Raw genomic sequence first — 288,358 nt, 5'->3', positions numbered from 1 at the left:
CTTCTAGTTTTTATGGGTGTCTCGGGTCACCAAACCCTCCAGCTTAGAACCCGGGGAAAATGTAGAAATAAACGATCATCATGATCATCACTTCTTGACGGAGAGGCAGGTTTCCAAGACCGCGACGGAGAGATTCTGTCTCCCTTCTTCAACGCGGCGAACCCGGCGACTCCTCATTAGCCAATCAGATCACGTCTTCGGCGACTTAACGACGACGATCACGACGATTCTTCTTGGGCACCTTTCCAATTCCAGAAGCCTGGGCTTTTCTCTTCCTCTTTCTCTCACGTTTCGGATCGATCACCGATCTTCCTCCGCGGGTCGTCCCACCTCCCTTCTCCGGAGGAGGAGGAGAAAGAGCGGTCTGATGTGGCCATTGACATTATTATTTGGATAGTGGTCGTTAAGGGGGAGATTGAGGGGGGATCCGTGGCGTAGTGAACATTTCCGGTACGGCTTTATGAATCGAACGGGGCTTTGGTTTTGATGTCAACTCCAACTCAATGTTGAAGGAGCAAGTTCTCCGGAGATGGTTGAAGACGATGCGGGATCGATGACTTTTCGGGGGGAGGAAGTTCCGGACGAAAGTTGCATGACAATTCGGAGTTTTTGAGGTTAGGTGGACCATAATGAGCAATAAGGAAATCGTAACCCGTTAAATTTTGTTTTGAACGAATCGCGGATACACAAATCGCCAACTGTCAAAATCGGCTTACCTTCATCATTCAAAACCTTGAGCTAAACTGACGTTTAGAAATGACTCAATTTAGGGTACTCTTTATCCCACCAAACACACTTCAAGTGAGGGAGAGATGCCCAATTCCAGAAGCCCCACGTACGCGTGGACGTGATCCCGATAGTGATCGGCATTAATTCTAAACTCGTAGATTGCGCATCTCCGACGGACCTTCATCTCCACCTAGACGTTTTAGAGAGACCACTAACTGTACCATTGTGGTCCGTCACCCTGATGCCGGTCAACTTCAAACACCGGCGGTTTGGAGTCTCGTAAAAAGACATCAACTGCAATTGTATTTCGTTTTGTTTTTATTTCAGCCGTTGATCGTTTCTTGGAGTTGTTCTCCAAAAGACTCCGAAAATGGTGATTTCGGCGATCACCCCGGTGAGATATGCTTCACTGGACGAGGTTAGGGTGGCTCTGCCCAGATTGACAAAATTGAAAAAATTGTCAAAATTGGTCAAAATTGTCAAAAATGTCAAAACTTCACAAAAATGTCAAAATTTACAAAATTGTTAAAGTTGACAAAATTGACAAAATTGACAAAATTGACAAAATTAACAAAATTGACAAAATTGACAAAATTGACAAAATTGACGAAATTGACGAAATTGACAAAATTGACAAAATTGACAAAATTGACAAAATTGACAAAATTGACAAAATTGACAAAATTGACAAAATTGACAAAATTGACAAAATTGACAAAGTTGACAAAATTGACAAAATTGACAAAATTGACAAAATCGACAAAATTGACAAAATTGACAAAATTGACAAAATTGACAAAATTGACAAAATTGACAAAATTGACAAAATTGACAAAATTGACAAAATTGACAAAATTGACAAAATTGACAAAATTGACAAAATTGACAAAATTGACAAAATTGACAAAATTGACAAAATTGACAAAATTGACAAAATTGACAAAATTGACAAAATTGTCAAAATTGACAAAATTGACAAAATTGACAAAATTGGCAAAATTGGCAAAATTGGCAAAATTGACAAAACTGACAAAATTGACAAAATTGACAAAATTGACAAAATTGACAAAATTGACAAAATTGACAAAATTGACAAAATTGACAAAATTGACAAAATTGACAAAATTGACAAAATTGACAAAATTGACAAAATTGACAAAATTGACAAAATTGACAAAATTGACAAAATTGACAAAATTGACAAAATTGACAAAATTGACAAAATTGACAAAATTGACAAAATTGACAAAATTGACAAAATTGACAAAATTGACAAAATTGACAAAATTGACAAAATTGACAAAATTGACAAAACTGACAAAATTGACAAAATTGACAAAATTGACAAAATTGACAAAATTGACAAAATTGACAAAATTGACAAAATTGACAAAATTGACAAAATTGACAAAATTGACAAAATTGACAAAATTTACAAAATTTACAAAATTGACAAAATTTACAAAATTTACAAAATTTACAAAATTTACAAAATTTACAAAATTTACAAAATTTACAAAATTTACAAAATTTACAAAATTTACAAAATTGACAAAATTTACAAAATTTACAAAATTGACAAAATTGACAAAATTGACAAAATTGACAAAATTGACAAAATTGACAAAATTGACAAAATTGACAAAATTGACAAAATTGACAAAATTGATAAAATTGACAAAATTGACAAAATTGACAAAATTGACAAAATTGACAAAATTGACAAAATTGACAAAATTGAAAAAATTGACAAAATTGAAAAAATTCAAAAAAATGACAAAATTGACAAAATTGACAAAATTGACAAAATTGACAAAATTGACAAAATTGACAGAATTGACAAAATTGACAAAATTGACAAAATTGACAAAATTGACAAAATTGACAAAATTGACAAAATTGACAAAATTGACAAAATTGACAAAATTGACAAAATTGACAAAATTGACAAAATTGACAAAATTGACAAAATTGACAAAATTATCAAAATTGACAAAATTGACAAAATTGACAAAATTGCCAAAATTGACAAAATTGACAAAATTGACAAATTGACAAAATTGACAAAATTGACCAAATTGACCAAATTGACAAAATTGACAAAATTGACAAAATTGACAAAATTGACAAAATTGACAAAATTGACAAAATTGACAAAATTGACAAAATTGACAGAATTGACAAAATTGACAAAATTGACAAAATTGTCCAAATTGTCAAAATTGTCAAAATTGTCGCCATCACCCTGCCGGTCAACTTCAAACACCGGCGGTTCGGAGGTACGTAAAAAGAACGTCAAAATTGTCAAAATTGTCAAAATTGTCAAAATTGTCAAAATTGTCAAAATTTTCAAAATTTTCAAAATTGTCAAAATTGTCAAAATTTCATCAAAACAGTTTGATCATTTTGATCATTTTGATCATTTTGATCATTTTGATCATTTTGATCATTTTGATCATTTTGATCATTTTGATCATTTTGATCTTTTTGATCTCTTTGATTGTTTTGAATATTTTGACTATATAGATTGCTCTGATTTCTTTGATTTTTTCAGTATTTTATTACTTTTTTTATTTTGAATATTTTGATTATTTTGATGGTGATTTTGATTTTTTTGAATCCTTTGATTTTTTTTTAAATTTTTTTGATTATTTTGATTATTTTGATTATTTTGATTATTTTGATTATTTTGATTATTTTGATTATTTTGATTATTTTGATTATTTTGATTATTTTGATTATTTTGATTATTTTGATTATTTTGATTATTTTGATTATTTTGATTATTTTGATTATTTTGATTATTTTGATTATTTTGATTATTTTGATTATTTTGATTATTTTGATTATTTTGATTATTTTGATATTTTTTTTTGTTTTGATCATTTTGATTATTCTGATCAAATATTGATTATTTTGGCTATTTTGAATATTTTGATAATTTTTTTTATTTGATTATTTTGATATTTTTTTTGTTTTGATTATTTTGATCAAGGTTTGACTATTTTGGTAATTTTGTCCTGTTTCTCAATTAAAATTTAAATTGAAAATCGATTGCTCGCCATCACACAAAGCCCAAATTTAGAGAAATTAAACATTTGGAATTTTCAGTAAAAAAAATAAATTTCAAGTTGTTCGCTCATCACAAGCTAGAGCACAAATTCAAAGAAGTTAAAAAAGCGTCAATTTAGGTAAAAATCAAAGTATATTTTAAAATCCATGTCGATTGCTCATATCCTGTCAGAGCACAAATTCATAGAGGTTGAGAATCTGCGATTTTTTTTCAAAGTCAAGGTATATTTTTAATTCTAAGTCTATTTCTCATCATCAGCCAGAACACAAATTCATAGAAGTTGTAAAATCACATATTCATAGAAGTAAGTCAAAATCAAGTCGTTTTTTTTTAAATTTTCAAGTCGATAGCACATCACAAGCCAGAGCACAAATTCTTAGAAGTTGAAAAATCGATAATTTAGGTCAAAATCAAGATGTTTTTTTAATTCCATGTCAATTTTTCATCCTCAGCAAAAGCACATATTCAGAGAAGTTGAAAAATCATCACTTCAGGCACAAATTGAAATATGTGTTTAATGTAGATTGCCCATAACCAGCCAAGGCACAAATTCATAAAAGTCTTGACAATGTTGATAAATTTCTTATCATAGAATTGCCAATTTAAGTCGATTTTTCATGATTAGCACTAAGTAGACATTTTTTAAAAACTAAATCTAGTCAGGTCCAGTTCAAACAAAATTAAAATTGTTTTTCACGTACGTTCCACATTTTGACAGCTGTCAAAGTGACAGTTGCCCAAATCTGGCAGTATTGTCTATTTCTATTTCAGGATCTTTTCGTCACCCTAACCTCCCTATGCTTCGCATCTCAATCGCAGCAATCATGATCCAGCAGGTACCTTCCCCCTCCCTCCTTAAGCTTTCTCCCAGATCCCGGTGTGGTGACCCGCGGGACCTGTTCAATTGTCTTTGGCTTCAATTTTTTCTTGAGTTTTAAATCGAGGAAACGCCAGAGAGGAGAACCAATTCGAATTAATTAACGATTCCGCTCAGGGCCGAAAAATCCAAACGCTGAGCTGTGATGTTTTCTCACAGATCTTCTCCCCGACGACGACGACGGACCCATCCGTCCAAGGAGGCTTTGACTGGTCGTAACGGATCGCGCGAGCGGTCTTCTTCATTCAAAGCCTACTGCTGCTGCTGTGGTCACCGAATAGTCGCGTCTTGTCTTGTGCGATTTATGTTCAACTGACAGCAGAAGAAGAGAGAGAAATGTCATCGAACGTGAAGACGAGCCATGCATAATTCTGCGGGCGCTCGGCCATCATGGCCGCCGCGGCGAGATGATCGCTCATCCGTGGAGCCCTCTTGGGCGCGCTCCGTCCGTGGGAGATTCGATCGAGCGAGAAGCGCTCGGGCGATATTGGAAATCGCTGGCCACGAAACACCGTTTTATTGGCGAGATTTATGGCTTTTGAATAATTTGTCATAAAAATGACAGTTAAAAAATCATCTGCTTCGCCTTAACGTCGTGCTTTACCTTAACGTGCACTGAAAAAAGTGTCCGCTTCAATTCCACGAAGCGTCAACCCCCCCACTACAAGTCAAGAATTGCAATTGATAAGGCAATCAAAGGGGGGTGGCAATTAAAACTGCATTGAGGTTATGTTGAAAAGCTCGGCCCGAAACCAGTTCAACCTGAATCAATCACCGGTTTACCGGCTTTGCTGATAGCGCGTAATATGTGTCACGCCGCGTTCCGCGTCGCACCCTGGAGTGGCTGAGCTGTCAGGGGTCGTAGTAAGCCGGGGGAAGGAAGCTCTGTTCGTTCTACGCGCCTGCTGCGCGACGACTTTCAGAACGATCTAGGTCGACTTATCAACAAATTCGCGAAAAAAAAAACAAATGTTACGAAAACATCGCACGCCTACTTTGTGCGGAGAGTGGTTCGTGGACGCACTTTTTAAGGGTTCTCTTTGAGTTGAGTGGTTTAAGTCAGAAAGCAAATAAACCTTAATTTGAGCAGAATGTTGTGACGCGTCAAAACACGTTTTTAATTACCGACAATGACGAGTTCGTTCTTTCCAGGGAAGCGGAGTCGGGTAGCTTTTGAAACGACTCCGACTCCGATTCCAGCTCTCCACAAAGTCCCGACTCAAAGACTACACAATTGTTGAAAGTTTGCTGACTCCGACTCTGGTTTCTGAAGAATTAGTGACTCCGACTCCGGGTTCTAAGAATTGGCCAACTCCTAAAAAAGACCCGACCCCACCTACCTCAGCTTCGACTCCGACAGTATCTCCACTGCCCTGATTTACACTGGGAATGATAGAGCTGCGGAGTCGATTATGTGTATTTATACTCAACTTTTCAAGATTTGTCGACCTCAACTCCTACATCAGCACTCCAAGAAGACTTGACTTTACCAACTCTGACACATTTTAGTCCCAAAAAGCTGCTTTACCAACCTTAACTCAACCAATAATTCCAGCTCCGACTGAAGCTTTTTCAAGAAATTGTTTCAGATTTTGACTTCAAAACTCCAACTCTGATTCAGATTTCGGCTTCTTTAGATTTGTTAATCTTCGACTAATGTTCTTCAAAAATATTCGACTCAATCGACTCTGACATCGATTTCGGCGCAAACATCAAGTTTTTCTACTTCAATGTTAGCGCTCCAAAAAAAACTGACAAAAATCAATTGTCATAGTTTTTGAGTCTTGTTTCTGACTTCGACTCCTAAAAAACAACTTTACTGGTACTGGACTCAGACGCTGTCCAAACAAACATGACTGAATAATAGTCAAAATTTCTGATTCTGACTTAACCCTTTCGAGCCTGAATTTTCAAAAAAATGTTTTTTAATCTAATGATTGGAAAATGATTCTTAAGACCATACGAAAATTATAGGCTAGTTTTGAAAATTTTCATTTTTGGGTCATATATGACCCATCAGGCTTGAAAGGGTTAAACCACAAACCGATTCCAGCTTCTCAAGATTTGCCGACTTTACAACTGTACCTTTGACAGTTCTTGAAAAATATTCGACTTCATCGACTCTGACTTTGATTCCTTTGGTTCGACTCGGACATCAACAAATAATCTTAGAATATGGATTTTTAAGATTTGTCATGTTGAACTCCGACAACAACAGCATTTGTTTGTTTCAACTTCACGGACTCAGGTTCCGACTCTAATCATAAGGGTGATCAGACTCCGACGCAGTTTTCCAGAAAGAATTGATTTTCGTCTCAAAATCCAACTTTTTAGGATTTTTTGATTTCAACTTCTATTCCAACCCCAGCCCTCCAAAAAAGATTTGACTGTTTTTGACTTCTACAATAACTTTGGCACAGACTAAAGCTTTGCAAATTTTGTCGACTTCGACCTGAATTTCAGTTTTCGAAAAAGCTCAGCTGCAACAATAAATTCGACATGGACTCCAAAATCGCAAAAGAAGCCTTGTCTTCGACTCTAACTCCAGCTGTTCAAAATGTTTCGATTCCACTCCGACTTCAGCTTTCAAAGAACGCTCAACTTTACCGACTCTGACTCTGACCCAGCTCTCTAAAAGACCTTGACTTCTCTTACTCCTACCAAAACTCTGACTCAACAAAGCTGACTTCAATTATAACTCTGACTCAGATTCTGTCTTCCTGTATTTTGTCGACTTCAGCTTCTACACAGCTTTATATACTCCAACAGTAACTCCAATATCTAAAAAATGTATCGACTTCTACTCCGATTTCAACGTTCCAACAGGACTTAATTTCACTGACTTCAGCTCTCTAATAGACCTTTACTCAACCGAGTCAAGCTTTTCAAAATTTGTCGACTTCGACTCCACTTGAGCTTTCTAAAAATACTCATTTCTACCTAGTTCAACTCCGACTCAATACTGAATCATCAAACTTTGCTGACTTTAGCTTCCCAAAAAGACTTAACTCTACAGAATCCGACAACGACTCCAACAATAGCTTCTCAAGATTTGTCGACTTAGATTCCGACTACAATTTTAAAAAGTCTTGAATTCAACAAAAACTCCGAGTTGGACCTCACCTTTTCATGAGATGTCGACTTGATTTCCAGCTTCGGTTTCTACTCCGACTTCAGCTTTCAACATTGACTCAACTATACGGAATCCAGCTTCAACAATGCGTCCGAATCAGACTTTAAGCTCCACCAAATTTAACGACTTCGACTTCAGCTTGTAGAAAAAACTCAAATCTACTCCAATCGGCTCCAATAATAACTCCGACACTCAGCTTTCATAATAGACTCAAACTTAGCCTTCTCAAGTTTCGTCGACTTAAACTTTACCTCCAACATGGAAGATGAGTGGGTGCTATCTTTCCTCGCTTCGCAACTTCTCAAAGGCCCCTATCATGCTGATCAATACCGGCGCCGGCCACGACCAGTGGTAGGGTCACGGGGAAGTGGATGGGAATGTTAGTCCGATACTTGAGTGATAGAGACCGCCCAATCGACTGCATCTCCGACAAAGTATCACATAAGTTTTGAGGGGGTTAGTAGATGGGTATGAGATCAGGATTCACGAGTGGCAGTGATGTGACCATGAGCATTTTGTTTATCGGTTGAAAATTTTAAATCTTAGGCAGCCGGCTGCGGAAAGATAGATAGTTGATTATTTAAAAAGTTTTTTTTAACGAACGCGTGCCAACCGAGCAGTAGTGCTATGAGCTGGACTTATCAGTATATTTGTACTATTTTCGCAATTTATATAACGCGAGCAAATTTCAAAAATAGTAAATGAATGACACTTTACTCTTCATAAAATCGATAGTTTGAATTTTTACGATCATTTACGACGAAAATTATCGCGAAAAAACAGGATTGCGCGTTCCCAGAAGCACTGCACTTATGAAGCATTATTCAATTATTATGACCAATCACTCCATGCACACAAACAGCAACACAAAAGAGAAGAAAATTATTGAGAAAAACAGGACTGCGCGTCCCCAGAAGCACTGCACTTATAAAATTGTTGAAATTGTTGAAATTGTTGAAATTCTTGAAATTCTTGAAAGTCTTGAAATACTTGAAATTCTTGAAATTCTTGAAATACTTGAAATTCTTAAAATTCTTGAAATTCTTGAAATTTTTGAAATTCTTGAAATTCTTGAAATTCTTGAAATTCTTGAAATTCTTGAAATTTTTGAAATTCTTGAGATTCTTGAAATTCTTGAAGTACTTAAAATTCTTGAAATTCTTAAAATTCTTGAAATTCTTGAAATTCTTGAAATTCTTGAAATTCTTGAAATTCTTGAAATTCTTTAAATTCTCGAAATTCTTGAATTTCTTGAATTTCTTGAAATTCTTCAAATTCTTCAAATTCTTCAAATTCTTCAAATTCTTCAAATTCTTCAAATTCTTCAAATTCTTGAAATTCTTGAAATTCTTGAAATTCTTCAAATTCTTGAAATTCTTGAAATTCTTGAAATTCTTGGAATTCTTGAAATTCTTGAAATTCTTAAAATTCTTGAAATTCTTGAAATTCTTGAAGTACTTAAAATTCTTGAATTTCTTGAAATTCTTGAAATTCTTGAAATTCTTGAAATTCTTGAAATTCTCGAAATTCTTGAAATTCTTGAAATTCTTGAAATTCTTGAAATTCTTGAAATTCTTGAAATTTTTGAAAGTCTTGAAATTCTTGAAATTCTTGAAATTCTTGAAATTCTTGAAATTCTTAAAATTCTTGAATTTCTTGAATTTCTTAAAATTCTTGAATTTCTTGAATTTCTTGAATTTCTTGAAATTCTTGAAATTCTTGAAATTCTTGAAATTCTTGAAATTCTTGAAATTCTAGATATTCTCGAAATTCTTGAAGTACTTAAAATTCTTAAAATTCTTGAAATTCTTGAAATTCTTAAAATTCTTGAAATTCTTGAAATTCTTGAAATTCTTGAAATTCTTGAAATTCTTGAAATTCTTGAAATTCTTAAAAATCTTGAAATTCTTAAAATTCTTAAAATTCTTGAAATTCTTGAAATTCTTCAAATTCTTGAAATTCTTAAAATTCTTGAAATTCTTAAAATTCTTGAAATTCTTGAAATTCTTGAAATTCTTGAAATTTTTGAGATTCTCGAAATTCTTGAAATACTTAAAATTCTTGACATTCTTGAAATTCTTGAAATACTTAAAATTCTTGAAATACTTAAAATTCTTGAAATTCTTGAAATTCTTGAAATTCTTGAAATTCAAAGGGTCACGAATCAGCTTTAACACCTAAACTCCCAAGCTCGAGAAAAAGGGGGAATTTCCATACAAATTTCTCCTTTTTCTCGAGCTTGGGAGTTCAGGTGTTAAGAACAGCAAAATAAAGGAACCCTCTCTGGCTTGCTTTCGCTGCCGCTGCTGCCCATTTGACATTTTTCTTGACCGGTTCCTTCCGAAGTGCGTATACCGCTTATCACTCCAACTCCGGCTCCTGGACAATGTCTTTTGCAAGCAGTAACATAACCAAACTTTTCGGCACCATCAGCAAACGTAAAATCAGTACAAATTGCTGCCAGATCTTTTCCGGGAGAGATCCGGCAGCAATTTTGTGCGGTTTGACGTTTGCTGACGAGGGTGCCGAAAAAAGGTAAACAAATCACTTCGTGCATCAGCCAATCGACTTCGTCGATTCCGGGGGGATGGCAACCCTATTCCGACCAAAGCAAACTGACAACAGTCGACATTAGCACGGTTGTCAAATGAGAGCCCACAACAAAAGCACTAGCTGTCAAATGGTAGCGCATAACAAACCATTGTTTGGGTTTTTGATTTTCAATTTTCCCGCAATTCAAACGATAAATACCTGAAAAAACACGTGAATTGTGTTGCTGATGGCAAATTCTATCATATCCTTTGAGATTCCATCCCAATATTGGCTGAAAATTCATATCGAAAAAAGTGATTTTTCTGTTTACCTTTTTTTTGCTTTTTTTCTTTTGGTCGATCAAACAGTGCGCCCGTACACTGTGAATCGGCATTACACATTTTTCAGTTTGGTTTTACACATTTGCATGGGACTTTTGAGTTTAACCAGGATAACACACTTCGTGTTACCAAAATAATATGAATAATACTGATTCTGAGTGTTTGTTTTCTGAACTTCCAAGATGGCGGCTTCTTCGCTATCCCTGGTCGATTCTGACTCTAAAACCCTGACAAGATTGGAGTCATAGCGGTTTCAGGAGTCGGAACTCCGCCTCAAACTCCTTGAGCAGGTGAAGTCTTAGTTGGAGTCTATTGTTGATGTTGATAAACTTGAGTCATTTTTGAAGAGGGAAATCGGAGAAGGACTTCGTGTAAACCTCAACACAAGCAGAGATTCGGAGTCAGAGTCGATGAAGTCGACACATACGACTCCATTGACTTGATTAAACTTTTGAAGTGGAGTCTGAGTCGGGATGATAGTTGGAGTTGAGTTTTTGTTTTTGTTTGGAAAGCTGTGTCGGAGTAGGAGTGGGTAGAGTCGACAAATCTTGAGCAGACGGATTCTGACTCTAGGTTATTGCTGGAGTCAGAATCGGATTCTGTACAGTTTAGTCTATTTTGGGAACAAAGTCACAGTCAAATTCGGAAGACAAAATTGTATCTCTGCTCCCTGACAGCTTCAGCTACGGCAGATGATGTTGATGGATTATGTAGTCAAAACTCCTCCTAGCTTATTCGCTTTGTCAGAAATGTGTTGTGGCCAATCCCTGTCAGTCAGTCAGAAACGCATGCGAAGATGCATAACCGAGCGAACATTACCATCCGCGAAGCCATCAGCCACATAAATCAGACCGAAAAGAGAAAGAGAAAGTGATTTCTGCTTCTGCCCCTTCTGATGCAAGTACTGCCGCTGCCAATTCGATTTCAGCCCTCGAAACCATTCCGCGCGATGGCTGATTCGCATTTATATTGCATGCTTGGTGGCCACCGCCTACTATGAAGAGCGCACTTACAACATAAGCCAACGGTAGTGCATGTGGTACCTACTGTTGTGCACTATGGATGCAGTTTTGCAGAAAACATCAAAACATAACTCTCCCTTTCAGCCTCAGTTGGCCGAGAGGAGACGCTAATTGCTAGGCCACCCCTCGCCAGACGGACGGGGGGTGGGCGACTAAGTGAGCGGGCATTGAACTAGCTTGGAAATAGCTACCCTACACCACCCTACCTCTTCATGAAAATTGTTGGAGGTTTTTTGTGGAGGTGCCTAATTAACCCTTAGTTGTTTGTAGTTTCTTGATGTTTAATTTTTATTTAAAAAGGATTTTTCTGATTTTTCGATCTTTGTTTTTTTTTTGTTTAGAGGAAGAGTAATGTGGTGCCCCACAACTGTCATATTTTTTTGTTAGGAAACGGCTTCCAATTAAATGTAGCATCCAAGGGTTAAAGGAAGGCACGCGCCAATACTTTTTTCCAACCTAAACTACTTAAGAGCTGCATGATGGGCTTTGAAAACACGCGTACTAATCGCCTCAAACAAGTTGCAATGTATGCAAAAAAACGCAACCAAAGTCTGCAAAGTGCGTTCAATTTTATCACACACGAAACAACGCAGAGCAGAAAAAACACGCAAATCAATAGTATTTCGAGTAAATAACACCCTTGCTAGGCTCGAGTACATCCACTACGAGGAAGTGATAGTAAGGCAAGTTTTTGTTTTGCTCTGCACCTGTATGAGGAAGTCAATTAGATGGAAAAAAGTTTGCTCATAAAGTATAAACATCTGATTTGAGGCAAGAAATGCGTAATATAATGGTTGGGTCAATGCCCTTTTACTGTTTCGTAAAGCTTTAGTACATTTCAGCAAAATAACGTCACCTAGTAAAGCTTGAATCCTATAGAAATTTCTCATTGTTAAGCTGACATAAATCGAAAATTTGCACGATGTCGAGCAAACTGACAGCTAAATTAAAAAAAATTACTTGATGTCGAGCAAACAATTGTAATCTTTTACAGTAAAACTAGTATACTTTTTCAAATTTGTCACAACATTCCAAGAATCAACCAATCAAACTCCAATCCGGATCACCGACCCGCCCCCTCCAACTAGGTTAATTAGTCCCCGCGATAACAGATGTCGCGCCACGCAGTCTGCCCTGTCACTGCTGTTTGACTCCGGATTTGGTTTCCACACTTTTCATTAGGGGTTCTGTGACAACTTTCCCAATGTTTGCCCTCAGTCGACTCATTTTATTAGACCTCTGTTGTTACACTTTATATATTTTATCAGTCAACACAGACAACTTTTTATTCCGCACACAAAAGAAGACATGTCACTGCTATCACCTCAAGAACCGAGCCGAACTCGTTCTCCGAGGGCTGGAACGGGGCTAATTAAGTCATAAGTCACCTTTTTTCGTGTCTTCTCCTGCCCCACAGCAGGAGAGGTGCAATAAAAACCCGCTAGAGTCGCTTATCGCTGGGAGGCGGAGCTCCCCCTCTTCTGACAGGAGTTTGACACTAGCAGTGACAGCTCCAGCGTGGGATTCCAGCGCTCCCAAGATGGGAGCAAACGGGCGGAGAGGAATTGCCTCCCAGTTTGATGGCCTCCATTTTCGATTCAAGCAAAAACAATTTAAAATAGTTGTTTACAAACATTGTTTTACTTGACGTTCTGAGAAAGATTTTTAGTATTACAAATTGAAAGAATTTAAGTCCTATTATAATTCATCAACATACGCCCTTTTGAAAACCTCGTCCAGAATTGATATTTCTGGGTGAGGTGACGCTCTTTTTTTCTTTCTTTCTAAAAGGAAACACGGATGGATCATTACCGGTGACGTTTGGAAGACGTTGTATGTATCTTGTCACACCATTGTAAATAAAACAGACTGCAACAGTCTGGCAGAAGTTTCCCGTGAGAAAATTAGTGATAACAGCGCAGCACTTGGTGATAAGGGAAATGAAGACACAGGTGGGAGCTTGGAACAATGAATCATCCCTAATTAAATAACAGTTGGAACAAATTTAATACTATTATGCATATCACAGTATTTTTTTTCAAAAATAAAGGTAAATAAAGCCTTCAACAAGATTTTTTTTAAAAGTCGTCTTAGCTTTTATTCTTAATTTGAAAATTTCTCGTAATACTCAAATCATAAACAAATTAGTTATTTCCAAAAATATAATAATTTTTAATGCAAATAATATTGCTTATCATCAGCACGCAGCATGCGTGGCCGTTGAGTCATGGCGGTGGTTGAACTCGCAGTCCAAAGGTCGTCAGTTCGAATCCTGGAATAGACGGTTCCTTGCAGTAGTATCATATTTTTTCCTACAGCATTGATTTACTGTCTCATAACAAAAAGCTTTCACTCTTGATTTATCACACAAATTTTTGTGAATTTCTGATTTCATAAAAATTTTCACGAAATTTTACTATTCTGCCTCCACACGGATAGAAATTGTCAAATTAATAAATATTGAAACGGTTCCAAAATCGCCAAAAAATTATTCCATTGCAAATGTTTCCAAAATCGACAACAAACATTGATCAGATTTGACAAATTGTGCGTGTATTTTTTTTTTTGGAAAATAGGGATCATCCATAAACAACGTGGACACTTTTTTGAAAATCTCAGATCTCCCTGCCTCTTGTGGACAATTGGGTACTAAAGTCTTATGTCAATTTTTATTACAACGGTGAAAAACACGATTAAAAACCATTTCTGATCACTTTTTTTCATTTTAATGCAAAAAAATATTGACAAGACAACATTTTTTCGATGGATAAACTATGGTCCCCTTTTGGAACTAGCTGTCAAGTAGGAACTTTTCTGTCAAGAAGGACCGCGAGGTTAATTTTTCCAAATTGATTTAAAAATCCATTTTAAACTCTTTGTGGTTGTACTCAGAAAAATAAGCTTTATCGTTGTAAACAATAATATCATCTAAGCTTCATTTTAGGACCCAATTGTCCATACAAAAAACGCTTTTGTATGGAGCGTGGACAATCGTTATCAAAATTATGATGAAATTAATAGCTTGGTAGGCCCAAACCTTAAAAAAAATGAAAAATACTAATTTTTTGAGCAACATCACACATTTTGCAAGCTGGAAGTATTTTGCAAATAAGTTACTATTAGACAAAACTGCATCGTTAAATTGGCTGGGAAGGTTAGCTGTTGATTTACACTTGGATTTTGGTGAAATGTTTATCTAAAGCCAAGAAAATGTCAAAATAGTACCAGCTGTCAAAATGCTCAACCAACCTTGCGTTGGTATTAATCGAGTTCAAATTTTCTGATAAAATTCCTTGCCGTGTAAACCACAGACAACAGACGTAGCGGCTAGAACAAAATAATTTGAAAATCGTGTGTAAAAACATGGCAGCCGCATCCAGCTTATCTACTAGCGCCATCTGTTAGCCTATTGCCACTCTCTAAAGCAGCCATGATGGTTTTCTGAGAAGGTGTGTTTGAAAATGCATCACCTAGAAATATTTTAAAAATATATTATTTCAATTTTTCGAAAAAAAATGTAAACAGGTAAAGATTATGTTTTCATGCTATAGTAAATCTACTTTAATTGTTAATTAACACGATTTACGAGCACATAGATGTTTTTTTTCATGTAATTATCGATATTAAAAAAATAGTCTAGTTTGATGCTTTTATAAACACAGCAACCAAGGCCGCGCTTGAGGCTGTCAAATTCTTGCTGGTTGTGTTTATAAACAAAACCAACAGAGGAGAGCGAAAAGGAGGAGGAGACCCGGTGAAAATCGGGAGGATGGGCAAGCGTTTCTTGGACAATCCGGAACTGGTTCCGATAAAGTCTGGAAGCCATCGGCGCCGTCAGCAAGAGCTATTATCACGGCCAACCCCGTAAACGTTTTGACCCAAACGACCGCATTCCGAAGATTATCTCCGGAACCGACAAACCAACTACCACGATCACTTCAACCCTCACCTCCAAGACACCAACCTCTTCAACGCCCTCAAAACCCACCCCACCTTCAAGTGCCGCCACTTCCGGCGAACCCTGATCGCCGTACCAAAGGCCTAAATCTTGAATGTTTTCTCCAGCGCGTCAGTTTCCCCCATCGGATTTCCAGTGCAAGCGATCCTCAAACACCCCCACACCTTCCCCTTCCCGTCCTCTTCCATGAGTGGCACCAGGTTCAAGAAGCGTAGTCCCGTCATAGAGGTCATTTTGTGAATCATGCTGACAAGGAACACAAATAACGACGCCGTACTCCAATCGGCAATCCGTCGGGGCTAAAATCGGTTCAGGAACCAAGTTTTGGCCACTTTGGTTGCCTCACATTTGTCAAGCAGCTGCAAGCGCGAGAGATTTTGTTGAAATCGGCCGAAATCAACTTTTCATCCAGAACAAACGATTACAAACGTTGAAAACAAACAAAATGGAAAATGACAGTTGGCGGAAAGCGATATTTTGACAGCGGGCAATGTGTCAGGACAAAGCGACTGCAGCGCCACAAATGGATTGCCACAACAAAAAAACTGTAGCAATGATTTACACAAGGCAAGAATCGAGCCCAAACGTCTGTTGTCTGTGTGTAAACGCTTGCCACGATCTGACAAAGCAGGCGTTGCTTTTGACCAGGGCCTCGCCTCGAAACGTCATACAGGAACAAAAGCTGCGTACCGAAGAATGGCGGCGGACGCGTTGACATTTTGGAATTTCGACAGTCTGGAACGGATGAATTGCCCTAATATCGCACATCATAAATACTGTTTCGGGGTAATTTCTTAATTTGTTAACTTGTGCCTTTTTATAGAAATTACTTTTAAAAAGTGTTTCTTCCTGTTTCTTCCGAATTTAACATTATAATAAATTATTGTTATAGTTTGGTAGCGTTATACCAGTATAAATTCAATAATTGAATTTTGTTTTGTCTGAATTTGGGAGACATTCAACACTTCATACACTTTGTGGAAGACTTATTTTGTATTTTATTGCCTAATTTTATTTTATTTATTGAATTATATATCAGTGCTAAGGAGTCGGAACCGGTGGAGTCGGGTCTTTTTGGTGCGTTGGAGTTGGAATCGACAAATCTGAGAAGCTGGAGTCAAAATCGCTAAATTATCTGCAGTCGGAGCCATAGTAGGCTTACTTTTTGTCAATTTTGTATAGGCGCTGTTGTTGGAGTCAGAGTAGGTTTCCAAGTCGGATCTTTTTGGAGTGCTGGAGTCGAAAATCTCCAGAAGCGGGAGTTGTAGTTGGATTCACTTCAAAACTATGTAGCTTTGAAATGATTTCTTGTTGTCCGAAAAACGTATATTCGGAGCGAATGTTTGGAAAAAAAACGTAGACAAACTATTATCTTTTACAGTTTTATTGGTTGGAATCCTAAATTTCCTTGAAATAGGTACATTCTTGTGTTGCAACTTATCCAACTTCCGCAATGGAACATTCCCGGAACTTGATTCAACTCTTTCAGCGGAACGTTGCCTCGTTCGGAGGGCGCAGCTCTGTGCAAGGGCGTTCTTGTCACATTCTCCTGCTCTTCAAGCAGAACGTTGCCCCGGCCGTTGGAAGCAGTACTGAACAGGTTCGCTGTTTGTCACATTCTCCAGCTTCCGCAGCGGCAACATGCCCGGAAAGTGCTCCAACTCCTCCAGTGAAACCATTCCTTGTCCGGTGGACGCAGCACTGCACAGGCTCGTTCGCTTTTGGGAACATTCTCCAGCTCCCGCATCTGAGATCTGTCACATCCAGCAGTTTGCTGCAAACCAGCGCTACGAAGATATATTTTCAATATACTCATAATATACTCAAAATCAACCAAAAGAACATACCTGGTAGTAGAAGACTTGCCATCCCCGTAGCCGACATAACCCGCTGCTGCGGTCGCAATCACCTGCAGTATCTTATGATTCTGCGAAGTATCCACATAAATACAACGCATTTTACATTTAGCAGCAGTAACTAAAACTCTTATTACTTTTGAATCAAGAAAAAATCGTGTTTACACTTCGCAATGTTTATAAACAAACGCCGCCATATTGCCAATGTTGTTCGGTAGCTTTTTTCAGGCCATCGCCGGGGCCCTGCTTTTGACAGAACGCTTTTACAGCGCCACGACAGAACAGCAAACTGTCAAATTGACATTGCCGCCACTCAATGAAAGTGTCAAGCTCAAGTTCACAGCAACAATCAGCGTTCCCGTTAAACGGATTCCACCCCGTTCTGCCAAACTTTTCACACCTCTAATAAAACGTTTCAATTAATTAATTAGTCAATTCAGACTAAACGAGAAGCGGCACCACGATGACGGGCCCGCGCGCAAAACCACAACAACAACAATGCCAACAACTACCAGAAGAAGCAGAAGAAACTGCAACAACGAAAAAAAAGTGAAAACAATTAAAAAGCAGTGCACTTTTCGCTCCACGTGTTCCACGTGCCTTTCCTAAGCGCACAAGCCTACTTCGCCGATTTGCTTTAACGATGGCATGCAACAACACGTCAAAATTCAAAACAAAACAGTGCGCTCGCAAATGCACACTAGATTCAAACAAAGCTTCCCCGCTTTTCGGGGAGGCACCCTCCACCTTTCATAATTTTATTAACACTTTTCATTTCGTCGCCGGCGGCTCGGAAAATTTACTCGCCCCTTCGCGCCTCCTAGTTGCCATTTTTTATTCTACTGTTTTGACAGAAGAGGCGACACTGTGAAAAAAAATTATGGCAATTTTACATGTTGAAAGATTTTGTTTCAGAAAAAAATCAACAAAACCAATGTAAACAATCAGAGTATTCTGAAATGATAATATTACCACTCAAAACGTGTTAATTTACATACTTGACATAAATATTCCACATAAATTGAAGAGAAATTACATCGAAAAATAGGAAATATTCAACCAACAACTTTTTCAACCTGTCAAAATTCAGCTTTTTTCAACAGTGTATGGCGGAGAAGGGGAGAGGGGTGGTCGTACACAAAACGCCAGAAACAATCGTTTTGCCCCCCTTTCTAGGCGAGGAGGGGAAGGTGGATGTTAAACTGCAGTTATGTCGGCTTTTTGTCGAGCTTTTGCAGGGTCTCTTCCGCCTATTCTTCGGATGGAGCTAAGCCTAAGTCAGTGCGACTTGGGGAGGGTGTAATCTTTGCGGTTTGATTAAGCATGGCATGCAGCTAATCAAAGCAAGCGTTTAGTCGAGATTAGCTGATGATTAGTTAGTTCTGAAGAAATTGTTTTGACAGGAATTCAGTTTGTGACCGAATTGCATTTTTGATGTTTAGAAAATTGCTGAAAATTTGATAGCTTTGATTTCTTAGGATTTGACTCCGGGTTGCAAAAAAGTTCCGACTCCACCGACTTCAACTCCGCATAAATTACGGCAACTCAATTACCAATCTACGCCCATCGCTGTACCTGTTTTTGCACCAATCAAGCCCCGATCAGGCTTCTTGTGTTGAGTCAAACCCGCTGAGCTGTTCTCTAGTCCGGTGTTTGTTTGTTTTGTTGCTGGTATGTACCTCGTACTCATCAGCTTTTCCGTCTTCAATAATTGCTTTATGTGGCCATACCTGTCCGGCACCGGTCCCGCGCGCACCCCCTCCTTCTCCCCACGATCCGATCTTTTAGTATGCTCTAAGCAGAAATATTGCCACATTCGCACCAAATCGAAGCAAGCGCGGCGGTGCTCGAGTTTCGCCGCCTGCCCCGTCGCACCGGTGATTTGTATCTAGAGCGCAGATTTATTTCGTAACCGCGCGAATGGCCGCGGTCAGCCATCATTGAGCTTTCCGCGAGTAGTCGAGCGCGCCTCGCTTGATTGACTTTTGAATCTTCATCGCTGCGCGACTCTCGATCGCGATCTCTGCTCACTCGCACGCGATCCTTCGCGCAGCGAGTGAGCGGATTGTTCTGATTTCGATTTCGCGACTTGAAGGATTGCGACCTTGGTTTTTGAAAGTTGCGGCTACTTGGATCGCGTTCTAGAGAACTAGGTTGCATCCGCGGTGATTTTTGCCCCCTCCCTCTATCGGTCGATGAGCCCAATATCGCGCACAAGACTGACATTCCACACCTTTTTTCCGGACTCGGTTGCACGGAGAGTCTGCGTTGCGAACGGCGTTGCCCTGGATAGAGAGGGAAGGTTCCGTTTTTGTTTGCTCAATGATTATTTCGGTTCTGTTTGAATTGGCACTTTTTTGTTGTCCTCTTCTGCGGGGTTGAGGTTCTTTACTCTTTGGAGTTGATGAAAAATACTAAACTCCACGCAAAAGTGGCATTTTGGGGCAATTTTAAGTTTTTTTAGAGTAGAAGTTGGATACACTTCTAAGTGAATTAATCCTTGGATATTTGGACTGGTCCAGTCCGTCGTCGTCGCGCCGGGGATCATCTTTCGCCGCGTGTCCCCGTCGTTAAGAGCGACAAAATATATCGACGCTGATGATGTTTGTTTACAAACAGAACGTCGTCCGACCAACTGATATCAGGGAGACAGTCCGGGACCAAGATGACGCGCTAGAGCGACCAAGGTTGCGCTTGTGTTTACCTTTGTGGGATCGTAAAATAATAAAAAAAAGTGGTCGTAAAAATGATACCCAGCTAAACTACTCTCCGGAATTCTTTGAAAACTGCGTTGAGGAAGGAAGTTTTCGCGTGGAGATTCCCTTAAACGTCAAAATGAAGTTTGGCTACCGAGATAGCAACCACTTTTTGAACTCAGCAGGCTGAGACGCTCTCGAGGCCTGCTTCGCAGGCGCGAAGTCTGCGGTAAGGTCCAGCATCTGTTTATACCCTCCACAAGCTAATGTTTACCCTCATCTAGCAATCCAACGGTGTCTTGGGACGCGATGAGGGCACTTCTACTCTTCTGGGACGGCGTCGTAAAGTGTGTGTTGAATAAGAGGGCACTCTACCTGCATCTAGATCTAGGGATAGTTGACGGTGCGGAATTATGCAAATCCACAGGCGCATATTTTAATACTCGGGAGGTGCTCCGGGAAGACCAGCTGCCAGCTGGTCATCTCTTATTCCGTCAAAGTGCAACGAAATAATAAAAAACGCTCTTTTCTAGGTTAGGTTAGCCCCGAAGTCATTGGCATGCGCCATCAAAGTTGGCCGCTGAGAGAAACTCTTCCCTGGAACGCGCGTCAACGCCGAGATACCGTCAACCAACGCCAACTACGATGATCGAATCGTCGTCGCCCCCTTCCCAAATCGCGCGTTTATTGATTTGTTGTCTCTAGCCGGCTATAGCAGGCCGCGCCAATGGTCATCATGCTTGGAGGTGGCCTACTATGTGATGGAATTCAAAATTACACGTTTTCTTCGCTTCCTGCTCCGCGCCTACTCCACGACCTGCCGTGTTTTTACAGTTGAATTCCTCCGCCTCCACCTCCAACGCCGTGGACATCAATCATAAGCGCAGAAAAAAGACGGTTGGCCATGATGACATAGACGGAGGGGGAGACCGACCGACCGCCAGATTGATCAGCTACTCATCTATCGATTCGTTATGGCGCGGGTATTGTGGTGGCGTGGCCAGCGCCTACTTTGCTTGGCTTTCTCGCGTACCATTTCTGGTGAATTCATTCAAAGAAAGAGTCGACTCTTCTTCCCCGTTGATTAATGGATCTTTTTGCTCTACTTCCAGGTTCAGGATCTCCCGCCGCACATGTCCTTTTTCGAGCTCGCGCCAAAAGTGATAAAAAGTCGTTACTTCTTCGCGGAGCGAGGAAAACAAAAACAAAAAACTGTCTTCACGGCCCGCTGCGCGCACTCCTTCTGTTGTCCTTAAGGACCGAACATATGCTCCCGAATCTTGCGGGGCACGTGCTCGCCTTCTTCCCGTTGCGTGTGTCCTGCGCCCGAAAGCGGAATTAAAAAACCAACGTTTTTTAAATGTTCCACATTTCTCTCGAAAGGAAATTGACGCCATATGAGACTCTCCAGAAATTTCTTCGAGTGTCCCGGGTTTTCCCGCCGTTTTCCACCTCAAACAAGCTCGCAACGGTCAGTTTGCTCCAATTTATTACACATTCAAAGTGGCCACAAAAAAATATATACGGAATATTTTCTGATCTTAATTAGATCACGGAACCCCTCTGGTAATTTATGCACGCAGAGCTGACAGTTCCTTTCCACCTCTAGCGCTTAATCCTATTCATGTATGTCAAAGGATACTGACAGCGGAACTGACCATTGGTCAAGCGAGAGCACGGACCCCTTGGCTCGGGGAAGATGTTGTTTTGCAGGACGGGATTGGTTGTCAGTTTTTCGATTCTTCAAAAAGGGAAAGCTTCTTATGTAAAAAAAAAACTGGAATCTTACCGCTCCAGTTTCTTTGAGTGCAATACATAGGCGGGCATGGCCTGCTGTTCCTTGCGTAACCTTTCGCAGATTACTAGATTGACCAGTTCAAAGGGTTTAACGACTGTTTCGATCTAGAACGCATCATTTTGGAGCAGGGCTGGGGAGCTCGAAGTCGATGGTGTCCGGTTTCGGGAACCTGGAGTTGGAGTCGGAAAAAATATTTATTTTTAAGAAGCGTGCATTTTTTGACAGCTGGACAGACAACAAACAACACAGTTCTAGTCGATTTAAAAACAAATAGTTCATTCCACTGTTTTCGGTGGTCCTTTTACAAAGTGTTGCTACAGTTCTTTGCTAGAACTAAAGACGAACGACTACATTTCTGGAGCAACATTTGAAAGGGGCGGTACGACATTGCTCTTACGGCCTTTCATTACACGCGTTTAAATGGGACGAAAGGCCGTAAGAGCAATGTCGTACCGCCCCTTTCAAATGTTGCTCCTGATTTATTCACGGACAATATACCAATCACCAAATAACATCATGAAATCATCCAGTGACAGCAATGCGTGAACTGCATTGCCTGATGCACGAAGTGATTTGTTTTCATTTTTTCGACTCTTATCGCAAACGTCAAATCATGCAATATTGCTTGCGTAAATTGCAGCAATTTGGATTGATTTGACATATGTTGAAGGTGACGAAAAGTTTGGTTTTGTTACTGTTTGCAAAAAACAAAAACAATACTTTTATCAAATGAAATATGTAAACAAAGCCGTTTTTCGATCGGTTCTCGATCAATTGACGAACTATCGAGTTCAAAAATGCTTTAAATTGTCCATCTACACGTAATTTAACCCTTACAGTCCGAACGTCTGATGCGAGATACCGAAAAAACCTTAAAAATGCTGTATCTTTGGCCTCTTTTGACCAAATAAGTTCGTTCACCCCTCAAAAGAACCGGACAAATCTCTATTTTCAGAATCTACAAAGAAATCCGGAATCGGTCACTTGACCACGGAGATATTCCGGAACCTAGTGGGGTAGGTTTTTGTCCGGGTATGCAACCCAATCTACAAATCATGATTATTATCATAAATTCTTCAAAAAAACCATCCCAATTTGCTCCAAGACCTGTTCTGGACATATAAGGCATATTCCTTTGATCCCGGACCATCGGATATGAATTGGCCACCTTTCCGGAACCGACTACACAGGAACGGATGTCGAATTCTACATCAAGTCTAATATGGCTTCCGACATGTCAAACGGCACTAAATTTGGCTCAGGAAATCAAATTTGACATCCTCAGTACGTTGTGGTGCCATTTGGCCACCCTGCCACCAACCCGGAATATCCGTAACATGGTTCCGGTGGACCAATTTCGGTAATTTCACAAGTACACTTTCCGACATGTCAAACAACACTGATTTTTGCTCAGGAACTCAAATTTGACATACTCATGACGATTTGGTGCCATTTGGCCACTCTGCGACCAAACCGGAATATCCGTAACATGGTTCCGGTGGACCAATTTCGGTAATTTTACGAGCATACTTTCCGACATGTCAAACAACACTGATTTTTGCTCAGGAACTCAAATTTGACATCCTCATTACGATCTGGTGCCATTTGGCCACCCTGCCACCAACCCGGAATATCCGTAACATGATTCCGGTGGACCAATTTCGGTAATTTCACGAGCACACTTTCCGACATGTCAAACAACACTGATTTTTGCTCAGGAACTCAAATTTGACATCCTCATTACGATCTGGTGCCATTTGGCCACCCTGCCACCAACCCGGAATATCCGTAACATGGTTCCGATGGACCATTTGCGGTAATTTCACAAGTGTACCTTCCGATATGTCAAACAACACTGATTTTTGCCCAGAAACTCAAATTTAACATCCTCAGTACGTTCTGATGCCATTAGGCCACCCTGCCATCAACCCGGAATATCCGTAACATGGTTCCGATGGACCAATTTCGGTAATTTTACAAGTACACTTTCCGACATGTCAAACAACACTGATATTTGCTCAGGAACTCAAATTTGACATCCTCATTACGATCTGGTGCCATTTGGCCACCCTGCCACCAACCCGGAATATCCGTAACATGGTTCCGGTGGACCAATTTCGGTAATTTCACGAGCACACTTTCCGACATGTCAAACAACACTGAATTTGGCTCAGGAACTCAAATTTGACATCCTCAGTACGTTCTGGTGCCATTTGGCCACCCTGCCACCAACCCGGATTGTCCGTAACAAGGTTCTAATGGACCAATTTACGGATACTTTCCGATTTGTCAATTACCGAAATTGGTCCACCGGAACCATTTTTTCCGGATATTCCGGGTTGATGGCAGGGTGGCCAAATGGCACCAGATCGTAATGTGGATGTCAAATTTGAGTTCCTGAGCAAAAAACAGTGTTGTTTGACATATCGGAAAGTACCCTTGTGAAATTACCGAAATTGGTCCATCGGAACCATGTTACGGATATTCCGGGTTGGTGGCAGGGTGGCCAAATGGCACCAGATCGTAATGAGGATGTCAAATTTGAGTTCCTGAGCAAAAATCAGTGTTGTTTGACATGTCGGAAAGTGTGCTCGTGAAATTACCGAAATTGGTCCACCGGAATCATGTTACGGATATTCCGGGTTGGTGGCAGGGTGGCCAAATGGCACCAGATCGTAATGAGGATGTCAAATTCGAGTTCCTGAGCAAAAATCAGTGTTGTTTGACATGTCGGAAAGTGTGCTCGTGAAATTACCGAAATTGGTCCACCGGAACCATGTTACGGATATTCCGGTTTGGTGGCAGAGTGGCCAAATGGCACTAAATCGTAATGAGGATGTCAAATTAGAGTTTCTGAGCAAAAATCAGTGTTGTTTGGCATGTCGGAAAGTGTACTTGTGAAATTACCGAAATTGGTCCACCGGAACCATGTTACGGATATTCCGGGTTGATGGCAGGGTGGCCAAATGGCACCAGATCGTAATGAGGATGTCAAATTTGAGTTCTTGAGCAAAAATCAGTGCCGTTTGACAAGTCGGAAAGTGTGCTCGTGAAATTACCGAAATTGGTCCATCAGAACCATGTTACGGATATTCCGGGTTGGTGGCAGGGTGGCCAAATGGCACCAGATCGTAATGAGGATGTCAAATTTGAGTTCCTGAGCCAAAATCAGTGTTGTTTGACATGTCGGAAAGTGTGCTCGTGAAATTACCGAAATTGGTCCACCGGAATCATGTTACGGATATTCCGGGTTGGTGGCAGGGTGGCCAAATGGCACCAGATCGTAATGAGGATGTCAAATTTGAGTTCTTGAGCAAAAATCAGTGCCGTTTGACAAGTCGGAAAGTGTGCTCGTGAAATTACCGAAATTGGTCCACCGGAACCATGTTACGGATATTCCGGGTTGATGGCAGGGTGGCCAAATGGCACCAGATCGTAATGAGGATGTCAAATTTGAGTTCTTGAGCAAAAATCAGTGCCGTTTGACAAGTCGGAAAGTGTGCTCGTGAAATTACCGAAATTGGTCCATCAGAACCATGTTACGGATATTCCGGGTTGGTGGCAGGGTGGCCAAATGGCACCAGATCGTAATGAGGATGTCAAATTTGAGTTCCTGAGCCAAAATCAGTGTTGTTTGACATGTCGGAAAGTGTGCTCGTGAAATTACCGAAATTGGTCCACCGGAATCATGTTACGGATATTCCGGGTTGGTGGCAGGGTGGCCAAATGGCACCAGATCGTAATGAGGATGTCAAATTTGAGTTCTTGAGCAAAAATCAGTGCCGTTTGACAAGTCGGAAAGTGTGCTCGTGAAATTACCGAAATTGGTCCACCGGAACCATGTTACGGATATTCCGGGTTGGTGGCAGGGTGGCCAAATGGCACCAGATCGTAATGAGGATGTCAAATTCGAGTTCCTGAGCAAAAATCAGTGTTGTTTGACATGTCGGAAAGTGTGCTCGTGAAATTACCGAAATTGGTCCACCGGAACCATGTTACGGATATTCCGGTTTGGTGGCAGAGTGGCCAAATGGCACCAAATCGTCATGAGGATGTCAAATTTGAGTTCCTGAGCAAAAATCAGTGTTGTTTGACATGTCGGAAAGTGTACTTGTGAAATTACCGAAATTGGTCCACCGGAACCATGTTACGGATATTCCGGGTTGATGGCAGGCTGGCCAAATGGCACCAGATCGTAATGAGGATGTCAAATTTGAGTTCCTGAGCAAAATTCAGTGTTGTTTGACATGTCGGAAAGTGTGCTCGTGAAATTACCGAAATTGGTCCATCGGAACCATGTTACGGATATTCCGGGTTGGTGGAAGGGTAGCCAAATGGCACCAGAACGTACTGAGGATGTCAAATTTGATTTCCTGAGCCAAATTTAGTGCCGTTTGACATGTCGGAAGCCATATTAGACTTGATGTAGAATTCGACATCCGTTCCTGTGTAGTCGGTTCCGGAAGGGTGGCCAATTCATATCCGATGGTCCGGGATCAAAGTAATATGCCTTATATGTCCAGAACAGGTCTTGGAGCAAATTGGGATGGTTTTTTTGAAGAATTTATGATAATAATCATGATTTGTAGATTGGGTTGCATACCCGGACAAAAACCTACCCCACTAGGTTCCGGAATATCTCCGTGGCCAAGTGACCGATTCCGGATTTCTTTGTAGATTCTGAAAATAGAGATTTGTCCGGTTCTTTTGAGGGGTGAACGAACTTATTTGGTCAAAAGAGGCCAAAGATACAGCATTTTTAATGTTTTTTCGGTATCTCGCATCAGACGTTCGGACTGTAAGGGTTAAATGCACTTTACTAAAAAACATTGAAAATTTCGTATTGCAAACTAACCAGAGAAATGTCAAATAATTTACGCCTGTCTGTCTGTGGAAAAATACCAACCAAAAATCCCCCATTTACTTCAACTAGATCACCACACAGCCAATCACGTGGCGTTGTTTATCCCCTCCAAACCACTCTGCGAGTTCAACCCCGAGGTTCAAACCTCGGGAGTGTCTGAACTCGATTTGAATAAAGTCGCTACAGTCCGGCAGCTCGCGATAATATACGCCTTTTATGCAGATAAGTCTGGCTACGATCGCCAGCTCGATCGATCGAGCTCAGCGAGCTCTTCTTGGCCGTCGTCCGATCATCACCTTCGTCGCTTGTGCCGCGGAGTCTTTGAATATGTATTAAGGATGTTGCCCGAGTTGCAAATGGCCGCGCGATCGACATTTGACACCCGCTTCTCGACGCCAAGGGCGTCGACTCGATCGGCGAAACTGAAATCAACAAGGAAGGAAGTTCCAGAGCAAAGATCGTGCAAGTCATTCGGAAAAAAACATAAACTGTCCAAATTAACGTCCGAGGTCAATGATCATTGTAGCACTGTGCTGCTGTCATCAAAGAAGTGGAGATCTTTTCAGGTGTGCCCCTGGAACCGCCGAACCGTGACCAGAACTGTACCAGAACAGGCCGGCCGGAGGTCGGTCGGTCGCTCTCTCGACCCGCACACGATCTTCGTCTTGCTCAACGGAAGAACGCATCCAACCACATCTCGGCCCCATCTGGCAGCAGAGAGGGACCAGGGAGATAAAGAGACCATCCCGGAACGGACCGGACGCACTCATCCGGGGAGAGAAGACCATCATCGGGGAGTCGTCGTCGTCTTCGTGAGGGCACTTAATTTGCAGATGACTGGATGAAGAAGAAGAAGAAAGGAAGAAGAAGCTTCCACACCTGGAAGATCTCGACTCGGAAAGCGTCTTTTTGGAGGGAAGGCGCGCGCGCTCGCTCGATACGGTTGAGGGAGCATCTCCCCATACGGGAATGACCCGGGAGAAGACAGCAGCTTGAGCTTGGACGTTTGAAATGGTTGGGCAAGAAGTTGGATGAAAGGTGTGATTAGGGGTGAGGTTTACGATCAGTTTTAAATTTCTATTAACTCTCCTATGAACTCGGCAGAAAATTTATTCAATATTTAGATGTAGGGCTGATCTTAACCAAAAATGGTTCGATGTTGGACAAACAGGGAGGGGGTAATTGCAAGTGACAGTTGTTTGTTTACCTTACGAAATAATGCACGTTGGCGGCATGGAAAGACTCAAGGGCTTTTGTTAATTTGATTTGGTTAACCGCGGTGGATTTTCTTGAAATAATTCGAACTGTCAAAAATCCACCAAAGTATCTACCACATTGATCGCACAAAAATCTGTAGAAAAGTATCCACCGGTAGATGCTTTGGTGGATTTTTGACAGTTCGAATTATTTCAAGAAAATACACCGCGGTTAACCAAATCAAATTAACAAAAGCCCTTCAGTTAAAGTTGACAAGAAGCACAAATAACATCTTAATTTGGATAACCCTGCCAAAAAAAAGCTACGAAAGATGATATTTTCGTCCACAACCATAACGCGTACACTTTTGAATGAAAACATTTGCGCTAATCACATTCATAAAACGCGCAGACGTGATTCTCATTTCGGTAGCAACGACGTCGTCGGCCCCATTGTCCGGGTCGCCAGCAATTTCTCTCCGCGCAGACGCGTGATCATTTCAACGGTAGCGACCATAACAATTTCCCAAGAAAATCTATCTCTTCTCCGAAGTTTTGTCTCCAGCGCAGAACAACACACATCACGCAGGCCATGATCGCCGCCGCGCGGCGCAGATAATGTCAAAGATGTGGTGCACATTGCGCAATAACTGTCAAAATATAGCACTTGCGGCCTTCAACCGCAAGTGAGAGCGAAATTGCACTCTCGGTACTCTCGCGCAAGTTGGCCGTAACGGGGCCCGACCGATTTGCACGACTCGGCGAGTCGACTTTTGACGTAAGTTCGCGGCGGCGCAAACGCCAAACGCATGCTAATCAGCTGTCATCGGAGGTAGAGAGGTTATGTTGCAACGCTCTCGCGCCGGCTACGCCGCCGGTCCAAGTAGGCAGATTGATGCTATGATGCAATCCATCGGCTGGCAGTGGTCGCAGGCAAAATCGATCGCGGCATCGACGATCTTCACGGGGCTTGACAGTTCGTCGCGTCAAAGTAGGCTTGTTGGTCGGCCCGCGGGAAGAAGACGCGACGCCGGAGGATGCTACCCGATATGCTCGACGCGGTGTCGAGCTTGGATGCTTTAAATCGACAAGTCGTGCCAGGAATCGCTAATCAAGTTGGCCATGCAAATTGTGACCAGGTTGTCAGTTGATGAGTAAATCTTGTGCGTCTGCGCAGCAGCAGCGGATTTTGATGAAATAATCTGATTTGGAAACACAACGGTTTAACCAATATGGCGGTCAAATGGAGAGCACGTTGAGTTGGTCGTAATTTGGTGAGTCGTTTTACATAATTTGAGCAGTAGTTAAGAGCGGCCAGATTTGCGAATTTACGATCTTGGGCCAGTTTGACGGACGCGTGTTGAACGGCGGTGTGGCATGTTCTGAGTCATTTGACATAATGTGATTCAACCGTTTTGTGTACCAGATTGAGGAGCTTGCTATGCTATGCTATGCTAAACAAAACAATTGTTTACGTCTGTTTCCTGTGGTTTTGTTATGTTCTGTCAAAAATTACAAAAACTATTCGGCGCATTGCAATACTCTTCAGCAATCTCACGATCATCGATCGAAATAATGGTTCACGCAAACTTTCATCCTTCCAGAGTAGGGTGGCCCATCGCGTCAATGAAACCACAGACACACGTAATTCCAACTTTGGTCCTCTCGCCAAATCCGTCCCTTGGCAGAATATCAATTGACCAACCCATCAATTCATTGATCTTGTCCTGATGAATGATGCGCACCAACCAACCAACCAACGCCAAAAAGGGTGGTACAAAAAGTGCATCGCTCGCGCGAGTTCAATTAGGAAGTGAATGCAAATTTCTCCCCATTCTTCGAAGTTGGCCATCGCGTGATCGCGATTAACGCACCTGGCCACTGTCTTCGTGTCGTCACTTGGCATGAATGGCAGCAAAAGGGTTAACCACATTAGTCATTCGCCGTTGTTCAGCAGAGATTCAACGCCGCAGATATCACAAATCTCGACTTTCTCACGCATCCTTCCTTGGGACGAAACGTGACCTTCGGAGTGTCCCTTCCGGGCAGCTGTCCCCTCGGCTTGCAGAAGAAAGGTCCATTTGCGTAATCGACCTTCCGAGAGATAATAGCCCTCTGTAAGAAGACACCTCATCTCCTGCTACACTCTGTCCAGGACGGATTTGGGACCCCTGAAATTGAAGAGCATCAACCCCGTTAAAGGGACAGCATCCCGGCCCGCGGCACCCCTTTACTGGTATTTTTGGCCATTAGGCGTTATTTTTTGTACGCGTGGTCTTGCAGGTAACAACCTAAACAAACGCATAAACAGAAGATTTATGAGTCGCGTTTTTGGTTAGGGGTTCATGGTTTGTCAGCGAAACCGTCCCGGACGGGACGACGGCGATCCGGAGACTGTTTGGCCACACCTGGACGGGAGCTCTCGGTGTTGAAGGAAGCATCGTCAATGGGAAAACATTTTAGAAATTATGCTTATTGTATTTATTTTCATTAAAGTATTCAAATATAGTCCATAGATTTGAATTTGATTGTTTCTTTGAATATAACACAATTCAAATTGTGCAGGGTTATTTTCAAATCTGATGTTTATTTTCAGTAAGAAAATAATCACTTTTATTACTGAAAAAGTATTTGGTTTCTTTGAAAATCGCCAGTTTTGATTTTTTTTATGAATTTCCGATAAATTTTGTGAGGCCTTCTATTAATTTAGTTTAAATTAGGTAAATTTTCTTTAAATTTTTTTTCTCAATCCCATAAAAACATCAGATCAGATCAGATTTTTTTTCAAACATTTGATGTCTTTTGCCAATTCATAATATGCTACTCCTGCTTGTCCAGGCTAAACCTAAAAAATCGTCATTGAGTTTCAAAGAGCATTGTATAGAATGGCTATTTAGCTTGTTTTTTTGTGGCTTTGACATTGTTTTGAAAAGAGAAGATTTGTTTTGGCCCATTGTGGTGGCGTTTAGGCTAAATATCCTTTTTACTATGAGCCCAAATAGCGTGTTGTTTTTTTTTTTTTTTGATTAAAGCAAAAGTTTGAAAATCTCGTTAAAAAGTGTAATTCGTGTTTTAAAAAATCTGAAGTATTTTTTTTTGCAATTCCGTCCTAAAATTAGTTATTTTTTCTGACATTTTTGAACGACGAAAAGGCCTACTTGTCTCTATTTAAAATAACAAAATCGAAAATTAATCTATTTCGATCCAAGGGCTGAAAAGTTCTAAAATATTTTTCTGTGAATTATAGCAAAAATATGTCTACATTTTTTCGCAAAAGTTCTTTGAAATTTTCAATTAAATTTTACATCCAAAACAGATTTTTGGATTTTTTTGGGGGAATTTTCGATACATAATTCGCAATTTTTTTTCCGCAATTTCTTTTTTTTGAGAAATCTGACTTTTAATGCTAAAAATTGAAACTTTTTCTAATCAATTCATTAAAAATATTTCAAAATGGTTATAAATAGGTCTGAACTATGAAATCAGGAAAATTATCTATTATTTAAAAATTTTATATTTTTGAAGAGATCAGAAAATTTCACAAAGGTTTAACTTTTAACATTGAAAATCGGATTAATAATTTCCGAGATATCGATTACAGACTAATTAGGTACAAAACACTAAGAAAAACCCATTTTCATCGATTCGAATTCTTTGTGAGGCTGTAGCTCAGAAACTAATCGATTTTTAAAACTGTAGCTTTTTAAACATATTTTTTCAGAGGTGCTTTTCTTTCTAGATTTTTTTTAATGTAGTGAAAGCAATCGAATTTTTTTTATTATAAGCAGCTTTAAGTTGAAAACGGTACATTTTATAAAAAACATGTTTTTTTTTGCCTCAAAAAATATTTTTAATAATTTTTGTCCAGGTTTTTTCGAATTTTTCCAAAAAATCATATCTCCTAAACAACCATCAAGCATGACAGTCCAGACTCGATAATCCGAAACCTCGATTATCCAAAGTTTCGATTATCCGAAGGTTTGTATGGGACTTGGGTTAATCGAATCACAAACACAATTTTTTTTCGTTTTTTTTCTTTTTCTTTTTTTAAACATCAAATTCGAGTTCTGCGGCCCCATTTTAGTCAAATTTGAATAGTTTATTGCTTATTAAATAATAAAATGCATTTTTTCAATATTTCGTCACCGCCATATTGGCCGCCATCTTGGATTGAAAAAATGAAAATCACTTTAGCGTAGTTTAGGGGCCATACTTAAGCTCGACAATCAAAATAAGACAGCGAAAAAAAAAAATTATCCGTTGTTTTGATTATCCGAAGTCAAATTTTTCCGAGGCCTTCGGATAATCGAGTCTGGACTGTATAGCTCAGAAGATCTCTTTTTAGTCCCCTAAAACACATCAAAAAAATTAAAAAACATCAAACACGTATTTTAGGAATTTAATTTGTATTTATAAAAAGTTAAATACAGTCCAGACTCGATTATCCGAAGCCTCGATTATACAAAGTTTCGATTATCCGAAGGTTTGTATGGTACTTTGGATATTTTTTTTACTTTAAACATCAAATTCGAGTAAAAATGCATTTTTTCTATTTTTCATCGTCGCCATTTTGGCCGCCATCTTAGATTTAAAAATTCTAAATCACCTTAGAGTTGTTTGAGGGTCATACTAAAGCTCAACAATCAAAAATAGGAAAATGAAATTTTTGTTTTCGTGTTTTGATTAGGGAGCGTTCTTTTATCACGTAACGCAAAAAATTTTTACCCCCCCCCCCTACCCCCCTCCTTTCGTAAAAAAATCGTTACAGATGAGTGATAACCACTACCCCCGGTAACGCGTAACACAAGGTCTTTTAGTTTTTTTTTATGAGTACTTATATGAAAATTTTGCGTTACGTAAATTAATTTTTCAACACACCCTTCCTCCCCCAATTTTCGTAACATTTCGTAACAAACGCCAACACCCCCTGCTCCCCTCCCCCTAACTGCGTTACCTAATAAAAGAACGCTCCCTTATCCGAATGTTTTTCGTGTACCTATTTTTTCCGAAAAGTCGTAATCAAATCTACAACTTTTCTGAAGACACCAAATCGATCAGAAAATCCCTTCTCAATATACATAATTTCACACATTTACATACCCATTCTGTATGACCAGCCCCCAAAATTGTATGGAGACTTGTAAGGAAAAACTAATGATGCAAAATTGCTTCTTTTGACATAGGGAATACGTAGACAAAGTTTCATCTAAATCAAGAAATACAATGAAAAGTCGTTTTGCGAAATCGTAGAGAACCGCCCTACTTGGTTGGTTGGAGCTTGGTTATAAACAAATCGTCCGTGATACCCTATTGTTCAAAAGTTGTCACTTTTTGTGCACTAAAACATATAAAAAATGAAAAAAAATCAATTGAGGTGAAGTTGTATAAATCGAATTTTGGTAATAAAACGTTTATTGAAAATAGTTTTTTTAACCTATTTTTCCCGAATAGTCCTAACTATAACCTACAAGTTTGTCCAAGACACAAAATCGATCGATTTGGTACAAATAAAGTTTTTATCTTTCGGCTTTTGTCGAAATTCAGGGAAGAAGGATATAAAAATCAAATTTAAGCAAATTTTGAAACAAAAAATATTATCTTTACAGTTAAGCTACAATCAAAAATGTGCAAAATATAGAGCGAGTTGTGGCGCTATAACCACGGCAAATAGAGTCCAGGGCATTCGTGGAAATACAATGTCCCATCCCAGAGGGTCTCGGAGTACCAAACCTTCTTAGCATGGTGCTCCCAACGAATACAACCAAATCTCGGAGCGTATGGTGGTGTGTCCCCACGCTTCTTCCTCCCCTGTCGATTCAAAAAATTGTGTTGTTGTTCGAACACTCTGTGCTCAAACTCAACCCAATTACGAGTCATCTCTGCGATACGGCTTTAAGCAGTGGGCCTGGCCGCTTTAACGCTTGTGATGTTCCAATGCATTCCAATGCAATGGCGCACTACAAATGTTAATAAATGACAAGAAGAGTGCTAGGCGTCATCTAACCTAAGGCACTCTCCAGGATCCCTTCGAAAGATTGGCTGCGCTAGGGTCTGATTAGATTAGATTAGATTAGAATCAAAAATGTGCAAAAAATCAAAGAATTGAAAAAAAAGTTTTCCTTGACGTTTTATACCGATCTGTGGTCCAAAATTCAAAATTAGTTATTTCTACATTCTCTTAATTAAAATACAGAAATAAACGTTTAAAATGTATTCTAAATTATTAGAAATAGATTTTACAATTTTTTCAATGGAAATGTTTTGTATACCCTCTCATTTTAGTGGGGAAATTTTGAAGAGGGGAAAGGGGGAACCTGGAACTAAATAAGCTATTGTTTAATTTTTATTTTTTTATTATAATTGTTTTTATTCTGAAAATTCAAAATAGATTTCAGCGCCTCTTTTTAGTTGTGTTAAGTATAAAAGAAAATATCTGGAGTTTTTTTTGAAAAGGTCCAATAAACCAAATTTCCAGTTTTTGCTTTTTGGGTGTTTTTGAAACCGCCTTGAGTCAGGGGTATTAAAAAACACCCAAAAAGCAAAAACTGAAAATTTGGTTTATTGGACCTTTTCAAAAAAAAAACTCCAGGTATATAAAAATCAAAAAAACTGAGTACAGTTTATTTAATTTGAAAAAATAATTAGCATTTAGCTTGAAAAAATAATCTTTATTTAAAATAATTATCTTCGAATTACTTTAACTCAATTCGCTTTTAAATATGGACCTTTACTCTAAGGACACTAAAAGAAAGCCTGGTAGTCAATTCGTCATCTGACGCTTCCTCTAGACTCGTTCATATCTCCTAACCCTGCAGGAGCCAAGCGAAAAAAAAACAACAACATTAAAAGGCATCAGCCGTTTATCTCCCAAAGTCGATCGTGTCTGTAGACATTAATTAACGAGCGAGTCGTCCTCGCGATGATGATGATGCACTCCCTTAATTTTTTTTCTCCTTCAGGTCGCTTTCAAGGAGTAAAACAGTTAAAGACGGCTTCGTCTCTGCACGGATCGTTGAATTGGGCGCGAAGAGTAGGGCTCTTGAAGGTTCGTTTGAAAGACCTTCTTCAAAGGAGATTGGGGGGAAATGTGTGAAAACAGCTGGTCCATCTTCGGAAAGGTTAAGGGGACGTGTGCCCACACAAACAACGCAGTTGGTTGGCGGTTTTTGAGGGGAAGATCGAATCTTGAATGGGGGTGAGAGAACTTCAAGAAATGAGATAGACTAAATGGGAAATAATTTTAGGAAGACCTGCATTCAAATTGAGGTAATTTTAAATTTTTGTTTAAAGTTTATATTCTTCTTTTTGGATCTGATCGAAGCAAGCTACCAAAATTCAGTTGAAAGAAAAAAAAGCAACTCGCGACAAAATGTTGAGGCATTTTGTGAGTGACTTTAACATTTTGGCCTGGTTTGACAGCTACATTGTCCCCAGTTTTCTGTGGGAGAGAAAAGGAGGCGAATACTTTATGAAATTCATACCTGTCAAAATTCCTAGCCTCAAAATTTTGTCGCGAGTTGCTTTTCTCCTCTATTGGTTATTTGCCTGTGAATAGAGGGTGACGAGCGGGAATTCCCGGGAAAAATTTCCCGGGAAATCGACTATTTTTGGCCCTCTCGATTCCCGGGAAATTCGGTCGAGACTCCCGGGAAATTTTTAACTTAGAAATATCGAACCAAAATTATATAAACTAAACAGAAAAAAAACATTTGAACAATTCAAAATTGTTTTGAACATTGAATGCTCAATGTTCGATGTTCAAGTTCGAATAAAACAATGCTTCTCTAATCTTATTATTCAGAAAGTGTAAATTTTAACATGCCAAAAATTCCAAAAACTATAATTTAGAGAAGCAAAAAAATAAATTTGGACCCCAAAATTTACCTTTCAAATATTTAACAGTTACATCCCAGAAATGAAACCAAACGTTTTATTTTCAAATATTTTTTGTATTTTTTTTTTTCTAAGAGGGAAAAGATTTTTCAAGTTGAGTTCAATTCCCATGTCTTCTCTTGAGCATAGCAATCCTCATAATCTAGTTTTTTTAAGAACGTATGGATTTTCTTGATAACTGTAAAGATTTCTTCAATGAATAAAAACAGTTGACCTTAAAAATAACAAAAAAAAAGGGTTTAATTTGTTGTTTTGAGTCGTTGTTTATATCATATTGCAAAATTCCCCATACTGGGAAATTATATATTAGCTGTATTAGTTATTTTTTTACAAAAATCTAATAACCAGTTAATTAAGATTCGTAAATATTTTAAACTACAATTTTGAGTTTTAAAAAACTTAAAATCGGTTTTTTATTTGCAGATTCAGAATAAAATCAAATGGTTTTCTATAGAACCTCCAAATAATGAGGCTACTTAAATTAACGTTTCATAAAATTAGTATGAATTAATAGTAACTAAATTTATTAAAAAGAAACAAATTTAATACTTTTCATTTTAAATTTTGGCACTATTGGCATAGTCAAAAAAAAACTCCCGGGTCCCGGGAATTCCCGGGAAATGGCCAAATTCAACTCTCGATTCCCGGGAAATTGGAAATCTCGAGAATCGTCACCCTCTACCTGTGAATCTAAATTTAATCATGGCGTACTTGAATTTCGGCTACTGAAAATATGTCTTTGAACTATATTCTTCCAACATAGCTCCATCCAAACTGCAAACCAAACTCAGCAGTTGCAATCTTTTTATATCAGTCTAAAACACGAAAAACAAAATATTCCTCTCCCCATATATCACACATACCAACGCCATATGCTAATCAAAAAGGACCTAATTTAAATTACACTTACCCCTCAAAGAAGCCCCGAAGGAAAGGGGTCGCACAGGTACAAACGAGGGTCCTTCCGGCGACGCGCCCCTCCCTACTTCCAACTGTCCAGCAATCAACAATTACTTTGTTATGTACCAAACACCCTGATCCGAAGAAAAAATCCGCGTCCATAAATAATTCCATCAAAGAGGGATAAACTGACCCCTGTCCAGTGTCTCCTCCTCGGCAAGTTGACCAAACGGGTAGGTAATAAATGTAGCAGGGTCCCGCCGTCCCGGGGTCATCGCCGGAGGTCACAACGGTAAAGATCCCTGGCCGGACAACTCTCGCGGAGGAATTAGGGCAGAAAAGCAAGAGATCTTCAAGGGAAAGGTTCAAGGGGTGTCGTTTCACGCTTGCGACATGGAACCTAAGAAAGGGAAGTAGTTTCGTTTCGGCTGGTCGTGGCGGTCAGTTCGAGGAGGGGTGACCGGAGGGGTTGATGGTCAGTGTGTGTACCAATTAATTTGAATTTTGATTGAATGATGTGTTAGGCCAGGAGTTGCTGGGAATGAAGCAGTACAGGGTGACTCGGGGGTCAGTGTTTGAAGTTTTGGATAAATCTAAGAAATAGCAAAATAGGCTGGTTTTGTTCTTCAAAATCATTTAAAGATTAAATTATTTATCAATTTTCAGTGAATTTAGCGATTCATTTCAAATGAATTGCAATTTTTAGATAAATAGTCGTATGTCTTTCGGTTATGTCTCTAAAATCTTAAATTTTTGAAATCATGTCTATCTTTTCAAACTAACTTGGCTCTCTTGAAAAATTATACATGAATTCAAAAAAAGTATCCTTATAGAAAAGATCTAAAAATTTCAAGCATTTTTTTATTTTCACATGGTATGTCACACTTGAATATTGGACGCTTTTGTGTTGACTCTATAAAATTCTATTTTTTCTATTTTTTTCTTTAATAGGCTATTTCTTAGCAACCATTGATCCAATCTTCAATGGTTATGAAGCAATGTTGCAGGAAATTTTCTGAACTTTTCTTTAAAACAATATTTTTAAGTTTTTTGACTGCTGCATTAGAAAATTCACTTTTATACAAAAAATCTCGAACTCGAAAACTGTGAATTGGATAAAAAATCATGTAAAATACTTTTCGACTGGAAATTCAATTTGAAATCAGAAATTCAAGTCAAGTCAGTTTTTTTCACTTCTTGTCAAAACTTGAAAGATAGCTTACGGTAATCCAAAACATATCCAAATACAAAAAAAAAATATATCTAAAATGGTATTATTATCTAATTTGTTTTTTATGAAAGGTAAACTAAAAAAGTGTTCAAGTTGTTTAAGAGTGTAAGGGTCCATCCATAAACCACGTGGGCACTTTTTTGTATATTTTTTTGCCTTCCTCACCTTACTGAGGAAAGGCTATAAAATCACTCGAAAAATGAACTTCTTAATTTGACCTCGTAGACTCACCTTCACGTATACCTATCGACTCAGAATCAAATTCTGAGCAAATGTCTGTCTGTGTGTGTGTGTGTGTGTGTGTGTGTGTGTGTGTGTGTGTGTGTGTGTGTGTGTGTGTGTGTGTGTGTGTGTGTGTGTGTGTGTGTGTGTGTGTGTGTGCGTGTGTGTGTGTGTATGTATGTATGTGTGTGTGTGTGTGTGTGTGTGTGTGTGTGTGTGTGTGTGTGTGTGTGTGTGTGTGTGTGTGTGTGTGTGTGTGTGTGTGTGTGTGTGTGTGTGTGTGTGTGTGTGTGTGTGTGTGTGTGTGTGTGTGTGTAGGGATGTGGGTCTGTGCACCAAAAAATATGCACTCGATTATCTCAGCACTACAGATTGTCGAGGGCAGATTGGCCGATGCAAAATAAATCGGCACAGGCAACGCATGTTTTGCGCTTGCAACACTGTCAGTTTTGCTGGGCGTAAAGGGCGGTTGGTGTCCAGCACGTTTGGTGTCTAGAAACATTGGCCAATCTGTTTGCCTTGACAATCTGTACTCAGCACTGGCTTAACCGATTTGGACCGTTTTGGTCTCATTCGATTCGTCTTGGGGTCCCATAAGTCCCTATTGAAAATTATGAAGTTTAGTAAAGTACTTCAAAAGTTATGCTAAAAAAACGATTTTGGCGTATGTCCGGAAGATTGTAAAAAGGGTGGTTTTTGTAAGAAACCCTGTCATGTTATACATTTTCAGAAAGGTATTAAAAAGACCTTTCCAATGAGCCTAAAACATCAAGGATCTGACAATCCTATCAAAGTTATTAGCACTTAAGTGTTATTTATACACTTTTTGGAGGCCGGATCTCAGATATTTCAGTAAAAATGATGTCCGGGTCTATCATGCGACCCATCGTTAGTTAGATAATCGAAAGACCTTTCAAATGAGCCTAAAACATCAAGGATCTGACAATCCTATCAAAAGTTATTAGCACTTAAGTGTTATTTATACACTTTTTGGAGGCCGGATCTCAGATATTTCAATGAAAATGATGTCCGGGTCCATCATGCGACCCATCGTTAGTTAGATAATCGAAAGACCTTTCAAATGAGCCTAAAACATCAAGGATCTGACAACCCTATTAAAAGTTATTGGCACTTAAGTGTTATTTATACACTTTTTAGAGGTTTGATTTCAGATATTGTTATAAAAATATTGTCTGAATCTTCCATGCGAACTATCGTTGGATAGGTTTTTTTTATCAGACCTTGCCGATGAGCCAGAAATATTGATGGTCTGCGAACCATATCAAAAGAAATGAGTAATAAAGTTGATTTGTTAAACATGTGAAGGGGGAATGTTGCTATTTTTACTGAATGTATTGACTTTATGAATATGAGGAAGGCACCAACCACCTAAAGGTGGATTAAGTAACGTTTTTTTAGATTATTTCGCTAGATCTGCCTCCACCCTAAAAATTCAAAAAAAAATGCAAAAATTTAAATCACAGGTCATGGTTTCAGAAAAATAAATAAAATACCGGGATTTTTCCAAATCCGGAAATTCCCGAATCCCGGGATTTTTTTTTAATTTGTCCCGGAAACTCCAGAAATTGAAAAAAAAAACAATTTTGATCCGAAAATTCAGATTTGGTTGTAGAAATAGATAACCAGTTGAATACATAGTAATCGATATGATTTTTAAAGCATTAAAATTTATATACAGCATATATATCAGCATTTATTTGGTTTACAGATCAGCAAAATGCCGAGGGCTTTGAATTTTTTCTATTTATTTTATATATTATTTTATATTTTTTTTCAGTCTAGGTATTATATTTATGTATATATAGGATTTTAAATTTGAAAAAATCTGGCATCTGGGGCAAATCAGTACAAATGTAACGAATTAACCCTCTACAACCTAACACAAAAATTTATAAAAGAAATATATTCATAAAACACTGTATAAAAGTATAAAATGTATAAAATAGATTTATTCATATTCGTCCTTGTTAAGATTAAAGTGTAGATTGTCACCAATTAATATTATTCAGCTTATTCTTTGATTCAGAGATTAAAAACAAATATGAATAATTTCAAATATTATTTAAAAAAAATGATTTTATGACTGCTTCAAAAATTTCCCGGGATCCCGGGAATTCCCGGGATTTCAAAAATATTTTTCCTGTTTCCCGGGAAAATTAAAACGCCCTAGAATCAAGTCCAGTTGCTTTGCAATAATTAGTTTCAGAAATATCCAAGTATTGACAGAAAAAGTGCGGTGCTTCGGTGGACGCGCAGTCCTGTTTTTTCGTCTCTTTTGTGTCGCTCTTTGTGTGCATGAGGTGATTTGGCATAATAATTGAATAATGCCATCAAAAGTGCGGTGCTTCGGTGGACGCGCAGTCCTGTTTTTTCGTCTCTTTTGTGTCGCTCTTTGTGTGCATGAGGTGATTGGGCTAGAGCGTCCAATTTCCCGGGGTTACAAAATTCCCGGGAAACGGGAAATTTTCAACATATTTCCCGGGAAATCCCGGGAATTCCCGGGAAATTTGAAATTTAACGAAAATTATTCTTATCTTGTTTCTGATTAATTTTTTGCAACGAAATTGTACAGAACAGCAATTTTAATGGTCAAAATGAGTGTGAGGATGAATTAATGGCTTGACTGCTTGTAAAAAATCATACAACTTTGAGAAAAAATATAATCTTTCATATTTTGAAATCTTTCAAATCGTCCCAAGTGAAAGAAAATATTATTAGTATTTTTGATGAGAAGGATTTTATTAAATCAAAGTTTTTGGACAGTGAAAATCTATGCTCCACAACCATAAAACTGCTTTTAAATTTGTCTCAGTGACCATGCAGTTAAAATAAAACAAAAAAATCAACTTGTGAATAAATAAATAATAATTGAATTCACCTTAAAAATCTAATTTCTAGCGCTTTTTAACTTAAAACACTATTTTTTTAACTTGAAAATTTGATACGAAGTTGTTTTTTAATGGTTTTTCATGGCTTTATGATATGACTTTTTTAGTCATATGGTATTCAGCCTAATAAATCAATTAGATTAAAATAATTTTGAGCATTTAAAAGTGGTTGAAATTCAACAATATTTTTTCATATATGACCCTCTTACGCCCTTGGTAGCTCACGTGCTTCATAAATTTATTAGTTCAATCTGTAATTTCTCGAATACTTAGAAATAAATTTTTCTTACACAAACCTTTTTTAAAAATTTAATTATATCAGTTCAATTTCCATCCAACATGTTCAAGGTAAAAAAAAAATCAAACAAATCTCAATGTTGATCTTGGCCGGAAGATGTAAATATCTTATTTTCAAATGATATTACAAAAAAACATTGAAAAAGGTTGTCAAAAATAAAATAGTTTATATTCATTCCATAACAGCGTAAGTTTTGTTGTTCAACATATAAGCAAACAATATTCTTAGTGGTTAATGCTTCAGAAATAAATATTATCTGAATTAAACCTTGGCATGAGATTTACAGACAAGCTGATTAGTTAATATGAACAGTAAATGGAAATAAAAAAAAAATCAAATCTCCAATTATTATTTTTGGTGTAATTTCAAAACATTGGTGCCGAAAAGGTAGGAAAATGTATACTTCTGCTTGTATTTCGGGAATTCCCGGGAAATTTACAAATTTCCCGGGAAACGGGAAATATTTTTTTCCGGGAAATCCCGGGAATTCCCGGGAATTTTTTTTTTCCCGGGACGGGAAATTGGACGCTCTAGATTGGGCATAATAATTGAATAATGCCATCAAAAGTGCGGTGCTTCGGTGGACGCGCAGACCTGTTTTTTCGTCTCTTTTGTGTCGCTCTTTGTGTGCATGAGGTGATTGGGCATAATAATTGAATAATGCCATCAAAAGTGCGGTGCTTCGGTGGACGCGCAGTCCTGTTTTTTCGTGATAATTTTCGTCTCTTTTGTGTTGCTATTTGTGTGCATGGGGTGATTGGTTTTATGTGAGTAGGTTTTTTTTATGTTATTTTTTTCTCTCCATTTCCTCAGTTTGATTTGCGATGCCTTTCCGTCGGGTCGTGTTTTTTTTTTCGCGATCGTCGTCGGTGTGTTTTTCGTTTTTTTTTTCGCGTGCGTGTATGTGTGTAAAGGTGCGGCTGGCTCTGGTTGTCATCGATGACAATTGAGTCAGTCTGATTTGCGATGCCTTTCGGTCGGGTCGTAGGGTTTTTTCGCATTCGTCGTCGGTGTGCAATAACAACAAAACCTTATCATACCATTTCAGCTCGATAAACATCGTAACTCGTCGTTCGCTTCGTTAATCAGTACCCCACTAAACATGAATCATGTAAAACTCGTAAAAACATCTCAATTAAAAAGTCAGACTGTTAAATTCTTCATCATTTAATTACAAATAATTTTGGTTCTATCTTTCCACAGCCGGCTGTCTAAGATAAATCCATTTCAATTAAAAGTTAACAGCCGATAAACGGGAAATGTCTCATCCGCAGCATCCGATTGCTTGCCTTGAGATTAAAACATAATACCTTTCAACAAACACTATGATTTTGGGTCGCATCATCATCTTCTATGATGAATCCTGACCAAACACCCTATCCTACTAACAAGTTTTCAGGTTCCTGGCGCTCGTGGGGTGTAAGCACAGAGTAAATCAGCTGCCCTAGTAGCAACTTGCGCTAACTAACATTCCCGTCCCTTAAAATCGAGATCTACAAACTGACATGGCGGGCGCCGTTGGTGGCCAATGACTGTTACCTATTCGCAACTGATCTAGCTTTAGCAATCATGGTGTTTTATCTTTTCAGCGCATTCATACATGCTGTTGATAAGGGAAACACCACTAGATCGTCGAAGCATATAATCAGTAGTGCTGAAAGGATATTACGGTTCTGTTCAGCAACGGAGGGGCAACCATGGGTGATCTCTCATGCTCATGCTCATGCTCAGAAATATCCAAGTATTGACATTTTTTTGCTTAAAAAATCTTTTTGCCGTACTGTATATTGAAATTTCACAAAAATTTAAAAAAAATGATAAGACTTTTGAAGTTAAAAAAAAAAATCAGATGAGCATTGGAAAAATACGGCCAACTCACGATTATTAGTATTTTTTTTAGTGCTCAGTCCATTGAAAACCAAACTTGATAAATAAAAAAAATATATATATTTAAAATGAGTGTCTGATTATAAAATTAAAATTCTTAATTAAAAAAAATATTGGTTATTTTTATAGAGAGCAAACAGAGCCTTTTTAAAAATTCACAAAATTATCGTTATTTTTCAATACATTTTTTTTGAATTCCTTTATCTACAAAACCTAAAAAAAAACAAGAATCAACTTCAAAAACATCAAATATGTCAAGCGAAATTTAAATGTAGAAACATAGTTCAGCAATTCCTTAGCATTTCGCATTTTTTTTCGTGTTTTTTTGTTTTTTTTTTTTTGGTTGGATGAAATTTTGTTCACCGATTTTGTATGTCTAAATAAGCAATTTTGCATATATTTAGAACTGAGCAGGAAAAAATGAATTAGTTGAAACCCCCTTTTTTTCATTAAACATTTAACCGATATTACCAACCAAATTATTTTTTTTATGTGTTGAAAAATGGAATATTGCTCAAAAGTTACAATTAATGAGCTATTTATGCTAATACTATTTTTTTTAAATTTTGGTCAAGTTTTATTTTTAAGAAGAAAAAAATTTAAGGTTTTTGTCAAATCATTAGAATTTTTTTCAAATCACTTTTTTGGATGCAAATTTGCAGTCGAAAAGTACTCTTCGAATTTTTTATTAAATGCAACGTTTTCAGGTTATAACTATTTTAAGGTATTTTAAAAACATTTTTTATATACCGTCAACTGGGGTGAATTGGGACACATGGGGCGAATTGGGACAGCAGTTTCAACCATGTTAGAGCACAATATGTTGATTTTTCTGATTGGTTTCGGATAGAACAGACTCAGACCAACAAAATGTGTACATCCATTTCCAAATTTAAAACCTTTAAGTACTCTAAACACTGCTGTCCATATTCAGACTGTAGTCCCGATTCACCCCAGATGACGGTATTTAAAAATACTGTTTTTCTCATATAGCTCAAAAATTAATTTATTTAATCTATTTTAGCAAATCAGTCTTCATTTTTCAATGAACGATAACTTAGAAACTGTTGATACGATTTTGTTAAGTTTTCTAAGTTGTTCGTGTGGTTTATGGACGGCCCCTAGGTTTACTTTGGAAAAAATCTTTATAGGACTTAATAAAGAAAAGTCCAGATTATTTCCAGTTTTTAGCAATCGATATGAAATATTTTAAATAAAGACTAAATCTTGATTTATGAATTCTTTCCTAAAATGTTTTTAAATGCCGTTATGATTTAAATCCATTAGTTCAAAAAACGCCAAAGTCGACACACCCTGTAAATATGATCCTTCCAGCAAACAAACCTCGGCCCAAGCAAGCCTTCTCCAAATATTGCACAACAAAGTCCCAAGACCGTGAAAAACGCACCACGAACTCCTTGGAAATCCTTTACCTGGACCCAGACTGTCCCAAAAGATTTAGCGGACCATCCGAAACCCACCCCAGGTAAGAAAATGGGAAAAGCGCCCCTGTTTCCCGCGACTTGGCCGCGATGTATACAAATTTTTATTAAGATTAAAATTGATGCTCTCTCTACCTGCGCGAGGCCAACTAGGATTTCTTTGGACTTGGACAATTTTGTTATGCAAATATCTCTCTACCTGCGGCCTCCTTGGATGGAAACCGTTGCGCCATAGTCAAAATCATGTAAATGAAGTACGAACTGACCATTTGCATGTGATTCCCGAAGGTAGGACCTTCACTGACAGCGGTCACAGCGTCCCACGGCCACGATGGTCAGCGGCGGCTACCTGACCCGGTGCCGGTGGGAAAGTAAAGGAGTTCCAAGCTAATAAATCAGTGGCGTCTTTGGGTAATGAGAAGATGATTTGCGAGGCAGAATCTACCTGGCGGTGAGGTACTGGACACGACCATGGGGAAATTAAGACGCAATTTGGCGCGACTTGGCCCGGACAGTTGGCCGGCGGAGTTCTGGACGGACCGTCCTGGGAAAAGGGATGGAAAAGTGCGCGCCTTTTTTTTCCTTGATTCTTAAGGATGGACCTTGAGGAAAATGAAACGGTTTATTGGACTAGATTTGATTGTTGATGGCGGGCTCGCGCGGACAATGGGACTTGGGACTGACCGTAGCAAAGTGACCGTTGGGACAGGACAGTTCCTGGACGGGGCAGTGCGTCGGTTACGGCGGCTGCAGCGCCGAGGAGTAATTTTGACCGTTAGAAAGGTTTATGTAAGGATATGTAGATTAGTTCTAGTTTTTTTTTTGGCGACGGAGAAGATGTTTTGATACAGTTTTTGGCTGGAAATGGATCGTTTTTTCGATGGTCAAGATGGCAAAAATTTACCTGGACATTTAATAGGCAGTTTATGCAACGACAGTTAACGGTCAAAATCCTTTGTGGAAAAATCTTGAACAATGTTAAAGCTGGGTTTCCTTAAAATTAAATCTGATTTGCAGACTGACATATTTATTTTTGTAAAAATGTGCCACAAAACGATGCAATGTGGAAATTGGAGTTAACTGGTTGTTTGAGTGTGTGCTTAATAATTCAAACTTGTTTTGAGACCCAAGAAAGCAGTAATTTCAGCAATTTTCACGTTTTAAGACCAGTACGCAGCTCCAAAGGGAAGGGGTCAAGAAACACCTTTACGAACAGCGGAAAAAAGAAGAACGATTTCTTGGTATTATTCAATAGATTGTTTCCAAGATTGTCCGATTTAAAATTAAAGCTTAATGGATGAAAATGAAAAAATTAAGATCACATCAAATATTTTTTTAAGCTGATGCTAATTTCAAAATTTAAGCTTTTATAAGATCGTTTTTTTCTGGATAGTAACCTACAGTCTTGTAGAGGTCACAAAATTAATCAAAAAAATCTCTGTGTATAAGACTCATTTTTCCAATTTTTGCAACGAGGCCTTTTTTCTCTTTTGAACGAATCAATTATGCAAAACTGCTGGTACCTCGGCTGGTACAAATATTTTTAAAGTTTTTGTCTTTTACTGTACTGTACTGTACTGTTCTGTACTGTACCGCAAAAAGTTTTTTTCGCAAAAATTTTTTCGTCAAATCTATTTTTTTTTTTTTTGAAAACTAATGATTACAAACTTGTGTATAATGATTTTTTAAACACTTTTTCCATTCAAACGATGACATTTCGGCTTGTAATTTCAATTTATGTATTTTTTTGAATATTTTTTTTGTATTTTTTGCCCCGTCCTCGACCCCGGCCATAGTCGTGGGACAAAAACTTTGAAAAATATTTGCATCAGCCTAAGGAATAGAGAAATTTTAATTATCAAAAAAATATACAAATTTGTTATAATATGTTGTTATAAAAAGCAAGTTTTGTTTCTGAAAAAAAGTTACAATATAAAAAAATACACACAAAATTTGACTGGGTGATTTTTGTGGTAACAGTTTTATTTTTTCCTTTATAGCGATTTTCCGCGCTAGCTGAACGAAAAATGATGAGGGGACCACCAATGCATAATATTTTTTCTATAAAATATTTTAAAATAATAGGGTTTTTTTATTTGTTTTCAGAGCTCATCTTTCAATTCCCTCAAATTTGGACTTGAAATTTTATGAAAAAAAAAACAATTAAAATAGGGTTAATCTCAACCAACTCACACGAAATCGGGAAAAGTTGCCCCTACCCCTCTTTGATCTGCGTGAAACTTTGTCTCAAAAAGTAACTTTTGTCCTTGATCACGAATCCGAGGTCCGTTTTTCGATATCTCGTGACGGAGGGGCGGTACGACCCCTTCCATTTTTGAACATGTGAAAAAAGAGGTGTTTTTCAATAATTTGCAGCCTGAAACGGTGATGAGATAGAAATTTGGTGTCAAACGGACTTTTATGTAAAATTGGACGCTCTATTTGATGGCGTACTCGAAATGTGAAAAAAACGTATTTTTCATCGAAAAAAAAACACAAATAAAGTTTTAAAAACTCTACCATTTTCCGTTACACAATTGTATTTTTTTTTTTTTTTGAAACATGTCATTTTAAGGGAAATTATGTGTACTTTTAGAATCTACCCAGAAGGGTCATTTTTCATTTAGAACAAAAAAATCATTTTAAAATTTCGTATATTCTCTAACTTTTTTTTCATAAAATTATTTTTATTAGGTCCTTTTCGGTACTGGGACCTGGCATCTCTAACTTTGCAGGGTTATTATTAAGAGTGTAACAATGTTCGACAAAGTTGTAGAGCAGACAATTACAAAACATTTTGATATGTAAACATAAGGGGTTTGCTTGTAACCATCACGAGTTATCGCGATTTAACGAAAAAAAGTTTTGCCATCAAATCGGGCGTCCAAATTTACTTAAAAGTCCCTTTGACACAAAATTTCTATCTCATCACAGTTTCAGACTGCAAATTATTGAAAAACACATGTTCAAAAATGGAAGGGGTCATACCGCCCCTCCGTCACAAGATATCAAAAAACGGGCCTCGGATTCGTGATCAGGGACAAAAGTTACCCCTAAGAGCAAATTATCACACAAATCAAAGAGGGGTCGGGCAACTCTTCCCGATTTCGTGTGAGTTAATTGCTTAAGGGGTTACATACATGTAGAAAATCACAAAATTTCATATCAAAGAAATGTATTAAATTCACTCCTGAAAATTTTGTAAAGACTTTTAATGATTAAACTGAGTAAGAGACGATATAAGCTCAAAATGTTGCCATGCGCAAAACGAACGTCAAACTTTGTGAGCGTTTTTCTTTAAACACCGAGTTGATTTATGGGTGCCACGATATCTCGAGATGGGATAGACCAAATTGACTCAGTGAAGACTCGCAAGACATATTCCGTGTGCATGACGAAGCCCGATTTTGGTATTTAGCTCTGAGAAAAACATAATCAAAAACTGGTGTTTTTTTTACATGAAAAATATATGATTTTTTTTTTGAAAATCGACCTTCGTCATGCAAACGGGACTGATTTAACGAGGCTTCACCAAAATTTTGAGCGGATTTAGTCAAAGTAGTGTTAAGATATCGTGGCACCCGTTTTTTGAAACTGCCAATTTCAAACAGCTATATCTCGGCATTGATACAAGCAAATGTCTTCAAAATTAATAGATGAAAATGTTTATATTAATGCCCTGGAAACAGATTTTAAAATAGTTCAAGTGTGTGTTCAAACCAACCTCTAACCTTTTTGCCGATTTACATGTATGTAACCCCTTAAATTTAAACCTTTGATCTTTCCTTAAATTTTGACTTGAAAATTTATATAAAAATACAAAAATGTTTTTTTGTTTGTTGAATTTGCTATTTGCATCCACTGGCCCCTCGATCATTACGGATTGTTTTCATTTTCTGTCATTTGAAATCAGTCAACGCCATATTAGCGAACAAGTACTGTTTTAAAGCTATAATATGACAACAATTTTTTTTTCGGAGATTTGCTCTATTTTCATAATCAAGAAAACACCTAAAAATCGATTCATCCACCTCCATCCCAAAACGAGAAAAGAAGGCACTCCCTCATCATCCCACAACAACCCCATATTTCAGGGTGTGGCATTTCCACCGGCAATGATGATGCTCTCGGGGGAAAAACCTTCTATCCTTGATTTTTCCTCCCACACGAGAGAAGAGGAAAACTAACAAACAAAACCTGACGATGACGATGATGGCGTGCCAAACGTCACTTCTCTTGTCCCAACGGGGATAACATTTTCCTCACGACGATGACGATGATGATGGTGATTGCGATGTTGATGATGATGGGGGAGGAATTTTCCGAGAATCATTTCCCATCGAGCGATGGAGATAGGATCACTTCTTCATCATGTTCTTTTTTTCTCTCAGCCTTTATGTACACACCTTGTGTGTTGTATATACGTTGGGCATCAAGGTGTGCCAGTTTTCCTCGCGGAAAAAAGCTGGCGAGGGTGTCTCCATGGAGACAAACATGTGGATATGTACAACCAAGGCTTGCTGCAATTTTTGTTGTGTGGAGATCAGGACAAGACAAGTATAAACAAGAAGAAGAAAAGCAGGAAGCGGAAATGACCAGCCTGCAACGAATTCACCGTGCATGAATTAAGGATCAGGGTTGGGCTACCGGGATAACTTATCACCGGAGGAAGTGAACTTTGCTACCCCCGAAAAAAAAAACCCCCAAAGTATCTCATTAGAGGTAAGCGGGATGTCACCTTGACATTCCACTCAAATGTCAGAGATTCAACAAACAGAAAGTGGAAGTTCACCGTGTTATCTTAATTTCTTCGATTCGACATGGACTGAACCGAAAAAAACATAACTTGTCGGTCGCTCGGAGTTTTGTATTGATTTTTCCTCCGTTGCGTCATACCTTTCTCGTTGCATCTTTGCCCTTAAAAATAACAACAACAACAACAACATTTACCTACAAAACTGTATCTGTTTGTTTGTTTCCCTTTGCGCGGAGCCGCAAACTTCCACTTGGGGACCAAAATAAAATGTCAAAGTTATGGGACAGTCTCCAGTGCTTATCTTGTTGGACGATTTTTTTTATTGTTTGCTCTTACCTATTGCCCGGATATATCCAACTATCTGTCTATTTGTAATGGTTTGTGCACGGAAGATGAGCTTTTTTTTCTCTCTCAGCGTGCAGTTTCGAACCGGAACGAGAGAGTGTTTGAACGCTCGAATTCTTAGCATTTTTGTTTGACTCGAATGCTGAGTGTTTGCGGCGATAACGCACGCGATGAGTCATGTGAAGTTTAGCATGACGCGTTCTGAGAAACGTCATTGTTGATCAAGTTGGAAAATCGGTCAAAATCTGGAATTGAGAAAGGTATAATCTTCAAGCTGTCCTGGCATTTCCAGATTTATCAGGTAACCAGGATAAAACAGATTTTAAATTTTAGTTTAATTTTTTCACAAGACATTTTATGATTTGACAATTTTATTATTATGGATCGAAATTGTTGGCAAAAGTCCGCTTTGGGTAATATTTTTCTCAAAATTAATCTAAATTCAAAGAGTATTATACAAAACTGACATTTATACTTTTTTAAGAGCAGAGTGGATCCACAAACATATTTTTTTTCTCAGTTTCATTTAGTATAAGGCTTTCAGTCAAAAAATTCACACCCATTCCCACCTCTTAGTGCTACAGAAGTTGGTCTGTTTGAAACATAATCTGTTTTCTCTTTCTCGTAAAATTTGATTGCCATGCAACTCATAGCTGGTTTTGAAGGCATACCGCCCGATGACAGTTCACATGTTTCGCAGGGACAGTGACAGCTCGAGCTCGATCTTTGTTTGCTGGTGCACTGTGTCGGGGAGTTCGTCATTTTTGAGTTTAATTGTATTTTTTCACTGGCCATAGAAAGTCCTATTGTGCCTTATATCAAATCTATATTTGAAAAAAAAAGTCATTCGGCCATGATCGAGGTCTGGGTAAAAAGATAAGATGTGTTTTGATGAACTGACTGATTTGAAATATGTGTGTAGTTACTGAAAAATGCTCTACACAGTAGAAAATTATGTAAATTTGGAAGCTGTAACTTTGGAAGGGTTGAATATTACTTCTTTTATGATGTAATTTTACCTAAATCTAGCCTGAAAAAGTGACATAACACCAGAAAAGTGGTAAAATTACAAATTTCCAGATGTAAAATTGCACCTTTTTTCTGACATAAAAGATGTACCCCTTCCCAGATGTAAAGTTACCATGATTTTTTTTTACTTTGTAGCTGTCACTCGGTGTTCACGCTGTTGAAAGAACTACTCGCTTTTTGGGTTATTTACACACGATCAAAACAATTTTTAATTTAATAAATTCAATCCATCCCAAAACAGCCGCACAAGAATCGATTCTTCCAAAGGTGTGGCCGCCTGCTGTGACCGATGGTGATGACTTCTCCAAAAAGAGAGCATTTCCATCTCCCACTCCGTGCTGTCAGTTCAGATGGCCCCTTTGTTTGTTTTGATACAACCAGAACGCGGAGGGTGGGTGCGGCGGCACCGTGTACCACTTTGATAATTTGATCATCCTGGGTTTTTTTTTGTACTTTGTTTGTCTAAGTCAAGCTTGATTCAGGAAGGGGGCGCAAATGAGATTCGGGGTTTTGTGGAATGCAAAGGTCATATGCGGCAGGAGGGATGCTTGTTTTGACATTATCACGCAATTTTACGTCCCTCATCGAGGTTAGGAATGAGATTACCAGGGAGGGTTTTTACAGCAGGGGTGGGATGAGTCTATTATTAAATGCTAAACGTCGAGATCGTGATGAATTTGATAGGCACAATTAGGAGTGATAAATACCACTCGGGATTTTAATTAGGAGCAGCTTGAGTGTTACTGTGGCGCATACGCCCTTTTCAAATAGCTAGAATTTTGTTTTCGCCACGGCTAACGCGATTGAAAGGTAGTTTGCGTGTACGCGCGCAAACTTACACTCTAAATCGAAACTGAACGAAGCAATCCATCGAGGAGCAACGGACCCTCTCGCGAAGTTACATTGAACCGGAAATTAAGATAGACAGGTGTAATTTATGTTTGAAAGATCTCCGCGCGCGAGCCACACTCTTTTTCCACCCAATTCGCTTTTCGCTTTCATTTCCCTCCTGTCTCCTTTTTTTCCTTCTGTTTCACTTTTTTTTCAGATCGATAAAACGAACTCTGATCTGCCTTTTCCTCAAATTCTATCAGCGCGCACTTTTCCGCAATACTCCCTCCAAAGTTTACCTGTCCCTACTTCTTTTTTTACGTTGGATAAAATGAATCAACCAGAAAAAAACGAAGGGGACTCGAACCGAAGAACCAGCCGGAACATGTGCGCGCTCGAATTAGACTCCAGACTCTCTGTCGTGTCTGGGACGGAGGGCTGAATAAAAAAAATGTGTGTTCGGAAGGACCGGACAATGCACTCCCCCACTTTTGGACGGTAAGCTCATTTTCAGTGTATCCTTCGCCCAGCTTCACCCGAAGGTGGTGAACAGTTTTTTTTCCTCAATGTCGACAGTAAAAGGAAATTACACGCAAATTCCACACATATCCAGGATGTTGAGGGTGACCCTTGGTCGAGCAAAGAAGTTATTTACGATTTTGATGTAATGAAAAAAATAATTTAACACAAAAAATGAAATAATAAGCCATAGTGTTAATATATAAATTAATAAAGTCTTTTAAATTGCATTTTACACTAGTTCAGATGTTTTGCAATCATTGATTTAAACAAAAGATTTGTCAAAAACAAAAGTTTAGTGAAAAAAATCTTTTTTTTTCGAAAATTTTCAAAAATTCAATTTTTTTATACATATAAAACTGCATTGACAAACTAGAAAAAAAAAAATCAAAATTTATTTTAAAACATAATTTAAAAAAATCTGCTTCACTAGAACAATATGATTGGACTCAAGCTGACCAGTTTTTTTCTGTTTTTAAGTTCAGTTCAGTTAAAAGAGTTCCATTCGATCAAATAGAATAAATACTGCTTTAAAATATATTCTTAACAATTTACTATCGAATGTAAAAACATTTCTTTTCTAATATTTTGATTTCCCCTTTTGTAGGACAAATGAGTGGTAATGTGGCATTCGGCACATTCCTAGCGTATTTATTTTCCTTATCGGCGCCAACCTAGCTTTCGCTAGCTTTATGCTCTGCTAGAGTACGGTCAATCAAGCTAAGCTAAACTCATATTTTGTTTGCCCCTTTTGTGCAAAATTCTACAAATAATCTCATTTATATCATCCTCTTTAAAATAATTACTTCGTTAATTTAAGACAAGTTGGACTAAAATTTTGGTGATTTTCTTTACAAATATGCTTTAATTCAGGGGTGCCCAACCTTTTGGCCCTGCGGGCCAGATCTGATTTTTCTAAAGCAGAGGCGGGCCGGAACTAATTTTGGTGAAAGTAAAAAACAGTAAACATTTTTTTTTCATAAAAATTAATTTAATAGGTTAATTCAAGTAAACAGATACATAAACAAGTGTTGCAAATAAGATTCAAATAACTTGATTTTAAGAAAGAAATACAAAGATTACTTTCAAAGATGTGTTTATTTGATTTACTTTTATTTTGTTTTGGACAAGATTGTATTGTAATTGTTTTTGTCGATTGAAATTGAATGCCCTGACATCATTAACTAAAAAAAATCCAAATTTCGACGTTGCAAGTTTTTATTCAAGTTTAAAAAATCAACGAGACAAGATAAAATTCATTAAAACGAAATTTGGATTCAAATCTTCTCTACGAAAATTTTTTTTTTGCGTTGTTGTGCACCTTTATTCAAATATTTTACAAAACATTTCAAAATTATTTTATAGACGAAAACGAAACTATTGGCACTACGCCCCCCGGGGCATGGCCTTCCTCTAACGTGGGATTTCTGCTCCAGCGCCTCTGACGAGACAGGAGAAACCGGGACCGACGTTTTACTTCACCATCCGATAGAAGCTCAGTGGATAAGGCGGGAATCGAACCCGCGTATCATAGCATCATCGGGATCGGCAGCCGAAGCCGCTACCTCTGCGCCACGAGACCGTGAATTATAGACGTGAAATTTAAAAAAAAGTGTATACAAATATATATCTGATTCGTCATTCTTCCAATTTCTTAGAATTATTGAAGATTATGAAAAAATGCTATCTGATTTCTTGACTTCTTTAGATTGTTTTTTTTTTTTAAATTTTTTAATATTTGCAGGCCAGGACCGTGGTGTAGGGGTAAGCGTGATTGCCTCCCACCCAGTCGGCCTGGGTTCGATCCCTGAAGGTCCCGGTGGCAAATTCTGAGACGAGATTTGTCTGATCACGCCTTCCGTCGGATGGGGAAGTAAATGTTGGCCCCGGTCTTACCTAGAGGTAAGGTCGTTAGCTCAGTCCAGGTGCAGGAGTCGTCTCCCTGGGTCCTGCCTCGGTGGAGTCGCTGGTAGGCAGTTGGACTCACAATCCAAAGTTCGCCGGTTCGAATCCCGGGGTGGATGGAAGCTAAGGTGTAAAAAGAAGTTTGCAATTGCCTCAACAATCAACCCTTTGGACACTTAGTTTCGAGTAGGAATCTCGCAATCGAGAACGCCAAGGCAAAGCTGTAGAGCGAATAATTTGATTTTTCGAATATTTGCAGCGATCTTTATTTTCAATATGATTAGTTTGCCTTTTTAAGCTTTTTCCCAGCAATACTTTATTATTGAAAAGTTGCTCTGAAAAAAAAATTGATCAAAATCCTCAAAAGAGAAACAATTGAATTAGAAATAAAAACAGCCAAAACATTAAGAAATTTAAATTCAGTGTCTTTTGTAATCTTTTTACATATTTTTCATGTTTAATAATTAATTCTGATAACATCAATATTGAAATGATAAGAATTAAATTCAAACATAAAGAATGTTTAGATGTGAAATAAAATCATTTCAAAAATACAAAGGCATAATCCTAACAAACGTTGAATTAGCAACATTGTTTGTCAAAAGCAAAATAAACAAATAAATGTTTTGTTATAATATCTGATAAATTGATCTCAAGATATTTTTTTTTTTCATTTAGACACTCAATTTATTCATTGAATATTTTTTGAAGGGCGACTCATAGAACTATTTTGAAAAGCTGTCGCGGGCCGGATGAAATGGCTTCGTTGGGCAGGCCTGCTTTAATTTGAAGAAAGATTTTCTTTCCAAACAAGTATCCAAATCATCCAAATTGAATGTATGACAAAAGGTTGAAAGACATTTGGTCGAAGCACAAAAGGTCGAATGAAAAAAGTTCGAATGGACAAAAGGTCGAAAAGAAGTTGCATTTTCCAAAAAAAAAAAAAAACATTCATATGCGTCTAAGACAGCTTAAATCGGTTGAAATGGAGCGTAGTTATGATTTTTTGAAAAATGTGGTTTTGTGAAAATTGACGAAAATTGCAGCTTTTGGGACGGTGTAGGTCACCCTAATGGCCAAACTAAAAAATAACACAAACATTTTTGAGCTCGAACTTTTTTTTCGGTTTGTGTCCTTTTCTAATGGAATTGCTGTATATATATATATTTTTCCCTCTATTTCTCTATTTGAATAAAATCAAAAAAATAAAATGACAACTAAGAATTGGATTTGAGAAGAAAAATTTCAGATAGCTATCAGAATATTTTAGAAAATAGAATTTTTTAAGTACTGGCTTTTTGAAGAAATTAAAAAACTCACAAATAATCTATGTCAATAAAAGATAGATGAGCAACTCTCTACGAAATCGGCCGATTTCGACCATTTTTATTTTTTGTATTTTTGGATTTGACTCAAACTTTGTGGGGGCCTTCCCTATGACCAAATAAGCTATTTTGTGTCATTGGTTCACCCATACAAGTCTCCATACAATTTTGGCTGCTGTTCATACAAAAATGGTATGTAAATATTCAAACAGCTGTAACTTTTGAGTGAATTTTCTGATCAATTTGATGTCTTCGGCAATTTTTTTCTCGACTTTTTTAGCACTAAAACTCAATTTCCCAAAATACGATTTTTTAATTTTCGAGATTTTTTTATATGTTTTAGGGGACGAAAACCCGCAACTTTTGAGCCATAGAGAAACATGGTCAAAAAATCTGCCGCCGAGTTATGAATTTTTGAAAAAATAGTGATTTTTGGAAAAAATCGAAGTTTCATGCAAAAACAAGTTTGACATTATTTTTAAATGCAAAATTGAATTTGCAATCGAAAAGTACTCTACAGATTTTTCGATAAAGGGCTCCGTTTTCAAGGTATAGCCACCGAAAGTTTGATTTTAGCGAAATATTTGCAGTTTTTCTATTTAAAAAAAAAGTGACCATGAGTGACCATTTCTAAAAATATTTTTTTTGAAAAGTTCAGAAAATTTGCTATAAAATTGTCTAAGAGACATTGAAGATTGGACCTCTGGTTGCTGAGATACAGCGGCTTAAAGAAAAAGAAACACGAAAATTGAAGTTTTCTAAGTCTCACCCAAACAGCCCACCATTTTCTATTGACGATATCTCAGCAATTAATTGTTCGATTTTCAATGAAAATGAAAAAAAAATGAAAAAAATGTTTTGAAAATTTTTAAATCAAGACTAGCATTTTAAATGGGCGTAATATTCAATGTTTGTTACCTACAACTTTGCCGAAGACACCAAATTGATCAGAAAATTCACTCAAAAGTTACAGCTGTTTGAATATTTACATACCATTTTTGTATGGACAGCAGCCAAAATTGTATGGAGACTTGTATGGGTGAACCAATGACGCAAAATAGCTTATTTGGTCACAGGGAAGGCCCCCACAAAGTTTGAGTCAAATAAAAAAATACAAATAAAATCCATTTCCTGTTTTGGTAGAGAATTGCTCAGATATTGCTTTTAAACATGAAATAAATACTTTAAAACATATTTAAGAAGCCTTTTGTTAAAGAACTGCTCATGTTTGAAAGAATAGAAAAAGTCACAACAATATAACAACAATCACAAATAGGTTGTTTTTTATAAATAAAAAAATACACGAAATGTTACGAAAATCAAAAATATGTTGTTTTAAAAAATATAAAAAGAAAAACACTAGAATTCCGACTTATTTTTAAGCCTTGATCATGTTCGAAAGAATCACAAATCTCACAAAATATTACAACCATAAAGAATATTTTCTCTTATTTAAAAAAAATCTGACTTTTTTCTTTTTTAAAGAACCGCACATGTTTGAAAGGATAAACTCTAAATATTATTACAAAATCATATTTTTTTAAAGACTGAAAAAACTCTCAACAAAATAGTTTTAAAGTTATTCTATTTATTTGAAAGAACTACTCACTATTAAAATAATGGATAAACTCTCAGAAACATTTGGATTTGTTTATAATTTTACAAAAATATTATAGAAGTCTCACTATTTCTGGACATTTTAAAAAAGGTGTATTATATGTTGGACAATTCATAAATGATTTTTTATTATTATATTTATTTCTTTTTTCCACAACAGTTTTTGCAACACAATATTAATAAACCTGAATTAACCCTATTTAAGCTGACAACAAAAAAAATCTGAAAGTAAAGCATAAAATCATATTAACCTTGTTACGCCAAGGGTTACCCAACTAACGGGCGATTATTGCCTCCTAAAGTCCCAACATATGTTTCATGTGTCTTTCCGCAATTTTTCCTTTCCTCTCCGTCGGATGGCGGTGGTGTTTCCTCTCTGTCTTCTTCTGCTTCTTCTTCAAACCTCTTCCCACTCCGGAAACGAGGTGGTGAATTTCTTCGACCCCTTCGCCTAGCGTTTTTTATTTCATTTCTCTCAACTTCAATCACCCTCACACACCTACGCTCTCCGAGCACGTGGTCACCCTCTATCCCACCTGGTATCACCACCACGTGAAGCCCTACACGTGTAGACCAAACCCGAAAAAGAGCAAGAGTGAGTGTGTGATTCATCGAACTATACGTTCGATCGTCGTGGTTCTTCGGAAGGATGCTCGGATTTTCCGGCCCGGCCGGTCAGGATCCGGTGTCCCCAGACGAAATCGATAGCGTGCCAACTTCCCAACTTTTTTTTGTTTTTTGTTTCGCCGGATCGGTTAATCACCTTTTCCCACCCTCCCTCTAAAAATCCTGGTCTGGCAGTGCTGACTTTTTAATCCAAGTCAGCTGTGTGCCACGTTCAATTAGGCGGCGCTGAAAAGCACAGTAACCACATCCCGATATCCCGTAGTTCGCTGGAGAGGGAGGAGGGTGCGCCTTAAAGTACCGCAACAAATCGGAAATCATCCGAGTTTGGAACGTCATCATCGACGCCACCACCGCCTACTAGGAGCACACGTAAAGGCCACGTGGCTGCTGTTTTGTTAATTTGACGGTAATGCAACCAGAGAAAACTTTTGGGATGTTGATTAAGGGGAAAAGGTGATTAGCGGGATGTTTTTGACCTTTTTCGGATTACCACAGAAGGATGCGTGAAATTTGTAATTTTCACTCACTTAATTGAAGATGAAACATAATTATCAAGTAAGATATGTGAAACTAAAAAGTTATTTTCTTTTTTTATTATAGACATTTTATCTCTTTTGTGGCATTCAAGTCTTGCTATTTTTTATATTTTATTTTTATAACTCAAATTTGTTTTTTTTTTTTTAAATCAGCAAACAATAAGTTTACTCAGTAAAATTAAGTACAGTTCAGACTCGATTATCCGAAGGCCTCGGAAAATTTCACTTCGAATAATCGAATCAGGAAAAAAATTGTTCAATTTTTGATTGAACTATTTTAAAACTATGCTAAAGTTATTAAGAATTCCTAAATCCAAGATGGCGGCCAATATGGCGGTGACGAAATATTCAAACAATGCATTTTATTTTTTAATAGGCAATTAACTATTCAAAATTGACTAATATGGGGTCGCAGAACTCGAATTTGATGTAAAAAACAAGAAAAAGAAAAAAAACAAATACTATTTTTTGAACGTGATTCGACTATTCAAAGTCCCATACAAACTTTCGAATAATCGAACTTTGGATAATCAAAGTTTCGGATAATCGAGTCTGGACTGTAATTGATAATTTTGTTAAAGGCAAATCAACTTGTTTTGTTTAAATTCAATTTCAAAGTGCTTTTTTTACTGCAAAGATATAAAAGATTAAAATAGGTTTCAATGACCACATTAATCAAAATGACCAAAATGATCAAACTGGTAAGAAAAATCAGTTGTAAACTGATCAAAATTCCCAAACTGGTTAAAAGGGCCAAAATTATAAAAATTATCAAAATTACCAAAATTACCAAAATGATCAAAAATGATCAAAATGATCATAATGATCAAAATGATCAAAATGATCAAAATGATCAAAATGATCAAAATGATCAAAATGATCAAAATGATCAAAATGATCAAAATGATCAAAATGATCAAAATGATCAAAATGATCAAAATGATCAAAATGATCAAAATGATCAAAATGATCAAAATGATCAAAATGATCAAAATGATCAAAATGATCAAAATGATCAAAATGATCAAAATGACAAAAAAATACCAAAATTGACAAAATTGACAAAAACGACAAAAATTACAAAAATTACAAAAATTACAAAAATTACAAAAATTACAAAAATTACAAAAATTACAAAAATTACAAAAATTACAAAAATTACAAAAATTACAAAAATTACAAAAATTACAAAAATTACAAAAATTACAAAAATTACAAAAATTACAAAAATTACAAAAATTACAAAAATTACAAAAATTACAAAAATTACAAAAATTACAAAAATTACAAAAATTACAAAAATTACAAAAATTACAAAAATTACAAAAATTACAAAAATTACAAAAATTACAAAAATTACAAAAATTACAAAAATTACAAAAATTACAAAAATTACAAAAATTACAAAAATTACAAAAATTACAAAAATTACAAAAATTACAAAAATTACAAAAATTACAAAAATTACAAAAATTACAAAAATTACAAAAATGACAAAAATTACAAAATTACAAAATTACAAAAATTACAAAAATTACAAAAATTACAAAAATTACAAAAATTACAAAAATTACAAAAATTACAAAAATTACAAAAATTACAAAAATTACAAAAATTACAAAAATTACAAAAATTACAAAAATTACAAAAATTACAAAAATTACAAAAATTACAAAAATTACAAAAATTACAAAAATTACAAAAATTACAAAAATTACAAAAATTACAAAAATTACAAAAATTACAAAAATTACAAAAATTACAAAAATTACAAAAATTACAAAAATTACAAAAATTACAAAAATTACAAAAATTACAAAAATTACAAAAATTACAAAAATTACAAAAATTACAAAAATGACAAAAATGACAAAAATGACAATAATGACAAAATTGACAAAATTGACAAAATTGACAAAATTGACAAAATTGACAAAATTGACAAAATTGACAAAATTGACAAATCGACAAAATTGACAAAAAAATGACAAAATTGACAAAAAAATGACAAAAATGACAAAAATGACAAAAATGACAAAAATGACAAAAATGACAAAAATGACAAAAATGACAAAAATGACAAAAATGACAAAAATGTCAAAAATGTCAAAAATGTCAAAAATGTCAAAAATGTCAAAAATGTCAAAAATGTCAAAAATGTCAAAAATGTCAAAAATGTCAAAAATGTCAAAAATGTCAAAAATGTCAAAAATGTCAAAAATGTCAAAAATGTCAAAAATGACAAAAATGTCAAAAATGTCAAAAATGTCAAAAATGTCAAAAATGTCAAAAATGTCAAAAATGTCAAAAATGTCAAAAATGTCAAAAATGTCAAAAATGTCAAAAATGTCAAAAATGTCAAAAATGTCAAAAATGTCAAAAATGTCAAAAATGTCAAAAATGTCAAAAATGTCAAAATTGACAAAATTGACAAAATTGACAAAATTGACAAAATTGACAAAATTGACAAAATTGACAAAATTGACAAAATTGACAAAATTGACAAAATTGACAAAATTGACAAAATTGACAAAATTGACAAAATTGACAAAATTGACAAAATTGACAAAATTGACAAAATTGACAAAATTGACAAAATTGACAAAATTGACAAAATTTACAAAATTTACAAAATTGACAAAATTGACAAAATTGACAAAATTGAAAAAATTACTAAAACAATGAATAATCTGCTAGCTCGAATGTGTCTGTAGGTCTAGATTGTCAGATTACACGCTCACGAAAAGAAGCACACAATTTGAGTTAACTTAACTTTACGATCATGTTTCAGTCATAAAATTTCCCTAAATTCCTAACGAAAATTTGCGTGTGTTCTCAAACAGCAATCAACCGCTAATTCGACAAAATACCACCAAAGGTCCCCAATTTGACAGCTGTTTGCCAAACGAATGGTTTCATTAGCCCTCGCCATCAGCATGCCATGATTGATACCTCTGGCTGTCACCGCGGCCGCACTGAAACAAATTTGCACACGCGTTCGTCGTTGCATCCTTCAAACGCTCAATTTTCCAATCTGCATAATTTTATCTATCTAAATAAGCATGACGACGACGGCCGAAACGGGTTTGAAAAATGTCATGTTTTATTAATTTTGTCACACCGTACAGACGACACGATGATCGGTTCAACCGTCTTCTTCGAAGACGAAGACAAGGTCGGTGGTACAGGTGCTAAATTCAGCTCAGTGTGTAATACAATTTCACGAATCATTTTCATCTCCTCGTTCGTTCTTTCTCCTTCATCGTCATTTTTTTCTTCTGTGTGTTCTCTTCCGTCAACGACTTCAGCCAACCTGTTGTCGCCCTCGGAAACCAACTCGGCCCGCGATAATAGCTAATCATTATATTTTGTAACAAAATTTATTCATCTTTAATTTTGTGCCCCTCTCTCTCTCTCTCTGCGTTGCCATCAGCCGGCTCGTGTCGTCGTTTGCAGCAGCCGGCTGCAATGTGGCGCGCCGGAGATCATCGCGATCGACGACCGAAGAAGGGGAGAAGCCAGCTCAAGGATACCGGCTGCTGCTGGTCATTCTCCTTCTGACTTCTGACTACGTTTTTTTTCACTTGGCCCCTTGATCGATTTCAGGACGTTGGAACGAAACTAGGGATGGTTGGTTTTGTTGATTTAAGCAGGCTTGGTGGGAACTGTCAAAATTTGGTATTTTGCTTCCAACTCGAGTTTTTGAGTTCGTTTATCTCGAAATCGATTTGACGTTTTGCGTTGAAATTTTACCTATTGTCATTTCAGATGTGAGCAAACACAAAAATCTTAAAATTATCCCAAATAATCAATAATCCAAACTTCAAAAAAATAGGTGATCAACCCTATTCGCGATCATCTGTTTTCATCTGTCGACTGTCGTTGTCCTTACGGCGACGATCCGACGCATCCTGTCCGTCCAGACAGCGCAGACAGGTTCCGCTTGGGGTATTTCCACCAATATTCTCAAAAGGATGCAACTAAAAAAAACAAACTGGGCACGCGTCTTGACCATAAAAATGTGATCACATTTATTCCTCGCGATCGTGAGGCTCGTGCCACATTTTGATTGCATCGGGCCCCGCATCGCAGTAGCCTCGTGGTTTTGAGGTTATTTTTTGCCTACTTGATCTGACTTTTAGAGAGATCACCGTGCCTTCTTTGATGCAGGTTATTTATATTTCTGTGATGACGCTTTCGTTGGGGAAAAGTTGTGGAATTGTATTGGAGATTTATTCCAGTGTTTCTTTGTTGTCAATTTGCACGTTCAAGATCTACCCAATTTTGAGTTCCACCTGCAAATCAAATAATTAAATAAAAATTAAAGATTTAAAACTTAAATCCAAAAACTTAACAGTTTAGTTTTAATCTAAACAATAAAAACTAAAAACTAACTATTCGTTCCACCCTTTAACATGACTTACTCAGTCGAACAAAATAACAAGAGAAATCCCCCTTTTCAAAACCACCTGCTCTCTTTATAAGCCAAACGTTCTTTTCACTTTTTTTATCCATCTTCCTCAACAGTTTCTGATCATCAACGGTTTCTGCGCTAGCATCCTTCTCTCCGATCAGACTGTCTGAAGCAAACCTTTCTTTCTCACTCTCTCGTTTTTCTTCCCTCTCCCTCATTTCTCTGTTTACGATCATCAGCTGGTGCTGCCGCAGTTCTGCGGGCACGCGCCCGCGATCTGAGTTCGAAATGTTGCCTTTTTTATTGTTTTTTTTTTCGTTCGTCTGAAAATTTATTATGTTCCACTCTTGGACTGATCCGGGATGTTTTCGGAGAGGAAGGGGGATCGCCGCCGCTTCCGAGCGCGATCGCAGGATCATCCAATTTGGATGAGTGACATGTGCAATAGCGGAATATAGGAGGAAGCTGAAAAGAGAGAGATAAGTTCGATCGGTGGAAGTTGTTTCCGGTTTTGGGAGAAGTGCGACAGATTGTGGAAAATTAACGGAAATGAGTTATTAAATGTTGCAATGTGCATGTTTGACATTTATACACTTTCATTCTAAACAGGCAAAAAAGTAGTACAGTCCAGACTCGATTATCCGAAGGCCTTGGGAAAATTTCACTTCGGATAATCGAATCACGAAAGAAAAATTTTCGCTTTCTTATTTTTGATTGTCAAGCTTAAGTATGACCCCTAAACTACACTAAAGTGATTTACATTTTTTTAATCCAAGATGGCGGTGACGAAATATTGAAAAAATGAATCTACTATTCAAATTTGACTAAAATGGGGCCGCAGAACTCGAATTTGATGTTTAAAACAAGAAAAAGAAAAAAAAACAAAAAAAAATTGTTCGTTATTCGATTATCCGAAGTTCCATATGTATAAACCATCAAATAATCAAAACTTTGGATAATCGAGGCTTCGGATAATCGAGTCTGGACTGTATCTTTTTCATCCACTAACACGCTCATTAAAAAGAGGAGAATTTCCAAAGTATTCAGTTTGTTTGTTATTTTTATCGTTTTTTTTCAATTTAAAAAATATGAAACTTTTGTTGATTGTTTTAATTTTTAGAATTAAAATGTTTCAAATATTGTTCTTTGAAATTAAAATATTTAAAAAAATCTGAATAATTAGGGTGGCTGAAACGGTGATGAGATAGAAATTTGGTGTCAAAGAGACTTTTATGTAAAATTAGACGCCCGATTTTATGGCGTACTCAGAATTCCGAAAAAACATATTTTTCATTAAAAAAACACTGAAAAAGTTTTAAAAAATTCTCCCATTGTCCGTTACTCGATTGTAAAAATTTTTGGAACATGTCATTTTATGGGAAATTTAATGTACTTTTCGAATCTACATTGAAGGGTCATTTTTCATTGAGCAACTCTCTACGAAATCGGCCGATTTCGACCGTTTTTATTTTTTGTACTACCAATGACACAAAATAGCATAGGGAAGGCCCCCACAAAGTTTGAGCCAAATCAAAAAATACAAATAAAATCCATTTCCGGTTTTGGTAGAGAATTGCTCATTTAGAACATTTTTTTTTTTCATTTTGAAATTTCGTGTTTTTTCTTAACTCTGCAAAATTTTTTAGAGTGTAACAATGTTCTACAAAGTTGTAGAGCAGACAATTACAAAAATTTTAATATATAGACATAAGGGGTTTGCTTGTAAACATCACGAGTTATCGCAATTTGACGAAAAAAAGTTTTGAAAAATTATTGAAAACACCTATTTATTCGCATGCTCAAAAATGGAAGGGGTCGTACCTACTCCCCGTCACAAGATATCAAAAAACGGAGCTCGGATTCGTGATTAGAGACAAAAGTTACCCCTTAGGACAAAGTTGCACGCAAATCGAAGAGGCAACTTTTCCCGATTTCGTGTGAGTTGGTAGAGAATTACCCATATCTTTTTTGATGTTATTTAAAATAGAGTCACTTGTTTGGTTACTTGAAAAATCTGAGTTCATATAAAGGCAACAAATTTATTTTAAAAAAAATCACTTAAAATACTTATTTATGAGTTTGTTTTTGGATGCTTTTGAAGAATCGTATTGAAAACATATTTGTCTTTTATAAATCTGTTTTTTTTCGCTCATTAAAAATATCTCATTTCGCAGTAATTTTTACTCAGATTTCACAAAAACTGAACCTACTCAGGAATGAGAATATAAGTTTTTTGTTTACCTATTTTAAGGAATATTTCCAAAGTATACAGTTTGTTTGTTATTTTTATCGTTTTTTTCAATTTAAAAAAAAATATGAATTTTTGTTGAATTGTTTGATTTTTAGAATTAAAATGTTTCAAATATTGTTCTTTGAAATTAAAACATTAAAAAAAATCTAAATAATGTCAAATCAAACATTAGGGTGGTTTACGGCATACAAATTGTGTAATACATTTGATCCGTAACATTTCACCATTTTTAGTGTTCCTCTCCTCTTTACTTAGAAAAAATACTCACTTAAAATGAACTAATAAAATTATTTTTGAAAAAAATCTAACTTAAATAAAAATAGCACCGTACTCTGGGGTGAAACGGGACACTTGGGTGAATTTGGACAGCTGATTGAGCCTTGCTAATGCACAATATTCGTATATGTTTGATAAGTTTCGGCTGAAAAAGATACAGAAAAACAAAAAAAGTGCATCGTTCTCTAAATTTCAAGCTTTTAAGTTCACTAAAAACTGCTGCCCTATCCAGACTATAGACCTGTATCGCTCATTTACCATTTAATAAAGGTAACTAAGATCCAAAATTAACACATATTTCGAAAAATAAAATTTTCACTGGGTTTTGCTATCTGGATCACAGTAAATAGGAAAAGTTATATGAAACAATTTACACCACAATTTTTTTAACTTGAATTTTTTTCAAATGTTTTTTTTTTGCCGAACGAAATTCGTTACAGAGCGGATTTGTTAATTCGAATTTCCCTACCTCGAAGGTCCATTGATTCGAATGCTCGCCAATTCGAACTCAAACGAGCCCTTTTACGTCAAAACTGAGTGTCAAACTAATGTTTACATTTCGATCACGTCGTTTGTTGATTTTCGAGCACACGGTTTCCAAGGCAAATAGATTAAATAAGGTAAGGCAGGTTTCCAGCTGTCAACAAACAGTTAGCACAAAACTGTATTTTATATGGAAATTTTAAAAAAAGTGAACAATAAGACCATTTTCAAATTTTGCTAGATATTTTTCCTGTATGGTTGTTAAGCATGCCAAACTGGCCGAAAAACAACATTTTTGCAGCGATTTGTCTGTGTTCATTTGACATTTTGAGCTTGTGCCAGACACTTTTTAATGAGCACAGACTTTTAAAAAGCTTTATTAAATATTTTGTAAAAATATCAATCGAAACTTATTTTGTTACTCTTCAAGTGCAAAAAAAACCGCAATTTCTGATGGTTTTCCATGACTGTAAATTGATATATTTGAATTTTAGACAAATGCACAGACATACAAAGAATTTTCTGCAGACATTTCCAAAAGCCGTGTGGAATCCCTGCTTCATATAAAATCCGGTTTTTGTGCGAAATATTTTTGACAGCTGGAAAACAAACCTGACTTTATATAAAATACATACCTTGCAAGGCTTCGTCTTTTGGTTGCGAGTCAGTCGTTCCAATTAGCGAAGTCGGATGCACTAATTCGAAGGCATACCTCCCGCTCTCGACGCGACGGTCCCTTCCATATCGACAACGAGAGACTCCACTGTATTATTGTTCACAAAGATAAATCTTATTTTGCTGAGTACAATTATCCTTCGTACGACCACAAAGGACTCAAAATGGATTTTTGATTCAATTTTTAAAAATTCACTTTGAGGCTCTTCTAGACAGAAAACATTTTACTTGACAGCTACTTTCAAGAGGACCATAGTTGATCCATCGTAAAATGTTGTCCTGTATTTTTTTTCTTGCATTTAAATGAAAAAAGTGATCAGATATGGATTTTAATCGTGTTTTTTACCGTTTTACATAAAAGTTGACATAGGGCATTAGGGTCCTATTTTCGTTTTTTTATCATATTAACTTTAATGATAAGATTAATTTCTAGCTTCCAAACCATAATACATAAATATTCAACCCCAACTAACCAAATTCCACTAATCTTTCACCGAAAAATTTTCACCTTTTGTCATTGCCATGCGTTGTCTGATCGAAGAGGTGCGACTATCGGAAATATTAAAGAAGAAGCAGAAAAAAAGGAAAAAAAAGCATCCAACTCTTTCAACCGAAAGCACAACACCATCCCATTGAAATGGGTTATGAGCGGTGCTGAAGACGACGAGCATCATGCTGATCATGGCCAGTGAATGACTAATGAGCTCCCCAAAACGGGCTCGCACCTTAAAACTATACAACCAAAGTAGGCGCAAGGCGAAAGAAAAGTTTTAAAGGTGTGGTGCTAAAGAGAGGTGGACAAACGTCAAACGGCGCGCGCGGGGACAACTGTGCGTGATGGTGAAAGAAATTTTTTAATATCTCATTTTGGTGCGGTCAACCGGTGGCTACCGGTCTTTTGAAGGGGGCGATCTCTTTTGGGGGGGTTGGGCCTCCTTAAGAGACCCCAAGTGTGTGGGGTTCGTGCGAGCATTTATTGATGTCCGGATCGTGACCGTTCGGGGGGATCATAGAGTTGATCTGAGCGACGGACACACATTGGTATTCCGAGGGGTGCGTCACTGCGGGCCCGAAATTCGTGGAGAATAATGTCATCTAATTTTACGACGCCAAAGGCATCGTTTTGACGCGTTTGGGGGTCTTTTAAAACGAAATATAAGCATAATCGAAAAATGAAAGCTTAGCTAAATATCTCTTTTTAAATCGATTTGAAGAAATCAGGTCAACGATGTTTTTTGACAGCTCAAACTGCTCAGCCTGCCGTTAAATGTCAATGACACTTCTCAAAAACAGGGTCGATCTGCGGCAAGGTGCACTTTTTTCTTTTCAAATGTAACTGACCTCTCTGGATCAGATCGTCGAAAGCAAAACACGGAAAAGAACATTCATACAAAGTACCCGGGCCGCGGCAGACAAAACTCCGACAAACCGCCTAAGTGGATCATACATAATTTTTGACAGTTCTGGCACACGCGATACGATACAATTTGTGAATGCACCTGCCACCAGACAGAGAGAGAGAACGATCTCTCTTCTCTTCCGCGAGGGGTTTCTCCTCACGTTCATCATCGCACATCTCTGCTTCTAAGGGCAAAGTTGGGAAGAGCAGGTTGCACAGAGAGAGATAGAGAGGAAAACGTTAGAGCCGGGGTTCTTAAATTCGTATTATTAAATAATACAATGTGATCAAAAACGGACAGGAGGCAGATTTCTAGACTAACATTTCAAAATTGCTTAAATTAATATTTCTTTCAGAATTTTCAGGTTCAAAAACCAAGTTTAACAAATAAGCCACTTTACAAAGTTAATCTAGATGCTATTGACTCCTTCTTGAACGAAAGAAACCCAAGTTCGGCGCACTCTTCCCTTTGAGTTTGTTTAATTCAATAAACACCTGTACCTTTTTTACGTTTTTATCCTACCATGTTGCATCTTCTTGTCTTCAAATGGTTTTTTTTTTCTGGGCGCGTGCGCACAGGTTGCTCAATTCTTCTGTTGCTGCTGATTTGGTTTTTGTGCCCTTCGGCGAGAAGATTTTGTTGATGTAGCTTTTTTTTTTGTGCTTCGCGTGCCTTTTAACTTGTTTTGTTTTCAATTTTTCCAAATTGAAGCTGCAACGCGAGAGCAGATGGTGCTGCTGTTGTGGCACGAGCCACAACTTTGATAAACTGCAACTTGAGAGAGAGGTTATTGGGGGAGCAACGACTCTGACTTTAATGTCTTGAACATTGTTTTATGCATAAAGAAAATGAAAATATGGGATGATTTAAGGCCTAATTAGATCCTAAAGCCCTATGTAAATTTTTATGTACAACGGTAAAAAAACATTTATGCAAAAAAATAAATTGACAAGACAACATTTTTTCAATGGATCAATTATGGTCCCCTTGGAACGAGCTGTCAAACTGTCAAGAAGGGCCGCGAAGTTAATTTTTTAAAATTGAATTGAAAAACAATTTTAAATCCTTTCCTGTCGTACAAAGGGTCATTGTCATCAGAAAAATAAGCATTATCGTGGTGAACAATAATATCACAAATTTAAGCTTAATTTTTGGACCCAATTGTTTAATTTTGCATTGACTGATATAATTACTTGCAATTGAATGTACAAATTCTAGAGTTTTTTTTTAATAGTCCAATGAGCCTTTCTAGTAGAAAATTTACCAAAAAATTTAAAGTACATTTACATGGGGCAGCTGCGGGTTTGTTTGCATCAGATTTGCTATCTCTTTCTAGCAAATGTTTTTTTGTTTTCATTCAACGCTTAGCTGGTTTTTTTGACTGACCTCCCGATATGTCAGCCAACAAATTTCGCAGGGACTCTGACAGCTCGAGCTCGATCATTATTTGCATCAGAAGACTGTGTCGAGAAGTTCGTCATTTTTAAGTAAAATTATATTTTTTACTGAGCCTAGAAAGCTTTATCCCCTGACTCAAGGCGGTTTCAAAAACACCGACAAAAGTAAAAATTAAGGATTTTGTTCAATGTAACTTAAAAAAACTATAAAATGTCAAATTTTGTATTACTGCGGGCGTTAATAATTAGATTTCACGCGCGGTGCTACGACCGCAAGATAATGGTCGCATGACAACCGCAGAACAATTTTTGGCTGTTGTCAAAGGTTGCCTTGAGTTTTCAGCTGACTTTTTGGAAAATATTCAAAACAAACCAAGTTGACAGCCAAATCAACGCAGAATTTCAGTTCAACTTGCTGATTTATACACTGCGGTAGTTAGGCGGAAATTGTCTCCTGTCACTCACAGCGATGGAGAAACGTGATTTTATCTCGCAATAGGCAATATTGTAAACAACGTAAATAAACATCTGGGGCTTGTAATTGTTCGCAGAGCAGCATCAATTTTGAACTGTCAAAATGGAACCAATTTCTATTCGTCACAAGTAATAAGTATTGTAATCAAGCATGCCATAAATACAGATTTTTTCGGCACAGATCAAACACTCATCGAGTATAACTTTGAAGAAAAGCCTTTCTTACAAAAACGAAACATTTTTTAATTTTTTTTTTTTATCTTTTTGATCAGTTGTACAGAATATAACAAAGATGTTATATTCTTTTTACCGATTTTTCGTGCGCGAGAGAGGAGAGCCATGCTCTCTTCGGATTTTTTCTCTTGATGAACATCCAAAGATTTTCTTTTAATGATGATTATTCCATCGCTGGTTGTAAACAAACAAACAAATTTTATAATACAGTATACGTATACCGGGGTGACAGTGACGGAAGCGGAAAATTTAAAAATCATTCTATAAAACTGATTTTGGTGGCAACAAAAATTGAACAAACTTTGAACTTTCTATTTACATACAATCAATTTTATATTTTTTTTTCTTAAAAGATAGTAAACTTAATTAAACTATCATTTAATTGTAAATTCTTCTAATCAAACATTAAATGAAACCTTACTAATGATCAATTAGACGTACCTAATAAAATCAATTTGCTCACATTTAGGCTAAAATATCCAAGAATTACGACGAGAAGTCGATGACGTTGGAACTTAGGACCCAAAGACAGAGTCCTGGGGGTCGAAGGCTCGATTGTCATATTACACTGACCTACAAAAATTGACAAAAGTGACTTGCATGAGCATGAACTTTGGGGTCCCTAGAAATACGTGCAATTTGAATTTCCAAAAATATTGAGACTGGGTTTTATCCAAAGTTTGTTCAAAAAATGAAAATTAGGAGAAAAAAAATTATTTCTAAGTGCTATCCAATGAACGATGTATTGCAAACTTTATATCCGATTTTTAATGGCAAAAAGTAGACTATAAAATTTTCTCAAATCATTGAGAAAATAATTTCCACAATTTTACGACAAACATCTCGAAAAAGCTCAAAATGTATTATTTATCCAAGCAAATTCTAACAAAAGTTAACCGAAAATGCATAACATAAAACAATCATTCGTTTACAAACAAAAGAAAGTTCTCTTATACATGAGGTCTCTCTCCTAACACACCCGATCCAAGTTGGCGGTGGGGTCACACGTGCTTTTCTACCACCACCACCACCACCACAAAGTTACAGATGATTGGGCACGCCTTTTTTCGTCCCTTCTTGCCACGCTCGTCTCATCTCGGTGAGATTTTTCTCTGCACCGAAGAGAGTGTGTGCGGTGAGATGTGAGTGATTCAAATGCGAGAGGGAGAGAGTGAGGCTGGAGTGTGGTGAATTTGGGCCGTTTTCTTTTTGGATGCTGGATGTTGTTTTGATTCGGTGATGATCTCTCTCGTGTTTCAAGGCTTGCTGTGATTGGAGAGTCGTGGAGAGTTTTCTCAATTTTGAAATGGCAGGAGTAAATGTTGATAACAAATATTGATCATTACCACTATTACGGACTTCGTGCCTGAAAAGCTAATTCATGTTGAGACAAATCAAACTAAAATTTCGATGGAATTTTATGTGTTAGAACAACACAATCTAAGATCACAATCACAATCATCACAGTCACTATCATCACAATCTGAGATATATTTACAACACAAAATACTTTTCCGTTGTCGGCCTCGAAGACTTTTCTTGATCGCTGCCGGTATTTAAGTTCAAATCGGAGTCTGCAGCGATTGCCCGTATTGGCCGTTTCCTGAGTTGGAATCAAGACAGCGATAGAACAGGGTCACAAATCAATCTTCAAACGTTTCAAACTGAATGACAAGCCAATGTACAAACTAGGCTAAATGCTTACCAAGCTTAGCTGCTGCAAGCTTTCATCCATGAATGAGCTTTTACTCGGTAAGAGCACAAACAAACGCTTGGGTAATGCTTGAAGCTAACCTAAGTTTGCTGTGTAAGCGTTTGTTTTTTTCTTTATGACTGCGTTTGAAAGTTGAAAATCTTAAAATCATTTAGTCGTCCAGCTGAAGAGATTTTTTTACAAAATCCTTTGGTTTTGACAACTTATCAACAGGTTCATACTTGTTCGAGTTGCTGTCGAATAACTGATTGAGTTCCATTCGGCGCCGACCCGTTTTCAAAGGAATAAACCATGATCCTTCCAAGCGTTGGTAACTCAAGCCAAGATGGTCGAGAAGGGGTATATCTGAAATAAGCAAGATAAAAATAAATTAATCAAATTGACTGAGAATAATACACCTTTCATACTTTACACACTTGAACGATTTTTTGTAAACTTTTAACTGAAGTGTTTCAAACTTTCAACTGTTTAAAGAGATTTTTTGGCAATCGTCATAACTCAACTGGGTAAACACCTCGCTCCCACTCCGCGTGCGCCACTCAACGCGCGTGAGTTACCTGTCAAACGGAGCTGAAAGAAGAAACCAAACACACACTCACACGCACACGCTCACTTCTACGCCAAGCCAGCCAATCAAGTGGTCGCTGGCGTTTCTATTGGGCATATTTCTGGTCAATCAGAGGCCACGGCGAGACCGAGCCGCCTATTGGCCACCAACCCTGCTTCCGCGCCAACTTTTGGCAAGCGCCTTCGTCCGCGCGCGGTTGATTCCGGTGATTGTGTGTTGTTTTAGTGGAAAATTTCTTAGTGGTGACGCGTCATCCAAGTAGCTGCTGCTGAAAAAGAAGGAAAAGTTAGTGGAAGAGTGAGAATTGTGCTTGAATCGGAATTTAACAAAGTTTGCGTTGAAATCGCAGTAGGCCTCATCAAACAACAACCGGATCCTGCAGGTGAGCTCTCACTTTTGTTATTGTTATTGCCAATTGGCCATTCGTCAAAGTGCTGGCAGCCAATCGGAGGGCTGGTTTGGGGAATTTTGTGCTTTTTTCCGAAAATCTGCCACCAGGCCCGTACTCAGGCAGTATTTCAATCGTACTGAAACCGTGCTGTCACTCACCAAAGTTGGCCCTGGCTCGGCACGAGCGGCCTGGGCCTGTGGTCGAGGGAGGGGAGCGAGACGCACTTTGAGCGGCACTCGGGGCGCGGGCTACTACGATTGGTGCAGAACGTTGTAGTTGTTGCTATTGCTGGTTGTTGCCAACCGGGCAGCAGTTGGTGGAGATCGATGTGCGTTGCGGGTTGTGTTTCGAACTGAGGAAAGACTTGGCAGTTGCTCGGAAAATTAATTAAATATTGCGGATTTCAAAAAATTTGGAACAAACGTGAAAATTCTATAAGACTTTCTAGAAAAAACCAAAAATGTTATAAATTAAAAGTCATATAATTGTGAGGAAAGCTACAAAACTCTACTAGGTGGATGAAGCAGCACTTTTTTCCCTCATTTTCGTATTTGCGGGCCCGCTTTTCGATTAGTGGACCAACCGGCCGAGTGTTGATGCGTCATTGGTTGGCGATGCTGATTGGAGCAGACTATCGAAGCGAGACTTCGATAGTAGTGGACTGCACTCTGTTGGCGTGGTAGCAATTGTGAAACTAGTAATAGTACTAGGTTAAATTATAGCTTAAACTACAATTATGCAGTCATTTAAAAATGTGTTCCCTCGGCTATCGTCGAGGTCGAAGAGGCGGCTCAAAACATCAAAATGAAGGTTAAGGCTGTTGCAAGTATTTCTTAAAAATTATAAACTAGTGGCTAAATATCTCAGGACTGGAACACCAAATTAGATGAAGTTTGTGGTAGTTAAGATACATTCGGTTTGTATGGCGTAGTTTTATTTAAAATTTCGCTTTGATTTATGAGATTTTTACCAAATGCCAACGAATTAAAATTGTGAACAGGTACCGTAAATTGGGGTGACATTGATAAGATTGTTATGTATTTTTGGAATATTTTCCATCTGGTAATATTTGCTCAAGATTTTTTTTTCACATGCACTGGGGTAGGCCACAAGAGGTTCACGCACTAAAAAGTTATTTTAATAGTGTTTAAAAAATAAGTTGTTTATTTTGAATTTCGGGGTTACTTTGATAGTCAAAGTTTTTCTTGCTTAAATCAGATTAAAAGTGTTCAAATGTTATTTTTACGTCTGATGTATCATCACTTAGGTTGCTTGTATAGTTTTGGAGATGATATTTCAATGTTTTTATTTAGTTAACTAAGTTTATATGCTTTTTTTTATAAAAAACATACCATTATAAAATTATTGAAAATTCTGAATTTTGCCAAAAATTTCTCTAAAATTAGTTTTGCTTATAAAATTATTGGTTCATATTGCATTTCAAACTGAATTCGAAGCACGAATAAAAAGTTTTCACATGTGATATGAAATTTGTTGTACTCAAAATGCCTATAAATTTTTGAGAGTTTTTCAAACTGTGTTTCAAAAACACATAAAAAAACATTTTCAAACTAATTTCCTGAAGTTGGTTTTTGAAAAGGTCATTTAAACATATGAAAGACGATAGCTTATTGGTCCTTAAAAAAAACTCTAGATTTTATCTTCTCTTAGTGAAAAATTGTCCAAGGAAACCAACAATGCATGAACTTTTGTATTTTTTTTGTAAAAAAAATCGAAAAAACAATTTTTTGTTCGTGATCCGATGTTCCGAAGTCCCATACAAACTTTCGGATAATCGAAACATCGGATAATCGAAACATCGGATAATCGAAACATCGGATAATCGAGGCTTCGGATAATCGAGTTTGGACAGTATTGCATTTTTATGCTTCATTATGCGGAATAATCTCAAACCTACTAAAGTCAGCCGGTTTACGGTAATTATGTAAATCAAAATACATATTACAAAATATTTTTAAATATTCCATTTTGAACTCAACCCATAATGTCTAATGTATTATTTTAAAAGGTCCTATAGAGCAATTTCAGCTCAAATCAGGATTTTTTCTGGTACTTTTGTACCCGGCCCTCTCCGATTTCAATGAAACTTTGTAGGCATGTTATCCTAGGCCTATATAAGTCATTTTTGTGTATATGGAGCCAATTGTACTCGAGAATAACATTTGAGAAGGGCGTAAGGTATTTAAATATTTTAGTATTTTGCAATTTGAAAATTACTGTATCTCGAAGCCGTTGCATCGTATCAAAAAGTGGTCAAAGACAAACTTGTAGGAAATTGGACGGGCTTTCTGATAAAAAAAACACTGAAACAAAAATACACGCCACTTTTATGTCATTTTTCAATTTTTAAGATTAAAAGTTAAATTTGAAGGTGATGTAACGATTTTTTTTCGCTCAAAATTTTTGAGGAAATACCCTAAGATGTTACCAAAAGACTGACGAAAAATGCAGGATGGTATGTCTCTCCTAAAAAAATACAAAAATCATTTACTAAAACTGTTTTTTTTTTTTTTTGAAAAGTGGTCTAAACGTCAAAATTTTTAAAAACCGGTAGTGGGAATCGATTCTCCAGACAATTTTACATAAAAGTCTCCGTATTGACCATTGTCCTATGTCCAATCCTTGGGAAGATACAGCGGTTTTAAAAATAAAAATGTTGAAAAAACGGGATTTTTTGTGGTTTTTGGCATTTTCTATATGACAGACTTTGTTTTTCAGTCTCGTAAATATTTTTACCGGAAAGCTCGTCCAATTTCCCATAAGTTTGCCTTTGACAGCTTTTTGATTTATATCGTTTTTATATTTACGTAATCAAATTTACTATCCTGGTTTCTACCACACTGAAAAAAATATTCTATTTTCAGTTATAAGCAATGTAATTAAGCTTATATCTGTAAGCCCTTACATACAATTGAAATGCTGTTAAAGGCAAACTTATGGGAAATTGGATGAGCTTTCTGGTAAAAATATTTACGAGACTGAAAAACCAAGTCTGTCATATAGAAATTCCCAAAAACCACCAAAAACCCCATTTTTTCAACATTTTTATTTTCAAAACCGCTGAATCTTCCCAAGGATTGGACATAGGACAATGGTCAATACGGAGACTTTTATGTAAAATTGTCTGAAAAATCGATTCCCACTACCGGTTTTTAAAAATTTTGACGTTTAGACCACTTTTCAAAAAAACAGTTTTAGTAAATGATTTTTGTATTTTTTTAGGAGAGACATACCATCCTGCATTTTTCGTCAGTCTTTTAGTAACATTTTAGGCTATTTCCTCAAAAATTTTGAACGAAAAAAAATCGTGACATCACCTTCAAATTTAAGTTTTAGACTTAAAAATCAAAAAATCTCATAGATGTGGCGTGTATTTTTGTTTCAGTGTATTTTTTAAGAAAGCCCGTCCAATTTCCTACAAGTTTGTCTTTGACCACTTTTTGATACGACGCAACGGCTTCGAGATACAGTAATTTTTAAATTACAGAATACAAAAATAATTAAATATCTTACGCCCTTCTCAAATGTTATTCTCGCGTACTATTTGCTCCATATGCACAAAAATGACTTATATAGGCCTAGGATAACATGTCTACAAAGTTTCATTGAAATCGGAGAGGGTCGGGTACAAAAGTATCAGAAAAAATCCTGATTTGAGCTGGAATTGCTCTATAAACATAAGGAATTCCATAGCTTATAGGATCTTTAAAAATGATATGCTAATTCTACAGATTTACATGTATCGAAATGCCAAAAGAAAAAATATGTGAAGTTTATCATCACAGCTGCGAAAATTTCACTCTACGTTACCAACTCACATTTTTCTTTTTAATTTATCGATGGAACCCCTTGAAAGTCATTGCAATAATTGATTGCAATGTATCTATAATTTTGCGTTGGCAACTTTATTTATTATTCAAAATTTTGTTTCCACGGATAAAAAATTCTTTCGCCGAACGGACGTTCCATCAAACTGCATACGCTTAAAAGCCATATAATTATTTTGTTTTATTGCATTTTACGGGTTGTTATGTGTAAGCATTTACTTTTTCGTAGTTACATTTCTGTTTTGTTTTGTTTTGCTAGAAAATATTCATAAGCTCAAAGCGAATATTTTTTATTTTTTTTTTTCAAGGGGTTTTTGACTCTGTAAATTGCCAAATGAATATTCTGTTAAATTAAAGTTAAAAAACAGAAATTAATACTAAAAACTCCTTTCTGCTTCTTTTGTTCAAAGTTTGTTTAAAGTTTTCTTTTGTGAATAAAGTTTGTTTTAAATAAATTTAACTTGCCAAAAAATGGATTGATGATATGGCCAAGACATTGTTTTAGTTTTTGTAAACGTAAAAAAATGGCACCCAAAATGGCGGCGATGAAATATTGAAAAATCGTTTCAAATTTAAATTAATAAGTGAATTTAAATTTGAAACGATTCAAATTTGATCAAAATGGGGTTGCAGAACTTGATGTTAAAAGTAAGAAAACAATTAGGCCGTTGCAACTTCTTTTCAAAGTTTATGCCCCCTCGAAATTGGCCCAAAAAATCAGGGGGCAAAACAATATTTTTTTCTAAAAACTTCAAAATTTTAATAAAAAGAGAAGTCTAATCAACTGAAATGCTTTTTGCCTTCCTCACCTTACTGAGGAAAGGCTATAAAATCACTCGGAAAATGAACTTTTCAATTAGACCTCCTAGCCCTACCTTCATTTGTACATATCGACTCAGAATCACCAGCTGAGCAAATGTCTGTATGTTTGGCTGTATGTAGACATGTGTACCAAATCAATGTCACTGGAATATCTCGTCACAGGCTCAACCGATTTTGGCCGGAATGGTTTTAATCGATCCGTCTTAACGTCCCCTAAGTTGCTATTTACATTCATGTTTACATTCATCATGTATTTTAAAAGTTATGTTAAAAAAACTGTTTCATATTAAATTAAAACTATGGTAAAAAGGGTGGTTTTTTCATGAAACCCTCACATGTTATATATTTTTAGAAAGCATATGATAAGACCTTTTAGGTGGAGTAAGAATTTTCAAGATCTGACTTACCTATCTTAAATTACAAGCAGTTTAAAAAATGGTCTGAAATCACATAACCTCAACTGGTCGGGTCTGATCGCCACGAAAAAGCCGTGAAGTGGGATGCCATTTTCCTCAAAGGCCGTGTCTGTATAATCTTGACAAAAAGTCTGTAGAAAGTCTATAAATGAGAGGAAGGCACCAACCACCTAAAGGTGGATTAAGTAACGTTTTTTTGTTTGATTCAATCTAAGCATTGACATTTTGAACATTTTGAAAACAAATTATTGCAAAAATGCAAAAAAAAACAAAAATGTATCGAAGCAAACATCGTTTCAAGATTTGGTCCGCAGGTGGCGCAGGTCTCGCCTAAAATTGCCCAAGTGTGAGTTTCGTGTAGGAAAATCAATTCCCTACAACTTTGTCGAAGGGTGCAAGACAATCCGAGTTGATTCTGATGAGTTATTAGCAGTGCTATGCAAAGAAATCGGCTCATATACTTGAAAGTATGCAAAGGGAATATAGGAAGTATATAAGAAAATACTTTTTAGTTTTAAAAATCAGGATCACCTCGGATCGTTTTGCACCCTTCAGCAAAGTTATAGGGAATTGAATTTGAGAGAATGAAGATTATCAAATCAGTTTTGTGGTTAATTTGTGTGGAATAAGACGTGTTTAGAGGGTGACGATTCTCGAGATTTTTAATTTCTTGGGAATCGAGAGTTGAATTTGGCCATTTCCCGGGAACTCTCGGGACCCGGGAGTTATTTTTTTGAGCATGCTAATATTGGCAATAAGTAAAAAGAAATGTAATTTTTTTAATGAATTTACTCACAATTGACTCTTACTAATTCTATGAAACGTTAAATGAAGTATCCTCATTACTTAGAGGAACTATATCTATCTTATGATTTTTTTTTCTAAATCTGTAGATACAAGATTGTTTCTTGAGCATTTTGGGACTCTGGGACTGACTGGGAATTTTAGTTTAAAATGTTTACGAATAATATATAATTTCTCAGTATCGGGATTTTTGCAATATGATAAATAACGATTAAAACAACAATTATAATTTTAACTTGTTTTTTTTTCCTTTTCAAGATCAACTGTAAATATTTACAGTTATTAGGAAAACCCGAATGTTCACAATTACAACATTACAAAGTTTGCCAGAGTTTTTTCCCCAAATATAATTTAATATTGAGGTTGACGTGAAACAAAAAAATGACCTTTTGACATTAAAAAAATTACCTTGATACAGCGAAATTAACTTAGAGACTTATGAGGATTATGAGGATTGCTATACTCGAGAGAAGATATGGAAATTGAACTTATTTTAAAAAGCTTTACCCGCTTAGAAATAATAAATAAAAATCATATTTAAAGAACTTCAAATTTCATTTCAGAGGTGTAACTGCTAAGTATACTTTAAGGTAAATTTTGGGTTCCACATTTTTTTGGCTTCTCTCAACAATAATTATTAGAATCAAAAATTTACACATTCTGAATAAGAAGATTAGAGAAGAATTGGTTTATTTGAACTTGAACATCCAATATTTAAAACAATTTAGAATTTTCCAAATAATTTTCTGACTAGTTTATATAATTTTGCTTCGATATTTATAAGTTTAAAATTTCCCGGGAGTCTCGAGCAAATTTCCCGGGAATCGAGAGGTCCAAAAATGGTTGATTTCCCGGAATTTTTTTCCCGGGAATTCCCGCTCGCCACCCTCTAGACGTGTTGTTTATTAATTGCAAAATATCTGTGTTTTTATTATAAAAGAAAGTCCCCGATCACGACAGTCACGACACGACCATCTTCTTGAACGGTCTGAACAGAACTGAAAGAGCGTAGTGGTGCTCACTATTTTCGACACTGAATTTTGTCAATAGTTTTGATAATTTGTATCTTTTTAACAGCCCCACCATGACCGATCCCGCCTCCGCAACCTCCCCCGCTTCGGAAAAGCTAACTGAGGCGCAGCGCAACGTGGAAGAGTTCTGGCCGGAGGTGGCCGCCGAGATCCACCGCGTCAAGCACATCGAACCGGGCAACCAGCTGCTGCCGCTGGCCCGCATCAAAAAGATCATGAAGCTGGACGAGGACGTGAAGATGATTTCCGCCGAGGCCCCGCTCCTGTTTGCCAAGGCCGCCGAAATCTTCATCCAGGAGCTGACCCTGCGGGCGTGGCTCCACACCGAGGACAACAAGCGGCGGACGCTGCAGCGTAGCGACATTGCCATGGCCATCGCCAAGTACGACATGTTTGACTTCCTGATTGACATCGTACCGCGGGAGGAGATCAAGCCGGCGCGGCGGGACTTTGGCGCGCGGACCACAGCGGACGACACCAAGTACTACTTCCAGCTTGCGCAGCAGCATCAGATGGCGCTGCAGCAGGACAGTGGGAGCAGCAGCAGTAGCGGGAGTGGGACGGTGGCCGGAACAAGCGGGAATGTGGTCCAGCTGCAGACGACGACGGCGTCTGCGACACCGGTGCAGCAGCAGCCGCAACAACCGCAGTTCCAAACCGTTCAACAGATGACGGGACCGCAGATTGCCACGATAGCCACTCCGGGGCCGAACATCATCCTCACGAATCCGGCCGCCACGATGCAGAACCAGGTTCAGCTGGCGACTCAGAATCAACCGATTCAACTCATGCAGCAGGTTCTGACGCCGACCGGCGAAGTGACCCACATTCCGGTAGGATTGACCTTGATGCTTCCGGGAAGAATCTCCGTCCTAATTTTCTCTCTTCCAGATCCCGCTGAACCAAACCCAGCTCAACTTTATCCGGACGCAGATGCAGCTGAACCAGCCGGGCCAGGCCGCCGCCGCACCGCAACCCATCATCATCCATGCGCCGCAAACGTTGCAAACGGGACCGACGATAATCCAGGCGGCACCGGGCGGTGGGTTGTTCCTCAACTCGGGCCACCTCATTCAGCACCAACCCCAGCAGCAGCAGCAGCAGCAACAGATTCAGCACATTCAGCAGCAGATTCAGCAGCACCAGCAGCAGCAGCATGAGTGATGATGAGAGGTGGAGGGGGAGGGTCAGCGAATTTAAAGGGTGTAAATAATAAATAATTTTTAAATGTTTTTTTTTATTTTCTATGAGAGAAAATTTTAATCACTTTTTTGCTTTAAGTTAAAGCATCTGCAATGAGTAAAAATATATGTACTGAGTTTAAAGAATTTCGTTTATTATAAATATCACAGCAAGATGATGTAAAACAACTCTACATTATGTCATCAACTGAAATTTAAATTCATCCAATTACTCAAGATTCAAAAGATCGTTCACATTTTATCGAATTTTAATTTAAATTTCTTGGATCTAAAACAACAATATTTATTTTGTCAAACCAAGTGCTCACCTGATTTGCATCCAAGTAGGCGTCACTCTTCTGCGATCGAGTATGGTTGGAAAAACGAAGACCAAAACGTCATGACGGAATAAAAATAGTTGTTTTCCCAAATCGAAAAAAAAAACAAGGAAAAAAGTTCGTCACTTTATCTTAATTATTTTTAACGTGTACGCGTCTGACGTATCACCAAAGAAGCGGAGAGAGTAACACAGGAAGGAGATCGCACAACTTGCAAAAAAATGTTTCGTTTTTTCACGAACGTGAGGAAAGAGCAACACGAAACAGAAGTGAAAGATTTATTTGCAGTGGCGTAGAGCCACTAACGAAATGCTTCGTACCAAAATGCCAAAAATGATCGGCTACCAAAAACTCGCAAAGAAATTGAAGCATCAAGTGGAACCGGAAGGTCTCATTGCTCCGCATACCGTCAGACGAGCAGACGATAAATGGATACACTTTGGTTGAACAAAACTCGATCGATTCGTTTGCGGTTTTGCTGAGAATTGAAACGAGCAAACGAAAAAAAAAACAACGCATCGGATATTGGAATCAACCAGCTCGATCTGTTCTATCCAGCAAAAGTTAGCACTGGTGTGGCTGGAGACCGCTGTCACGGGACCGTGAAAAGGCATGCTAGAAGATTGCAGTCACGTATTTTTTTTTAGGTTCCGGATAGTCAGGAACGAGCATTGTTGGTGAGGAAAAGTGATGACTTGGATATAGCAGGCCTCAAGAAATGCTTGGTGAAATAGGTCGAGAAAACAAACCCAGATCTTTTTGACCTTCTTTCTCGGCATCTGAAGTCGGTGCTAGAGATGCAACCCATGGACAAGGTTTTATAACGAGTCACGATCAGGTCAATATGTTGCATACTTCGGGGCGTTTTGCACCTTGAAGTGGTTGGCTAGGATAGACCCAGAGTTCTTGGGAGGCAGTTTTTTTATCGTTTTGTACTAGGGTTTGTATGATAGAGGTAGAACGATGTGGATAAATCTTTTAGCAGTGAGATGAACTCATGGCAAATGTGAGCCATTTGAATTCAGAGATTTAAAAAAACATTAAACACTTTTCATTTGCTTAATTTCGTGAATTTGATGAAATCTAATTGTTTGTTGCTTTGAGTTTAACAGATCTATCAAAGAACTTCAAACCGTGCCAAAGAGCACCTGGAATAGTTTATTTTGAATTAATTTGAAAATGAATATTTTAAAAACCTAAAAGTCTTTTTGCCGTCAATACCCATACTCACTTAGGTCAAACATTAAGAAACTGTATGCTAACTCACGGTTTTATTTGGCATTTTTTTTTCTCGTGAGGCGCCACCCACAAACGACAGCAATTTTTCGAGAATTTTAGAAAATTAAAATAATAAATTTTCAATGTCTTTAAATTTTGTATGCTTCTCTGTGGCTCAAAAGTTGCCTTTCATAGTCTTCTGAAAAATTAAAAATAAATAGAAAATACATTTTTTTTTTTGCAAATTGTTTTTGTGAGATAAAGTGCATTAGAAAAATGAGTAAAAAATAAATTACTGCTTTTTTTTTTCTTCTTTGATTATGTTTTTGCCAAAGACACCAAATCCATCAGAAAAATCCTTTCCCGGACTTCGAATATTTTCGAAAATTTATATTCCGGCTTTGCATGTACTGCTATCAAAATTGTAAGGTGACTTGTTAAGACAAATTAACAATGCAAAATGTCTTCATTATAAAAAAAATCCCAAAAATGTCAACCACATAAAAAAAGCAAATTTCATGAAATCGGCTGATTTTGCACCGCATGGTCCACATTTAAACATTCTATTATTCAAAGGTCTGGTATTTAGCTTCGTGAAAGAGGTGCTCAAGACAATTTGCGAATTGACTCGAAATATAACGTAGGGAAATTTGTAGACTTTTTCTCGATTTCTAAGGATATTGCTCAAGAAAAATCACTGAAAATGTCATCAGATTCATAAAATTTCTAATCAATATACTCCAAGTTATGCTTTTTAAACGATCAAATTTATATTCGTGCTATATTTTGATGTGTTTTAAGTTGGTTTTAAGATCATTTTGGTACAGATTTTTTTTTATTTGGCTTACAAGGTAGGTACTTTAACTTGGTTTTTGTTTTTGAGACTGTTTTCAAGTAATGACAAAATATGTTATTGTGAGTGTTCCATTACATATTAATGCGAAATTTGAGGAATGTTTTCAAATAAATATATACATTCCAGACTCGATTATCCGAAGTTCGACTATCCGAAGGTTTGTATGGGACTTCGGATAATCGAATCACGAATATTTTTTTTTTCTTATTTTAAACATCAAATTCGAGTTTGCAAACCCATTTTAGTCAAATTTGCATAGTTGATTGCCTATTAAATAATAAAATGCACTTTTCAATATTTAAACACCGCTATATTGGCCGCCATCTTAGATTTAAAAGTTTTAAATCACTTTAACGTAGTTTTGAGGGGGTGCGGGACATTTCGCCGAATGTCGTTTCACCGACGGTCATTTCGCCGAAGGTCATTTCGCCGAATGTCGTTTCGCCGCATGGGACGTTTCGCCGAATTTACAAATAATCGTATAATAAATATATAAAATGGACACAAATTGTATTAAAATATTTTGAAAAAGTATAATGTCCCTAAAAGGTGATTTTTCAATCTTCAAAAAAAATTTTTTTTTTGTTTCTAAGTATGTTATTTTTATAAGTTTATGCATTATTGTATGCATACGAGCAATTCTATACGAAATCGGTCTTTTTTCTTCAATTTTATTTTTTTTGTATTTTTTAAACCGGCTGAAACTTTTTTGGTGCCTTTAGTATGCCCAAAGAAGCCATTTTGCATCATTTGTTTGTCCATATAATTTTCCATACAAACTTGGCAGCTGTCCATACAAAAATGATGTATGAAAATTCAAAAATCTGTATCTTTTGAAGGATTTTTTGATCGATTTGGTGTCTTCGGCAAAGTTGTAGGTATGGATATGGACTACAAACAGTAAAAAAAAATTTGGCGATTTTTTTTTAACTTTTTATCACTAAAACTTGATTTGCAAAAAAACACTATTTTTGTTTTTTTTTTCATTTTTTGATATGTTTTAGAGGATATAAAATGCCAACTTTTCAGCAGGTTGTGCAAAAAATCTTTGAACAAGTTATGAATTTTTGAATCAATACTGATTTTTTCAAAAAATCGAAATATTGGTCGCAATAATTTTTCAACTTCATTTTTCGATGTAAAATCAAATTTGCAATCAAAAAGTACTTTAGTGAAATTTTGATAAACTGCACCGTTTTCAAGTTAAATCCATATTTAGGTGACTTTTTTAAAAATAGTCGCAGTTTTTTAAAAATATATATTTTAACATTGAAAATCGAACCATTAGTTGCTGAGATATCGACATTAAAAAATTGTGGGTTGTTTGGGTGGGACTTAGAAAACATCAATTTTCCTGTTTTTAAACCTTTGCATAGCAATATCTCAGCCTAAGGGTCGTATCAATAAAGTTCAAAAGTGTGAAATATAGAGAATTTTCTCAGTTTTTCAAACATGTGCACTAATTTTAAAAATTAAAAACTGCGACTATTTTCAAAAAAGTCTCCTAAATATGGATTTAACTTGAAAACGGTAAAGTTTATCAAAATTTCACTAAAGTACTTTTTGATTGCAAATTTGATTTTACATCGAAAAATAAAGTTGAAAAATTATTGCGACCAATATTTCGATTTTTTGAAAAAATCAGTATTGATTAAAAAATTCATAACTCGCTCAAAGATTAATTGCACAACCTGGAAATTTCTGAAAAGTTGGCATTTTATGTCCTCTAAAACATATCAAAAAATGAAAAAAATCAAAAATAGTGTTTTTTGCAAATCAAGTTTTAGTGATAAAAAGTTAAATAAAAAATCACCATTTTTTTACGGTGTATACATTTTTTCCAGTGTAGTCCGTATCCATACCTACAACTTTGCCGAAGACACCAAATCGATAAAAAAATCCTTCAAAAGATACAGATTTTTGAATTTTTATACATCATTTTTGTATGGACAGCTGCCAAGTTTGTATGGAAAATTATATGGACAAACTAATGATGCAAAAGTTCTTTTGGTTTTCAGCACAACATTTTGCAATATTGCTGTTAGTTTTTGCATTCTATATTTTTGGCATACTTTTCAAATATTTCTGTGAGTTTATGCATTATTAGTTTTGTAAGCATATTATTTCTATAATTTTTGGGAGGTTTTGCATTCTTTCAAACATGAGCAGTTATTTTGATTTTTAGCATAACATTTAGAAAAATTTCTGTTAGTTTTTCCATTCTTTACTTTTTTAAATTATTATATTATTATCTTGTCACTCCTTCTCAAGTTTGCATGAGTGAATTACAAGATGGCACTGAAGCGAACAAATAGCATAAATTATACAAAAAAGTTTATTTTTATTCAATTCGGCGAAACGCCATTCGGCGAAACGACATTCGGCGAAACGTACCAGATCCGTTTTGGGGTCATACTTAAGCTCGACAATAAAAAAAATAGACAACGAAAAAAAATGTTTTCGTGATTCTATTAACCGATATTTTGATAATCCGAAGTGAAATTTTTCCGAGGCCTTCGGATAATCGACTCAATTGCACACCACAATATTCCTCTAATTGGTCAAAACGGTATCAAGGCTCAACAAAAAAAAAAGCACAACAATATTTCATCGTTCGATTTTATTTCCCATCTAGTAATCCGATTGCAATATTTACCTTTTTTGACAGTAGTGGCAGTGTAGCAGTGACTGGCAGTTCAAGATTTGGACCAGAAAGTTTTTGACGTTTGCCAATTTTTCAAGTGTCAGATAGTCAGCCTCGTAGTCAGCATTAAATACAAAGTTGACGTTCATTGCTTTATTGTGAAAACAATGGGTGGATTGGTGTTCCGGATGAATTGAATACGAACTGAAGCGAAAGGCACATTTGGTTGACTAAAGAATCGAAATAATTTCGTTCTTCAGACATGTAAACATTACGTTCAGCCGAGGACCAGCAGCGGCACCAGAAAAGGAAGGTCAGAGAAAACCTCCACTTCTATCCAGCGAAAATTTCCACAAGAGTTTAAAAGCATGTTGTGGAAAAAAAGAAGAGAGAAGTTCAAAGCACGACGCTATTTTGTGGTAAAGTATGATTTTCGGGTCGAACAAGGTATAGAGGAAACGTTCAAATCGGGTAGCTGACGACCACGTGAGGAAAACCGGAGTTGATGCCCTCTGGAAGCATGAAGAAGGCTAAACGGAATTCCTAGGATTCCTAGTGGAAAAGGTGATGATCAACACACTTACCAAACAAGGAGCGCTTTCAAGGCAAAATTGACGGAAGCCTGCCGACGTCGATCAAAACGCGAAGGAAAGCCAAGTGCGGCTTTGATTTCAAAATGTCAAAATAACAGAATAGTCAATCCAAAATTTGAGTTCTGTTCGGCCTTCAATTTTGGCATTTGAAGTCTGTAATTGAAATGTCATTCGTTTTCGTGATTATGTTGCATACTTTGAGGCGTCACTCATCTTGGAATTGTTGACGCGGGAACAATCGGCTTACTTGGATTCCTTGGATATGAAACTTTATTGACCGGCATTAAAATAAGTGTTTTTTTTTGTTTTAGTAAAATGTCAGTTTTGTTTGTTTAAGGGAAATTGTTAAAAAACTGAAATGCTTCAAAAATGTGTCAAGGGTCTATTTCTTTTCATCGTTCAAAAGTTAAAAAGGTATCTTTTATTATCAGAAATTGTTTCATCGTATCTCGATTGACTTTTATTTTCTTGTTGCAATGTTTCCACTTCGTGTGTTTACATTTGTTTTCATTTGTTTTCACCCCCATACTTGCAGCAGTGTTTACTATAGGTAGGTATTCGCATTACATTGTTGTTTATATTTGTAGCTTGCACTTGCACAGTTTAGTCCTGTTTTAATGTTCACACTTTGCTTTCGATTTGCTGCGATTTTGCTTAACCCTAAATCCTGTTGCTCTAAAAGATAATTATCGTCGTCACCAAAATCGTGTTCCACTTTCGTCTAAACCACAGACTGATAGAGTTAAAGGTGCTAGGAAAGTATCAAATTTGCAAATATTTACAGTGTTGAAAAAATCAGAAGAAATATTTCTATCATTCGCACACGTCACAAAACTATTTCGCTACGACGAGTTTTCGTGCAATTCTTTTGTAAAGTGCAAAAATTGTTTGTTTTCGTTTATCATAATCGCTTAATCCTAGCTCATTTTCGCGCACTCTCACAAAAACTCTCACTAATAACAAATAGAAATACTACACGAGTAAAGGGTTGTTGTTTTGAAATCGATAGGTTCTTACTGCTTTTCTCATTTATTTGCTTAATTTTTCTCAATATTCTTGCTTATTTCGACTGCATTTAAGCGTTTAATATAAATACAATAGAGAGAGAGGGTTTACTTTTTTTAAATGTAAAAAATTAGAATGAAAAAGTTTGGTGAGAAACAATTTTTGGAGCGTTTTTTTTCTACACAGATAAATCTAAACTTAAAAGCGAAACGAGGTGTGAGGGTGTGTGTGTGTAAAAATACATAACAAGAGTGACGATGAAAGTAACAAAACATAAAAACAATTAAGATCGAAATCGAAAACATAAGGTGATAAAATGTACACTTGATGAAATTGTGAAAAAAAGGAAAAATAATTTTAGCTTGAAAAGTTTTCAACTTTTGTTTGCGCTTGCTTTTTACATCGAAAATTAAATCACATTTGTCTTTTAGTTGAAAGTTTCTTTAGCTGGTTTATTCGCTGCGTTAGAATCGTATCGTGATAAGGATGAGATAATTTACGGTGTTTACTCAAATATATATTGATGATGCGTATGGATTACTAGTTACGTTCTCGGATTTATACAACAAAAAAACTGTGTGAATGCGAATGTGAATCGTCGGAAGTCTTCGTTTAGGTATTTTGTGTGTGTGGGCACAAAGCTCGCGGGTTTTTTAGTTGGGTTTGTTTTGTAACGTTGTACAAAATACTGTGTCTAATTAGTTGCTTTAGCTCTCTTTTGTTTTAACCTTAATATTGGTAGATCATCATCGTTGCGTTCAAAAAGAACTCATTTTGGCCATTTTGTTTCGTTAAATAAGGGTGGAGATGTTAAGAAGTAAAGGAATGTGGTAAGAAATATAATTTATTTTAAAAAAAATGGTTTGTCTTTTAAAACAATTGTGCCACAATTCTATTTTCTATCTAGATTTCATCCAGAAAAGAATTAAAAATTGGACAATTGCATGTATTTCAGTTCATTTCGAAAGATATGTTTAAATCGGACTTTTGTGTATTTTCATTATCCAAAAATGTTCTTTGTTATACTGGTTATGACTGTAACATAACACCTGCATAACCATGCAAGTTTTATGTTACAGGCATAACCAGTATAACAAGGAACGTTTTTGGATAATTTTCTTTTGCAAAAGTCCGATTTAAAAATATCTTTCGAAAAGAACTAAAATACATGTAATTGCCCAAATTTTAATGCTTTTTTTTAATTTTCTCCAATAGATCATCTCTAGATGAAGCCTTGAATCAATGAACTCATTTATTATAAAGTTTCATGTCTTTCTTTTCGATCTGCGCTCAACAAAATCAAAATTTTCAAAAAGGCTAAAATTTTAACGTAATAATTTGTCATCTATAGGCTTAGTGATTTTCACGCTAAAAAAACAATTTTTAAGGGGACCACTATTCGAAAATACAAAAATTCACGGAGCGTGAAAAATGCTAAAATAACCTATATAATCTAATCTCACGGGATTTCGCGGAAATTGTTTAATCTCATGCTTTCCGCGAAATCGTAAAAAATAACTAACAATCAATTGTAAATGTTTTTTCAATGAAAATTTGAATTTTCAGCAAAAAATATGTTTCCCTCTGATTTTTTAAAGCATTTTTTTAAAAGGGTTGGGATGACAAAAAATGAAACAGAATTATCAATTGCCTTAATATTTTTTTTTCTGATAGTAGCTTGACTGTAATGAGCTATAAAGCATTTAGTGATAATTTTAATTTACGAAACTTTAATAAAAAAAAATCTGTATCAGCATTAATTTGCTTTTTTAATACTAAATTTTATACTTTTCTAATCGGGTATGAACGACGCGAAATCGAGATTTTTACAAAAAATATGTTTTTAGATTGCAGTACTAAAAAAAAAAAATTTAAAGACCAATTATTTAGAAAATTTTCATTTTTTTGATTTGCAATTTATGGGTACAAAAAGATACTTTGATGCAGAATGTTTTCAAAGTTCCGAGTTTTTTTGTACCCATAAATTGCAAATTGTAAAAGGTATTTTTTGACATTTCAGCTGGAGCGTTTGGTACGGTATGTCCACGCATTCTTCCTCCCCTGCTGTATCTGTGTAATGTGAACCGCTCTCAGAATCCTCTCTGCGGTAAACATAACGCAGTAGGACTGGCCGCTTTAATTTTTGTAACACATTTTCGGCTGTTTTCGGATGTGCTGCAATTTTTAATGATTACAAGAAAAAGTTTTTTTTTTGTATTTTTCCAAAAGATTTTGCTGGTTTCAGTTTTTTTTTCTTTAAAAAAAATAATTTTGCGGATCAAAAAATAAGATGAATCCTCAACGAAATCGGTATTTTTTTCAATTTTAATTTTTGTATTTTTTAATCCGGCTTAACCTTTTCTGGTGCCTTCGGTATGCCCAAAGAAGCCATTTTGCATCATTAGTTTGTCCATATAATTTTCCATAGAAAATTTGGCAGCTGTCCATAAAAAAATGATAAAAGAAAATTCAAAAATCTGTATCTTTTGAAGGATTTTTTTGATCGATTTGGTGTCTTCGGCAAAGTTGTAGGGCAAAGGACTACACTGAAAAAAATATACACGGTAATTTTTTTTGGTTATTTTAAATTTATTTTTTTGTTGTTAAAACTTGATTTGCAAAAAAAAAACACAATTTTAATTTTTTTTTCTGATATGTTTTAGGGGACATAAAAAAAGCAGAAAAAAAATTCGACCAATATTTCGATTTATTGAATAAAATCAGAATTGACTCAAAAATTTAATAACTCGGTCAAGATTTTTTGCCCGTTCTCTAAATTTCAGAAAAGTTGGTATTTGATGTCCCTTAAAACTTATCAAAAAATAAAAACAAATAAAAATATTGTTTTTTGTTTTGCAAATCAAGTTTTAGTGACATAAAGTTAAATAAAAAATCACCAAAATTTTGTTTACCGTGTATCATATTTTTTCAGTGTAGTCCTTATCCATACCTACAACTTTGCCGAAGATACCAAATCGATCAAAAATTCCTTCAAAAGATACAGAATTTTCATAAATCATTTTTGTATGAACAGCTGCAAAATTTGCAAGGAAAATTACATGGACAAACTAATGATGCAAAATGGCTTTTTTTGGGCAGACCGAAGGCACCAAAAAAGTTTCAGCCGGATTAAAAAATACCAAAATAAAAAATTGAAGGAAAAAAAAAGATTTCGTAGAAAATTGTTTTAAAGCATAGTATGACCTCAAAAATGCTCTAAAGTGATTTAAAAATATTAAGGGCACTTTTGAGAAAAACCATCGAAGAAGTAATTTTTTTTAGCTGGAGAGGACATCGAAGAAAGCAGAGCATCGAACTATACAATTTGAAGGGAATGAAGAAACAATCGATATATGAAAATATCGAGAAATTAAGATGGCTGAGATCGACCACTAGAGGGCCGATTGTTCTCACAAATAAAAATACTCGAAATCATAGAGAAATACCCAATTTCATTGTACAAAAATTGACAAACGTTTATTTATTAGACCATATCTTAAGTTGAAGATAATACGATTACTTTAGAGAAAATATAAACCTAAACTACACAAAAAAACTATATCACGAATATCCGAATAAATCAAACAAAACTCTTACCACATTCCCCCATCCTTCCCCCCTCCCCATCAGTTCAAATCCTTACAACCCTTATCCTCCCCCACAGCCGTCCCCGCCGTAACCCCCTCACAAACCCCTTGCCCTGCCGGACACGCCTGCACCTTCCCCCCTGCAGCGGTCACCGCCGCATTCCCCGCCGAATAATCGTGCGTTCCCCCCACGGTGTGCCTCCTCCGGATCGACCTGTTTCCCATCTGCCTCCGATGCCGACCCGAACTTGGCTGCGCACTCGCCGTGGTCGTCGCCGCCGGTGTCAGTATAATCTGCGGTCCCGCCGGCACGCACGTGTGACTCACGTCGTGAATCTGCCTCCGCCGGTTAATGTTCTTGTCTGTTTTTTCGTCCTTCGTGAGCGAGAGTCGCGAGCGCACGTTCAAGCTGTTGTTGACGCTGACGCTGTTGTTGTTGTTGTTATTGCCGTGGTTTTGCAGGTTGTTGTTGTTGTTGTTGCAGCACTGCACCGGGATGTTCGTCCCGGGGACGACCGCGCCGACGCCGTGGTGATGCCCGCAGCAGCACTCCAGATTCTTGTGATTTTTGTAGTTCAACGAAAGGGACCGGTTCAGGTTAAACTTGCGTTCCAGATTGTTCGCCTTCCGCTCCAGATTCGTCAGAATCCGATTCATCTTCTTCAACACCTCGTTGTCGATCCGGTAGGTCGAGGCGGCCGCAGTCAACTTCTCCCGCGGATTGCTCGTCGTCGACGTGTCCGTGTCGTCCGAGCTGATCGAGATGTTGTTGACCTTGTCCGAGTTGGCATCCAGGTCGTCCAGATCGTCCAGATGGTCGTTCATCAGCGTGACGCAGCTGTCGTTGGTCGAGGAGTTGGTGGTACCGGTTCCGCCGCCACCACCGTTGCTGTCCAGCGATTTTTGCGAGTGGGCCGACCGGACGGAGTCGTCCGCTTGGGAGTTGTTGTTCAGGGTGTTGCTGCCCAGGTTGCCGCTGCTGTTGGTCTTTTCCGTGCACGGTTTGACAAAGTTTCCTGTGAGAAAAGAGAAGTGAAGAGTTTTTATCAGATTTTGGTTGTTTTAATTTTTAACAGAAACAGAGAACATAAAAAAATTTCACAAGAAAATTCTTCTGCAATTTTTCTCTCAAATATTGTTACAGTAAAGTAGAAAAACTTATCGAATAGTTGTCTTTTATGTTATTCAATAACTTTAAGCTATTGCTTTCTCTGATAAAGTTACCAAATAAAATTGTACTAGAAAACTAGAATGTTTTTGAATATTTGGAAAATATGGTGTAAAACATCCAAAGTGGCTCAAAAAGCATGTTACGTAATTCGTTTTGATGTGAATTTACATATTTAAAAGGAAAACAAAAGACACAAACAGGGGATTAAAAAAATCAGGTCTAACAAATTCACTACCTCAAATGATTGGTTTTCATTTCTTTTGTGCTCCTAACAATAAACAGTGTTGCCAAACAATCAATTATGTTCTCATTTCTCAAAAGATGTGTTGAATTTATTTTTTTGTTTAAGATTGATTGCTAAAATTGTATTTGCTCAAGGCAAGCGAAATTTCGAAATCTTGTGCATATTTTAATCGGAGAAGCGCATAGTTGGCTCTTCTTTGATTTAGCTGCAACTATTAATTTTGATAAAAAAAAACGTTACTTAATCCACCTTTAGGTGGCTGGTGCCTTCCTTGCATTCATAAAGTGAATACAATACACAGCCTCAAAAAAATGTATAAATAACACTAATTTTTATCAAAATATTTGAGATTCGGCTTCAAAAAAAGTGTGTTAAAACACTAAAGTACTTGTAACTTTTGATAGGGTTGTCAGATCTTCAATCTTTTGGGCTTGTTGGTTACCTATCCAACGATGGGTCGCATGATAGATCCGGACAAATTTTCCATAAAAATATTTGAGATCAGGCCTCAAAAAAGTTTATAAATAACACTTAAGTGCTCATAACTTTTGAGCTCGTTGGGAAGGTCTTTTAAAATCGGTTTAGGCCAGTGCTAAGATAATTGAATAAGAATTTTTCGGTGCACACATCCACATCCAAACACACACACAGACATTTGTTCAGTTTTTGATTCTGAGTCGATATGTATACGCGGAGATGGGTCTAGGAGCTCGTATTAAGAAGTTCATTTTTCGAGTGATTTTATAGCTTTTCCTAAGTAAGGTGAGGAAGACAAAAACATTTTTTTAGAAAATCATAACTTCGTTTCATTTCAACTGATTTTGACTCTCTTCGATGCAAAAGAAAACGAAATTCTAAAGCGTTGGCGTGCAAATGTTGATATAGATATAGTGTTAAAGCCACATTCGTTTGAGTATTTTTTTTTATTTATTACAAATATCAATTTTAGTTCAATTCAGATGCAGTGCAAAAAAAAACCAAAATTGAACGTAGTTTATCAAATAGGTTTGAAGCCTATAATTTATGTTTTCTTATATTAAATTTCTATGAAACTCAAAAATATATTTTTATTCAGCAATTCCCCACGAAAAAAAAGTTCTCCGATCGAGCTCAATTTTTTTCTGGGGGATCCTTGGCCGAAATAATTAGACCCGTATTTTTTTTTTGTTTGACCATTAGGGTGACATACGCCGTGTTAGGGTGGTTCGAAAAATGGCAATTTTCGGAAAATTTCACATAACATATCAAAAAATTGTGAAGTTATGTTTTCGATACTCTGAGATACGATGTTTTGAAAATAAAAACTGGCTTTTTCGACGCGCCACGCGCAAAAATGGGAAAATGACGAAAACGGGAAAAATTGACTTTTTTCACTAAAACTGCGATAACTTTAAAATTTCAGCGATGACCTATACATGTTAGGGTACCATTTTTTTGTAATTAAAAGCAACTCTGGATTTTAAAATCAATTTAGAAAAAAAAAACTTCGCGGCCCTTTGTGACAGAAAATTTTATACCTGACAGCTTTTTGAGGGGACCATAGTTGACCCATCGTTCAATGTTGTCTTGTCAATTATTTATTTTTTGCATTAAAATAAAAAAAATGATCAGGCTTTAGGATCCTGTTATCCAAAAACTCAGGAAGCAAACAAAAAGTATTTGTCGGTCATTAATTGCAAAACCATAAGTTTTTTTTTTCATTTTGTATCCAACGTTTTTTAAACATTTCTAATAATTCTGATGAAAGCCATGAAACTTAAGGCATGTTTATTCATACATTCTAAACTATTTTGCAATTTATTGATAGCAGTGTAATTGTTATCATGTTTTTTTGATACTGGTTTTGAGCTATTGATATTGATTGATTTTGATTTTCAGTTTTTATAAAAGTACTTTAAAATAATTTTAATGGAATTTATTTGAAAAGAAATCCAAACAAACTTTTGGGACAATATTTTTGAAAATTTGAGGATTTTATTCCAATTTTATGAAAAATTTTCAGGAGCCGTCTTGGGCCCGATAAAGGGGTTCTTCCGGGTGGTGGGCAAAATCGAGTCTGACATTTGAACCTAATTCTGAAAAATACAAATAAAAACTAGATGCGAAAACTGTGAAAAAAAATTGAACATTTAAGGATATCTCAAGTAAAATTTCCCGAGAACTCCGTAAAAATTTTGCAGACATAGAATCGTTGGTTCAGCCACCTTTAGAATGGCGTTTTGTGAGGAGCAATCTCAGAGGAAGCATTTATTCGGACATTAGAAACCCAGCTAGTCGTCAATTTGTCATTTTGCATGGTGTAAGTAACTGTCATGGCAGTATTTGGTGTTGAGTTAACAAAAAATTCTCGAAGTGCTCGAAGTGATGGAGAGCGATTGCCCTGTATACGCCGATCACATGCTAGCCAATCAAAGAGAGAGGGAGAGTAGGAGAGAGAGTATTCAGTAGTGACTAGTGTAACCACCGTTCGGGTTTCATCCCACGACCCTAGAAGTATGTCTTTTATGACAAATTGTAGTAAAGCTTTAAGCTTTGTTTAAGTGAATGATGTACATAAGACACAACAAGATAGATTTTTACAGGAAGAAACATTCATGAAGAGTAGGGATGACTACCGAAATTGAAGAACGGGCAATTTTCACTTGAATTTGAAGAGATACTTTTACATTCATCGAAGGAAGACACATTTTTAACATAAAGTTTACAGCACGTACCTTGCCAATCATTTTTGGACTCGACCTACTCGATTCCAACGCTTGTACTTTTTAAATTACAAGTTCTATTTTGGATTAAATATCCAGGACATTTGTTCGAGATTCGAGAAAAGGTAGGTGTCATTTATTATTCAAAAAGTCAAATATCAATAACAGGTATAATTACAGGTAATTTTTGGTATTCAGTCTTGAATATCACTTGATTATTTCTTCTTTGTGTCGAATATTGCTTGCTCTCTGTAATTTTATCAACTGTCAGAGAATGCTTTTATGCTTACACAATTAGTCATTCAATCTAAAAATATGAAAACTCAGCTACAGGTTCTTAGAAATAGTCGAAAAAAGTAAAGAAAAATGCTTAAAAATAAGTCAAAAAAATCACTCCTCAACCTTGATGCAACAACAAAAAATCAACAACTTCGCCATTAAACCAAACTCGATTGGTTCTGCTTTCTTCAAACTAATCCCACTCTTACCGTTAGCATTGCTATTGCTCAGCTGGCGCAGCGGTTTGGCCCGGCTCTGGATGAGTGGCCGCTCGGGCGATTCGTCCGCGTACGGAATGTTCTCGCCGAGGGTGAGTGGCCGCGAGTGGTGCACCGACCGTCGCGTCGGAGTCGCCTGCAGTTGCTCGTTGTAGCAACAGCTGCTGCTGCCGTCGCTGTCCTGGCCGGTTCCGGTTGGGGTTCCGATGCCGCCGCCGCCGCCGCCGCCGGTGTCCGCCACGTCCCGGTCCGAGTCGACCGAGGAGTTCCGCAGCGAGCGCAGCTTGTGGTCCAGCGCGATCGTGACCGTCTTGAGGGACATCGAACCTGGCGGCGAGAGAGAGGGCGGAGAACAAGCCGGGTGGTGGTTAGCCACTGGATTTTGAACGGGGTGGTGAGTCGGGTTAGAAAAGTTTTGTTTTTCGTTTTTTGGTTTAGTTTAAAGATTGGGTTCAGTCCAGGTTAAATTATGAGACATTTGAGTGATTTAGAATTCACAGCAGAGTATTATCAAGATCATAATTCAAGTTTTATTCACATTAAAAATTATTTAAGCCAAAACATACTTTGAAGTATTTTTAACATTTGCAATATGCTGCAAGATGCAAAAAAAAAAAATTAAAATATTTTCATAGATAAAAATCTAAATAACTTATTTGATCGAATGCTAACTAGGAGAAATTCTCGTATCAATTATGGAATTTGTTCTTTTCTATTCATCCAGCAATTTTCATAAATCAAGTCAGTTTTTTTCCGCAACTTTTGGGAGAAGCTTATTTTTTGTAAATTTTGTAATTTTTATAATATTTGTAATTTTTACAATATTTGTAATTTTAGTATTTTTTGTAATTTTGATAATTTTGGTTGTTTTGGCCAATTTTGCCATTTTCGATATTTTTTCCATTTGGATCATTTTGGTAAATTTGGTAATTTTGGTCGTTTTGGACATTATAGACATTTTGAACATTTTGGTCATTTTGATCATTTTGGTAATTTTGGTAATTTTGGTAATTTTGGTAATTTTGGTAATTTTGGTAATTTTGGTAATTTTGGTAATTTTGGTAATTTTGGTAATTTTGGTAATTTTGGTAATTTTGATAATTTTGGTAATTTTGGTAATTTTGGTAATTTTGGTAATTTTGGTAATTTTTGTCATTTTGGTAATTTTTGTCATTTTGGTAATTTTTGTCATTTTGGTAATTTTGGTCATTTTTGTCATGACAAAATTTTTGTAATTTTTGTATTTTTTGTCTTTTTTGTCATTTTTGTAATTTTTGTAATTTTTGTAATTTTTGTAATTTTTGTAATTTTTGTAATTTTTGTAATTTTTGTTATTTTTGTAATTTTTGTAATTTTTGTAATTTTTGTAATTTTTGTAATTTTTGTAATTTTTGTAATTTTTGTAATTTTTGTAATTTTTGTAATTTTTGTAATATTTGTAATTTTTGTCATTTTTGTCATTTTTGTCATTTTATTCATTTTTGTCATTTTTGTCATTTTTGTCATTTTGGTGATTTTGATGATTTTTTTTTTAAAATTTTGGTGATTTTTGAAATTTTTGCCATTTTGGTCATTTTGGTAATTTCGGTCATTTCGGTAATTTTTTGAAATTTTGTCCATTTTGGTCGTTTTGGTCATTCTGGTCATTTTGGTCATTTTGGTCATTTTGGTCATTTTGGTCATTTTGGTCATTTTGGTCATTTTGGTCATTTTGGTAATTTTGGTAACTTTGGTAATTTTGGTAATTTTGTCAATTTCGTCATTTTGGTCATTTTGGTCATTTTGGTAATTTTGGTAATTTTTGTCATTTATGACATTTTTGTCATTTATGTCGTTTTTGTCATTTTTGCCATTTTGGTGATTTTTGAAATTTTGATCATTTTGGTGATTTTTGAAATTTTGACCCTTTTGGTCATTTTGGTCGTTTTGGTCATTACGGTCATTTTTTTGAAATTTTGGTCATTTTGGTCATTTTGATCATTTTGGTAATTTGGTCATTTTGGTCATTTTTATCATTTTGGTAATTTTTGTCATTTTTGTCATTTTGATCATTTTGATCATTTTGTCATTTTTGTCATTTTTGTCATTTTTGTCATTTTTGTCATTTTTGTCATTTTTGTCATTTTTGTCATTTTTGTCATTTTTGTCATTTTTGTCATTTTTGTCATTTTTGTCATTTTTGTCATTTTTGTCATTTTTGTCATTTTTGTCATTTTTGTCATTTTTGTCATTTTTGTCATTTTTGTCATTTTTGTCATTTTTGTCATTTTTGTCATTTTTGTCATTTTTGTCATTTTTGTCATTTTTGTCATTTTTGTCATTTTTGTCATTTTTGTCATTTTTGTCATTTTTGTCATTATTGTCATTTTTGTCATTTTTGTCATTTTTGTCATTTTTGTCATTTTTGTCATTTTTGTCATTTTTGTCATTTTTGTCATTTTTGTCATTTTTGTCATTTTTGTAATTTTTGTCATTTTTGTCATTTTTGTCATTTTTGTAATTTTTGTAATTTTTGTAATTTTTGTAATTTTTGTAATTTTTGTAATTTTTGTAATTTTTGTAATTTTTTGTAATTTTGGTAATTTTTGTAATTTTTGTAATTTTTGTAATTTTTGTAATTTTTGTAATTTTTGTCATTTTGATCATTTTGGTCATTTTGGTCATTTTGGTAATTTTGGTAATTTTGGTAATTTTGGTAATTTTGGTAATTTTGGTAATTTTGGTAATTTTGGTAATTTTGGTAATTTTGGTAATTTTGGTAATTTTGGTAATTTTGGTAATTTTGATAATTTTGGTAATTTTGGTAATTTTGGTAATTTTGGTAATTTTGGTAATTTTGGTAATTTTGGTAATTTTGGTAATTTTAATCATTTTGGTCATTTTGGTCATTTTGGTCATTTTGGTCATTTTGGTCATTTTAGTCATTTTCTTCATTTTTGAAATTTTGGTCATTTTGGTCATTTTGATCATTTTGATCATTTTGATCATTTTGGTAATTTTGGTAATTTTGGTAATTTTGATCATTTTGATAATTTTAGTCATTTTGGTCATTTTAATCATTTTTGTCATTTTGGTCATTTTGGTCATTTTGGTCTTTTTGGTCATTTTGGTCATTTTTGAAATTTTGGTCATTTTGATCATTTTGGTCATTTTGATCATTTTGGTCATTTTGGTCATTTTGGTCATATTTGGTCATTTTAGTCATTTTGGCCATTTTAGAAATTTTGTTCATTTTAGTCATTTTGGTCATTTTGGTCATTTTAAAATTTTGTTCATTTTAGTCAATTTTGGTAATTTAGGTCATTTTGGTCATTTTGGCCAATTTGGCCATTTTAGTCATTTTAATAATTTTGGTCATTTTGATCATTTTCGTCAGTTTTGAAATTTAGGTCATTTTTGGTCATTTTTGCCATTTTGGTAATTTTGGTTATTTTGGCCATTTTAGTCATTTTGGTCATTTTCGTCATTTTTGAAATTTTGGTAATTTTGGTCATTTTGATCATTTTGGTAAATTTTTTAATTTTGGTAATTTTAGTAATTTGTAATTTTGGTCATTTTGGTAATTTTGATCATTTTGGCCGTTTTGGTAATTTCGATGATTTTGGCCGTTTTGATCATTTTGATGATTTTAATTATTTTGATCATTTCGGTCATTTTTATCATTTTGGTCAATATTGTCATTTTTTGTTACTTTGGTAATTTTTGTAACTTTTGCTATTATGGTAATTTATGGTAATGCTAATGCTAATGCTATCATGATAACTTTTTGTATTTTTTTTTGTCATTTTGATAATTTTGGTCATGTTGTCAATTTTGGTCATTTTGGAGTTTTTGACTTTTATTATTTTGGCCATTTTTGTTATTTTGGTTGTTTTGGTCATTTTCGTCATTTTGGTAATTTTGTTACCAAATGACCACATTTTGGTCGTTTGGTCATTTGGTAATTTTTGTCATGTTTGTCATATGGAACATTTTAGAAAATTTTGATCGTAGAAAATACTCGAACAAAAATTTCTGACACAATTTTCAAAATAGTAAACTTCAGGCAACCCTATTCAAGCGATTAGTACAACCAAGTTGAACAGAGAGTTAGTCAAAAATCGGGGCTATAAAAACGAAGCACACGCTCAGTTTGATTAGGGAGGAAAAAACTCGACAGAAATAGATTTTCGTTTGGTTTTTAATTTGCGAAGAAAAAACTGGCCAGCGCAAAAGGGGGCTTAGGAAAAGCATTCACTCTCTGAAGACAACACTACCTTTTGGGAATTGATCGACGGGATGAACGCGAGAATCCCTCAAGTTCACGGTCTCACATTTAAGAAGGTACTATTGTTTTGTTTTAAATTGACTAGTTTTTTACTGGTGTGGCGAATTTCTTCGAATAATCTTTCTCGGCGAAAGAAATTCGAGAAATATTTGAGGAAAATAAATTTAAAAGAAAAACGAAACTGCTATGTTGAGGATCTAACCTCACGAATAGTACCACGGGTAAAACCTTCGATAAACTGCAAAAAAATAAAACATTTCGCAAAGAGAAGAGGGAAATTGTTGTACGTTTGTAATAATCCACCACCACCAGCGTTCCAAAAATACTCACCATTATCGGCAAACGCACTGTCGTTCGAGTCCTCCTCGGACGATCGGTTTAATACTGAGGAAGCGTCGTCGTTGCTCTGGCTGCTGCCGAGTTGCTGCCGGCCGCCGAAGAAATGCTGATGGTCGTTGGTGTGGGCCGCCGGAGACGACGACGAGTGCCGGTCCAGGGCGGCCAGCGACGCAGGTCCAATTTGCTGCTGAAGGTAGGACGAGGTCACCCGGTGGTGGTGGTGCGAAGACCGCGACGATTGTTCCTTCGATTCCGCCGACTGTTGGTACCAAAAATATTTTAAATTTGTTGAAGAATGAAGAAATTGACCAAGAAATTACCGTTGTACTGTCCAGCGAAAGCGTGTCCGGCGTCGTCGAGGACATGGTGCTCTTACGTTGGGTCGTTCTTCGGATCTTTCGGTTTGCTGCCTGCACGATCTGAGCCACAAAGTGTGAGCTACTTTCCTTTGATGAGTCTTTGAATGCTGGAAGGGAGGGAAGAAAATTGTTAGTTTTTTAGTAATTTCTTGAAGTTCGCAAAATTTTTAAAATTCCTTAAATTTCTGAAATTTACAAAATACTTGGAGGTCCTAAAAATATTAAAATTCCTTAGATCCGTAATTTTTTTTCAAGTTCCTTGAATTTCCGGAATTTCATGATTTTTTAAAATTCATAAAATTCTTGAAATTCTTGAAATTTTTGAAATTCTCAAAAAAATTGAAATTCTTGAAAATATTAAAATTTTTGAAATTCTTGAAATTCTTGAAATTTTTGAAATTATTAAAATTATTGAAATTCTTGAAATTTCTAATATTCTTGAAATTTCTAAAAATCTTGAAATACTTGAAATTCTTAAAATTCTTTAATTTCTTCAAATTTCTTAAATTTCTTGAATTTTACGATTTTTTTTTGAACTTCTTGAATTTCGTGAATTTATTCAATGTCTTGAATTTCTTGAATTGCTTCAATTTCTTAAATGTCTTTCATTGTTATCCGAGCATTCGTTGGTGAAGGTTGTCTGAATCAACATGACTCGTCGCGTCCCGGCGCAGAACGCCGGCAATATTGCCCTACCTGCGGCTCAAGCAGGCAAAAAAGTGGGAATTTCCAAAAGGAAGGTTGAGGCCTCAACTGATGGCCAAAAACCGGGAATTTCCAAAAGGAAGGTGCTTTTGGAAGTGACATCGAACAGCAAAAAGACGAAAAAGAGCGACGGTACTGTACCGATGGATGAGGAGGAGGAGAACTCTTCATCGCACGAGGAGCAGCTTTTGAAGAACAACAAGTTCGCTGGACTGCCTGACGAGGACCAGGTAGCGGAAGCAAAGGAGAATGAAGTGAAACAGCGAAAGGAGAAACTGCCTCCTTTTTATGTGCGGCAATCAGCAGCAACGATCGACTTTCGAGCGGGGCTGGTTGAACTCATCAAGTCTGGGAAAGTCCTAGGCAACATTCGTCTGTGTCAGGACGGATTTAAGGTGCTGGTGCAATCCAGGCAGCACTATCAACTGGTCAAGGATTACTTGACCGAAAACGAGGCGGAGTACTTTACCCATGATGTCGTCATGGATAAGCCGTACAAAATCGTCGTCAGAGGTCTGTACGACATGCCAGTGGAGGAATTAGCTGCCGAGCTAAAAGTTTTGAAACTGGATGTGTTGGCCGTGCACAAAATGAGCCGACGCAACAAAGACATCAAGTACCGTGACCAGCTCTACCTGTTGCATTTGGCTAAGGGATCGACGACGCTTCCTGAGCTGAAGGCAATTCGAGCGGTTTTCAACATTATCGTGTCGTGGGAGCGATACCGACCAGTGCATCGTGACGTCACACAATGCTTCAACTGTCTGGGCTTCGGGCACGGAGGTAAGAACTGCCACCTGAAGCGTCGTTGCGCCAAATGTGGTACCGATGCGCACATCACATCCCAGTGCATCCAAGATTCGCTGGTGAAGTGCCTCAACTGCAACGGTGAGCACTCGTCAACCGACCGAAAGTGCCCCAAGAGAGCTGAGTTCGTGAAAATTCGGCAGCAAGCATCGACGAAGAATCAGCCTCAGCGTCGTAGAACTCCTCCAGCCCTGGTGGAGCAAAATTTTCCACCTCTTCAACCGCGACGCCAGGTCCCGAACTTGGCACCGTTGCCGTTGGATCCCAGGAAGAGAGCTGAGATGAATCATCCACGGCCGGGTTCCAGCCAGGAGCCGAGACCGCCACCACCGGGCTTCAGCCAGGAGCCAAGACCAACCCAAGAACCAGCAGTTGAGGAAAATGGTAATGATCTTTACACCTCAACCGAACTCCTCAATATTTTCAAACAGATGTCCGCTGCACTGCGTGGATGCAAAACCAAGACCCAGCAGATTGAAGTGCTGACCTCGTTCGTCATCCAGTATGGATCGTAGGTCCCTCAAGCTGCTGAATTGGAACGCTTGCTCCATTAGGAGGAAGAACTTAGAGCTGGTGGATTTTCTTCGCGAGAAGGAGATCGACGTAGCTGCCATCACGGAAACTCATCTGAAGCCCGGTGAAAAAGTTTATCTGCAAAACTACAAGATTGCGACGCAGCTCGACAGGACCACGTCTGGAGGAGGAGGTGTGCTTGTCGCTGTTCATCGTGATCTCAAGCCACGCCGGCTGCCACACTTTAAGCTGGACATCATCGAGGCCGTTGGAGTGGAAATTCCCACTTCGGTTGGCCCAGTACTCTTCATTGCTGCATACTGCCCACGTCAGGTGAATGCCAGAGATGGTTCAGCAGCAAAACTGAAGGGCGATATCCAGAAGCTGACACGGCGGAGCGCAAAGTACATCATCGCTGGTGACCTCAACGCGAAGCATGAAGTTTGGGGCAACAGCAGGAGGAATCGGAACGGAGTGATTCTGCACAACGATCTGCAAAACGGATACTACAACGTTGTGAGTCCGGATCGTCCAACGAGGGTGGCTCGGTCTGGGAATCACTCAATCATCGATTTCTTCATTACCAATATGGCTGAGAACGTGGCTCATCCTGAGGTGTTTGAAGAGTTGAGTTCTGATCACTATCCGGTGGTTGTGGAGGTTGGAGCTTCCGTTACTCCGCAGCGGCAACCAACCCGGAAAGATTACCACAACGTTGACTGGCAGCAGTTTCAGCAAGTGGTAGACAGCAACATCGACTATGATCAACACCCGGAAACTTCTGCTGATATTGATCGTTCGCTGGAGGTGATCCAGCAGGCTATCAACCAAGCAGAGGCTGCCAACGTTCGGGAGGTTCCTGTTAATTTTAAGGTAACTGATATTGACGTAGATACTAAACACTTGATTAGACTTAGGAATGTTTATAGGAGACAATATCAACGGACTGGGGACTATGACAAAAAGATTTCAGTTAACAATTTGAACAAAATCATACAAGACCGACTTGACAATATTAGAAATCAAGAATTTTCAAAACATGTAAGCCAGCTTGGGAATTATTCAAAACCATTTTGGAAACTTTCAAAAGTTCTTAAAAACAAACCAAAGCCTATTCCTCCTCTTATTGTTGAGGATTCTCCTTTGATTACATCCGAGGAAAAGGCAAATGCACTTGGGCTTCATTTTGTTAGTTCACATAATCTTGGCGCTTCCATGACCAGCCGTAAAGAAACATCAGTTGCCAATAGTATTTCAACAATCAATGACTCTACCTTTGAATTTCCTGCAGATTCCCATGTTTCTGGTGAGGAAGTCAAAGTTGCAGTTAAACAAATGAAAAATATGAAAGCTCCTGGCTTTGATAACATTTTTAATCTAGTGTTGAAAAAACAGAGTGATCAGTTCTTTCAACATCTAGCCAATATTTTCAATAAATGTTTGCAACTTGCTTACTTCCCCACCAATTGGAAGCTGGGCAAAGTCATACCAATTTTGAAGCCTCAAAAAGATCCAACATCGCCAACAAGTTATCGTCCCATTAGTCTTTTGAGTAGTCTGTCCAAACTCTTTGAGAAGGTCATCTATTCAAGGCTTTTGGATTTTACCAACGATAATAATATAATTTTGAATGAGCAGTTTGGCTTCCGAAAGGGGCATAATACTGCTCATCAGCTTACGAGAGTAACTAAAATCATCAAGCAGAACAAGCTTGAGTCTAAATCAACTGCTATGGCTTTGTTGGATGTTGAGAAGGCTTTTGACAATGTTTGGCATGATGGTTTGATACATAAACTGTATTTATACGGTTTTCCAATGTATCTTATCAAAATTATCCAGCACTATCTTTCGGAGAGATCGTTCAGGGTTTTTCTGAATGGGATTGCTTCTGGATTATTCAACATTGATGCTGGGGTTCCCCAAGGAAGTATTCTTGGCCCACTTCTGTACAATATTTTTACATCTGATTTGCCTACTCTTCCTGGTAATGGTGTGTTGTCACTTTTTGCTGATGACACTGCCGTTATTTATAAGGGTAAAATAACCAGATATTTAGTCGGCCGTCTTCAGAAGGGTCTTGACGTTCTTTCCGAATACTTTGGCGACTGGAAAATTCGCATAAATGCAGCCAAAACTCAAACCATCATTTTTCCACTTTCCAAATCGGCCCGATTTGTCCCAAAGGATGATGTTTTGATTAAAATGAATGATGTTTCAATACCCTGGTCAAAGGAAGTTGTATATTTAGGTCTCATACTTGACTCGAAACTATTGTTTCGACAGCATGTAGATAAAATATTGAACAAGTGCAGCATTCTCATCAGGTGTTTGTATCCTTTAATTAACAGAAAATCAAAGTTATCTTTGAAAAATAAGCTAGCAGTTTACAAACAAATAATTTACCCCGTTATTGAGTATGCAGTACCTGTTTGGGAGTGTTGCGCTAGAACTCATAAATTGAAGCTCCAGCGTGTCCAAAACAAGGTACTAAAAATGGTTTTGAATGTTCCTGGCTGGACTAGATCAAGTGAGGTTCATGAATTAGCAGAAGTAAAAATGTTGGATCAGAAGATTCAAGAAAAATGTTTGAAATTCAGGGAAAAATGTGCTATATCTGAATACCCCTTGATTCAAGGATTGGTTTAGTTTATGGTAAGATTAAGTTAGTTTTAGGTTAGGTTATGTTTTCTTAATTTTTTTTTCTTCATTGTACCTAGTGTTACAAAAATGATAAATCATATACTTTTAAAGTTATGAATATGAACAGTGTTTAAATCACGAAAAGCAAACTAAAGCTGAAGAGCCACAGCTGACCACTTATTATGTAAACCAAATGTAATTATTATAAGAAAGATTCAATAAAGTATATTTAATTCAAAAAAAAAAAAAAAAATTCTTAAATGTCTTAAATTTCTTGAATTTCATGAATTTCATGAATTTCTTGAATTTCTTGAATTTCTTTAATTTTTTAAATTTCTTGAATTTCTTGAATTTTTTTAATTTTCTTAAATTTCTTGAATTTCTTGAATTTCTAAAATTTCTTGAATTTCTTGAATTTCTTGAATTTCTTGAATTTCTTGAATTTCTTGAATTTCTTGAATTTCTTGAATTTCTTGAATTTCTTGAATTTCTTGAATTTCTTTAATTTTTTGAATTTCTTGAATTTCTTGAATTTCTTGAATTTCTTGAATTTCTTGAATTTCTTGAATTTCTTGAATTTCTTGAATTTCTTGAATTTCTTGAATTTCTTGAATTTCTTGAATTTCTTGAATTTCTTGAATTTCTTGAATTTCTTGAATTTCTTGAATTTCTTGAATTTCTTGAATTTCTTGAATTTCTTGAATTTCTCAAATTTCTTGAATTTGTGGTTTTTTTTAATTTATAAAAAAATTAGAAATTAAAAAAAAAGAAAATTTAAGATATTTAACAAATTAAAGCATTTGAAAAAATCAAGAAATTCAAAAAAATCTAAAATTCAAGAAATTCATAAAACTCAAGAAATTTAAGAATTTCAAGAAATTGAAAAAAATCAAGAAATTCAATAATTTTGTGTTTTTTACAATTTCTTAAATTTCTTGATTTTTATGAATTTTTTGAATTTCTATTTTTTTTGAATTTCTTGATATTTTTGTTTTTTTTTTTTTCAATTTGTTGAATTTTCTAAATGCTTTACATTTTTTAAATTTTCTGAATTTCTTTAAAGAAATTGAAATTCTAAATTTTTATGAATGTCTTGATTTTTCAATTTCTTGAATTTCTTGATTTTCATGAATTTCTCGATTTTCTTAAAATTCTTGAATTTCTTGATTCCTTTTTGTTTTTTTTTTTAATTTCTTGAATTTTGCTCTTAAATTTCTTAAAGTAAAAAAAAATAATTTCTTAATTCTTATGAATTTTTTTTTCATATTCGTGAATTTCTTGATTTTTTTTTAATTTTCATGAATTTCTTAAATTTTTGATTCTTGGAATTTCTTGATTTTTTTGAATTTATGGTTTTTTTTCAATGCTTTGAATTGCTTACATTTCCTAAATTTTCTGATGTTCTTAATTTTTTTTTAAATTTCTTATTTTTTTTAATTTCTTGATTTTTTTTAATTTTTATGAATTTCTTGATTTTTTTGATTCTTGGAATTTCTTATTTTTTTTAAATGCTTTAAATTTTGCAAATTTCTTAAATTTTCTGAAGTTCTTAATATATTGAATTTCTTGATTTTTTTGAAATGTTTTCTTTGATTATTTAGATTTTTTCAGAATTTTATGATTTTCTTGAATTTCAACAAATTTTTAATTATTTTTTAATTTGTAAAAAAACTTGATCTTTCTATTGTCCTAAAATTACTCGCTTTTTATTAAATTCCAAATTTCTTTAAATTTTTTAAATAAATTTTCAAATTTCGATACATTTTCAAAGTCTCGGAATTCTTGATTTTTATGAATTTTTAGGGTTACTTGAATAATTTTTAAACATTTTTTTTAATTTTAATTATGTTTAGGATTTGGCGAGTTTCCTTTCTTTTGTTTATATTTTAAAATACTTTAATTCTAGAATTTCTAGTATTTCCTGCTGTTATTTTATTTTTGAACTTATCATAACCTGTAATTTCTTGGTTTTCTTAATTTATATATTTTTTAAATTTTGCAAAATTTTCTAAAATTTGGAAGATATCACGAATTGCAGAAATTCTTTATTTTTTTTCCAGAGTTTCTTAATTTTTTTAAAACTTCTATAATTTGCAGAAATAACAATCTAAAATTTCTCTAAATTATTTTTTTTTAATTTCTAAGTAATCGAAATATTGTTTTTTTTTATTTTGAAATTTTTCATTTTGGAATAAAATTTAAAATTTCGTAAATGTTTTCACTACATATTTTATTTACTGTAGTAATATAATATTTTATTTTTTTAAGTAATTCTTAAGTCCTATAAAATTTTAATTTTTTGGTACAAAGGGCACCGTGAAAATTTCAAAGATCGCCAGTAATTATGTTAAGGAAGAAGTGGTACTCACGTTCGATTTTAGAAACATTGTCAAGCAACAGTGATGCCGACGGCACGTCCAGTCCCGAATCAACGGTACTCGTCGATTGCTTTTCCTCCACTGCAGGCAGCAGGTCGTCCTCGAAGAAGTAGGTGTACTGTTGTTCAACAAACAAGAAAAGATTAATATCCAGGGATCTTTGGCGAACTCATCGCAAACTTACGTGATTCACGAGCACCTCGACGATCTGGCACTGGTGCTTCATGTCCTTGACGGCGGCCTCGAGCGACTCGTTGGCGGACCGCACGACCGACGGCCCAAACACGATGGCCAGGTTGCGCGGGTCCATCAGGTTGACCGGCGCGTTCATGCTGACCACGTACAGGTGGCGCATCAGGTGCTTGAGCGTTTCGTAGTTGTAGGTCGGAATGCGCGCCAGCAGGGCTTTGATCTCGATCAGCCGGGGCTGGCCCGAGAGCCGGTCGGCGGCGATAAAGCTGTTGTACAGGTCGTTCGGAAGCAGCGGCTCGGGGAGATTTCGGATGAACAGCTTGAGCAGGGAGGACACCACGTTGACGTCTTCCCACTTGGGGTCGCGCAGGGTGATTTCGTCCATGCCGCGGTTGACCTGCTCGGTGAGGGCGGTGATGGCCGCGGTGTTGCCCGGTATCCGGTAGATCCCGGTAACGGAGAGACCCTTCGACTCGACAATCCCGGTACACTTGGCCAACAGCAGCGGGACGTACGGATTTTCGTCCGACGGTGGACACATCGGCAGCGGCACGTTGATCGACGCCCCGTCCGGCAGCAGCATCTCGGCATTCTGCGGCGATCCCGGTTGACCCTGCATCTTCCGGAACTGTCGCGCCACGATGCCCTTCCACGTCTTGGACTTGGGCGAGCCGGTCTCCTTGTCCGAGCTCTCCTTCCCACTGTGCGACGAGGAATGGTGCTGCGACGACTGATGGTGGTGGCCACCACTGTTGGGAACCGGTGCCGACACCGCCGCTGAACTCTGCTGCGGCGTCTTTCGACTCTTGGTTACCGGCGACTGGCCGGACGGAGATCGCGAACCCAGCGCGTACTTGCGGTGGGATTTGGCCGACAGCACCGGCGAAAACTCGTCCGTACTGGTCGTCGATTGCACACTCGTCAGGGCGGCCACCCGCTGCGGTTCGGCCTGCTGTCCGCCCAGGTTGTTGATGTAGTCCTGTTGGAAGAGATTAGAAAGCAATTCGATTAGTCACAAACCTATACCTTCTAAAGATTCGCTAAAGTACACGAGTCCTCCGGAACGACCCGGTCAGCATGCGGCCGAACCGGCGCTGAATCCGGCCCTGCTCGTGGCCACAGCTGACAAAGTGGCGCGGACTGCCGAAGGCACCGTCCCACGCGTAGTACTCTTGCAAGATGGGTGCCGTCAGGATCAGATCCATGATCACTAGCAGCATGACGGGCCCGCTTAAAACGCCCAATTTGTGCCTTTATCTAATTTGAGGAATTTTACTGCACTTTAAAAAAGCGAACGAAAAATAACACACAAATGCTGCAGCGGTAACGAGAGACGGTTTATTGACTGTGTTATCACTGTTGGGAGCTGCCGTAGCGCCGTCACCGCCACGGGTTCCCACTTGATGGTGGCAGCGAGCCGTCCGCATGTTATCATAGATATTTTGAGCTATTAATCCCACTAGAAGGATTTTTATTTTACAACCCTTTTAATTTATTTCAAACAATCATCATAATTTGCAGTTTGACGAAGGTAGATAGTAAATATTTTTAACAAAGAAATAAACATATAAAAAAACTTCATTTTAAAATCAAGGGCCAAGACAGTAAGCAAGAGAGCAACACTCTCTCCTACAGATGCCTTTCGTTTTCTCTGCATAGTTCACTCTTGCAACTGAGTATACGAGAAGGAAACAGACGAAAAAAAGATAATCAAGCTGAAGATCGAGATTTGCTCTCTTACTCTCTATCTTGACGTCAACAACAAATTTGCCTTTAAAAGTCTAGACTTGCCTGAAGTTAGCAACACATCAATACATTTATAAAATATTTGTTTTATCTAGGTTTTCAACCAATCCCAATTTGTATTCCGAAAGCCTAAAATCTTAAAAAGGGATTTATTTTGATTTAGCAAAAAAGAAAAGAAAAAGACGATAGGTTATCATTAACCTGTTTAAATCGATTGTAATGGTGTAATAGAATTGTCGAAAGAATTCTTAGTCATCTTCTAGAATCAAACTCGATCGCTTTGGGGTCTTCGACAAAGTAGTAAATTTTCCATTAGGTTTTCATATTTAAAAAGAAATCGATGCAATAAAAACCACTTTTGGGAAAAGAAAATTATTGTGATTGTGAAACCATTGTGATGTGCAGTTGTCTAGAAATTTATAATTGAAAAAAAAAAATCATCTGCACCGGGGTTTCGATATCATGAATGCTATTTATTGCACAGGTTACTTCCTTCCCCGCCGCATATAGAATGTTAAAAAGAGGAGATTTGGAAGACGAGAAGTGTTGATGTTCCACTTTTTTGAGGGGATAAGGAAAAATCTTCAAATAATCCCCAAGTTAGTTTCGCTTGGAATTTGACGGGTTTTGAATTCTAGAACAATCTCGCTGAGAGTAGATGGAAGTCAAAGCCAGGAAGATTCCATAAGCGAAAAGTGAAACCAATTAGCCACAACTGCTCTATGGCTTTGAAAATTAAAAATGTTTTTCACTTATCGTTTTGGCCCTTTCACAAGAGTTACTTTTAATTTTGATAATTTGTTTTTTTTTAAGAAATAAGCAGACAGTTTTAAAACTTTTTTAATAAGGGCTAAAACTGAACATTTTTCTAAAAATTTCACCTTCAAATGTCTATAACTTGAAAACGGTGCATTTTATCAAAACAATTATAAAGTCATGCTTGATTGCAAATTTGATTTTGGATTTTATAAAGAGTTTTTAAATGTTGTTCAAAAACCTTTGAGATTTTTTTCCAAGAATCAGATTATTTTCTAAATGCATTTCTCCGGTATCAGATTTTGCAATTCTAGCGCAAATAATGCCATAAAACACATCCAAAAATTAAAAAAAATTCTGATAAATTGGGAATTCTGACAGAAGGTCAAATAAAAATAACGTGATTTTTTTCCGTGTACAGTACAGTGCAACGTTTCTTTTCCGATTTTGGCAAACCCAGAAATTATGATATTTTAGGACTCTTACAGGTTTCGGAGAATGGATTTAAAACCAAATTGGGGATATTCAATAATGACGTAACGTTTTGAAAACATGAAACAGTTTTTTTGATAAACAAGGATGTATTTTTTTTGCTTAAACTGCTACAAATATTTTTAAAAGTATCAAATCTTACATTTTTTGAAAACTTATGATTGCAAAACAACTGAACTAGAGTACAATGCATTTTAAAACACTTTTTTCATTCAAATGTTGAGATTGTGGCATTTTATTTAAATTTTTGTATGCAATGCTTTCACTTTGAATATATTTGCAAATTTAGTAAGTTTCAAAGCATGAATACTCAAAGCTGTTTACAAATAACAGTATTTTTTTTCGAAAGTACTGAAAATTTTCATAATACACAATATGGGTATGAAACGAAGCAAAATTGTGTATGCTTTTTAACATTTTTCGAGTTTTTTTTGTTGAATACTAAAATTTTCCCAAAAGACCGTTTTTTCGAAAATACTCAAATTTTCAAGATTCAAATATAAGTATCAAGCGAAGCATCATTTTGTCTGCATTTTCACATTATTAGAGTTTTTTTGGTTGAAAACTAAAATTCTCACAAAATACCGTATTTTTTCGAAAATACTCAAATTTACAAAAAAAAATCTATTTGGGTAATTCTCCGCCAACTCACACAGCAGTTGCCCCGACCCCTCTTCGATTTGCGTGAAACTTTGTCCTAAGGGGTAACTTTTGTCCCTGATCACGAATCCGAGGTCCGTTTTTTGATATCTCGTGACGGAGGGGCGGTACGACCCCTTCCATTTTTGAACATGCGAAAAAAGAGGTGTTTTTCAATAATTTGCAGCCTGAAACGGTGATGAGATAGAAATTTGGTGTCAAAGGGACTTTTATGTAAAATTAGACGCCCGATTTGATGGCGTACTCAGAATTCCGAAAAAACGTATTTTTCATCGAAAAAAACACTAAAAAAGTTTTAAAAATTCTCCCATTTTTCGTTACTCGACTGTAAAAAATTTTGGAACATGTCATTTTATGGGAAATTTAATGTACTTTTCGAATCTACATTGTCCCAGAAGGGTCATTTTTTCATTTAGAACAAAATTTTTCATTTTAAAATTTCGTGTTTTTTCTAACTTTGCAGGGTTATTTTTTAGAGTGTAACAATGTTCTACAAAGTTGTAGAACAGACAATTACAAAAATTTTGATATATAGACATAAGGGGTTTGCTTATAAACATCACGAGTTATCGCGATTTTACGAAAAAAAGTTTTGAAAAAGTTGGTCGTCATCGATCATGGCCGTTCATGGTCACCCGCGACAGACACGGACGACGAAACAAAGAGAAACGCAAAAAGTAACTTTTTCAAAACTTTTTTTCGTAAAATCGCGATAACTCGTGATGTTTATAAGCAAACCCCTTATGTCTATATATCAAAATTTTTGTAATTGTCTGCTCTACAACTTTGTAGAACATTGTTACACTCTAAAAAATAACCCTGCAAAGTTAGAAAAAACACGAAATTTTAAAATGAAAAATTTTGTTCTAAATGAAAAAATGACCCTTCTGGGACAATGTAGATTCGAAAAGTACATTAAATTTCCCATAAAATGACATGTTCCAAAATTTTTTACAGTCGAGTAACGGAAAATGGGAGAATTTTTTAAACTTTTTTAGTGTTTTTTTCGATGAAAAATACGTTTTTTCGGAATTCTGAGTACGCCATCAAATCGGGCGTCTAATTTTACATAAAAGTCCCTTTGACACCAAATTTCTATCTCATCACCGTTTCAGGCTGCAAATTATTGAAAAACACCTCTTTTTTCGCATGTTCAAAAATGGAAGGGGTCGTACCGCCCCTCCGTCACGAGATATCAAAAAACGGACCTCGGATTCGTGATCAGGGACAAAAGTTACCCCTTAGGACAAAGTTTCACGCAAATCGAAGAGGGGTCGGGGCAACTTTTCCCGATTTCGTGTGAGTTGGTAGAGAATTACCCATTTATTGGAGTTTTTTTTTATTTCAAAACTTGCAATAAAAGTATCAAACGAAGTTTTACTTTATTAGATTTTTTTTCGTTAAAAACTAAAATTTTCACAAAATACCGTATTTTTCGAAAATATTCAAATTTTCAAAATTTGCAATACAGTCCAGACTCAATTATCCGAAGTGAAATTTTGCCAAGGCCTTCTGATAATCGAGTCTGGACTGTATAAGTACCAAGCGAAGCTTAATTTGTTATGCATTTATCAATTATAAGAGTCTTTTTGGATAATATTAGAATTATAACAAAAAAAAATATATATTTTTTCTAAAGTACTCAAATTTTCATAATTTGAAATATGGGTATCAAACGAAGCGAAATTTTGTATCCTTTTTCAGTTTTTAATCATTTTTTTTGGAAAATACTTTTTTGTACTGGTATTTTTAGTATTTTTCAATAAAAGAAAAAAAAAAGAAAAAGCAAACAAAATTTCGCTTCGTTAAATACCCATATTTCAAATTATGAAAATTGGAGTACTTTCGAAAAATATTTTTTTTTTGTGAAAATTTTAGTATTTTCCAAAAAGACTCTTATAATTGGAAAATGCATAACAAATTTCGCTTCGTTTGGTACCCATACAGTCCAGACTCAATTATCCAAAGGCCTTGGCAAAATTTCACTTCGGATAATCGAGTGTATTGCAAATTTTGAAAATTTGAATATTTTCGAAAAATACGGTATTTTGTGAAAATTGTTGTACTTTCGAAAATTTATGGTATGTTGTGAACAATTTTTAGTATTCATACTTTTGTTTGGAAAATATTTTTTTATACTGAAAATTTAAGTATTTTCGAAAAATACGGTATATTGTGAAATATATTGTAAATTTTGAAAATTTTAATACTTTCGAAAAAATATGGTATTTTATGAACAATTTTGAGTATTCATACGTATTTTTTTGAAAATACTTTTTTATACTAAAAATTTTAGTATTTTCGAAAAATTCGATTTTTGTGTGAAAATTTTAATAGTTTTCAATAAAACTTAATAAAAAAGTGTAAAAGCATACACAACTTTGCTTCGTTTGATACCCATATTGCAAATTAGGCTGGTACAAATATTTTTAAAAGTTTTTGTCACCCCTCCCTTCAAAATTGGCCCGAAAAATCAGGGGGCAAAAAAAAATATTTTTACAATAAACTTCAAAATTTCAATGAAAATTCAAGTGCAACCAACTGAAATCAAATTAAAATACATTCTCCTGCGTTTAAAATCATTTTTAGCATGTTTGGGTTTATTAAAAAATCTTAAGATTTTTTGAAAATTTTCGATGCAAAATCTTTTTTTTCGATACAATTTTTGTTTTTGTCAGATCTTAGATTTTTTGAAAACTAACGATTGCAAAACAACTGAACTAGTGTTAAATGCATTTTAAACACTTTTTTCATTTAAATGTGAAGACCCCCCTTGACCTCGGCCATGGCCGAGGGACAAAAACTTTTTTAAATATTTGCATCGGCCTTATGAAAATTTGAGTACTTTAAAAAAAATACGGTATTTTGTGAACAAATTTGAGTATTCATACTTTGAAACTTACTACATTTTCAAAAAATATATATTCTTGGTGAAAGCATTGAAAATATAACATAATTTGGTTGAATGAAGTCTACTTTAAAATGAGTTATAATTTTATCGATTTACAACCTTGGTTCCGAAGAATTAATGAATTAAATGAATTGAACGATAAGAAAATATTTAACAGAGCCTGAGAACTTGTTAAGATTAAACGAACTTCGAATTTTACTGAAATTGATTTTAAAAAGAGTTCAATGCATTTTTGCGCTAGGAGTTGGTCCAATCCAGTAACCGCTGACCGGCAACGAAATTATGGAAAAGTATTATAATTAGCAATAATTCCAATACTTTTCCACCCTCTTCCCCAATCAATAAGAAACCGTCACCAATGGTCAAGTTCTCTCGATACGCAGAAGTCGTTTAGCACCTTCTTCCCCCAAAACCCCCCGTAACCCTCTTCAACACCCCCTCCCGGACATTGTGTTTATCTCTGTCCCGCCGACCAGAGCTCCGAGGCGGAAAGATATCGCAATCTTCACCGCGTTTCTCGCCTAGTTTTGTGTTGGTTTTCGTGGTCACCAACTTGTTGTAGGTGTAACATTTTTGAGCGCCCGCAAAACACGTGAATGACGTGCCGTCTTTTCAGGGTGGTATTCAGTACGATGGATGATACTCACAGCACTGGCCAGATGCTGGCTGCTCCGGCAGACCGTCCGCAGCGAGTCCATCCACAGCCGCATGTCATGCTGGGAGTCGGCCTGCAGCAGCAGTTCCCGCTCGTAGCCCCGGTACAGCCCACCGGAGGAGGAGGACGCCGCCACCGACGAGGTGCCGCCGCCCAGTCCGCCGGAAGACGACTGCGTGTGGTGGAGCGCCAAATGCTGGTGGGACTGGGCGCTGGTGGGCGGCTGGTGTTGGAGGGGGTACTGCTGGAAGTTCTGCTGCTGGTACGACACCGTGGTCAGCTTGAAGACGTTCTTCCGCTTGGTGTAGTTGCCCTCGGCCACGTGGAAGTTGGTGAGATCGATGATTCCGGACGGTTCTGGGCTCTGCAGGAGGGGTGAGAGAAGAAAAATAGGTCATTAGGTCATTCGGTTATGAAGAGGTCGAAGGGGAAGTATTGACCCATGATCCGGTGGAATTCCAGCGCCGAAGGCGAAACTTTTTGAACCCGTGGGACACTTTGACCCAGTTGAAGAGGCGGCCACTTTGGGCGTGCCGGACCGCCGCGTACTCCGGGTCATTGTAGTACGACAGCTTGCGCTCCAGACTTTGGTGGGCCATTTTTTTGGTTTCTTCTAAGATCACTGATTCTTCTTCCTACTGCGCTTATTTTTGGTAACTTGAGATTTTTATTTTTTTGGTTTCTGTTCACTTCAACGAGCGGTTCCCCGATTCGTCGAGGACATCCTGGCCAATATCACCACACTCATGCTGGATTCGCTGTTTCTAAAGTCATAAAAAGTTGAAGTTTGCACCGTCGCACATTTCGGAAGCTCTAGTCAAAGAGCTACCGCTTGCAGCATCCCATCAAGCCATTAACCCATCATCATCACCCCCCTCGACTGTTGGATGGAAGAAGAAGTTACGATTTTCACCCATTAACAATCAAACCGCTCAATTTAATAACAATAATTATCATCAGCCGCAGCAGCGAGTAGCAGCATCGTGGAGGCCAGAGATGCAGTCTTCATCACCGTCATCATCATCATCATCATTTTCAAGTATCAAACAATTTGTTTTGGCGAATATTTGGGTGATGAAAGGTGGAAAAAAGCATGGAAGATGTAGCAAAAGAGGAAAGGAAGCAGCAAGAAACAGATCATCGATCGTTTCGTCACGATGTTGGCGAAGGTTGGGGAAGGTAACTTTACGCACGCATCAAATAAATTTGCATGGTTTATGAAACCATTTTGGAGGAGGGAAGAACTATTTTGAGCTGCATCAAGTTATGCAAACTAGATTTAGCAACTTGCCAGAATATCTTACTGAAGTGGCCAGAATTATTCAAAAATGTTATATTTTTGATATTTGTAAATTACTTCACCATATTTTTTTTTAAATTTCTGTTCCGTATTTTTTTCATTTTTTTTATTTTAACATAAAATATGAGTTCTACGACCCCATTTTAGTTAAATTTGAGTTGTTGATTGCCTAATAAAAAATAAAATGCATTTTTTCAATACTGCATCACATTTTGGCTGCCATCTTGGATTTAAAAATTCTAAATCATTTTAACGTAGTTTAGGGGTCAAACCTAAGCTCGACAGTCAAAAATTAGATAACGAAAAACAATTTTTTTTCGTGATTCGATTATCCGAAGTTAAGTTTTTCCAAGGCCTTCGGATAATCTAAGCTTAAACAATTTCATTGAAACTGTCTAAAAAACAAGAAACGAAATCTGTGTTACGCTTCATACAGCATTTTTAAAAAAATGTATGGAAATTATGTTACAAAGGGGTTAAAATCCAATGTTTGCGTTACGTAATAAAAGAACGCTCCCTTACGCTCCTAAGCATTTTTTTTTTGCAATTTCAATGCAAATGTTATACCAAAAAAAATTAAAAGAAGGTCACAAATTGATAACGCTGAAAAAGTAAAACATTAAAATCTTTTGATTTTTTTGCTCATTTTCGAAGTACAGTACCGCAGAATTGTTTTTATTTTTCACATTAATTTCTGTTTTCGTCAAATCTTACATTTATTGAAAACTAATGATTGCAAAACAACTGAACCACTGTGAAATACATTTCAAACATTTTTTTAATTCAAATGTTGAGACCATGGCTTGTTTTTTTCCATTTTCATATTTTTTAAAGTCTTTTTCTGATCTGTGATCTCTAAATTATTATTTTTCAAAGCTTACCAGGGTTACTAGAACTTTGAATTATATTTTTTTTGAAAACTTTTCCATAGTAGTTTTTTTTAATATTAACCAAATCTGGAGGCTCTGAGTCGCGTGGTGTTCGTGGGGGAGATCGGTTGAAGAATCGACGCGCGAGAACCCGCGAGAAAGTGATAGAAGATTCTTGAATTTATTGATAGAAGGCTTCGCGTCGTCGTGTATATATTTTCTTTCTGTTGTTGAGCCGGTTGTTCGCGGTCCGGACTGGGTAAATTCGTGGGGAAGTTTGTTGCAAAGAAGTCATGCGCGAAGAATTTCATTAAATCGATTGAAACAGTTCGGTGTATCAGCACTATTTGAGGTTTACATGATAACGAATAATACGTTGCTAAAAAATTAATTTTGTTTTGAAAGCCCATCCCTTAGCATCGTGGCTCGGATGGCACGACGACGGATCTATTTTAAATTGTACGTTACCGAATAATGCGTTAATTCAAATTTCATTTCGTTTTGAAAGCCCATCCCAAAGCATCGTTGCTCGGATGGCACGCCGGCGGTAAGAAGTAAAAAAATACGCGAATGATAAGTCCTTCTCATAGCGTCGTAGCTCAGAAGACAACGATTATGGTTCACAGTTCACATTCTGGTCATATCATCTACCAAGATGAATCCTGACCTTCCCTTTCCTTCCCCTACTAACACAATTCCCCCACTTCCCGTGATGCTTGAAGGAGATGCTGTGGATTCAACGGTCTCATGCGGTGTCAACAGGTATAGAGCGAAAAACTCTGTGTCTGATGAGTCTGCAACTTCAACTATCGGACTAACATTCCTACCTTTGTTGAACTGCATCTCCTTGGGGGGGGGCGCCGGTATTGACTTAAAGCAGAGATCTTCAGGGGTTATACAGTGAGGATGATTAGCTCCCACTACTCATCTGTTGGTTCATTGTGTAACTTCAGCTGATCCGTCAATAACGGAGTAGCAGCTCATTGGCAGTCAACCATGCTCATGCTCATGCTCATGCTCATATTAACCAAATCTGGAGGCTCTTTTTTTGAAAAAAAAAATGTCCAATTAACGAAACTTAACTTGAAGTATTTTTGAATATTCTTACTTTGGTGGCTAAAAAAACGAAAATTTGTTTCATTGGACCTTTTCAACTAAAAAAAAGTTCAATAAACCTCTGTATATTGTGCTATTTCATTCGAAAAACCCAATTACTAAATAAGGAAAGCAGGCAATATTTCTTGAATATAGGAATTTTGTATTTTTATTTTTATTTTATTGCATCATTTTAAACATGAAAGCCAAGATAAATTTTATTAACGTTTTAATTACTAAATTGTATGTTTCGTTTAATCATGAAATTTAACGTTTAATAACCGATAAAAAAACGATTCTGATTTTTTTTAATCAAGGTGCACTACAATCGGTTAAATAAGGTTAAACAATAAGTGCCTATTGCCTTAAACAGGGCTGCCAGTTTTTCAATGTTTTATAGTCATATCATAAGCATTTATCTAGCTAACACAACAATGCCAAAAACGGTGGTTCTGGAAGTCCTTTTCATCAAAAATCAGCTTGGTAAATTACACTTAAGTACTCATAATTTTAGACAGTGTTGCCAGATTTCAAATATTGAACTAAATTTGAATATAATACAATATACAGATTTTCTCTGATTGCTTTCCTTTTATCTCAGCAACCGTCTTTTGTCCAAACTTTAATGGCTTCAATATGCATAAAAAATGATGGAAAACTTTCTGATCTTTCGGAAAAAAAAAAATATTTTCAGTTGCGATCAAGCTTGTTTATGACTTCCTCAGGCAAATTTGTCAGGTATTTAACAAAAAAAAAACTGTTTTTAGTGGCTACTACTTGAAAATGGAGCACAGAATCGATCTGTCTTGTTGTATGCACAGAAAAAAAAATATGGTAATATTCATCAGGAAATGGTGACAGATATTGTGTCAAAAAATGTGTAATATTACATCAGAAAATCATGAATTTTCATCAGTTTCTGGTGAAAATTCATCAGGTTCACATTTTAACACATTTTTTAAGGTAATATTACTCAAAAAAAAGGTAATGTTCAACCTACTAAATTTTCAACATTCCAAAATTCATTTTTTTTTTGCTGTGTGGGCAGCTGCCAAAATTGTACGGAGACTTGTATGGGACAAACTTATAATTCAAAATGTCTTCTTTGGCCCTAGAATAAATAAATAAAAAAAATACAAAATAAAACTTTCAATAAATTTGCACATTCTTGGGAGAATTGCTCATATAAATGTTCGAAAATCATTATCTTGAGAAGGGATTTTCAGATTATTTGCTATCTTCAGCAATGTTGTAGATTTTGATATTTCTGAAAAAAAATCCTCGATTTTGACAAACTTTGATATTTTTCATTAATTGATATTTTAAGGTGAACCAAAAGAAATAACTTAAGCTCTAGTACACGACGGACGTTTCTGTCGGCCTAGTTATGAATTAAAAAAAGCGATTTTTGAAAAGTATCGAAAAAACTTAATTGTTTTCCGAAAGTCAATTTTGCAAGTAAAATTGAATATGCCGTAAAACAATATTGATAAGAAATTCGATAAATTGGACAGTTTTTAAGTAACAACAATTTGTAGAAATTACTGAACATTTTCCTCTTACATATTTCAAAAAAGTGCTCATCTCTGAAAAAAAATTTCAATCAGCTGAAAAAAATCTCTACATTTTTGTAAACTTTAATTTTTCTTCTACTATTTTTTTGCGTTGGAATTTTATGAAAATTCAAAATAATTTTAAACCAGCCCAAACATGCTTAATATGATAATCAATGCAGAAAAATGAATTTCAAATTGTTGTCAGTTGATTAGACGTCTATTTTCATTGAAATTTGAAAAAAGAAAGTTTTGCCCTCTGATTTTCGGACCAATTTAACATAACCTTTGAAAAATATTTGCAACGACCTTAAAAAAATAAATAAAAAAAAACCTTACTCAATCGACTACTAATGCAGCACATTGTAAAAAGCTAAGCAAATTTCAATAAGCCATTCTCATCCGAACTATCAACTCCAAATCTGTTCAGAGGGCGATTCTACGCTAAAGCTACGCCGAGGAATGTGAATAAGCAAATTCCAATCGGTAAATATACGCACATTACCGTGTACCGATACACTGTTAAGGTAAACAAACCGATTCTTGAACCTCGCTCCATCATTGAGTGTCTTGCGAACCTTCGTGGCGAACGGACACTAGAGCTGCGGTATTTTTTACTACCTAAGCTCAGAGTTATTTCAAAAAAAAATTCACAGTCTTATTAAAGACTACCTGAGTTATTTTCCCAAATTCTAAACAGTCTTTTCAAGACTAACCCCACCTGAAATTTTGTTGTATTTTACAAACGAAGCCATCTTTTTAAGAGAACTTTGCTTGCAAAATGCGTCAAAACAAAGGTAAACGCAAATCTTCTGAAGATTTGATCGTTACGTCGGTGAAGCGTTTGAACGCTAAACCGGCTAACGGAAACAGAAAAAGAAAACAGCCTCATCCGAGGTCTGATTCTGATTCTGAAAGTGAGGTCAATCCTCCAATTCCATTGGCAAACGGTTTCGGTGTTTTATCCGAAACTGTTGACAAGGATCCTTCTCCTCGTACTGAGCCTTCTGCCGTCGAGAAACGAGTAAAGGCTCCGCCAATTGTAGTGACTTCCGTCTCCGATTTGGCCAGCTTTCGAACGCAACTGAAGAATTGCAAGGAAACTTGCAATTTGAAGGTTTCGTTCCAGCTTGGCCGAAGAGGAGAATGTCGCTTGTTGACGGAATCTTTACAAGATCACCAAACTTTTGTTGGTTATTTGAAAAACCACAAACACAATTTCTACACGTATGAGACCAAGAATGCTCGTCCATTCAAGGCGGTCCTAAAAGGTCTCTCCAACGACTTGTCGGTTGATGAGATCAAAAACGAACTTAAGGTGTTGCTTGGCTTTGCCCCATCCCAAGTAATACCAATGAAGAAAAAATCAAACGGGAATATTTCTCGCTTTGGTTTGACTTCACAATTTTATCTGATTCATTTCAACAGAAATGAAATCAACAATTTGAAACTTTTGGACAAAGTACAGTTTTTGTTCCATGTACGGGTAAAGTGGGAGCATTTTAAGAAACATGGCGGTAATGGCCAGAATCTGACCCAGTGCCGGCGTTGCCAGGCATTCGGTCACGGTACTGATCATTGCGCCATGGTTCCAAAATGCATGGTTTGCGGGGATTCTTCTCACGACAAGGACAATTGTCCCGTGAAAGAAGTCACCCAATTTAAATGTGCAAATTGTGGTGGAAATCACAAATCAAATTTCTGGGATTGCCCCATCAGAAAAAAGGTTTTGGATTCTCGTGCTAAGCATCAGCCGAAATCCAAACCGAAATTTTCTCAAAGTCAGGTTGTACCTGCATCTTTAAATCAAACGTTCGTGCTGTCTCACTCGAACAATACCCCTACCGTGGAAAAGTTAGGTAACAGCAATGGCATTTCTTATGCCAACGTCGTTTCGGGTTCGGGTTCATCCACGAATTTTAAATCCTCTACCAATATTCCTGAAATTGGGCAGGTACCTCAAATTTCATTTGAAAATTTTTCTGCTGGCAACGCTTTGGGATCTTCTGATCTCGGCGATGTTACGTTTGAAAAAATGACTTTTTTGCAAAACTCACTGTTTGGTTTGATTCAAACAATGAGTAATGCTACATCCATGATGGAAGCTATCCAGATTGGATTAAAATTTGCGAATGATGTTGTTCTTACCCTGAAGTTTAATCATGGATCTAAGTAATTCCATCAATATTATGAATTTTAATGCTCGCTCTTTAAAAGCGAAAGAAAATGAATTTTTCAACTTTTTACGAGTTCATAACGTGCATGTTGCTGTTATAACCGAAACATTTAAAAAAACTGGCACTTATTTGAAAAGTGATCCAGATTATAAAGTTATAACCAATAACAGAATGAATCGAAATGGCGGTGGAGTTGCAATAGTTATCCACCGTAGTATGACTTATAGCACGTTACGTGACTTTAAGTTAAAAGTTATTGAAAGTTTGGGCATTGAACTTGAAACTTCTTTTGGGAAAATTATGATTGCAGCTGCATATTTGCCTTTCCAATGCACTGGGGAAAATAAAAATTATTTCAAAGGGGATTTGAATAAACTTACTCGGCATAGATCTCGATTTTTGATCATCGGTGATTTTAATGCCAAACACCAATCTTGGAATAATTCAAAAGTAAATTCCAATGGTAAAATTCTATTCAGAGATTGCACTTCTGGTCTTTATTCGGTTTTATATCCGAATGGGCCAACTTGCTTTTCTTCTGTTAGAAATCCATCAATAATTGATTTGGTTTTGACAAATCAAAGTCAGTATTGTGGTCCTTTAGTGACTCATGCTGATTTTGATTCTGATCATCTTCCAGTAACTTTTTCACTTTCTCATGAAGCAGTTACCAGACCCAATAGTTCTGTGTTTAATTACCACAAAGCTAATTGGGACAGGTATCAGCATCATATTGAGAACAATTTAAATCATGATTTTGTTTTAGAAACCAAAGCTGATATTGATTCAGCCTTGGAATCTTTAACTAATGCAATTTTGGATGCTAGGAATATTGCTATTCCTAAAGTCCAAGTCAAATTTGATTCTCCCATTATTGATGACGATCTTCAGCTTCTGATTCGTCTGAAAAATGTTCGCCGAAGACAGTATCAACGTTCTCGTGATCCTGCACTGAAGCGAATTCAAAAAGATTTGCAAAAGGTTATTGACCACAGATTCACTCTCCTGCGAAATGAAAAGTTCGCAAGAGATGTCGAACAAATTAAACCTTATTCCAAACCTTTTTGGAAACTTTCAAAGGTTCTTAAGAAACCTCAAAAACCAATCCTTTCTTTAAAAGATGGTGATAATATTTTATTAACTAATGGGGAGAAAGCTCAAAAACTTGCTCAGCAGTTTGAGAGTGCTCATAATTTCAACTTAAATGTTCTGAGTCCTATTGAAAATCAAATTTCAATAGAATTTCAGAATATTGTTGAACAACAGTTTTCATCAGATGATGTTTTTAATACGGATCTGAATGAAATAAAATCTATTATCAAAAAGTTTAAAAATATGAAAGCCCCTGGTGAGGATGGCATTTTTTACATTTTAATTAAAAAATTACCTGAAGCAACTTTAAGTAGCTTGGTCAAAATTTGCAACAAATGTTTTGATTTGGCATATTTTCCCAGTAGTTGGAAAAATGCCAAAGTAGTTCCGATTTTGAAACCGGATAAAAATCCTGCTGAAGCCTCAAGCTATCGGCCCATTAGTTTGCTTTCATCTATTAGTAAATTATTCGAAAGAATAATTCTTAATAGAATGATGACGCACATTAATGATAATTCAATTTTCGCTGATGAGCAGTTTGGATTTCGCCTTGGGCATTCAACTACTCATCAGTTGTTGAGAGTTTCAAATTTGATTCGAAGCAACAAATCTGAGGGCTATTCGACTGGCGCTGCTCTTCTAGACATAGAAAAAGCATTTGACAGTGTTTGGCATAAAGGTTTGATTGCGAAATTAAAAAGGTTTAATTTTCCGATTTATATCGTGAAAATTATTCAAAATTATTTGACGGATCGTACTCTGCAGGTATGTTATCAGAACAGCAAATCTGATCAACTACCTGTACGTGCCGGCGTCCCTCAAGGAAGCATTTTGGGTCCAATTTTATACAATATTTTTACTTCTGACTTGCCTGATTTGCCCCCAGGATGTCAGAAATCACTTTTTGCTGATGATACAAGCATCTCCGCCAAAGGTAGAAGCCTTCGTGTCATCACAAGAAGATTACAAAAAAGCTTGGATATTTTCAATTCTTATTTGAAAGAATGGAAAATTACTCCAAATGCTGCAAAAACTCAACTTATTATTTTCCCTCACAAACCAAGGGCTGATTTTCTTAAACCAAAAAGTCATCACATTATAAAGATGAATGAGGTAAATTTAAAGTGGGAGGATAAAGTGAAATATCTTGGACTTGCTTTTGACAAAAACCTTACTTACAAGGATCACATTGAAAGTATCCAGGTTAAATGTAACAAATATATTAAATGTTTGTATCCACTTATAAACAGGAATTCTAGACTTTGTCTCAAGAATAAACTGTTAATTTATAAACAAATTTTCAGACCTGCCATGCTTTATGCTGTGCCGATCTGGACAAGCTGTTGCTTAACCAGGAAGAAAAAACTTCAGAGGATTCAGAACAAAATTCTGAAAATGATTCTGAAACTTCCTCCCTGGTTCAGCACCAGTGAACTTCATCAATTAGCCGAAGTTGACACTTTGGATGTTATGTCCAATAAGATAATTGATGCATTTCGACAAAAATCATTGCAGTCTTCAGCTGCATTGATCCGCTCTTTATATAGTTTATAAGTTAGTTTTAAGGTATCCCTTTTCCCTTTTGTACATGTAGGACCTCCTACATTTGAAATCACTGAATAGCGAAAGCTACAATATTTCATGAATAAATGAAAGTTGCTAGTATTTAAAATTGAGGTGAAAAGTCATCGATTGTGATTGGACACTCAATAATATTTTAACTGAATGAATGTACATGGAAGAGAAAATCAAAATAAATATAAATTAAAAAAAAAAAAAAAACCTCGCTCCATCTCTTTCACATCTGTGACACTTGCCTTTGCTGGTGTGATTTGATTAATCAGCAAGAATGTGACTACAATCTGTTTTTGTTTAGCGATATTTTAAAAACAATTCACCAAAGTCATTTAAATTTTTAAACCTCGTGGAATACTAATTACCCTCTCAGTTCAGTTGCGCCTAATTAAATCCCCCTCGGTTTTTATTGAATTAAATTTAGCTCGAGGTGTTACGATATGGATCGCGCAAACGTGTGCAATTGGCACTTTTTAGTGATTGATGATTGACACCAACCAACCAGCCAACTTTGACAGCTTCCTCATTACCCATCGAAAAAACGGCGTTGGCAAGAATTGAAAGTTTCCACCCAAGAGAGGGTGGCTTTTTAAAGTGAAAGTAGTTCTCAACCATACTAATTAGATTGGTTGGCCCAATGGCACAGTTACAGAAGTCATTTCTGAGGCTTTGAAATTGGAATTTTGGTTCGTCCAAGTAAGCTCATAAAAATCTTCGACATTCGCGCTGAAGAGTTATGACAGTGCTCTCACATGGGGACGGCCTACTGCGTTCGAAGTACGCCCTCGCGCAGTAAATTTATTTTTTTGTTGGTCAAAACTTAATTTATTATCAGGTGGTTATGGTCCCCACAGAAGGCTCGTCCATCCGACGTGGTTTGGGTGGCGTAATGTTTTTTTTTTTTTCTGCTCTATCTCCTCTCGTACAAAACTACATCGCGTACGGCTGTTATCTAAGGAAAGGATTCATGTAAGAGTCTGGGTTGTTGGGGCAAAAAGCGTTATGAGTGTTGAAATATTTCGTTTGTGGTTATTTTGGAGGTTTTTCAACTGAAACCATTTTTGGCAAATAACTATAAATCAAAATTGTAATGAGTGGTTCTAAGATTTAATTCAAACGACCAGGAAATTACAAGTTAACCGAACCATAACAAGCTCATAATGATCAAGATTAGCGCTTGATAGTTGTAGGTTTTACATCCAAAATCAACGCACATTGGTGTCGATTTTACTGCAGCTTTGCGTGCATAATTAATGATCTCGAGAATTTACGACCTATGAATTTAAATCAAATCAGTCTTTAAAATCACCAAAACACACTAAGTTTTGTATTCATCAAGTTTTAGCGACTAGCTATTCTCAATTCAGAGCACACAGAACAACCCGCAAAAATGTAGAACTTTTGCGAGCAAACAAATAAAAGTGAAAAAAAAGCCAGAGCAAAAGTGAAACCATTGTTTGGTGGTTTCTTCTGAGTTTCGAGTCTTCCGATTCGATTGACGTTGACTGTGGGGTAAGTACACACACAAACACCCTCCAAAGTCGTTGGTTAAACCTACTAACAAGCAGTTTAGTGGGAAGCAACCGCAAATCACAAATAACTTACTGGTAAACGATTGCTGTTCGGTCGCCCTGTGTTGCGATAAGTAATTGGTTTTACAGGGTAGTGCAAAAATAAACTAGAAATGTAACTAATATTTATTCGAAAAAAGTGCTTAGCCACGTTTAGCTTTGGTTTTGTTAAAAAAAAAAACAAAACAAATTGAAAACAAACAAGAAATAGTTAAAAATATGAAAAAGGTAAATTTTAAGAACACGTCTTCTGTATCAAAATTAGTAAATTTCAGGCGAATAAATTCAAGGCAAAGCGAAAAAGATGACAAACCATATATAACAATATCATCCATTGCAATTTTAAATGTTTATCCCTTTGAACCACCCTAATATGTTCAGAAATATTTTTTAACAGTTTTGGCAAAAAATAACCATAATTTGAATTTTCAACGTATTTTTTTTACGTGTTGCTCCAGATTTATCAATTAATCAGTTTTTTTGGAATGTTAGCATGTCTTTCTGATTCAATTCAATACATTTTATTAGGAGATCATCCATAAACTACGTAGACACTTTTCTTCTTATCTCAGCTCCCCCCCCCCCTTCCCTCTTCTGGGACAATTTTCATACAAAGCAAATCTTTTTTGTATCGTGAACAATCGCCCCCCCCCCTCCACGTGGTTTATGAATGTTCCCTAGTGTAAAGTTATAATAAATTCTCAATTTTATATTTTATTTATAACCTAATAGAGTTTTGGAGTTATTTTCAATAATAATTTATACAATAGATCATTTTGATGTTATTGCATATATTCTAACAATAGATTTGACAAGAAAAGGAAACAATATTTTCAATTAAAAAAAACCATAGAAAACACTCAATAATTTTAATGAAAAAAAATGTCAATTTTATTTTGGCCAAAATTTTTTGCCTGTTTTTTTGTATTAAGGATGGAAAATATGCTGAGGATTTTGAAAGGAGTTTAAAATTTCATCTAAAATATTTTTCTTGTAGCATCAATCAAAATAGAAATATAAATATTTAAATAAAATATTTTTTTTAAGTGACTGATTATTTTTTTGTCATTTTAATTTTTATTATTAAAAAAATAAACGTAAACATGCTAACATTCAGAAAATATAAATAAAACAGCTGGATTGATCAATCTGTAAAAACAAGAAAAAACGTACAACATATACAGTTAAAAAATGTGGAAATATGGAAGATTTTAAATTTCAATGCGTATTATTACCTCTTTTATGATGTAATATTACATGAATTTAGATTGAAAAGCGGCAAAACCGGCAAAACACTCGTATATGAATTTACAAATTTTTAGAGGTAAAATTAAAAAAAAAATTCTGACATAAAAGATTTACATAATCCGTGATGTAATTTTACATACTTTTTACAGAAACCTTTTTATCGGGGGTAACTTTGACATTTTTTGAGTTTTGCTATAAAAATGAGTTTTTATTAAAAAAAATATCAAAATGATTTTTTTTGGACAGATGGGATCTCCAATACTATTTTTGTATTGCTTAGATAGCCTTTACGTAAGCTATTTCCTAAGGATATTCGAATAACTCCTGTAAAATGTGCAGTCATTTTGTTCAGTTTATTTTTGCCTATTTTACAAACATTTATAATGTATATAATAATGTGTGGTCCTATCCAAATCTGGCCGGCAGCAAAATTATGAAAAACTTCATAGCATAGCATAGCATAGCATAAAGACAGCAAAATTATGAGAAACTTCATACTGAATTTTTAAAACATTTGAGTCGTTATCAGTGTTTTGAACGTTATTTTAAAATTTGGTTATAAATAAATCATAAGCTTTTTGAGTTGCATATTGTGTTAAAATATGTATTAGACAGAACAAAAAAAAATACAATATCTAGAGTTTTTTTTTTGAATAAGTCCTATAAACATATGAAAGACAATAGCTTATAGGACCTCTTCAAAAAAAAAAAAACTCTAGATATTTTAACACAATATGCATTTAAAGACAAAAAAAGTGTTAAAATTTTGTTAAATTTTATGGTTGAAGCATGGCTAAAAGCAAAATATTTAAATAGTAAAAAAATAAATTACCATTTTCAAATTCTTAACTCTCAAAAAAAGCTTAAAATATGAATGTTTTGATTATGTTATGTGACTTAGCCAATTTTCTTTAAAAAATCAGGGATTAACTTTGGCAGCATTTTTTATGCCCTTTATTTTTTTTACAATTTAAATGATAGTGATATCATTTTACAGTAAAAAATGTGAAAAAAGAGGAAAAAAATGAAGGTAATTGACTGTAAAAAAATTAAAAACTTAAAAGGTAAAAGAAAATAAAAGGAGGTGCTACAATGAGCCAAATACTACCAGAAAAAACATAAACTATACAAGATAAATGCAAATTAAAATATTGAAAATGAAACAAGACAATAATAAATAAAAGAAGCACAGTTTTTTGTAAAATAAAACTTGCACAAAATGACCTCGTTATAATGGGAAAAATATTTTTTGAGGCAAATTTGAGCAAGAGATTCAGTGACATTTGAAAAAGAGTCATATCAGAGTTGAAAAAAAAATCAATTCAGGTACACGGATAGAAATCCTGTACGCTAATCCGGTAACTCTATGTTGTCAAATTTGTAATCATCGAAATGTTACCAATATTGTAAAAAAAATCCGATTTTAAAAAACAATGTTGTCGAATTTGAAAACATTTGCAGCGAAATCGTTTTATTTTCACGATTTTGGAAACAATGCGATGTTTACAAATTCGACAACATAGAGTTACCGGATTAGAGTACAGAATTTCTACTCATGTAGCAACTCAAATTGACTTCCCAAATTAGTTTTTTGCAATTCTGTCGTGAAACTACTTACTTTTCCTGTCATTCTTGAACGACGAAATAGCCTACTTTTCTGTACCAAAAATAACAGAATTGAATAGCAACACTTTTCAAAATAAATGCTGAAAAGTTCTACTTTTCAGCACTGAAATGGGTGCTGAAAAGTTGAACTTGACTGAACAGCACTTGTTTCGAAAAATAACACTTTTCAACATTGTTTTGATTTAAACGATTTATTGACAAATACATGAAAATTTGATTTAAAATTTCACTCAATGGGTGTTTTTCGGAATTGCAAAAAATGTTGTATGGAACTCGTTGCAAAACTTGATTTTTTCAGCACTCGTCGTATTTATCCAACTCGGTGAACCTCGTTGGATAAATGTACGACTCGTGCTGAAAAAATCCTCTTTTTGCAACTTGTTGCATAAACTTCTATTAAAATTTCCGCATCATTTTTGAAATTTCAGAACAAAACTCAAGGTAGTTTAATTTTTTATTTTTTTATGCTTAAGGTATTTTAATATATACCAATACTCAGAATATATGCTAAAAATGATTGTCAACGCAGAAAAATGTATTTTATTTGTGTACAGTTGATAGTGCTTCTAATTTGGTGGAGATATTTTCTTGATCAAAATATTGTGGCTAAAAATAATAGCAAGTGTTTCCTGAAAGATTTTAGATAAAGGATGGCGGGTTTTATTTATATTAAATCAAACGATGAATTTCTAAATTATGTCACTGTGATCTAAAAAAAAAAATAACGTATTTTTTAATTTCTCCAAATATTTTTAAAAATCTCCGAAAATGATCAATTTCTGATGTGTGTTGAATTTTGTAATATGATTTTGCAAGCATTCTAAATGGAAACACTATCTTAGTTTTGTTTTAAATTAGTGAAATTTAAACACATCGCAGCCAAACAACTGGTCATATTCTATTGAATCCTGATTTCTATTCTCGACGTTTCGGCTTCCGTATTTTTTCAGCAGAATTTCCACTCAACAAATTTATGTTTTTTTTTCCTTTTTCGTCACCCAGTGTATCACTAATATTTATTTATTTTTTCCTTCCACGCATCACGTACGCCCTCCACGTGCCAATATGAACCTTCTGTTGCTTCTTCTTCTTACAACCCCTCCTCTGCTTATTCTTCTTCTTCTTCCACCTTAAGGTAACAACTGCTTGCGCGGATCGACCTCGCCGTCACCGCCGCCACAGTGTGGCCACCCGCAACCAAACGGAACCACCCCAACCGACCCAACTCCGTTCACTTGGCCACCGCCGTTTGATTTTTTTTCCTTCAAGGTTTTTCTTCTAGCCGCCGCCAAAGCCACTATTAGCCGCCGCCAGAGCGCTTTTCACTTTCGAAACCATCAACCACCGATTTGTGGTTTTTGCTGTTGTTTTTTTTTCGAAATCGATCCCCAAAGAAAAACATACAAACACACAGACACACACGTCAAACTACTAATTGCGCACGCACACACACATGATCGCGATTTGCAACAGCAATTTTTCAATCATCGGCTAGCCTTTAAACTTTGGGGTTAAACCTTCACATTGATGAACCGCTCCCCCTCCCCTCACTCGACTTCCATTTGGTTGCGGTACCATTTTTCGGTGCAGGGTCGCCACCCTGCAATTTGGCAACACTGACGATGAGCTGTCAAATTTGTTTTCAAAATTTGTTCACATTTTGAATTTTTCTATTTTACTTTAAACAATTTTCCGTTACGTCATTTCTCGCCACTCCTTTCGCCAAGGACCCTTTTTTGACAGGTCCTACATGTGTCACCCACAACGAAAAAAAAATCACAAATTTTTATCAACGACCCGACGCCGATAAGTGACCACCTTTACGTGGAGAGCCACCTCTTGCCGCGCGAAACTACGATCCGCTACTAGGTTTGGTGGCCACGCGTGCCACCGCCGGAGACCCCCACACGGAGAGGAAGAGAGCGAAGGTGATCCAATAGTTCACCACCCAGCGAAACCTCAACCACAACAACAACAACGACAGCGCGCGAGCGAGAGTCAGCCGACCAAAACATTGAAAAATCAAAAAAAATAAAATCGGCTGAGCAAATCGACGAAGATTCTCTCGTGGGTTGGAAAATTTCTAAGGGAGAGTGGTCGAAATTTAGTAAACACTTATTTTCTTTTAAAAAAAACTTAGATTGAAAAATCCGACAAAAAAAAAGTTTGAAAAATAGACCAACTTTCCCTATTTTGCAAAGTTTACTCAAATAGTACTTGCTTGAAGTTGAGAGCACTAAGTCACCCCCTTTGGCTTGGAGAGGAGACTCTTCACCACAACCACCCTAGAGGAAGGATGTCTACTAGTGGGTTTAGGGTGTGGACGAGCTGTCGAGAGCTGTCTGTTTGTGTTGAATTGTTGAACATGTGTAGTTGTTGATGTAGGTATTTGTGTTTGAGTGCATTTCCGGTAGCATTTCGCACAGTTTCTTTGCTTTTTTCGAAATTGATGTTCTATATAGAAATTTTTGTTTAAAAGCCATTTAGTTTTTCCGACAAAAATTTATGCGAAATTGCATTTGAAAGTATGTTATATTACATTATCATAATTTACACCTACAAAATTTACATGTATTACTGTAAATTGCAACGATGTATAATAAAATTAATCAAAAATTTCCAATTGTCTTACTCAGCAGGTTATAACGGTGACTTTTAAAGTGCGCAAAATTTTGAGCTCGAAGTACACAGAAAAAGAAATGTTAACTGCATGTAAACTTCAGTTTCAATTTTATCGTCTATCACATGTAAAATTATGTTTTTACGTATGATTTGTTGCAAATTTACATCAAATTGTGTTTTAATTTAATTTTATTGAAGTGCAGAAGTTTAACACTATTCATGAGCAATATTCCGATTTTTTTGTGTAAAGACAGAGAATGAGGAAAGCATGGAACATTTAAAACTTTATGGTTTAAATTATTTATGTTTACCTAACAGAACCAAACCTCGCATTTAAACAGGGTAGGAGTCTTGAAAATCTATCAAAAATCGATTTTTAAATTGAAATTTTAATATTTAGTAGCCAATCAAATAAAAAACTATTCAATTTTCAGACAATTTCTGTTTGACTTTGCCAATATTTTTACAACTGTCATCTTTTGGTTACAATCCCCTATATTTGGAAAAAATAATATTATTTGTTTTGGTCCAGACAATGCATAAATGCATTTGATTGCGTTAGTAATAATCCTAATACTATCAGAAGAAAAGCTAACAAGATAAATCATTTAAAATGCAAACTTTAAACACTAAAAATTAAAGAAGAATATAAATAAAGTACAATATGAAATCCACTACCAACATAAAAAAATGGTGACAATGTTGGTAATGTCAAACACAAATTTTCTGAGAATCTAATAGTTATTCATTTCAATGTTTTTGAAGATCAAAATTTAAATTTTAAAATCGATTTTAAGTATTTTTTAAACACTAAGTCCCGTTTATATACAAGGTTTAATTCTGTTGGGAAAATAATTTAAAGCTTAAAATTTTGAACGTTCCATATTTTCCTATTCACCCTTGCTTTAAAAATCTAGACAAAAAATCTGCTTTCCATGCAACAGAAAAAAAAGGTTGAAAACGAGATGGTTTGATATTACCGTTATTTTATGTAATTTCACCATAATTAATTTGTAAATAGCTAAATACGGAAATTTTACCATGTAATTTAATGCAAAATTACACATTTTTGACACAAAATCTTTTTTGAAGGATGTAGTTGAACTGGTGAAGTATTCATCTTTTCTGAGTAATTAAACTAGTTCACAAATTAATTTATGTAAAATTACATAAAAAGAGGTACTATTTAACCACACAGCAAATAAAGTAGTAATCCAGCTGCGTGTAAAAGGCGTGGGTGTAAAATAAATTTTGCATTATTTTATGAAATTCTATGTAATATTACACCCTGAAATATGTAGCTCATCAGTATGGGAAACCTACTTGACCGAAATGTCAAGTTCATATATGCGTTTATCCTATCCATTCTTCATCGGTCTGATGGCCGAGCGGGCTAAGGCGCCAGTCCTGTTGCTGGTGCTGGGTTTGAATCCCGTCTGTTTCAACTTTTTTATGTGTTAACAAAAATTGTATATGCAGTGTGTAATATTAAGTGTCTTTTTTAACGAAGATGATGTGCAATGCTTTTGCATGCGATTTTACCATTGGATTTTTTACTGTGTATCAACCATTTAACCAATTTTCAATCCAAAATTAACATTTTTAATGTGTGTTGAGCATTCTCAGTAATCAAATCTGCGAAGGAAAAAATGTGTGATATTGCTTGGGCAAATGTAAAAATGCACCTTATCCATGATTACACAAAAAAAATAATGGTATAATATTCATCAGGGAATGGTAATTTGTTTCAGTTTCTGGTGAATTTTTATCAGTGAATTTTCACATGTTTTAGGTCGAATTACTCAAAAAACCAACCAAATTTTCAATACTCAAAAATTCACCTTTTTTTGCTGTGTAGTGTAAAATTGTATCGAAAAAAAAATATAATATTCTCTCAATTTTGATATTTTTTAATTGACTTTCTCTGTTTTACACATTAATTTATGTATAACTACATGAATAAGGGGAAACCTTCGAAAATTCTTCTTTTTTAAAACTGTGAATGAGTTTTAGGTTTTTATATTTAAAAAATGATTTAAAATAAGGAATGTTTTTGAAACTCAAGCTGAAAAATATGGTAAATACCAATAATTGAATTAAATAATAAGAAATTTTGGAAACATATTCATATTTAAACGTGCAACATCATTAAACAAATTTGAAAGAAAAGAAAATAATTTTAACCAAAAATGACAAAACTATAAAAAAATTTATAAAAAAAAATCATTTACTAAGTAAGCATTTTAAAATGATTTTCGGAAATAAAGTTTATTTTTTATACTATTCAAAAATATTTTTTCAATTTAAAAAAAATATGATTGAAAAAACTGGTGAGCACACTTAAAAATAAAAAAAATCGAATAAGATAAAGTTTGTTATCATTCACTTTTAATTTTGATGAAAAGTCAATAAGAAAATTGTGTTTTCTAAAAGCCTTGACCAAAACCTACAACTTTTTATTTTTTTATTTTTTTTGAAAGCTACATATTTTTTTGTAGAAATAAACATCCCAAATTTTGCGTAACGTAATAAGAGAACACCTTCCTTGTATGTGCTAGCTGAATTTTCAATATTTTTGACCTAGATGACATTCAATTCTACTTATCTCATATAAGTGCCAATATCATTTGACAGGGTTGCCAGATCTTAAGAATTATGGGGAAAATTGTAATATTCTTCCAGCATTGTAATGATCTTGGCAGTAATTTTTACATAAATTCACAAAATTCGGATTAGCAATTTTTTCAAAGTTCACGTAACGATATCGCAAAACAGGGTTGCCGTCTTTTTAATTCTTTGTAAGTAAAATGAGAAAAATATATTTTTGTCAGTTCAGGAAGAAACAAAGAAAAATAATTTATAATGAATTGTAGTAGTTTCGACTACTGTATAATTACTGACAAATCGAACCACCATCTTGGAGAAGTGTGGCCAGAGCGAAAGAGAGGAAATTCGTGAGATCACGAACTGCGATGGATCGTCTTGGAGAGGAAACCGATCGAACGACTTTTTATTTGAAAATTTGAAAGGTAAAAAATACAATTTTCAAATTTTGATAAAAATAGTTAAAAAAATTTCTAAAAAATCTGACTTTATTTCAGTAAAAACTTTGCCTTCAAATATTTGCTTCAAATATCGAATATCAAATAAATCGAAGTAGGTTTTACAGATCAATTTACGGTGGACCGTACGAACCCCCTTCAAGGGGTCATATTTTGTGAGTCCGGCACCATCATAACAGGCTTTGGCGCGCGCACGATCCCTTCTGTGACATCATAACGAGAAAAATACCGGGTATTAACACTAAATCATAGCAATCACTGCTGCTCAGAGTGCGCGCGCGGTGGTTGATTTTCATGTCTTCTTTACAGGGACGGCTACGGTTTAAGGGCTTACTTTGGTCTGCGCGGTTGCGCAGAGGGCCGGTCATAAACGACGTGATTTATGGGTTGAAACGGTGCACAGCCCAAACAATCGGATATTGGTTATTATTTGTCAATAAATTGCCGCTCACTCTGCGTAATCGGTGAGCTTTTCCCCAAAACGGGGTTGTGAAACAAAAGAAGACTTTTTTCTAGAGGGATTTAAAAGTCCATAAAGAATCATGATTGATTTCCGCGACCTTCGAACGCACATTTGAATGGTTCAAACCTGGTAAAAAAACGCTGTAAGGTGTGGCTTCTCGAGACTAAATCGTACAGAGGAAACGACTCTAACGAGAGTGTTTGTCTTGATTTAATGCGATGAAGTTGTCGTCGTCGTCAAAGTCAGTGTCGTCGCCGTTGTCTGTGAGTGTTAATTGAGCAATTTTTCATGACAAAAATCAGTCGAAATGGTGTAGGGTCATCAATTTTTGATTTTTTTTATGTTTTAGAGCAATTCTTGCCATTTTTGCTGGAAGATAATTAAAAGGAAATAAAACTCATTTTGAGCAAGTCATGTTCAAAGATCCATCATCGGGACACGTACCTTAAACGCGACACAAAATAACCGATTTGGGCACATATGGGTGGTTAGATTCTAAGGCTTTAAAGACCTTGGCTGAACAGGTAAGAAATAACATATTCAAGGTCGAATTTGTTGAAAAAAAAATCCTGATTAAAAATTCGTCTTACAACTAGGAAGTCCCAGCACACAATTACTCCCAACACTAGTTTTACCCACTAACACAGTTTTTAATTTCTGCACGACGACGTGTCAGTAGCCAATTGCCAATAAAACGGCCTCCATTAGCTAATGCACCCCCAACGCTTCTCCCGGGCCGTCAAATTAACCAACGTTAGTTTTTTTTTACTCTTTAGTTTTAGCTGCTACTTGTTCGTACATCGTCCATTCAGTTGCTAATCCAAGTACCTGGTATAGTACAAGTACCAAGGTGAAGCAACTAAGCCAAAACTGCTCTGCTCATCGCTGGCGCGCACTTAAAATAGACTTAACTACAACAACAACAAACGAACTAACCAACCTGTGTCTATGTGTGTATTTCGTTGATCGATTGCCATTCAACCATTTGTTTTACTTCTTTTTACAACATAAGAGTTGAAGCTTTTTTTTGTTCAACTCCCTTCAGCTTAACCTCAAATCGCGCGCGCGCGCCACATTGGCTGAAGGGTTCGTCGCCGTGGTGCGTTCAAGTCACCCGTGCGCAGCACTACTGTTTTCAAGCCAAACTGTCGTCGACGGCCACAATTGGACGGCCAAGTTCAAATTTGGGCGGCCTCAAACCTTAATCGCGATTGTCGTCGACTCAGGGTTCCGATGACGGTGGCAAGTAAAAATGTCGCATCTTTCTTTTTGCCAGAGTCGTCAAGCGCGATTTGGCAAACATTTGCATATCGATTTGAGCGTGAACGATTATGGGGTTGGGTTCCTTTTATGTCAAACGAGCTTTTTATTATGTACGAGAGTTTAAAGCAACGATTTAATTAGACGAAGCAATTGATTGAATGAGGACTTCGTAATTTCAATTGAACTGCAACTAAACTCTCAATAATAAAGAAGACATCAATATCTTGCAAAATTAAAAAAAAACTTTTCCCTTTTTATCACCCACAATCCAACAAAAAAAACGACTCTCAAAAAAACGCCCAATTTCGGCATTGACGTTATATGATGATGATTTCTCTCTTTATCGTGGTCTCCTCCTTTCGGTGGGGGTAAGGTAAGAGAGTGATAATCTATGCCTTTCCCCCCTTCTCGATTTTTATTTTCCACCAAAATATGATGCACTCGATTACGTTTCTCAAAAAAAAACCGAGTTATAACTGGTTTTAGAAAGGATTTTCAACGATTCTTCTAAATTACAACATATTTAAAAACTGATAACACAATTAAATTTAAAAGTTTTTCTTAAAACATAAAACACTTTTAGGAGGATTGACCCTGCTTTTTCGTCCATGGTTTTGGCGGCAACTTGATTTGCGGAAATTTCGCCACGCAGATTTTCTTTTCGTTTGAGCGTAAACTGTATAAAAATCGGGGAAGCTTCTTCATTACAAATCGTTGAGCATCCTCTCATGACAGATAGTTCATAGTTGTTTTTGCTTAGACAATTAAAAAAGAAAATGCCTTTGATAAAATATACAAAAAATCATGGTAATATTACTTTTGGGAATGATTACATCTTTTATGTAAATTTTCAAATTTACCTCCAAAAATGTGTAATTTTACCACTTTTCTGGTGTACAATTTTAACATAAGAGAGGTAATATTCAACCTTTAAAAATTAAACTTTCCCACTTAACACGTGTTTTTTAGTGTTGTGATACTTTACACAACGAAAGAAATAATAACGAAAATTATATAAATAATATTACTGTTATCTGAAAGCAATTCTACATCATTCCAATCATCCAAATCATCAAATAATCTACACAGCAAAAAAAAGTTTAATTTTGGAATGTTGAAATTTTGGTGGGTTGAATATTCCCTTTTTTGAGTAATATTACATGAAAAATGTGAACCTGATGTACATTCATCAAAAACTGATTAATATTCATCAATTCCTGATGTAATATTACACATTTTTTTCAACACAAAATCTGTCACCATTTCCTGATGAATATTACCATCATTTTTTTCTGTGTAAAGCAAGGTTGTTAACACAGTAAAAAAATCATAGTTATATTACATGTAGGAATGAGTACATCTTTCATGGCGGAAAAAATAAGTTATTTTATCTCAAAAAATGCGTAATTTTACCACTATTCTGTTGCAAAAATGATAAATATTACCTCGATTATGATGTAATTTTATCTCAATTTAGGCTGAAAAGTGGCATAAAATGAGAAAAGTGGTAAAATTACACGTCTATAGAGGTAATAGGGGAAGGTGGGGCAAGACGACCATATGGGGCAAGAGGAACAATCGCTCGTACGGCTGTAATTTTTACAATATTGATTATTTCCAGTATGAGGAATTGTTGCTAGCAATGCAATCAGCTGATTCTACTACCACATAACCGCCAAAACGACGTAAACGCCACGGGGCATTAGATTTAATGAAGTTTTTTTCAAAACCTCTGTTTTCTTATAATATTTGGAAGGTACAAAATAAGGCTTAGGGTTCGTTTTAAGGCTCATTTTATCAAAATGCTATTTTTCCTAGATTAGAAGTGTCCCTACCAATGACATGCACCTATTGTAAAGTATGATTTCACTTTTGGTTATTTTTGTTAAGAGCTTTTAAAAAATCTGGTTCAGGTGGGGCAAGTGTACCATATGGATTTTTTGTATGGAAAAAAATACGATTTGCTGCAACAACATATTTTATTGGGAAATAAACACATAAAAGTACTTTAAAACTGATAAACAATTGTTAAAAAAAAATGTCCATACAAAATATAGTGATATTATGAAAATTTACTATTTATCATCTAAGTAATATTTTTTTCGTAAAAACGATCAAATTTTTAGTAAAATATTATTATTTCATCTAAAAATGAAAGAAACGTTTCAAATACATTCTAATCTGATGTATCTAAGTGATAACAGTTCAATTGTTAGCAAATTAACATGTTGTTTCATGCATTGTTTCTCTTGCCCCAACGGGTTGTTCGTCTTGCCCCACTAGTTGAGTAGAACGTATGGAAAATAAAAAAAAATTAAAATCGATTTTTTACATTAAAAAACAGGATTTTTTAAAAACTTGTTCTATCAAAGTCTTAGTCAAGACCTGAAATAAGATGATTATACAAAAATCCGACAAATTTTTGACGTTTTTAATGGGTTATAACGAGCATTTCCTTAGCTTGTTACACTTGCCCCACTTTCCCCTATTACACATTTTTTCTTACATGAAAAATGTACTCATTCCCAGATGTTATTTTACCGTGATTTTTTTCTGTTTGCACATAGTTAAATAAATTTATAGTGGTATTACGCCTGCGAATTTTGAAAGATTATGAGTTCGAAAAAAGGTGTAATATTGCCTCGAAATGAATGTAAATTTACATCTCTTTATACTTAAATTGAAGTAAAATTATATCGAAAAAAGAGTAATATTCAACCATACCCATTTTCAACTTTCAAAAATATTAATTTTGTTGCTACATTTACTAAAAAATATTTTTATGTTTTTTGAAAAATGTTCTCACACAGTTTCGAAAAGAGTAAAATTTAATACTGTAATATTTCGTCTCTTAAGATGTAATATTGCATCAACTTGGGTTAAGCCAGTCCAACAATGTTGACTGTTTTCCCATTTTTGACCGTTTAAATGACATTTGTTTTTTTTTCGTGATTTGGAATCGGTGTTCAGATGAAACAAAGAACACAACTTCGGCAAAAGTTTTGAAAATTAAGTAAAAATTGGTCCAGCATGTCTACAGCCCTTTAGCAGGATGGATTTTTGACGGAACATTGAGTTAAAACGACCTGCAAAAATGTTTTTTCAGCTTTTTGCCATCTGAGAACCGATTTCATCTCTGAAGTATTGTTGAAAAATGGGCAAAATTCTTTAAAACGCTTAAAAATGTGTAAAAAGATCTAACGATGGATTTACACTGGAAAATGAGTAAATTTACAATTTTTTGGAAGTAAAATTACACATTTTTCTGACATAAAATATCAACTCATTTCTAGATGTAATTTTACCACGATATTTTTCTGTGCATTGAAATCTTTTAATAAAAAAGTATTTTTTGTTAATGTACACACAATGATTTTTTTAACAAAAATCCGTACACAGTAAAACATTGTGTAAAATTGGAAGGTCTTAAATAGGATGGATTAATATTACCACTTTTACTATGTAATATTACATAAATTATTGTGGTCAAAAATAAATCACACGTTATAAGAAAATTAAAAATTAGTAATGATAGAATTGGAAGCATTGCTTGGCAATTTAATTCGGGTAAATTTTCATCTGAAATTTTAGAATATTGCCAATTTTTAGGGCTATTGCAAATTTAATTTCATGTTTTTGTCTCCTATCGCTCATAACTCTGTCAATTTCTCATAAAACTATGATCTTTTTGCATGAATTGAAAGCTTAAACATTCAACTATGTTTGACGGATAAGGGTATTTCATCCGATAAACTCTTCGAATCATGCCAAGCGCTTTAAATTTTTTTTTTTAAACCGGCATTTTCAAAATGTTTGGGGTAATTTGATCCCTCTTTCAACATTTTGAAGAAATCTGAAGGAAAATGTTTTTTATTCATCCAAACTTTTAATTTTCTATAAGTTACTGCAATTTCACATTAAACCTGTACGTTTGTGATCAAAATATAACAAGTTTAGCATGCAAAATATTTAAAAACTTAAAATTTACTTTTTTAGACCAAAATTGAGCATGTTTACAAAAGCTGGTAATTTTTGTTTACAAAACTTTTGAAAAATGGTTCAAACTGCAGTAAGTTATGTACAACTATACTAAAGGAAACTTTGTACGAAAACCCAGCCCAATTATTTAATCTAGAGGCTAATTCCAGTGACTGTAAAAATGCAGGGATCAAGTCTCCCTAAACGCACTTTTTTAAACAATTGATTGTAAAAATAGTATGACGATAAATTTAACGTCAAATACGTAAGGGTTTTGGAGTTGATATGTTTATCAAACAATTCATGTGTAAACAATATTTTTTTGAATAATTTTTGAGTGTTTTCTATACTTATCAAAACAAAGAAAAAAGATCTCTTGGAAGTTTTTTGGGGCACTTTTTAGAAAAATGTGTGTAACTCAATCTAAACATTTTTTAATTTTTTTCTTTGTTTTCTACAATGAGTTTTAGTCAATTTCGCACAACTTTCTAGAACAAAGCTAATTGTTTTACCCACATGCTGACGAGATACAGGCTTGGGATCAAGTGTCCCCGGGGAACAAGTCTCCCCACTCTCCCCTACACAGCAAAAAATCCGATGGTAAAATCGCATGCAAAAGCATGCAAATCACCTTTGCGGGAAAAGTGTTTGACTTTAATTTAATACAATAATGGAAAATACATTTTGCACTCGCAGCTGGATTACATTTTTTTCTTTTGCTGTGTATATCTAAAATTGGAATTTTCAGGAAATCGATAAAAAATCGATTTTTTACTATTTTGAAGACATTTTAGAACTGTTATTTTTGTTTTAGAAGCATTTTACAAATTTTTTATGTTTGTACAACAGGTCGAAGAATGACGTCACAAATTAAAAAAAAAAGTATATTTTCATGAATTTATTAATGTTTTTAATGTTTAACAACATCATATCTGTAAAAATGAATTAAGAATTTTGTAATACCTTTGGTATATTTTTTTAATCAAGCTAGAAATTCAAAATTGAGTATTTCCCCTCTTTTCTTTTCGACCTTAACCAAAAACTTTAAACAAGATTGAAAATAAAAAAAACTGAAAATTTTAATTTCACTGGTATATAATGTATAATCTAAAATTAATTGAAAGCAAAAGCAAAACCCGAAATTATTAAAAATGAAAGTCGTCTCCTTTTTAAAAAGAAAACTTCGCATTTTTTATGTTTCAATTCAGCATCAATTGACAAGCTATCGAAAGGTGCTTTACATTTCAACTTGTATCAACTAAAAATGCGAAAAATCAACAATTCATATCGTTTTTATTTCGCGAGCCTCAATCAAGACAAAAAACCAACACCCAAAATTCAGCGTCCGAAATTTTCCTTTACGCTTTCTAGCCACCTCTGGCGAATCGAAGAGATGTGATACAAAAGGTAGCCCTCTCTTGGCTGCTCTTCTCACCCCCCAGTAGAGTTGTAACTCTCAAAGCTTTCGTGACCATAACACCCCCATAAATTCGCGCAGCAGCTGCTGCCCAACAACACAGCAGCAGCAGCTTCCTCATTTAGACCCCAAGATATTCAACGGAGCTGAACAAATTGTGCACCTTTTGGGCAACACAAGTTTTGCCACTTCGTTACAAAGTTGTCCAAATTGAAAATGACGACTTCTCTTTGAAAAATTTGTTTAAATTATTTCAAATTTCGAAACACATTGACTTTTCAAACTCTTTTCTCTCAAAAAAAGTTATTAAACGTCCTCCAAATCTAAATGGATGATTTCCTAGGCCAAATGCATCTCACGAATGCACCAGCAAGCAAAAAATCAAGAGCAAATTAACCCCCCTGGCTCTAATTTGCAGCTTTTGACCACACGATTTTTCTCAAATCACGCGGTTCGTCGCTTGCACGCTAATTGAAGTCTCTTTCCCTTTAGAAGCTCGCGCGCGCGCAAGTCACGCACGTGGGATTCCACCGAATCAACGTTTCTACCCACATAACATCTAGTCTTCCCCAGGGTCTTGTTACTAACCTGACTGGACGAGCTCTTGCCGTCGCGGAGCAGCGTCAACCGGAGCCGGGTTCCACGCAGCTCGGCGTGGACCGTCCGCCAGGAGCGATCCTGCGAGCGCTTCCCGTCGATGAGCGTCACCTTGACGTTCAGCTCGCCCTCGCGCGTCACCGCGACCGACGGGTCAGCGGGCGCGTCCCGGAAGTGGGCCAACGCCTTCGATTTGGCACTGTGGCTGAAATTGGGAGGGAAAATCGGGATTAAAATTTGATTTTTAAACAAAATAAGGGGTTTTGAGAAGCACACGAACAAAAAATTTAGTGCCTTTGTTGTGGGGTCAGCAGATTTGCGGGACGGGTGAAAAACAACAACAACGACAACGGCAATAAAAACAAAATGGCGCAACGACAAGATGGCGAGCGGAGCGTGACACGAAACGAAACGCGGAGCAACAGGGTTAAGGTGCAGCAGGTGATGATGATGGTTACGTAAGTAAAGTCAGTCAGTCAGTCTTTTTGGTCGGGTGGTTGGTTGATGAGCAGCGAGGCAGATGATACAGATCGGTCAGTAGAAAAAAAAAGGAAAAAAAAACGGCGATTTTTCTATGGTTTGATTGGCTGTGAAGGATGATGGTTTGGAATGAGTGGTGTGGGGTGAAATGGGCTAGTATGATTGGAACACAACGTGGGTACTCGAATCATTGTTATTTTGATTTTGTTTACAATATTTTCTTTGAAGACTACAATCATCTCACAAATTTGGAATAGTTTAGAATTCATCCAAAATTTTAACAAAATGCGGCTTAACAGTTGATAAACACAATGATTTATTCTATACTTAACGGTACACATCAATCAGAGTCTAGGACATCTAGATTTTGATTACTAAGATTTCTATATCTTTTTCAATGACTAAGCAATTCTCCAAAATTTCGACCCCCATTTTATCTTGTATTTTTCTGTATTTGCCATAATCTTTGAAGTGGCCTTCCTTATGATCAAAGAAACCATTTTGCGTCATTGGTTCGTCCATACAAATTTACACACAAATATGAATAGAATTTGTATCTTGAGAACGTATTTTTTGACTAATTTGGATCTTCGGCTAAGGTGACATTTCGGGAAAAAAGGTACATAAACTCTTTAAAAATATCCTTTTTTCAATTTCCCATTTTTACACAAAAAAATAATTTTCACAAAAACATGATTTTTGAAAGAAGACAACTTATTAGCTTTGTCCCGCAAAGGGAAAAAATATTTACCTTTTTGGCATTTTTTTGAAAAAATCGTTTTTTTGGAAAACATTTACAAAACGAACGAAACAAAAAAATTAAAAGCAAAATCTGATTTCAAAATCGAATCAAACACGTTACAGATTTTTTTTTAAAGTGCACTGTAAAAAATCTAAGTAAATCCACCTTAACTTCATGTGCAAATTTGGTAGGAGTGTAAAAAGTGAAAAGAAGAAAAGAAAAAACTTCATGTGCAAATTTGGTAGGAGTTTAAAAAGTGAAAAGAAGAAAAAAAAATTTCGCATTATTTCCGACATAAAAGATGTACCTATTTCCAGTTGTAATATCACCATGTTTTTTTACTGTGTATGATTTTTGCGAAAATTTAGCAATTTTTCGTTTAACGGCATGGCTGGAGCAAATTATTACAAATCGAGATAACCAATCGAAGATTTTAACGTAGAAAGTTGTGATTTACCAACCTGAATCCGAATCTGTATAAATAAAAATATTCTATCGGTGGAAAAGGCGTTTTCAACACAAAAATAAAAATGTGTAATTGTGGAAGGTGTAAAATTGTAAGTTTCATCTGGGAATGGGTACATATTTTCTGTCACAATAGTTCAGAAGAAATGTACCCATCTGCAGATAAAATTTATTTAAAAAATTGTGTAATATTGCTAATTTTTGTCTAGTTACCTGTTATAATATGTAATTAAAATTTTCCACAATAATAAAGGTAATATTTACATCATAAATGTGTTAATATCAAACCTTCATATTTAATACCTTACATTTTTTTTTACTGTGAGCTGATTTTAGTTATAAATCATTGTCAGTACATTATGATTTTTTTATAAATAGATTTTGAAGTAGGCGCAGTAAAAAACATGACAAAATTACATCTAGATGTATGTCTATATTTTATTTAAAAAATGTGTCATTTTACTTCCAAAAATATGTAAATTTACCTCTTTTCCAGCGTAAATCCACTTTTGTCTCTCTTTACACATTTTTAACAGTTTAAAAGACTCTTGCCCATTTTTCATGATTCCTTCCATTAAATCGAAATCGAAACAGAAAAGTTGTAAAATTACAAATTTTCAGAGGCAAAATTACACATTTTTACATATCAGATGTACCCCTTCCCAGATGTAATATTACCATGATTTTTTTACTGTATAGGAAGGAGATTTGTAGAGAAAATTCTGGCTTTTAAAACTATTTTTTTTTTTCTAGTTACCATATTGAGACTTTTTTTTTTAAATATATGTTTTGCCCTAAAGGAATAAGGTCACCCGAAGTTAGCATAAAACGGAATGTCTTTTAAGTGGAATATCTTGAGACAGTCTAAACGGAGTTATAAACTTTTTAAAGTGTTCCAAAGATAAGAATTTCGCTACCAATTTTTTTTTTTTTTTTTTGAAAAATGCAATTTTCGCAGATTTTGATTTAGACCGGTGAAACACCAGTTTTAACGTACACTGAAAAAAAAGTCATGGTAATATTACTGGGAAGAAAAAAAAAATGTAATTTTTTGATTTAAGTTCTAAGAACGCATCAAAAAAACATGTTACCTTTTAAGAAATGCTAGTCTTGATTACAAAATTTGAAAATATTTAAAAGGTTTAACTCTTTTAAAAAGTTTTATAATTTTTTTTTTCACATTAAAAATCGGACCAATTAACAGTAGCCCAGATCACAAAATAAGGTAAAAATAAATTTTCCGAAAAATTGTGCCATTCTGGAAGTTTGGTGTCTTCATGTAACATTCGGAAATATTTTTTTGTGTGTACGTCTTCTACGACAAAATTTAGAGACAGATATTTTCAACCTTTAAAAATCAGTTTGTTGAATGGAGTAAATCAAGGTTTAGTTTTAGAGAAAGTGATGTGCGGGCACTTTTAGAGCTCTAAAAAAAGTTTTTTAAGATAATTTGGACTTAAGGGACAAAAGTCACTGCCATTTCAAGGTTCAAAACATCCAATTTATGCAGGCTTGAAAATTGATAAGTTTTTTTTTTAAATTATTTATTGATATTTTAATATTTAAAATTGAACTTATGATTTTATCAAAACTTGCCATCGTCAAATTATGACTTACTATCGACAAATTACACCTTCCCGTTGAAAATAATTGAATGACGCGATATTAAGTTTTGATTTTCACTGTATTATAAATGTAAGCACTAAATACGTAATGTTTTACAAAATAACGTATTTTAATGAAAAGGAAAAAAATGCATTATACCTTTCAAACAAAATTAAATTGTCAATAGATTTTCAATATTTTCTGGCATTAAATTAAAAATTCAAAATTTTCACAGAACACAGTATTTTTACGAAAATAGTGATTTAAAAAAATGCAATTTTCTAACGAATTACGAACAAAGTGTTCAAATTCCATGGTACGTTTTTAAAACCGTACCATGGAATTTTAACGCATTGTTCAAGAATTTGAGAACTGATTTTTATTCGTGTAGGTTTGTAAGCTTTTTAACAAAATAAATATAAGTTTTTGATAAAATTGTTGAAAAGTCAGAATTTAGCCTGAAATTCGTTTAAAACAATTTTTGTTTAAAAAATTATTGAGTTTATTGCCCTTAAAAGGGCAAATTTGAATTTGAAGCAAAAATCAAAAGATTTCAGAAAATGCCTATATATTTGGTGTATTTTTAAATTATGTTTCAAAAACATATAATATATATTATTTACAAACTTACATTACCTCCTAGTGCAAAATTGTCAAAAGAATCCGAAAATGCATTCGGTTTTCCGATCCAAAATCATGTTCATAGAGAAAATCATGACACTTTGAGAAGATTAAAATAATGCTATTCATCAACATTTCCTTAATTATAGATAAATAACTTTTTAAACTTTTAAAATTTGTATGAAAGGTTTTTCTTGAGGTACTTTAAACACTTTTCTACCACGGTCAGCCTTTAGAGTTTTTTTTTTTCATTAAATAAGTTCATTTTAAAAAGCTTCTTAAAATGAATTATTATCGATTATTGCCGATAACTTTTCGCGTGTCCACGTGGATTATGGATGGCTCCAAACTGATTCTTCCATTTTCAATCAAATTGCTTGAACATTGTTAAAAATCTTATTTTAAGAAATTTTGCAAATAACAGTTTACGGGATATAAGGATGGTCCCTAATAGAAAATTTGACCAGCATCAAATTTGTGTCCAGTTTACCCCACCAACCCGCAACTCCCTCAATTTTTCCATTGGTTGACCCCTTGTGCTGCCATAAACACAAGCCAGGTGGCTCCTCAAAAATGTCAGTGATGTTTTTCTTCATTTTTAAACGCGCGTTACGGTTCACGTGCTCCATCAGCAGTGCAGCGCAGTGAGGAGGTGACTTTTGCTCTCTTATGAGCAGCATCAGCATAATTCATGAGGAAAAGCGCAATAGACAAAGTACGGTAGAGCACCGAATTTGGTGGTCACGAGTGAAAGAGAAAGCTCCCCGCGATTGCATCACACCAAAAATGATTTTCGGACTTTGTGGTGGTGATGTGCGCGCGCGCGGAGTTCAAGTGATGAAAACATCATTTGATGATGATGATTATGAGTCGAAATGGGGAAAAGGAGTGCGAGAAATGTAATATTTGAAGATGGATGTGCGAAATGATCTAATTCTTCTCTTCGGCGATGATGATTGATGCGGTGTGATGATAATGGGTTTCTTTTCAAGTCTGAGAGAGAGGGAAATATGATGAAAGTGAAATTGTTCGCGTACACTGCTGTTGAAAGATGATGGAACTGTGCAGGAAAAAGTGATTTGCTCGTTATAGTGATACAAACAGCAATTGAGCAATACAACGAGTGTGTGTGTATTTGTGAGTGTGTGCGAGTAGGAAACAACGACAGCCATCGGATTTTTGAGTTGTTTGCTTATTTATTCAAAAAATCTTATCATTGTCAGCAGCTGATAACACTACGATTTGCTAAGGGATCCAGCTTTGTGGTCAAATACTTTGGAACTTTAAAAAAAAATCTCAAATTTCCAACCCATTTGACCACTCTACAAACTATTGCCACACTCAACAACACAACATCGATCATCATCGACCCTTCCCGAACCTTTGCGCAAAGAAGTAACTCCTCGTAACGATCCCGGACGCCGACGTCGTGGTGATCACGTGCAGATTCCCCAAACTGCTTCCGGTCAGCTGAGCCCCTCCCAACGTCGTCGTCGTCAGCGAAGCCGACCGCTTCTGGGCCGTCCTCGGACCCGCGGCGCTCCGGATCGCGACCGCAGGTTCCTCCCCCACTTCCCCGTCGCTGTCGGTCACGATGGCCGCGAACTTGGACGGGTCGTCAAAGTCCCGGTTTGTCGGAGTTGTCGGAGTCGTCGGTTCGGAGTTGTCTTTCGACGTCGACGGCTGCTGCTGGGACTCGAGAATCGGCGGCAGGTTGCCCTGACCACCGCCCCCAGGGGCTGACTCATCGAACAGCCTTCGCAGCGGTTGAATGTCGGTGTTGAAACGCGGACGTCGCCAGGGACGATACGCGCTGGTGATGGTTTGGGGGTTTGATTTATAAACGAGCAAACCAGAAATGTATTTTTTTTTTCGTTGGGTTTGGTCGTGGAGTCGATCACATTTTGAGATTTGCACAGGATATCAGCGGAGCGCGAAAAAAAAACAAACACGGAAGAGTTTGCGAAAAAAACAGACGAGAAAGAATTGCCAATTAGAACACCTCGAGGAGATCAACACGGGCCTTGGACAGTTCCCCCTTGAAGTGGATTTTTTGGGTGGAACGGAACGGATATAAGGTACATATTATGGAAGAATGTGACAGTGACGGTCTGATTTGGTTTTACTTTTACATTTTTTTATTCAGAGTTGGGAAATAATTTTTCAATTATTTAATTTAGGCTGCAGTTCACGGTTTCCGTTTTTTCTAGTTTGTTGACTTGTAATTAGTCTTTGTGAATATTTTTTATTTTTTTCTGGGATGTACGGAATGCAAAAGTCGAAATACTTTATCGACTCGATTATCCAAAGGTCTTGGAAAATTTTTACTTTGGATAATCAAACTTTGATTCGATTATCAAGATTTTTTTTCGCTGTTTTATTTTTGATTTATATAGAATTTTATTCAAAAATTACGGCCAAAATGATGGTGATGAAATATCGAAAAAAAATCATTGTGTCAGTCAACTATTCTGAAAAACGCACTTTTCACCGATGGAATATTTAGAATTGAACATATTCTTATTTTTAATCATATCGTATTTTTTCGAAAGTACTCAAATTTTTATAATTTGCAATACGGGATTCAAACGAAGCGAAACTTTGTATGCTTTTTCACTTCATCACTTAATTTTTGTTGAAAACTAAAAAAAATCACAAAATACTGTATTTTTTTGAAAATGCATAGTTTACAAATTTCCAATATGAATATCAAACGAAGCGTTTTGTTTACGTTTTTTTTTTTTGTAAATATTAAATATTTACAAAATACCATATTTTTTTCAAAAATACCAAAATTTCAAAAATTCGCAACATATTTGCGAAATTTTGTATGCTTTTTCACTTCACTAGAGTTTTTTTTTAAATTTTGTTTCAAAAAACACCGTATTTTTTTTAAAATGCTCTTATTTTTAAAACTTTTTTTGTTGAACACTAAATTTTTACAAAAAATCCGTATTTTTTCAAGAATACCCAAATTTTCAAAATTTGCAACATATTTGCGAAATTTTGTATGCTTTTTCACTTCATTAGGGTTTTTTCTTGTTTAAAAATTTTGTTTCACAAAATACCGCATTTTTTTTTAAATGCTCAAATTTTTAAAATGTGCAATATGGATATCAAACGAAGCAACATTTTTTATGCTTTTTAGCCTTATCAAAGTATTTTTTTAAATACTAGAATTTTCACAAAATACCTTATTTTTCGAATACACTTAAATTTTTGAAATTTGGAATAAAGGTATCAAACGAAGCTAAATTTTGTATGGTTTTTCACTTTATTAGTAAGTTTTTTTTTTTATATAAAAACTAAAATATTCGCATTTTACCGTATTGTTTTAACCTTATCAATTTTTTTTTTTGGAAAATACAAAATTTAACAAAATACCGTATTTTTTCAAAAATACTAAAATTTTCACAAAAAAAATATTAGTAAAATTTTGTATGCTTTTTCACTTCATTAGACTTTTTTAAAAACCAAAATTATCACAAAATACCGTATTTTTCGAAAATGTTCAAATTTTTAGAATTTGAAAATTTCGTAGTTTTAAGTTCAAGTTTTTATTTTTATAAATACTAAAACTTTCACAAAAAAATCGTATTTTTTAAAATACTGAAATTTTCGGAATTTGAAGTATAGGTATCAAACGAAGCGAAATTTTGTATGCTTTTTCACCTTATTAAAGATTTTTGTTTAAATTCAATAAATTTCAGAAGATAACGTATTTGTTTGAAAGTACTCAAATTTTCATAATTTGCAATATGGGTATCAAACGAAGCGAAATTTGGTACTCTTTTTAAAATTATTAGAGTGTTTTTTTTTTTTGTAAAATAAACTAAAATTTTCACAAAATACCGTAATTTTCGAAAAAATTAAAAAAAAAATTTCATTATGGATATCAAACGAAGCGAAATTTTGAATGCTTTTTCACTTCATTAGAGTTTATTTTTTGTTAAAAAGTGAAATTTTTTCAAAATACCGTATTTTTCAAAAAGCTCAAGGTTTTAAAATTTGCAATATGGATATTAAACGAAGCAATTTTTTTTTTGCTTGTTCACCTTATCAAAGATTTTTTTTAAATACTAAAATTTTCACAAAATAACGTATTTATATGCGAATATACTCTAATTTTCGAAATTAAAAAAATAGGTCTCAAACGAAGCGAAATTTGGTGTTCTTTTTAAAATTAGTTTTTTTTCTTAGAATATACTTAAATCTTCACAAAACACCATAATTTTTCGAAAATATTAAAAAATGCAATATGGATGTCAAACAAAGCAAATTTTGTTTTGCTTGTTCACCTTATCAAAGGATATTTCTTGACTTTTTTTTGATAAGGTCCTATAAACAAATGTAAACATTGAGTGTATCCCTTTCACACCTTATGTCAAAGTCCATCGGAGTAAGCGGGATACACTCAATGTTTACATTTGTTTATAGGACCTTATCAAAAAAAAAGTCAAGATTTTTAATGCTAACATTTTCACAAAATACCGTATTTTTTGCGAAAATACTAAAATTTATGAAATTTGTAATTAGATCTTGAACGAAGCGAAATTTGGTACTCTTTTTGAAATTATTAGAGTTTCTAGAATGTACTAAAATTTTCAAAAAATACCGTAATTTTTCGAAAAAAAATAAAATTTTGAAAATTTTACTTTATTAAAGTTTTTATTGGAAAACACTAAAATTTTAACAAAATACCGTATTTTTTCGAAAATACTAAAAAAAAAATTTACAAAAAAGGTATCAAATGAAGCGAAGTATGCTATTCCACATTATTAGAGTTTTTGCTGGAATATACAAAAAAAATCACAAAATACTGAAATTTTCAAAAGCACTCAAATTCATAAAATGCAATAAATGTATGAAATGAAGCGAAATTTTGTATCCTTTTTCAAATTCTTCGATTTTTTCTGAAATATAATCGAATTTTCACAAAATACCGTATTTTTTCCAAAATACTCAAATTTTCATAATCTGCAATATAGATATAAAATGAAGCGAAATGTTAAATGTATTTTAACTTTTTTTTTTAATACTTTTATTTGTTGTAAAATTGCTGTTTTATTTTTGTTCAAAATCAAATTATTCGCTCTACAGCTTTGCCTTGGCGTTCTCGATTGCGAGATTCCTACTCGAAACTAGGTGTTCGAAGGCTTGATTGTTGAGGCAATTGCAAACCTCTTTTTACACCTTAGCTTCCATCCACCCCGGGATTTGAACTGACGACCTTTGGATTGTGAGTCCAACTGCCTGCCAGCGACTCCACCGAGGCAGGACCCAGGGAGACGACTCCTACACCTGGACTGAGCTAACGACCTAACCTTTTTTTTTTTTTAGGTTAGTCCGGGGCCAACATTTACTTCCCTTCCGACGGAAGGCGTGATCAGACAGATCTCGTCTCGAAAAATGCCACCGGGACCGTCTGCGATCGAACCCAGGCCGACTGGGTGAGAGGCAATCACGCTTACCCCTACACCACGGTCCCGGATTTATTTTTGTTAGCTCTCCCATTTTTCATAGCAGATATATTTTTTAATATTTTTATTTATTTTTTTAATAAAACATATTTTTATATTTTCCATATCAATTAACTCATGTCTTAGACTTTTTCTTTAAAAAAATATTCTGTAATATTTCTGTAAGTTTTTTTTTATTCTTTTAAATACTAACTGTTTTTAAAGTAGGTACGTTAAAGTTAAAGTGATTTTTTACAGTTTTTTTTAATTTCTATCATTGCACAGTGGTCTAGATCGCATTATTAAGTGGAAAATAGATTTTCCGAAAAATGGTGAAGTTTTGGAGCGCTGGTGTCTTCAGAAGAGTTGTTGCAAATAGAAAAGGGCAACTTTTGGTTTAGATCAAAATTAGGGTGGTTCACGATTAGGTTGATTTTGAAAATCTAACTTTTTAGGATTTTTTGGGTAATTTTTTTTTTTTTTTGAATTAAATATACTTTATTGAATCTTTCTTATAATAATTACATTTGGTTTACATAATAAGTGGTCAGCTGTGGCTCTTCAGCTTTAGTTTGCTTTTCGTGATTTAAACACTGTTCATTTTCTTAACTTTAAAAGTATATGATTTATCATTTTTGTAACACTAGGTACAACGAGGAAAAAAAAAAAAAAAATTTAAGAAAACATAACCTAACTTAAAACTAACTTAATCTTACCATAAACTAAACCAATCCTTGAATCAAGGGGTATTCAGATATAGCACATTTTTCCCTGAATTTCAAACATTTTTCTTGAATCTTCTGATCCAACATTTTTACTTCTGCTAATTCATGAACCTCACTTGATCTTGTCCAGCCAGGAACATTCAAAACCATTTTGAGTACCTTGTTTTGGACACGCTGGAGCTTCAATTTATGAGTTCTAGCGCAACACTCCCAAACAGGTACTGCATACTCAATAACGGGGTAAATAATTTGCTTGTAAACTGCTAGCTTATTTTTCAAAGATAGCTTTGATTTTCTGTTAATTAAAGGATACAAACACCTGATGAGAATGCTGCACTTGTTCAATATTTTATCTACATGCTGCCGAAACAATAGTTTCGAGTCAAGTATGAGACCTAAATAGACAACTTCCTTTGACCAGGGTATTGAAACATCATTCATTTTAATCAAAACATCATCCTTTGGGACAAATCGGGCCGATTTGGAAAGTGGAAAAATGATGGTTTGAGTTTTGGCTGCATTTATGCGAATTTTCCAGTCGCCAAAGTATTCGGAAAGAACGTCAAGACCCTTCTGAAGACGGCCAACTAAATATCTGGTTATTTTACCCTTATAAATAACGGCAGTGTCATCAGCAAAAAGTGACAACACACCATTACCAGGAAGAGTAGGCAAATCAGATGTAAAAATATTGTACAGAAGTGGGCCAAGAATACTTCCTTGGGGAACCCCAGCATCAATGTTGAATAATCCAGAAGCAATCCCATTCAGAAAAACCCTGAACGATCTCTCCGAAAGATAGTGCTGGATAATTTTGATAAGATACATTGGAAAACCGTATAAATACAGTTTATGTATCAAACCATCATGCCAAACATTGTCAAAAGCCTTCTCAACATCCAACAAAGCCATAGCAGTTGATTTTGACTCAAGCTTGTTCTGCTTGATGATTTTAGTTACTCTCGTAAGCTGATGAGCAGTATTATGTCCCTTTCGGAAGCCAAACTGCTCGTTCAAAATTATATTATTATCGTTGGTAAAATCCAAAAGCCTTGAATAGATGACCTTCTCAAAGAGTTTGGACAGACTACTCAAAAGACTAATGGGACGATAACTTGTTGGCGATGTTGGATCTTTTTGAGGCTTCAAAATTGGTATGACTTTGCCCAGTTTCCAATTGGTGGGGAAGTAACCAAGTTGCAAACATTTATTGAAAATATTGGCTAGATATTGAAAGAACTGATCACTCTGTTTTTTCAACACTAGATTAAAAATGTTATCAAAGCCTGGAGCTTTCATATTTTTCATTTGTTTAACTGCAACTTTGACTTCCTCACCAGAAACATGGGAATCTGCAGGAAGTTCAAAGGTAGAGTCATTGATTGTTGAAATACTATTGGCAACTGATGTTTCTTTACGGCTGGTCATGGAAGCGCCAAGATTATGTGAACTAACAAAATGAAGCCCAAGTGCATTTGCCTTTTCCTCGGATGTAATCAAAGGAGAATCCTGAACAATAAGAGGAGGAATAGGCTTTGGTTTGTTTTTAAGAACTTTAGAAAGTTTCCAAAATGGTTTTGAATAATTCCCAAGCTGGCTTACATGTTTTGAAAATTCTTGATTTCTGATATTGTCAAGTCGGTCTTGTATGATTTTGTTCAAATTGTTCACTGAAACCTTTTTGTCATAGTCCCCAGTCCGTTGATATTGTCTCCTATAAACATTCCTAAGTCTAATCAAGTGTTTAGTATCTACGTCAATATCAGTTACCTTAAAATTAACAGGAACCTCCCGAACGTTGGCAGCCTCTGCTTGGTTGATAGCCTGCTGGATCACCTCCAGCGAACGATCAATATCAGCAGAAGTTTCCGGGTGTTGATCATAGTCGATGTTGCTGTCTACCACTTGCTGAAACTGCTGCCAGTCAACGTTGTGGTAATCTTTCCGGGTTGGTTGCCGCTGCGGAGTAACGGATGCTCCAACCTCCACAACCACCGGATAGTGATCAGAACTCAACTCTTCAAACACCTCAGGATGAGCCACGTTCTCAGCCATATTGGTAATGAAGAAGTCGATGATTGAGTGATTCCCAGACCGAGCCACCCTCGTTGGACGATCCGGACTCACAACGTTGTAGTATCCGTTTTGCAGATCGTTGTGCAGAATCACTCCGTTCCGATTCCTCCTGCTGTTGCCCCAAACTTCATGCTTCGCATTGAGGTCACCAGCGATGATGTACTTTGCGCTCCGCCGTGTTAGCTTCTGGATATCGCTCTTCAGTTTTGCTGCCGAACCATCTCTGGCATTCACCTGACGTGGGCAGTATGCAGCAATGAAGAGTACTGGGCCAACCGAAGTGGGAATTTCCACCCCAACGGCCTCGATGATGTCCAGCTTGAAGTGTGGCAGCCGGCGTGGCTTGAGATCACGATGAACAGCGACAAGCACACCTCCTCCTCCAGAGGTGGTCCTATCGAGCTGCGTCGCGATCTTGTAGTTTTGCAGATAAACTTTTTCACCGGGCTTCAGATGAGTTTCCGTGATGGCAGCTACGTCGATCTCCTTCTCGCGAAGAAAATCCACCAGCTCTAAGTTCTTCCTCCTAATGGAGCAAGCGTTCCAATTCAGCATCTTGAGGGACCTACGATCCATACTGGATGACGAACGAGGTCAGCACTTCAATCTGCTGGGTCTTGGTTTTGCATCCACGCAGTGCAGCGGACATCTGTTTGAAAATATTGAGGAGTTCGGTTGAGGTGTAAAGATCATTACCATTTTCCTCAACTGCTGGTTCTTGGGTTGGTCTTGGCTCCTGGCTGAAGCCCGGTGGTGGCGGTCTCGGCTCCTGGCTGGAACCCGGCCGTGGATGATTCATCTCAGCTCTCTTCCTGGGATCCAACGGCAACGGTGCCAAGTTTGGGACCTGGCGTCGCGGTTGAAGAGGTGGAAAATGTTGCTCCACCAGGGCTGGAGGAGTTCTACGACGCTGAGGCTGATTCTTCGTCGATGCTTGCTGCCGAATTTTCACGAACTCAGCTCTCTTGGGGCACTTTCGGTCGGTTGACGAGTGCTCACCGTTGCAATTGAGGCACTTCACCAGCGAATCTTGGATGCACTGGGATGTGATGTGCGCATCGGTACCACATTTGGCGCAACGACGCTTCAGGTGGCAGTTCTTACCTCCGTGCCCGAAACCCAGGCAGTTGAAGCATTGTGTGACGTCACGGTGCACTGGTCGGTATCGCTCCCACGACACGATAATGTTGAAAACCGCTCGGATTGCCTTCAGCTCAGGAAGCGTCGTCGATCCCTTAGCCAAATGCAGCAGGTAGAGCTGGTCACGGTACTTGATGTCTTTGTTGCGTCGGCTCATTTTGTGCACGGCCAACACATCCAGTTTCAAAACTTTTAGCTCGGCAGCTAATTCCTCCACTGGCATGTCGTACAGACCTCTGACGACGATTTTGAACGGCTTATCCATGACGACATCATGGGTAAAGTACTCCGCCTCGTTTTCGGTCAAGTAATCCTTGACCAGTTGATAGTGCTGCCTGGATTGCACCAGCACCTTAAATCCATCCTGACACAGACGAATGTTGCCTTGGACTTTCCCAGACTTGATGAGTTCAACCAGCCCCGCTCGAAAGTCGATCGTTGCTGCTGATTGCCGCACATAAAAAGGAGGCAGTTTCTCCTTTCGCTGTTTCACTTCATTCTCCTTTGCTTCCGCTACCTGGTCCTCGTCAGGCAGTCCAGCGAACTTGTTGTTCTTCAAAAGCTGCTCCTCGTGCGATGAAGAGTTCTCCTCCTCCTCATCCATCGGTACAGTACCGTCGCTCTTTTTCGTCTTTTTGCTGTTCGATGTCACTTCCAAAAGCACCTTCCTTTTGGAAATTCCCGGTTTTTGGCCATCAGTTGAGGCCTCAACCTTCCTTTTGGAAATTCCCACTTTTTTGCCTGCTTGAGCCGCAGGTAGGGCAATATTGCCGGCGTTTTGCGCCGGGACGCGACGAGTCATGTTGATTCAGACAACCTTCACCAACGAATGCTCGGATAACAAATCATTTTTTGGGTATTTGTTCGTCTTCTAGGCACTTTTAGAGCTCTAAAAAACGAACATTTTTATTTTTTTACAAGTTCATTTGGACTTAAGGGTCAAAAGTTACAGCCATTTTAAGGTCAAAAAGATGCAAATTTAAAACTCAAATATCTTAAAAAGCCGCAGGCCAAATTTTAAGCGCCAGGTTGCATTCGTAAGAAGAGATTCGGGTTAATCTATCATCAATCAGCATCATCAGGTTTCTTTCCAATATTCAGAGATACATCATTTCCATACCAGACCGTCACGTCCAAAGGGCCAATTCCCTGCCAAACCCAAATGTCAACCTCCAAAAACCCCTCAAACCTACCTCTTGAGCTGCTGCGACACCTGCTGTTGCAGCTGAATCTGCGGCACAACCTGCTGCTGCTGCTGCTGATTTGTCAAACTCAACTGATCCCCTCCAGCGCCTCCACTGCCACAGGCCACTTCCGGTTCCGTGTCGGGCGTGTCCGGCGGCAGCGACATCGGGCTGCTGTCGACGGACGGTTCCGCCGACGACTCCATCATGTGCAGCAGGTTGTCGTGGGCCGTCGCCCGGAGGTACGAGATTCGGCGCGTCTTTCGCTCATCCTCCTCGATGGTCAGCGGCTGCTGGTGCTGCTGCTTCTGGCGGAGGACCACCTGGTTGGAGTCTGCTTTGCGTGGGGGGAATATAGAAGGAATTTCGCGTTAGTGAGTTGAATTTGAGAACAGAGATTTGTAGTTTTATTTTAGAAAAAAGCAAAAGATTTTCTTCTTTTATTTGGGTGAGTGATTGTGAGTGCAAGTGTGTGAGTAATAGTTTTGCGCAATTAAAAGCTGTTAGCGATAGGCGATAGAAGACAAACCGAAAAAGCATTCAATTAAAACTTTTAAGATCGTTTTTTACCCCTTTTTCGAAGAAGTAACCTCGTGGCCAAAAGTGATTGTGTTACGTGCGTGTGTTAGAGAGAGAGAGAGAGGTGGCGGAGCACATTTCACGAGGAGGTCGATTATTACTGCTATTATTGGAGGGGGAGTGGCGATCGATCGCCGTCATTCATAGGAGGAAATTGAAAAAGCTTGGCGTGAAAAGTGGAATCTTTTAAAGTCGCCATCAAAAAGGCTAGGAAGATGATAAAATGTATGCGCGCGAACGCGCGCACTCGAAATAATTACATAAAAGCTGAAAATTTATCAAACTCTTCGGGTGGTCCCCGCGTGAGAGAGGTGGAAAAAGCGATTTTTAAGTGACGAAAATAGGAGCAACAGCAGCATCATTGGTGGTCTACTGACCACAATCTCAACGCCAAAGTATCACTTATGCGCGTTGTGCCATACAATTTTTCGGGGGTAAATGATATCCTAACGCAGTCGATGTGAAAATGGTAATTCGATAGCGTAACGTGTTTTTTGTTGATCTAGGAAAAAAATGGTTTTAGATATTTTGCTGTAGAAATTGGGAACGATCGCGTTTGTAATAGGGGGAGAGGGGGTAATATGCACCCCCTAAGGGAAAACTGTGATTTCTCAACCATTACAGCATTACTTTGGAAGAATTTTGCTCGATGTTCTAGAACAACTATTATTCTTCGTCATCCATGAGAAAAAGTCTTAAAAAAACCTCAAAATTGTTCGAAAATATCAAATTTCTAAATACATTTTTGATTCATTTCAAACAACCATGCGGGGCAATATGCACCGCAACATTGGGGCAAAATGCACTACAACACCGGGGCAAAATGCACCACAACATGGGGCAAAATGCACCGGGTAAAAGCAGTTTTCACTAGTCACCACTAGATGACACCACTGTTTTTACAAAGGAGCTTCATAGCGGTGCATTTTGCCCCGACCACGCTTTTTGCAGAAAATTTAATCAAAAATGCATTTTTTGATGTTTTTGGACTCATCTATCTACAGAATAATGAAGATTATTGCAAAAACTATATACCTCAACACTTACAATATCAATAAAAGCTTTTTATATTGTCCAAAATTCATAATGAAGGTTCAATTAAAATTAGATGAAAACACAACATTTTAAAGTTTTGCAAATAACTTGAGCTGTTTCTATACTGCGATGCTCAAATTTTTCCAGCATGGTTTAGCAATGTTAAGCTTCCAATTTCTATAATTTTTCCCCGGAAAATTCTTCCAAATACCGAGAAAAGCAGGGGGTGCATTTTGCCCCGGGGGTGCATATTACCCCCTCTCCCCCTATAATTTTTGAAACGTTTTTTTTTTTCAACGGTTTGTGGCGTATTGAGTTCAATCCTCATTATGGTTTCACAACATTTGATACCAGAAATTAAAAAAAATGTATTAAAGCTAACAAAAAAAACTAAACTCAACGATAAAAACTAAGAAAAAAACTAAATTTAAAACAAAAAAGAAAAAAATTAAACCATGCACTAACAACAAAACAAACACAAATTCAATAAAATAAATAAATGAACTGAATGTATATCCTGAAGCTTTTTATTCATGTTTATCGTAATTAAAACTTACAGATATTTTTATAAATTAAATAACCACAATTGATTTGGATTTTATAATAAGATCATTTTCAAACATTTTTTGCTGCAACACTTTACATTCTCCTAATTATTTTTGGTTCAAAAAACAAGAAGCATTTTTTTTCAAAATAAATAAATGATATCAACTCACTATTAAAATCCAATAAAAAATTATCCTCTTACCTATACTGCCCCTGATCGCATAAATGTCCCATATGCATTTTCATCGTTTTTGAGTTATTGATGCAGTTTTGTTCAAAATCGCGTGATCTTTCAGAAAAGCCTATAACATCCAGTAGGGGGAGAGGGGGTAATATGCACCCCCTAAGGGAAAACTGTGATTTCTCAGCCTTTACAGCATTACTTTGGAAGAATTTTGTTCGATGTTCTAAAACAACTATTATTCATCGTCATCCATGTGAAAAAAGTCTTAAAAAACCTCAAAATTGTTCGAAAATATCAAATTTCTAAAAACATTTTTGATTCATTTCAAACAACCATGCGGGGCAATATGCACCGCAACATTGGGGCAAAATGCACTACAACAACGGGGCAAAATGCACCACAACATGGGGCAAAATGCACCGGGTTGAAAACAGTTTTCACTAGTCACCACTAGATGACACCGCTGTTTTTACAAAGGAGCTTCCCAGCGGTGCATTTTGCCCCGACCACGCTTTTTGCAGAAAATTTAATTAAAAATGCATTTTTTATGTTTTTGGACTCATCTATCTACAGAATAATGAAGATTATGGCAAAAACTATATACCTCAACACTTACAATATCAATAAATGCTTTTTATATTGTCCAAAAATCATAATGAAGGTTCAATGAAAATTAGATGAAAACACAACATTTTAAAGTTTTGCAAATAACTTGAGCTGTTTCTATACTGCGATGCTCAATTTTTTCCAGCATGGTTTAGCAATGTTAAGCTTCCAATTTCTATGATTTTTTCCCCGGAAAATTCTTCCAAATACGGAGAAAAGCAGGGGGTGCATTTTGCCCCGGGCGTGCATATTACCCCCTCTCCCCCTACTTTGTTCTAGAAATCAGGAGGAAATCCAGCTAAGTAATTTTAATTTATGTTTTTTTTTAATGTTCTCAAAACTTCACAGTTTTTAAGCTGATTTTTGGAAGGTTTTTAAAAATGATGGTTGAATATTACCTCTTTTCGATGTAATTTCACCTCAGTTTACATGGAAAAATATGTAAATTTACATAGTTTTTCAAACGTAAAATCGGTTTACACAGTAAAAACAAAATCATGATAATATTACTTCTAGTACATCCTTAATGTCTGAAAAAATAAGCAATTTTACCTCTAAAAATGTGCAAATTTGTCACTTTTTGGTGCAATGCCACTTTTTCTGTTTAAATTGAGGTAACATTACATCATAATCCCCAAAATACACAATTGTTTACTGTGCACATGGCTAGATGTAATATTCAGATGTTTTTACAGTGTCAATTTTTTTTTAAACTATTCATCTTTGCAAAGCATAATTTTGTATGGTGCTTCAGAACATATGGGTCATTCCAGGTCAACTGAGTACACTTTTGGATTCGACCTTCACCGATTTGGATCAAAGTTATTTGGGGCTGATTGGACCATCCCTCTATTTTTAGCACCGCACTCTTTTTTGACGATTTTCTAAAAAAAAAATTTCTTTTAATCATAACTTTGCAAATATTTGAGCAAAAGACTATCTCTACGTTGCATTTTATAGAAAATTGTACAAGGAATTCGATAAAAATAAAATGTTAACCCTTAAATGCCCCCTAATATTATATTTTAACGTTTCAAGTTTTAAAATTCATTTTTGACCAATTTCTTATATTTTTATTTATTTTATTTTATCACCATCGTGTTTCCCGGATAATTTTACATGGGTAATTCTCCGCCAACTCACACAGCAGTTGCCCCGACCCCTCTTCGATTTGCGTGAAACTTTGTCCTAAGGGGTAACTTTTGTCCCTGATCACGAATCCGAGGTCCGTTTTTTGATATCTCGTGACGGAGGGGCGGTACGACCCCTTCCATTTTTGAACATGCGAAAAAAGAGGTGTTTTTCAATAATTTGCAGCCTGAAACGGTGATGAGATAGAAATTTGGTGTCAAAGGGACTTTTATGTAAAATTAGACGCCCGATTTGATGGCGTACTCAGAATTCCGAAAAAACGTATTTTTCATCGAAAAAAACACTAAAAAAGTTCTAAAAATTCTCCCATTTTCCGTTACTCGACTGTAAAAAAATTTGAAACATGTCATTTAATGGGAAATTTAATGTACTTTTCGAATCTACATTGTCCCAGAAGGGTCATTTTTTCATTTAGAACAAAATTTTTCATTTTAAAATTTCGTGTTTTTTCTAACTTTGCAGGGTTATTTTTTAGAGTGTAACAATGTTCTACAAAGTTGTAGAGCAGACAATTACAAAAATTTTGATATATAGACATAAGGGGTTTGCTTATAAACATCACGAGTTATCGCGATTTCACGAAAAAAAGTTTTGAAAAAGTTGGTCGTCATCGATCATGGCCGTTCATGGTCACCCGCGACAGACACGGACGACGAAACAAAGAGAAACGCAAAAAGTAACTTTTTCAAAACTTTTTTTCGTAAAATCGCGATAACTTGTGATGTTTATAAGCAAACCCCTTATGTCTATATATCAAAATTTTTGTAATTGTCTGCTCTACAACTTTGTAAAACATTGTTACACTCTAAAAAATAACCCTGCAAAGTTAGAAAAAACACGAAATTTTAAAATGAAAAATTTTGTTCTAAATGAAAAAATGACCCTTCTGGGACAATGTAGATTCGAAAAGTACATTAAATTTCCCATTAAATGACATGTTCCAAAATTTTTTACAGTCGAGTAACGGAAAATGGGAGGATTTTTAAAACTTTTTTAGTGTTTTTTTCGATGAAAAATACGTTTTTTCGGAATTCTGAGTACGCCATCAAATCGGGCGTCTAATTTTACATAAAAGTCCCTTTGACACCAAATTTCTATCTCATCACCGTTTCAGGCTGCAAATTATTGAAAAATACCTCTTTTTTCGCATGTTCAAAAATGGAAGGGGTCGTACCGCCCCTCCGTCACGAGATATCAAAAAACGGACCTCGGATTCGTGATCAGGGACAAAAGTTACCCCTTAGGACAAAGTTTCACGCAAATCGAAGAGGGGTCGGGGCAACTTTTCCCGATTTCGTGTGAGTTGGTAGAGAATTACCCACATACTAATCAATGTAAACCTCAAACTAAAATGACCTATTGGCGAGAAACAGTGATTTTACTAGAAAAGTTTGATTTTGCGCATTTTATTTTTTTATATTGCACATTTTGTTTTTAAATTTTAAATCATTAATAATGTCAAAAAAAGAGGCTCAAAAAAACATATACTTATATAAAATGAATAATTTTTCACAACATCATAAATCTGGCATAAAATATTTTAAAAAAATGCTAAAAACATCGTATTGAAAAAAAAATCAAGGACTTCAATTTGCAGTGTGGGTGCCAGTGTCGATACGAAATTTTTGATAAATTTTCTCAGAAAAAAGGTTTTGGTAGAAAATTTGTATTTGAAATTTCACACAAAATAGGAATAAATTTGGATAAATACCGTATTTGTTTCATTAAACACAATTTTGTAAGCATTTTTGAATTTACGATACGCAACTTAGGTTTATTAAGTTTAAAATGTAAATTACCAACAAATAAACTATATTTCACCCAAATTTCACCATAAAAAATGGATGTCGAACGATGCCAAGTCATCAAAATATTAATTTATTTTTGTATAAGACTTTTGATATTTTTTCTAAAAAAAATAAAAATGTGAGCTCAATTTTTTGAACAGCTTTTGATTCTTTTGAATTTTTTGAATCTTTTACTGCTAATACAGCAATTCCCCACGAAAACAGCATGGAAAAAAACGAAAGTCCTCGGATCGGGCTCAAAATTTTTCTGGGGGTTCCCTGGCCGAAATAATTAGACCCGTATTTTTTTGTTTGGCCATTAGGGTGACCTACGGCGTGTTAGGGTGGTCTGAAAAATTGCCATTTTCGTCGATTTTTGCAAAAACCACTTTTTTCGAAAAATTATAACTCCTCGTCATTTTAACCGATTTCAATTGTCTTATACGCAAATGAAAGGTGATAAGTTGGCCTTCCAAAGAAAAATAGTAAGAAGTTTCAAAAATATAGTCTAACATATAAAAAGGGCGTATGAAACTTTAAAATGCCGTTTTGACGGTGTCTGGACCAAAGAGCCTATGTCTGGAAATATTTTTATCGGATTCCCCGGACATTTTTACATAATATACTAAAAAATGGGAGGAGTTCATTAACAGGATTCCGAGATATGATTTTTTGAAAATAAAATCCGTGTTTTTCGACGCGCCGCGCGCAAAAACCGGAGAATGACGAAATTGGCAAAAAATCTACTTTTTTCACTAAAACTGCAATAACTTTAAAATTTCAGCGATGACCTATACATGTCTGGGTACCAAAAGTTGCGTCTTTTAATTACGAAAATTTTGGTACCCAGACATGTATAGGTCATCGCTGAAATTTTAAAGTTATTGCAGTTTTAGTGAAAAAAGTTGATTTTTTGCCAATTTCGTCATTCTCCGGGTTTTGCGCGCGGCGCGTCAAAAAACACGGATTTTATTTTCAAAAAATCATATCTCGGAATCCTGTTAATGAACTCCTCCCATTTTTTAGTATGTTATGTAAAAATGTCCGGGAAATCCGATAAAAATATTTCCAGATATAGGCTCTTTGGTCCAGACACCGTCAAAACGGCATTTTAAAGTTTCATACGCCCTTTTTATATGTTAGGCTAGATTTTTGAAACTTCTTACTATTTTTCTTTGGAAGGCCAACTTATCACCTTTCATTTGCGTATAAGACAATTGAAATCGGTTAAAATGGCGAGGAGTTATGATTTTTCTAAAAAAGTGGTTTTTGCGAAAATCGACGAAAATGGCCATTTTTCAGACCACCCTAACACGCCGTAGGTCACCCTAATGGCCAAACAAAAAAATACGGGTCTAATTATTTCGGCCAGGGAACCCCCAGAAAAATTTTGAGCCCGATCCGAGGACTTTTGTTTTTTTCCATGCTGTTTTCGTGGGGAATTGCTGAATAATAAAAAATTGAGATTATGCTACCTGCAAGCTATGAAAATTCAAATATTTTGTTTGATGAAATTATATTGTGAAATTTTAAACATATTCACAAAAAAAACTAGACTGCATTTTTTTTAGTAAATATCTAATGTTGTGGAAATACATTTAGAATTTCGCTTCATTTTAAACCCTTATTGAAAATATTAAATTTCTTTTAAAAAATCCTAACAAAATTGTGAAACTTTATCACCAAATTTGACAACCAAATTGAAAATCCGCGTACAAAGAAACTGGCAAATGGTTAATCTAAAATGGAAAAAAAATCGGCTCAAAAAGATGAGAACATTTGTTTTTTTTGTGGCCATCGCAGAGAGGATTCTGTGAACGAATTACAGAATCTACAGAAGAAGAAGGACACGTGGACATACCGTACCAAATGCTCCGTGATTATTAGTTCAGAAATCTCAGTTGTTTAGTGAAAATGTAGTTTTTTTAGTAAATGTGATAAATTAAATCGAAGAAAAAAAAGCATTCCATTAGAAAGAAAAGAACACAACCAAAGCTCAAAGGAAAAGAAAAAAGTATAAACAACAAAAACAACCTGAACACAAATTCAACGTCGTCGGCCGGACGGGCGTCGTCACCGGCGCCACCATCGGTGCCGTTCCGCCGGATTTAACGACCACATTGGCAGCTCTGCCGCCGCCATCCCCATGTTCCGGCACAACCGACAGAGGTTTATAGGACGAGGAAGAGGAAGAGGAACTGAGCAGGGGAGGTGCGGGAGGCGTGTACAACTGCATGTCCACGTCCGCGTCAAAGCCACTTCCGGCGCCACCCGGACCCTCACCGTCGTGCCCACCAGGTTGGCTGTGCACCTCGACGATGGTTTGGTTCCGGTGGAGCAACTTGAGCCGGAACTGCTCCTCGGAAAACGGTTGCTGCAGCCGGTGGGCCGCGGCGTACGTTCTGGCCGGTGGAACCGGTGTCGAAGTTCCGATTCCGAGGGTGAGAGACGAAGGTGGCGATGAGGAGGAGGAGGTGGGGAAGGAAAAGTGGGACAGGTGACCGTGGGTGGGCGGGGCCGAGGAAGGGGGCGGACTCAGTGCGGACGGGGGCGGAACGAATGATCCCGCGGTGGCCGGTCCTTGTAACCAAAATGCTGTAAAAGAGTTTCGGATGTGTGCGTGAGGCGGGGAAGAGAGAGAGAAAGAAAGAAAGAGAGCGACACAAAAACATAAGAAAAGAAACAATAACAAAGAAAAAACAATACAATTTGCTGAAGGTGCTCCATCGACGGCAGAGAAACAAAACAAACAAAGAAAAACAGAAAAGTGTGCCTTTGTGTGTGTGTGCACTTGTGTTGGTGGTGATGTCCTCTCGACTCCCAACCCAGATCCGTGTACTAACCTGTCGAGTTGCGGACCGCGTGGCGGTACGAGTTCTCCCGGACCGGACGCTGCCGGAGCAGCGAGCACGACCCCGGTGCGTCCTTGGCCGACGTCGGCAGCGAATGCTGCTGGTCATCGCTGCTGGCCGTGGAAGCGGCGTACAGCGACGCCATCGGATCCTTGGAGCCGCTGGATTCGACCGACAGCGAGCGGACCCGCACCGGCGTTCGCCGGGACTCGGAGTCCGAGCTCACCGAGCGGGGCTTTTCCTCTGTGGGGAAGAAAAGTCAAATAAAGATGATAATTAGTTTTCTTTTTTCATTAGCCTTTTCATACAATTTATGCTGAGATTTTATACCATTGCATTGACCAGGGTCAAGGTTACAAAAAAAAATAATCAGATTTTAGGCCTCATTAAAAAAAACATTTTTTTAAAGGCATAGCATAGCATAGCATTGGTGTCTACCCGTAGTTGCTACTCTGTTATTGACCAGGACCTCCAAGAATTGCTCCGTGGACCAAAGATGAAGAGTAGGAACCAATCATCACCACTTCGCAACTTTCAAATGTCCCTATCATGCTAGCCAATCACAGCGCCGGCCACGACCAGTGGTAAGACACGGGGAAGTGGATAGGAATTTTAGTCCGATACTTGAGTGATGAAGACCGCTAAATCGGCTGCGTCTTCGACAAAGTATCACGTGAGGTTTGAGGGTGTTAGTAAGATGGGTGTGAAGCCAGGATTCACCGTGGTAAGTGATGCGGCCGGTCAAATCTATTTATAGTCCTTAATTCTTCGTATGTTCTTGGATTCATTTTTGGAAGCTTTCCAATTCGGTTCACCATGCTTTTTGTGGTGAATTCTGGTCGTGTTGAAAGTTCAATATTCGCCTAACAATTATGCAAACAGTGTCCTTGAATTTAACTTGCATTCAATATTGCATTTTCCTGTTTTTAGGTTCACACAGATTCCAATCAAGTTTCTTGGATTCTTATAGCATTCTTAATCCTTCTAGACAACTAAGCATCGATGGTCTGGTGGTTAGCATTTTTGTCTGCTGACCCAAAGGACGGGGGATCGAACCCCGCCGCGAGCTAATGAATTTTTCGTTCATATTCAAGTGTTCAGAATTCCTTCTTTCCATAATTTCTCGATAGGAGCAGATGGGAATCGAACCCAGAACCTTCCGCTTACAAAGCGAACAGCGTAACCATTCAGCCACGCCTACCCCTGCATTATTTACATTACATTTTTTTAAAGGTCCTATAAACTAAATTTTTAGTTTTTGCTTTTTGGGTGTTTTTAGAACCACCTTGAGTCAGTCAGTTCAAAAACACCCAAAAAGCATAAAAATAAAATTTTGTTAATAGGACCAAAAAAATAAAAAAGTATAAAAATTGAAATTACGAGCCTTGGTTTCAACATTTGAATGAAAAAAGTGTTTTAAAATGCATTATACACCTGTCCAGTTGTTTTGCCATCATTAGTTTCCAAAATATCTAAGTATTGACAAAAATTTTATTTATTGCGAAAAATTAAATTTTTGCGGTGCTGTGCATTGGAATTTCATAAATATTCAAAACGTTTTTAAGCAAGCCCAAACATGCTAAATATGATTATCAATGCAGAAAAATGCATTTTAGATTGTTTTCAGATGTTTAGACTAATATTTTCATGGAAATTTTGAAGTTTTTTGGAAAAATATTGTTTTGCCCCCTGATTACACAGTCCAACAAGATTTTGTCTCTGAGACGAGTATATGTGTTCCTAATAGAATTTTGCCTGCTGAATCCGAATCCGGGTCCAGAATTGCTCCAAATGGTTGGCCATTTTAAAATTATATTTTCAGTTGGTTCTCATTCAAGTTTTTCCAACTTGCATGCAAGTCAAATTCTAATTTTAAAATGGCTATAAATATGCGTAGAAGCAATCAAATTTTAAAAACCAGGGGTGTTTCAGAAAGGGGAAAACGTGAACTTTAAGATACATGTATTGGTTTAGTTGTTTATTCATTAGTTCTTTTGTAAAATAGTCGACAAAGTAGCTAATTTTGGCCTAAACTAACATTTCAAAAGGGTGTACTCAAAATTGGGACCATTTGGAGCAATTTGGGACCCGGATTCGGATTCAGCAGGCAAAAATCTACTAGGAACACATATTCTCGTCTCAGAGACAAGAAACATTTGATTTTTTGTTGAACTGTGTTATTCAGACCAATTTTGAAAAATATTTTCAACGGCCTAACTAAGAAAAAAGTCGAAACAAATATTTTGACTTTATTTTTGGATGTAAAATCTAATTTTAAATCGAAAAGTACTAGTACTTACATAAATGTTGATACCATGATATTTTAACTTTTGGAATCAACTTAAAAATGTTGGAATCAACCTTAAAATATGAAAAGGCTCAAAAACATTTTTTTCGACCTTTTCTATAACTTTGTGATACTTCAAAAAAACCCTGCAATATTACAAAAAAAACACGATATTTCTCTGCGAAATCACACATCAGTTGCCCTGGCGACTCTTCGATTTGCGTGAAATTATGTCCCAGTGGGTTAGATTTGGTCCCTGAACACGGCCCAAGGAAGTATATTTGTTCATCTATAACAAAAAAAAAATACATTTTAAAATTTCGTGTTTTTGTAATTTTGCAGGGGATTTTTTTTTTCAAGAGTATCACTGTTCACAAAGTTATAGAAAGGGTCGAAATAGTAGTTTATGCAACAAGTTGCAAAAAGAGGATTTTTTCAGCACGAGTCGTACATTTATCCAACGAGGTTCACCGAGTTGGATAAATACGACGAGTGATGAAAAAATCAACTTTTGCAACGAGGTCCATACAACGTTTTTTGCAATTCCGAAAAACACCCTTTGAACAGAATTATAGGACAAATGTCCATGCATTGAGTCAATGAATCGTTTAATTTAAAAAAATGTTGAAAAGTACAACTTTTCCAAACAAGTGCTGAAAAGTTCAACTTTTCAGCATCCATTTCAGTGCTGAAAAGTAGAACTTTTCAGCATTTGTTTTGAAAAGGGTTACTATTCCATTCTGTTATTTTTGGTACAGAAAAGTAGGCTGTTTCGTCGTTCAAGAATGACAGGAAAAGTAAGTAGTTTCAGGACGGAATTGCAAAAAAAATGTTTTTAAGCCTTTTAAAATTTTAGGATTGATTTTAAATTTTTTGATTGATTTCAAAAAGAAAAAAGGTTAAAAGTCAAAATTTATGTAAGTACTAGTAGTTTTCGATTTCAAATTTGATTTTACATCCCAAAATAAAGTCAAAATATTTTTTTTCAATTTTTTTCTAAATTACTAAACTTTTCAAAATGGTAGTTTATGCAACAAGTTGCAAAAAGAGGATTTTTTCAGCACGAGTCGTACATTTATCCAACGAGGTTCACCGAGTTGGATAAATACGACGAGTGCTGAAAAAATCAAGTTTTGCAACGAGTTCCATACAACATATTTTGCAATTCCGAAAAACACCCATTGAGTGAAATTTTAAGTAAAATTTTCTTGTATTTTTTCAATAAATCGTTTAAATCAAAAAAATTTTGAAAAGTGTTACTTTTCGAAACAAGTGCTGAAAAGTTCAACTTTTCAGCACTCATTTCAGTGCTGAAAAGTAGAACTTTTCAGCATTTATTTTGAAAAGTGTTGCTATTCGATTCTTTTATTTTTGGTACAGAAAAGTAGGCTATTTCGTCGTTCAAGAATGACAGGAAAAATAAGTAGTTTCACGACGGAATTGCAAAAAATATTTTCAGAAACGGTCACTGATTGGCACTATTTTTAAAAATCGAAAAACCGCAAATATTTCGCTAAACTCAAACTTCTGGTGGCTATATCTTGAAAACGGGACCCTATATAAAAAATCTGTAAAGTACTTTTCGATTGCAAATTCAATTTTACATTTAAAAAAGACCAAACATTTTATGTATGAAATTTCGACTTTTTCCAAAAATAACAGTTTTAAAAAATATGTAACTTATACAATATTTTTTGTTGGGAAATTGATTTTTTGTAAAATAAAAGTTTATTAAAAAATCTGCGAATTTCTTTTCCGTGTATCTTTTTTTCTGAATATTCCTCAACAATACCTACAATTTTGCCGAAGACACCAAATTGATCAGAAAATTAATTGGAAGGTTACAAATTTTCGAATATTCAAGTACCATTTTTGTAAGAACAGCTGCCAAAATTGTATGGAGACTTGTATGGGTGAACCAATGACACAAAATAGCTTCTTTGGTCATAGGGAAGGCCTCCACAGGGTTCGTTCAAAAATTACTTTCATAAATAGGGGGAGGGGGGGGGGGGTCTTGGGTTTGTGGCAGCTCATGTTAAAGGTATAGGAAAAGTGCATAACAGGGGGGAGGGGGGGGGGGGTCTAAAATCCCGAATTTCTCTGGACGTAATATTTGAACAAACCCACAAAGTTAGAGACAAATAAAAAAGTAAAAAAATAAAAATGGTCGAAATCGGCCGATATGAGCAATTATCCAAAATTAAATTTCTAAAAATGTTATTTTTTTACAATCCAATTTATGAAAATAATTTTAAAAAAATTAAATAATTTGGGTATTTTTTTTAGAGTGTAACTATTTTTTTGAGGATTCTAAGCAATATCTACAACTTTGCTGAAGACACCAAATCGATCAGAAAACCAGTTCTCAAGATACCGATTTTTGAATATTTCATTACCTTATGTGTGGGCAGCTACAAAAAAATTTAACTAATGATGCTAAAAAAACTAATGATGCTAAATTACTTCATCGGTCATAGAAAAAGTATACACAAAGTTTCAACAAAATCAAAAAATACAAAAATTATATTTCTTAAAATTTTGCTCCTGTATGAGAGAAGTAATTTTTGTCCTGATTTTTTTTATCTTGAAGTTCAGGAAAAAAAAAATTTAATTTAGTAAAGTTATTATTAAGGCAAATAAACTATCTTTAGGCAATTTATGTTAAAAAGTAAAGGTAATTATTTCGCAATGATTTCAAAAGAGTTTTGATTTTTGAAATGTAAAAAAAAATTGACTTTTCATTGGATTTTGTGATCTTTAGCTTGCTCTGTTCATTTCATATTTACTGTTTGTGAGATTGTGAGGACAATTAAAAAAAATAACATTTGTTCAATTTTTTAACATTGAAGTAATTATTTCGACAAATAGTATTTTTTTAAAGCATTATTTTTATTATTTCTTTTGAAGATTTATGCTTTAGGGGGCCAAAAAAGACACATTTTGAGCTAAGCAAAAAAGTGCGTTTTTTAATAAATCATGATTTTTCAGAAATATTCAAAAAAATATTTGCAGTCGACAAAGACATTTTTATTTTTAAAAAAGGTCCTAATAGCTATTGTGTTTCATATGTTTGGACTTTATAGAACCGTTGCAAAAAAAAACTTTATTCGGTACTAAATGGTTAATTTCAGCTAAAAATAAGTTATTTGAAGATTTAAGAAAAATGTTAATCTCTCTCCATTTCAGATTTTTTTCAAGTGGATTTAATTTCAACTAGGAAAATACTGAACTAACTATTGATCCGATGTTAAAGAATGAAATCTTTGTGAAATTTCCCTCTCTTTCGAATAGAAATAAATATTTTCAAAATTTTGAAGCCAAGCATAACATTTCAAAATGGTCAAACACAAAAATAAAATGTATTGAAAATCAGCCCGATAGTTGCCGAGCTATTCAATTCATTACAAAATACATTACAATTACAATTCACAGCGAATATTTGTCAGATTTTTAAAGTCAAAAATAAATATTGAAGAAAAGCTTCTCAGCTTGGAGAAATATACCCATTCCCATCACTCTAAACGGTGTTGTCTGAATGATGCTCGATAATCCGGGTTGTTTCTTGAAATTTATCAAAACTAAGTACACCAATGAGTAGAGCAGCTTTTTGTGAACATTTCAGTTTAGTTTGGCTTTTACCAAAAGTTATTCCTATTACTTTTACAAGCATTTTACAAAAATATTATCAAAGGTTATTCTCGTCAGAGGAGAATGTCCTGTTGCCCACTCAATTTCTATTATCGGCCTAATTTTGTTTTCTTTCAGTGCACTTTTGAAGCTAACAAAAATGAGCATTTCCAGAGGAAGTCTCCTCACTCTTACACGCACTGGTGGTGGTGTTTGTCTCGCTCGATTTTTGTCAACCTTCGACGAGAATAGGTAAAACGTCAAGTGACTCAGTACGTTTGTTTATTTTTACAGCGTATGCTAATTAATTACATGTTTTGGGATTATTTTTCACGTGAAAAGAAAAAGCATGTTCAAGAGAATATATTGTCAGTAATTGGAAGCAATTTTATATCTTGAGCGCTGTGAAAACGTTAGCGTAAGTGAAAAAATGGCTATGGCGACTTTCGATAAGCGGTCTTATGTGTGCAATTCAAGTGAAATGGTGCCTTAGAAGTAGACATTTTGATCAAAAGTGCATTAAATTTGATCTTGATGGCCAGTAAATGTCATAAATTTTAATCCTAACTCGAAGCGAAGCCTTTGCTGGTAAGTTAATGGCCTGAACAGTAATTTTGAAGCTTTAATCGAGCAACAAACTCTCCATATTTCGAATATAGATGATTGACGAGAATAGGTTTATTTCCCCTATTTTTTTCAAATCAAGTTCTTTTATTATTTTTTTGTCTTCTAAAAAACGTGTAAAATTGTTTTTTTAAATCATGGAAACAAGACATTTGTAAAATTCACTGTTTGTTAAAAAATACTAATTTTTTAAATTGTACCTAATATTTTCAAAAAGTTAACAACAGTTTAAAAAACACAACAACATTTTAATAAAGACACCAAGTCGATCGGCAATATCTCAGTGATGTTATGATATTAATATCGTTTTGAGTTAGGTATTTATAATCCACAGATCTTTATGAATCATATATTAAAACCATTAGAATTGACATAGTTCAGCAGCTTGTGTTTTTAATATTTTTGCAGTCATAAAATTGTCGCAAGTACAAATCTATTTATGTTGCAAGATATCAAGCAAAACTCACCTGTCGACCTCCTCCAGCCGGTACTTTCCGCCTTCAGTTCGAACTCTTTCCGTCGCACGGCCACATTCGGCACGACCTGCTTCGGGTTCATCCTAAAAAGTTACAAAAAAAAACAACAGTTTAAAACCTGCTTCCGCTACCTAACATCAACCTCCCCAACTCACCGACTCAACTCGCTCTTGTACAACTCCGCCCGATCGACGCCATCCGGCGACAGTGGCCGCCCGGACTCAAACAGCTTGGCCTTCTCCGAGACGACGTGCATGCTGGCGGGCGACAGTGGCAGCGCCGACTGCGACCCGCTCAGCTGCTGGTTCTGCTGGATGAGCAGCAACGAGGGCGGCGCCGACTTGGGCTCCCCATTCGTGCCGGCAAAGAACTGCTCCCGGATGGCGGACATCGCGGAGCTGTGCTGCTCGCGGGCCGCCGCCAGGCTGGCCGCGTGCGTTTGCGTCCCGGAGGACATTTTCGTTGTCGTTGGCCGGAGTAAGGAATCTTGCTGGTGGTGTTGGTGTTGGTGGTTGCTTTCGTTTGCTATCACAGGCATTGTTGCGTTTGAGGGTGGCGGTGGCCACACGGACTTTTGAAGCCGGTTCGGGCGGCCGTAGAACTCGCGCTGCTGAACGTCGGAGGCGCAGGAGGTGGGGGCCGGCGCTGGGCGCCGCAGGAATTCCTCCTTCTGCTCGAAGCTCTTGCGCAGACGGGACATTATTGCACTGTCGCCGCCCCCCATCAGGACGACGTCGTTGGCCGAGAGGGTCGCGGCCGATTTCACCGAATCGTACGAACTTATCGAGTCGCTGTCGCGGCTGTGCTGGAGCAGCATTTTCTGCTGCTGCTGCTGCTGGGCCAGGTACTGCTGCTGCTTGATCGGGTCAAAGTCGAACACGACCGGCTTGGGCTTGGGCGCTTCCGCGGCGATCGGGGGACTTCGGATCTTGGGCACTTCGGCGTAGATGGCGGCGGGTTTGTTGCTGCTGCTGTTGCTGGTTGGGGCCACGGCACTTTCGACGATTTCCTGAAGCGTGCTGTACAGCGATTCCTGCTTTTCCTGAACATCGGTGAGGACCTGCCGCTTGCCCGTGGACGTCCGGTGGTGGGAGGTGGGCGTCGAGGACGCCTTTGGAATGAAGAGCTGCTGGGGCTGGGGTCGCTGGTTCGTTTCCGGGTTGTAGGCCGTTTCGCTAAAGTACTGTGAAAAGAGACAAAAAGACTTGTTTGAGAATCTCCAAGCGTTGCAAGCCGCACTCTTCCTACCGTTTGCAGCAAATCGTAGTTCTTCGGCACGACCTGCAGCGTGAGCGTCTTGGGCGTCTGCTGGATGGTGGCGACGACCTGCGCGTACGGCAGGCTCGCCACCGACAGGCCGTTCACGGCGAGCAGCCGGTCGCCCTCCTGCAGGCCCGCCAGGAAGGCCGGCGAGTTCGGGTGGACCTTCTTCACGAACACGGTGTCCATGGGCTGGGCAAAGTTGGGCATCCCGGCGGCGGCCGCTAGACGGTCGGCGCCCGGGTCCGGGGGGTGCGCGTCCGGCGGTGGGTACACGATAAAGTGGCGCAACGTGAACCCAAAGTCGCCATTGTGCCGGTGCAGCACCACGAGCCGGGGCCCGCTCACGAGGCCGGAGGAGGTGACGAGAATCTGCGCAGAGAGAAAAAGGCAAAATTGTGGAAAATTAGTAACAGTCAATTTTTGGGTGTTTTTGGGTAATTTGATCGCTCTCTCGCTCGAGCGGGGGTCGACCGATTTATGATTTATAGCCGTGATTAACATTTTAATTTGCGCCGTAGGGCAGGAAGAGGAAAGGGTCCGGTTATAGGTTAGTTATTTATCACGGCTACGACGTGGACGTGTGTGATCACCGGACGAGATTAAATCGATCGGCATCGCTGGGCAGCGGCGTTGCGTAAGGTGGTTGAAAGTGTAATTTACGACGAGCTTGATAAGGTTAAGAAAAGAGGGTGTGTAAACTGCTTGTTGATGGGAAATTTAGATATGTTAATCGAATTGCTATCTCCATACAGTTTAGAGTTTTTAAAAAGTTTTATAAAATATGCATTGTTGTAAATTTCTACCGGATGCATTTTATCGCAATGTCTCATTCTAAGCTGTTATCTTTTTTGGTAAAAACTCAATACTAAACACACAAATCGAGTATTATCGTTTATTGAAACAACAAGCGATAGCGATTAAACAAGCCGTGGTTCAACAGTCCGACTGCGTATTGCGTACAGTACGTCTTCGTTTTTTTTTTTCTTCTTCACATTTAGATTTATTGAATTGTCACGATTTCGCAGAAAGCGTAAAATTTAGAAAATTTCTCGTGAATTCCCGTGAAATTTAACTATTTTCTCAAATGCATCGATTTAACAGCATTCAACATTTTGGTTTATTAAGTTTTATGCACATGTTCATTGTCTATGTTTGTTTGATAAATTTTTAAAATTTCTCAATCAAAACTTATTGCTTTCCTCGATGAGGAGAGGATATAAAATCGCTTCGCTAGGAGACGGTAATTTTAGCGGATTGCAGACTGGATTTCGCCATGTGATGTGATGATCTCCACGGCGCACCAGGGATTCGGGAGACGGGAAGTTTTGGTGCTCCACTTTTTTAAGGAGATAAGGGAAAGTCTCGGGGGTATCCCCAAGTAAATTTCGCTTGGAGTTGGACAGTTTTTGGGAAGGTGAAAGGTCCAGGATACGCTCTAAGCAAGCATTGCGACCTAAAGGTGGATAAAGTAAGGTTTTTTTTAATACATGGAATAATCTTAACGGTGCACATCAACCAGAGCTTTTGCACCCAGATTATTGCTACAGACATTTTAACATCCCCAAAGCTACTATTTCCAAAAAGATGTAAAATAAAATTTGTCAATTATTATGATCAAATTATTTCAGGATTGGGCCCATAAGAACAACAATATTGGAATAAGAAGACAACAACTTCGTAGGTTGCTGTGTACCCTTAAGTAACAGGTAAACGTGGGTACGCAAGGTTGCTTAAGATGATTCCATACCATTTATACCAGAAATTTACAAATTTATTTATTGGCAGCAATTAAAAATCGGCAATTTTTTTCCTTGTACCTTCAACTTTGCCGAAGACACCAAATCGATCAGCCAAATAAAAAAATAGAATGCTCGAAATCGGCCGATTTCGTAGCTCTTCTGTTTCATTTTTTGACAATAAAATCAAAATGCATAAAACGTTTTGATAAGTATTTCGTATTTTAATGTAACATATATTATAGACATTTTAAGAGTAAAGATAAATTACTCAAATTTGATTGATTAAAACGAAATATTTGCCTTTGCCTTCCTCACTGCGGTAAGGCTATAATCCTGATCTGAAAATGAACATTTCGTTTTCGTTACGTAGACCCACCTTCACGTATACCTATCGACACAGAATCGAAAACTGAACAAATGTCTGTCTGTCTGTGTGTACACGGAGAAAAAAGAGTTCCCAAAATCGTGAACAAGCGTTCATGAAAATAGGAACCTCGAACAAAGTGTTCAAATCCCATGGTACGATTTTGAAAAACGTACCATGAAATTTGAACACTTTGTTCGTGGTTCCCATTTTCATGAACGGTTGTTCACGATTTTGGGAACTCTTTTTTCTCCGTGTATGTGTGTCTGGGTGTTACCAAAATTGTCACTCAGTTGTCACAGCACTGGCTTAACCGATTTAGACCAAACTGGTCGCATCTGACTTGGTTTAAGGTGCCATAGAACGAGCTTCAATACAATTTAAGTTTAGATAAGTAGTTCAAAAGTTATGTATAAAAATGTGGTTTTGCATATTTATATCCAGATGTTAGATAAATGACCTGAAATCGTACCAAATATGACTATATTATATATCATTGGATAGGTAATTTAAAACTTTCCCAATGAGTTCAAAACATTGAAAATCTGGCAGCCCTGTCTCAAGTTATGACAACTTAAGTGATATTTACGTAATTTTTTGGAAGCCGGATCTCACTTATCTGTATGTATACTATGTCCAGATCCATCATCCGACCCATCGTTGGTTAGGTACCGTCATCTGGGGCGAATCGGGACACATGGGGCGAATTGGGACAGCAGTTTTAGCAATTATTTTATTTTAATTTTTTTGACATGGTTTCGGTTAAACCAGATTCTGAGCAACAAAATGTATTCATTCATTCCCAAATTTTCAGCTTTTTAGTGCTGTAAAACGTGCTGTCCCTATTCAGACTGTAGTCTCAAATCGCCCCAGTTGACGGTAATCGAAAGACCTTTCCAACGAGTCTTTAATTGTAAAGAGCTATGAGAATCTATGAGAATGAGAATTCTCGTAACGAGTGAGGAAGGCACCAACCACATAGGTGGATTGAATTATTGTTTCTTTAATGATTCATTATCAACTTAAAATAATAAAAAATACAAAGTTCTCACAACGATAAACAATAGTAAACAAACAACCTTTCTTTAATTCCACCAAATGTTTTTTCAAGTTATGAATAATATAATAATGTATTTCAAACATTTTTGAATGTATGACAAAGTGTCGAAAGACATAAGGTAGAATGGACAAAAGTTCGAATGTCAAAAGGTCGATAGACGAATCGTCGAAAGAACAAAAGGTCGAATGCTTGAAATATTTTCGAAGTCAGATATTTTATTTAAAGAAGAGCAATTCCAGCCCAAAACAGGAATTTTTCAGGTACTTTTTTCTCGACCCTCTCCGATTTCAATGAAACTTTGTAGACATGTTATCCTTCGCTTATATAAGCCATTTTTGTGTATATGGAGCCAGTTCCACACGATAATTACATTTGAGAAGGGCGTAAGTGTTTTAAAAAATTTTGTAATTCGGAATTTAAATATTTCTGTATCTCGAAGCCGTTGCATCGTATCAAAAAGTGGTCAAAGACAAACTTGTAGGAAATTTTACGGGCTTTTCGATAAAAATACACTGAAAGAAAAAAACACTCAACTTTTATGAGTTTTTTTGATTTTTAAGTTTAAAAGTCAAATTTGAGGGGGAGCCCACGATTTTTTTCGTTCAAAATTTTTGTGAAGATAGCCTAAGATGTTACAAAAAGACTCACGAAAAATGCAGGATGGAGCATCTCACCTAAAAAAATACAAAAATCATTTACTGAAACTGTTTTTTTTTTAAGTGCTCTAAACTTCAAAATTTTCAAAAACCGAATACGGGAATCGATTCTTCAAACAATTTTACATAAAAGTCTCGATATTGACTACTGTCCTAAGTCCAATCCTTGTGAAGTTACAGCGGTTTTAAAAATAAAAATGTTGAAAAAATAGGTTTTTTGATGGTTTTTGGCAATTTCTATATGACAGACTTGATTTTTCAGTCTCGTTAATATTTTTACCGGAAAGCTCGTCCAATTTCCCATAAGTTTGTCTTTGACCACATTTCAATTGGATGTATGAACTTACAGATATAAGCTAATTACATTGCTCATAACTGAAAACATCATATTTTTTCAGTGTAGTATAGTAACCTGGATAGTAAATTAACTTATATCTGTAAGCCCATACATCCAATTGAAATGTGGTCAAAGACAAACTTATGGGAAATTGGACGACCTTTCCGGTAAAAATATTAACGAGACTGAAAAATCAAGTCTGTCATATAGAAATTGCCAAAAACCATGATAAAACCTGTTTTCTCAACTTTTTTATTTTTAAAACCGCTGTAACTTCACAAGGATTGGACTTAGGACAGTAGTCAATATGGAGACTTTTATGTAAAATTGTCTGGAGAATCGATTCCCATATTCGGTTTTTGAAAATTTTGAAGTTTAGAGCACTTTTCAAAAAAACAGTTTCAGTAAATGATTTTTGTTTTTTTTTTAGGTGTGATGCTCCATCCTGAATTTTTCGTGAGTCTTTTTGTAACATTTTAGGCTTTCTTCACAAAAATTTTGAACGAAAAAAAATCGTGGGCTCCCCCTCAAATTTGACTTTTAAACTTAAAAATCAAAAAATCTCATAAAAGTTGAGTGTTTTTTTCTTTCAGTGTATTTTTATCGAAAAGCCCGTAAAATTTCCTACAAGTTTGTCTTTGACCACTTTTTGATACGATGCAACGGCTTCGAAATACAGAAATATTTAAATTCCGAATTACAAAAATATTTAAAACACTTACGCCCTTCTCAAATGTAACTATCGAGTGGAACTGGCTCCATTTACACAAAAATGGCTTATATAAGCGAAGGATAACATGTCTACAAAGTTTCATTGAAATCGGAGAGGGTCGGGTACAACCGATTCCCTATTTGGCATGAAATTGCTGAGAACTGCTTTATTAATAATTGTTTCTTTTCAAATAATGGAAAAAAACTCTGAAAATATTTATGAAGTCAGACTTTTTCCGAAAAAACTGCTCATGTTAGAAAGAATGGTAAAACTTACAAAAATATGATGATAATCAAGAACAGGTTGTTCTAAAAAAAAAATAAAATGCATACACAATATTTTAGAGGTCGGACTTTTTTTTATTAAACTGCTCAAGTTTGAAAGAATTGAAAAAGCTTACAAAAATATTACAAAAAGCAAAATAGTTTGATTTTGAAAACTTACAAAATATTTGAGAAGTATGATCCAGTTTGAAAGAATGGAAAAATTCACAAAATTTCAAAAGCAGTCAAGAATAGGTTATTTTCAAAGAATGGAAAATAAATCCAAATATTGTTAGATATCACCTTTACGACCTTTTGTCCATTCGACCTTATGTCCTTCGACCTTTTGTCGCACATCCTACATTTCATGTGGATGTGAATTTATTGCGTTGACTTCAAAAAATGATTGTGTCAATTTTTCGAAATTAAGTACGAACTTTTGATACACAATTTTGATGAGAAAACTGGAATCTTATTATGAAATTGGAAAATAATAAATCTCAAGAGCCAAAAATTAACATGGAATGCTGAACCGAAATAAATCCAACGTCGTGCAGCTTGAGTCTATAATCCAAGTGTGTACAAGTTATCTCAAGTGCAGTACCAATGTGTACGTTATCAACTTCGAACCTTTCAAAAGGTTTGATAAGGAAAACAAATGCTTACAAAGCAGCTCAACGTCCGTCAGTTATCGTTGGTCGGTTGTGAAGAAATCTTGAAAAATCGCATATCAAACAGTTATGGCAGACGAAACATCCGGGGGTCATTTGAAGGATAAAAGCATTTTTCAACTGAAAAACAGGGCGCCGAAAGAACCAAATTTCAATTTCGGCGAATCTAGTAAGAGCAAGCCGATAGCCTTTAACAGTGAACCACTTTCCAAAGCGTTGTCGAAAAAGGTCGATGAGCTGGGAGCGAAAATCGATGCCATCGATGAAAGATTGAATAACATGAGTAGTCTGCTGTCATCGATATTGAAGGTTGTTACAAGTTTCGAAAAGAAAGATCTGGATACTTCCGGTTGCAAATCTGCTGGCGATTGTCCGACTCTTCCGCCAAAGCTCTGGACGCGGATATTCCTCCAACTGGAAAGGTACGAGCTACTTCAGGTGCGGATGACCTGCCGAAGCTGGAAACAACTAGTCGATAGCAATTCTGGCTTGCGGGAAGGCTTCGCCATCAGCTTTCCCGAGGGCAGCATCATGGATCGAGAGTACCTTCCGGCCGACCTACCTCCGGCATCCAAAGTGACCTTGCGGAAGGTTCGAATAATCGAGGTGGGCGGATGGTTGCCCTCGCTGGGCAACACGCTAGTTCATCTCTGCTTGAGTCAATGTAGAGTGGGGCTTTCAACGTTGGAGGACAAGCTGCGACAGACACCGAAGCTGAAGATTCTTGAACTTGAGAACATTGCAACGCACATTTATCGGTATGAGACTATAACTAAACCCAAGTTAGAGTTGAATGAATTGGAGTGTCTCGTACTAGATCAAATCGAACTGGTGAATTTTTTAAGTTGTCCTCGGCTGAAAGTTGTCAAATGTACCTCCATTTGGTTGAACAAGTTGGCTGCTTTCATATCTTCTTACCAGAGAACGCTGCAGAATGTCGAGGTGTACTATGAAAGTGAGGTTATTCAATCTCTTACAAAATTGGAACACCTCAAGTTAAAACGGTTAGAGTTCAACAAATATCCAGTATTCACAACAAGTGGCGTTATAACCAAACTAATAGAGTTATGTCGCGTACAACCCACTATAGAAGAGCTGTTGCTACCAAAAGAAGCAAATGGCATAACTTGCGATGTAAGTTGGGCTCATTTATTTTCTCAAGATTCTGTTATATTGTTTTCTTCTCTTTTTAGCATCTAAAACAAATTGGTAGTTATCTTCCTCGATTGAAATTTCTTCGAGCAGCCACAGTTCAAGAAAAATATAACACCAAATTCTTGACAGTCCTTCCTTGTTTGAAGGTTTTAGATTGGAATACCTCAACAAAAGTGGACTATTCGGGCTGTTCTAGTCCAAATCTGCTCGAAATATAGTTGCGAAACCAGAAGATATTAAGCCTACGTCACTACCTGAAACATTCGCCAAACATTTCCACATTATTTATCAAGAAATGTCACTTTAGAGACTGGACGGCCGTCTTCGATTCAATAAATCATTGCAAAAGATTGCGCCATTTAAAACTTAAAGAACTCCAAGTCTTTGGGAGCCATGAGCCCTTGTTGGAGTACTTTGACGAACTGCGCTCTTTGAAGCTGTGCAGGCTTACCATGCCCAAGGAGATGCTGAAAATATTGTTCCGGTTGTGTCCCCAGCTGGAGGTGCTGGACCTGCAGGAGATGGCGCACGTTGACAACGAGGTCGTCGAGTTGGCTTGTCAAAAGATGCGAAAGCTGAAACGGTTAACTCTGGACGGGTGTCCGCTGACGGACGTTCCGGCGATCGAGCAGTATCGAAGCCAGCTGGAGTATTTGCGTGTTGAAAATTGCGGCGAACATGTTGGCAAACCACCTCCTTTTAGTTTTGGTTACACAGCAAAAAATCCGATGGTAAAATCGCATGCAAAAGCATGTACATCACCTTTGTGAGCAAAAGCATGTAATATTGTATGAGAAAACGTGTACACAAAAAGCATGTACAAAAGAAAAATAAATAAATTTTGCACACCCCAAAAATAACATCAATCTGGTGAGAGTCATATCCAGATTACAAAGTCCGCGCCCCAACCGTCTCGGCTATCTCGCCGTCTTGTAAATGTTGTGTTCAACGCCGATGTACCAGTAGGTTTCCCGTACGTCGTATACTGAATTAACTGTATACGATGTATGGGGAACGTACAGCTACATCGGTGTTGATCCAGCAAAATTCACAGCGGCGAGATAGCCGAGATGGTTGGGGCGCGGACTTGGTAATCTGGATATGACTCTCACCAGATTGATGTTATTTTTGGGGTGCGCAAAATTTATTTATTTTTCTTTTGTACATGCTTTTTGTGTACACGTTTTCTCATACAATATTACATGCTTTTGCTCACAAAGGTGATGTACATGCTTTTGCATGCGATTTTACACAGAATTTTTGTACTGTGTACCCTGTACCCTTGAATAAATGAAGATAAGTTTGTTTCCAAAATTCTATACAAAATAAAAGAAAAGCATATTTTCGTCCCACAAAAGTTGCGCAACAGAGCGTGTCCGTCAAGCAGAAGACCAAGGACCCTTCCCAAGATCGTCACTTTCGCCACCGCAGATCTTGACCTGGACCGGGCGTGCACCGTACAATTAAGCTGTTACCGTAATCGAAAGTTTTACAATTTTCCAAAAATCGCGTGGTCCAACCTTTCCCCGAAAAAAAAACAACACGATACGTCACAGCGTCCATAAATGGGTCAAGCGAGCCCCCTCCGGGGAACACCGACCGGGACTGTCGGGACTGACAGACAGCGAACCCCGCTCTGTGTGGCTTTCGATTTCAGCTCGCGCGCGTATTACACACTTTTTAATTAACATTTTCGCCCGCGTGTTTTGCGCGACTTCAAGTTCGGCCCTTTTTTGCGGCGGAAAATTGGCGTAAGCATTCGCGTCACTTATCAATTTTGGACGACGGCCGCGGTGACGGATGACTTACCGCGGTAGGTTGTTTCTAGACCACAAAGTTGTTCCTCCCATGTACGGAGATCGGCGAAAGTGTGCGTTTCGAGAAATGCTGACCTGCGCGTACAAATCACAATAATTGCGAAAAATGAGTGCAAATAAGTGGCCGCGCCGGTACGTTTTTCCCCACGATTGATCTCATTTGTTTTAATTGCACACCCCGTCCAGCGCAGCCCAGCGATGGTAATTAAGGGCCCGACGCTGACGCGCCAGCCCCATAATCCGTCAATCCGGGATCGCTGCCCGTTCTTCTAGATGTCTAGTGTTTCAGACGTAGAACATGCACCGATGGACATCATCGTGTTTGTGCTCAAGGTGATTGCGAGAAATTCGATACCACGAGCACCACCGGGAGATGGATGTCTACTGAGAGGTTGTTGACGCGTTGGGAGCCGAGTCCGCGGAGTTCCAGGTTCTAGCGGATTCCTTTTCAGCTGAATGGGTCAATTTATAAAAAGGAGTAATATTCCTGGCGTGTTGGTAAGTCACGAATGGCGTAAGTGTTGTTTTTATCCATCATTAGTCTCTTAACATTGTTATTGAAGACGATTTTATCTTGACTAGACGAACTTGTGAACTTTTTTAATGGTTTGTAAACCATTAAAAAAGTTCACAAGGTCATATCAAACCGGTCAACATTAAGACTAATATTCATTTTCCGAAAAAATAGTGACATTTCCGAAAGAGTTGTGGCCAACGACTAAAGAAACCATCACCAATCCAGCATAGTACATTTTGCAGATTTGTAATGATGTTACAGTTTAAGATTTTTTGTTGCTAAAACCATTTAATTTTCCCAGTTTTGCTGAAATTCCGTGATAATTTCTGCACATGAAAAAATGATTACATCTTTTTTGTCAGAAAAAAAGCAATTTTACCTCTAATGCATGTAAATTTACATCTTGTCCAGTGTAAATTCACTTTTTCAACCTAAATTGATAAAGTTTTACATTTAAAAAATTACCTCCTTAACAAAAGAAAAAAAAAAAAATTGGGCGGTAGACCCGAACAGACGGTAATAACTAAATTCAAACAAATAACAAATACTGTTAAAATAACAGAAAATGTTCTGGAATATTCTTGGAAAGTCCATTTTTGCATAAGTGTTTAATAACAGTTTATGTTATCATAACAAAATTTGTTATTGGTCTGATATTGTTTGAAAGCCAAAACAACTTTCGAATAACATTTTTTTTTTGTTATAGAAGAATACCTCCAACTGTTATTGGGATGATCGGATTAGTTGATAAAATAACAAAAAATAATAACAAAGATTTAATCGAAGAATAACTCAAAATGATATTTATTAAAAAACTCAAATAAATATTACAACAATCCAATAACAAAAAATTCATAACGACAAATAACACATTTTGTTATAAATAACATAAAATGTTATTGGCCTTGTATTTTCAAATATCAAAAAATGTTATTCCCAAGTTATTTCCGTCTGCTCGGGGAGGGTTAATTATAAAACACCTGTGACCACTCCCTGAGAGAACCATCAAAATAGTTGTATTTTTCTTAATTTCATTTTAAAAAAAAATGGAAAAAATACTGTTCAATGTGCCATCCAACAATGTGAACACAAAAAAATGTAAATTTAAGGGAAAGTCCAAGGAGACTCAAGAAACCATCGATTAAGCACCGATGTTTTTTGGGAGCTCGAAAGAGATTCTCTTAGGTGAGAAAAGTAAGCTTAATTTCAAAACTGTGAATACGTGGAAGTTTGAAAAATTTAAAACATAACCCTTTTATATGTAATTTTACTTACATTTAAGTGTGAAATTACTCATAAATATGAAACAGATTTGGAGGTAAAATTTTGCATCTTTTCCTGTACACAGTAAAAAAATCATGGTTATATTACATTTTTGAAGGGGTACAACTTTTATGTCAAAGAAAAGGTAATTTTACCTCTTCAATAATGTAATTTTACCATTTTTCTGGTGTAATGTTTGGTGTAATGCCACTTTTTCAGTCTAAATTAAGGTTAAAAATGCAACATTAAAGAGGTAATATTCAACCTTCCAACACTATTTTTTACTATGTACACAATCTGCTTAAAAGTTGAATTGAGTCATTATGCAATTATTTTTTTTCACATGCACTTGACCCAACGCAAATTTTATTTGAAATTATTTTCATAAATAAATTCTGAAAAGCGAAAAAATATAGCAATTTTTTCCGAGAAAAAAATATTAAATTAAAATCATTTGTTTACTATAAAGAATACATTGCATAAAGTTTATAATGCAATTTGAATCAAAATAGAGCTTTTAAATGTATTCACAAAATTAGGTATGGATTTTTTTGACAGCGGATCGGAAGAATAAAAAAAATTAGGAAAAAACCTTTTTTTTATAAATTTGTTGATATTTAAAAAAAATTGCATAGAAGCATATTTGGAACAATAATAAAGCATTTTGCCTTTGTTATTTTTTTTTTCGAACATTTCGCTTCAATTTGAAATTAAGTTTGGCAAAATTTACTATCTTTCTTCATTTTAAAAAAAATGTTTCAAATTGGTGGCCAACAACACCAATTTGAATTTAATGAACATTAGGATGATTCACGTGTGGGGCCATCCAAAAACCACGTCTACGTTTATGGATGATCCGTTTATGATGTTACAGAAAATCTACCTTTTAAGGAATATTTTTGACGTTTTTTTTTTTCAACTGAGCAATTTTTCTGAGGTTTCGGTAAACGATAAATATTTTTTATTTTAATTTTTTTGATTGAAACCGGTTACTAACATCACAAAAAAATATTTTTAATGAAAAAAATAACAGTACCTCAATATTTGGATTTCTGATCGTTTCGGTGTCTTCGGCAAAAAACCACATTTAAAAAATGAATTTTGAAGATATGGCGTGATCAGAATTGGATTGCCCAAGTAATGATTTTTTAGAAAATAATTACTCTTGGAAAAATCGAAATAATGCTTAGTTTTCGATGTAAAATTGAATTTGTAATCAGTTTTTTTTTCAAGTTCATAGTTTTCAAGTTACACTCATTTTAATGCACTTTTTCACTTTAAAAAAATCCCATCATCTCTGATGTTTTTTTTTTTCGAAGAGATTAGAAAATGTTCCACAAATTTGTCTTATTAGCATTGAAAATCGCATCTCAAAGTTAACATACCGAACTGATTTAGGTTTAAAAATAAGTTGATTTACTTTAATTGCAGATTGACTTTGAAAAAAAGATTTGTAGTTATAAGTTTTTAGTTTACCATACTATTTTATCTCTTTGAAAATTCGTGATTGTAGGTAATATTTTGCAATTCAGTTGAAAAATGTTTATTAGAACTTTAAAAGTATCTTTTCATGATAGAATTCATTTTTCCTAGATAAAATTTACAGGTTTCAGTGCAGGTGTTAATATTTGGTAAATTTTCACATAAAAATATTTATTGTGATACAACAATCACAAACAAAATCAAAAAACTATTAAGAATTGAAACAAAAAAAACTAAAACTAAAGATTTTTGAAAACACCATCGAACAACAAAAGTTAAGTGTATCCAAGATCTGGCAACCCTGTTTTAAATTAGGATGTACAGCGTTTAAAAAACATTTGCAATCAATTATTTTTTACAATCTAGAAACAACTGTCATAAAATAATAAGACTTGAGTAAAAAAAGGTGATTCTCAGTAAATCTACATAACTCTAGGGAAGTCAACCAGTATTCAACATAGTACAAATGAAGAGCTACCTTTAATACCCCTTCAAAATTCCCCCTCCCAAAAAGCGTCTACCGTGTGAGAGGATAATCACCATGGTTACGACATAACGTACTCCACACTCCATCACCGCCACATCAGGATGCTCTCTGACTCTCACAGGATGCTGGGGGTTCAACGACCTTTGCAAACATAGCCCGGGGAGGCCCAGACTCATTCACATACACCCAGAACCAGGATCAGGGCAGGGGTCGTCATTATGCATTCTCTGTGCAGCCCCACTAGACGTAGACAGTGTGTTTTGCATCTCATCCAGGAGGAGATTTGCACATCAACCGCGCATGGCCCGTAAATCCGAAAAAAGAGGGATGTTGGGGGATGAAGTGGGGACGAGCATTATCCTGTTCCGTGCTGGAAACCTTAATTAAATTGACTAGTTTTTTTTATAAAAGTTAAGCTGCATTTTAATTTCATCTAATTATTGTTTACTGAAAAAAAGTATTTTAAAAAGGAAATTTTTGAGACATTTTGAAATGTTACCCAAGAGAACAACAATTTGCACTTTTCAGAACGAAGCATAATTTTGCCTTCCGAAGGGAGCAAATCCATCTCAGACGATGCTGCAAGTGCTACTAACTATGCTAGAGACAGCACACAACCAGAAGGCTCTGCTGCTGCAGCCGGGTGTACATACGCGCTCAATTAATGATGATAAATGGAAGAATAAACATCATAATAGACCGTAAATATTTATGAGTTTATTTTGAAAACGATTTTTTTTTATTTTTCGTGCTGCATCTCAACAAGTTGAACCATTACCGGGAGGGCCACGACACGATGCATTAAGGGATACACGCGCGTGGTGTGTGCCCTCCCCCCGGGTGGGGGTGGGGTGAAATGGACACCTAAAAAACTATTTTGAATGCAATGTTGTTGAGTAAATGTACACACTTTTGTACTGACCTTTAATTATTTTTTCTTTTAAATGATAGTTGAGACAAGGGTTTCCAGCATCAAGGATTACTAACCATTCTGGATGGAATTACCAGGATTACTGGAAATATCTTACGAATTTCTTTTAATTTTATAGTATGACTTGGACATCATATCGCTATGAAAGATTTTAATAAAAATAATTTTAAATGGTAATTGAGAATTACCCGAATTACTGTGAAATCACCGAATATTTCTAGAATCACTGTAATTCACAGCGGAATTACAGAACTGATTGCTCAAAATCCTAGTGATTCCGAAGTAGTTAACATTTTTACATTGTTGTTGGAAATACTTTCCAATCAAAATCTGTAATTACTTAATTAAAATCAGAGTAATTTTGGATTACTGGCTAAAGCGATGCTGGAAACCCTTGTTTTAGACAAGTTTTTGTTATTTTGCATAATTTTCCTCCCAATTTAATTTTATTTTTGTAAATTTACCAAACAAATTATTCCTGACATTATTTTTTATAGTTCGAAATTGAATTAATTTTCTCGCTGAAATTGTATCGTAAAAATCTAACAACTTTTTTTTCAAAATCTGTCAATTCTCCCCCTATTACCCACATTGAGATCGAAATGGCGTGAAAATGGGTGGTGCTGCAGCAAGTATGTGCAACTCGCGCATCGTAGGAAGTGCAACTAATTGCTCCCCAATGATGCTGCACTTTTCTCCTCGGTTGGTACCTCTTGGGTAAAGCTTGTTATTTTGCCATAAGGGTGCTTGGCATTGCCGCTGCCGATGCATAACTTTGCGGCAAATGACTAATCGGCACTGACGAAGCTTGAGGAGGTAAAATTTAAGCATGAATTTAGAAGCTTTTTAGCTGAAGAATTGATTTGATACCTTGTTGATATTTATGTAATTCTTTTTTTTTTTAAACGTGATTTCTTCAAGCAGTGTTGCCAAAACATTTTAATATTTATCAAATACCAATCAATGTGCAGTGATTTTTATCAAACTAATTTAGTGATATTTGACTACAATTGGCCTTGTGGGTCTCGTGGCGCAGGGGTAGCGGCTTCGGCTGCCGATCCCGATGATGCTATGAGACGCGGGTTCGATTCCCGCCATATCCACTGAGCTTCTATCGGATGGTGAAGTAAAACGTCGGTCCCGGTTTCTCCTGTCTCGTCAGAGGCGCTGGAGCAGAAATCCCACGTTAGAGGAAGGCCATGCCCCGGGGGGCGTAGTGCCAATAGTTTCGTTTTTTTTGGCCTTAAAAAAAAGATGTTCTTAAATGTTGATATTTTTGACAGGGTTGCCAGAAATCCCAAATTTTTAAATTTTGACAGATTTTCCGCGATTGAAAAAAATGTATCTTCCTCATATTTATGTATCTCTAACTGAAACAAATTATTTATTTTGGCAGTGTTCCCAGAATACCTGGACAGACAAACACTCGATAAGTTTGGGTGTATTTTAACTAAAGTAAATAACATTTTCATCATCCGGTCTAAAAAAGTAGGGTGATTTTACAAAAGTATCGACACTTATTGACAAGGTTGCCAGTTGGCAAAAACACATTTTAATCATAGGATTTTTTTTAATTTTAGAATCAAGATTGTTAACGATAAAATTATCGAGGCTCGATAGCGATAACGATAGTTTCGGGACGATAACGATAATCTATCGTTATCGTTATTTCGATAACTCTATCTACGATAATCTTATCACCGATAATGGACGATAACTAATTTTTTAAAATTCCCAAAATCGACTTAATTCAACCAAATCATATTAAATTTTCAATGCTTTTACTTAGAATATATTTTTTGAAAATGTAGTAAGTTTCAAAGTATAAATACTCTAAATTTTCCGCGAAATACCGTATTTATTTCGAAAATACTCCAAATTTTATAATTTGCAATATGGGTATCAAACGAAGTGAAATTGTTTATGCTTTTCACTTCATCAGGGGTTTTTTTTTTGAAAAATACTAAAATTTTCACAAAATACCGCATTTTTTCGAAAATAGTCAAATTTTCAAAATTTGCAAAATGGGAATCAAACGCAGCGGAATTTGGTATGCTTTTTTACTTTTTTTTTTTGAAATACTGAAAAGTTCACAAAATTTCGTATTTTTTCGAAAATCTTCAAATTTATAAAATTTGCATAAAAGGTATCAAACAAAGCAAAATTTGGTATGCTTTTTCACTTCACTAGAGGTCTTCTTAAAAAATACTAAAATCTTCACAAAATATCGTATTTTTCGAAAATACTCAAATTTCAAAAAATTGCAATAAGGGTAGCAAAATTTTGTATTATGAAAATTTGAGTATTTTCGAAAAAAACTATGGTATTTTGTGAAAAAAAAATATTTTCAAAAAAAAAATTATAAGGTGAAAAAGCATACAAAATTTCACTTCGTTTTATACTTATATTGCAAATTTAAAAAAAAAATATTTTGGAGAAAATACGGTATTTTGTGAAAATTTCAGTATTTTCCAAAAAAAAATCTTATAAAGTGAAAAAGCATCCAAATTGAAAAAAAGAGCACTTTCGAAAAAAAATCGGTATTTTGGGGAAAAATAGTATTTTGAAAAAAATAGTATTTTGAAAAAAGGCCGTTGCAAATATTTTTCAAAGTTTATGTCGCCCCCCCTTCAAAATCGGTCCAAAAAATCAGGGGGCAAAAAAAAATATTTTTTTCAAACAACTTCTAAATTTTAAAGGAAATACAAGTCAAGCCAACTGAAAGCCATTAGAAATGCATTTTCCTGCGTTGAAAACCATATTTAGCATGTCTGTGATCGATCAAAAATATTTTTAATTTTTGTGAAATTCCAATGTACAGCACCGCAAAAAGTTTTTTTTTCGACGAAAAAATAAATCTCTTCAATACTTGGATATTTTGAAAACTAATGATTGCAAAACTGAGCAGGTGTAAAATGCATTTTAAAACACTTTTTTCATTCAAATGTTGAGACCATGGCTTGTTATTTGAATTTTATATATTTTTTTATTTTTTTGCCCCCTCTTCGATCCCGACCAGAGTCGAGGGACATAAACTTCAAAAAATATTTGCAACGGCCAAAATAGTATTTTGAAAAAATAGTATTTTGAAAAAAAAAAGTATTTTGAAAAAAAAACTTCAATGAAGTTAAAAACCATTCAAAATTTCGCTTTGTTCGATACCCATATTGCAAATTATAAAAAATTAAGTATGTACTTGCGAAAAAAAAGGTATTTTGTGAACAATTTTGAGTATTTATACATTGAAACTAATAACATTTTCAAAAAATATATCCTTGAAAGCATTGATAATTTAACACGATTTGGTTGAAATAAGTGGTTTTAAGAAAGATTAAAAAAAATGAGTTATCGCAAAATTTGTTTATGAAAAGTAGACTCAGATTTCACTTTAAAAGACATCAGTTCAGACAGGGTTGCCAGATCTTCAAAATCTTTAGTGTATTGAAAAGGTCTTAAAATATTTTTCCTCAAGTCTATATTAAGGTCTTTTTCTGCAAAAACAGCGATTTAAGAATGATGGAGAAGGTTGGTTTAATCTTTTTCAATGGCCAGGCCCACTACCTAGAGTTTACGGCAGAGACGATTCGTTGACATCATTCCGTTATACCCGCGATTAACTCAAATGCTAACAACTCTCTTTAACGATCTCCTCTCACTTTCTGTGAGCAATGCAACCCCATCAATTCGCCTCATCAGAAGAGCCTCGATTTCACCAACTAACCCCCAACGGTAACCCCATTACCCTAAATGACGCCTAATAACGTCCCCTTGCAAAACCATCTCAATTTGATTACGTCTGATGAGACTCGGGCGCGCGAAAAGCCTCAAATCCCTCAACCCCGTTGCACTTTCGTGTCGTTTGTCGCGCGGTTTACGAGACGGGACCTATGATGAGCCATAAATCGGTGCGCCACTTAAGGGGGCGGGTTTTAGTGGGTGGTGGCCAATAAAATGGTTCCAAAACCCTCCTCCCTTCTAAAACAAGCAATCGCGCTTGAAAGTGAAACCGTCGAAGCGAAATGGAAATTACCGCGCGGTGCCAAAGGTTGTAAAAAAGTACCCTGAGAGTCACAATAAAATTAGACGTGTCCGAGGTAAAGGTTGAAACAGGGGGGTAGGTGTTGGGGGTGTGAAAGTGAAACCATTGAGCGATGACAAAGGTGCAAAAAGTGACGGAATCGTAAACAATGGGTTGGTTTCCTCAATTGCGGCCAATTAATGGGCTCAAAGTTTTACGAGCGAATCGATAAGTCAGCGAGGCAATTTGGAGGGGTGGGGGTCGTCCGCGAATTACGAACTCCCAACCAATTCTAGACCAAAGGGCGCACCCGTAAACCACGTTACACAACACAAATTGCTTCGCCTGCGAAGCAAGCGTGTGAAAGTTCCGGACGGTACGACCCACGACGCCGCTGTCAATCATCATCGATAATAATCATTTTCAGGCAAAAGGGGGTGAACTGTAAACAAACCCGCACACATTGTGCGTGCTGTCAGATTAGGGTGCTGCACCCAGCGCGTCAACGGTTTTTGTCGGTGCGATGAAAAACAGACAATTAATCAGATATTCATCGGCTGTCTGCTGTCGCTGGAGAGTTGGTGTTGGGGAACCCTTTTCGACCCGTCAATCCCGTCATCTCCCCTGTAATGAGGATCCGAAAGGGGGCGCCCCCAAACGGGGCCAGTAGCCGACGGCTTGTCACACCCTTCTTTCAACGGAAATGGTGATCTGCATGAAGAAATGTGTGATGGATATCGGGATGGATTGCTTGGAGTGAAAGGTGATCCTCAATTTTGGATATTCGGAAAAGTTGACATTATTTGCAAAGTTATGCACTTTACTCAGCATCGCAGCTTGGAAGGCACGTAGTCAAATGAGCCCGGAGTTGGAGAGTAAGGAATCTTTAACGAAAGTTTAACTTCAAAAAGATTTCGGCACAATACTTTTCCCAAATCCTTAAACAAAATTTAGTATTTGTGTTGAATTTGGCACAAAGGGGTCATTCAAACATTGCGTAACAGAAAAAAGTCTATATTTTCGGACACTGCCGTCCAACACGTAACAAATTTCTCATTCTAATTGAACTCTTTATCTCATATTGATTTTTTTTTTTTGCAAAGTCATTTCCTTTGCATACACAGAAAAAAAAGTTGAATTTTGGAATGTTAAAAATTTGGTAGGTTGGATATAACCACTTTTTTTCAAGTAATATTACACAAAAAATGTGTAAAAATGTGAACCTGATGAATATTCATCAAAAACTGATAAAAAATCATCATTTTCTGGGGTAAAATTAATCATTTTTTTTTGCCACAAAATCTGTCACCATTTCCTGATGAATATAACCATCATTTTTTTCTGTGTAGCGTCGTAGCTCGAAAGGCACGTCGACAGATGTACACGATTGTCTACGCTCCATACAAAAAAAAATGTATGGACAATTTTCCAGGGGATCAATAATTTACAAAAAAAAAAGTTTCCACATGGTTTATGGATGATCCCTTGGAAATTTTTAGGAAAAAAAGTTGTTTAACACGAAACAAAAATCAACTTTTTCAAAAAAAAAATGCGCGAAAAATCATTGATTTTAGATCACAAAAAATGCCATCTTTTGAGATTTGGCACAAGTTGGTCAAAATTTATTTGGTAGTGTTGCCATTTTAAAAAACATGATTTTTTTTAAAAGCTGAAAAACTTTTTATACAATCACTTTATGTTTAGATGTAAAATTAAATTTGCAAACGAAATAGTACCTAAGTTTCCTAATCTTTTGAATATGTTTAGGTCCTAGCATTTGGTATGGTCGAAAATAAGTGTTTATTTGGGCCTTGCCTAATGTTGTGGTTGATTTGAACTTTTTTGAAATATATTTATCATAAAAATTGAAAAATTTCACAGTGTGTAAATTTAATTTCGTTTGCAAATTTGATTTTTATAAATTTAAAAAAAAAGTTTTTTCAACGTTTAAAAAATCATGATATTTTTGAAAAATTGGCAACACTGCCAAACAAATTTTGACCTACTTGTAAATGGCATTTTTGTCATCGAAAACATATCAAAAAATGAGTTTTTTTGTGTGTGAAAAGTCCAATTAAACAAATGGGTGACTGATTTTTAAAGTGCAACAATTTTTCTCTGAATACTTTTAAGCTCTTACCTAGAACTTTGCCAAAGAAACAAAATCGTTTTTTGCCGTTCTTTCGAATAAAAATATTGTGAAACCCTAACATTTGATATGGTCGAAAATTAATGTTTTTTTTTTTGCCATTAATAATAATGAGGTTGAGATAAAGAATTGTTAATATTTTTTTAAATATTTTTCTACTCCAAAGAAAATTTTATTTAATTTATGTTAAGCTCTTTTCGATTACTAATTTAATTTTTCATCTAAATTTTTAATTTTTCATCTAAATTTTTAATTTTTTATCTAAATTTTTAATTTTTCATCTAAATTTTTAATTTTTCATCTAAAAATTAATGTTTTTTTTTGCCATTAATAATAATGAGGTTGAGATAAAGAATTGTTAATATTTTTTTAAATATTTTTCTATTCCAAAGAAAATTTTATTTAATATATGTTAAACCCTTTTTGATTACTAATTTAATTTTTCATCTAAAAATTAAGTGAAAAACACTTTTTTCCGGCTTTTTTCAGTGTTTTTCAAAAACTACGATTTTTAGAAAAATTGGCAACACTGCCAAAAAAATTTTGCCCAACTTGCGACATATCCCAAAAGATGGCATTTTTGTGATCATAAAAATATTCAAAAATAAAAAATTTCAAAAATGGTTATTTTGAATGATGTTTTTGTGTGAAAAGTTCAATTATCCATTTCAGGCCATATATGACCCAAAAATCAAAATTTTCTAAAGTAGCCTATAATTTTCGTATGGTCCTCAGGATCATTTTCCCATCATTAACTTAAAATTTGTTTTTTTGAAAATTCAGGCCTAAAAGGGTTAAACAAATGGGTGAATAATTTGTATTTTTTAAAGTATAACAATTGTTTTCTGGAAATTAGAACTTTGCCAAACATTGAGGTGAAAAGTCATCGATTGTGATTGGACACTCAATAATACATTAACTGAATGAATGAATAAATATAAATTAAAAAAAAGAACTTTGCCGAAGACATCAAATCGATCAGAAAATTCATTCTAAAGATATTTACAAATTTTAGAGCAGAGTCAGTTACCAAAATTGAAACATACACAGGTTCATCCAAATAAAAAAAATAAAAAATAAATATTTAAAAAACTTTAATTTTTTATAGAATTGCTGTATAACATCAAGAAACATGTTATTTTTTGGAAATTTAATCAACATTTCGAATTATAACCCAGGGAGGTACTTTTTATTTAGAAAAAAAATATTATAAGTAGGTTTTTATTTTATTTTGAAGGGTGATTTTTAAGAGCGTTTTTTTTTTTTGTCAAATAATTGATTTTGGTAATTTTTGATCAGATTCTCGAAGTTTCTATAAAATTCATTCGTGCGTTTTTTAAAGTTAGCTTTTCGGAAAGTTAAGCAAATTTTTCATAAGAATGACACTTTGAAGGTTCATTTAGGCTTAGTAATTGGAGGAGAATCATCAAAAATGGAAGGGGTCGTACCGCTACACCGTAACAAGATTTACCAAAATAGAGACCAAAATTACCCCTAAACACAAAATTTCAAGGAAATAGTAGAGGAATTTTTTTTTAGTAGAGGAATCCGCAGCTCAACATCAAATAGTTAAAGCATTTTTGGATCTCTGTTTAAAGTGTCAAATAACCTTAACAGTCCTTTTCATAGCATTGCACCTTGGAAGGCATCGTTTCGATGATCGTTTTTCTGTCGTTTCTACAAACAGACTACAGAGTTTAACATTTTTTGGAGATTTAGCATATTTGCTGTAAAGACTGCCTTTCTTATACATCAGCGATAATCTATTAAAGATTCTGACACATTTATACAAGTTATCAAAAAATTGATCAACCAATCAAAACGTCTCCTCCAAGTCAATCCCCCCTCCATTGAAATCGATAGTGCAACTTGCTCGAACAAGCCAGCAGCCCCCTTGGGCGACATCCGTGATGATTTATGCCTCCAAATAGCACACAAAATGAAAATAAATGAACTCCATTAGGCCGCGACTGTTGGGTTGGTGTGGGGAGCCGGTGCATGCTCTGCGACCACGGCCGCGTGCCGGCCATCCTCGGAGAGACTTTAAATATTTATGCCGCGGGGCAGATTCTATAAATAAACAGTTGTCTTGGTTCAGAACGTTGCTGGAGATCTAGACGACTAGAAATCGCCATTTAATGACACGCCGGTCCCTACTCAACACTCTCGCGCGGAGCAGCCAATTGTTCTGAAGTAGCTCAGCACTTCAAAGCCGTAGTCGGGATGTTCTAACAAGCGGCCTTGTACATCGTACTCTGCGCGATCCGCAAAAGAGAGGTTATGTTGTGGAAATTGTGCGTGCCACATGCAACACTGCAGCTTTGCATATTGTGCGCGGTAGGGTAAGCGGACCTGCTGTTGACCTCAAACCACCAGTTGGAACGCTTCTTGGACACTCTACCCTGGGCACGGTTCGCCGAAGTTCTGCTCACCGCAACTTCAGCGGGCTTCAGTGAAAGTATCTTGTTACATCGTCGTAGGTCAGTGCAGGAAAAGTGCCGCGACTTCCTTACGACGTCGTCTTCGACGACGACCGGCGCGGCGTTCCGTTATAGAAGCCAACAAGTGAGTTGGCCCATCTCACGAAGCGGCGCTGGAGAACTGTAACACGCTGCTGCTCTAATCTAATTACGGGCAAATTGCTCGGTTACGACCTGGCATTACCGACGGAAATACCGTATCTTAGAGTCTTGCCGCGTTCACGTCTCGGGCTTATCTAACTTTGTAGAGTTTGGACGGGTCGGCGGGAAGTAGACACTTGAAGTGCGAGTTCAGGTTGGCTTACGTGGATAGAAGCGCGGTAATGGTTAATTTTACGAGCACACGACACACCGACCTGGGTTCCGGAAAGTGATCCCTGACGACTGCACTCAAAAAAAATGAGTTCGCGTAAACGTGAACAGCGTTCATGCCAACGGGAACCAGGAAGAAAACTGTTCAACTTTTATAGTGCATTGCACCATGAAAGTGAACAGTTTTCTTCATGGTTCCCGTTGGCATGAACGCTGTTCACGTTTACGCGAACTCATTTTTTTTGCGTGTGCAAGACTTGAAGATGCGCGCGCAGATCATGTCAATAAGTCATAATCCCGCCGTACTGTTACGTAACGAAGTGGGCTGGTAGGTGTTGCCGATGAGTTCACCATGTGGAGTTACGTGATCAGAACCGGTAGCGATCGCTGATCCCATTTCGAGACTCCTCACCCGCTACGACGGGAGGCAGACTCTAATGATTCATCATTGTAGGGTACCCCCAGGACGCTGCGCGTGACCGAGGGCTCATCACCCTGGGGGTGACCTGGGAGTTGGCCCGACTGGTCAGATTATCATAAATCATGTCCCGCTCGCTTCAGGTCGTCCGACGATGATGCGTGCGTGTCGAAACGCTTGAGAAAGTCTTGCGAGGAGACGCTGCATTGATGGCAGATTTGTATCATCGAAGTCCTGCGCGCTGGAGAAAGAGGAGGTCGGTTGACATTGTGAATAATCGGCTTTCCGCCCAGAGATGACTTGCAGTCATAAATAAATAATAATCACAATCAAACCGAAATGCGGGAGATCCCTCCTCCTCTCGTGAAGTCGAGAGTCATGAATGGAGCGTCCCGTTGAAGCGGACAAAATGTAACTCTTTTGTTTACCCAAAACAACGCGGACGCGTGCCCTCTCCCCGAGCATGCCGCTCGCAAATGTAAACAAAAACTGCGCAAAATTGCAGCAGATGCTGCGACGACGACGACGTGTGTGTTCTGTTGCAGTTTTCGAAAAAAGCAGAAAAGTCACGTTCCGCGAGATCCATCATCTTGACGAGCGCGCATTTGTCCATCACCAAACTGTCGGGAAGTGGAACGGAAGGCGTTGCACGGGTTAATTAATTTGTCTGGAGAGGGTTTTTTTTGTTGGTCCATTAAAGGAGAAATTCAATTTGGGATTTTGAACTTTGTAATCCTTCTGATATTATTTAAAAGGTTATACTGTTTTTCAAAAGTTGTTTAATTAACTTTGCGTTGATACATCCAAATTAGAGTATTCTGCAATACAATGCTACTGGCAGTCCTGACACTGCATGACAGATAATATTTATACAAATTGTACATTCAATTTAAAACATCACGTGGAAAATAGGTTTACGTTAAAAATATCCAATTATACACACCAAAACATAAGTTTGGTCAACGCAAGATTCTTCAAAATTGTATACATTTCTAAACTGTTTTGAAAATGTTAAAATTCTAATAGAAAATTGCTGAATAAATTTCCAATCGGAATGAAAAATTTATTTTTTAAGACAAAGACAATATAAAAAATTGTCTAAATTTGGAAGGTGTAATTTTAGAAGGTTCAATATTACCTCTTTTATGATGTAATGTAACCTCAATTTAGACTGAAAAATTTACATTACACCAGAAAAGTTGCAGAGGTAAAATTAAACATTCTTTCTGATCCAGATGTAATTTTACCATTATTTTTTTACTATGTACATTAAACAGTTATTAGTCAAAGAATAATTATTTTTTAAGTAAATAATATATTTTAAAATAAATCAATTTAATTTTTGAAGGTCAAAAAAAATCGGAGCAATTCTCTGAGATTTTGGTCATTCGATTTTTTTGTATTTTTTAATCCGGCTGAAACTTTTTTGGTTCCTTCGGTATGCCCAAATAAGCCATTTTGCATCATTAGTTTGTCCATATAATTTTAAATACTAATTTGGCAACTGTCCATACAAAAATGATAAATGAAAATACAAAAATCTGTATCTTATGAAGGAATTTTATGATCGATTTGGTGTCTTCGGCAAAGTTGTAGGTATGAATTAGGACTACACTGAAAAAAATGATACACGGTAAAACTATTTTGATGATTTTAAATTTCACTTTTTGTCACTAAAACTTGAGTTGCAAAAAAACACTATTTTTAACTTTTTTTATATGTTTTAGGGGACAGCAAATGCCAACTTTTCAAAAAATTCCAGAATAGACAAAAAAAAACAAAACTATTTTTTCAAAAAAATCAAAATATTCGGCGCAAAAATTTTTCAACTTCATTTTTTGGTGTGAAATCTAATTCGAAATCAAAAAGTACTGAAGTGAAATTTTGATGAAGTGCACCGTTTACAAGTTCTAGCCATTTTAGGTGACTTTTTTGAAAATAGACGCAATTTTTCATTTTTTTTAAATTAGTGCACATGTTTGCCCAGTTTTGAAAAAAATATTTTTGAAAGGCTGATAAAATTCTCTATATTTTGCTTTTTTGAACTTTGTTGATACGACCCTTATTTGCTGAGATATATTGCCATACAAAGGTTTAAAAACAGGAAAATGAGATTTTCTCAGTGTTGCCTATAAGCCCTCATTTTTTGATCACCAATATCTCGGAAATCCGATTTTCAACATTAAAAAATGATTCTGATCTCTACATAAAAAAATCATTTTTTTTTAAATCGTAACTAACATTTTAAAAGGGTCAAACATTCAATATTACGCCTTTTTGAAATGTTAGTCTTGATTAAAAAAAATTACTTAACTCATAACTCGGTCAAAGATTTTTTGCCCATTCTGTCAGTTTCTGAAAAGTTGTGATGTCCTCTAAAACATATCAGAAAATTAAAAAAATTAAAATAGTGTTTTTATGCAAATCAAGTTTTAGTGACGAAAAGTGAAATTAAAAATCACCAAAATTGTTTTTACCGTGTATCATTTTTTTCAGTGTAGTCCATATCCATACCTATGACTTTGCTGACGACACCAAATCGATCAAAAAATTCCTTCAAAAGATACAGATTTTTGAATTTTCACATATCATTTTTGTATGGACAGCTGCCAAATTTGTATTTTCATTTCATTTCATTTCATTTTATTAGGTTGCTTTAACAATTACATAGGTTCAGTTGTTATCCTGAGCTGAGATATGGACTACCTTTCAACAGCTGATTTGTTCAAAATGGGGAGAGAGTTTACTGGTACTAAGGAGAACGAATTGGACAGAGAAGGAAAAAAATTGCAAAAATAACCTTTTTTTTTTTTTTTTTTTCATTTCATTTCATTTCATTTTATTAGGTTGCTTTAACAATTACATTGCCAAATTTGTATGGAAAATTATATGAACAAACTAATGATGCAAATTGGCTTCTTTGGGCATACCGAAGGCACTAAAAAATTTCAGCCGGATTAAAAAATACAAAAATTAAAATTAAAAAAAGACCGATTTCGTAGAGAATTGCTCATCATAAAAATTACATTTGTTTTAAAAAGGGTTTGTACTGTATTATAAATTCCACAGTAGAACATTATTCCAGCTATGTTTTTCAAAGGGATTATTCAGCAAAAAAATAGATTCTGTCTGATGATCAATAAATATATACTTTTTTTTTCAAACGAAGACATCTTTAGTCGAAATAACTAGGGTTAGTGAATTTTCACGATTTCGCGGACAGCGTAAAAATCGTGAAATTTGAAGATTTTCGTGAAATCCCGTGAATTTTATCAATTTTCTCAAATCAATTCTTTGAAATGGGAACAAATAAATATTTCATCCACTAAGACTTTTAATAAGAATTGTATGAGATTTCAATTGAAAAGCGTGATATGAACCAATTGAAGAATTGTTAGCAGAAAATACATTAACATTAAATTGTTACAATAATTATTGAGAAGTGAATGCCGCGAATACTTAAATAATGTTAACAAGAATAAGTTAAATTAAAACACATATTTTTGGAAGCATCAAGTTACCACAAAGATAGTTACCATCAAGTTACCACAAAGATTTAATAGTTTTTTAAGGAAATAACTAAATATAGAATGATTTTCATTCGCAAAACAATTTTATACCTTTTTTATTTGAAAGTAATATTTAAAAAAAAAAATAAAAAAAAATTCAAGCTTGATTTAGTCAAGATTTTATAAGTAGTTTTTTTTATCTTTGACACCTAAACTCCCAATCTCGAGAAAAAGGGTAACACCCATTGAAGTCACATTTTAGGAACATCGGATTTTTTTCTGAGTCCTGTTTAATTTTCACAAAATTTGATTATTTGGGTGGATAAATCCCGGGGAAGTTAAAAATCCGACTTTTTTTTTGTTTTTTGTTCTTATATTATTTTTGCCTATTGATTTATAATTTAGTTTCTTGAATAGTCAGGTGAAAACCACTGTATAATATTATTACTGGGCCCATCCATAAACTACGTGGACACTTTTTTTTGGAAATTGGGAATAGTTTTTTTTGCGTCACGTTCAAATTTAGTGAAGATTTTTTTAGGTTATTGAAAAATTATATACATATAATGAAGCATAAAAAGAATTTTCTATAATTTTAACCTATGATTTTCTGAGTTATTTGAGCAGTTTTCACGTCCCGCGAAATTTCCGTGAAATTTGGTGTCTTGAAATTAAGGTCAACGTGAAATTTGCCATTTTTATGCGTGAAATATCACTAAGCCTAACCTAAAAATGAAAAAAAATGGACATGTATATTGAAATATCTAAAAAAAAATCTTAGTGCGACTACAAGCCCACCAACATTTGCTAAACATCCCAACCCAATCGCCGAGCAAATCACCTCACTGTAGACATGCAACATAGTCTAAGCCGGGTCTTAGCCCAAGTGGTACAAAAGTTAACTTTACTAGCTGCTCATAGATTATTCAGACGGCGCGCGAAAATATCCACAGTCCCAACTCGATTTGTTTGTTCAAAAGGTGGCAATTTCGCTTCGCCAAGCAAAAGTTCGCAACCAACATCACTGCGCTGCTGCCGGTGTTGTCCCGGCTGCAGGTCGCACGGTGAAGGCGAACATTAATCATGAAAAAAACGATATTAAAATAAATTGAGATGCGTGGGCAATTAGCACCTCTCGCTGCTCGCCGTTGTCTTCTTAGGAGAGCGAGAGGTTGGTTTTGTTTATCTTGTTTCTATTCTGTGACGACTGTGACGACCAACTCGACTCGACGTCGTCTATAAATCACACCTATTCGATAAATCAAATTCGAGTGCGGCGAGCGAAAAAAAAGAACGGTAAAATTGTGCGCATAATTTATGTTTTCGCTTCACTTTCTGTCAGATTGTGTGTGTATGACGGGACGCGATGGCGTGTGCGAGGTGGCACAATGAAAAAAAAATTGTGTGACTTTGTTGGATGAGATTCGAACTCGGAACGGCGGCGCGCGGTAGCGCGCCCCAACAGGATAGGCTACGGCGGCAACTTTGCAAAAGTTGCTAATTTCAAATTATTTTTTTAGTGTGGTCACACTCGAAAATAACAGAATCACGATTTGCAAAAATAAACGGCAATTTGAATATATGGCCGGCAGGGAAATGTCGGAAGAAACCCTCGAAAAAATGCAATAAAAAAAGAATACAATTGACTTTGCACGCGAAAAAATACAACGTAATATGTAAAATTAAGCCTGGCAAAGTGACGCATGGTCGTTGGATGAGTGAGCGATGTAGCACGATTCCAGGCCGATGTGTGATAGCATTGTTTCGGGGCAGTTGTTTTCATATGGTAATTTGCTCATTTATTGGATGCAGCGGGTTTCAGTATTGTAATTTCGTTCGTGATCTTATGTGACATTGACAAGAGCTCTGATTGTTATTGCTGTGTGAAATTGTTCGATTCAAAAGTGACAGGATTTTCCATTATTACGAAATGATCTTTTTTCAGGATTTCCTGGTTACGCATTGGCCACTCACTTTGCCCGCAAGTACAAACACTTTGATTGACACGCCCGGCGCATATTAAAACATTTTAAAAAGTTCAAAAAAAAAATCTACCTAATTCGATTACGCAAACGCACCTTTTGGCACTTTACCGGAGTTTGCCGCGTCGGCGGCGTCGTCATGACATAATGAGCCCCGATTTAAGTGGATTTATCCGAAACTCAAATCACTGCCAACCAACGAGCCCTTTCCCTTCCGAACGCTGTCTCCTGATCGGTCTTTCGAATAACAACACCAACCAAAACACGACACGCGGGCTTCGTCGCTTATCTGCCGCCCGGATCAGAAGCTTAAACGCTTGTTTACACATTTTTGTCCCTAAGCTGCCTCTGGCTCTGGGTCTCTCATTCATAAGGTTCACGCTGGAGATCAGATTGTGGATATCGCGCGACTCATCGAATGCCCGCAGTGGTGTTGCAGAGTTGATTGATTAGTTAGCAACTCCGATCACGGCGGGAGGGGTTTTGATCGGTTCACAGAATCTCCTGTGGTTTCGCGATGGGTTCCACATTAGGGAAAAGGTACGCGAAGAAAGGTTAAGTTAAGTTAGTTGGGTTGTGATTGGGTTTGCTAATTAGATCGATGTTGCAACCCGTCGTACACTTGGCATGGTGGGAGTGTTTGTGGAATTGCATTTCTTGGAATCGTGATCTGTTCATGGGTAGAACTCCAAGTGACTTCAGTGAATCTCTTTGATTTGATATTTTTACAGTGCCTTCCATTTTTGAAAACATCTGAAAAATAAATGTAATTTATGCAAGAAGTTGCAAAATAATGAATTTGTTCAACACGAGTCGTACAATTATTCAACGAGTGCTTAAAAAATCGAATTTTGCACCGAGTGTTAAAAAGTCAAAATTTTCAGCACTTGTGTTCAAAAGTAATTTTTTTCAATGCTGTTATTTTTCGTGAAATAAGTAGTCCGTTTCGTCTTTCGAGAATGGAAAAAACAGTAAGTAATTTCAAAACGGAGTTACACAACCACTTTTCTAGTTTGAAGAATATCCCGTTTTGTAATTGAGGCTTAAAAAAAAGTAAGAATAAATTTAGGAAAAGACTACTCAATTTGGGTAGCATAATGCAGACATTTTTTAAATTTTATTTCGTGTCAAGTTTGTTTTAGGGCTTTAAAATAGTAGTTTATGCAACAAGTTGCAAAAAGAGGATTTTTTCAGCACGAGTCGTACATTTATCCAACGAGGTTCACCGAGTTGGGTAAATACGAAGAGTGTTGAAAAAATCAAGTTTTGCAACGTGTTCCATACAACATTTTTTGCAATTCCGAAAAACACCCATGGAGTGAAATTTTAAGTAAAATTTTTATGTTTTTTGTCAATAAATCGTTTAAATCAAAAAAATGTTGAAAAGTGTTACTTTTCGAAACAAGTGCTGAAAAGTTCAACTTTTCAGCACCCATTTCAGTGCTGAAAAGTACAACTTTTCAGCATTTATTTTGAAAAGTGTTGCTATTCGATTCTGTTATTTTTGGTATAGAAAAGTAGGCTGTTTCGTCGTTTAAGAATGACAGGAAAAGTAAGTAGTTTCACGACGGAATTGCAAAAAAGGATTTTCCGAGAGATTTTATTAAAATATAATACCCACAAATAACAATTCTATTGATTCAAGCGTCAAAAAATCATAACCAATGTTTTATTTATGATTCGGATTCAGTGCTCGAAATTACAAAGTCTTGGCATCCTCGTGAAATTATAAAGCCTCAGTTATTGACAAATTGACACCTTTCTTTAAAAAAACAAATATATGGCGAGCTGATAATATAAACTTGCCACTATTTTTATGTGATTTTACACTAATAAGTGTACAAAGCACCACACCGACGTAATTTTTTCTGATGTAAAATTGCACATTATGACTGATACAATACCTTTCAGACGAATTTTGTGTCAGAAAAAAATGTGTCATTAAACATCAAAAACTGTTGAAAATTACGAAAATTACATCAAAATCAATTTTTTTTTGTTAAATTTTTCCACCATTTACTTTGGTAAAATTACATGAAAAGTGTTTAATGCATGTTTTCAAATATTCAACTCGACGTATTTATTTATTTATTTATTTTTAACTACACAGTAGAAAATTGTTTAAATTTGGAAGCTGTAATTCGAGATGGTTAAATCTTACTTCTTTTATGATGTAATTTCACCTCAATTTAGATTAAAAAAGTTACATTACATCAGAAAAGTGGTAAAATTACACTTTCTTCTGACATAAAAGATGTACCCCTATTCAGATGTAATATTGCCATGATTTGTTTACTGTGTTTGTAAACGGATTAAAATTCAGTGACATTTTTGAAATTTATTAAAATGTTTAGAAAACAAAGCATTTTTGTTCGACACGAACCCAAATCTGGAGTTTTTTTTAAACATATAAAACACAATAGCTTATAGGCCCTTTGAAAAAAAATTGACATGTTGGTCAAATATTGATCCTTGAAACCTATCGCTAAAAGATAAAAAAAAGTTCGATTCAAAAATAAGTTGTTGTTTCAGAAAAAAAAATGTTAACATAAAAAAACTGACGAAAATTACATTGGCGTCATAACATTTTCATTCTTTTCTATGTAACTTTGTTACACATTAATTTATGTAAAATAACAAAAAAAGGTTAATTTACCCAATTTTTTTTGTAACGCATTATTTTATGTAAAACAAGCCTTACCCGACAAACTTCGTTCTGCCTTTATTTCGTTTGTTGACGTTTTTAACTATTTTGCTTATTCAGCCTCCTGTGATCAAAATTTGATTTTACGTAACTTTTCCCATACAATCTGCAGATTTTCCGGAATCGGTTCCAGAGTGGCCAAAGTTGTAACTTTTTGGCGTAAGAACCTTCCATGGACTTATACGAACCCAACGCAACAAAGAGCAAATCGATCCGACGTTCCGTGTTGATTTGATTCGCGTTCGAACAAAACCGTCGAAATTTTTTATATATATAGATTATAATATGTACCATATTTTTTTCTCAATTTTTTTCATCAAAAAAATAATTAAATATCAAACCATCCACATTAACAACCCCAAGGTCTTTTGTAATCTCTATTGCAAGGTTCTGCTTTTTACATATTTTAGACTATTTTCATATTTTATTACATCAGGCAGATGGTTGAATTAAAAAAAATATAGGTTGATACAAAAAGTTTCCAAAACAAACAAAAAAATGGTAGGTAATAACAAAAAACAAATATAACAAAACAATTCTGTAATTCATAAAAAGAATGTTTGGAAAAAATAGATAAAAAAATCAAAGTAAAAGAATTTAAAATATTTATATAAATTGATAAATCTTTGTTAAAATATCAAGGCCATTGTAGGTATTTATAATTTGTACCAGCCTTAAATATTTTATAAAACGAATACTTAGGTAAAACAGATTTAAATTTGTATGTTTAAAAAATTTGGTTAGTTGAATATTATCTTTTTCAATAATTAAACCTTAATTAATGTGCAAAAATATGAAATTAAACAGAAACTGCACAGCAAAAAAGTTGAATTTTGGAAGGTTGATAATTTGGATGGTTGAATATTACCACTTTTTTTTAGTAATTTTACCTTAAATAATTTGTAAAAATGTGAAATCTATCAAATTCATGAAAATTCCACCAGTTCCTGATGTAAAAATACACATTTCTTTTGACACAAAATCTGTCAACATTCCCAGATGTAATATTACCATATTTTTTTTACTGTGGATCTAGAAAATAAAAATTACGAATGAGGATAAAACTCAATTTCAAACAATCATTTTTTTTTTAAATATAACATTCCATAATAAAAAATTTTGCTGGAGAATTGGAGCCTAACATTTCAAAAGGGCACAAAACTTTTGTAAACAATAGTGTATCCTTATCACTCAAATGACAGTTTACATAAGGTGTGAAAGGGAAACACTCTTGCCTAAAAAAGTTATGTGCCCTAATGAAATGGCAAGCACGAATTTGCCATATGAAAAATTTAAGCAATCAAGAAATACTAGAAAATTATTCGATCAATCTCGTAAAAAATTGTTAACTTAGAACCCTAAAGACATCAACACATCACTTTCCTAAGGTTACAAAACGGCAAGGTCTTCACGGAAAATTACCGCTCTTACTTTTAACCTCGCGAGAATTCAGAACAAATCGTGCGTCTTATCGTTCCAATCTAATTGCCAACAGTTGTTGACCACTTCACAACCCTCACTCGCATCACACATGTCCGAGCATTCTTCCACATTCATTCACAACACCAAAAAAAAAACCCCTTCAGTGCAAACTGCACCATCGACGTACAAAAAACGCACACATTCCACGTGTTAGCTTGGGTGTCATGAATGAGGCCGGCGGCCGCTCGGCCGCGACCGTATCGCGGAAATAGATCTCATTCAAGCGACGACTCTAACGCGATGTCGAATGACGGACGATGAGTTGCCTCTTTCGTCCAAAGATATTCATCTCTCTGCCACGGTTGAGTTGAGAGGAGTTCAGGGCAACAACAGCACAATTCGAATGTTTGTTTTTTTTTTCTCGTTGCTAGACACGCCAAGCCAAGTGGCTCTATTTTTCTCTTCATTGACGGCGGGGTCGCGGACTCGCTTCAGATATTGGAGTCAGATAGCTCAGCGTTGAAGCTGCGAGGAATGTAAACAGTGCAGGTCTAACGTGCGAGAGCCAACTGCGCTGGTTGTTTACAATTTGCTGATCTGGAACGCGCGAGCGCGCGCGCGTAACACGAGCAAGATGTTGGATATCTGAGGAAACGCGATACCGATCGATCTGGAGAGCACATGTTCTGACGGGTTGTTCTGGGAGCCGGAAAGTTGTAGTTTACCTGGAATGAGAAGAAAAAGAAAACTTCATTAGTATTTGGTAACGCTGAAGCGACATCAATTTCTACAAAAATACAAATTCGACTTCAACGCTCGTCAGCGACGAACCCCCCAAAAATCAACAACAAGTAGCAAAACAACAAACGAGCCCCTCTCACTTTCGGTGGCCACGACGGCTGGCGCCAATTTGCCAAAAACAGAAGCCCCCTTGGCTCAACGTCCATCTTAAGACCCACGACACGATTCTCGAACCCTCGAATTGGTCACTCCAGCAAAAACAGCAAAAAAGCGAAATTAAAATATTTTACGTGGGAATTTCTTGGAAACCAGGTTGCGCGCGCCAAATCGGGGCAATAAAAACACAGAAAAAATTAAATCAGAACGATCTTAATTAACCGAAACGTGCTCTTAGGTCTTACTGGAGACCTGGGTCAAACGGTGGCCACTTCCCGCTGGCAGCGGGTCTTCGAAGGTGAAACCGTCCACGCGCGAGCTGTGAAGAACGGCCTTGGGGACTCCGTGCGACAAGCCGCGTCCGCGACCAGCGAAGAATTGGAAAATCATAAATTATGTATCTTTTTTTTGCGGTGTTCGGTAAGGTTTCTGGGGTCTCGGACTCCTTATATGGGTCGGAAAAGGTGGCTTGTCGTGCTGAGTTACCTTTTTCTTGATTTTATTTATTTTTTGTTATGAAAAGTGAAAACTCCCTTTCTTGATTTCATTAGAATCTATACCTCCAAGTCTAGTCGCGCCAGCAGAACCAATTATTCCTCCAGCTTTATCATCTTCAACATGGCCTTCCCAAGCTCTACCAACTGCGTTGATTTCCCTCCGGTCACTTCAATTACCAGATATCGCTTTTCCCAGCCTATGTCAAAGTTATTAACGCAGGGCAGAAGCTAATTTATCGCTCCACTCTCGGCGGCGACGCGCACCGCCCAACAACTGGACCAACTCCAAGAAGTGGTCCCATCCCCACGCAATTGCAACGGCGGCCACAAATTCTGCTGCGTCTGGTGCAAGGTCGCAGCAGTACATTAAGACCTGGTCCGGTATCACGCGTGGTTGACACTTATTAAGTGCGTTTTTTTTTTGTGTTCGAAGTCCAGACTAGCTGGCCCTGGGGACCTGCGCCCTACGCACACTCTGGCGTAACGCGACTGTCAGGCGCAAATCCTGGGATGTCTGCCCGTGGACACTCCAAGGGAAGAGGAATCACCTGTTGGCTGCTGCCAAGTCCAAGTCGGGGCGCGCGCGCTATCTTGTTTGGTTAATCACCGATCGACACCTCAAGGTTGCGTCCAAGTCCTCGAGCATGACAGCGCGGTGTGGTGTACCTAAGCATAAATCTATACGTAGCTGTCAGGTTCGGACGGTTTTTATTTCCGATTTCAAGTCTGCGATTAGCGCCGCAAGTCAAGCCGAGTCATGCCGTGTAGAAGAAGAACGAGTCTGGACTCCGACTTGTGTGAGGTCAGTCGATTAGATCGTTCTCACGTGCCTGGGACTGAAGCTGTTCGGAGTTCGAAGCGGTCATGATAGATATACAGAAAATTAAGTCTTTTACCGACGTTAACTTTTTTTTCAGAAAAAAATGTAGGATTATTTTTTGAAATTTTGTGATGTGTTTCAGAGGACAAAAACCGCAACTTTTAAGCCATAGAGAAGTATGGACAAAGAATTGCTCCAAGTTATAATTTTTTGATAAAATCTAGAGTTTTTTTAAAATGACTATCGTGTTTCTTATGTTTAGTCCAGAAATACAAGAAAAATATAAATGTTATTCGAACATGTTTTTACTTCAGTTTTCATAGTTAAACCAATCGAAAATTATTTTACTGATTTTAAAATAATAAGCACAGTTTTCAAGATATGTTAAGCTACTTTAAATTAATTTTAACTGGATTGAACTTAAATAATTGTACATTCCTGAAAATAGTTTTTGCAATTCCGTCGTGAAACTACTTACTTTTCCTGTCATTCTCGATCGACGAAACGGTCTACTTTTCTCTACAAAAAAAAAAAAAAAAAAAGAAAAACAGAATAGAAAATCAACACCTTTCAATACCAGCGCTGAAAAACTCTAACTTTTCAACACTGAAATGGGTGCTGGAAAGTTTAACTTTTCCGCTCTAGTTTCGAAAATAACATTTTCCAATATTTTTTTTATTTTGAGCAGTGAAATAAATTAACACATGAATATTTGACATAAAGTTTATTTCAAAGGCTTTTTTAGGAATTGCAAAAAAAAAATTTTGCTGGTGCTGAAAAATCACCTTTTTGGAACTTGTTGCATAAACTACTAATTTAACAAATTAAGTAATTTTCCAATAAAGTTTCCTTAGAGAAATTGAAGATTGGACCTCTGATTGCTGAAATACAGCGAAAAAAAGTAAAAGAAACTAGAAAATTGAAATTTTTCACTCTCTAATTTTGTAGTACCAATATCTCAGAAACTAGTGGTCCTTTTTTTAATGTTTAAAAAATGAAACATTTGTAATTTTTTCTAATCTTTTCGAAAACATTTTTTTTTTAATTCTAAAGAGAGTTTATTGAATATTTGACCTATTAAAAATATTTTTTTCAAAAGGCCAAAAAAATCGCAAATGTTTCATTTTTTTAACATTGAAAAAAGTACCATTAGTTTCTGAGATATTAGAGGAACTATACCCTTTTTCAGCCTATTTCTATTATCGGCCTATCAGCACTTTGATCATGAATTACAGCTTTCATAAAGTGTTTTTGACTGTTCCAAAGTAATAAATAGCTCAAATAAAAGTGAGCAATCAACTCTCCATTGTTGATACATCTGAAAATGTTGATTTATTAGCGGAAAACGGCAAAAGTGATGATAATTGGGCGAACGGCTTAGAGTGATTAAAATGGGTATATTTCCCCTAGTTCTAGAAAAAAGACTGTTTGGAAAAAAAACTTATTTTTTTTCTTTCTTATAGTTTTTCGCTTTATTTCATTAACCAGAGGTTCAGTCATCAATGTCTCTTAGGACATTTTATTTAGGATTTTCTAAACTTTTCAAAAATACATATTTAAAGAAATGGACAGTCATGGACACTATTTTGAAAAGTAAATAAACTGAATTTTGTCAGCTAAAAAAAAAACTTTAAGTGGCCATATCTTGAAAACGGTGCATTTTATCAAAAAATCTTTGAAGTTCTTTTCGACTGCAAATTTGAATTAAGGCCGTTGCAAATATTTTATGTCCAGAACTCTGGCCAAAGTCGAGGGGTGAGGCAAAAAATACAAATAGAAATTACAAAAAAATATTTGCAACGGCCTTAATTTAAAAAAGAAGAAAACAAGATGTCAAGAAATTTTTTTTCCCAGAATTTTTTTTTCATGGAATCCTACCTCGGCGGCAACATTTTTGTTTTTTTTATTGCTATACAGTTGCGGTTCTTCGTCCCCTAATGCAAATAAAATACCAATTATCTAATTTTAAGATTTTAAGAAATTGTTTATTTTGTGAAAAAAGATAATTAAAATTCAGCATTTTTCCGGATACCAATTATTCTGAAAAGTTTTTATCAATAACTTTGCCGAAGACCGATAAAAAAATTTCTAAAGGAACAGATACACCCAAAGGAAATATATATCTCAAAATCTGCAACAGTGGATTTGCTGCAGAAAATGTCACATTTTATAACATTTTTTGCAGCAAGCCCGTAGATCATTTTTGCCCGCGTGTAAACATTTCAGCGATCTGCAGTTCTCACCAACACATATAAAGCTGGCCCGTCCAAGATCAACACACCAAAGAGAAGAATATGTTGGTGCTCTTTCGCTCACATTTCATCAAGCGTCCATGGCGCGGTGGTAGCGTGTCGGACCAATAACCAAGAAGTTGGTAGTTCAATCCTCATTCTGTTAAGGTTTTTTTTTGTGAAATACAACCAAAAATCCGTCGGTAATGTCGATAATTGTCGATAACGGGCAAAAATGTCACACCCCTATATCGCAAAAAATGCATGAGGACAGTTTTCATACAGATTCTGATATACTTTCATGCCGCCATGCATCACAATTGTAACTTGATTTTTCGACCAGTAAACCCCGGGAGCTTCCGGGTCTTTTATTGGGAACAGAAAGTTCAATAATCTTAAAATTAATACTACATGCACATGCGTTCGTGCGATGCCCTCTCTTTGACCGGGCAGACTCGTGGCGTCGGTAGAGCTATGAGGTTAGGGTGGGTCTGCAACGAAACAAAGAGAGAGAAAACGATGGAATACGTTCGCACAATACGCCCCCCTACTGGGCAAATCCAGTCGCTCTTCGCACGTTTAGCGAAGACGCGGACTCGGATCACAACAAGGATCAGACTCACCTCCTCCGACAACTCCCGGCGGCGCAGGATTTGTCCGGACAGGATGCTGCCTCTGGCTCGTGGTTCACCGCTGGCTCCTTGGCGATTATCCGCGGCGGCCGACCACGATCACTTCCGGTGGGCTGTTGTAACGGGTTGCGGTCAACGGCGGATTTGAAGCCTCCCTGTCCTCCGGTGTCCCCCAGACACGTTCAGGCACTCGCGGGCAAGCTTAAATAAACCACTCCTTTAGCACAAATTAAAAGAAACGGTGTTGACTCGCTCACAGCTCACACAAGAAGAAAGAAACGGTTCCTTGGCCTTAGCTGGAACGGTCCCTTCGCCGCCGAGGCGGGCGAAGCGGCCGTGGCCGATTTGACAGCGGGCGAATATTGTTGCCAACCTACTGTCAACGAGGGGTCAGGTCCGCGGAGAGCCAAACCACTACGGCGAGCTGTATTGGGTGGGATAGGGTGACCGATACCGCAGGTCAGCATGGCTGAGTCGACGGTAATAAGGACTAACAAGGGATGGGATAGGTTCGTGAGGGTCAAAATTTGGTTCATCATCACCCGCTGATCTCTCCGTCTCTGTCTCCGATAAAGGTGCTAGGAGCAGTCGGATAAACTGGTCAGGGTACGTATTGCGGTAATGATAAACACACCGATTCCGCTCTCTCGGAATCGTTACACATGCCCTCGGCGCGGGGTAAGAAAATTTGAAACGGTTTCTATGATGCCTTTTAAAATTTTCTGTCAAAGAGAAGTCAATCTAATCCAATCCCACTCTGTGAATTTGTTTGATATGGGTGATTCAGTTAACATTCCAACGCCCAAGGCTCCAAAAAAGTTGGAACGGTAACTTCAACTCAACGGATCTCGGGCATAACTCAACCAATCAAGATGATTCTTCTTTCCAGTGATTTGTTAGGATGTCTAGATGATTCTAGAACTTTGCAGAACTTAATTTGATCAAATCTGTAATTTTTGCGATTAAAAACATCGTTCCAACTTTTTTTTTCGCGTACAAAAAAAAATTCACCAAAAATTCCGCGGAGGCAGTCGTTTTGAAAAAAGGTGGAACGATGTTTTCGGTCGCAGAAATTACAGATTTGATCAAATTAAGTTCTGCAAAGTTCTAGGATCATCTAGACATTCTTACAAATTACTGGAAACAAGAATCGTCCCGATTGGTTGAGTTATGCCCGAGAACCAGCGAGTTGAAGTTACCGTTCCAACTTTTTTGGGAGGCTTGGGCGTCCGTGTAAGTTGGACATGCGTTGGGCGTTCCAGTGTTAAACAATACAATAATTACCTGTATAGGTACAATTCAACTTTTACTTATGCTAACTATTTATAAAGGGAAAAAGAAACTTTTTTTTTTTTTTTTTTTTTTTTGTGAAAGAGGATTTGTTCGAGCGTCGACCATCGATTACTCGTTAACCCTCGGGGTCATAAGGCGTCATCGTCAGAGACTCAGCGCTGTTTCCGGGAACGAATCCCATTACTGACCTTCACCGTCTATTCGACTCTGGTCTCCAGCGAGGTAGGTCTAAGCTCGTTCAAATCTGAATGCTATTAGAACTATAATTGAAAATAAACTAAAGGTGCTAAATTAAAAAAAAAAAACTAATGGATTCCAGTAGAAAAAGAATTCTATTCAAATCGTTCAAATTCCTTTCCAACCGCTGTTGAGAATCGATCCTTTTACCCTAGCAGAACGATGTACCAAACGCGCGCGAAGTACTCAGCCATTTTTGACGTTCAATCTAGTACGCTCTTTTCTACCGGCGTATCCCTCGGTTAACTGTCAATTCGCGGAAATCGTATCGGACGGTTTCAGTTCAATGTCGATCTCGTCTGGTTCGCGAAAAAAAAGCACGTTCTAAATCGCGAGGAGGTCGTCCGTCAGCAGCAGGTAGGTTTAACTAATTTTTGTTTCTATTTCAGGTAAAATGAAACCCAAATATTGCGTGGGAGTGAGGGGAATGGATAAGGCTATGGGAAAACTATTAATTATGGTTAAAACGCTAAACGGTGCCGTCCAAACTCTTCAGCCTGAGTAGATCCCTCAGCTGCCTAGGAGTGTTGTCAAGCTTGGTTCCAGAAGTAATTCTCCGGGAATCTGGTGGAACCCTCCGTGAATCTAGATCCGATTCTAGAGTTTCCGTTTCTGCGACTTTACCCAGCGGTGCGGTGAAATTTTTCGGTTCCGGCTCGTCATTTCATAAATGACCTTGGGGAACACGCAGATCGCTGCTAAAATTTCCTCGCATTTGTGTGTGTAACACGAACTCTTGCTGCATATGTGTGTAGCTTATCATTCGCACTGGCGAGTGACGGTCCATGTTGTTTGATTGTGTGGTGTATGTTGTGAAACGCAGCAGCTCGGATGACTCAACGAACCTACTGTGTTTATGTGTGTGTTTATGTTGTGTTCTGTTGTGTTAGTGTGTTGTGTTCAGGGTTGCGCCATGTGTTAGTGTAAGCAGTTTGGATGACTCGACAAACCTGCGTTGTGTAAGTGTAGTGTTTATGTTGTGATTATGAATTTAGGGGGTGGTGAATGGTGTTCGCTCTTGCGGTGGCTACAGGAGAGTCCCATGAATTGGAGCTCGCTCAACAATCCCATGGGAATGCTGTAGAATCCGCGTAGAACCAACTTGGTTGTCCTGCTTGGGCCGGGCTGCTGCCGGCCTTGTCGCTGGTGCCGGGTTACTGTTGGCCACTGCTGACTTTTGTTCTGTGTTTACTCAATGCTAATGTTGTTTTTCTTAATCCTAGTGACGACGCCGGTCGCTGCTGCTGCGGCTGCGACGGATGATCTTCTTACTCTGCAAAGGAAACTGTCGTCGAGGCTTCCTCTTAGCGAACAGCCGGTGAGGGCTGGTCCATAGCTCGTTGGGTCATCACCCGATGGCGCTCCTGTGTCTGCCGTAGATGAGATGTGTTGGGCAGTTTGGCGCGGATATGCTTTACGTGAAAAGGAATCAAAAAGACTCACTCTTAGTGCTTTCGCGAGCCGAAAGCCATAGCTGTGGAAATTAGCAGGTGAGAAAGTTCAGCTTTTACCGTGAGATGTACTTCGCATTCACCAAGCCGAGTTCTTTCCCATTCATGTCTTTGAGAATGTAGTTGTTTAAGCCTTCTTTTCGAACGACGACAGCCTTAATTTTCCGTTTCGCGAACTTAGCGTTAAACTTCTTTGCTTTGTCGGAAAGGACGAAATTTTTGGTAAACACTGTTTCGCCAGGTTCGAAATCAGATAGTTTGTTTGATGATCTTAGGTTGTAATATTTTGCTTGATGTTCGAATGCTTTTTTGAGGTTACTTTTGACGATTTCGGTGATTTTTGACATTTTATTAATGTTTTCTATTAACTTCCTTTCAGGTTCTTGCTGTACGATGTTCGAGTTTCCACTGGCCGCCTGAATGGTTTCATGCTGCGAATACTGCTTGCCGTCCTTCATCATCTCGACGCCGAAATTCAAGAAGTACGGCTGTACTTCGTGGAATCGTTCACGGCGGAGCGGATGGCGCAGCCGATCTCAGGCAGGAGTTCGTCCCACTTGGTGTGGTCTTCCCCTAAATAGGCCCGTATAGACTGGCCAATCACGCGGTTATACCGTTCGGCCATGTTGGCCTGCGCATGATATTTGGGCGTCCTGAAAGCTTCTATTGAGAAGTCGTCGAGTAACTTTTTGTACTCCCTGCTGAGAAATTGAGTACCGTTATCGGAGACTATGCGCTTCGGAGTGCCGTACACGTGGAAGATTTCGTCCTTCAAGATTTTCACCATGCGGGAAGCTTCGGCCTGTCTCATCGGGAAAATGAGACAGAACTTCGTGAAAACGTCCACAACGACGAAGATAACCGTGTTGCCAGAACGTGTACGGGGATAAGGACCGCTGAAGTCAATGGCGATCGTTTCCCACTTGCGTGAGATTTCAATCTGCTGCGTCATGGGTGCAACTGAGTTCCGGTTTGAGTCCTTGCTGGTCTTGCATACTTCACAGTTTGAAACGTAACGTTTGATGTCGGCGTCCATTCTTGGCCAGTAGTAAAAAGTTTTTATCCTTGCAGTTGTCTTCGGAACTCCCAGGTGACCAGAGACCGGCAGGTCGTGGTGCTCCTTCAGCACGTCTTCGACCAGATTCTGGGGTACGACAATTCTCCACTCGACTGATGCTTGCTTTAAGTCGTCCTTGACGTTGCACAACTTCAGCAGTTTGTTGTCCACGAGCTTGAACTTCGGGAACTGCGCGGGAACATCTTTGATGTTTTGGACCATGTCGGTGTACCAAGCATCGGTGGAGTCCAACGTGCACACCTGCAGCTGTTCAACCACCGCCCTGGATAACGCGTCAGGTACCACATGCAACTTTCCTTTTCGATGGAAGAGTTCCGCTTTGTTTTCAAGAAGTCGCATCGCCCAGCGGGCTAGTTTGCCATTAGAGTGTTTCACGTTTTTAAGCCACAGCAACGACGCGTGATCGGTGTAGACTTTGAACTCGCTGCCTTCGATGTACGGACGAAATTTATCAATCGATAGGATCACTGCTAGACATTCTCGTTCTGTAGATGAGTAGTTCCGTTCTGTAGGTGATAGTTTCTTACTAAAGTACGCGATAGTTACCATATCTTCGTCTTCTCCTTGAACTAGCACACTACCAACCGCGCGGTCTGAGGCGTCACAGTGGATAATGAACTGTTTGTTGTAGTCTGGGATTCCTAGGATAGGAGGTGTGACTAACTTTAGTTTTAGCTGTTCAAAAGCTTGATCTGCTTCAGGTGTCCATTGAAACTTTTTGAGTTTTAATAAATCATTGATAGGAGCAGTGTAATTTGAGAAATTTTCGATGAATCTTGAGTACCACGAAACCATGCCTATAAATCGGCGGATTTCGGTGTGGGATTTTGGAACCGGGTAATCTCTTACGCATTGGGTCTTCTCCGGGTCAACGGAAAGACCTTTGTCGCTGATAATGTGCCCTAGAAATTTTATTGATTTTTTACAGAAATTTGATTTTGAAAGTCCGATTGAGAAGTTGGCGTCGCGAAGTCTATTTGCCACTTCAGACAGAACTTTGATATGCTCTTCGAAAGTATCGGTGGCCACAACGATATCATCGAGGTAAACAAATACTGACGGTTCTAAATCCGGGCCTAGAATTTGGTCCATTATTCTGACTAGTGTTTGTGCGCTATTGTTGAGTCCAAAAGGCATGACACGGAATTGAAATTGACCTCGGCCAGCTATTGAAAAAGCCGTTTTCGGTCTGGAATTTGATTCAAGATTAATTTGCCAAAACGCGTCGCGGAGGTCAATGGTGCTAAGGAATTTCGTTGATGAGAACCTGCCTAAAATGCGCCCGATGTGGTTGAGTGGATAAGCGTCGGGAACCGTGACGCTGTTCAATTTCCGGCTGTCCAAACATAGTCGAACTCTTTCTTCGTCCTTCTTCACTGCCACAACTGGTGAGTTCCAAGGTGAATGGCACGGTTCTACTACCCTAAGCCGGAGCATTCTGTCGAGTTCTGCATCTACCTTCTTCTGGACGTACGGTGAGATCGGATGATGACGTTGTTTGACCGGCTTCGCTTCTCCGGTGTTAATCGAATGTTCATCCACGATGGTTTGTTCTAGGGTGGCTCCATCTGCCACTTTGAAGAGTTTGACTGCTTCGATCAGCTGTTGTCTTTGTTGGTCGGTCAGCTCGTGTTCGGTAGCATTACACTTCTCTTCGATTTCCACGCTTGAGACCTCCAAACTCGGCATCAAACTAAATCTTTTGACGAAATCTACTCCAAGTATTAGTGGTTTGGGGATAGACGGGACTACTAGTACAGGCATAATGTGAGTGTTATCTTTGAAAGTTACTGGTATTAAGCAGTACCCTAAGATCTTGTGGGATGTATTATCTGCAGTGCGTATGCTTCTATTTAGGGGGTTGATTACCGTTGGAGGACCGACTAACTGTTCATAGCCTTTACCGATCAGTGTGCAAGTTGCTCCGGAATCAACCAATCCCCGGGCAATTTTGTTGTTGATCACGACTTCAGAAAAATAGCGCGGATCATCTTGAAAATGGACAATTTCGGAAATAATTTGGTCAAAATAGGTTTGAAATTGGGCAAGAGGGATCTCTGACCATATGTCAAGACAGAAACAGGAATGTGGCGATGGGATTTGTTTGGGAGTCTGATTATTTGCTGACTTGGATTCGAGTTGACTCACGTCCTCGAATCCATGATCTAGTTTCCCAAAGGGGTGCGACACTTCTGGCAATTTGCCGCTTTGACTCCGGGACACCCGCATCTCTGGCAAAACTCCTTCCGCTTCTGAGGACAGTCTTTGAAGAAATGTCCCTCTTCGGAACAGTTGAAACATTCCCTCTTCTTCGGCTTTACTCTTTTTCTCTCCCTTCCGTTGCTGGCCTCGTCCTTTAGGGCTGGAGAGATGGCGTCAACTGCTTCGTCGTCGTCTATGTCACTGCGGTCCGTTTGAACGCTGCATTCTTCGACTTCATCAACATGTCGGTTGGTGAACGAGCGTGGTTTCCTGTACTGGAACGATGGTTCAGCGTATGGAACAGGGAACATCTTGGTGTGTCTCTTGACTAGGGCTTCGGTTTTATCAACCTCTCGGCACTTACTTTTAAGAACTTCCAGCGTTGTGACCTCTTCAAATGTTAGTTTAGATAAGTATGAAGGGCTCATGTTTTTCTTGATCAGTTGCAGTTTTTCTCCTTCCTGAAGGGGTACAGCTTTCTGTGCGAACAGAAACTGCATCGAGGCCGAATATACACTGAACGGTTCGTCTGGTGGGTCTCGTGGCGCAGGGGTAGCGGCTTCGGCTGCCGATCCCGATGATGCTATGAGACGCGGGTTCGATTCCCGCCTTATCCACTGAGCTTCTATCGGATGGTGAAGTAAAACGTCGGTCCCGGTTTCTCCTGTCTCGTCAGAGGCGCTGGAGCAGAAATCCCACGTTAGAGGAAGGCCATGCCCCGGGGGGCGTAGTGCCAATAGTTTCGTTTCGTTTTTTTTCGGTTCGTCTGGTCCCTGGAGGCGGTTCTCTATCTGGGTTGTTAGGCGATCGTCGTAATCCACTGGCAGAAAATCTATCCTCAAATTGCGTTTGATTTCTTTCCACTTATCATCTACGGGAATGTTGTTAAGCTCCCTGTGTAATCCACTGTACCAGTGGAGAGCAGTTCCCTCAAACAGGTGTACGGCTGACTGTCCAAGTTCTGCGTTTGTTAACTGGTCACCTGCGGCGAACATCTCCACCATAGAAATGAACTCGTTAACACTTGGGAATCTCCTATCACCTGAGAATTTCTGGAGGTCCCATTTTGAAACAGGTGATATTCTTTTGTGAGGAGGGGGATGATGGGTTTGAGGATTGATTTGGGGTGGTGGGTTAGGAAAAGGGGGAGGGGGTGTTATTCTCAGGTTGTTTTGGGCTTGACTCGTTAGGGTGGACAAAAGTGTCGCCATTTGTTGTTGCATGTTCATAAGTTGGTTGTTAAAGTTCTCCTGCTGCTGAACGAAAGTTTGGAGAGAATTCGCTGTGTGTATTGATTGTTCAATAGATTTGTTTATTAGGTTTACGTCGATTTTTGGAATTTTGGGGATCGCGCCTTTTCCTTTCTTTTTAGTTTCATCTTCTGAGCTAGAATCAGTAGAAGAGTGTTCAGGGGTAGGTTTAGGTGATATTCCTGGTTTTAGTGCAGTTTTAGATGTTGAAACCATTGCTTCAACAGTTTTACACCGCGTCACTAATTTGGTTTTTTCTTTTTGAATCGATTCGCTTCGCGTGAAAATTCGTTCTAGTCGGCCAAGAAGGTGCTTCAACCGCGTTTCGAGAGTCAAAAGATCGCTTAGGTTTTTGTGAGTAGACGTTTTACCTAGTTGAAGTTCAATTTGACCTAATTTTTCGTTACACGTAACAATTTCCTTAGCGGGGTCATGTTGTGATTCAGTGGGGGTAATTTCCGTACCTTCACTTTCCTGCGCGAGGGCCCCCTTTAGTGCACGTTTCCTACCTTTAGATAATACGATGTTTCGAATTTCGAGTTCGTATGCCAACTCATCTTCAAATAATAAATTTGGATCCATTTTTATTTTCAGATTAGGGCGAGTTTGACTTTAAATATGGCAAAATCGGTTTAGAATCGAAAAAGAACGATTTGTTTGAATGGTATAAATAAAATTTTAATATTTGTGTTTTATTTGTCTTTTAATTAGTTTAATTGCACTTACAGGTGTTCTAATTGAACTGAATCGCTGAACCCAACCCAATATCCCAACAAACTCCCAGTATGATCCAAGAACGTTACCAAAATGAGCTCAAATCATATAAACCGATCAACTCTACTTACTCCGGTTTTCACGCACAAACCCACTCCAAACCTCAATAGCCTAGACGTGACGAGCTGCCGAAATCCGCGTTGTTCGTTATCGGTGTAACGTTCTCAAAATCCCACCGGTTGGGCGCCAATGTAACTTGATTTTTTCGACCAGTAAACCCCGGGAGCTTCCGGGTCTTTTATTGGGAACAGAAAGTTCAATAATCTTAAAATTAATACTACATGCACATGCGTTCGTGCGATGCCCTCTCTTTGACCGGGCAGACTCGTGGCGTCGGTAGAGCTATGAGGTTAGGGTGGGTCTGCAACGAAACAAAGAGAGAGAAAACGATGGAATACGTTCGCACAATACGCCCCCTACTGGGCAAATCCAGTCGCTCTTCGCACGTTTAGCGAAGACGCGGACTCGGATCACAACAAGGATCAGACTCACCTCCTCCGACAACTCCCGGCGGCGCAGGATTTGTCCGGACAGGATGCTGCCTCTGGCTCGTGGTTCACCGCTGGCTCCTTGGCGATTATCCGCGGCGGCCGACCACGATCACTTCCGGTGGGCTGCTGTAACGGGTTGCGGTCAACGGCGGATTTGAAGCCTCCCTGTCCTCCGGTGTCCCCCAGACACGTTCAGGCACTCGCGGGCAAGCTTAAATAAACCACTCCTTTAGCACAAATTAAAAGAAACGGTGTTGACTCGCTCACAGCTCACACAAGAAGAAAGAAACGGTTCCTTGGCCTTAGCTGGAACGGTCCCTTCGCCGCCGAGGCGGGCGAAGCGGCCGTGGCCGATTTGACAGCGGGCGAATATTGTTGCCAACCTACTGTCAACGAGGGGTCAGGTCCGCGGAGAGCCAAACCACTACGGCGAGCTGTATTGGGTGGGATAGGGTGACCGATACCGCAGGTCAGCATGGCTGAGTCGACGGTAATAAGGACTAACAAGGGATGGGATAGGTTCGTGAGGGTCAAAATTTGGTTCATCATCACCCGCTGATCTCTCCGTCTCTGTCTCCGATAAAGGTGCTAGGAGCAGTCGGATAAACTGGTCAGGGTACGTATTGCGGTAATGATAAACACACCGATTCCGCTCTCTCGGAATCGTTACACAATCATGCGACCGCCGTTTGGGTGTGCATTAACCAGAGGTGCAGTCATCAACGTCCCTTAGGACATTTAATTTAGAATTTTCTAAACATTTCGAAAATACATATTTAAAGAAATGGACAGTCATGGACACTATTTTGAAAAGTCAAAAAACTGGATTTTGTCAGCTAAAAAAAATTTCAAGTGGCCATATCTTGAAAACGGTATCAAAAAATCTTTGAAGTTCTTTTCGACTGCAAATTTGAATTAAGGCCGTTGCAAATATTTTATGTCCAGAACTCTGGCCAAAGTCGAGGGGTGAGGCAAAAAATACAAATAGAAATTACAAAAAAATATTTGCAACGGCCTTAATTTAAAAAAGAAGAAAACAAGATGTCAAGAAATTTTTTTTCCCAGAATTTTTTTTTCATGGAATCCTACCTCGGCGGCAACATTTTTGTTTTTTTTTATTGCTATACAGTTGCGGTTTTTCGTCCCCTAATGCAAATAAAATACCAATTATCTAATTTTAAGATTTTAAGAAATTGATTATTTTGTGAAAAAAGATAATTAAAATTCAGCATTTTTCCGGATACCAATTATTCTGAAAAGTTTTTATCAATAACTTTGCCGAAGACCGATAAAAAAATTTCTAAAGGAACAGATACACCCCAAGGAAAAATATATCTCAAAATCTGAAACAGTCGTTTGCTGCAGAAAATGTCACATTTTATAACATGTTTTGCAGCAAGCCCGTAGATCATTTTTGCCCGCTTGTAAACATTTCAGCGATCTGCAGTTCTCACCAACACATATAACGCTGGCCCGTCCCCGAGCAACACTTAAAAGAGAAGCATATGTTGATGCTCTTTCACTCTCATTTCATCAAGCGTCCATGGCGCGGTGGTAGCGCGTCGGATCAATAACCAAGAAGTTGGTGGTTCAATCCTCGTTCTGTTAAAGGTTTTTTTTTGTGAAATACAACCAAAAAGCCGTCGATAGTGTCGATAATTGTCGGTAACGGGCAAAAATGTCATACCCCTATATCGCAAAAAATGCATGAGGACAGTTTTCATGCAGATTCTGATATACTTTCATGCCGCCATGCATTAAAATCATGGAACCGCCGTTTGGGTGTTCCCTTTTTTATATGGACAGCTGCTAAAATTGAATGGAGACTAAGTTGACAAGAAAAATAAAAATTTTGGAAAACCGTAAGTCATACCCCCTGGCTTGATTCTTTGGGTAAAAATATGTAGCTGTGCGAATTTTGAGCCTAATCGGTTAAGGGTTAAGGGTCACCTTTTATCGATGAAGTTTGCATTGGAAAATCGTAAAAATTGTATGGAAAAAAGAAAAAAAAACAAAATTCCGGCAAAAGGTGACGTTAAAAGAGTCGGATCAGTGTGAAGTGTGAGATTATTATGTAAAATTTTATGGCAAACAACTTTGTCGAAGACCACAAAACGATCCGAGTTAACCATGACGAGTTAAAGAAGACGTTTTTGTACGAAAAGATTTGTTTTCGCCAAATTCAACGATAAAAAGCGACTCCCAACCCTTAACCGATTTCGCTCAAATTTTTCAAAGTTACTTATTGCTGCCTAAGGAATCGAATCGATTTTTTCATTGTCACCCTAATGGAGACTTGTATGGGAGAACCAAAGATACAAAATTGCTTTTTGGCCAAAAGCCCCAAAAAAATTGAGCCAATTCAAAAAATATAAGTAAAATCATTTCCGTTTTGGTAAAGAATACTGCCGTTCTACGCATAATTGTCCCATGTTCAAAAAAGTGGAACTGAGAAAAACGCGATTGAAATTTTTCGATCGATTTCTGTGTTTCTACGCATAATTGTCCCGTGGGTTCCTATTCGCCCTATGTGTCCCTAATCGCCCCAGTTAGCAATTTATCACCCTTATTTGTAATTATCTTGATATACAACTGGTAAACAAGACATAATGCTTAGTAAAACTGATGATTCCGTGTTAGAAAATACTTGGTGGGACAATTATGCGTAGAAGTTTAACGATGGGACAAACAGACTTGGTGTTGTTTTATTGAGTTTGCGAACAAAGTACCAGATTTTATGTTTTTTTCTTAAAGTACACATCAAACTAAACTTAAAAATGTCATAAAGTCAAATTCGTCCAAAACTGACATGGGACAATTATGCGTAGAACGGCAGAATAGCTCACATAGAAAAAAAAATGTTGCATTTTAAGTTTAAATGAGTGAACAGCATTTTTTGGTTTTGGTTGAAAAAGTGGCACTTATTTTTAAGAGAAATTAAGAGGAAATATTTTTTAAATGTTCTTTATGCAATTTTTAGTGTCGAACTAAACTTTTTAAAGATGGTTTTGAACACTTATAAAAAATGTTAGAACAACTTACTTCATCAAGTCGCAATTCGCAATATCACAATTTTCAGTGCAAGAACGGGCCTTGACCGATCTTATACACCAGGTTCCCGGTGAATACGCACTGCCCTTACACCTACATCTCACCCTTGCTCTGAGTCAGTACGAGCAACACGCTAGAACACTAGAACGCTAGAACAAGTCTAATATTTATTTTTAGTATATTTTACCTTGGCAATCATAATTTAAACAGGGTTGCGAGATCATCAGTATATTTTCCAAACTTTGTCCTATTTTGTTCATAAACAGTTTTTTTTAATTTTTTCAGTTGAATGAAATTTTTGCAATATTAAAAATTTTGAACATTATTTGTTTTTTTTTTTTTCTAAAAATTCTAAAAGATTTCAAAAGATCTACCTAAATTCACAAAAATATGTTCAAATCAATGGCTTTTCCCAACACGAATTCCATTCTACCAGAGCAAAACCACACAGAAAAAAATAATGTAAATTTGGAAGCTGTAATTTTGGAAGGTCAAATATTACCTTTTTAATGATGTAATTTTACCTCAATTTAGACTTAAAAAGCAACATTACACCAGAAAAGTGGTAAAATTACACATTTCCAGAGGTAAAATTACACCTTTTTTCCGACATAAAAGATGTACTCCTTCCCAGATGTAATATTACCATGATTTTTTTTTCTGTGCAGGTCTATCGAATCGTTCCAAAAAAAAAAAAACAAGCGCCCTTTGTCAAGCAAACTACAAAACACCAAATTAAAAACTTTCACTCCAACAACTTCTGCTGCCTGGCCCAACTGCTGCTGCATCAATGTTGTTGGCTGACGGTTGCTTCGAAAACCAGTGCTACTTGCAACCAACCCATGCGAGCCATAAATCCGACCTCGGCTCATTTTACACAATATCTGGGCAGTCATGCATAACGAATCGCCCGGCCTCCAGGTCTCTGGGTCTGAAAATCCGACCAGATCTGTGTCGTCTGCCTTCTGCAAGATCCGAAGATCATCGCGAGCTGTGGGGAGGATGATGAATGGGGCGAGTCCTGGGCCTGACTTCTCAATTTCCCTCCCCCTCCGAAGGTTCTGGACGCATCTCCAATTACCATTTTTGAAGTCGCAGTCGCGACAACTTTATGCTGATTCGGTAATCAAGATCGATAAATTGTCGATCGCGGCTTAGACGTGGTTCGTTCGTTTTTTTTTCGGGGGCTTTCATAAGCGCATACTTTATGGGATTGAATTCTTCGTCTATGGTCGGCGCGGCTGTTACTTTAATTTATGGCGGCGATCGCGAGCGATGCAACCAGTTCAGATCCACACGTATTAAAATGCGTGCTAATGTAATACTAATGTTTTCTTGCGCGCCGTTGAGCCGCCGTGTTCAAACACTCCAGAAGGGCTCCTGCTGTGGGAGACTTCGACTCCGCGCTCCGTTATTGGACGGGGGATAAAGGGAACGAGTTCTACGACCAGTTTAGTATGGGGAGAGACTTTGAAGAGAAAAATCGGTGGGCAGGGATTGACTAATTGCAAGTGCTTCCTTCGGGTTGTACTAATATCGTGAAAGCCTTTCGACAGTCGCCGCCGTGACGGTGGCAATTTGACAGATTGCCACGGAACACACGGCACCGGGCCATTTTAGTTTGTTTAAAGAGCGGAGCGGTTCGCTAATTAATGGGGCGATTTGATCTAGGAGAATAACCTCAAATTTGGGAACGCTGCATGGGGTTTGGAACCGAAGCCGCCGAGAGATTGATGTGTCCCGGAAGAGTCTCGATCACTTCTCCAATCAATCGGGCGGTTGTTACCGCCCCAATCGACAAGTCTCATCGATTGAAGTTCTAATTGCCGAATCGTGTTCTCCAATCAAACCCGACTCCCCGTCGTCGGAGACAAATCGAAGCCCACGATGGTAATCTCAGCGGCGACGACGACTCCCGTCTTGAACTCAGAACGCGATCACGAGCAGCGGATCAACGCCAAGAAAGCCGTGCCGCCAAGTGCTTGTCAATTAATTTCAATTAATTCCCAAAACCACAGACATGGGTTTACTGGGCGCGACATGGTGGTCCGGATTTTTTGGGAGATCGAGAACCCGTTGCATCGGGTTCAATCTCGGCGACGACGACGCGTCGTCGTCGGCGGTCATTGATCGATGATAAATCGATCACGTGCCGCGTGAGATATTCAAGGGGGTTGTCAGAGAGTTTGGAGATCGTCTCAACTCAAGCTGTCAGTTTTTGGGTTGGACCGACTTCAGCGCGATTCCCGGAATACTTGAAGGTATCCGATGACTTGGTTTCGAATTCGGGACCTTCAACCACGTTGACCTGTGCTTAAATACCGCAACCGTGCGGTCCTGAACTCGGTCGAATCCATAAATCATCGCCGCGCAGCGGCCAGTGTGTGCCCTTTTACAACCAACTCCCTTCGGGTGATCCAACACAACATTGTTTTCCCGCCGTCCCGGGAGGATCGTTACATCGAGACCTTAAGGTTCGCGACGTAATCGGTCCGTGATTGATCAACACAAATTGACGATAATGATGTTCCCAGAGAGCAGCGCTTGAACCAATAAATCTCAGCGGACTTGTCCAGAGGGCATAAAATATGCGTATTCGCCGTTTGGTTTGCGGTCAACAATAAATTGTTGCATCAGAATTAATTGCGGCGATCTGTCATAGCCGGGGAGCGTGTGAGCGCGCGTCATCCGAGGGATGGGCCCTCGACAATTACATAAGTGGGACTGCGCGCGCGCTGTGAGCTTATTGACAGTTTTGACAGGGCTTGACAGATGAGCGAGGTGGTACTTGGGGGTTTCACTTTCTACCGATGACCGGATTAAGGGCGGGTAACGTTTGACTCTGGGAGGTTTTTCGTTGATCGCATTCTTGCCTCAAAGCGGATCCTTACTTGCAATCCAAAGCGTCCTGGAATGTAGATCTTACAGTCTACCGCTGTTGCAATACGATTCTATCGGGTCAACGATTGTTCTTGAATCCAGAAAATCAAGTTTATTACAGTACACAGTAAAAAACATGGAAAGGGTACATGTCAGAAAAACATGTAATTTTACCTATGAAAATGTGTAATTTTACTACCTCTGAAAATTACCTCTTTTATGATGTAATTTTACTTCAATTTTGACTGAAAAAATGACATTACATTTTTTCAGTCAAAATTGAAGTAAAATTACATCATAAAAGAGGTAATTTTAAGAGGTAGTAAAATTACACCTTCAAATTTACACAATTGTTTACTGTGTATCCAGAGATGTCCCCACGAACTTTGACCTAATTTGAGATGTTCTGAAATCCAGATCTTCGAATCTACCAGCCCTAAAAGGATCAATCCCTTTCCAAATCCTAAGATACCAACTCCAACTATGAATTTCCAGCTCCGTAATTTCACCATCGCGCAGTTTATCGAACTGCCTCGCGACGTCTTCATTAATTTACCATTCATTGCTCAACCCAACAACCACTGCTAGAACAATCAACCCCGACGATTGCCGAACAACCAACTTGCGCGGTCGTCTTCTTCGTTTGCTACCCCGCGATCGGTAGCCCATTTCTTTCGATTAATCAAAACTCATTGAGTTTATTTATGTGCCTATTGTGTGTGTGTGTGGTTGTACTCATAGGTCCGACGACAACATCGGATGACGACCTAGATTGGGTTGTCGGCGGCGCTTCGGCCAATTTGGGGTCGACCCTCAGCGGCTCTCCCGGGCTGGAATGCGGAACAATGAACTCTTTCTTTTTTGTTGTTGTCGTCATTTGTTGGATGTCGTCCGCTTTTTATCGGGGCGCGCGACGCCGCTGGTGACACAATTTTTAGGTGTGCGATTTAATTGAATGATTGTTTTTTTTCTGCTTCTGCCTTTTTCGGGTTGACATGAACTCTAGAGTGATGGTGGTTTGAGTTGTTTGTTTTTCTTGTCGCGTTGTCGGAAGAAAGTTGCGTGAGGAAGTGTCGCGGTGTACTTTCTCTCCCGAAAATTAGATTTTCACTCAAAAGTCTTTGTTTCTACTAATAACTGTAATGATAGCTTTGAAGAGAATAGTTGAACATTTGATAGAAGGCCCTAATACATGTATTTTTTTTATTTGATGCACAGTAAAAACTGAATACGGCAATTTAAAAAAAATCGGGTGTGAATTTACTGCTTGTTCATGTAATATTACTTGAATAAATGTGTAAAATATAAAATTACATGGAAAAAGACGACAATTTCACCTCGGCAATTAAATTTTCATCAGTCTCTTACAGAGTACAAAACATATCGGCATATTGAAAATGTGCACTTTAAAATTTACTTACTTTGAATGTAATATTACTTATATAAAGCTGTTGCAATTATTTTTCAAAGCATGCACAAATTTCATATTTTTGCAACCATCAAATAATTTTTGAAAATATTTTTTTAAATTTAAAATAATGCAATATAATGTATAATGCACAGTTAAAATGTGTAATTTTGCAAGCTGTAAAATTTTAAGGTTTAATTTTACCTCTTTTATGATGTAATATTACCTCAATGTAGACTGGAAAAGTTACACTACACAGGAGGTAAATTAAAATAAAATATTGGAAAAATTATACATTTTTCTGACATAAAAGCTCATTCTCAAGTGTAATATAACGATGGTTTTTTTATTGTGAGTATTATGAATTATTTACAATAAAATTTAAAGAAAAGAAACTCCATTAAAAAAAATTAAAAGTAAATTGCTAAATAAATTTAATGTTAATTACTGGTTCCATCAATCTATAAATGACAATTTAAAAAGGGGAAGGGGAAATTGCACAAAAATTTTAATATCTGGTACCATCAATCTATAAATGATAATTTAAGGGGTTACATTCATGTAAATTGTCAAAAATGGCAGAGGTTGGTATGAGCACACATTTAAACTATTTTCAAATCTTTTTGCAGTACATTAAAATATACATTTTAATCTATTAACAAAATAAATATGAAGACATTTGGATATACCATTGCCGAGATATAGCTATTTTAAAATATCTGTTTCAAAAAACGGGTGCCACGATATCTCAACACTGCTTTGACCAAATCGGCTCAAAATTTTGGTGAAGACTCGTTAAACCGGTACTGTGTGGATGACGAAGGCCGATTTTCAAAAACTTAGTTTAAAAAAAAAGATAAAAATATTTTAATGTTTTTCATATACAAAATCGACAGTTTTTGATTTTTGTATTTTTTTAAAAAAGAAAAATTTTAAAATCGGGCTTCGTCATGCACACGGGATATATCTTGAGAGTCTTCATCCCAAATTTCAGCCAATTTGGTCCATCCCATCTCAAGATATCGTGGCACCCGTAAATCAACTCGTTGTTTTGAGAAAAACGTTCACAAAGTTTGACAGTTCACTTTGCGCATTGCAAAATTGTGAACATAAATCGTCTCTTACTCAGTTCAGTCACGTAATAACTTCTTAAAACTTTCAGGAATGACTGAAAATCATCTTTTTATCGAATTTATTTAATTTTCTATAATATGAAATTTTGTCAATTTCTACATGTATGTAACCCCTTAACACAAAGCGAAAGTTACTACTGGTGAAAAATTACTTTTTTTTTACATGAAAGATTTTGCGTCAAAAAAGTGTAAATTTGCATAAAAATCTGATGAAAATTACAATCTTTTTCCTTTACTTCTAAGAATTTGAATTTTTTTTCAAAAGTAAAAAATCAAATTAACAGCGAGTTGAATATTTGAAAGTGTTGATTAACTTCTTTTTCAATGGAAGTGTCGAAACAAGATTACAAAAAAGAGACGAAAATTCCACTTCTCCTACGTAATTTCATCAGTTTCTGAAAATTCATGAAAAATGTTGTGCCAAAAAAAGTTTAATTTTACATCGGAAACTGATCAAAAGGACACATTTTTCTTTGTGATTTTTTTTTTAACATTCAAACCTTCAAATTTCTAACTCACAAATATTCAATTTTTTTCACTGCTTGCGCATCAAACACGAATGGAATGGCTTGGAATCGTATTAAGCAGAGTAGGTGAATGGGATAATTAACCAGATTTTTGGTTTTTTTTTTTAACTTTTTGTCATAAGGAGCTAATAAGCTTTCAGTGCTATTGAAACATTTAAATTTTACATCTGAGAATTTGGACAGATTATGTGCCAGAGAAATGTATAATAAAAAAACTGTTTATTTACATCTTTCCATAAAATGTAGGTAACATTACATGGAAAACGAGGTTATATTCAACCATCAAAATTTCAGCTTTCCATTTTTAATTATTCATTACATTGTTAATGCAGTAAAAAATAGTCATGGTAATATTACATCTAATAATGTGGGCTTATTTTCGATTGTATGTAAATTTACATGTAATTATGTGTAATTGTTTTTGTAAAATCAAATCAGGTTAAATTACTTCGCAATATAAATAAATAGGTATGTAATATTCAATTTTCAAGTTTTAAACCTTCCAGAGTTCAACTTTTTTCAAAATTCATAGTAATGATCTTTTAAAGTTAATAACCTAATTTGCACGTATAATTTTTAACGCAATTTATCTGATTTTTTTTTTAGATTTTTTAAATTTAACCTCTTAATTTTTTATTTAATTAAATTTAACTAATTTAATCACGCAATTTATCTGGTATTTTTCAGATTTTTTTAAATTTAACCTTTAAATTTTTATTTAATTTAGTTTAATTAATGTAATCTAATTTAATAGTAATGTGTAGTCAGATACACATTGACAACATTTGCAAAAATTAAACATTTATTCAAAAAAATAAAAAGTCCTCGGGAAAATCGTAAATGAGTTACTAAATCATTTTTTTTTCTCACTCTCTCGCAACACGCAAACCCCCGTCCTTTCATAACTTTGAAGCAACAAACTGTTTCTTTATTCTCGTCCTGGGCCCCGGCCATCACTTCCAAGTCCGAACCGCTTAGCCCCGCGCCAAGTCACGCAACGGTAATTTATTTGACTTTTGCTGTCAATACCCTCTCTCAATTGTGAGAGGTGACCAGCGCGCACCGTTTTTTTGATATTAACCGGGCCTGACATTTCCTGGGAGTTGTATTTATATACGACGCACTGCAAGGAAGGGGAGTTGCATCGCCGCCACCGCCGCCGCCCCAAAAACAAAGCCTTTTGTTTGCAAAACTAGTGCTGACTTAGTGCTGAGGTGCACGCGAAACGGCGTCGACGACGCCTGATTTACAGCTTTGGATGACCCTGACGGAAGAGGGGGCTCGTTGAACTCGGTCAAAGTTCGATCCTTGTCCAAGTCCTTCGAGGGGGGGAAATCTTCAGGAAGAAGAAAGAGCGCCTTTTTGTTATGACTCACAACAATCGATCGGCGCCACAAAGGAAGGCTGCGCGTGGGACGAAACTCCAGGTTTAGAACGTTCCCTCCGGGAGATCACCTCTCCGATTGCGATAATTATCATATAATGGGGCTTGTTGTACAATCCCGACACAGAACGCGCAATATCTGCGCAACCAGACAAATACAACATTTTTAAATCTCACAGCAGGTCCAGGTTTACTTTGGGTCGCTATCAACGCCGGAGAGTTGCCCACGACGCGCGCGCCCAGAAATACCAACCTGTCACAAGTCTAAGCCTCGTTTGCAGTTCAATTTGAACCAATCGAGCGCGTTAGTAGGTTGTTTTCGGGAGGGGGAAACCCTCTTAAATCAGAGCATGATTTTGCATAGTTTTGCGCTCGAGAGCGATTAAAAAACTTCTCCCCGCCGAAGGAACCAGTTCTCCAACCTCGAGCTCCAACATGACAAGATATGTGTGTTATTCGGTAACGCATTTCCTCCATAGATAATTGATAAAAACCGGGCCCAACTCGGCGGCGACGACGGCCAATGAACCCCCTCGGTTGACAGTTGGAGACTGGGAGAGCTAGAACCTCTCGGTCCAGAATTGGCAAAGAATTTGCGTAGGTTTGTGGTGCGCGGCGAGGATGGCAGAGTCGCGTCGCGGGCATAAATTCCAATTCTTTGGATAGTTTTGATTAAATGTTCTGTTGTCGTGGTCGTCCGTAGTCGGTTGTCATGCTGTGGTATCAATTTAGTTAGAAGAGGCAGATTTGGTGTCCAGGAGGAATTCCATTAGAGTTGAAAATGTCGAAATAAGAGGAAATAAGATAGGCCAAATGTCCCTATATTGGGTCTAGTTTGAATTTACGATCCATCTGGTAAGATTTGTAAATTTCGTCGATTTAAAAGCTGCTCTTTCTTATAGTTAGCCTTAACTCTATGGAAATAACATTTGATTTGCTTTTTGAACATTAAACAAATGTGGGTTTACCTTTCCTCTTTTAGTTACAAATTCAAATTTTGAATTAGGCCCAAATCAGATCCATCATTTTAAAATTTCAGAAGGTTGCATAAAAAGTTAACCTTGGAAAGTTATAGAACTTTTTGCTTAAGAGTGTACATTTTGCATGAAATTTTAAATCCTCAATTTCCCCCCTTGTGGAGCGTGGATATTAAAACATTTAGGAAAATGTCATTTTATGGGAAATATAATAAACTTTTCAAATCTGCAATACCCAGATGGGCAATTTGTTCATCCAGAGCAAATATTTTCGTTATAAATTTTGAGTTTTTTTTTTTGTAAAATTGCAAAGTTATTTTTTAGAAAGTGACAATATTCTACAAAGTTATTGCGATCTTAGAAAAAAAGTGTTGAGAAAGTTACTTTTTTAAATTGTCTGCTCATAACTTTGTTGAACATTGTTACAGTCTAAAATAATAACACTGCAAAGTTATAAAAACACGACATTTTAAAATGTAAAATTTTGATCCAATTGAAACAGTGACCTTCCAAAGTTAATACAAATTCGAAAATACATCAAATTTCGCATAAAATTACATGATCCATAAAATATTGAACGATTCAGTAACTAAAATTTCTATTTTTTTATATTTATTTTTCTTTTTTTTCTTTTATTTATGTTAAGTTTTTCCTAAGGTTAGTACTCAATTCTTAAGTCAGTATGTAAAATTGTATTTGTTACAATTTTATATTTTGAATACTAAATATTTTTGAGTTTATAAGTCTTGGGGGAAATTTTTAATCGAACGTCAAAAGGCATACTGTTTCCCTATGTATTTAAGTTTTCGTAAAATCTCAAAAACTCAATTTATATTTTTCTTTAGTTTTATTTTTTAACTTTGAGGTTTTAAATATATAAATTCTTATGTTTTAATATGCAATTATTACAAGCATGGGATTTTAAGAGATGGAAAATATTTTCTAAAAAAAAGACAAATATTCAATCACAAGCTCATTTTTTATGAAGCAATAAGTATCAATAAAAAAATTATTACTATCAAAAATTTGCAAAATTTCAATTAATTCATGTACTTATAAGTGTGGTAACTTTTTTCAATTCGTGGTCCCAAATTAAAATTTTAAAAGGTCCCAAATTGCCCTATTTGATTAAAACTATAAAGATAAACGTTAAATGCAATGTACTTTAAATAATTAAAAATCAATTTTACAAGTATTTACAATGAAAATTAAAATTTTCGACAGCTATTTTTTTCCCCCTGATTTTTTGATTTTTTACAAGGAAGGCCAAAACAAATTATTGCGAAAACTTATCAATACATTTAAAGTTTTATTAGTTTTCAAGTGAATTTCTTTAAAGAAAAATCTTATAATACAAATTTTATTTATTTAATATATTTTTTAAATAATGCAATGCAGAATTTTAAATTTCTGAAAAAAATATGTTTATTTGTTTAAAATTTTAAATCATCTTTTTCTTTGGAAAGCTTCTGAAATTTATTTTTTTAATCCAAATTTCTTACATAAATTTAAAACAAAACTATAACTCAAAAAATATGTTTTGCCTAAATTCTGTGTTCAAAACCTACAGTCAAAATACAAAATAAATAATAATAAAAAATCATAAATTTTTCAAACAAATGAAAATTCAAAACTGTTGAAGCTTTTTTTAGTATTAATATAATTTTATGCATTTATTGAAAAAGATATCAACAAAAATCTTTTTTTTTTCTTTTTTAAATAAATTATTAACCCTTAACGACACAACTTCGTCAATTTTTTTTTCAACCAATTTTAAGTTTTTCAAAAGCATTAGAAATTTTAGGGTTAGTTTGTCTTTTTTTGCCAATGTTCACAAAAAAAAGGTGGTTGTTTCTTAAATAACATTACCTTTGTTTATGTAAAAATAAGTATCCAGTATTTTTAATGCCCCATACTATGTCCCTTTGTAATTTTTTATAAATTTCAATAATAATAGTAGCAGAAAACTTAAAAATTAAGCACAAAAATATTTAAAAAGTTACAGTAAGAATAAGAAAATTTAATAAAAAGGCAAAAGTAATATGGTTGTCAAAATTAATAAGCCAAAAACTATCGGAAAAAATCACACAGAAACCCATGATAAATACAAATTAAGCAAGAAAAACATAAAACAAGAGAAGTAATGTTTTTCGAAGCACAAAAGCTGATCATTTTGATCTATGGATAAAATTTTAATGATTTTTTTTATCCAGGCAAATGCAATTATATTTCATTTTTTTTGTCTTCGCCCCCAACCCCTTAAAAATTTCCCGATATCAGGATAAAAAAAATATAGCTAAAAAAATAAATTTTCATAGAAAAAAAAGTTCAAATTGATTGCAAAAAATAGAATGCGACACAATTTTTTTTGTGTAAATTTTGAAGGTTCAATTTTACCAGTTTTATGATGACTCAATTTAGACGATAAATGTGTAACGAAATTTACACATTTTTTGATAGAAAATTACACATTTTCCTGATATAAAAGATGTAATCATTCCCAGATGTAATATTACCATGATTATTATCAACTGTGAATGTATAACGTTAATTCATGCATTTGTAATCAACGAGTTTTTTTTTTATTGTTTTTACAAATTTTGAAATTTGGGACCACAAATTGGAAAAAGATGCAAAACTTTAGGAAAAAAATATTATTTTTTAAATATTTACATTTTTTTCAGTCTAAATTGAGGTAAAATTACATCATTTAACAGGTAACATTCAACCTTCCAAAATTACACCTTACATTTGCACATTTTTTACCATGTTATTTTACAAATTTCAGACGGTAGAACCTCACATCGCCCTCGACAAAAACTATAAATGAAATTTGTACAATACATATTTATTTTAGATTTTTAAAATATTTCGGCTAAAAAAAAATACTTTTCTGCATTTTGCATATGACTACAGATAGAAGGTATTTAACAATAGAAAACATCATAACCTTTTGTTTTGTTGTGAAATTGTGAGTAAACGTTTGCGGTTAGTTCAAAAGTATCAATTTCTCAAAAGCAAATAGTTAAGTTTAACTTGTATTTGTTGTTGTCAATCCGTCAAAACTGATTTAGGAGGGGTGTATTATAAAGTGTCAACCCCAAAACATCGCTAATCAAACCCCAACCTTCTAATATTCACCTTTTAACGCAGTACTTGACTAAACATGTAACCCGATATTAGAACCGCGATCGTTCAACCTGTCGCGGAAACGCGAGCCCCTTAATCCGTGCGCACACTCAAACCACCATTTAGCGCGGAGGTTTATCAAACGGTGCCGGCTTCCTCACCACCTCCACCCACTCCCAGCCGAGTCGTTTAACTCACAATTAGACAGGCAGATCACCAAATCACCAACTCACCTGTCAAACTGGCAACAGCAAAACCAACCAACTCCGAATCCGCGCGCGAGAACTTCCCAGCCTTAAATTTGGATCGCGTCCTTGAGGTCGGCGATTCTTCCCGACGCCGCCGCGACAAGTGTCAATTCCGCTACGCCCGACAAAATCTAATCGACCTCCAGCGCGAATTACCCCGGGCTACCGCACGCAACTGTCACACAGACACACAAGTTTCCTCTAATGCGCTCTAATCCAATTTGTTGAACTCAGCGCGGCGCGAATACCTACGACCAGGTTGTGGTGAGAGAGGTTAGGCTCGTTACATCAGGAAGACATTTCTTGGGCCGGGCACACACACTCAAACATGCCATAAATCAGCACGACACTTTTATTTTTCACATACAACCCCCCCTCGAGGTGTACGACTCTCCACTATCAACTCCAACTTCACGTTCACTGACTCTGCTTTAGTATTTTTTTTTTGTGATGTTTTGCTTCGCTAATCTCGGTGGACAGCTTTGGACGCCCCGGTCTACGATCTGAGCCAACCTGCCCCGCTGCTTAATTTATTCTCACTTGTCAACTTCACTAAAGGCGCGCGTCTGACTGGCTGCACTGTGCGCCGAGACTTCCTAAAATGGAGCCAATCAAAATCACACGCACTTAAATCGAAGTCGATAGCACGCTGCCGCTGAACAAACCGCCCAGGGGGTGATTAATCAAATCAACACACTATGCTGCTCTGCACTGCTCTCAACGACGCTTTTACGATCCTCAGAACACCGCGCTATAAATCTTCAAAAGGTGTATAACTCGAAAAACGCACAAAATTTAATCGCTCAAAATCAACACAACATGCCGTTCGAGAACGACGACAATCCAGAGTAGGCGACCCTGTCTCCGTGGTCGCGCCAGCAACGCAACTGAGCCGACGTTCGGCCGGGAACCGCTGGAGAACCCCTCGGTTGAACGAGCGCGCGAGCGCGCGATCGGAGAGCATGGCTTTGCATACAAGTTTGGCGGGCAAGAGCGCGAGGTTGGGACGAGAAGGGATCGTGGTTTTTATGCGCCCCAGCAGTAGATGCTCATACCTTGGTGGGCAGTGAACGGAAGAGGTTTTGAAGTCGGAGGGCGAGGAAGCAGTAACTCACGATTAGTGCGTTCATAAAATAAACATAAACAAAGCTATAGGTTGAGGCGAAAGAGAGGGAGAGGGAGCTCGTGAGTTCTGGGAGAGGCACAAAAAAAGCAAAACAGAGAACATTTTGTGTGTTTTTGGAATGAAAAGCAGTGTTGCCAGCAAAATTAAGCATTTTTTAAAATTTTCACAAAATAAAAACAAGGTTATTAATTACACCGTCAAAAATTGTGTAAATTTGAAAGGTTTAATTTTGGTAGGTTGAATATTACCTCTTTTATGATGTAATTTTACCTCAATTTAGACTGAAAAAGCGACATTACACCAGAATAGTGGTAAAATTACACATTTTTTCTGACATAAAAGATGAACCCCTTCCCAGATGTAATATTACCATGTTTTTTTTTCTGTGTATGTTTATTTCTGAGCGAGAATTTTATTTTTGATGATACTCTTGTAAATGAATAATCTAATCGACTTCGGATCTTCGACAAAGCACAGAAAAAAAAGAACATTAAGAAAGTCGCTTCTTGAATTTCAAGTCAAGTTCTTGTCAATTAACCCTGTACAACCCAACCTGCCTTTTGGCGGGTTTCAATCTAGAAATTTGCATGTTTTGTTCATTTTCATGTTTTTTAATAGTTTTCAAAGCATTTCAAACAAGAACTGCACAGTAAAAAAAAGTGTAAATTTGGAAGGTGTAATGTTGAAGGTCGAAAATTACTTCTTTAATGATGTAATTTTAACTCATTTAAGACTTAAAAAGTGACATTGAAAAGGCAAAATTACACATTTTTAGAGGCAAAATTACACATTTTTTCTGACAAAAAAAAGTTTACCCCTTCAGAGATGTAATATTACCATGATTGTTTTTTACTGTGTATAACATTTTTAGCAAATAACTGTTGAGGTAATGAATTAAATTTAAAATGTCAAAGTTTTACGTTTTTTACTGATAGCCTCTAAATTTAAGGCTGAAAACATCACAGAAAAAAATCATGATAATATTACATCTTGGAATGGGTACACAACAAAAAATCCGATGGTAAAATCGCATGCAAAAGCATGCACATCACCTTCATCAAAATAAACACGTAATATTACACACTGCATGTACAATTTTTGTAAACACAAAAAAAGTTGCAACCGACGGGATCCAAACTCAGCACCAACAGTACGGACTGGCGCCATATTCAGGGTGTAACATTACATAGAATTTCATAAAATAATGCAAAATGTATTTTGCACTCAGACCTTTTACACGCAGCTGGATTACTTCTTTTTTTGCTGTGTACATATTTGATGTCAGAAAAATGGTGTAATTTTACCACTGAAAATGTGTATTTTTACCACTTTTCTGGTGACACTTTTTCAGTCTAAATAGAGGTAAAATTACATCATAAAAGACGTAATATTCAACCTTCCAAATTCACAAAAAAAAAATCTGTGATGCCTTAGTTTTTGTCCAACTTAAAATGGAATTTGATACCAACAAATGTGAAAACAGTCAAAAATAAATAAAAAGAGGACAAAACTGGAAAACATTAACAAATAAAGATTATTTCTCTAGATTTGTGCATTTTTTTGCGAGATTTTTTTTTTTTTTTTTAATTAAATTTTGACCATACATTCCTCATTTGAAAATAAGCCATTTTTAATCATCAGTTGTTCTTAACCTCCATAGAATTTTTCTCAGTATCACATAGTCAGGCTAATTTTCAATATATATATATATATATATATTTTTTTTTCAAAACTGCAGCAACATATGTAGACTTTTTTTAAAGTAAAAAAGTCTTGAAAAAGATTCCATGAATCTTGATTTTTTATATTTTTTTTCTTATTTCAAGGGTCTTAATTCCAAATTTTCCTTTATTTTTATTTTTTTCAAACTATCTCAAGTATTATTTAAGTAAACTACCAAACAAAAATTGATTTGAAAATCAAGAAGCACTATTTTTAAAGAACAAAACAATTTTAAAAGTATTGCAACTCCGAATAAAAATAGTTTTAAAGCATTGCTCAAACAAAAATAAATCATTCAGACCTTTTGTCAGAAAACTTGAAAATATTTTATTTTTTAATGCACAAAATTGTTATAGAAAATTATATAAAAAAAGATTATTCTGAAGGCATATTTAAATATGTTTGAATTAAGAATTATTCTCATTTGGTCAGAGTCGAGGGACATAAACTTCAAAAAATATTTGCAAAGTTTGAAAAATTTAAACGTTTGAGAAGAAAATGACGGCATTACAAATTTTACCAAACATTGCCTCTGCAACAGAGTGTTGGCATTCATGTTTCCCACACTGGGTATGAAAAACATCAATCAAAATCCAGTTTTAACGGATTATTCGTACTATTTTTTTGCAGTCCTATTTTATATAACACTTTTTTTTTGTCAAACTAGTCATGTCAATAACATAACCATAATAACTACCTGCATCTTAATGAATCATATTTTTATGACTAATATTTTCATTCCTAAAGAAGGTAATATTAAAAAAAAAACTGTAATTTTTTTAGGACTTGAGAAATTCTTTACAAAATCGACGGTTAAATGAAATATGAACATTGGATGTTTTTTCCTCAATCTTTAAGGGGGAGCTTTCCTTCCCTTCAAACACGCATGGCAGCTGTCGAATTTGTAACTGTAACCCAGAAAAAAAATCTAAAAAAATTGTCACACTCCGAAATTTAATTTATTTTTTTCATTTTTGAAATCGTATTTTAGATGATTTTTTTTTTACTCTAAGCAAACACCTTTTAATAAGTATTTCTTCGCAAATAATTAAATTTCTCAAAACTATATTTTAGATTATTTTTCTCAGATCGGTTTGGTGTTTTCAGCAAAGTTGTATGTTACGATGAGGACAATTCAGGGGATTTTTTTAAGAATGTTATGAAAAAGTTTTTAATTTTTTTTTTGTGAAAAAAATAAAATTTGTTAGGTACAGAGAAGATTGGACAATTTTTTTGTACGGAAATTTATATTTTTTTAAATCCATGAGTTTTATGACCATACGAAAATTATAGGCTAGTTTTGAAAATTTTAAATTTTTGGTCAGGCCTGAAAGGATTTAAATAAAATACAAAATGCGTTCTAATTTCAAAAAAGTGTTTATTGCCAAAATCGAAATTGCAATCGAAAAATACTTAAACATTTTTGTGACCTTATTCAAATTATTATTGGCATTGTAGGCATCGAGCAAATAGTTGCTGAAATATAGCATATCAAATATTAAAAAAAAAGTTTTGTTTAATGATTTCTAATTAGCGTTCATTTTTTAATGACAATATCTTGGCCAACTCTCAATGGATAAAAATCTAAATCGCCGAGACTTTTTTTTCTCTTCTTTATATATAATTCTTATATATATTTATTCAATATTTTCAAAATTTCAAAATAAAGCTTAAAATTTCAAAAGGGCCAAACATTTAATTTCCTCTGGCCACAAATATTTTGTTATAGAAAATAAGAGCACATTTTTTACAATTTTGAACAAAATTTCATAGGGAGCCTTAAAAAAGGAGCGTTAAAAAATAAATAAATGTAAAATCTAGAGAAAATATCAAACATGTTTTATTATTATGAAAATTGGCCTAAAAATTGCTGAAATATCTAAAATATATAATTGATAATTGAACGCTACATAATGTTTTCTGATCTTGAAGAGTTTTATAACACTTATGTTTCGATATCTGAATTTTTGGAGTTTTTTTAGGTACCGTAAACTGGGGTGACTTTGATAGCCCGGAGTGACTTTGATAGATTTTTCAAATGCCCGTCAAATTAATATCTAAACATTTTTGAGAATTTTGAGTTAAGGGATAGCTTATTATCGAACATATATGCAAAAATGTGACTGTTACGTTGGATGTATCAAAGTTAGTGGCCAAATCAAATTTCTTTCAATGTCACCCCGGGCTATCAAAGTCACCCCAGTTTATGGTAATTATGGAAAATTGATTTTAAGAATCATACTAAAATTATTCGGCGAAAAGCAGTTTTGGCAATTTTGATTTTTTCTTGACTTTTCGGAAAAAGGTCACGAAAAAAAAATTCTTGAGTCAATCACAGCAATCGCTGCACCCAACACAAATCAAACGTTTGACATCCCCCCCACCAAATCGGACCGCAAAACTGCAAGATTCCCCAGTTCGCCCCGGCAAAATTGAAAATGAACGCTGAATTCCTCAAAATCACCGCGGCCATCGCGCTGCCCCAGGTTGGCGGCCTGCTGACGGCACTGCTGGCCCTGCCCGAGCTGATGGGCTGGTACCAACGGCTCAACTTCCCGCCCATCGCGCCGCCGAACTGGGTGTTTCCGCCGGTGTGGACCGTGCTGAACACCGCCCTGGGTTACGCGTCCTATCTGGTGTGGAGCGCCGGCGGAGGATTCGTCGGAACGGGTCGGCTGCCGCTGGCACTGTACGGAACGCAGCTGGTGCTCAACTGGGCCTGGACGCCCGTCTTTTTCAAGCTGCACCAGCTGAGATGGGTAGGTTTTTTCGGGTGGAGTTCAAGGTCTTTTGATGTCAAATTTCTACTCTCTTCAGAGCTTCCTGATATCGCTTGTTCATACAGCGGTAGTGTACGCAACCGGATATGCGTTTTTCAACGTGAACAAGATGGCCGGCTATCTGATCTTTCCGTACTTTGCGTGGTGCACGTTTGCTACGTTGCTGAACTTTGAGATCTACAGACGGAATCCGCAGGAAGCTGCATCCAGAGAAGAGACTTCCGAATAAATTGGCAAAATTGTATTGAAATCAGATGCGGAATCACAAAATTTTTGGAATGTTAATAAAATTATTTGTTTTTTGAAGTATTATTGTATCAGAAACTGGCAACCTCAACATCGCGGCCGGAGAGCCCTTCAACCACTCAACGCCGGCAAGTTACTCAGCGCCACTCAGCGCTGAAATCGACTACACCCTTACCAAAAATCATGATTTTTTGAGTTCCAAATCCCACTTTTCATACGATTTTTTGAGTTCAGGTACTACAACCATAAAAATGGTTATATGGGTTGAACTGAAAAATTCGTATGAAAAGTGGGATTTGGAACTCAAAAAATCATGATTTTTGGTAAGGGTGTATACTACAACTTGACACTCAACGCTCAATCAGCGCTCCAGCGAGACTTGCTGTCTACCGTCTGTGGCCGGACTACTCAACCAACGCAATTCTTGTCGTCGTCGTCGTCAACACCCCAAGACTGTCACTTTGTTGGCGTTGCGCGTTGAAGAAGCGTATGATTATCCCCGACTCTAGGAAGTAGTCCTCGTCGGCTCGTGGAGGTTGTTGCACGCGAGAGGATCTTCACTATTGGATCCAATTGTATGCTAAGTAGTAGCGCGATGGCCTCTGGGATGACCGCGGTCGGCGGTCGAGGTTCACGACATCTACGCCCCGCACAATGGTTCAAGGAACTCACCTGGAAGAAGAAACAAAAGAAAAATGCTATCTTTTAGTACGGATTGTTTTGAGCGCGGTTTTTAATCGAAACAGTTTCGCAATGTTTTTTTTCCGAAACACCTCATTCAATCATCGGATATGATATAGTCCCCTCGCTGGTTGGCCAAACCAGCAATTACCCCTCTCAAACTCTTGGTGCTGGGTAGAGGAAGTCGTTCCGAGCGCTTAATGAGTCCAGCGCTACGTGCGGCCTAGACAACAATTAACAATGCGTGCAAGAGTTGGACCGCGGTCCGATCTCTTTCGGATGCCCATATCTCATTAGCATACAAAAGGTCTGCGGCGCTGAACAAAACACAAAACTCCAAGAAAACATAAAAATTAAAGATGCAAAAGGAGCAATAGTACACTCCTACTTCCTATTTGGAAACATAGACAAACATCAAAACAGACCTTCCTCACCGCAAAACAAGGTGAAACACAGGTTAAAATTATGCTGCAAGCTCGGAATGTTTTCATCCATCATCCGGAGGAACGCCGCACGACCACACGGCGGAAAACGAAAGTGGCGGCGGTGAGCAATTTCTTTGTTAGCCTCAGCCCAAGTTCGCACGACCTTTCCGCGACGGGACTCAACGGGTTGGGGTCTACCGCGCCCATACCTCACAGTAGGGTGTCTCTTTCTAACGCGTGTTCTTACGTAATCTAGAGCGCGGTGACTTAAGGTGCCCGGTGACTAACGGAAATTCCGGAGAATCGGGTCAGTGCGACGACAGCGGTACAGGTGAAGGTGAAGTTCTCAGAACTTGGAGACGATGAACAAAAAAACCACCATGAACTGACTGAAAGTCTGAAGTAACTTTATGCAAAACTTCATAGAAATTGTGAGGTTGTTGAGGTTGATATTGAAGGCTACATATAAAAAAAAAGAAAAAAAATCAAACTAATAATAAACTAACTAGTTTTTATATCTGGCGCATTTCGTACGGTATGTCCACGTATCCTTCATTCCCTCTAGATTCTGTGAAATGGGGTTCGTTCAAGGAATCCGATCTCTCTGAAAAAAAATTCAATGCATTCACTAAGAATATTTTTTTTTTCAAATGAAGCAAGTTTCAAAGTATAAATACTCAAATTTGATCACAAAATACCGTTTTTTTATTAAGTACAGTCTAGACTCGATTATCCGAAGGCCTTGGCAAAATTTCACTTCGGATAATCGAAACTTCGGGTAGTCAAATTACAAAAAAAATGTTTTTGTTGTCCCTTAAACTACTTTGAATGATTTTTAAAATCCAAGATGGCGGCCAAAATGGGAATGATGAAAAATTGAAAAAAATGGATTTTTTAATTTAATAGTCAAACAATCAAACAATCAAACAATCAATCAAATTTAACTAAAATAGGGCCGCAGAACTCAAAGAAAATTAAAAAAAATGCAAAAAAATATATTGACTCGATTATCTGAAGTCCCATACAAACCTTCGGATAATCGAGGCTTCGGATAATCGAAACTGGACTGTACTAAAATTGTAATAAAATCCAATATGGGTATCAAACGAGGCGAAATTTGGTATGCTTTTTGACTTTTTCTGTTTGTTAAATACAGAAATTTTCACAAAATACCGTATTTTTTCGAAAACACTCAAATTATCAAAATTTGCAATATATTTACAAACCAAGCGAAATTTAGATTTATTGAAATACTAAAATTTTCACAAATTACTGTACTTTTTCGAAAATACTCAAATTTACATAATTTGCAACATGGGTATCATACGAAGCGAACTATGTTATTTTCACATTATTAGACATTTGTCATTAAATAAAACTTTTTCACAAAATACCGTTTTTTCGAAAGTACTCAAATTTTCATAATTTGCGATATGGGTATCAAACGTAGTAAAACTTTGAATGCATTTTTGCTTCATCATCAAATTTGAGTATTTTTGAAAAAAAATACGGTGTATTGTGGAAAAAATAGGTCTTCCAAAAAAAAACTCTAAAAAAGTGAAAAAGTACAAAAAATATTGCTTCGTTTGATACCCACATTGCAAATTTTAAAAATTTTATTATTTTCGAAAAAACGGTATTTTGAATAATGTTAATACAGTCGACTCTCTCGTTGGCGATATTGAAGGGACCGCCGAGAGCGGGAGTTATCAAATTGTGTTTTTTAGCTTTAGTTGATGTTTTTTTTTTTCGAAAAACATCAGCTAAAGCTAAAAAAAAATTCTGGGTGACCCAAACTATCAAACAGTTATCAAATTAGAGAACGAAAAATCAAAGCAATTTATTTGAAGGGACTGAAAAAAATATTGACAGCTGGAGCAATATTGAAATCGAGAAGATCGACAGCCAGAATGTCCACTGTATTGAGAAATTTTCTACGAAATCGGTCATTTTTCTTAAATTTTAATTTTTGTATTTTTTAATCCGACTGAAACTTTTTTGGTGCCTTCGGTATGCCCAAAGAAGCCATTTTGCATCATTAGTTTGCCCATATAATTTTCCATACAAATTTGGCAGATGGCCATACAAAAATGATGCATGAAAATTCAAAAATCTGTATCTTTTGAAGGAATTTTTTGATCGATTTGTTGTCTTGGGGAAAGTTGTAGGTATGGATATGGACTACACTGAAAAAAATGATACACGGTAAAAAAATTTTGGTAATTTTTTATTTAACTTTAACTTGATTTGCAAAAAAACACTATTTTTTTTCGTGAAATTTTCCGATCTTTTCGAAAAAAATATTTTCAATTTTTTTAAACAAAGAATAACATTTCCAAAGGGCCAAACATTCAATATTATATGGACAAACTAATGATGCAAAGTGGCTTCTTTGGGCATACCGAAGGCACCAAAAAAGTTTCAGTCGTATTAAAAAATACAAAAAAAAAATCGAATGACCGAAATCTGAGAGAACTGCTCTAGAAAAGCTACTTTTGGCATGCTATTGACAAATTATCATAAAAGTGTTCGGAATTTGTGGGTGATCCGAATATGTGAGATGACGTAATATATTTTTTTTAGTATAACTATTTTTTTCTTCTGATAATTTTCAAGTAATTCCTACAACTTTGCGAACTTTAAATTCAAATCGATCAAAAAATCCGTTCTCAAGATTCAGACTTGTATGAACGGTTGTCAAAATTGTATGGAGACTTGTTTGCAAAATGTCTTTTTTGATCATAAAAGTACTTACACACAAAATTTTATCCAAATGAAAAAATGTAAAAAAGAAACGTTGTCCCAAGTCTCAGAGAATTATTCAGCTAAGTAGTTTGATGATTCGCAACGTTTCGTACGGTATGTCCCCGCATCCTTCCTCCCCTCTAGATTTTGTGAAATGTGATCCGTTCACAGAATTCTCTCTACTGTTGATGCAGCGCAGTAGGCCTGGCCTGGACTAGCTGCGCTTGTGTACGATAAGATAAGATTAGATCAAATAACTAAGTTATTTGACGATCTAACACATAAACCATACGATAATGGCGAACTCTCTCATTGCAGTCAAGCTGAAGATCAGAAACTCTTTGTTTTCAGCAGCTTTAAAATTCCCAACCCCATTCGACAGCTCATAACTCAAATTTGAAACATTCTATAAGAATTATTAACTGCGCCAAATTAATTGAGTTATTCCCATTCAGCGCAGCCGGCCGATTGCTGAACACTTGCGCTGTACCAAACATTTCAATAGACGACGAGGACCATTCACCGAGCCCTTTGACCATCGGCACCTCCCGCGAGACAGCCGGTCTCGCGGAGTTTCATGAATAACTCAACTTCGAAGTCGTCGCCGGATCTAGGCTAATGCTTGGAACGCGCTTCGCTATGTATGATTTATGTGAGCTGGAGCAGCATACCTGCAAGTCCCTATTTTTTTTTTCGAGTGAGTTCTAACGTGCTAGTCGTGCTCGTGGTGATTGATTTGTTCGAATTAATCCGGAGTTGGAGTCTCTTCGTTCAGGTGGAGTACCTCCAGGTGTCTATGACGAATCGGCCGGGTTTTGCCTCAGGTGCAGAAGATCGATCCAAGGTCAAATCAGGCGCGCCAAGTTGCACAATAATTTATTTGCAATTTGCCACAGAACAAAAACGAACACGAATGGCAAGTCACCTGGCGGTAATTTAGGTGTCCGCGGTTGGGACCTGAAGGGGAATTGTTCCAAGTGACCTACATCGGCGCAGTTCCTGATCTTCAACATGTGGTGTGACAGTTCAATGCTGCCTTTTTGGAGACGGACGCCGCGTTCCTCCAGATCTTCAAATTCAAGTCGCGTGTCACCTTTTTTTTTGTCCGAGGACCGAGGATCATGGATCTTCACACGCGAGATTTAGGGGGCCCAACCCAACTCGACACGTTCGAGACCTTTGACCGTTAGTCGGCGGCATCGTCGGGGTACACAATTACTGGGGAGTACGACGCAATTCGTGGATCTCTGGGATCACAAACCTTGCAGAATTAATTGCAACGCTCGCCGAAACTCTTTGCGCGGACTTTGGCAGCCGTCATTTTACGACGCCGCCGCCGTCTATGTTTGAACGGCGGCCATTGTTTCGATTCTTGGAGCTCATAGACGCGTAATGAAATTTATGCCTTTTTTAGAGGCGCGCGTTGGCCAAAAGTTTGCGCAAAACTTTGATGAATGGGATGACGCGTTGGTTTTTTGTTTGTTTTTAAAGCTCTGCCGTTGGATTAAATCTCGCAAAATTGGGTTAATCCACACAGGTTTTAAAACGCACTTTGATTGTTTTGCACAATGGACAATTCGACAGCGCGTACTTTTGCAAAAGTCTCTCTCGAATCAGCCGCAAAAAAAGATAAATTTTCAACGATAAAGTTGCGCGCATAACCTCAAGTCATGCCGCCACGCCGACTCAAAACAGCCAGGAATTTCATGAATGCTCCATTGTGTGTCCTGAAACCATTCAAACTCTAGCGATAATTACCCGCCGTCGTAGCATCACCATCGTCATTCATCAAAGCTCAACAATTTAGCCAGGATCCACCTTCTCTCTTTCCAAGTGTGTTGTGTTATGCAATCGCACACCTGTTTCCCTTCGTCTTCGTCAAAAAACCACGCAAATTCCCGACCGGTGCTTTCACACCTCTCATTAACCCACCTTCGACGGCGTTGAGGTTGGTCTTCGACGGGACCTGACCCAAACAATTACCGCGCGCACACACGGCATACAACTCACGCAAATCGTTGATGGCTTCATTAGCTTGTTGTTGACCCGGCGATGATTGGTTCGTTTAAGTGAGGTTTTTTTTTTGTGGGGTACTCAACTCATACTTGTTTTTTTTTTCTTTTCGTTTTAGCCCGTAGTTACAGACAGAATAATTCCAAAGATCAACTTGAAACTGGAGCGCCTCCAATAGCATCGCTACTCGGATGGCATGCCGTCGGATAACGTTAACCATTGATCTGGGAAGGCTCGGCAACGGGTTTTTATGACACGCGATTGTTCATGCCCTCACCATTAGCATCGCAGATCGGGAGGCATCAGAAAAGTTATTGACATTTCCAAAACCAGCCTAAATTTTGTGTACGGTCCTCACTATCTGTTTCTAAGCATTATTATTTTTTTTATTTGGACCTTGCTAGCCAATTGCGATGGCACCAGACTAAAATTACTTTACAAATAATAACCACTAAAAAAACTCTTGCCAAACTCTTGTTGGAATCGTAATCCAATCGCCGATAGTGGACGAGAACTCATTTTCATAAACGTTCGCAAATCGACTTAATTCAACTATATCATGTTATATTTTCAATGTTTTCACTAAGAATATATTTTTGTTAAACTGTAGTTAGTTTCAAAGTATAAATACATACTCAAAATTGTTCACAAAATTCCACATTTTTCGAAAATACTCAAATTTTCAAAATTTTCAATATGGATATCAAAAGATGCCGAATTTTGTACGCGTTCATTTTATTTAAGTTTTTTTTGTGAAAAACTAAAATATTCACAAAATACCGTATTTAAAAAAAAATACTCAAATTTTCAAAATTTGTAGCGTGGGTATCAAACGATGCGAAATTTTGAATGCTTTTTTACTTTATTTTAGTTCTTTTTTTACAAAATGCCAAATTTTTCAACAAACACCATATTTTCGAAAATACTCAAATTTTTAAAATTTGCAAAATGAGTATCAAACGTAGCCAACGTAGCAATTTTTTTTATGCTTTACCACTTCATCAGTCTTTTTTTTTTTTTTTTTTTTTTGATAAAAATAACAATCTCACAAAATACCGTATTTTTTCAAAAAAACTCAAATTTTCTAAATTTGTAGTATGGGTATCAAACGAAACAAAATTTTGACTGCTTTTTTACTTTCTTTCAGTTTTTTTTTTGAAAATATTTTTTTTTTTTTTTTTTCAAAAAATACCATATTATTTCTAAAACACTCCAATTTTTTATATATGCACTTGGGTATTAAACGTAGCAAAATCTTGTATGCTTTTTCACTAAACTATTTTTTTACAAAATACCGTATTTCTTCGAAAAAACTCAAATTTTCAAAAATTTTAATATGGGTATCAAACGCAAAATTTTGTATGTGGTATTTTTTTTTAATGAAAACTCAAATATTCACAAAAAAATCCATATTTTTCGAAAATACTCAAATTTTCAAAATTTGCATTTTGGGTATCAAACAAAGCGGAATTGTGTATGCTTTTACACTTCATTTGAGTTTTTTTTAATACAAACTAAAATTTTCACAAATAACCGTATTTTTTCTTAATACCCAAATTTTACGTTTTTTGCCTTCCTCACCTTACTGAGGAAAGGCTATAAAATCACTCGAAAAATGAACTTCTTAATTCGACCTCGTAGACCCACCTTCACGTATACTTATCGACTCAGAATCATGTTCTGAACAAATGTCTGTGTGGATGTGTGTAGGTGGGTGGACAAAAAAAATGTCACTCGATTATCTCCGGACTGGATGAACGAATTTTGACCGTAATAGTCTCATTCGATCCGTCTTGGGGTCCCATAGGTCTCTATTTAAAATCAGCAAGTTTAGTTAAGTACTTTAAAAGTTATGCTAAAAAAACGATTTTGGCGTATGTCCGGAAGATTGTAAAAAGGGTGGTTTTTGCAAGAAACTCTATCATGTTATACATTTTCAGAAAGGTATTAAAAAGACCTTTCCAATGAGCCCAAAACATTGAAGATCTGACAACCCTATCAAATGTTATTAGCACTTAAGTGTTATTTATACACTTTTTGGAGGCCGGATCTCAGATATTTCAGTAAAAATGATGTCCGGGTCCATCATGCGACCCATCGTTAGTTAGATAATCGAAAGACCTTTCAAATGAGCCTAAAACATCAAGGATCTGACGACCCTATCAAAAGTTATTAGCACTTAAGTGTTATTTATACACTTTTTGGAGGCCGGATCTCAGATATTTCAATAAAAGTGATGTCCGGGTCCATCATGCGACCCATCGATAGTTAGATAATCGAAAGACCTTTCAAATGAGCCTAAAACATCAAGGATCTGACGACCCTATCAAAAGTTATTAGCACTTAAGTGTTATTTATACACTTTTTGGAGGCCGGATCTCAGATATTTCAATAAAAGTGATGTTCGGGTCCATCATGCGACCCATCGTTAGTTAGATAATTGAAAGACCTTTCAAATGAGCCTAAAACATCAACCCATGACAACCCTATCAAAAGTTATTGGCACTTAAGTGTTATTTATATACTTTCTGGAGGCCGGATCTGAGATATTGTGATAACAATATTGTCTGAATCTTTCGTTGGATAGGTTTTTTTTTATCAGACCTTGCCGATGAGCCAGAAAAATTGAAGGTCTGCGAACCCTATCAAATGAAATCAGTAATAAAATTGATTTGTTAAACATGTTAAGGGAATGTTGCTATTTTTACTGAATGTATTGACTTTATGAATGTGAGGAAGGCACCAACCACCTGAAGGTGGATTAAGTATCGTTTTTTTTATAAAAACAAAAATTCTCACAAAAAATACCGTATTTTTTCGAAAATACTAAGATTTTCTAAATTTGTAGTATGGTTATAAAACGAAGCAAAATTTTGACTGCTTTATTACTTTCTTTCAGTTATTTTTGAAAATATCTTTAAAAAAAAATACCATATTATTTCTAAAACACTCATTTTTTCTATATTTGCACATGAGTATTAGATGTGGCAAAATCTTGAATGCTTTTTCACTAAACTATTTTTTATGCAAAATACTGTATTTTTTCGAAAATACTCAAATTTTAAAAATTTGCAATATGAATATTAAACGTAGCAAAATTTTGTATGCTTTTTAACCTCACCAGTTTTTTTTATAAAAACTCAAATATTCACAAAAAAAATCCATGATTTTCGAAAACACTCCAATTTTTTAAATTTGCATTATGAGTATCAAACGAAGCAGAATTTTGTTACACTTTATTTGAGTTTTTTTAATACAAACTAAAATATTCACAAATTACCGTATTTTTTTAAATGCCCAAATTTTAACTTTTTTTTATAAAAACTAAAATATTCACAAAAATTCCGTATTTTTATAAAATACTCAAATTTTCAAAATTTTCAATATGGGTATCAAACGAAGCGGAATTTTGTATGCTTTTACACTTCATTTGACTTTTTTAACACAAACAAAAAATTATGCAAAATACCGTATTTTTTTCGCAAATATTCAAATTTTAAAAATTTGTTATATGAGTATCAAACAAAGCAAAACTTTGACTGCTCTTTCTCTTTCTTTCAGTTTTTTTTTGGAAATAATTTTTTTTTTTTTTTCAAAAAATACCATATATTTTTTTCTAAAATACTTAAATTTTCTAAGTTTGCACTTAAATATTAAACGTTGCAAATTCTTGTATGCTTTTTCAATAAACTTTTTTTTACCAAATACCGTATTTCTTCGAAAATACTCAAATTTTCTATATATGCAATATGGATATGAAACGTAGCAAAATTTTGTATGTGGTATTTTTTTATGAAAACTAAAATATTCACAAAAAATTCCATATTTTTCGAAAATACTAAAATTTTAAAAATTTGCATTATGGGTATCAAACGTAGCCAACGTAGCAAAATTTGTTATGCTTTACCACTACATTAGATTTTTTTTTTTGATAAAAATTACAATTTTACAAAATACCGTATTTTTTTCGAAAATACTAAAATTTTCTGAATTTGTAGTATGAGTATCAAACGAAGCAAAATTTGCTGTGCATTTTCACATTTTAAGAGCTTTTTTTTCGAAATAATATTTTTTTGAAATAAATTTTTAAAATTTGCATGATTAGTATCAAACGTAGCAAAATTTTGTATGCTTTTTTACTTCATTAGAGTTTTTTTTTGTTGATAACAACAAATTAAAAAAAAATACCGTATTTTTTCGAAAATACTCAAATTTTCAAAGCTTGTAATTTACCTATATATATATATGTGATACCTATATTACAAACTTTGCGAAGCGAAATTTTGAATGCTTTGTCACATTTTTCAGTTTTCAGTTTTTTTGTTTTCACAAAATACCGTATTTTTTGAAAATACTCAAATTTTAAAAATTTGCAATATGGGTATCTACGTAGCAAAATTTTGTATGTTTTTTACTTCATTAGAGTTTTTTTTTATAAAAAAATAAAATTTTCAAAAAATTGTAGTATGGGTACCAAACGAAGCGAAATTTAAGTTTTTGTTTTTGGAAATACCAAAATTTCCACAGATTTTTTTTTTGAAAATACTCACATTTTCTAAATTTGCAAAATGGGTATCAAACGAAGCGAAATTTTGCTATGCATTTATATGTATTTAGAGTATTATTTAGAAAATACTTTAATTTTCTTTTTGTAGCATTGTAGTATTTTCGAAAAATAGAGTATTTTGTGAAAATTTATGTGTTTCAACAAAAAATCTAATTAAGTGAAAAAGCATGCAAAATTTCGCTATGTTGTCAAAAAGAAACAAAAAATAAATTATTCATTAAAAATACAATAAAACTCTGTGCAAACGCATGCTATCATAATCATCCAATATATTTACTAGGATTTTTATTTTCGAAATTGCCTTTTCATTATCAAATAGATTAAAATATTGAAAGGATCCTTGAATTTAAAATAGAAATTAAAAACGAATTGAATATTTTTTTAAGAGAAAAAAACATATTTTTTTATTCCTCGTCACGCTGGAGGAGAGAGATTTAATAATCGTCGAAATAATAGGAGGAAGTCGAAAGAAAAAATATAATTTTTATTTCCTAAATTATTAGAAATCGAAAAATTGTCTTCCCGGCCTCATTATCGTACGTTTTGCATTCTGTCAAACAAAAGCAATCCTTAATAAAGAATTATCAGCAATTTTTTCTTGAACATCTGATTTTTTTTAAATAAAATAAAATAAAAAGAACAATAGATACCTTAGTCTATAATTTTTCAAATTCTTCTTAATATGTTAAGCTTTAATTATTTTAAGTATTTTTTTTATTAATTATTTTATTTTTTATCAGGCGAAAAAGACATAAAGGCATATTTGTGCATAGTAAATTTGGAAAATATATTTTTAAATGAAAAAACATAATTGAAATCAAAAATCAAACTGCTTTTTATTTAATTTTATTTCCTTATCATTGAACATATTTTCATAATTTAATTTAAGTGCGGCATTTGGAAAATTAAAAAACTTGATTTCAGGTTTTTTAAATTTTATTGAAAGTAACCTTCAAAATTAGTTATGTTAGACAGTAAAAACATAACTTCAAAATATTTAAATCTTACAATAAAATGTAAATGACTTCACAACCATAACAATCATGTTCAACCTACAACGACGAACAACGTCATTCGCAAAGAAGCCATAACTGGAATCTCTTGAATGAGGCGTATGTTCCGGTAGTTTTTTTTATTATTATTTCCTAACTCGTTATTATTATGATTACGAGGGGTTGCTGCTGCTGCCGCTACCACACAAGAATGAAGTCCCATTTGACAACGCGAAGGATCACGCTCAATAGCCAACGGTATATAATTTGCCCAGATGAGGTGCCGCCGCCGCGCGGAATCATTATTGACACGACGACGTTCTTGTCCGACTTCAATGCCAAGGCTTGCTTCTTTTATATTGCGTGTTGGATTCGAGATGGACGAGTTTGATGTTTGAGCCGAACTTTCAAAAAGTAAACATTTCCGGCTAATCGAAACGACCATTAGCCTCACCGATCAAACTCACATAAACGAGCAATTTATGTCTCACTTTCCCGCAAGAAAGTCGTAAAATTCCCCCAAAAAAAAATCCGAAAATCACTTTGGCTTGGGGCATAACTACAAAGGTGCTAAAAGAGGTCATATTCCCACCCAATCGCAGGGAAGTTGGAATCCGTTTCACTGGGTCAGGGCCTGATGCATCGCCATAAGTGCATCCCCCCATGAGCCCTTGGATATTGGAGGGGAGAGGGTCATAAAACCGCTTCAAAGTCCCCGCGAGTTTGCTCCCGAAAGTCGTAAAAAAAGGCAGATGGGACCCAATCTTTCTGGTTATTTTTTTTAATGGCGAGCCTTTTCGCCCAACTCCAGGACCGGACAATGCACAATTCACAAGAATGCGCGCATACATGATGCATTCACTCTCTTCGTTCATAAATTTTATTGGAAAGGCCGAAACGGAGGCTGGGGAAAAAAGAAAGTAAAACAAACGATTCGTTTGTCGAGGAGGTTGCCAGTTTTGTGGAAATGTCTGAAGGGCAACAGATGCACTCTCCGGTCGTCATTTGATGGTCCAATAAAGACCGCGTTTGAAATGCATCTACCGCGCCGGCATGGGAACCCGCTGATGGATGCAATCTTTCACTTGGACGGAATTCCTGGAAGCGAACTACCGCGTACTGGGAATTCGAATTACACGGTTGACCTACAAAAAGAGATCTTAACTCTGAAACGTTTCCACCAACCAGCTTGAAACATTTCAACCTCCCCCATTCCAATCAAAGCTGTGAAGATTGTGATCGTTTCACACCGTTAATCCTTTCTCCGGTCCTAAAACGAGCTACTTTATCAAAACTGACCGGTGTGTGAGCCCCCCGCCGAATAGTCATCAGCACTAAATCCGTTGTGTCATTTAGATAACGCGACTTGCGAGTGACCAACTCCCGGTTTATAATGGGTTTCCCTTTATTTATTTATTTCACCGACTGGGGCCTGGTTGCGGCTCCAGATATGCGGGGATCGTTAAGCTCTGGACGTAAATGTGTGTCCACGAGCGGGAATGCTACTAATCTAAAAACCATAAAATCACGGCCATGAGCGAGCAGGCGAAATGATTATGATGCCTGCCTGGTTAGGCAGTAAACGAGTTCAGCTAGAAGTGTCTAGTTTTTGATGGTATCTAGATCTTCAAGGTCTTATTCAAAAGTGTTTTTTGGGATTGCAATTTTTTTGTGTGACAGGTACTCGTTGCAAAACTCGATTATTTTCAGCATCCGTTATATTTATCCATTTTGCAACTTGTTGCTTAAAGTACATATCCGACAAAGTTTAACTTTTTAGCATAAAAAAGCTAAAATTAATTTATCTGAGTATTTATTTTTTTTTTAATTCAATTGATTTTCAAATTTAAACAAGATTATCACTTGGAAGATCAGAAAATTTTACAAATTGCCACCGAGAGTCCAATTTCCAATGTTTTAAACCAATTTAAAAAAAATGATCTTTTCAAAATTGCCCATTCTTAGAAGAACTGTTCAATTAAAAAAAAACCTGACACATTTTTCTTAACCTTAAATTTTTTTTTTAACTTTGCATAGAACCACTGACTTGTGTAGCATAATACAATACGTCTATTTTTGGACGCTAAAAAGACCTAGCCGGCTATCTGTTTTTCAAAATTTGGCCAATGTTGACTCAAAATTATTTTTTTCAGATTTTAGGTTTTTTTGTTTGTGAATAATTTAATAATCCGAACAAAAATTTTTAATTTTTGTAATTTTCGTAATTTTGCAATTTTTGTATTTTTTTTGTAATTTTTGTTATTTTTGAAATTTTTGTAATTAATTGTACTTTTTTGTAATTTCTGTAATTTTTGTATTTTTTGTAATTTTTTTTTAATTTTTGTAATTTATGTAATTTTTGTAATTTTTGTAATTTTTGTAATTTTTGTAATTTTTGTAATTTTTGTAATTTTTGTAATTTTGTTAATTTTTGTAATTTTTGTAATTTCTGTAATTTTTGTAATTTTTGTAATTTTTGTAATTTTTGTAATTTTTGTAATTTTTGTAATTTTTGTAATTTTTGTAATTTTTGTATTTTTTGTAATTTTTGTAATTTTTGTAATTTTTGTAATTTTTGTAATTTTTGTAATTTTTGTAATTTTTGTAATTTTTGTAATTTTTGTAATTTTTGTAATTTTTGTAATTTTTGTAATTTTTGTAATTTTTGTAATTTTTGTAATTTTTGTAATTTTTGTAATTTTTGTAATTTTTGTAATTTTTGTAATTTTTGTAATTTTTGTAATTTTTGTAATTTTTGTAATTTTTGTAATTTTTGTAATTTTTGTAATTTTTGTAATTTTTGTAATTTTTGTAATTTTTGTAATTTTTGTAATTTTTGTAATTTTTGTAATTTTTGTAATTTTTGTAATTTTTGTAATTTTTGTAATTTTTGTAATTTTTGTAATTTTTGTAATTTTTGTAATTTTTGTAATTTTTGTAATTTTTGTAATTTTTGTAATTTTTGTAATTTTTGTAATTTTTGCAATTTTTGTATTTTTTGTAATTTTTGTATTTTTTGTAATTTTTGTAATTTTTGTAATTTTTGTAATTTTTGTAATTTTTGTAATTTTTGTAATTTTTGTAATTTTTGTAATTTTTGTAATTTTTGTAATTTTTGTAATTTTTGTAATTTTTGTATTTTTTGTAATTTTTGTAATTTTTGTAATTTTTGTAATTTTTGTAATTTTTGTAATTTTTGTAATTTTTGTAATTTTTGTAATTTTTGTAATTTTTGTAATTTTTGTAAGTTTTGTAATTTTTGTAATTTTGGTAATTTTTGTAATTTTTGTAATTTTTGTAATTTTTGTAATTTTTGTAATTTTTGTAATTTTTGTAATTTTTGTAATTTTTGTAATTTTTGTAATTTTTGTAATTTTTGTAATTTTTGTAATTTTTGTAATTTTTGTAATTTTTGTAATTTTTGTAATTTTTGTAATTTTTGTAATTTTTGAAATTTTTGTAATTTTTGTATTTTTTGTAATTTTTGTAATTTTTGTAATTTTTGTAATTTTTGTAATTTTTGTATTTTTTGTAATTTTTGTAATTTTTGTATTTTTTGTAATTTTTGTAATTTTTGTAATTTTTGTAATTTTTGTAATTTTTGTGATTTTTGTAATTTTTGTAATTTTTGTAATTTTTGTAATTTTTGTAATTTTTGTAATTTTTGTAATTTTTGTAATTTTTGTAATTTTGTTAATTTTTGTAATTTTTGTAATTTTTGTAATTTTTGTAATTTTTGTAATTTTTGTAATTTTTGTAATTTTTGTAATTTTTGTAATTTTTGTAATTTTTGTAATTTTTGTAATTTTTGTAATTTTTGTAATTTTTGTAATTTTTGTAATTTTTGTAATTTTTGTAATTTTTGTAATTTTTGTAATTTTTGTATTTTTTGTATTTTTTGTAACTTTTGTATTTTTTGTAATATTTGTAATTTATTTATTTTTTGTAATTTTTGTAATTTTTTACCATTTTGTCTTTTTTGTCATTTTTTGTACCATTATTCTAATGACAAATAGGACAAAAATGACACTAAAAAAAATCAAACCATCCACATTATCGACCCCCGGGTCTTTTGTGGTCTCTATTGCAAGTTTCTGCTCGAACCTAGGAGTCCGAAGGCTTGAATGGGGAGAGCACCCAAACCTCTTTCTACTCCAAGGAACCTTCCACCCCAGTGTTTGAACTGACGACCTTTGGATTGTGAGTCCAACCGCCGCCAGCGATTCCACCGGAGTAGGCTTGGTTTGGTGTGTTGTTTGTACTTATGGCATGGAGACGACTCCTACACCTGGAATGACTTAACGGCCTACCAACAACCAAGGCCGGGACCGACATTTTACTTCCTCATCCGATGGAAGGTTGGAGCAGATGGGAATCTAACCCAGAATCATCCGCTTACAAAAATGCTTTGGCAAATATGACAAAGAGTTCAAAAATTACAAAAATTACCAAAAAATTAAAAGAATTACAGATATTAAAAAAAATACAAAAAATACAAAAATGACAAAAAGGTCAACAATTACAAAAATTACAAAAAAAAATACAAAAATTGCAAAAATGGCAAAAATTAAAAAAAAATACAAAAACTACAAAAATTACAAAAATTACAAAAATAAAAAAAATACAAAAATTACAAAAATTACAAAAATTACAAAATATATAAAGATTACAAAAATTACAAAAATAGCAAAAATTACAAAAATTACAAAAATTACAAAAAAAATACAAAAATTACAAAAATAGCAAAAATTACAAAAATTACAAAAATTACAAATAATTCAAAAATTACAAAAATTATAAAAATTTTAAAAATTACAAAAATTACAAAAATAAAAAAAAATACAAAAATTAAAAAAATACAAAATAAATTTTGTCATTGTTGTCATTTTTATCATTTTTGTCATTTTTGTAATTTTTTCATTTATGTCATTTATGTCATTTATGTCATTTATGTCATTTTTGTCCTTTTTGTCATTTTTGTCATTTTTGTCATTTTTGTAATTTTTGTCATTTTTGTCATTTGTGTCATTTGTGTCATTTGTGTCATTTTTTTCATTTTTGTCATTTTTGTCTTTTTTGTCTTTTTTGTCATTTTTGTTATTTTTGTTATTTTTGTTATTTTTGTCATTTTTGTAATTTTTGTCATTTTTGTAATTTTTGTCATTTTTGTCATTTTTGTCATTTTTGTAATTTTTGTCATTTTTGTCATTTTTGTCATTTTGGTCATTTTGGTCATTTTTGTCATTTTGGTCATTTTAGTAATTTTGGTATTTTTGGTATTTTTGGTATTTTTGGTAATTTTGATCATTTTGGTAATTTTGGTGATTTTGGTAATTTTTGTCAGTTTTGTCATTTTTGTCATTTTGGTCATTTCAGTCATTTCGGTCATTTTGATCATTTTCGTCATTTTTGTCATTTTGCCATTTTTGTCATTTGGTCATTTTGGTCATTTGATCATTTTGGTCATTTGGGTCATTTTCGCCATTTGTCATTTTGGTAATTTTTGTCATTTTGCTGATTTTGTCTTTTTGTTCATTTTTGCTTTTATTAGTTTTTTTTTTTTATTTTGGCCATTTAGTTCATTTAGTTCATTTAGGTCATTCAGGTCAGTTTGGTCATTCAGATCATTTTGGCCATTCTAGCATTTTTTTTTTTTTCATTTTGGTTATTTTGGTCATTTAAATTTTTGTCAGTGTTGTCATTTTTTCATTTTTGTCATATTTGCGGATTTTTTTGGGAAACAACTTTCTAATAAATAAAAATATCAGATGTTAATGCATTTCACATTTTTAAGTATTTTTATTTCTAAATCTTATGTTTGTATTTTATTTATTTCCACTAAATTTAATGTTTAACTTTGATTACGATATTGTTATTTTTTTAAAGATTTAATAAAACCAAACAAAACAACATACACTTTGAATAAAATCATCAAACAAAGGGGCCATCCATAAACCACGCTGCCACCCCAAAATTTTAGGTGGGTTGAGGGCATTAAAAATTTGCAATCTGGAACCAATTTTTAAACTTTTCTTCCCTTAGAAAAATATTTTAGTTTTCTGAACGAAAATAAATCTCCCTATTTTTTGTAAAATTTACGTAACATTTGTTTGCAACGGCCTAAATCGGCATAAAATTTAATTTAAAAACAAAAACAGGTTTAAGTGCGTTTAAAATTTTAAGTATTTTTATTTTAATATTGTTTATTATTGTTTTAAAAACTGACCTCCAAATCTGTAGCATAAACTTTGACTAAAATCATTAACTAAAGGGGGCATTGACCAGCAATGAAACAGAATTGACAAAAACATTAAGCAATTGTTTATTGTATTAATTACAAACCTTTCCTTAAAAAAAGAATAATTCCCAAATAAAAACTCCTTCCCTTTGATTGCGCTCGAAATTAATCACTTAATCATAAAGCTGTCGCTTGCTATTTCTGAAACCGAAAAAAGAGTATTTCCTCTTCAGCTAGGCAATGCGCTAATGAAATCCCGAAAGAACGCCGCAGATTTCTGGAGCATCAACGAGGGAGGTCAACACCAAAGACCGCGAGGGCGGTATCTGCCGGTCTTCCCAACCCACGCAACATTTTCCTACCGACTTTATTCATTTTTTCTTAGCTGCCTTGATTTAACTTCAATGAAAGGAAATGAAGAAGAAGAAAAAAGGCGAGCTGCAAAATGAATCTGCCAAATTAATGAGATGTCACGAGCGCACTTCGCATTTGGAGACACACAACACTCTACAGCAGCTCTCCGAGATGGTTCCGGTGGATGACACTGGAGTACAACAATCCCTCCGTAATAGAAGCCTTGCAAAAGTGCAGAATGACTAGATAGATCTCGAATAATGTCGTTTGAGTAGGTTAAAAAATATAAATTTATTTATTTAAAAAAAAATAAAATTAAATTTTAACATTTTCAAAATAAAAATCAAAGACAATTGATAAAAAAAAACAAAAAAATATTTCCTCAAAGTTTAGCCTACCTCCAGGCGCATTCCCGCAATTCACCCCAAACTCACCACGATCGCGTTCGCCGATCATGCTTCGGCTTCCCGTCGGATTTCATCGCTCGAACCCGAATGCGATGAAAAACGACGACGATGTCGCCGCTCGCTGCGTTGATGGCAATAACTTGTAGCTCATTGCCACCAGCAAATCTCCGCCACACCATGAAACATTTAGTGTTTCTCACCACATTTGCCTTCACCGTCGCCGCGGTGTGTCTGCTCGTCAATGTTTTTCTCACTCATAGGCACACACACACAAACTCACTCACTCGCGCGCGGTGGTGATAAAATTCCAAACGTTCGCTTAATTTATGCATCGCGTTCGGTTTTATATTTACTCTTGTCTATTTTGTTCCTCTTTTTTTTCGTTTCCTCCTAGACGGGAGTTTGCCTTGTTTTGCGCGCTTGTATCGTCTTTTTTCACCTTTTTTTGCATACATTTTTTTGCGCTTACTTGTCTCGTTTGTTTTTGTGTTAGCCCGTGTCGTGGTGGCTAAGGCTAAACCGTTTTCATATCAAGGTTAGGAGCGTTTATGTCTCTCTCTCTCGTTTTATGAACCTTGCCCGTTCGCTGGGTTTGTTTATGTTTTTACCTTCTGGGCATTGTTTTGCTGTTTAGATATGCGTTTGACAGTAAGTACTACCGAGAATCGGGGACCGGTAAACGTTTCTTCGCAAATAAAAACAGCTAGACTGAAGCTCGTGGGCAAACATTAAGAACAGTTGGAGCTGTGGTGAAGTCATAGCTATGCATAGGTTGTAAAATTTCAGAAAATAATTTAAAACAAGAGAAAAAACTTCTTAAAAAATCACTCTGAAAATCAACTTCAAAACAAGTTTACTCTTAAAAACTACAACGAAACAATCTCAGTAAAAAAATCATGGTTATATTACATCTGGGAAGGGGTACATTGTGTCAGAAAAAATGTGTAATTTTACCTCTGAAAATGTGTAATTTTACCACTTTCTGATGTAATGGCACTTTTTCAGTCTAAATTGGGGTGAAATTACATTACAAAATAGGTAATATTTAACCTTCCAAATTTACATATTTTTTTTATTGTGGAAGTTAAACAAATCATTTCACCAACATCTCGGTCAACAAAAAAAAAATGGAAGTATTTTGAGTCACATTTGTTTTAGCACAAATTATGGTTTTTTTTTGTTCTACATTGGAAAAAAAAATTTAACTATAGTGAAAAAGTTGAAATTACACATTATTAGTGGTAAAAAACGATGAAAATTTGTAATATTATACATTTTTTACATTTTTTATTTTCGATATAATTCAGGTAATTATTACATCATTCAAGAAGAAACATAAAACCTTCCATTTTTACACCTTCGACATTTACACAACTTCTTACTGCTGAGTCACTTTTTGAAATGTATTTTAGGGCAACTCTAGTACATTTCTAGTCTAATAACTTTTTGAAATATAAGTTTTAATCTGAATAATAAATATAAAAATATGTTGTAATGTAAACATCTACTAATTTCTAATAAGAATCAATTAAAAATCATTAAAAAGCTCAATAGAAATAAATTTACAAAACACTAAAATCATAAGATAAAAGCAAAACAAGTACATAAAAAAAGAGGGAAAACACACCTCATTTTCTGATTTGAAATTTACAAAATAACTGTGTAATTGTAAAAAAAAATGTGTAATTTTACATCACACAAAACAATCTTTTTACATGCAATTTAATACATTAATTTAGGCAAAATTACATCAAAAAAGGCGGTAAATTTAGATCGCTAAATTCCACTGTGTAAATCAAAACTGTGTTATTTGATGAATTCCAACATCAACTTTCATTTAAAGTTTGTTTGAACGCTGTAGTTAATGCCAAAACAATTAAATACAATAAAATTATAAGTTTACCAAAAATGCGAAACATTTCACTTGAAATATTTCATAGGTGTCCGAAGCACCGGGAAGGCAAAGCAGAAATTTATGGTTTCGATTTCCTTAAATTCTAGTAAATTTTGAAATTAACTATCGATTGTTTTAATGTTAACAGCTTATTTGAGACCTAAAGAATGCAATTCACTAACATTTCAGTCCAAATTTGTGCGATTCATAAGTAAAATCGAGTGTCCGGAATTCGAAGTGTCCGGATTTCCAATCAGCTTTTATCAGTGTCCGGGATTCGAAGCACAACAAGTCATTTTAATTTTCAAATTCTGATGAAAAATTGTTAGAAAAGACATATTTTGCATGCATTTTCTTGAAACTGACTGATAATACTACATCCTGATGATATTTCTTCATTTCCAACTTATTACATGATTTTTTGTCAGCTATAACAAAAATGATATGCTACTAAGTGTCCGGATTTCGAATCATGACGTTACACAGTAGAAAAAAAATATGGAACCAATTCTGTGTCAAAATTTTTTAATAAAATGTATATTTTCCTCTCAAAATTTGTAAACATACATATATCATGTGTAATTTTACATATTCTACATAAGTTGATGCAAAATAACAGAAAGGAGGAGGAAATTGTAAAAAAGGGTTTTTTTTAACTTTCCAAACTTTTTTTTTCCAGTGTACCTATTTAGGTTGAAAATGGAATTCCACTGGAATAGACGTAAGGTTACATGATTATTAATGAAATTAAGTTTTTTTACACAATAATACATAATACAAAGAATTTACTAAAGCTGGAGGTTTGTTTTTTGCTTCGGAGAAATTTTTCATTATTTTTTACTGACGTTTTGCCTTCCTCACCTTACTGAGGAAAGGCTATAAAATCACTCGAAAAATGAACTTCTTAATTCGACCTCGTAGACCTACCTTCACGTATACCTATCGACTCAGAATCAAATTCTGAGCAAATGTCTGTGCGTGTGTATGTCTGTAAGTCCGTGCACCGAAAAAATGCACTCGATTATCTCCGGACTGGCTGAACCGATTTGGGCCGTTCTGGTCTCATTCGATCCGTCTTAGGGTCCCACAAGACCTTTATTAACTATTATGAAGTTTTGTTAAGTATTTCAAAAGTTATGCTAAAAAAAATGATTCTGGCTAAAGTTTGAAAGATTGTAAAAAGGGTGGTTTTTGTAAGAAAACCCATCTGATCATACATTTTTAGAAAGGTATTTGAAAGACCTTTCTAATGAGCCCAAAACATTGAAGATCTGATAACCCTATCAAAAGTTATGAGCACTTTAGTGTCATTTGTACACATTTTAGAGGCCGGATCTCAAATATGTTGATGAAAAAGTTGTCCGGATCTATCATGCCCATCGTTGGATTGGTAATCAAAATACCTTTCCAACAAGCCCAAAAGATTGAAGATCTGATAACCCTATCAAAAGTTATGAGCACCTAAGTGTCGTTTGTACACATTTCAGAGGCCGGATCTAAAATATTTTGATGAAAAAGTTGTTCGGATCTATCCGGAGATCTGGCTCCCGGGATTTTGTTGATTTGAAACTCCCGGGAAAAATGAACAGATATATTTTTTTACTGCCTTAAGGCTTGAAAAACTTTAAAGTAATATAACTATTGAAAGTGAACAATTTTCATGAAACAGCCCCGTAGGTGTTGTTCTAATATTACGTCCAATGATTTTTGGGATTCTAGACCCCATACTCCATGTTGATATGTTGTAAGAAGTAAAATTTAGATAAAATTTGTAGGTTTGACATTCTTACTACAGAAACAAATATGTACATAATTGTGAGGAAGGCACCAACCACCATCGGTGGATTAAGTAACGTTTTTACTCATGAATTTAAATTTACATGAAAAACATGTAATCACTAGCGTACACAGGGTGGAGCAACTGCCCCACCATTCTTAAAAATTTATTCTAAATTTGTTCAGGGGGTGTCCGACGTAATTTTTAAAACGTCTATATTATTGCCCACCCTTCCTCGAGAAGCTGGGCACGCTACTGCATGTAATTTTTATTTTACAGATCATTTTTTATTCTGGGGCCATTTTTTGCAGGTTTTTTCTACCAAAAACATTACGTCTCTTCCATTTTTTTTTTCGTCCAAAGTTTTGCATTTAACTTGTAATATAATAATTTTATGAAAAAAAAAACTTGTAATATTCTAGCTGTTTTTCTGAAACTGCACAATATAAAAAAAAATATTCAACCATAAACATAGAATACACAGTAGAAAAAAAAATATGGCAATATTACATCGAGAAACTGTGACAGAATTGTGTCAAAAAATGTGTAATATTACCTCTGAAAATTTGTATATTTACATTTATCATGTGTAATTTTACATATTCCACATAAGTTGATGCAACATTACAGGAAGGAAGGGGAATATAAAAAAAAGATGTGTTTTTACTTCCTAAACTTTTTTTTCAGTGTTTCTCTACTTAGGTTGAAAGTGGTATTTCACTGGAAAAGACGTTAAACTAATATTTTTTCTAACACAAAAGATGTACTTTTACTCAGATGTAATGTTACCATGATTATTTTGAATATGCAAAAAAACGATGACGTGAATGATGTTGAGTTTTTTTACAAATTTTAAAGAGCAAGAAATAACTAAAACCAACAAGAAGAGATCAAACCCTGGTTTAGTTTGAAAAACAAATTTTCTTTAAATTTTTCAGAACAACTTTATTCTTGGTAGCTTTTCAAGCAGGATATTTTTTCTAATATTTGTATTTGCATTTAAACTTGTAGTATTTTAATTGTTTTTCTGCACAATATAAAAAAAGTAATTCAACCATCATTCCTTATTTTTTGTCTCTAGTTTTCATATAATTTTCATTCTAGGTTAAAGTCACGTTAATAAAATAAACAACAACATTCTGGGGTTAAATCTTCTTTAGAAAAATAAAAATTCGGTTCAAAATTTTAAAAAAATAACAAGTTTGTGTTGTAAAAAAAGTGTATTTTATAAAACATGTTGTAACACGAAAAAATTGTAAAATTACACTTTTTCATGCAACTTTTTTGACACGAAAAAAAATAAAATAAAACTTACGAAATGTGTAATTTTACATTCTTTTTTATTATTTTTCAAAATTGTTTTCAATTTTTCAATTTCAAGCTGAGCAAATGTTTTTCAATTTATGTTTAGAAATATTATTTAACATTATTCAGAAATTATTTATTACGTTTCCATTTACGTTTCACTCTTTTCTGAGTGTGTCATTTAAGAGTTTCAAGTACTTTTCGTTATCTAAATCAAAATTCACCCAGCTTTTATAACGAAGGTTACTTCAAATGAGTATCTTTACGAGCCAGCACGATTACCCGATTGCGTTCTCCTTCGCGCAATTATAATAAAAAAAGAGATTCACTTGCCATTTAAATTACTCAATAAACGAGCCAGACTTATCTAACCTTCCCGATCCACGGCGTTGATGACGGCGACGACCAAGTCCTCAAACGGGCCCATCAATTTCTACGCTACGCAGAGGAAGACCCACCAAACTCGGCCAAGAGGAGGAAACCGCGCTGATGTCTTAATGACCAGGTATCCTCACCCGGGCGCGCGCGATTAGTAACATTTTAACACCGGACCTCAGCAAACCATTATTTAAGCGCAAAGGGAGGAACGGAAATTGAAGAGAGGTAACCATTTCTCGTACATATACAAATCATCAACTCTGCGATTGCCTAATCGGAAACGCGGGCCAACTCCGAAAACAGTTTGACCAAGTTGCACAACTGTCTTGGCTGATTTTCGCGATGGCGAAGAGTCGTAAAGATGTTTCTCCTTTTGAGGATTTCTAGCAACAAATAAGGTATCAGATTGGCTTTGTTTTAATAAACAATTCAATGGCCTTTCGGGGTCTTTTGTAAACGTCGACGTGCCACCCGAGCAACGCTGCTATGAGCTGGATTCATCCAGCAAAATTAAACAGAATCTTCATGTTCTAACCGTCCACCAATCACGAGTACCCTGCTGCTTGCCGCAGACAGGCCTGATTTTCGCAACCTCCAGCGTCCGTGTCTGTGCAAAGTGTTAATCGACCTTTCGTGGCCCCCAAAAACCGTCCCTACCGTCGTCCCGTCCAAATCGTTCCGCACTTGGCAGTCAACGCAATGTTTAACCCCAAGTGTTTGCTGCTGGCTGCTGCTGCACCTAATCTCGGCACCCAATGATTTAGATTATTTATGGACGCGTCGTGTCTTAAATAGCCGCCGCCGTTGCGTTCTTCTCGCGTTTGGTTGGGGTCTGGTGGGGGGCTTAAGGGAAGGAGCGCGGGAGATAAACCGTGTCAAGTTCTTGCCCCTCGGGCACGGCAGCACAGCAGGCATCACGGTTTGGACACTTGAGAAAAAAGTGTAAAATTGAGTATAAGAATTAATTTAAGAACAAAGAAAAAAAATAGCAGAAAACGATCAATTTTAGAACCAATCACTTCAAGCAAAAAACGGTATATTTTTTAATATAAGGACTGAGCGCTTAGTTGACTTTGATTAGAAATTAAATCACGTAGATTTTTTTTTCAAAATAAAAACCGAACGCCGAATCGACTCCATATAAAGAATCAAAACGATAAAAACGATAAGTTTCTCAGTAGGTTCCAAATGATAAACTAACATTTATCACCAAGCCAATTGGAGCAGAAAACGATATAATTTTTAATGGGGTTAGAACACTAAACGGTCACATTCAGGAAAAAGTGAATTCGATAAGAAAACGATCAAATTTTAGACAGTTATGAATTCTTCACTGCCAGTTAGAACACAAATCATTTGAGCAGAAACGGTTTATTTTTCATTATTATCCGACCAATAAATTGTAAGTTTGAACAAGTCAAATCGAGTTAAAAGTGGTAAATTTGCCTTTAAAATAGAGGCAAAATATGATCGTTTTAAGTCAATTTGTTCAGAAAATATTTTTTTATACGATCGAAGTACTGAATTGGCCATCAGAAGCAGTAAAATTCGAGTAGAAAACAATCCAATTTTGTATTGCTTCCGACGCTGAATAAAATAAATAAACGATAAGTTTGTAATTGGGCTAAACACTAAATTGGCATTTTGAACAAGTTAATTCGAGTAGAAAACGATCAGATTTCAAACCGCTTAAGAACGCTAAATTAGCAGTTATAACAAATCTTATCGAAAAAACACGATCAAATTTGTGTACAGTTTCGGAACGCAGAATTTGGCGATTAGATCAAGTCAGTTCGAGCAGAAAACGGTATAATTTTTGTAATGCGTTCTGAACTGTTTCCTTCACAAGAAATCAAATAGAGCAAAAAACGATAAAATTCTTAACAGAGTCCGAACGCTAATTTAGTAGTCAGACAAGAAATTTTGAGCAGAAAACAATAAATTATTTTTCTATCTTTTTTTCGAGAAAACGATAACACTTACAGCTGAAGCAGCCTTCGACTTAAAAGCTCTGGAAAACGAAATAAACGAACAAAATTTAAAAAAAAGTTATGCAAGTCAAATTGAGCGATAAAACGATAAATTTTTAACAGAGTTTGAATGCAAAATACAAATTCAGAATAAATCGAGCAAAAAACGATCCAAACATTTAAAAAGATAAAATTTTAAATAAAAAAAGGCAAATTTACCAAAAAATAATCAAATTTTAAATACAAAAATAAAACAAAAGGCTGAACAGGTATTTATGTAGATCAAATCGAATTGAGCAAAAAACGATCAAATGTTCAACCGGGCCCAAACGTGGGGAATTTTAAACAAGCAGCCTTCGACTAAAAAGCCCTGGAAAACGAAATTAACAAACAAACAAAATTAAAAAAAAAAAACAAAATTTAAAATCAAATTGAGCAAAAAAAACGATAACAATTTTAACAGAGTTTGAATGCAAAATACAAGTTTAAAATTGATTAAATCGAGCAAAAAACGATCAAATAATTTTAAAAGATAACATTTCAAATTAAAAAATTGGCGGATTGACCAAAAAACGATCAATTTTCAAACCAAATTTAAAATTAAAAAAAATTAAAGAGCCTGAAGACTGAAAATCAATTTAGATCAAGTCGAATTGAGCCAAAAACGATCAAATGTTCGACCGGGCCCAAACGCTAAGCTGTGGGGAATTTAAAACAAACAGAGTCGGAAAGTTGATTATAAATTTAGAATTAATTAAATCGAGCAAAAAACGATCAAATAATTAGAGGGGCCAAAAAACGATCAAATTTTAATTTCAAAAATAAAAAGAGCTTGAAGGCTTAAAATGTGCTTAGGCCCAAATGCTATGGTTTGGAACAATCTGAACGCTGAATATAAATTTAAAACTAATCAAATCGAGCCAAAAAGATAAAAAAATTTAAAATAATCAAATAGTTCGAACCCGAAGGCAAATTGAGCAATGAATGATAATTTGTTTTAAATACATAAATAGAAACGATCAAATAATAAAAGAACGATCAAAATACTAAAAACGATCAAATAATCAAAAACGGTAAAATAATAAAAAGGCCCGAAACCAAATTGTGCAAAAAAAAATAGCCAAATGTTCAACAGGGCACAAATAATTAACTTTGGAATATTTAGAACAAACAGAATCCGAACGCTGAATATAAATTTGGAATTGATCAAATCGAGCAAAAAACGATCAAAAAATTTAAAATAGTTAGAATCCGAAGGCAAATCAAGCAAAGAACGATAAAATATTATTTTGTTTATTTTTATTTTTAATCATATCAATGAAAACGATTAAATAAAAAAAACGATCAAATAATAAAAAACGATCAGAAAATTAAAAACGATCAAAAAATTAAAAACGATAAAAAAATAAAAACGATCAAATTAAAAAACGATTAACTAATGAAAAAGCCTTTAAACAATAGAGCAAAAAAGCATTGGGAAATTTACAACAAACAGAAGCAAACCAACAACTTAGTGCATTTTTCCGACGTTTCAATTGCCGCTGTTAGCCTTCCTCAGGGTCAGTTATGAGTTTGCCATTCAACCTAAAACTGCACCACATTTTTCCACTGTGCCTTCTCGGAATGCTACTTGAGCTTAGAATTGATGCCGTCTGGTTCTTCGCACCACAGGAGGTGGTAAAATATTTGCATATCTCGCACCAGCTCGTCTTCACCCCGAAAACCCAAACAAACAAACAAAACCGAACGAACGCGCTTCTGGCAAGTGTACCAACGCGTCGCGTCCAAACTGGATAATGATGCCAAATTGTTTCCAGAGTCCGGTCAAAATCCATTTAGCAGCAGCAGTAGCTGCCCGCCAAGTTCGCCAATCATACGCTGTGCTGTCATAATGGATAATTTTTTATGAACCCCGATTCCCGGGCAGGCAGCACTTACTGCGGAAAATTTATGGGACGCGTTATGGCGCAATTTAGTGGTGCTGCTGGAACGCGCGCTGGAAATTTGTGATTCTTGCAATTTAGCGGACATTGGTGGCGGGGGAAGTGGCCATTTTTCTGGTCAAACTATATATATTATATTTTATTGTTATTGTTATGTGCCATCGTTTGCATTTCAAAGTCGCGCTCGGGGACGTCTAAAGTGGTGATTGTTTTTGCGGCAGTTTGCACCGAAGCGAGCTTGTGAGATATGGAATCCTGGTGGGCTTCCTTTTTGACGTTTGATAATCTCTCGCGGTCTTGTGTTTTTTGATGGAATGCAGAGAACGATGGTGATTTGATCATCTCCAGCAGCAGCTGATGTCATTTCGATAGGCTACGCTCTGCGTTGTGGTGACTCAAAATTGTAGTCACTGGATGAAATTTGATGTTATTCAGGTGCAAATGCAGTCCAGGCTCGATTATCCGGAATCCTCGGAAGAATTCACTTCGGATAATCGAATCTTTGGATACACGAATCTTCAGATAATCGAATCTTCGGATAATCGAATTTTCGGATAATCGAATCTTCAGATAAACGAATCTTTGGATAATCGAATCTTCGGATAATGTAATCTTTGGATAATTGAATTATCGGATAAACGAATTTTCAGATAATCGAATCTTTGGATATTCTAATCTTCGGATAATCGAATCTTTGAATATTCTAATTTTTGGATAATCGAATCTTTGGATGATCGAATCTTCGGATAAACGAATCTTCAGATAATCGCATATTCGAATATTCTAATCTTTGGATATTCGAAACTTATGGTAAACGAATCTTTGGATAATCTAACCTTTGGATAAACGAATCTTCGGATAATCGAATCTTCGGTTATTCTAATCTTCGGATAATCGAATCTTTCGATTATCAAATCTTTGCATAAAAAAAATCTTCGGATAACCTAATCTAAGGATTTTCAAATCTTCGGATAATCGAATCTCTGGATAATCGAATCTCTGGATAATTGAATCTTTGGCTAATCGAATCTTTGGATATACGAATCTTCAGATAATCTAATCTTCGGATAGTCTATTTATTGGATAATCGAATCTTCGAATAACCTAATCTTCGGATATTATAATCTTCGAATAATCGAATCATTGGATAATCGAATCTTTGGATAATCTGTAGGCTTAGTGATTTTTTACGCTCGAAAATAGCAAATTTCACGGGGACCTCAATTTCAAAACACCAAATTTCACGCAAATTTCGCGGAACGTGAAAATTGTTAAAATAACTCTGAATATCTTAGGTTTATATCACAGAAACTACTCTTTAAGCTTCATTATTCTTTATTCTCCACATTATTCTTAACTAAACTAAAAAATCTTCACAAAATTTGAACGTGACTCAAAAAAAAAAATCTTACAATTTTCAAAAAAGTTTTCATCTAGTTTATGGCTCTTTTTATATTTTGAAACAAAATGTAGGGCATGCGTAACTATTCTCATTTATTGAACTGCTTTTTAAATACAGTCATGCCTCAGTTTAGCACCGCATATGGGGGATGCAAAACCGAGGCGTGCATAACCGAGGCACAGAGCTTATGGGATTTTGGCTATATGGGAGACATTGGCTTTAATCGTACGAAAAATCATGCAAACATCAAAAAATTATGCTGTTTTGGAATCGGGATAATGTCAGCTATCCATTAAAATTATAATTTCATGAAAATTTTCACAAAATACGTATTTTTCCTGTATTTTGAAAATGCATTTTTTTTCTCTAAAGAAACCAAAAATATATTGTTATTTATGGGTATCAAATTATCAGGTTTTTTCATACATTTTAGATGTAATAACAACATTTTTAGAAAATACTCGAAATTTTCACAAAACTACATATATTCGAATTTTTTTTTTTTTTCGAATAAAATACTAAAAATTTCCGTTTTTACAATGTGGGTATAGAACGATCGGGATTTTTTCATGCATTTCGAATGTAATAACAATATTTTTTGAAAATACTTAAAATTTTCACAAAACTACGTATTTTCAAAAAAAAATACTCAAGATTTCCGTTTTTACAATGTTAGTATCAAACGATCGGGATTTTTTCATACATTTCGAATATAATAACAACATTTTTTGAAAATACTCCAAATTTTCACAAAACTACGTACTTTAGAAAAAAAATACTAAAAATTTCCGTTTTTACAATGTGGGTGTTAAACGATCAGGATTTTTTCATACATTTTGAATGTAATAACAATATTTTTTGAAAATACAAAAAAAATCACAAAACTACGTATTTTCGAAAAAAAATACTCAAAATTTCAGTTTTACGTAATAACAATATCTTTTCAAAATACAAAAATTTTTCACAAAACTACGTATTTTCGAAAAAAAACTACTCAAAATTTTCGTTTTTACAATGTGGGTATCAAACGATCGGGATTTTGTCATACATTTCGATAGTTATTAAAAAAAATGAAAATATTCAAAATTTTCACAAAACTTCATATTTTTGTAAAAAATTGATTTGATTTTTTTTATTACAAATAATGTAAAAACTGAAGTTTTGAAAAGTTTTACAAAAAAACGTAGTTTTGTGAAAATTTTTAGTATTTAAAAAAAATTGTTATTAAATTCTAAATGTATGAAAAAATCCCGATCGTTTGATACCCACTTTGTAGAAACGGAAATTTTTAGTATTTTTTTTTTCGAAAATACGTAGTTTTGTGAAAATTTGGAGTATTTTCTAAAAATATTGTTATTACAGTCGACTCTCTGGTTGTCAATATCCAAGGGACCGTCGAGGAAGAGAATCATCAATTTACAGAACGATGCAAAATGAAGACTCGATTGAAAATATTTTTTTCTTGATACCCAGCTATGGGAGAGAATCATGGCAACGTCCATCAAACAAAAACAAACTAATGTCAAACACCCTTTAAAGCTTCGTTTCGCCAAGAAAAATGTCTATGCAAGCCATGAGAAAGTGAAATTATTGACAACCGGAAGAGATTTTTAAAGCAAACAGAATCCAAGGGACCGTCGAGGAAGAGATCCTTCAAGCAAGAGAAAATATCGAGGAATAAAGCCAATCGAAGTATGCAGTTTGAAGGGACTGAAGAATTCATCGATAGATGGAGCAATATTGATATCGAGAAGATCGACAGCCAGAGAGTCGACTGTACATTCGAAATGTATGAAAAAATCCCGATCGTTTGATACCCACATTGTAAAAACGGAAATTTTGAGTTTTTTTTTTTTTCGAAAATACGTAGTTTTGTGAAAATTTGGAGTATTTTCAAAAAATATTGAAATTTTTAGTATTTTTTTTTCGAAAATACGTAGTTTTGTGAAAATTTGGAGTATTTTCTAAAAATATTGTTATTACATTCGAAATGTATGAAAAAATCCCGATCGTTCGATACCTACATTGTAAAACGGAAATTTTGAGTATTTTTTTCGAAAATACATAGTTTTGTTAAAATTTGGAGTATATTTTAAAAATATTGTTATTACATTCGAAATGTATCAGAAAATCCCGATCGTTTGATACCCATATTGCAATAACAATACATTTTTGGATTCTTTAGAGAAAAAAATGCATTTTCGAAATACAGGAAAAATACGTATTTTTGTGAAAATTTTCATGAAATAATAATTTTAATGAATAACTTACATCAACCCGATTCCAAAACACTATAATTTTTTGATGTTTGCATGTTTTTTATACGATTAAAGCCAATGTCTCCCATATAGCCAAAATCCCATAAACTCTGTGCAAAGCCGACGTGTGCAAAACCGAGGCATGACTGTATTCGACGAATAAAGCTTAAAAAGTTTAAGCTGATTTGCTTCTGTTTTATCAGTTTACATTTTTTTGAATTTCATATCAAATTTCTGCGACATTTAACCCATTTAACCCATTCAAAATAATTTTGAAGGTTTTCATCTCATTTCAAAAAGTTAATTTAAAATCAATAGGCAAAAATACTATAATTTGTGACGAAATCGAAATTTGTAATCAGAATGAGAACAGAAAACAAAAAAGGTGGAATTTTTTAACTTCCACGGGAATCATCCATCCAAACAATCAAATAATGTTAAAATTAAACAGGACTCTGAAAAAAATCTGAATTTTTTTCAAATGTGATTTTAAAGATAAAAAATACTCTACATTCTATTTTTAGTAAAACAAAGCTTGAATCTTATGATTTCTTTTGAAATTATTTTTCTTCTATTCATAACTTGTTTTTATTAGGTCCTTTTAGGTGCTGTGGATTTTGAAATTATACTTTTCAAATAAAATAGTAGTAACATTTTTACTACAGCGAATAAAAATAATACTGAATTTAGTTTGTTTCTAAAAAACTGAAAAATCGGAATAATTCTTCAAATGGTTCATAGTAAGCTTGTCAATTGCAATTACATAAATAAAGATCATATTTATAATGATCTCATTTGAAAAAAAAAATCTCAAAATTGATAAATTTCAAGAATTTTACACCGACCGCGAAATCGTCAAAATTCAATAACCCTATATTAGTAATTGAACAAGGGTATCCACTTGCTTGATTCTACTCTAGTTCTTAAGATTATTTTCATTTCTATTTGAGTTTGAGAAAATATTTTGAGAAAAATCGTTGCAGTTTCACACAAATTCACGGTATTTCGCGGAAAAAGTTAAATTTCGCGGATTTCACGTTGTCCGCGAAATCGTGAAATTTCACTCTAATAATCTGATCTTTGGATAATTGATTCTTCAGATAATCGGGTCTTTTTAGGAGGAAAAATCTGACCATTTTACAAAATTGCAAAATTATTTTAAATTTTTCTGGCAGATTTTTAAAACTTGCGCAGACTTTCAAACTATTGATTTAGCTGAACAATCCCAACTAACCATTTTGTACCCAAATTGGCCACGAAACCACGATTTTCCCAATTTGGACCAGACCTGTTCGGATTACGTCGTCGTCGGTCTACTTCAACCTGCTCGCCTAACGAGATCCGGCCGCGCAGACATCGAAGACGACGATCCGCGCAAACCAACAAAACCAAAACAAAGCGTGAGATCACCGGGTTGAATTTAGCGCGTCCTGGGGAACTCGCTCTCTGTGTGGCTTGTCTTTTGCGTGCACTACCTTTAGACCGAAATTGCACTCGCGGATCGCGAAACAAACTGCGGATCGTTAATCTTTCCGCAATTTAGACTGTTGGTCGTCGTCTTCGACGACGACTAGCCCGGTTTGGAATGCGCGTTGCTTCGTGCCAACGTTTGACCATTTGACCACGAACATTCGCTCGTTGAACCATGTGGTGCAAATTGATTGCAATTTTGGGATTCTCTCGGCTGATTTCGAGAGAGGGGGAATTCGTGGGAAGGAACTGAACCAATTGCGCGCGTCAATTTGGGGGATCAATCACCCAGAATTACATTTGAAAAAGGAATCGCTCTCTAACCTGATTGTTGGTAGCCTGCGAATGCTGCTGCTGCTGTACTGCCGGACTTCCGGATGCCAGGATGACCTGCGGCTGAAGATGCTGCTGCTGCGGCGGCTGCGCGTACACTTGGTGGTTCCGCTGCTGCTGCTGCTGCGGAGTTGCCGAGTGGTGAACTACTGCCTGCGTGGTTGTCGCGTTCGGTCTAGACTGTGGAACCGGCTGCTGCAGCGAGGAAGTCCGCACGGCGGGAACCGGCGGTCCTCCGCCGCCACTTGGACTCATTTCGGCCATCGTTAAACTGAGTGCGAGCGTGTAGTCGTGTGAAGATTATCGAATTGAGCTACTCTTCCGGGGTCCGAGAATCGTTCACAGTGAGAGGGGTTCGAGTAATTACGTAATCAAGCTTGGGCCGACCCAACAACCATGGCACCAGGGCCACTGCATTGCGACTGCTGTCCTGCTGCTGAAGGTACGACCACGTCCGGGAAGTTGTTATCGGCGCGGTTCCGCGACGAATCCGTCATGTTTATGGGGGTGGCGACTTGGCATGGTCATGGTCGCGAGCCTTAAAAGAACTCTCTCTTATCGCTTCTCCGCAGCTTCTCAGAACGACAAGGTCTCCGGTCCCGTGTTGGGCACGCTTCTACCGGCGATCATCGCTGCGCTGAAGTTGATCCTCCCTCGACTGTGGGAATAACCTAAAAAGGGACGACAAAACAAAATACTTAATTAGTGTCAGCCGGTAAAGGGCAACCCAATAAAAACGTGAGTCTTATTGCTGATGATAAGTGTTTGTGCGCCCTCAACTCTCAACCCTAGGAAATTGAATAATTACAAACACACGCACGCGCGAATGCGCGATCGAGTACAAATGTTCAAGACCACTCCGGCCGGCGACGACAACCCGATGATCATAAAGCAATTAAAAGCTCATAAAAATGGGACGCGGATTTTTTTTCCCTCCCTTTTGCTTTTACAACTTCCAATAAAAATAAAACGCCGCGGCTTCAAGTCGTCGTCGTCGTCGGTACACGATAATGATTGTATTTACGAACCGAACCGAATCCCAACGATCGAGAGATCGTCAACTAGAACGGCGCACACACACACGCGTGCGCCATAAACATTCCCCCGTTCAATGTGTTCCATTGTTGCGGCGTTGATTTACGGTGGAATGTTGTCGTCTGTGTCGTTTGGGGTTCTGCCTCCGTGAAGGTTGAGATGGATCGGAGATTTTCCCGTACCCCCTTTTTAACTAGACAAGTGACAAGTTGCTGTTTGAGCTGGATCATAATTTGACAGTCAGGTCAATCCTGTCAGTCAGGTTAGTCAGGTCAGTCAGGTCAGTCAGGTCAGTCAGGTCAGTCAGGTCAGTCAGGTCAGTCAGGTCAGTCAGGTCAGTCAGGTCAGTCAGGTCAGTCAGGTCAGTCCGGTCAGTCAGGTCAGTCAGGTCAGTTAGGTCAGTAGTTCGTCGCCAAATTATCAATTTGGCGCTACAAAACCCACCCCCCACCGAAACACAAAAACAAACATTCATCACCGATTTTACTACCGATTGTTAATCACCAATCGTGAATAAATTTGTTCGGAATGTCGAAATCGATCACACTCTCGTAATTGGGCGGCTTCGGCACCGATTTTGGTTTTTTTTTTTTGTTTCAACCACTCCAGGTGGAGGGAATATCTCCAGCCAGCAGGGTGCCGCCACCCACCACGGGGTTGTGTTTTTACGATTTTTTGAGGGGTGATGTCACGTTTGTTTTCGTCGGTACCTGTGAGGCGCCGACGGAAACAATTAAGTTTGTTTGTTTTGACTTTTGTTTTGGTTTTTGGCCACATTTGAGTCGTTTTTTGGAATTGAAATTGTTGATGTTGTAATCGAGCAAGCAGGTTTGGTAATCAGAATTTTGATTATTTCAAGTAAAAAGTAAGATTTAAATTTTAAGTTAACAAAAAAAAATCGCATAAAAAGGAATCTGAACATAACAAACCAAAAACAAAAAAATAAAGTACAACAAAACACTTAAAACGCAACGGTAGAAAACAATTAGAAAATAATAAAATAACAAAAAATGTAGCAGCAGTAAGACACCAAAATGCAAAAATTTATATAACAAAAAATAATTGGTACAGAAAAAACAAAAAAAATCATAAAACAATAAGAAAATTGAAAAGCAGAAAATAAAAAAAAAACTAAAAAACACAAAAATAAAGAGTCAATAGACGCAAATAAAAAACATAAAGAGAGATAAAATATATTAAAAAAAGACAACGTTAAAAAGAGAATATGAACATAAACTCAAAAATCAAAAAGTACAAATTAAACAAAATAAAGAAAACAGAAATCATGCATGAAAAGCATAAATTAGTCAAAATAATGTAATACATAAAAAAACAACAAAGAAATGACGTAATGTTATATAAAGAAATAAGAGAGAAAAAGAAAGACATAAAACAGAATACACAAAACAAAGTAAATAACTGAATTAAAATACAACAAAAATGAAAGTTAAACGAAAACAAGCAACATAGAAAAAAACACAGTAAAAAACTATAAAGACTTATAGCGAAGGAAAAAGATCGAATCAGAACACATAAAAAAAAACTAAGTGTACAAAATAAAAGAACGATAAAACATAAAACCTGCAAAGTTTCAAAGAGATTACGAAAATAACCTCAAACATTGCAGAAGTACAAATTCAACAAAATAAAGAAAAAAAGATGAAATCAGAACACTTTAGAAACAAATCAAAACGAAATTTAACAAAACGATTTTAAAACAGCATGAAAGAAGTCAGATTGAAAAAAATATATTTAAAAAAAAATATTAAAAAAAAGAAGCAATAAAGACAAAAAACATAGTCAACATTAAAACGAAATTGATCAATAAAAAAAACAAAAAGAAAGAGATCAACAAGAAGCTTATCCAAATAAAAATCAGAAACAAAGAAAACAATAAGAAAATGAACAAAAAAATAAGTTAATCGATTCAGAGAAGAATGAGAAACTAGAAGAGAAATGAACAACATACTAAAAATGAATAATTACAAACAAATTGAAAAGGTAGTTCTCAAATGAAAAAAGAGCATAAAAAGCAATAAAACACAGTAAGCAAAACAAAACAAAACAAAACAAAACCAAAACTAAACAAAACCAAAACTAAACTAAACTAAACTAAACTAAACTAAACAAAACAAAACAAAACAAAACCAAAACTAAACAAAACCAAAACTAAACTAAACTAAACTAAACTAAACTAAACTAAACTAAACTAAACTAAACTAAACTAAACTAAACTAAACTAAACTAAACTAAACTAAACTAAACTAAACTAAACTAAACTAAACTAAACTAAACTAAACTAAACTAAACTAAACTAAACTAAACTAAACTAAACTAAACTAAACTAAACTAAACTAAACTAAACTAAACTAAACTAAACTAAACTAAACTAAACTAAACTAAACTAAACTAAACTAAACTAAACTAAACTAAAATAAACTAAACTAAACTAAACTAAACTAAACTAAACTAAACTAAACTAAACTAAACTAAACTAAACTAAACTAAACTAAACTAAACTAAACTAAACTAAACTAAACTAAACTAAACTAAACTAAACTAAACTAAACTAAACTAAACTAAACTAAACTAAACTAAACTAAACTAAACTAAACTAAACTAAAACTAAACTAAACTAAACTAAACTAAACTAAACTAAACTAAACTAAACTAAACTAAACTAAACTAAACTAAACTAAACTAAACTAAACTAAACTAAACTAAACTAAACTAAACTAAACTAAGCTAAACTAAACTAAACTAAACTAAACTAAACTAAACTAAACTAAACTAAACTAAACTAAACTAAACTAAACTAAAAAAAACTAAACTAAACTAAACTAAACTAAACTAAACTAAACTAAACTAAACTAAACTAAACTAAACTAAACTAAACTAAACTAAACTAAACTAAACTAAACTAAACTAAACTAAACTAAACTAAACTAAACTAAACTAAACTAAACTAAACTAAACTAAACTAAACTAAACTAAACTAAACTAAACTAAACTAAACTAAACTAAACTAAACTAAACTAAACTAAACTAAACTTGAACAAAACTATTTCGAAAATTATGAAAGCAGTTTGGTAGCTTTTTTTATATCATTAAGCTAAAGTTGAAAAATTATACAAATATGAAACATAACAAATAAACTGAAATGTTAAAAGGAGAATTTGAACGTATCAAAATTACGAAAAAATTAAGAAAAAAAGATAGTCAAAATAAAAACGAATAATGTAATTAAAAAAAACAAAAACAACGGGCATTAAGAAGCTAATCTAAATAAAAACAGGAACAAAGAAAACGATGAAAATTTTAAAAAAAAATTGCGAATCAGAAAAAGATGCGAAATACAAATAGAAATAAAACAAATATATAATTAACAAAACAAAAAAGCGGATTGGAAAATCGAAAAATTTGATAAATCTCAACACACAGCAGGTCATCGTTCGTGCATCTCCAAATTCAACCTCAAACCACGGGAATGTGTGGATCACAGGTCTTTTCCAAGTCAAAAATACAAAACTGTTTCGAATTTTCTCGTCTTCTTCCAATTCCTGGGCGGTCGTCCACGGCTGTACGAGGGCGCTAAATATAACCGTGAGATATTTTCGGCTTCTTCGTCGTCGCGGTTGTCTTTGTCGTCGTCGTTTCATGGAGATTCTTCGCACCAGGACGATTCCAATCGACGTCCGAGAGCGATGACAAAAGGCACAACTGTCAGACGGACGGACAGGCAGACAGTTATGTAAACGAGCGGGACGGGCATATGTTGGACGCTGCTGGAGTCACCTTTGAAAGGGGCGCAACGCAAGAAATAAGTGAAAGTAGCTTAGCGCGGTGATTGTTGGCCATTTCCAAAAGCGACTCCCGCCCCCCATCAGGCGGCTCAATCGTGGCCCCAAATAAGGACTCTCGGCGGTACAAAACATATTCATTTGGGGGGAGGGTATTGTGTCCACAGTCCAATCGTCCAAGCGGTCAATTGGAGCGAAATTGGGCGGACCGCCACCGTCGACGACGACAGATGGCTTCCGCTGGACAAATGGACCGGAAGCAGGGCGTCGGCAAAAGGGGGAGGGTCGAACCCGCGCGCTAGCGAGACATTGTATAACATTTCAATATTGATCCCCAAATCTCGAACGGAGGTCGGTGTCTCGTTTTCGGTTATTGGATCCGGCGCGCGGTCTCATAATCCGGGGCCCCGTGACCATATAATTACGATAAAAGCCACGTCGCCGAACAAAAAGGCCCGCGGACCCCGCTTAAGTGGTTTTAACGGTCTTACGTCGTCGAAGGGCGTATGTGCCAAGTGATGAATTTTCAGAAGAAGAAGAAAAAGTAAAACACTGTTCACGAGACACGAGAATTCCAAGTTCTTCGTCGCAGAACGATAAAAATGTGCGCCCTTGTAGTCACTAAGAAACCGACGACTAAAACGTGACTAATCGAGCAACGCCAAGGTCAAGATCCGGCGTTCTGGGAGATCCATCAGCGCCAACTCTCGGGTTACGATGGCGCTAGGGCAGAAGTTTTTCATTAGAGAGCTGCTGTTATCAGCTCGTTCCCATCACGGTGGAGACAAGTACGTACAAACATTGTGCCTCGTTGGATCAGGCCATCGGGCCTGGCAGAGTAAATACACACAATCGCCCGCATTCATCATGGCTAGGAGGGAGTGATCTTGAAAGTGGGTTCCTGGGGAGGTTCGTATGGGAGTAGTAGCTGTAGAAAACGGGAGAGGTGGTTCACAGACATTGGGATTCGAGGTTTGTGGAAATTTGAATTCTCAATTATAAAAATTTTCAAGCGAGATTAATGCTTAAGTTGTGCCATCGATCCAAACTTCAAAATACTGTACAGTTGAGGTGGTTGACGTCCAAATCTTCACTCCCATGGAGCTGGAAGTTGTTATAACCACCGATGAATACAAAATAATCATCACAAGTTCTTAGATGTATTTTTTGAATTTTGTTAAACTTTGTTCATTGATCCCTAATGCCGAAATAAGCCATTTTTCATCATCAGTTTCTTCATACAAGTCACCATACCAATTTCGGGGCTGTTCATAGAAAATGCTATGAAACCATTCAAAAATATGTATCTCAGAAGGGATTTTCAGATCGATTTGGTGTCTTCGGCAATGTTGACGATTATGATTAGGATTACAGTCCAGACTCGATTATCTGAAGACCTTGAAAAAAATTCACTTCGGATAATCAAATCACAAAAAAAATCCTCGTCTTAGCCTTAGTTTAGCTTGTAGGGCTTAAGTATGATTTCCAAACTACGCTTAAGTGATTGAAAATCCAAGATGGCGGCGATGAAATATAGAAAAAAAATCATATAGTTTAAGACTATCAACCAATCAAATTTGACTAAAATAGGGTCGCCGAAAGAACGAGCCGCTCAAAGAGCCGGTTCACTGAAAAGAGCGAACGAACCGTGGCTCACAAAAAAAGAACCGCGGTTCTTTTTTTATCTCCGGTCTTTTGAAAGAACCGTTTCAAGATGGCATGATTTTTGATATAAATACAATTTATTGAATTTTCAAAAAAAAATAGTATTAAATTTGTTTTTAGAATTGGAAATGTACTTAGAAAAATGTCAATGCTTAAAAAAATTAATCCCAAAAGTAAATGATTTGTTAAAATCTTACCAAAAATCTACTGAATACTGAATATTTTATCGATTCAATCAGAATGTAGAAAAAGTTCACAGAATATTTTCTACAAATAAAATATTAGCATTATTTCAATTCATTTAGAAATTAATACAATTTTAAAATTACAAGCAATTTTTCCGGCATGCTAGATTTAAGTTTGGATGCCATTCTATTACTATTATTATTATTAGGTTCGAGTAAAAATCTTTACATGAAGACCACCAAGACCTATGGTTTTCAAGGACATCTTCTCGTTTTTAGTTTAATTTTTTTATCAAATAATTTATAAAAATCCAATGTGTTATAAAATCACACGATTCTTAAAAAAACCTTTTCATCCAAATTTTGAAAAAGAGCGAAAGAGCCGTCCAAAGAGCGGCTCTTTTTAATGAGCGAACGAAAATGAGCGGCTCCTAAAAAAGAGCGGTTTTGCCCACCTCTAGTTGAAAGTAAGAAAACTGGAGTGTATTCTGATAAAAATTACACTCTAAAAATATATACTCTAAATAAAATTACATTCTAAAAAATTTACCCTCAAGAAAAAATACACTCTAAAATAATACCCTTTAAAAAAATTACACTCTAAAAAATTACACTCTAAAAAAAATACTCTCTAAAAATTTTAACTCCAAAAAAATTACACTCTAAAAATCTAAAAATATTACACCCTAAAAAAATACACATTAAAAAAATTACACAATAAAAAAAATACACACAAAAGAATCACAATCCAAAAATATTTACACATAAAAAAATACACTCAAAATATATTTACACTTTAAAAATATTTACATTCTAAAAATATTCACACTCTAAAAATATTCACACTCTAAAAAAATGTATACTGTAAAAATATGTATACTGGGCAACTCTCTACGCAATCGGCCGATTTCGACCATTTTTATTTTTTGTATTTTTTGATTTGGTTCAAACTTTGAGGGGGCCTTCCGTATGACCAAATAAACTATTTTGCGTTATTGGTTCACCCATACAAGTCTCCATACAATTTTGGCTGCTGTCCATACAAAAATGGTATGTAAATATTCAAACAGCTGTAACTTTTGAGTGAATTTTCTGATCAATTTGGTGTCTTTGGCAAAGTTGTAGGTATTGTTGAGGACTTTTGAGAAAAAAATAGGTACACGGAAGAAAAAATTGCAGATTATTTTATCAACTTTTTTTTCCTTAAAACTCAATTTCCCAAAATACGTATTTTTTTATTTTCGAGATTTTTTGATATGTTTTAGGGGACAAAAATCCGCAACTTTTGAGCCATAGAGAAACATGGTCAAAAAATCTGCCGCCGAATTATAGATTTTTGAAAAAAATAGTGATTTTTGGAAAAAATCGAAGTTTCATGCAAAAACAAATTTGACATTATTTTTTAATGCAAAATTGAATTTGCAATCGAAAAGAACTCTACAGATTTTTTTGATAACGGGCTCCGTTTTCAAGATGTAGCCACCAAAAGTTCGATGTTAGCGAAATATTTGCAGTTTTTCAATTTTTAAAAATAGTGACCATGAGTGACCATTTCCAAAAATATTTTTTTTGAAAAGTTCAGAAAATTTTCTATAAAATTGTCTAAGAGACATTGAAGATTGGACATCGGGTTCCTGAGATAGAGCCGCTTTAAGAAAAAGAAACACGAAAATTGAAGTTTTCTAAATCTCACCAAAACAACCCACCATTTTCTAATGACGATATCTCAGCAACTAATGGTCCGATTTTCAATGTTAAAACATGAAACATTCGTAAAATTTTTCGATCTGTTGAGTTATACCTAGGGTTAGTGTCAAATTTGTTTGAAACTTCGATTTTTTCCAAAAATCATTATTTTTTCAAAAATTCATAACTCGGCGGCAGATTTTTTGGCCATGTTTCTCTATGGCTCAAAAGTTGAGGATTTTTGTCTCCTAAAACATACAAATAATCTCGAAAATCAAAAACTACGTATTTTGAGAAATTGAGTTTTAGTGAAAAAAAGTTGATTAAAAAATCTGCTAATTTTTTTTCCGTGTACCTATTCTTTTCAAAAGTCCTCAACAATACCTACAACTTTGCCGAAGACACCAAATTGATCAGAAAATTCACTCAAAAGTTACTGTTGTTTAAATATTTACATACCATTTTTGTATGGACGGCAGCCAAAATTGTATGGAGACTTGTATGGGTGAACCAATAACGCAAAACAGCTTATTTGGTCATAGGCAAGGCCCCCACAAAGTTTGAGCCAAATAAAAAAATACAAATAAAATCCATTTCCGGTTTTGGTAGAGAATTGCTCTACTGTAAAAAAAATTACACTCCAACACAATTATACTATACTGCACAAGAAAATTACACTCCTTAAAAAATATACACTCTAAAAACTCTTTCACTCAAAAAAATTACACGCTAAAAAATTACACGCTAAAAAATAAACACTCTTTAAAAAATATTCTATTTTCAAAAGGATTACAATCTAAACAAATTTACCCATTTTTTATAACTTTTCACAAAAACTAAGTTTTGATAAACTTCACCCCCTTCGATATTTTTATGTGTTTAGGTATGGCATAGCATAACGAGTCTACACCACGCTGCAGACAGTGGTTTTTTTCTTTTTATCAAATGTTTTAGTAGCCAAAAAGTGCAAACTTTTAGGCTATAAGTTATGACGGGAGGTTCGTTTTTGGCCAAGCAATGATTATTTTGACAAATAAATATTTTTTGAAAAGTGTTTAAAATACACACACAAAAACACGAAAAATCATTCTGAAAATTAATCGAAAAGCACCTTTGTAAAATTTTAATGAACTTCACCGTTTTGAGTAATAGGCATTTTTCAATAAAATCATTCAACAAAATGTCTGTTTTACATTTTTAGGAATAGTGTCTATCCCTGTCCAGCTCATGCAAAAAAAAAACAATTTGGAATGGATGATCGCCTCTGATTGCCTTGGAAAAAAATAGATTTTTGAGTTATAACCCATTGACCCGCAATTTCAAATCGATGATATCTTGGAAACCATTGATCAGATTTCAATGTTAAAAAGTAAAAAAAAAAAACTCAACCCCATGAAAAAATATTTCAAGATTTTCAAAAACACGGCTTATTTTCTTAAACGGTTCTTTTCCTTGTTCTTTAAGGTGGTATTACCTAAGATTTGGATCTACAAGTGGTATAACCTATTATACATAGGTATATACGCAGGATATCATGCCTAAATATCTTCAAATGGTTAACAAGGAATTTACACGTAGAATCTCATACCATGTATTCGATGTTCAAACCATGACCTTAAGGTATATCTTAGAGGTATTGCGTAGCATTCCACGCCTAGTATCATAGTCTTCAAAGCAATAACAGCCAGGTATAACATGATACATATTATCCCACAGCTAAGATCATTATATTCAAGCGGGTTTTATATAGGTATTAGATACGTAGAATCTCAAATCAAATCAACAAATCTTCAAAAAACACATAATTGACGTTTTTAACTCACTCACACTCGACGATGGACGGGGCGCGGTGCAGCGTGAAGATTTCGGGAGCGATGTCCGACCCGATCGAATCGCGCAAGGGACTGCGACAAGGCGACGGTATCTCCGGCCTCTGTTTCAACATTGGGCTTGAAGGTGTTATGAGGCGGGCGGGCTTCAACATGCGGGGCACGATTATCAACCGATCCAGCCAGTTCATCTGCTATGCCGACGACATGGACATTGTCGGCAGAACGTTCGAGGAGGTGGCCAGGCGGTACACCGAATTGAAGCGGGAAGCGGATAAGGTTGGATTGAAGGTGAATGTGGCGAAGACGAAGTATCTGCTGGCAGGAGGAACCGAGTCCCTTAGGACTCGCATAGGACCGAGCGTGACGATCGACGGCGACGAGTTCGAGGTTGTGGAGGAGTTTGTGTACCTCGGATCGTTGGTTACGTCGGACAACAACTGCAGCAGAGAAATTCGGAGGCGCATCATCACCGGTAGTCGTGCCTACTACGGACTCCACAAGACCTTACGGTCTGGTCACCTTTCCCGGCGTACAAAGTGTACCATGTACGAAACGCTGATAAGACCCGTCGTCCTCTACGGGCACGAGACGTGGACGATGCTCGAGGAGGACCTGCAAGCGCTTGAAGTTTTCGAGCGACGAGTGCTTAGGACGATCTTTGGCGGCGTGCGTGAGAACACTGTATGGAGGAGAAGGATGAACCACGAGCTGGCGCAACTCTACGGCAAGCCAAGTATTCGGAAGGTCGCCAAGGCTGGCCGAATCCGGTGGGCCGGACACGTCGCAAGAATGCCGGACGCGCTGGATGCGCGCCAACCGAACCAGACTATCAATCCGGTGAAGTTGGTGTTTAATTCGGAGCCGGCTGGAACGCGGCGGAGGGGGGCGCAACGTGCACGGTGGTTGAACCAAGTGGAGGAAGATCTGGAAAGTGTGGGAGTTCCGCAGCGGAATTGGAGAGTAGCAGCCCAGGACCGAGTCCAGTGGCAGCGCATCTGGAGACAGCTCATGACCCGGAGGTTGTACGAGCAGTAAAGGTAAAGTAAAGTAACTCACTCTCAAGTCTCGAAACTGTTCAACCTTTCACAGTTATAAAACCATGTCAACCTAGTACAACTATCGATTTCTCCAAACCCCGCCAGCGCGACGACGACAGCTCGAATCAAAAGTGTCTTCTTCCAGACAAACAACGACCGACGAGTACGACAACTATCATCACCATCAACGTCATCGTGGAACAAACGACCGATGACAGGCTATGCCAGCAGTCGGTAGTCGTCGTCGCCGGTGCCGGCACGTGGCTATAAATAGAACAACAAGTTTTATGTAACACATGTCGAATAAAAGTGTCTCTGTGTGGATATTCCCCCTTGTTCCCCCTTGTACAAATTGTGTGTGAAAATTGTCTTTTGATGGGAAAAAGGTGAGGGAGAGTAAAGGGAGAAAATGGAACGGGTCACGCTCCGTTCGAGATTGCACACGTTGAATGAATGCAAGCAACAATAACAAAAGAAGAAAAAAAAACTGCATTCAGGAAAAATTAAAAAGATATAAAAACGTATGAACCGGAGGGGAAAAAGTGGAAGAATGTGAAAATATTTAAGGTTGGTGTGTGTCTGCTGGTGATAAGACTGTGCATTCACAGTTCGATATATGCACGTGGTTCGGCGTGGCGAATGGAAAGTTGATTGGACTATACTAGCCGGAGCGTGTATGCAAGTATGCAACTGCGCAACGATTAGTATGTCTCCATCGCGAGCGAGCGGTCGCGATTACGTGAGGTTTGAAAGGAAGGAAGTCATTTGGTGGGCATGTTGAGTCGCGATTAGTATGAGGAAGTCGCATCGCGTTTGAACTTGATCTATCTTGAAGACCGTTAGGTCGCGTGAAATAGCTGGATGTTTAGAATGTTGGTAGATTCGGTTGGAATCGTTCGGGACTACAGATGTCGACTACCAGTTCGTACTCCTGGATACCAAGTACATACTTCACCAAAGTAGCATTCCTTCAAGAATCATCAAGCTCAAACTAAGACCAAATAACCGATCTTAACTGCATCTCATTTCTTACGTCAACTACAAACCAACAACTGGAACCCATTACCCGGCACAACAATGTATTCATCTGAACCACCATTCACCGCAAACGCGCGCCCGTGCGCGACATTACAATTTCAGAAAATGTTTTCTAAACTAGCACCACGCGACCATGCCGAGCTATTCTGTCGCGTAGAACCTCCCCGACGCGCTTCATTAATTTTATTGATCGTTACAAAACTATTTTTACTCAAGCGGCGCGCGCGGTTGTTTGGTAAACATGGTTCCGGCGGTGGTGGTGGTGGTATCCAGTGCAGAATCCGACCGCGCAGCTGTTGTGAGATCTGGATTAACGGGTTCGAGATCTACAAAGAAGCAATATTTAGGGTATAAGATTGGCAGGGTCCAATTGCTAAGATCTTGGTCTTCAAATAAGTATTACCCGAGTAAAAGATATCCAAGATTCCTGAGCTATGATCATGGTCTTCAACGAGGGATTACATTTAAACCTTAAGATCGTGATCTATTTTCCAAGACTATTTGAAAAGGTATTATCTATTGAGACACAATAATCAACAGGTATTAATTGAGTATAAACACTAAGCAATTCATTTCATATGTCCATGATCTCTTTCCCTTGTGGACCATCATTCAGTGAGGTACTCCTGGATTTTAGATCCTGAAAAGTGCTTAAAAAGTGCAAAAATGCCTCAGGGCAAGAAAAAGAGGCGGTCCTCACCAGCAGGATCGGCAGATTTGAAGAAGCTAAAGAATGCCGAAGCGCTACCTGCAAAGCCAGGCAGTTTGAGCAAGGACGCTCAAAAATTGTCTGGAAACCAGTTCGCTACCCTCCCTGTGGACGTGAGCGAGAAGGAAGAATTTGAACGACGGGAAAAGTTGCCACCCATTTTTGTGAAAACATCGTCATCGGATGCGGTGCGAAAGTGGCTGACCGGATTTATCAAATCTGGTGCTTTACGAGCTTCCATTCGCTTGTGTGCTGATGGACTCAAAATTCTGCTACCTACCAGAAAGGATTACAACTACGTTCGGGATTTCCTGAACAACACCAAGATTGAATACTACAGCCATGACGATCCAGGTAAACGCCCCATGAAACAGGTCCTCCGAGGCCTATATGACATGGATGTGAGTGTGCTGAAAGAAGAGCTCAAAACTCTTAAGTTGAACGTGATCGAAGTCTTCAAGATGACGAGACACAACAAGGACATCAAGTATCGTGATCAACTGTACCTGGTTCATCTCGAGAAAGGATCGACATCGCCGTCTGAGCTGAAAGCAGTTCGGGCAATTTTCAACATCATCGTGACTTGGGAACGTTATCGTCCAGTGCACCGTGACGTGACACAATGTTCGAACTGCTTGCAGTTTGGACATGGTGGAAGGAACTGTTTCATCAAGAGTCGTTGTGCAACCTGCGGAGGTGAGCACAAAACTCAAGCTTGCGAAACAATCAACGAGAACATTGAAGCTAAATGCTTCAATTGCGGCGGCGACCATTCTACCAAGAATCGAAGCTGCCCAAAACGAGCTGAGTTTGTACAAATTCGGCAGCAAGCGACGACGAGGCACCAACCAAATCGTCGCAAAACACCACCAGCATACACGGACGTGGATTTTCCTGCTTTGGCGTCACCTGGAGCAGGATCTGTTCGAGTGGTTCCAAATCTGCAGCCATTGCCGTTGAATCAGCGGCAAAGAGTTGCGGAGAATACAACACCTCCAGGCTTCAGTCAGCAACCGAGGGAAAACCAACCAACATCAACGGGTGAAGGCAGTAGTGACCTGTTTTCACCACAAGAACTTCTGAACATTTTCATTGAGATGACAACAACACTGCGTGGGTGCAAAACTCGCCAGGAACAAGTAAGAACTCTTGGAGCATTCATCTTAAAATACAGTTCGTAGTTTACTCGTTCTAGTGATTTTGAATATTTCAATGGATTTATTTGTTTAGTTTTAGGTTAGGATTAGTTGTTAAAGTGATTTTTTTTTTTTTACCCAAATGTA

At 35.9% G+C, this 288,358-nt stretch overlaps 4 protein-coding genes and 2 long non-coding RNA genes across 12 annotated transcripts; 4 read left to right on the top strand and 2 right to left on the bottom strand.

Moving 5' to 3' along the window:
* The first annotated feature begins 72,190 nt into the window (after positions 1-72,190).
* LOC120431434 (nuclear transcription factor Y subunit gamma) lies at positions 72,191-80,870 on the top strand. The gene is made up of 3 exons (XM_039596555.2): positions 72,191-72,615; positions 79,592-80,378; positions 80,437-80,870. Exons 2-3 carry the CDS (start codon positions 79,599-79,601, stop codon positions 80,707-80,709), a joined length of 1,053 nt encoding a protein of 350 aa, XP_039452489.1. The 5' UTR covers positions 72,191-72,615; positions 79,592-79,598; the 3' UTR covers positions 80,710-80,870.
* An 8,426-nt stretch (positions 80,871-89,296) lies between these two features.
* LOC120430783 (uncharacterized) lies at positions 89,297-274,759 on the bottom strand. 7 transcript variants are annotated; one of them, XM_039595900.2, is made up of 16 exons: positions 274,080-274,759; positions 174,010-174,393; positions 172,917-173,944; positions 172,753-172,844; positions 165,739-165,990; positions 164,930-165,490; positions 157,016-157,340; positions 147,804-148,235; positions 142,501-142,714; positions 114,994-115,365; positions 107,774-108,760; positions 107,581-107,707; positions 100,508-100,653; positions 100,179-100,446; positions 95,573-95,956; positions 89,297-91,983 (listed from the first exon to the last, which is right to left on the bottom strand). In XM_039595900.2, exons 1-16 carry the CDS (start codon positions 274,350-274,352, stop codon positions 91,007-91,009), a joined length of 6,822 nt encoding a protein of 2,273 aa, XP_039451834.1. In that variant the 5' UTR covers positions 274,353-274,759; the 3' UTR covers positions 89,297-91,006. The 7 variants fall into 7 exon arrangements, with proteins under 7 accessions (XP_039451834.1, XP_039451842.1, XP_039451848.1 ...); XM_039595908.2 differs by having other exon boundaries at positions 95,573-95,908; XM_039595914.2 differs by lacking the exon at positions 274,080-274,759 and adding an exon at positions 235,048-235,923.
* On the top strand, positions 179,909-181,662 carry LOC120430830 (uncharacterized). The gene is made up of 2 exons (XM_039595948.2): positions 179,909-180,960; positions 181,020-181,662. The coding sequence occupies exons 1-2, from the start codon at positions 180,106-180,108 to the stop codon at positions 181,197-181,199; spliced, it is 1,035 nt and encodes a 344-aa protein (XP_039451882.1). The 5' UTR covers positions 179,909-180,105; the 3' UTR covers positions 181,200-181,662.
* On the bottom strand, positions 211,263-212,322 carry LOC120430856 (uncharacterized). Its single transcript, XR_005607750.2, has 2 exons — positions 211,807-212,322; positions 211,263-211,750 (listed from the first exon to the last, which is right to left on the bottom strand). It is a non-coding gene; the product is annotated as an uncharacterized LOC120430856 (long non-coding RNA).
* On the top strand, positions 215,744-220,574 carry LOC120430849 (uncharacterized). Its single transcript, XR_005607749.2, has 3 exons — positions 215,744-215,886; positions 219,655-219,724; positions 219,789-220,574. It is a non-coding gene; the product is annotated as an uncharacterized LOC120430849 (long non-coding RNA).
* LOC120430846 (translocator protein-like) lies at positions 240,250-240,996 on the top strand. Its single transcript, XM_039595973.2, has 2 exons — positions 240,250-240,669; positions 240,728-240,996. Exons 1-2 carry the CDS (start codon positions 240,349-240,351, stop codon positions 240,917-240,919), a joined length of 513 nt encoding a protein of 170 aa, XP_039451907.1. The 5' UTR covers positions 240,250-240,348; the 3' UTR covers positions 240,920-240,996.
* Positions 274,760-288,358: the final 13,599 nt, after the last annotated feature.

Source organism: Culex pipiens, chromosome 1, assembly GCF_016801865.2.
Source record: "Culex pipiens pallens isolate TS chromosome 1, TS_CPP_V2, whole genome shotgun sequence".
Lineage (NCBI taxonomy): Eukaryota > Metazoa > Arthropoda > Insecta > Diptera > Culicidae > Culex > Culex pipiens.
This window is presented reverse-complemented; position numbering and strand designations above follow the sequence as displayed.

Excerpts from the sequence above, each read along its gene's own strand:
- LOC120431434 (XM_039596555.2), top strand. The coding sequence starts at position 79,599 with ATGACCGATCCCGCCTCCGCAACCTCCCCCGCTTCGGAAAAGCTAACT. Across the intron at positions 80,379-80,436 it reads GCGAAGTGACCCACATTCCG|ATCCCGCTGAACCAAACCCA; the intron begins GTAGGATTGACC and ends TCTCTCTTCCAG.
- LOC120430830 (XM_039595948.2), top strand. The coding sequence starts at position 180,106 with ATGAGTAGTCTGCTGTCATCGATATTGAAGGTTGTTACAAGTTTCGAA. Across the intron at positions 180,961-181,019 it reads CAAATGGCATAACTTGCGAT|CATCTAAAACAAATTGGTAG; the intron begins GTAAGTTGGGCT and ends TTCTCTTTTTAG.
- LOC120430846 (XM_039595973.2), top strand. The coding sequence starts at position 240,349 with ATGAACGCTGAATTCCTCAAAATCACCGCGGCCATCGCGCTGCCCCAG. Across the intron at positions 240,670-240,727 it reads AGCTGCACCAGCTGAGATGG|AGCTTCCTGATATCGCTTGT; the intron begins GTAGGTTTTTTC and ends TACTCTCTTCAG.
- LOC120430783 (XM_039595900.2), bottom strand. The coding sequence starts at position 274,352 with ATGGCCGAAATGAGTCCAAGTGGCGGCGGAGGACCGCCGGTTCCCGCC. Across the intron at positions 173,945-174,009 it reads ACTACGATTTGCTGCAAACG|TACTTTAGCGAAACGGCCTA; the intron begins GTAGGAAGAGTG and ends CTCTTTTCACAG. Across the intron at positions 107,708-107,773 it reads TCGAGGTGCTCGTGAATCAC|TACACCTACTTCTTCGAGGA; the intron begins GTAAGTTTGCGA and ends GTTGAACAACAG.